The sequence below is a fragment of the Talpa europaea genome, assembly GCF_964194135.1.
Source record: "Talpa europaea genome assembly, chromosome: 15".
Classification (NCBI taxonomy): domain Eukaryota; kingdom Metazoa; phylum Chordata; class Mammalia; order Eulipotyphla; family Talpidae; genus Talpa; species Talpa europaea.
This window is the reverse complement of record NC_140083.1, coordinates 23869034-24157391: the sequence shown is the minus strand read 5'-3', so window position 1 is coordinate 24157391 and position 288358 is coordinate 23869034. Positions and strand designations below refer to the sequence as shown.

At 34.0% G+C, this 288358-nt stretch overlaps 3 protein-coding genes across 3 annotated transcripts; 2 read left to right on the top strand and 1 right to left on the bottom strand.

Moving 5' to 3' along the window:
• Positions 1–35664: 35664 nt before the first annotated feature.
• On the bottom strand, positions 35665–47659 carry TSPAN19 (tetraspanin 19; the record flags this gene model as incomplete). Its single annotated transcript, XM_084255344.1, has 8 exons — positions 35665–35733; positions 36983–37066; positions 38001–38144; positions 40112–40222; positions 41692–41766; positions 44609–44733; positions 47430–47502; positions 47591–47659. The coding sequence occupies 8 exons, from the start codon at positions 47657–47659 to the stop codon at positions 35665–35667; spliced, it is 750 nt and encodes a 249-aa protein (XP_084111470.1).
• A 6182-nt stretch (positions 47660–53841) lies between these two features.
• LRRIQ1 (leucine rich repeats and IQ motif containing 1) lies at positions 53842–189663 on the top strand (the record flags this gene model as incomplete). The annotated part of the gene is given in 27 exon segments (XM_084254647.1): positions 53842–53955; positions 53957–53982; positions 57235–57379; positions 58793–58904; positions 61308–61399; positions 61769–61886; positions 62695–62918; positions 65186–65260; positions 67384–68961; positions 76850–77002; positions 79342–79492; positions 91944–92137; positions 92598–92725; positions 97662–97735; positions 101241–101334; positions 109519–109698; positions 111835–112269; positions 115363–115570; positions 121976–122095; positions 132821–132910; positions 133657–133775; positions 134291–134386; positions 134641–134723; positions 142140–142241; positions 179268–179400; positions 181199–181259; positions 189511–189663. Coding segments are annotated over 27 exon segments (5058 nt in total).
• Positions 189664–228099: 38436 nt separating this feature from the next.
• On the top strand, positions 228100–248421 carry ALX1 (ALX homeobox 1; the record flags this gene model as incomplete). The annotated part of the gene is made up of 4 exons (XM_084255097.1): positions 228100–228325; positions 231143–231447; positions 234335–234463; positions 248101–248421. 4 exons carry the CDS (start codon positions 228100–228102, stop codon positions 248419–248421), a joined length of 981 nt encoding a protein of 326 aa, XP_084111223.1.
• Positions 248422–288358: the final 39937 nt, after the last annotated feature.

Here is a 288358-nt window from a genome sequence, read left to right as displayed (position 1 = left end):
CAAAAGGTTAATAAAAGGTTTATTTACAAGGGAAAAGGAAATAAGGAAAATGTACAACTCAGGGAGAAAATAGGGAAATAAAGTCTTTAATGCGTCCTACCCGATCCGCCGACCTGGAAACCCAAAAAGCACTCTCCGAGCTGGCCAGACGCTGCGAGCTGGTGGAGAGCCAAAATGGGGGACCCCTCCAAAGCCCACGTGTCTGGCTTTATCCCAACCTGGCTGCTTAACCCCACCCTCAGGTCTCAGCCACCTTCCCTTTGGTGGTGATGGGATTTGGAGTTCCCAGTGTCTTTGGCTTTGACCTGGGATGGGGTTGGAGTCCACAAAGCCTGTATGGAATTAGCTTTAGGACATCCTTTTCCCCCATCTGGATCACAATATGTGTAGCTTTAGGATGTGTAAGAAGCAACAGGGGAGGGCCTCCCCGGTGGCGCAGCGGTAGAGCGCTGGGTTGCGAAGCTGCCCGCGGCCACTGCGGCGCCGGTTCAATCCCTGGCTGCTCCCCGGCCACCGGAGGAGGGTCCCACATGGCGCGCAGACCTCTCCTGCCGCCCGCTGCTCCCCTCAGCAGTGTACTTCGGTCCTTCTGCCTGCTCTGCTCCCCGCTCTGGCTCTGGTGAATTCTCTCACCCTCCCGCGCTTCTGACTGTACCCAGTGCATGTGTAAACAAAACAAACAAACAAGCAAACAAATAAAGAAAAACATGCCTCTATTAAAAAAAAAAAAAAAGAAGCAACAGGGGAACTTGTTAAATTTCAGATTGAAAGGACTGCTTCAAAATTTCTCACTTAGTAGCACCAGGTAAGCCTCTAAATTTTCTTTTTTAACAAACCCTAGATATTTTGAAGTGGGTAATCTGTAGGCCCCACTGTGAAACCTTGAAAATAAGCAAATTCTCTCACCAAAGCTCTTTCAACTTTCACAAATTCCCAAGTCACTGATTCTTATAGATGCCATAAAAGAATGAAAATTGATTTTTTAGTTTACAAAGGTGAATTATAAAGAATTTTGGTATTATGAAGGAGTTCCAGTTCCTCCATTTAATTTGTTTAACCCATATGGAGACCATTCTACGAATTGACAGTAAATGTTTGCCCTGTGGTTATATGTGGCTTATGCAACACTCCATTGGATATTACAAAACTGTACAGGGATGTAATGCACTCTCCTTTGAATGTGTGCTGATCTCTTAAAGCTTCAAGATATTAAGAGAAATAGATTGACGTGCAGCCTATTCTTTTTGTTTGAATTTTAGTTTCAAGAGGAATTCAAATTACACTTTGAAAGCTGAAAGAATGCTCTAGAGATTATTATATACATTTTTGTTCCTCACAAGGTGTTATTAACCTTATTATACTCGCAGTCCTGCTGTATTCATGTTTGTAAGCTTGCATACTTTCTGGCTCGTAGCAGACACAAAAAAGTTCACTAGTAAGTGAGAGAATAAATAAATGGAATAGAATGAATGAATCCTGTCTTTGAAGTATTTACAGAGAGGCTAAGTAAAGTAACTGACATCACTTATTTGATGTCAGATATAGGTTTAGAGTCCAGTCAGATTTCCTAATCCCAAGAGAGACCTTAAATACTTATGCTGTGCTTCTGTACACAAAAAAAAAAAACCCCTAAAATCTGAAGAAGGTGTTGAGAGCTGACTTTCCTCTTCATTCATCTCTTAGGCAACTTACTCAGGGTAGTGACATTTTATATAAGTAATCTTACTCCGCACAGACTGCATAACTGAAAATCCAGATAATTCCAGATTAATTTATCTGAAGAATGTGGGTCTTTTGGTTTCATGTGACAATTATATAAATTTAGTTTATAAATAATAGCCAGTAACATTTGAAAACACATAATTCTTAATAGTTTTTATTTGTGGTGTTTGTAGCAAAATACATGATGTTTCTATCAGGATAGCTCAAGGTTGTATAATTCCAATCTGCACAAAAATGCAGGCACACAGTATTGTCATTTTGATTCTTTAACAAGAGTCATAAAAACAATGGGCTCTGGCGATCTTGACTCTCTCTTGTCATGCCATTCATTATTTTCTTGGCCTTGTTTGAAAGAAATCTGCGTAACTGGAGTTTATATTTACTTAATTAATTTAGTTATTTTCCCTGAAAGAAGGGTGATATTATAGCTTATTTTGTCATACATAGGGGGAGGAGTTTTTTTTTTTTATATGATATGATTTAGGTAACTGATATGGGAGGAAAAAGTCAAGAGCCAATTTAAAATTAATGGATAAGACCTCAGCAGAGGTAGATTTATTTATTTGCTTGATTGAAAAAAAAAAGAAACTGAAATTCAATATATTCAAGAAGAGTGAGATTTAAATGATCTTTATTGTTTTGTTTATCTATTGTTGTGTAACAAAGCACCCCAAAAAGTAGTGGCTTAAGACAATCACCATTTTGTTATTCAGATTCTGTGTATTGGCAGGGCTAATGTGTGCATTTTCTCTAAGGGCATTACTTGGAGTCTTCACACAATTACAGTCAAATGGTGGCAGTAACTGTATATCTGGCTACTCATGGCTCTTCAGTGGGCCTTTCTCTCTTCAGCAATTCTGCCTAAACTTCTTTCACGTTGGGATCAGTGTTTAACAGAAGGCAGGAAAGTTGCAAGGGCAGCTTTTTAAATTTGGAGATTTAAAATATCTTATCTCTTCCTTCACATTCTGTTGATCAAAGCTCACATCAGCCAGGCCTGGCTATCCATGGGAAGAGGCACAGCCTTCACTGCTTGATGGGAGAAGGAACTTGAGGGAAAAGAGGTAAATGGAATTGTTTTATGCTATTGTTAGAAACTAGCTACCACAGGACCTCCCTGGTGGTGCAAGGGGTTAGGACTCAACCTATGAAGCTATCCCCAGCCACTGCAGCACCAGTTCGATCCCCGGCCAGGGAGGTACCCACATGGCGCAGCAGACCTCTCCTGACTTGCCCACTGCTCCCCTCAGCAGTGTATTTCAGTCAATCCACCTGTTCTGTTCCCCACTCTATCTCTAGTGAATCCTCTCACCCCTCACACCTCTGGCTTATACCCCGGTTCTTGTATGCATAAATGAATAGATCTTAAAAGAAAGAAAGAAATTATCTACCACATACTTTGTTTCTCTAGTTAAATACTGATAATCCCCAATTATTGCTCCTTATGATCTTGAGAGTAGTTGCAGAATGCTTTCTGAAAATTTTTCTGTAATTTCTAAACAGGCTATTGTGACTTTCCCTGACCTACTTACATGTTGAAACTATAATATTTTGTATTATCCACATTCTTTCACAAAAAAAAAAATGAAGAATCGCATTCATTGCTCATGTGAAGAATACACAGAAGAAAAGATAGGGATATGATTATCACGCAAATAACAAGCCCAAACCCTTGCTAATTTTATTTGATACCATGATGCAAGATTCTCATGGATAGAGACATGCTTTCTGAATTGGCATGCCTGATAGAGTTGTAATGTAAGAGGAATGTTCTCCAGGTCATGAACTTTTCCTTCCTACAGAGAGTTAGAGGAAATGAGTAAAGTTTAAGATTTCATCCTAGGGAGATAGAAGACCAAATAGAGCAACGCTAATTTTTATGAGAGGTTATAAGTTTTAAGATTTCACCCCATCTCCTAACAGTTTTTAAATCAGATCAAACCCACTCTTAGTGACCTTCCTTTATCAAGGCTATGCCACCAGTAACTGAATCTATCTATCTATCTCTCTGTCTATCTATCTCTCTCTCTCTCTCTCTCTCTCTATCCATCCATCCATCCATCCATCCATCCATCCATCCATCCATCTATCATGTGTCAATACCATAATTTCAGGTTTTCAGGCCTAGTCTCCCAGCCAGGAATGGATCCCAGGCTGCAGTGGCAACGCTGAGTCCCAGCCACTAGACACCACAGGTTGGTGTCTCACGAAGCCACAGCAGGAACTTCGCCATTGCTCAGGCAAGTAAGCAAAGAAAAGAGGCAAATTTGTTAGAGAAATAGATATAAGGAGAAGTTTTTAATAAAGAGAAAAGGAACAGAAATAAAGTGGACTCCCAGGCCTTTGGAACCAGGCCAGGGAGGGGCAAGGAAGCCAAGTAGAGGCATGCCTCAGGAAATAAATGTTCCTTCTTCCACTAATTTTTCTAAAGCTCCATCGGTCCCTTTGTGATTGTGATTGCTTAGTTTTCCGTGTTCTTACTCACTCTACCTTAATGTCTTTGTGCCCAGAATTAAGTCTCTGTGTCCCAGACCTTAACTTAGATTCCTTTTTCTTTATCATCCTTGTTCTGGAAGATCCCATTGTCCCTAGTCCTGGGGTGTTAGATTAGTCCCCTTTGGAATTTGTTGCCTTTGTCTATGGAACCTTCCTTATTCCTCCCAGACTATTCCGATTCTATTCTGACCCTAGAAGCTATCCGCTTGCCCTATGACTCAGTATCATCCAATCTCATAGGTTTTCTTATTCCTGAGAGCAAATTGGAGATTTTGGATGTATTTTGAATTTTTTCAATTCCTATTTCAGTTAGGCAGCTAAATTTAAGTAATCATAACAATCATCCAGCGAAGTTTACTTGACAAAGTGTCTGATCTAAAACACATTTTGAAGCAAATTATGTTGCTATCAAATATCTAATCATTTGTAATAAATTTTGTATCTATTTTCCCAAGATAGAAATATTTATAGAGGTGGAAAACAATCCTTAATTCTTACGTTGACAACTGCTTTACATTTTTTTTTAACTATTAACCACCAAGAATATATAATCCAAAATTTACTTAAGAAATATGGTGTCAACCCACATGTGACTGAATGTAATCTTCTCTTTGAAATCATGGAAGAGAATAGCAAAGCTTGCATTTCTATAGTAGAAAGGTAACAAAAATAATCTTATAATCTGCTCTGAAAAGCTGGTGCCATGATAGAACTCTACCACATGACTAGGATAAAGGACTGAATCATGGCCTCAGTAATCCCTGGAGTTTAAAGTTCTTTCCTATAACCAGCACATTGAAAAAGTGGTTGTCATGAAATATATGTGGAAACAATATTCATTTTTGCCTCTGTAGGAAAGTTTTTTTTTCCCATGCCATTGAGTGTACAAGATGGACACTTGCCCATCATTTTATACCTTATTCTTAGGTAATTAAAATTTCCTTGGCCTTTAAATCACAGAGATTTTATAAGCTCCCTCTGACACTTAGAGGCTGAGAACAGACACCCTTACTGAGAGTTCCTTATGCCATTATCCTTCCTGATTCTTAGAGCACAAAATCTCTAAGGCTTGCAGGGGCATCCTACAGATGGATTCAAAAATGAAAAAGAAAAAGAATGATCACTTTCATAGGATTTGTGTTTTGGAATTCTTTCTAGCCGGAATAACACTGTTTCTTGATATATAAATGAAGAACTGGAAATACAGGCACTGTTTTTTTAAATGCTACATATATCATTACATCTAACATAAAGAGACTGACAGCATCAAATGTAGATGAGAATATAGAAGAAACTCAGCTCTCATACATGATTGGTGGCAGTGGAAACTGATGCAATGACTTTGAGAAAAAGGTCTGGTGATACTCCCGAAATTAAACATACATTTACTCTGTGACCCAATACTTAATCAAGGGAAATGTTCACACAAACACACACACAATGCTAGAAGGTTCATAGGTTACTTATAATAGCTCAAAACTAAAACATTCTAAAATGATACCAATAGAATCAGTAAAATGCCACCACCAATGACTGTGGCTCCTCAGAAATAAAAGAGATTACAACAAAATGGAGGAATCTCAAACACATAGAGCTGAGTGAAAGAAATCTGACATAAAGGACTACATACTATATGATCTAAAGTAAGTTCTAAAACAGGAAAAATTAATATATGAAACAATGAATAGTGGGTCTTTTTTAGGGTGGTAAGTGTTTTTTAGGATGGCAGGAAGGAACTTTCTACTTTACAGTAGTCTAGTGTACCTTGTTAGGAATTGGGGTTATGTAAGTGTGTGTGCTGCAAATGGTACTTGAATTTATTGAATGTACACTTAAGGTTTTGCATTTCATTGTATGTAAATTTCACCTGAAAAGAAAAACTATCTCTACTTAATACTCTGCATGCTTTAATATTTTGGGGAATGCACTAATGTCTGTAAGTTATTTGGAAAATCCTCAAAAAAATCAGATGGGTTGAAAAATGGATAGTGGAATGGACAGATAATTAAGAAGAAGCAAGTACAGTAAGAAGGTAATCGTAGAATCTGTGTATTTAGTATGTCTATTTAATATAAAATTCTTAATTTTCCTTAAGATTGAAATCTTTCAAAAAGGTTGAGGGGAAAAAATTTTACTTTGAGTAGGAATATCATCTTGCATATTGCAAAACTTCAAACAACCAGAACAAGAACTAAAACAACCAGAATATTTGGTACCTCTTATTGGGATAATAAAAATTATAAATATGTATTAATTCACTCAATAATTATTTACTGAAAAATTCCTATCTCCAGTGAGGACAGACACAATGGTCTGCTCCTGCCCATATATGGAGGGGAAAAAAGACCTTTACTTTATAACTATTCTACTAAATAATATACCACTTATATTAGAAATAATTTTATACAAATTAATTTTATTTTAGAATCTCCAATACTGCTGTGATATTTTATTTATATTTGACTTGAAATATTTTCAATAAGGAAAGAACTATTATGAAAACAAGCCCTAGAAAAAGGTTTTATGGTGTTTCCTATATTGAACCAGTAGCTAGCAGATTATTCCCAATCAATATTTTCTATAGCTTTCAAATAAAGTAGTGTCATAAGATAATAGTGTCTGAAGTGAATTAATCCAAAAAGAACCAGTCAAATATATAACCATAAAGAAGTATAATATAGGAAAGCTCTTTAAAATTAAAAAAAAAATCGAAACATAAGCCAACAACATCACAAGGTTTGTTCTAAGTTCCCACATAATGTAAATTATATCTGGCATGTCTCCTCACTCAAACTTTGGTGCCCAGGCAAAACTAAAGTAAACAGCTTAAAGCAATTTAATTTATAATCTCATCCAGTGAGTATATATGCAACTGTCAAAAAACATTAGTCTTCTAGTTACTGACTTTAAATACAAATCCTATTATCTCTATTATTGAAAGTGATAAAATTAAGCTTTGGATGGGTAGGACCTTATGCTCAATCCCTAGACTTTTATTCATTTTCTCTGTTCTTCTGTGACTTTCCTACCTACCCCATTCTTGTTTTGTTTTTCCTATAGATTACTGAATATATTTCTTCAAACATTTCAAAACACCGAGTTTTTCATCTTTCTTCCAAAATTCATGTTTCAATTATGACTACTATTTTCTCATCACCAGAAGCTCAATCTGATGCATATTTTCTCTTAATTTAGTGCATTAAACCACTGAATTTGTTCATTTTTCATCAAAACACTTGTAATAGTAACTCAGTAGTAAAAAAAAATGAATTAAATAGAATAAAATAAAAATATAAAATCTTTTGATAGAAGAAAAAACATTGTTCACACCTTTTTTTTCCACTTTATTTTCCTTGCTAACAGTCTACTTCAATAATCTTGTACTAAAGTGCATAATAGATTTCTGACATCGAATTAATTGTTGCTGCTTTTTTAATTATTAAAAAGTTCAGAAAATAAGGATTTTTAAAATATAAAAACTTTAAAACATAGTTTTTGGTGTGGCTATGAACTGGATAACTGTAGACATTTTTATTTATGCTTCCAGTTGTTTCTCTCTTGTTTTTAGAAGCATGATTTTTAATCACGTATTACTTTCTCATACATATAACAAAATTTATGAAATTAATCATTATGCTTGACTTCATTACTAATTTTCTTATTATAAATAACACTGATTATAAAAATTATACAGGTATATATATAAATAACACTATAAATAATATGTATCAATCTGTAAATATATATATTTGTGTGTCTGATTATATCCTAAACAGCAATATTAAGGAATGAAAATAGTGAATATTGAAACTTTTAAAATAATCTTGCCAAATACTTCCAGTTGTATGACTATTTTTGTCACCCCATTAGCATTATTATTTTTGAATATTATTATATAAATAATAATCAGCAGTATTATTTTCAAATATTATTAATTTTATAACTTAAAATGGTGTTTTGCTTTAATTCTTAATCCTATTTGATAGTTGATAAAGTTAATTATTTCTCATAAGTTAATTAGCCATTGATACTTATTTTTGTGAATTCAATACCTATTTTCTTCTTGGATTTCTCTTTTGCTTATTCAAAAGCAAAAGTATGTTTGGCTCTAGCTTTCTTGATTCTTCAGCAGAATCAATACTTTATCATTGAAAGATTCTAATTTCCCTCTATCCAATTAAGCCTGTGAAGTACCACCATCTTTAACACCAACAATCTGTCCCACTCTTACCACATGCATGAAGAGATATTATTCTTTAATGGCATCCTCTCTTCTCCATCTGAAACCTATCTCTCCTGGCTCATACCCTGCAAAAATCTTCTCTGGTTACTCTGGCCCACGTGAATCTTCCCTGGTGGAATAGCTGCAGTTTGTGCTTCCATTCTTCTACTTCTTTGCTGCTGCCAGAAGTTTGGGAGCTCTTGCCTTAACTTTCTCCTCCTTTACCTCACATATTCAATCCACAACCAAACACAATGAATTCTACCCCATAAATACCCCACAAAATAAATTTTAATCGCCTTATTTATCTATATCATCACTGACTCTAACCTAGGCCATATCCTAATCCTGTACTAAACTATGACTGGCCCCCTCCACCACCTGTAAGTAGTCATACCTTTTAGTAGTCATAGTGACATTTTTAATGACAAATTTAATCACAGCAATTACTCCCTAGCTTACTCCTTTACTCCCTTGATACTTTGTCAATAATTATTATTGCACTTAGGATAGAATCAAAATCCTTTCTATGGCCGGCAATATCCTGCAGGATCTATTCCTCTGCCATTACCAACTTAAACATAATTTCCTCATAATACTCTTTTCAACTCTCCATATAAGGTTAGGTTCCTTTGTTACTGAGGCTTGTAAAATAAATCTATTCCTCTGCAGCACTTATGTTTGAATCACTGCCTCATCCTCATAGCTCTTTGTCTCATGTTGACTTCCCAAAGGGTAAGAGCTGGTCTTTTTTTTTTTTTTTTCTTTTTTTTTTTCTTTTTTTTTTTCTTTTTTTTTTTTCTTTTATAGAGGCATGTTTTATTTATTTATTTGTTCGTTTGTTTTTCGTTTATACATGCACTGGGTACAGTGAGAAGTGCGGGAGGGTGAGAGAATTCACCAGAGCCAGAGCGGGGAGCAGAGCAGGCAGAAGGACCGAAGTACACTGCTGAGGGGAGCAGCGGGCGGCAGGAGAGGTCTGAGCGCCATGTGGGACCCTCCTCTGGTTGCCGGGGAGCAGCCGGGGATCGAACCGGCGTCGCAGAGTCCGCAGGCAGCTTCGCAACCCAGCGCTCAACCGCTGCGCCACCGGGGAGGCCCAAGAGCTGGTCTTTAATTTTAAGTATTGTATCACATGTGCCAAACAGAATCCCTGAAAAAAAACAAGAGATTCTATAAACATTTTGTATCTCAAGGGAAGAAAAAACAAGAGTGTGACTTATCCCATGGACACAGTACTTATTTTCATTCTTTAATTTATTTCCGTGGTTGTTTTATTTACCCAAGCACATTACATCTTTTTAAAAGACAATGACCATGTCCTATAATCCCTATAGCAGAGAACAGTTCTGGAACACAGAAGATATTAAATATGTACCAGCTAGATAAATGTGCAGTTGAATAGTTACAAAACTGCTCTTTTGAAAAGAAATTGAGGGACAGGTGTTGAGAATAAAATTTAGTACTGAGAGAAAACAAAAGGGAGCGGACATAACATCACTAGTGAGGGTTGTTTAATAATCAAATTGTTAATATAAAAAGTGTTTAGCTCTCCAGTTGCTTCAGATTTAATTTGTACTTAACAGGCATGAGAAAAATCTGTCAATACATGAACAGTAATTTACCAAAATATGATACAAACAAGATTTATTTAACCATGTAATTTTTCTTACATATATTATTCTTAGCTTCTGAAAAATTGTTTGATCAACTGATCCTCTTAAAGATAAATTCAACCAGGTAAATAGCCATTGGAGAGTAGACAATAAGGTCAAGGAAAATCCAAAATTAAATCTAAAAACAAAAATACAGAAATCTGACTTATTTAGTGGCAGCCCAGTTAAGACACAGGTCCACTACATTTTCACTGTCATAATTAAGTATAGGCAGCAACTGCTAGTTTTGATGATTAAGACTGGAGAGAGAAATCTAGTTTTGGAATTAGAGTAGAGAGGTGAGTAGTGAGGAATCTGAAAATGGTGAATCCCAGAGCAGTAGCATGCTATAGTATAGTCCCGACAAGGGACTCCTCACACCCTGAGTGAGCCTACAATCAGAATCATTTAATTATTTAGTATCTCTGGGTCTGTGTTTTCCTGGTCCTACTGTGTCTGGTCCACCCTTTCATCCAACCGTCCACAGCTATCTCATAAGCAAAAGGTTTTTGGTTGTTTTTTTTTTTCAATTAAATATAGGTATCAAATATATATATTTTTAAATATATGCATTAAAATGCATTTATATGCATATTAAATTTGAAAACTTAGTGGGTTTCAGAATGCAAATTTGAGTTTAGTGATCAAACAAACCCACTTGCTCCTCAAGATTGAAGAAGAATTAGGTTCTCTAGCAGGAAACTTTAGGGAGTAAGAACTAGGGGTCAACAAAGGACACAGAAACATCAATTCCAAAGAGCACCTGCACTCCTATGTTTATAGCAGCACTGTTTACAATAGCTAAGCTTTGGAAACAATCCAAATGCCCAAAAATAGATGACTGGATCAAGAAGATGTGGTACATAGACACCATGGAATATTACTCAGCATTCAAAAAAGATAAACACATACAATTTGCAGCAACATGGATGGTGCTGGAAGGGATCATGCTCAGCGAAATAAGCCAGAAAGAAAAAGAAAAATACCGGATGGTCTCACTCATAGCAGGAATCTAGAAAACTTAAATAAGGGACCAGGAAAATGAATAACTATAAGAAAGTGAAAATCAAAATCAACAAAAAACTATGAAACAGAGACACTTTTGGGGGGGTGGGGGGCGGGAGGGGAGGGATTGGGGTCAGAATGGGGGGTTCCAATTGTATGGGGAATATAAAAATAAATTTTATTAAAAAAAACTAGGGGTCAAGAGGGGTCAAGTTAGGGATCTGGAGGGAATAGTGTGTGTTCAGGGAAGGGGTAGGGGGGAAGAAACAGAAGATGGCCATCTGTCTCCACAATGACTCCTCCCAAATCACCAGTCTACTCCGTGAAGCCCATAAAATTTTAGTCCAAGGAAAGGGCTCATGCAAGCTATGAAGAGGCTGAAACTACTGTCCAATTTAACCTCAGATAAAGTGGAGAAGGCAAAAGAGACAGCATCCCTGGTGAAGCTTTAAAAAGAAATTCTCAAAGAAGAGAGAGTGGTCTGATCTTTAACCTTCCACATTCGACACTAAGTTTAGGTGATTGCACAGGGGTGAAATGTCTCAAACAACATCCACAGCTGAAATTTGTTTCATCTTCTCTGAAAGATTGAGATATTTTTGAAGGTAAACCCAATGTGAAATTCAGTGACTTTATAGATAAATTAATTAAAATGACTAAGCAGATAAATGAGAGGAGCCAGTTAAAACCGTCTAAATTATTTTTAAGGGAAAACAATACTCTAAAGTAAGTACTTCATTGAAAAAAATCATTTGAACTAAAAAAATACAAATTATAACCCTATTTCTTTCAAGATAAAGGTTTTAGCTTGAATCAAATCATCTCAAAATCTTGAGACAATCATTTTATAACAAGTGGGTGATAATATGTACAGAATATGATCAGACTGGATGATTTCCTGAGACCATTATATCTCTCAGAAATATGATTCAGTATCTACATAACTAAATTCAATATTTAAATATATAGTTTGTTGTCATTACTTTCAATTTAATTAGCTAAAGTAAACACAACTGATTAGTTAAAATGAAAGTCATTAAATAGTTCAATTTTCTTAATTTCAGAAAAGGACTCATGGAATATGATGTCTGGGTAGGAAAGGTAAAAGTATGTTTCTAAGAGAGTATTGAAAATAGCACTATTTCTCATAAATATGTCATTGGAAAAATATTCTATCTTTATTTTAAATGCCTTTATTTGTTAAATGTTGATAGATATACCTCCAACTATATGCAGGAACAAAAAAAAAATGTGCACATGTATCCATTAGATAACCTTTCACTAATATGCTATTAGAAATATCTTTATTTCAAATCTCATATATTATTGCTAGTTTGTCATTTTATGTTTATTTTTCTTCTGAATGAATGCTATGTTGACATCCCTAAAACTGTGAGCCAACATTTATAATATTCAATAAGATATTTATGTGAAAATGTCATCATTTAAAATACATTTACTGGTAAATATTTCAAACCCATGCATTGTTTTTCTTTTTTCACAAAGAAGAGCCTGAGAGTCACAGAGGTTAAGCAAAATCCAATGCCATATTCTATCAGTGGGAGAGGTGGAAACCAAATCCTGTTTTTTGACTTAAATCCATTTTCTTACAACTTCATTATAAATGGAGAACTTAAAATATATATATATATATGATACCTCAAATTAAAATCACAATTTTGCCCCCAAATATTTAGAGGTTTCAGATGATTCAATATAAAATAACATTATCGATTCATGTCTGCATAGCAATATGAAAACCGAGTAATGGCTCAGTGGTTTAGATTAGGTAGTGTGCTCCATTACTCCCTTTTCCCTATTACTCACTTTAATTAGCAGAATAATTACTTCACCTTTTCAATTCTCTTTGTCCAAAGAGACTGAACTTGAGACTCAACTTTCATTGCTTGAAAATCACGTTTTAGATTTTCCAAGATAATCTGTTCAGTTTTGTTCACCAAAATGATTGACAGCTGTTCAGAAAGAACAAAATGGAGACAATGCCAAGTACTGATCTGTGGATTTAAAAGTCCCTGTGTTTTTAATTTAATAATATTTTATATCATGTTAAGTATTTATATCATGTCACCTACTTATATTGATTTATTTTTATATATCTATTTCTATTTCTATTTTTATATATCTATTTTATATATCTATTTTATATATCTATTTCTATAACATATCTATTACATTGATTTATATTTTTATATATCTATTTTATATATATGTCTTTTAAAAAGATATATGGAATCACTAAGTCTGAAGAAACACAACTACTTGAAGGACTATGAGGAAAAAGATAATACACAATGGACTATACAGAGATACAGAAACTAGAAATACAAATGTAATATAAACTTAACCATATCCTTTTATACACATGACCTTGTGTTTTACATGCCTTATATATTTTTATTGTCTTTGAAATGAGGTTTGACCTAATCATAAAGGCTATTAATTGATTCCATAATAACTTAGGAAATAATTCTATTTAACTAGATTCAGCCCAGTAATTTAAAGGTCGAGTGATCACATGGCATATAAAATTCTAACACTAAGAGGCAAACTGCTTTTGAATGGTTTAAGCTGTTTGAAACCATCATGTGTTTGTGTCTGTAACATGTGACGTACAACAGCCAGTTTTTGCCATCTGTGTTGTTGCCCTTAGCAACAAAAAGCATGTGACAGTGCTTATTTGACTCTGCTGGCCTGCAACGGAGTGTAGAAGGATTTAAGCAAAATGAAGCAGACAGAAATATTGATCCAGACAACCTGAGTTTTCAAGTGTATCACAATGATAATGCAGATTGTTACAGAAGGAGAAAACGAGCAGAGAAAACTGTTAGGCGTGAGAGGATGGTTCAATATGAGAATAATGTAGCGGTTTCCCAGAGATTATTATTAAGTTCAGTTTAAATTATGTACAACTAGAGCATATACGATCATATTATTCTTTTGTAACTATCATTTTATAGTTTATATTTCAAAAATAAGACTACACATTATTCTGCGCCTTGCTATGAAATAGTAGTTCTAGAATTGCAAACACATTTGTCTGTCACCATCACAAGATCAAGACTGAGGATCTATTAACTATTTCTAAGCTCATTGAAGGAAAGCTAGAGAAAAGCCTTTTCAGATGAGTTTTTTGGGAGTTCATAGAATAGCCTAAATCAAATAATATCAGCTATGTGAAATAACATTGTATAATCTTGCTTAATGCCAAAGTATACAATCTTTATGTTTCAGAGACTCACTAAAACTAGGAGAGAAGTTTCAACAGTACAAACCAGAAAAGAAAAAAAATGCAGATCTGATAACAAGGATCAATGTGAGATGCACTTAGTTTGGACAAATATGTGTCTGGGTCATGCAATACTTTTATGTAAATTTCACAGTATTTGTTGTTTTGTGAAGAGAGTGACATTGTGAAGAGAACTATGGTAAAGAGTGACTCTAAGGTCCTCCCTGTTGGCGCAAGAAGTTGAGTCATAGCATTATGAGACTATCCACAGCCACTGCAGCACAGCAAGAGTTCGATCCCCCACTGGCCAGGGAGCTGGCCCGCATGGTACAACAGTGGCAGCAGCGGACCTCTCCTGTCTCACCCGCTGCTTCCCTCAGCAATGTATTTCAGTCAGTCCACCTGTTCTGCTCCCCACTCTGTCTCTAGTGAATCCTCTCACCCCCCTCACCTCTGGCCTATATCCCAGCTCTTGTATGCACAAATAAATAAATATTTTTTTTTAAAAAGAGTGAATGTAAAAAGAGGAAATAGCTTTAATTTTACTATTTTATGTCTATTATTGTAAAGACGACAAGAAATGAAGGAACTTTGTACTTATTAAACAGTTCAATTGTTTAGAGAACCAATATACTGTTTACTTGTGATATTTGAAAACCTTTATACGGTTTCATTGCAAATGTAATTTGAAGTACATGGGGTTATACAAATGTTGATGACATGAGAAGCTTGAAGCTTTAACAGCTTAGGTGAATCTCCCAAGGCTATTAGTTAGGAATTAAGGCTATATTTATTTGGAGCTTGTTTGCCACTAAGCCACTTTGACAAAAGAAAATCTGAGTACATATACGTTGAATATCACAGGTCTTGTACAATTGTATAATTACAAGAGATGTGTAGCGTATTTTAAAACCTATAAGGCAAATAAATGATCAGTTATAATGCTCTAATTTTTTTCAACAGATATTTATCCATTGCCTTCTCTTTTTCAGACACTGCACTGAACACTAGAAATACAAAGGAGGGAAAACAGACATAGTTCTTACTTTATATATAAGTCATATTTTCCCAGAGAAACAGAACCTATAGGAGCATATATGTATAATAAATGCACTGAGATTCATTATATAATGAGATTCATTATAAAGAATTGGCTCATGCAGTTGTGGAAGTCCAGAGGTCCCATGATCTGTCCTCTGTGTAATGGAGACTCAGGAGGGCCAGTAATGCAGCTGTCAATTAATCCCTGCAGGCCTGTGACCTAGGAGCACTGAGGGCAGAGTAAATGTCTCAAGTCAGTCAGGCAGAGTGAATTCAGTCCTTTTCCACTTTATTGTTCTATTCAGGTATTCAACAGAATGGGGGATGCCCACCATTTCATATGCTAATCGCTTCTTGAAATACTCATAGACATGCCAGGAAATAATGATTAACTAGATACCTTGCATCCTGTGACCCAGTCAAGTTGACAAGTTAACTGTCGTACTTTATATGTTCTTGCCTTGTCTCATGTAATCATAAACTACTGGAATTGTTGGGTTTATTTTCTGCCTACAATGCACCACCTACAACTGTGTCTGGCTTTACTATTATGTTTCAATGAATGATTAAAGAAATCACACTTAAATACATAATTATAAAGTATGAAAGGAAACATTTTGGTTTTATATTTCCGGGTGGGTATACTAGATAATATTGAGAATAAGAAGAGGTATGAAAATAAAGAAATGGTTAGAAACAACATATAAGAAGTTTGGTAATAATGAAGATAGTAGCGAGAAGGTAAAGTAGAGACAAAGCAAGAATCAGTGTTTAACTTCGCTTGGTTTTATATTTTATGGTAGAAAAAACAGGTTCTGTATTGAAAAGTGTGACAGACAGCTAATTGGTCTCCCAAAGATATTCCCTTTTCCCATGGAAATACAGTTTTAGCTGAGCATATACCCACTCAGCAGATTACATTTCTCCATGTCCCTTACAGCTAAACCGGGACCTGATGACTAAGTTCTAGCCAGTTGTGTTTGAGAAGTGCTCTTTGCAACCTCTGCACAGCTTACTTAAAATCAAATGTGCTCAACATGTCTTCCCTCTTCCTACAGGTTGGAATGTGGAAGTAGTGGTGATTTAATTCCACCATTTGGAGATGCAACAAGATGAAGGGAACCTGGGTGTGTAAATGGATCAGAGACACACTCTGCCCCTAGCTCATTTCCAGACAAATTAGGTAAGAGGGAAACAAATATGATGATTTCTTTTTGTTTTGGGTGTCTTTTTCCTAGCTTTTTCTGCTTTTACTTTAAGTACAGGGAGGATCTGGTGGAAAGGGAGAAGTTAATAAAAAGAAAAAAAGGTAAGATTCATAATATGATTGGGCCTGAACTAGGAATATGACCCCTGTCTGAGAAGCCATTGTATTACATTCCTTGGTGCCACAATGATTTATTGCCTAATGCTTAATGAGATATTTCTGTTGCTGGAAGATGCTGATAGCATCAATGCCTGAAGATTACCCAAGGGTTGGTTTATATTGTCAATAGGTAGACTACCCCGAGACTGCCTGGCGCCCCAGACCTAAGGATGAAGAAAACTTCCTCACTCTTGCATACCTCCACATTCCTTTCTTTCCTATACAATCTTCCTGCACTTGCCACTCCAGGAGGCAGCTTTTTCTGACTACTGACTCTGCTGTCTCCTCACGTGGCTCTGTTCACTAATAAAATCCTTCTTTTGTAGAAACAAACTCGTGGTTCAGAGTTTAACTTTCTAAGTATGAGCAATAGTAACAATAAGAAGTTGTAAGGATTAAGAATTACACTGTAGGCACTCCCTGGTGATGCAGGGGGTTAAGCTGTAACCTATGAAGCTATCTGAAGCCACACAGCATGAGTTTGATCCCCAGCCAGGGAGGTACCCACATGGCGCAGCAGACCTCTCCTGACTTGCCCGCTGCTCCCCTCAGCAGTGTATTTCAGTCAATCTGCCTGTTCTGTTCCCTGCTCTGTCTCTGATGAATCCTCTCAACCCCCGCCCCCCGCCACACACACCTCTGGCCTATACCCCAGTTCTGTATGCATAAATAAATAAATCTTTAAAAAAAAGAATTATTCTGTATATTACTTATGAGTAACAGATGTTATATGTTGTTATGGGATATATATGTACCTACTTCTGAGATCTGAGAGAAATTGCTTTTGGGGTCCTCATAGCTTCAAGATATTTAAGACTGTTCTAAAATACACATACTACTTTTTGCATAGCTGCTTATTTTGTCAGTGTCTATATATGAAAGAATTTCTAAGTCTATTCAATAAACATGACTGAGGTGCAAATTAATAACAGTATGGCTCTTTGAACATTTACTTGATCTGAATGTATTTGTAATATTTGTAGGTATCAGTAATTGTACATCCTTCTCAGAAATGAACTTCTGATAAAAATTTAGCAAAATATTTAAAATTTTAGTCTTTGGCAATCAGTGTTGTGTAAGATTTGATTCTAAAATCAAATAAACCATGTTTGGATACTGATTCTACTGTTTTCTAGCTTTAAGACAATTGGGAGGTTAATTAGTCCATATGAATCTTGAATTTTTATCTAAAAATATTGATGTTTACTTAATTAAAAAAAATTCTAGAACAAGGTTGGCCACATAACAATGCATTCATCAGTTATGGTGGGGCAGTGTCCCAACAGGGAGATTTTGTATCACATGCTATAAAATATGGCCACATAGAACTTGCTGTATCATAGCAGATGTTAGAGTGAGAGTTCACTTCCAAAAATGATATAAATATTGTGTGCACAGATTGACACATTCTGATATGAAGTATTAGAGTTTACATGTAGAAATGCAATTTAAAAATCCATGTATCAATGTGGAATGGAATGATCCACTTTTCAGCTGAACTGATATGTTCCATAAGTTTCATATAACTTGTCTATGAACTAAGGATAATTATTTTCTTTTTCCCAGATTTTTAGGGCACATTTTAAAATTCTAACTTGATAGCATTTATTCAATCTATATATCTTATTTAGGGTTCTTTTGAAAATGATCTAATAATCACTCAGTTCCTGTAATTCCTCATTTCTATTTTTATCTTGTAGCAAGGGCTATTGTATAGTGAACGAAATAGTAGATGTAGTTCAAGAAGGAAGACTTAGTGAATTCCATTCTCTAAATCCTAGCAACTGTGCAATTTTTCAGTTAGCTACAATTTTTTCTGAATCTTTCCCCTCACCTACTAATTGGTGAAGATACATAATTCTTAGTATATTTAGGTTACAAGTAAATTTAGGAAACATATGGGGCTATGTTCAGTACTGGTAAAGTAGAAATGAGGGTAAGCATAACTATCTTTTAAGTATATATTGTAAATCTGGCATAGGCTGAGGTACTTTTGTGTACATTAGCTCACTTAGTATTGATAATGATCCTAAGAGTGGGTTTTATTAAATTAGATTTTTGGAGACACATAGAATATAAGTATTTTGCTTGTCCTCATGTGTATCTCACAAATAAGAAATGAGTTGTTTAGTGTCTTGCTTATTTTATCACTCTTAATGAAAAAATGAATTTCTTATTTAAATTCTATATTTGAATATCTATGTCCTTAAATAAAGTCTAACCACCCAAATATTTAGTATCTAATATATTATCAAGAAAGTGATTTAAAGGAATACATTAATGGGGTCTCCCTGGTGGCGCAGCAGTTGAGCACTGGGTTGCAAAGCTGCCCGCAGCCTCTGCGGTGCCGGTTTGATCCCCGGCCATCCGGCCACCAGGCGAGGGTCCCACATGGTGCGCAGACCTCTCCTGCCGCCCGCTGCTCCCCTCAGTGTACTTCGGCAGTCTGCCTGTTCTCTTTTCCGCTCTGGCTCTGGTGAATTCTTTTACCCTCCCACCCTTCTGACTGTGCCCAGTGCTTGTATAAATAAAAATAAATAAATGAATCTTAAAAAAAAAGGAATACATTAATGTAATGTACCTAAAGTAGTTTAAAAGAATATGTTAATATATTCTTGGAGATAGTGTGAGAGAAAGAATAGGTACAAAGAATGTATATAATAATATGTAGAAGAATCAGAGTACTTTATATATCTTTGTAAAGGGGCTATACTCTTTGTTTTTAAATTTTCTATAATAATCAGATGGAAAAAAAAGATTATTTAAAAGATGCAGTCTTCATATTCATATTTAGAGAATAAGCAAAGCTATTTTGTATTTAATACAATAAGTATCCATTTCCTAGAGCTGCCGTAAAAAAGCACCACAAACTGGGTGGCTTAATATACACATTAATTAAGGATTAATTAATGTATATATTAATGTAAGGAAACTTACAAAGGTTCACTTACTCTCTTTTGTGTTTGTGATTAAGTATGATCCCGTCTAAAGTTCAAGTTAGATTCTAACATACTGGACACATTATTCTAACCATCAGCCTCTACTGTTCTTTAAAAACATTAACATAATCAGAAGTTCCTCTTTTTGCACACTTCTCCAACTTGCAAATTTACATAGATTTGAACATACTTTTTATAACAAAAGGCTGACACTTCTGCCTGTCCCTATAAATGACACTAACAATCACTAGTACACTAGTACGGTATTCTTATGACATTGTACATGAATACATTTTATATAATCTTTTATAACTTACCTGTTCATAAGAAGCATTCATACACTTACCAGTTTGCTCCAGTGTTTTTTCAAATCTTAGTCAACAACAAATAATCCTATACCTATCCCTCGCTGGATATAACCATGAGAGCATAGAAAAAGCAAATAATTTGCTATGTAACTAAGACCACTTGTTCAAATCCCAGGTCATTTTACTTCCTAAACAGGTTGTTGTACAAGTTACTTCAAACCTACCTGCCTCAATTTTCCCATCTGTAGATAGGGTACCTACCTGAAAAGTTTGTTGTAAAGATTAAATGAGATAATTTATGCGATCGTAGCTGAAAAATATTAATTAAATACATAAATTGGTAAAATATATCCTAAACTTCTTGCCTCTCATTTACACCTGTTCAGTCAAGAATTAGCTCACTCATGCTACAACTTTATTAACAAAACGTGTAAATTAGGATGCACTATTTAAAAACACTTTTGGAAATGTGAAATGCACTTATAAAATCTTAGAAACACGTTCAAAAATGTGTTGAAAGTCGAAAGTTCACATAAAAAATATTCCTGGGCCTCCCTGGTGGCCTAGGGGTTAAGTCTCAGCACTGTCCTAGCTGTGAAATTCTTGGATCCCTGGCCAGGGAGTTGATCCACAGGGAGCAGCAGACTCCTCCTGTCTAGCCAGCTGCTCCCCTCAACAGTGTATTTTGGATTTGCCTGTTCTACTCCCCACTCTGCTCTAGTGAATCCTCTCACTCCCTCTATCCCTGGCCAGCACCCCAGTTCTTCTATGCAAGATGAATAAATAAAATCTTAAAAATTTATATTCCTATACAAAATGTTAGCTTACAGTTTAAATTTTAAAATAATAATTCTAAGAAATGTAAATATTCACATACATATGTATACACAGAATGTATATAAAACTGGAATTTTGCTTCAATGGTAAATTATGTCCATTGATATTACTCATTGCTGTTGTAGGCACGAGATGGACAGTGATTACACATGCAACTTCTTTGTTAATTTATCCCAAATAAACCTGAAAATACCAAAATTTGTGGGGCAAGTTGTGGTTAATCAAATAAAGATTAAACTTTATTCCAAAAGATAAAGGAAAATTAGTTTTAAAAAGACATTTTTTTTTTTTAAGATTTATTTATTTTTATGCAAGAACCAGGGTACAGGCCAGATGTGTGAGAGAGTGAGAGGATTCACCAGAGACAGAGCAGGGAGCAGAACAGGCAGACGATAGAAATACACTGCTGAGGGGAGCAGCGGGCAAGGCAGGAGAAGTCTGCTTCACCATGTAGGATTCTCGCCAGCCCGCCAGGATGGAACCGGCACTGCAGAGGCTGCAGACAGCTTCACAGCTCGGCGCTCAACCTTCTGCGCCACCAGGGAGGCCCTTGTTTCATTTTTAATTGGTAGTCTGGGTCCATGTTTTCCAGCTGCCCTGACATAGCCACTGTTAGAGACTTACATAGGCTTCCATCTTGCCATTACTTAAATATTGCCCTTATCCAGGGAGCAAAAAGTGCTCCATCATCACATCCTCATTTCAACTCTGACAAAGGGAAAAGGTCATAAGGGAATGCATGAAGTTATATTTTTATGAGCCTGATCTAGTACTAAAAACATCACTTTCATCCATATTCATTGACCAGAAACTAATTACATCAACATTATAGTTGTAAATGATGCAAGAATATTTAGTATTAGCTGAGTGCACCTAAGTCCAGGAAAGACTTATATACAAGCAATAGAGGCAAGGAGTTGGAGGCACAATTGTTAATCTCTACCACTGTTGACAAAAGCCAGTCATTTAAATAAACAGGTTCTAAAATGTGAAACTTTAATGTGAACTTAATGTAGTGCATGCATCTGTTGATTCCCAATGATGTAAATCTAAAGCTCATATAATGTTATAATGCAATGTTACTTCAATAAAAAATAATAAAATTGCTGACCATCTTTAGCGATTTGCCAGCCTCATTTACTTATTCTGCCTTTATGTGCAGAATGATGCATTCTGACTCTGAGGAAACATATTTTGAAGTTTATTCATTCATAGATATTTTCATGATGTATATTGAGATTTCATTGTAAAATGGGAGTAATGCACAAATAAACCTCTGGATATTCAGTTGGGGAAGGTCCCTGGACAAGGAATTAAATGAGTTTAAGGAAGAAGGGAAAATAATTCTCAATGTCTTTTCAGTATTAATAAGAATCCACAAAGAAAGTATTATAGGTGATGCCTTGCTCTCTTTTCTCTGCTGTGAGCAAATTGCCAAGAGAAATACAACAAAAGATACACAAAAGAATACAGGCAGAGAAAAGTATACTGGTGATTTGTTCGTTGTTTTTTCTGTTGAGGGTGATACAAGTCCTTTTTTCTCTCTGTTTGTGGGGGGATAAAAGCTATCGTGTTTTTGAGAAGCATGTAACTTTTGATTAATAATCTAACATTATTCTATACCCTGAAGTTCTAATGTTTGATAAAATTAATGAAAGACTAAACTTTCAAAGTCTATTAGATTTTTTGATAGAGGTGTCAGTCATGTTTCTTTAGGACTTAGTTGTCACAAACTATTATAAAGATGATTTTTATTCTAATTTCTCAATGGAACTTTGTTGAAAAAATATTTAGTGCCTAACAGCCCCACCTCCTAACCCTCCTGACTCCACTCTCTAAAGAACCAGCCTCTGGGCAATTGTTCCAAAATACAACACCTGCCATGGAGGTGATGTTTCCTTCTTCCTATAAATTTCAGAAACTGATGGTCGCTTTGTTCGTTTTCTAGGGCTGTCATAACAAAACACCACCAAAAATGTGGTTTAAATAGCGTAAATGTATTTCTCAAAGTTCTGGAGGCTGGAAATCTAAGATCAAATTATCTGCAGGTTTGGTTTCTCCTGGTCCCTGTTGGCTTGCATTTATGGATCCTCATAGATTGTCTCTGTCTGCACTAGCAATGACTTCACATGGCAAATAGTGTTCAGCTTCTCAACCCCTCCTTGAATTTCCCATAGTAGTAATTATATATTTTTGGTTCTGGTTATTATTTTTTGAAGATTTATTTTATTTATTTATGCATACAAGAACTGGGGTACAGGCCAGAGATGTGGGGGGTGAGAAGATTCACCAGAGACAGAATGGGGAGTAGAACTGGCAGACTGGCTGAAATGCACTGCTGAAAGAAGCAGTGGGCTAGACAGGAGAGGTCTGCTGTGCCATGTGGGTTAACTCCCTGGTCGGGGATCTAATTCGTGCTACAGAAGCTGCAGATAAGCTTCATAGTGCTGTGTCTTAACCCTTGCATCACCAGGGAGGCCCTGGTTTTGATTATTTTTGTCTTAGGTCATGTTATTCTTGAGAGCATCAGTGACTTTGTCTGGTGATTGACATGGGAAAGAGGTCCTACTCTGTGTCTGCTCCAATGAATTTAATAAGTTTAAAGTAGAAGATTCCAGAATAGAATCAATGAACAACTATTGTTATTCCCAAGTTTCTCATAGTCTATGCAGCAAATTTATTGGTCTCCTGACTTAAAACTTTGGGCAATCTGTGGTCTAGGTCATTGCTTCCAGTTTCTATAGCTAAAGAGAAGATACTGAGTATCAAGGAGGAAGTGTGTACTGAGGGAAGAGCAGACCTAATATCCAAAATAAGAAACATAATCAGGGTAAAAAATATTAGAAGAAATGCAGCCCAAGCAGGAATTAGTGGGATGGAAGTGCTGAATGAAGAATTCTTTTAGAAGGCAGCAAAATTCAATAATGTACATATTAAAATGAACTTAAAAACCCCAATACATGCAGAGAATAGAAATAAAAGTATTGGAGTATAGTACGGATGAATCATTTAGCTTTGAACCAGCAAGCTAACTGCATCTAAACATATCTCAGAATACACTTTAACCCAGTTATAAAACTATTTTTGTGAAAAAATGAAAGAGAAAAGAAGATAATTCCTAAGATTAGTGATAAGTATAAAATGAAATCGAAAAGATCAAAGAAACTGATGCTTTTTAGACAAAAAATATAAGTTGAAAGAATGGCATATCAAATACCTCTCCTTTTACACAAGATTAATTCATTCAGAGGGTTCAGAGAGGGTTTCCCACCTTGCAAAAGACATTCATCAAAAAAAGAACTTCAGTGAAATTTGAAACGTTCACTTTCCATGTAAGTCTACAATTCATTTTAAAAGAAATTCAATAGTTTCTACAAATGATTCTATATGGTAATAGGATGCTGAAGTCATTTGAACTTCATTGAAAGTTGGTTTGAAAATGTTCATTGCTTTTGAAAGGCAAACTGAAGCCATGAAGAGGTGGCATCAGCTGACAAGTTACTATGGTAGCATTTCCTCCACAGCTGAGGAAGTTATACAGATGAAAAATATAGGTCAGAAAGTGTTTACAATGACAAAACAACTGCATATTAAAATCAAATGCTTTTGTAAATATCATATACAAAAGGAGAACTGTGAATTGTAGTTTGAAGTTATTATAGGTTCAAGCTATTAAAAACTGATTCATTTTTGAGTTGGTGTTGCAAGCTGCACTGTGAGACATGGAACATTCAAGGTCAAGAACACACTCTTTACTGTATATTGGCATTTCAATTTTAAAAAATATTGAGGCCATGATGAAACTTTTTTTTATTGGTTTCATTTGCATTCCTTGAAATAGAGATGTATTTAGGTGAAGAATTCTCTCATTTATTTCACAGTGAATTGCTCTTGAGTTAGAAGGATCAACCCAATGTTCAATAAATAATCTATTGGTTATTAATTCTGTACCCTGCAAATAATCAAGATTTCTGAAAGGCAGTTAAGGCAAGATAAAACTAAAGGAAAGAAGGGGATAAGGGTAAGAGATACAGGTAGAAATGTAATTAGCCAATAGCCCAGAAAAAAAAATGAAAGAAAAAAATAACAAAAGGAGATAAGGGAGGGATAAAGAAAGGGAGGAAGGAAAAATAAAATACCATAATCTCCCCTATAAAATTGAAAAGAGCATTTTCAAGTACAAATAGGTGAGATACATTCACCAGGAACATCAGACAAACATACATTTTCTTATCTGGGAAATTTGTGCTTTGTATTTTACTGAATTTGGGTTGGACGGAGTTAATTGGGTATAGAGTTCTAAAGGTAATGTCTAATTAGCATAAGCTAATAATGTATCCCAGTCTCCACTGGGACAAAGTTATTAATGTGATGATGGGCAAATGATCCAATCTACGTAAATACTTCAGTTTCTAAAAAGAAAAAAAAAACCTCCTTTAATCTTTTTGAGTGGCAGAATGAATATTTCAGGTCTCTCTGTAAACTATCTTGGAAGCACTAGTGAAAATTTTGAAAGTGGTAGAAGAGCCATCAGTGGCGTCTGGGGATAGAGATATCCTAAAAGAAACTTAAACCAAGACAGGGATCCAATGACAGTCCTGTCTTGAATCAAAACATTAGAAGATTGTTCAAATACGGGAAATTATATTGTTGATTTTACCAATGTCAACATCTTTTCATGTTTTGCTTTGAGGAAAGAAGTTTGATACAAAATTTCCCTTAACTCCTAAATCTTCCCACTCCATTAAGTCATTTTAAGGGAACTTATATAACTAAAACATAAAATAATGCTTGTCTAGTTGGGGAATTCATGAAAATCTCTGCAATGTGCATGCAGAGATATGTATACCCCACCCCATAGGCGCTAGAAAGAATGTGAAAACAAACAAGACACAATCTGTGACATTAAACATATAGAAGCTGGTAGGGGTTGAATTATGTAACAAAGGATTAGCAATGACTTAGAGCTTTTATTTTCACCTTTACAAATGTCAAAATTGGGACACTAATTTCAAGCAGCTGCCTCAGAGGTGACAGAAGTAATGAGCGTATGAACCAAGCCACTTTAATATATACTGCCAACAATAAATAAATAAAATGTTATGTGCTCTATTACATTCATATACTCATACAGTCTTACTTTTCATGTCTGTGTGATACAAATATACTGAGTTTTAGTGTTTACTTTTGTGTGTGTATTCGCGTTTGGCAATCAGTCATAAAAGTTTTATTCAATCTGCTTGAGCTATTGGGTACCTGTAATGGTGCACTTAATCCTTTACTAATTCTTTCCTGAATTCTTCCTAAACACAAGAAACAGATCATCCTGCATTCCTTCACACCAGTTATACATTTACATTATATATTTGTAGTATCATCTATTCATCCATATTCATTTATTACTGTCATTTTCCCATCTGTTTTAGTCAGTTTCAACTCCCATCAAATCCTTTTTCTATAACAGCTCTTATGTTTCTATAATAGCTTTCCTGTTTCTCTTCAGTCTATAGACACCAGACATGGATTTGGCATCAGAAAATTCAGGTTTTTCAGGAACATCACCTACCTATCTTTATTTCTCTGAATTATGAGTCCCAATATCACAACCATAGTTGGGTGAACCTTTTCTTTACCCTTATTTCCACAGGGAGATTGAAGTGTGGATGGAGTGTGAAAAAAAGTCCTCTCATCTTCTGAACTTCTGGGGCCAACTCTCCCTAAACTCCAGATAGAGAATAGGAGAAGGATTGTCCGTTTTATTTGGATCACCTTTTTTTTGCAAGACTTGCAAGATTATCTTGCATTTATCTTTTGAACATGTGAGGATATTTTTGGAGCCTGAGGCTTATTTCTCAGCCTGAGGCTAGCTTCAAGCACTGGGATTCAGTGTCTCTATCATATCACAAGCATGCTCAAAAATATATTAAAGAAAACATGGATACCACTTTCACTTGGCATGTCATGCTCAGAATGAAAGATAATATCCTTTACCTTACAAAGAATATTTTTTCTGGAGACCCTCTGTATAGAAAAGAGTTATCATAACAGGCCTAAGACTGCCTAAGGTGAGCAAATCCCGATTGCAAGGTTGTCCCTTGGTTTGCACCCTGGAACTGCATGATGAACAATTCCCTGTGCTGATAAGCTTTCCCCAGAGGATGAGGTTCATTGTTCCTAAACTGTTTGTACAAACAATGTGGCTTTCCCTTTTGTAATGCTAGCATTTGGCACTTAAGTAGATGGTGCCTATATGACCAGTGTGTGATCAAAACCTTCAACACTGAGCCTCTGATTAGTTAGTTTTGTCCTGTGTAATTCCACTGGCCAAAGACTCTCCAAAACTGGTGTCTGATTTTTTTCTGTCCTTATTTCCCATGCATGCTTTCCCTTTGCTAACTTTGCTTAGTGTTCTTTCACCATAATAAGTCTTAGACAAGGAAAATTATAGGCTGAACCTTATCCTTACAGTGAATTTCTGCATCTGGATTGGTCATGAAGACCAGCAACACATTCCCTGAAAAGGGGAATTCACTTTCTAGAGAAGGGTTGAGATTAGGGACAATGCTGTCAATACTCAGAAAGGGGCCCTCCCTGGTGGCACAAGAGGTTAAAACGTATTCTATGAAGCTATCGGCAGCCACTGCAGCATGTGTTCAATCCCCAGCCAGGGAGCTACCCACATGGTGCAGCAGACCTCTCCTGGCTCACCCGTTGCTCCCCTCAGCAGTGTTTTTCAGTCAGCCTGCCTGTTCTGTTCCCCACTCTGTCTCTGGTGAATCCTATCACCTCCCGCACCTCTGGCCTATACCCCAGTTCTTGTATGCATAAATAAACAAATCTTTAAAAAACACACTCAGAAAGGCATTACCTTCACCCCAAACATTTGCTCTGCTTATTATTCTGATAGTTAATGTCATTACTAACTTAAATTTTCACCTGCTACTCTAATGTCACCACCATCTAACTTCATTCCACTGTCAAGTCAGTAAATCAGTCTGAACACTGAATTTTTAAAATTATCCTGTTTCTGTCAGTGTCCTCACTTATTCTGTCCTCTCATTTCCTTGCATCCTACCTTCGACTCATTAGGGAGAAACTTAGTGTCCTTTAAAACTAAAACCTAAACAGATCCAGGAAAGTGGAGAGGTAAATGAATGATTTTGGAATTATCTGATCTGGGTTCAAATCATGCCACTTCCTACCTGCAATCTCTTCATTTGAGAAATACATATAATAAAAAGTAAACCCATGAAGTAAATCCTACTATAATAGGATTAAATGATTCAATATTTATAAAATATAACTGCACAGTGCAAAAGAAAGTTACGTATTCGTAGAGTAAGCATATTATACTGGCTTCAGGATTTCTCTGAACAATACAAGATACTGGCTCCCTAATGGTTCTGAAGAGCAACAGATAGAATGGGGTAAGTTGTTCTGTGACTGATTTCAGGAATGCCTCAGGGGGCACTGGTTTTTTGTTTTTGTTTGTAACTGAGGTAACACTGGTATATGACCTATGACTCAGAGGTAGAGCTTCTCAACTCTTCAGATGTGTGTTACTACACCACAGCCACCCCCTCCTCCATTGTCCATTGGACCCAGGGGGCAATGTTTTAAAAGGTGTGAAATAACTTTACAGGAACGTTTATCTGACACTACCAATAACTCAGATAAATTGTGAACAAAACTGATTGTTAAAAAGATTACTTCTTAAATTTGTAGGTGTAGGGTCAGGAAGACCACAGAGCAGGTTTTCTATGATCTAGCAGACCGGGTAAAGGAGGAATCAGAGTCCTCAGTGACTTTTTGCAGGCTTTTATTGGGATTTACCTGGTACACTGCAGGCAGGGATGCTGGGGGGCTGGGAGGCCTGCCAGCCCCCAGGAAGTTTTCACTCTATCTGGGCTCTCCGGCATTCTCTTGGCTTCTGCTGCTTCTCAGCTTCTCTTTTGGCTTGTACTGGCGTCCCCATGATGCTGCCCTTAAAAACCTAGACTCAGCCCAGGTGAATCCCATCTACCTATGCCCACACCCTATTCCAGGTGCCCACCATCAGGCATGCATTCAGGACTGCAAGGATCCATCATCTATCCTGATGGCGGGAGGGCAAAAAGCCTGACATTTTTCCTTACCCTACAGTAGGATATTAAAAGTATACTGAGTTTTAATGTTTACTTTGGGATGAACCAGTATTTGATATTTGAGTTATAAATCTTTTTTTTTTTTTAAATCCAAGCAACTAGGGTAGTTAGATCACTTAGCCCTCTAAACAAGAAGACTTAAGGTGAGACTCAAAAAATCTTGGTATCTGCCTACACTTCCTGCCACTCTGCCCACAAGTGCCCCAGAAAACGTTATTTTCCCTTTGTAAGCCCCTAGTCCCCTAACCCCTCCACATATTCATTATTCACACCCACATCCTGTCTTCACCTCCTTTTTGTTTTTTGTGAAACTAATTAGATTCATGATTCATTAGTAACTTCTTCTCAGCTACTCTTATCTCTCTATCTCAGCAGCCAAGTCTATGCTGGCTCCAGTGTAGCTGAAGTTTGTTGGAGAAAATATCACAACTGCTAAGACTATAAAATCATGATCGCTGTCATTAAATCAGCTCTCAGTACTTCCTGGCAGGCCTAGTGATTTTCTACTAAGTTCCCTCTTTCATGGGGAATGTGATTGTGTGTTGGGTAATATAGAGTTGAAGAGAAGTAAAAAAGTACTCTATCAGGGACTATAAAATTAAGTATAAACAATGAATATGTGCATTCATGTTCCTGGTTTATGGATTTAGTGAAAGTCCATCTTAATCCTTAGATCAGTATGTTATGGTAGAAAAAAAAATAAGGTTGGGAATTTAATGATCTGAAGTTGAGGCTTGGATCCACTTCCTACAGACTCTGGTCTCACATAATCACTTGAGCCTCAGAACCCACTGACTTTGAGAGCAAGCAAAATATCTTGAAAGCCTTTGTCCCTATTACAAAATGACCTGCAAAATGGAATTCATGTGTGGCTGCTTCTGTGTGAAACAGTAATTCTCTAGTTTGTTTCTTATCTGCCAACTATGAAATCAGTAGCTCTAATAATTTAGAAGTTGTTGAAAAATTGCCCTTTGCACAAGTCTTTAATCAAATTGTCTCTAAAAAACCCCATGCATTCCCTAAAATTTGTCTGGAAGCCTAGACAAGCATTATTGGGGAGAAGAACATAAGAACATTTATTTAAAAAAAAATCACTATATTAGATAAGAATTTGAAATAGTGTTTTCATAGCTTTTGTACAGGTTCTTAAATTTCAATATGGGGATACATTGTTGTCCCATTTCAACCCATTTGGTCTAAAAGTAACTTGGTGTATTGTAATTCAATTCTGATACCAACCACCCAGAGTTAGCAGAGCTTACAAGTTGAAGGGTAAAGTCAGAAATGTGGGTGGTCCATGATGGCTCCTTAAGTATAGCTGTATCTGAGGTAAAGTGGGGCATTTTGAGGTGTTGGACTGGTTGCCAAATTTTCTTTTATAATTTCTCTAAATTTTTCAAAACCTGCTGTTTAGCAGAGAAGAAATTCTTACAATTTCTATTAATTTAAATTAGTGATCCATGACATGCTAGCTATCTTTCATTTACTAGTATCTAGACATACTACATAATGATTACAATATGAACATTGCTGAATTCTGGAATTTCAATAGTAATAACATTTCTTCAAAGTGATAAAAATTAGTATTTTCCTATAGAAATAAAGTAAAATAAATAAGTAAAAAGCAGCTTCACATTGGAATGTGATATAAAATCTGACTTACCACACTTGATACTTTTCCATGTAGTTTCTAATTCCACTACATCTGATAATTTAAATGCTAATTCTACATATATATAGCAAATTAAACAAATTTTTACTTTTTTTAAACTGTTGTCTAGTATCTGTTTCACTTTTTCCCTGAAGTAAAATATGCATTTGAATTGAACTATTACAAAAATCAGCAACTTTGCCTGTTCCTTGTCATACATCTTTTTAGACATTCAGGAAAATATCTATTGTACTTGAATGCAATTAGCAATATGATTTACAACACTGTAATAATGATCATACATTATGTTTTCATATTATAAATGCTTCTGGAGAGAAACATCTCCATTTCACTTTTTTCAAAACATTCAGAATACTGGAAGAGACAATTTCTATAATTTAATTTGTCATGTAATAGTTTCTGTTCTCCCTGGTTTTATTATTTGTATAGTGTTAAAATCCATTATTGTTTAATGCATAGTTATAGATTTACTGGCAATATGCCATTATCTTCTTCTATCTAATGAGTGTCTCCAAAAATAAAAAGAAATAAAGAAGAAAAATAAAATGACCCAAATGACACATAAGAAGTGATGTAAAATAAACGGGCAATGCCACCCCATCTCATGGCAGTGGGGCAGATTTTTCTGTTTTCCTTTTGCCAGGAATCTTTATGTTGCTGAAGATCAGAAAAAGGTAACAAAGGTATTCAAATAGTAGATAAGAATTTGAGAGTGTTTTCATAGTTTTTTTTATTTAATGTTGTAAACATTAAATAAGCGCTTTCCTTCGGAGAGTTTTTCTTTTGTAGTATTCTTAAAACAATTTTTTCAACGAAATCCTTTTAAAGAAATTTTTATTCTTCCCACATCTCTCATTCAATTTCCTGGAGAAAGATGTGGGTGTCAGTGACTAATTGAACTAGCAGCTATTATTTACCCAACAAGTTCGAACAGAATAGGATAGCCCAATGAAATCAAAACCACTGAGTACAGTCAGTGTCAGACAACCTAAGAGGGCAACTGGGTTTTATCTGTTGACATACTGAGCAATCTGACTTATTAAAGCTCATTAACATTTATTGGCCACCTACGTTGTCAAGTGCTGAACAAGGCTTTGGAGTAGAAATGATGTAAAATGAACCTAGCGTTGAGTTTCTTACAGACAAACGGGGGTTGCAGACAACACAACTAATCATTGCAGTAAAATTTTTTAAAGTATTGAGTGTTTAATTAACATTACCTTGCTTCATCCAATCTTTTCCATCTCCGTAAATGGTAATTCTATCTCTTCAGTTACTCCTGCCTCCTGTCATCCTTGATTCCTCTTTTCCTGTTACATCCCCACATTAAAATTATGGGCATATTCTAATGACTCCCACCTTAAAATATACACAGAATCTGATCACTTCTCACCAATGTCATTTCTACTCTCTGGCCAAACCTCTTATTTGGATTATTATATAAAATCCAATCGGTTCTGTTTCCACACTGGTGCTTTTTTTTTTTAAAGATTTATTTATTTATTTATACACACAAGAGAGAACTGGGGTATAAGCCAGAAGTGCAGGGGTGAGAGGATTCACCAGAGACAGAGTGGGAAGCAGAACAGGCAGACTGACTAAAATATACTGCTGAGGGGTGCAATGAGTGAGACAGGCGAGGTCTGCTGAGTCATGTAGGTTGCTCCCTGTCAAGCCAGCCAGAGATCAAACTAGTGCTGCAGTGGCTGGCTTGATAGCTCTGTCTGTAACCCCTGCGCCACCAGGGAGGCCCCCCACTGGTGCCTTTTAAACTTAATTTCAACATGGCATCTGAGAATACTCCCATACAAGTTGTCTAATATCACTTATACAAAATCTCTTCATTACTTCCCATTTCATTAAGTAAAAAAATAATCTCCAGAGAATAGCTCACAGCTTCCTACAAATCTTTTCTTCATCTCTACCTTTCTACATCCCTTCTCAGCCTCTCAGTCACCCCTTTCACTCCACTCTAGCTACACCAGCTTCCAGGCACTTCCTTCAATCCAACATGTTCATTTTTGTGTCAGTTCCTTTCTAGCTACCTACTTGTTCTTTCTTGTTGGATGAGTTATTTTCCTTTATTCTCTCATCTCATTTTCTTTGCTCAGAAGTCATATTCAGGGGCCTCCCTGGTGGCGCAAGGGGTTAAGCACCACACTATGAAACAATCTGCAGCTTCTACAGCATGAGTTCGATTCCCTGGTCGGCCAGGGAGCTACCCACATGGCACAGCAGACCTCTCCTGTCTCGCTTACCTGCTGCTCCCCTCAGCAGTGTATTTCAGTCCGTCTGCCTGTTCTGCTCCCCACTCTGTCTCTGGTGAATCCTCACCCCTGCACATCTGGCCTTTACTTCAGTTCTTGTATGTATAAATAAATCTTTAAAAAAAAGTCATATTATTTTCTTTTCCATTTTATATTATTTATTTATTACATCATATATATATATATATATAAATGTTATATGTATTACATCATGTGTGCTTTCTCCTTTCAGGGGTAGTCCGTATATAATTCCCATCACCAATTTACCTGAGCACCATCACCATAGCCCCTTGTGCTCTCCCCTCCCATTTTGATCCCTCTCCTTCCCCATTCACTGCAGAATGTCTCTCATTTATAGTTGCCTGTTAATTTTGTTTTTTTAATTATAATATTTTTCCTGATCCCTTATTTGGTTCCTCTCCATTCCTCCTATATGTGAAACCATCCTATATTACTCAGAAGTCATTCTGTCATTAAGATCTTAGTGTGCATTCTATTTAAAACTGAAATCCTAATTTCCCAACATTCTTTACTCTACATCCTTATTATTTTCCTCTATAGTCTTTACCACTATATGACACAATAGCTTCATGTTTTGTTGTTTGACTCTCTAGATTGAATGTAACCTCCAAAAGGGCAATGTTTGTTTGTTTTTTTATTCACTACTCTTTCTTTGGCCTTTTGTACCTGACACATAGTAGTTGTTCAATTAGTTAAACTGTTGAAAGATTGACTCCTGCTTTTGAAGTGTTCTCTGATCCTTGAAGGCAAGTTTGTCCAGAAAAATGATCACATATATAATTTTGTTCCCAAGTTTGGCTGTGATTGACTCTGTGTTTAACTACAAAGGCAGTGCTAGTTACTGATTTTGCAGAGCCTAACAAAAAACATAAATGTGACATTCCATATTGAAAAATTATTGACAATTTTCAGAGGGCCACTGCCAACTATTAAGAGGGAGACACTTCTAGGTACAGGCTATTTGTACAGCCAGCCTTATGGAGGACCTATATATGTTATCTCTTCATTTTTATATCCTAGTAGTTATGGGTCTTATCGCTGGTTCACAGCAGGTGTTCTATAAATGCTTGGTGACTGAAAGCACATATCCTTATTTAAAGTATTTTAAAACTATTCTACTTTATTATAACAAAATAGCTCTGATTTTTGGAAACACAATGGGAGTCTGAAGTTAAATTTAAGTAATATGACAATTTGAAGGGAAAATCAGGATAAAGGGTTGCCCTACACACTAATACAATATTTCACTTACAGATAGGTTTCAGAAATTTCCAAGTTTTCTATCTCACAAATTTAAAAATAATAAGAAGTGGCACATGACTACAGACTATTTTATTTTATCAAGTAAGTCTATCTCATTAAAGGTATAAAGGAACATCCTTCAAGACACTATTCCCTAGAATCATAAAGGTGAGAGTTAGTCAGCGGTGCATATATTTTGTGAATTACCTGCATTAACTGAAAATAGACAATCTAGTATCTAGAGAGTTTTTTTAGTATCCTTGATGCAAAACCAAATGCATATAATATATAATATATGCATATAATACATATAATATAATGTATAATATTTATTTGATAACTAATAATATGGGTTTCAATTTCCAAGTGGAAGATACTTGCTATCAGTGTGTTCTTGGAGCATATTTTAGAGAAAATAGACATTTGAAAATGTGCTTTAAATGCCAGGAGAATGTTCCTTAAAGAATAGAGGGCATATCTATTTACAGGTCACTTTAGAGAAAATGGTTTTATTTTCTTTTGTGCTGATTTAAAAAAAATACACAGGTCTCTGAAATCTGCAATGTATTGAATAGCTGGATGAAAAGAGATATGATTGAATTCATAAATGAGAGTGAGCCTTTTATAGGAGAGCAATGCAGGCTCTTTAGTTAATCTATCCTTTCTTCATTTCCCCAAAGTCAAGGCAGCCTTTTGCTATAAAGGGAAACACTGATATAACACTTCACATCTGTATAGCACTTTTTATTTTTCAAAAGATTTTTTTATCTGTTCTCAAAATATAATTGTTAGGAAAATAGGACAGGTAGGTTATTTTTGTATGCTTCGGAGAATCGTGCATGCATTCATTGATCGAAACTTAAGAAAAAAAGAGAAGAAAATGAAGTACAATTAAGAATATAAGAATTCAGGAATTCTTTAGAGTATTTTTGCTTCAGTTATAACTTCAGTTTTCTAATATTGTCACATAAGTACATCAAAATCTCTAAAATTTTAATTTTATTATTTGTTTGTGAGAATTACCACAAGAGAGATACACTATATGAATTCAGTAGTCAGTGTCATATTTTCAATCTTTATTTTCAATCCTATAAATCAGTGATGTTTTCTTAAGATATGCAAACATATGTTCTAATTGCTTACTTTCTGATCATATAGATGCATTTTTTTCCATAAGACTCAAAACATATGATACTTCACCATATTTTGAATACAAGTCTATACAGATCATTTCCTTTGACTGTAGATATTAATCAAGGTGAAGTTCTGAACTGCAAAATATGATATTTTGAGAAAACCAAATTAATAAAATTTTCATGGAGTGATTTATTATAGTATTCAATAATTCTATGTTATATATAATCCAAATTGAGTAAGTCCTAAACTTAATTAATATAATTAATTGCAAGACTTTTTGGAATAAAATAATACAATGTGATTATTTTGAGATGAAAGTAGTTTCTTCTGACAGAATTCAAGATCACTTTTCTACATGTATTCTATTCTTGATGTGTCTGAAGAAAGAAATAGTTAATGAAACTTGCAAAACCTGAAAGAAAAGAAACCATAAGAAATTAAAATGTAACCTATGAGAATAATTTGCAAAGTTAATATATATTATATAATAACCAAAATGCACACTGTACAGGGAAAAGTGATCAAAGGGTAAGAAAATTTAAAAGTAAAGTACATAATGGCCTAAGAGTGTTATTTCTAAAATAACCCAGCTGCCACCAAGCTCATTTATAGAGGGGGCTAAAGAAAGACTGTTCCCATTGTAGTTACATGGGCTATGATTGGGCTACATGCCTTAATGATAAGTTTTTTATTAGTCATTCTACATCATTAATCCTACAAAACTGCCTTTTTGCCATAGGTTCATAAAAGGTGATGTGCAAAGGGTAGGTTAATAAAAGGGAGCAGAGAGATTATGCCTCCTTTAGACTTCAATATTTCAGTATAAAATCAACAGAGAATAAATATTTCATAGAACAATACTAATACTTAAAAGAATGTTTTGGTTAACGACCATTTGAAGATGAAAGCTATTACCAATTGATAAGAATTTATGCAACCTTAGACCAGTGCCTTGTGGATTAACATAAAACAAAATTCAATATCCTATTCCAGCCAAACTATGCGTTAAATATCCATTCCAATTTTATAGTTTACAATTTTATAGACAATGTCAAAGTATATATAATAATCTATCCATTCTCCCAGCTTCTTTGAATTCATAACCTTGGCTTACTTTCATCAGTGTTCACTAAGACTGACTGAATGGAATGAATCCTGTAGGTCATGTTTATCTATTTGGTTCCCCATCATATGTCTAACATCTAGCATGGTGCTTGACACATAGTCAATGTTTTCCCCTTTTCATATTTATTTAGATGAATGAATGAATGAGTGGATGGATAAATGAGTGAGTAGATTTACTTATGTTAAACATCTACTTAGATTTCAGAATGTGTCAGCTTGCAGACTGCCCAAATTGTGCTCTTATTGATAAGAAATGAATCATTTGTTTGCTTTTTTAAAATGTTGCAAAGCAATGAAATACTATCTGCTAAGATGACTTTTTATTAACAAACTCTACCTACTTTACCAAGTAGGTAGGCTGATTGAGGGTATCACATTCATCTGGGACCTGAACCTCTCTACACTATGAATAGTCTCAAAGGCCTAGCTCCTGTTGGATTAACTTAACTCATTAAGTCTCTGCCTGGTTGTTCTTCAGATTATTCTGTATAGGTCATATTGCATATTTTTTATCTTTAAATTTGAACAATACTTACCTCTGAAGCCAACAGTCCAAAATTAATTCCAATTAATGTTAATGCATTCGCAAGATACCACGTGTTGATCTTATTTTCACATCCCTAAGGAAGAGAAGTTACTTAGATTAACATAAAGTTGGAAATGCTCTTATACATGATTCTAGTACAAAGAAGAAGAGACATAGAGATTTACCAAAGTTTAAAAAAGCAAACCAAGGTCTAACTGCAAACTGATGGTAGGACAACTCAGTTGCTACTTTTAAAATTGCTAAGATGTTGTTATGTAATTAAAACCATAAATTTATTAAGTTTTGGGAGGTATATGACTTTCTGCAGTCTATTTTATAACTTAGCAGGATACAAACCACCTAAAATGATTATTTTCCAAGTAGAAGAAACTTTTTAATCAATATAATATTCTACCTGTAAATTATGAATTCATATATATAATATATAATTCATAACTATGAGTTATGTGATTGAAAGATACATATTAGAATTAGAACAACAGTATATAAATTATAAAGGTATTAGATGTTCTTGGGCTAAAAACCCTTTTTTAATATACCACACCTATAAATAGCAGTTGCTACAGAGGAGCCTCTGCTCTAATATGTGCACATTTACCTGTACACCACTTTTGTCATTGCTCCCTTCAGGTTCCGCCAATCTTCATACTTCTTTACTTCTGGTATTTCAGCTTCCTTACCAAGCCTAAACCCCAGAGACTTGCCAAAAGTGCTTCTACTCTTTGCTGGGATTTGGGAAGGAGGTTTGGGGAGAAATATTGATGGTATCTCAGTTTCTGGAATTACTTCGATCACACATTCCCAGGTTTGTTTAATTAATTTATTATACACATGAAATAGTACTTCAATTCACCTAACTATAGGCTCAATTTAGAGAAGTATCTTAAGAATGTACTCACCACAAATAACATTGTTTTTATATAAAAATTTGCTTAGAATTTTGAATTGATTTGCAAAAAAAAAAAAAAAAAGGCACTGTAAGCACGTGGAAGAAACCTTATCTTTACCTCCAGGTAAGTTGCATTCAGAGGTACATCACAAAACCACTGTTTCAATGTGGAATTTGTACAAGAACATGGCACCTGTTCCGAATTTTCTTTATTCTGATTCTTTATCCAATCTGTGAAATTGTGTTGGCCACAGCACTGTAACTAGAAAAACAGATTATATGAGCTTTACTATAAAATATTAAAAATACAGATAATTACATGATTCCCATGCATATTAAATTTGGTTTTGTGATGAAGATAATTGATTCCCCATTGGAATGTGTTAATTAAACAAATAAGTATATTTTGTTCATTTCTTTATTTCATTTCAGTAATTGTTGATATTAATCATAGCTAAATATTTGCACTAAGTGGGGTATATTTGTTTTTTTGTTTGTTTTTTGTTTTTTAATTCTTTTTATTTTTATTTATTTATTTATACAAGCACTGGGTATAGTCAGAAGTGCAGGAGGGTGAGAGAATTCAGAAGAGCCAGAGTGGGGAACAGAACAGGCAGACTGACAAAATACACTGCTGAGGGGAGCAGCAGGTGGCAGGAGAGGTCTGCGCGCCATGTGGGACCCTCGCCAGTGGCCGGGGATTGAACCTGTACTGCAGAGGCTGCGGGCAGCTTTGCAGCCCAGCACTCAACCGCTGCGCCACCAGGGAGGCCCTAAGTGGGTTATATTTGGATGAAATTATTATATGTGAATTTATCCTCTATGAGCTTAGGATGGAAGACATATCTAATGTTTGAAAGATACAAACTATGTTTAGGGTCAGAACATAGAAGACATAGAGAATCACCTCAGCCATACCTTCTTCCTAAATATGTATGTGTGTGTGTGTGTGTGTGTATGTATTTTATTTTTTAAAGATTTATTTATGCATGCAAGAACTGGGGTGGGGTAGGGTGAGAGAATTCACCAGAGACAGAGTGGGTAACAGAACAGGCAGATTGACTGAAATACACAGCTGAAGGGAGCAGCGGGCTGGTCAGGAGAGATCTGCTCCGCCATGTGGGCAGCTCCCTGGCTGGGGATGGAACTTGTGCTACAGTGGCTGCAGATAGCTTCATAGTACTGACACTTAACCCCTCGCACCACCAGGGAGGCCCTTCTACGTATTTTAAATACAGAATATGATGTCCTATGTGCTTAGTATTTATGTATATATAACATATATAAAGAAATTCAAGATCATTTCTACTTTCCAGAAGTAAAGTGAAATGTTAACCTTAGTATAGCAGTTAAGAGAAAAAAATATATAGTGCTGTACTATCAGGGGTTGAATTTTGATTCTGCTGCTTATTATCAGTGTGGAACTGGCTAATAAATTTCTCTTTCCTTCATCTATAATATGAGGAAAATATTTCTTACCTCCGTGGGTTGGGAGGATTAAGCAAATTAGCATATACAAAACATTTATAAAAGGGCCTGGCACTTAGTAAATGTGTGCTTTTTTTCTTTATCAAACACTTACTGTGGTATAGGTGCTGATCTATTTTCTGTAAACCATTTGGCTGACAATATAATGCCCTTTCCTTAGCCAGAAAAATATGAACTGTGAAATAATAACTCTAATAATGTTAGTTAACAACTATTAGTTGCTTACTCCATCCCAGATCCAAGGTTTTCTATGTATCCTATATATTGCTTCATTTATTCCCTCCAGCCAGAAGTAGAATTCATTTTGCCCATTTTATGAATGTGGAACCTGAAATTATGAAGGTTTTTCATCCGGGGTCACAACGCTACTAAGGGGCAACCCTAATATTCAGGCTCAAGCGCCTACACTACTCTGTTTTCAGCAGGAACTGGGCTGGACTTGGCTTGCTCATGTGCAGCAGGCAGATGGCCCCAGTTGGCAGAAGACGACCAACACTTTTACAAGTGAAGACAGATTAAAATGCACATCAATCACCCAGAAAAGGAGATATAAGTTAGAGAAGAAGGATAAAGCTCAAGATCTGTTAAGTAAAGGCAATACTCTTCTACCCAGTTGGTCTGGAAGATACAGGAAACTCCATCCATTCCTCTGCCTCTATCAGCTGTTCTTCCCTCTCTGCCCCTCCACACAGAGATCACCTTTGGCATTTAATTTTTAGTTTTATACTAATTTTATCTTACAGTTTTCTGTAAAGCATTCAGAATAATCCACTTGGATATGTCTCCACTCGTGTTGTTAGATCCATACTCAGAAATGACTAAGTTGACTTTGTCATGCCATACTTTCTGAACCTGTTGAAATTGTATTAACATTTGAAAATTTGATAAAATTTTTCCAGTAGTTCATCAAAAAAGAATATTCAAACTTACCTGTTTGCTGCTATCTGTTTATATCTAAGTGGTTTATTTTTCTTCTTTATAACTATTTTTAGCAATCTCAGTGAGTGTTAAAGCATTTGTCTTTGACATTATGATTTACAGAAGAATATATAAGACATATTTTATGATTAGGGACAGATTATTCTCCTGACTGAATGATTTTTTCTTGTGCCCTCAGGAAAAATTGTGAAAGGCTTTGAAATCGATCAAAAAAACAAAAAGAGATCACTAAGAATTTTTTAAACGGAAAGTAGGTTTTCTTTAGCAGAATCCACGATCTTCTGATTCTATGGGTCTGTACCTCTGTAACCTTTGTAGCTTTTTAAAACTTGTTTTATACTATGTAAATTGCAAAAAAAAAAAAAGGAAAATGATTTTTTGTCAGAGATATGCAAATAATTTTTTTGGGGGGGGGAATAAAATTGATTCCTTCTCTTCCAAGCCTACTCTGTACCTATTAAGTGACAGCCTACAAGTATTTTTCTGGATTCTCCTATGAATTAGCTTTCATATCTTACTGGTTAATCAAAATGTTAAATAAAATCACAGACCTGTGTCTATTGTATATTTTTACAAAAATCATGATTCTTATATTTTTAAAAATTATCATTTCACAATACTGAAACTAAATGATCATATCTAAAAGTTTGGGGTGGGAAAAATGCTATTCCAAAATCTAGATATTGTAGAGCTAGGTACACTTTATCAGTAACTTAAGCATTCGAAAGTTTGTGATTGTCATAATTCTCAATTTGGATTTCAAAAATACCAAAAGGTAGGGAAAACAGATACTAGTTTTATTTTATTATAAGAAAACAGAATTTAATTACCTGTTTGGACATTAATAAAGAAGAAGAGTTGGACTTTTAAAGATGGTTCATCTGAATTCTAGTCTAAGGACTTTTTACTGTATTATGGTGTTCTTTGAATAATAAAAATTAAATATCTAATGAAAATACTAGTATAATGTAATGTATACAAGTTATACTTTCTATGTACACAAGTTTACACATCTATGTTTTAATACCTTTAAAAAGATAAGAATATTGCAGAGAGTGTTAGAACTGCAAGGTAACTAATTTATTGTCTAAATTAATTTTTATTAAGAATAGAAAATGGTGTCTTTCTATTTTATATTGGTGTGGGGAGATTTATGTCCTCATTTACAGTCCAAATTATTATTTGAGAGCTCAAGAATGCAAGTGACAAACCAGCAACAAAATTACTCCACAAATAAAGGGGAGAAGAGATAAACAGACATTTCCCCAACATCTATTAAATCCTTTTTTTGCCGTTGATGTTCAATACATGCTCATAGATCTTAATAATTGAAGGCATCACATTTTCTTTAGATTTCAAATAAAAAGATAATCTTTCCATACCTCTTCTTTCTTTGCAAAGATGAATGCTGAAAGTACAACCTGAACACCAATGGCCCACAATAACAGAACTGCATACTACAATAACAAAAAAAAAATAGAGAAGACAATATATATCTAATATATTTTTAGATATTACAATGATGAGAAAAATGTATCATATGTGAAGTACGTGGTCTTAAAATGCCCATAGATATCACTGAACTTTTCTTCCTTCACATGGAAGAGTGAATCTTTGAAATAAAGGCAAAGAAGAAATATAGTGAACATTTGGATAAGAGTAAGATAGAAAGAAGTGATAATATTTCATGAGAACTCTAACAGATGACTTGTTCTAATGAAGTTGTTGATAACCTATTCCTCATTAGATCTGAAACTGCCACAGAAGAAAATTCAATAATCTGAACCAGCAATTAAAACAGAATTCTGCTAAAATAAGAGTGCACACTAAATTTCTGATTCACTATAGAAATTATTCCATCAAAGTAACAAAAAACAAAGAAAATAACAACTGCAATAGTAAAGTTAAATCTGTATCCATTTAAACTATTCCTTGAAAAATGAAAATATTTCTACTCAGTCAAATAATATGATTTTCAAATTTATTTGACTATTTTAGTGTTTAAAAACATGTGGTCACTTGCATCTTCATTAGAGCACACAGTAATATATATTATGTAGTCTATAATAATTTGTAAAGTTAGCAGTCTGAATATATTACTAATAAAGTATAAGATGACTCGTTATTGGTACTTAGCATCAAGTATTTTAATACTTTAAAATAGACAAAAAATTGTGTACTTGACAGAAATTATATTTTACATTTTCAAAAACAAAAACTTCAGAAAAAATACGGTCCTGAGGACTGTTTATAACTTTAGATTTACAATGCGTACACATATAAGCTCTCACTTAATCTTCACTAATAAGAGACTGGCAAAGGCAGAACAAATTGTGTAATATGCTAAAAATAATTGTTGAGTTTCTTTTCCTTGCCAAGTTGCTTGTTATCTAATGGACCTTCTCAGCTTCTGATCCCATGGGAGGTATAAAAATCTTTACCTTTGACTAGGCTATTTACTCAACTCTGTAGAGAAAGCTATGGCACAGAAAAGTTCCCCCATCCCTCTGGGTTCTTCTTTGGCAGAAAGAACAAACAAATTAACATCCGACAGATAAGTAACTGAAAAAACCAAGTTAGATACATGTGGAAAAAATGGGACAAACAATGGGGTTGATATCCTGAGACTAAGGGGTCTGTGTCAGGGAGAAAGGAGGGGGTTTCCCGGCTTAAAGGGTTAGGGATGACTTCATATGACAAAACCTCATCTCTAGATGTTTGCCCTTAAGATAGGTTTTCCTGATAAAAATGTTATTTCTTGAGATATCTCTATATTTAGGTAATCGATATTCTGAAAATATTGATGGATCCTCCCAAGGTTCATAGGGCCTTAATTGACTTTAGTTCTATATACCAAGATGACACATATTAGAAAAGGCCTACTATGGACATCTTAGAAAAAGTCTGTCTAAATATTTTAGGTAGACCAGCCCTACAATATTAACTTACAAAATTCTAATGTAACACAATGTTTTCCTGTCATTAGCAATGCATATGATTCCTATTCATGGAAATGCAAATGAATACAGTCTATAGAGAGTATAAATCATCACAAATCTAACTCTCATTTCAGCCAGTTAGTAATTCTTACTGGTTCCCTCATTAATTATTTAAAGTCTTTGATACATGCTCATTTACATATAAATGAGTCATGATTTTACCTTTGAAAATTATCTTAACAACAGTTAGATGTTTACAGTATTAAGAAAAATTAGTACATTTATGTTATTAGAACATAGAGAGCATAGAAAGATACAGCCCTGGAACTTTTTTAAAAGAGGAAAATAAAAATTGCTCTGAAGAGTTTAACTACAAAATTAGTATATATTCTATTAGAGTAGGTGTATTCAAAACCACATTTAAGCCACAGAATAGCCTGTAGGCCAGTAAGATTTGCCCACAGCTGTATTGTGTCAATAAACATGGCTTAAAGGAAAAATATGTTAATTAGAAAAATATTGGGAAGGTCTGAGGAAAAAAGCAAAAGTGTCAAATTGCAAAAAAAAGTAGCACCCATTCATAGAGGGTCTGAAATCTGAGATCTTAGCAGCATGTATATTCCTTATGGTCTACCAGCCTTTCTCAAGACAGAGCTATTAATACTTGCATCATATGAGACAGAAATTATATGATACTTATGTTTTTCTCCCTCTAGTTTTCCCCTTCAACTTCCCATCCTACATTTTATTCTAGTATAGGTTCTGAGTCTCCATTGTCTAAATGGAAATTTGTGACAAGCAGAAAATCTAAATTTTCCTGCAAGTCATTTCAGTCTTGGTTTTCATACCCAAAATCAGAATCCCAATGAGAAAATGATACCAAATTTCTAATGTCGAGAGATTACCCAAACTTGCAACACTATGGAAAAGTTAGGTATCTCTTCATTCATGAGAATACGTGTGATTTAAACTGATAAAAATTAAATAATTAATGAAATGCCAGGAATTGTGATCTATACCTGCCATGTGTTCCTTTTCTTTACTAAGCTACACTGCTCCATGACTTTAAATACACTTCGTTGTGATTCTACTCTTCCGATTAAGTTCAGTTAATTGTAGTTCATCCTAGGAGATGATTCTGTTGAAAATTAATATCGAAGTATGTAAGCGATGAGGTTGAGATTTAATTCATGGAAAATTCATGAAAACAATTCTATTTAGAAGTTCCTTGGGAAAGGGGTGCTTCATTTGCTTTACAGAATGGGCACACTCTATTATAATGTTTTAGTGACATAAATCATTAAGTTCATTTGTTTCATATTGACACTCAAAATCCAGGTTATTCAAGAAAAATACCTACCAGAATAAGGAGACATCTGATTTCATTGTGAATTCCCCAAAAACCCAAGAGACAAAGAAGGACAATTGCAGATCCAGTTCCAATCAAAATTCGGAAGATATATATTATCACGTGGTTATTTTCATCTGTGAAACCACAAAACATTTATTATCAAGTGATGAGTTTTATTTTTAATGATAAATGCAGAAATCAAGGTTTCTCTAAGAAGCTGTTGCCAATCCACTAGGAGTCTCTCTCTTTTTAAATATCATTCTTGCATCTCTTACTCCTAGCAAAAACTTCTGTTCCTTTAATGACAGGATAAAGAAGTTCCTCAATCTTAGAAGATCTCTTCACCTTTACCTCATCTTCATTATCTTCTACAAAAGAAGACAGTTGTTTCCTAGGGTGAACTCCTGTATTAGTTACATACCTAAAAATATTTATGAATTCATTCATCACAAAAAATTTTGAGGACCTAAGATATGTGGGTTAAGTTTCTTTTATTATGGTTAATATGACCCATTAATTATCTCCCTATCTAGACTGGGCTGTCTATACTAGGGGCTATACATCATCATATAGTCAACAAACTAACTATTCAATTCTTAGTGTTATGATATATATTGTAGACTACTAAATTCTCAGCAAGTATTTGGAAAAAACAGGAAGATTAAATATGTCCTAGATTTTATGGGAAGACATTGGACCAGGCAGTGCTGGAGACAAGATGTTCTGACTCATAAAACTAATTGTTAAATTTTTACAAAATTTGAAAGCCAGCTCAGTTCACATTGGCACATTGAAATCAACTATTGTGGGAGTATTTAAACCATGGAAATGGGCAAATACCATAAATTAAGACTCCCCATCACTGAACCAGTTGAATGTTTCCCAGCACACCACTGGGCACAGGAGCACCAAATCTAGTTGGAGATGTGTCGATAGGTAAGCAAGAGGAGTACTGAAGAGGATGATATCTGTGTTTAGGCTTTAAATCATGATTGGAAATTTTAACTTGAAATGGTGAAAGCATTCTGGGACATAAATGTGCACAGAGTGCCAGCTTTGCTGGCACTTACAGTGAATGAGACTGGAAAAGTTTCCTTTCAAGAGTCAAATTAGGGCCTCCCCGGTGGCGCAGCGGTTGAGCACCGGGTTGCGAACCTGCCCGCAGCCTATGCAGGGCCGGTTACACCCCCGGCTGCTCCCTGGCCACTGGAGGAGGGTCCCACATGGCGCGCAGACCGCTCCTGCCACCCGCTGCTCCCCTCAGCAGTGTACTTCGGTCCTCCTGCCTGTTCTGCTCCGGGCTCTGGCTCTGGTGTACTATCTCACCCTCCTGCGCTTCTGACTGTACCCAGTGCTTGTATAAATAAATAAATTAATTAAATAAATCTTTTAAAAAAAAAGTCAAATTAGGGCCATTTAGAGTGCTGTTTTCAGTCTTGCTCACTGGAACTAAGCTCTATAAGAACAGAAACCTTATCTTTATTGTATATTATTGTCTCCTCAGTTCATGGGGTAATGTCTAACATGCAGAAGATACTCTAAATATTTGTCCTATAAGTAAATAATGACAGCTAAATTTACATTTTTAATTCATTATTTCAGTGGCATCTGAAGAAATGAGATGAGAAATGAGATCAAAGCACAAGGCTCCCGGAAGCTATTAACGTGGCAAATAGATGGGGACTGTATGAATGGTGTTCTTACGAATGGAGAGGTAAGGAAAGAATAACTTAGAAAGAAGTAAACCAATCAACACTTGTAGATGAAGAAGAGGGGAAGACTCAATGTTTCTTGCCTCAACTTTTTATTTCAATTCCACATTCTGAAAACTTAATAGCAGCTCCACTAAGTGTTTTAAATACATGGTTAAAAAAGTGCAATGTAATAGATACATTTCAGATTACCTTTGCAAGGATTCCACCCAAGCAAGTACATTAAGACTAGAATTATCTCTTAAGTCCATAATGGAAAGAAAAAAAGAAAAGAATGTGACTTTTGTTCCACCTTAATTACTACTTTATCAAATTAGATGCTGTGTGGGAAGTGCCTAGCCCAGTGTCTGGGATATAGCCAACACCAAATAGGTAGAAGTGGTTGTTGTCATTATTATGAAGAAGGGAAGGGGATATGAAAAGGAAGACTTTCATAAGATCTCCACACATCTATTTTCTCTGTGTACACACCTAATGCAATCAGACAACATGAATACTTTTTCATATGCAAAGTAGGAAAATAAGAGAATAAAGATGCCAGGCCCTTAGGTCTAGCTGAAATTTAACTAAATTATTCAGTATTTTGTAGCACTTCATTTCATATTACATTTTTATCTAGTTTTCTTATTCCTACAGATTTTTCTTACTTGAAATCCACTAAGAAATATGGCTGTACAGTAGACACTTTTTTTCCCCTATATAAAGTTATTTTTCAATTATTTTATTCATATTTTGGAAAAATAGTCTCCCTGCAACTATGTTGATGGTGAGTGTAGATGGTAAGTAAGTTTTAAGTGAAAATATTTAATTTGGGCATCAAAACTATAATAATCTGAACACCATTATCTTTTCAAATCTGCAATGTATAAAGATTCAGAATATCTCTCATCCCTCTTGTCCAGTAAAAGTTTTAGCTCTCTCTCCCCAAATCTCTCCTCCTTTATGGTCTTGGACTTAAGTCTATTATTTAATAAACTGTTTCTAAAACCAACTGACAACGGCCAGAAGGAAAATTGAACAATACTTAGTGAATTTTAGAGAAATACTGCCACCTGCTGATTAAATCATGTATGCAATTGTTTAAAATTGCCTTTCTTCAGAGAAAACCAGATACATACCTAAAGCTGTGAGGAAATTGTCTCTATCTAGTAAAAGCCATGTGCCAAATCCCATGAGTAAAAGTCCAAGAGCCTGCAAAAAAGAATAGTCAGTGTTTTATAGTAAATATCAATAAAATTGCATCACATTTTCTTTACTAAATAATTACAAAGATTCTTACCAAGAAAGCTCCATTCATCAGATTAAGAAAGTATTTTAAAAGTAATGTCTTTTTTTTCGCCTTTAACATCATTTTCTCCCTTGATATTGATGATTCTGAAAAGATAACCACAATGTTTACTATCAAAACCACAGTAACAACTTTAAATAATTCTGCCTACTTAAGGCTTTCATTTGCACATTTTTCTTCTTAAACCATTCATCAGTATAACATTCCCAAACCACCTTCCTGAAAATAAGGGCATGTTTAAGATACCTTGAAATTGTCTTTTTCTATATGTACTTGTTTCTTTCTCTGAATTTTTTGGGGCTAGATAGTTGACATCAAAAGGCATTTGTATACAATGTCAATAGCCCCCTGGGTGAACATGCAGTTTTCAGAAAGTAAAACATTTTGTTTTGAGTCTTATTGTACATTGTTTTTCTTGCTGGAAAGTTTTCTTTTACTTCTATCTTCCAAAATATTCAATAATATCAGCTCTTTATTGATGTCTTGCCTTGTGAGTTTTGGTCTAACCTCAATTTGCTGTATGTTCCCCTTGATTTGTCTTTCTTCCTAAATAGGCTCCGAGCTCCTTAAGTAGAGAGACCACTATAACCTCAAAGGGTGGCATATCATAGATATACGCAATAGATATTTGTTGAATGAATGGATGAAATGAATTATTTAATTAGTTTGCAATTTAATTTGATATACAATGTAAGGAAAAGAGTTAACTTCAGGTTATTTTAATTAAAAATTATTTTTGAGACAGCTAATATTCCTAAAATTTTTCTTTAGAAAAATCAACACTTATATCTTGGTTTTTGGTGCTTTCATTTTAGGTATTAAAGTTTAAAATTTTCTTAGGCCTGTTTATAACTTTTCTTTTTTCTTTCATGGTCTCAATTCTAGCTAGCACCATATTTTTAAAAAATGGTTTACAAATTTTAATAGTGTATGAAAACAGATATAAGACTCATTTTAAAAAATACATAAAATAAAATATTAATTAAAAAAATAAGACTCATTTGAAGCTAACTATTTCTAATTGGGAAGACAGCAATCTGCTTGTTGAAGGATAACTTGAAAAATGGAAAAATAAAAGATTTTAAGTTATAACCATGCTCTTCCCTTCCTATTTTGATACACAGCCACAGTCATCCCAAAAACTCTTAAGGTTCTTCTTCCCAGCTGAAGGAGTCTTTCCAGGCTTTGTCTTCTACCCTTTGCTTTGAACCCTCCTGTTGTCTTTTACTTTCTCTAGTTTCATCCTCTAGTTTTATTCATAGATTCCTCCAGTGTCTGGGTTGTTTTGATAGGGCACACAGATGGAACTACTATTTGATTTTTATTTCAGTTTCTCCCCATGATGCTGTAGGTATAGTTTTTGGTTTCAGTTCTATTTACTGCAGCATATGAGAAAGTTGCGAGCCTCTGCTACAATCTGACTGAGAATTTAGGCCCAAAGTCCTGGTCTCCATAAATAAGAAAGACAATGTACATAAATACTCTGCAGTAACTCTGGTGTGTAATGGTGAAGGCACAGACTTGACTGTTGACTTGGTATTAGCATAACTGGCATGTCAGCATCAAAGCTATGCTTTATTCAAGGGCCCAAATTCAAAAATAAACTGGTTTGTTTCTCTGTCAGTCCAAGTCGGGTAATGGGTTCACTTCCAGGATATCTTAGGAATTTGGGGCTTGCTCTTGTCTGTTCAATGTATAGCTCACAAGGTGTCATCCTTTATAACCAGCAGAAAGGAAAGGAAGATGAGTAAACTCAGGCAAGTATCTTTTAAGAAAATTAACAGAAGTTGCACATTTCTTTTCTGCTGATATTCCATTGGCACAGACTTAGTCACATGATGATATTCAGCTGGAGTTACAAGCAATGATGCACTCAAAATGAAGGAGAGAAGTAAAAGTAAATTAGGGGGGGGAGGGGCTAAGCAAAAAGTCCAACAGTAAGGAAAGGGCAGTTATGAAAGATAACTAGAGGGAGAAAAAGAAGACTTGAATATAGTTTTGATAGGCTTCATTATGGAAAACAAAAAATTCAAGTTTATCAGAAAGAACCTTATAGAACTGGAGAATAAAAGAGTATTGGTAACTACTGGAAATAGGAAAATTGGGAAGGAAAATTTGGAAAAGATTCATAAATTAAGTATTTAATAATTGAGTTTGAAGTTGTAGGATATATCTACATTGTTAAGCACTGGAAATGGAGTAGAGATAAATGGACAGGCTTGAGTCACCCATAGAGACTTGAGTGCAGACTTGAGTCACCTATAGAGATAGTTGATGTGATGAAATGAATGGTGGAGAAAGAAACTGACAGGATAAAGAAAAGAACAAAGACTTTATGGTGAGGAACAATAAAATTCGAAATTAGGATGTTTTAAAAGTAGGGCTGCTGAAATAAAATACTACAGACTGGGTGGCTTAAAAAAAAAACAAAACAGAAAATTATTTCTCACAGTTCTGGAGGCAGGAAGTCTGAGATTAGGGTGCCAGAGCTGCTGAGCCAGAGTCCTCTTCCAGGTTTCAACCTCTTATATTCTCATGTGGCCACAAGGGTAGAGAGCTCATGTGATCTCTAAGACTATTAATCCCCTTCATGAGGCCATCACCCTCATGACCTAATTATCTCTTAAATGTCCCTCTTTCTTACACCATCTCACATTGGGTTTAAAAATTCCAACCTGTGAATTTTAGGGAGACACAAGCATTCAGTCCATAGCAAGCAGCTTAAGTTAGAGTTAGAACACAACAAAGGGGGTATCTAAGCAACAAGTCAAAGAAGGTCATGTTTACACAGAATGGTAAGAGGAGATGGGCCTCTGCTGGCCTTTATTGTCACAAGCCACACATACTGGAAACAACCTCACAAATAAGATGTGCTAAAACAAAGATACACAAGTTAGAGCAATTCGCATTTAAAAATGCATAGTGTGGAAGGTTTATATCTTTCATTACAAAAAAATAATTTTTTCTAACTTAAATAAGATTCTGGAGTGGCATTTCTTTTCACTCATTTCCTGATTAGTTAATAAACACGCCAATAGCAGAGATTCACTTTAATAGAATAAATACTCTGAGAATTCACCTACTCATTAGTGTTACTTTTCACTAAATGGTGCCCTGATTACTTTTTGTTATTGTTTTTAAGTTCCTTCTAAGATGGGAACACAAAAATGAAGACAAAACACCATGGAGTCAAATATTAAAACCTGTGCCCAACTCTGAATTATGTGTTGGGGTTGAGGGATAGGAAAGAAAAGGGCTGGGAACTTTCACATCGGAGATGAATTTAACATGATTCTTGAACAATGATTAAGAAGGCCCTAGTCAGTCAAAATTGGCATAAAGACAAGAAGTATTCAAGACAGTTGGAAAACTGTTCACAAGCTTTTACAGCGAAGTGCATGAGGTCAGAGTTGAAGATGAAATACAAGGCTGGAGAAATATCAATAGATTCATTAAAGATTAGGAAGGATCATGTATGCTTTGCTAAGAATTTTTTATTTTCCTGAAGGTTAACAGGGAACCATAATTCTGTCATCACTGTAAAAGTCAAATTAGGAAAGGATCTTAGGATAGGGAGATAATTACAGAGTTAATGCACTAGTTCATAAGAAGTAAGCGTGGTCAAAACTGCAAAATGGCTGTGTAACAATATTAGGATATGAGGTAGTAGGAAATAGAGTTGTCAGCACTGGGATGGTAAAAAGGCAACGATGATACTGGTGCCCAAGTCAGAAGAGCTTAAAAGTTTAAGCTATTAATGTTATCAATATTCTTTATCATTTGTACAGATACACTTGATGGTCAAAATTTTGCAAATTAAGTGTCATTATGATATTATCCCCAGTATTATAAAGAAGAAATGAGACTCAGGAAGGTAAAATTCTTCACTTGAGATCATCAGTTAATATGTGGCAGAGCTGAGATTCAAATCCAGACGTGTAAACCACTCTTATTAGCCCTTCCAAGCCCCAGTGTCACCATTTGTAAATTTAGATTATAACAGCATAAACTTCAAGGGATGTTGTGGGCATTAGGGAGATTATGTTTATAAAGCACTCAGTTCAGTGTCTGGTTAAATGTCAGCTATTAATCTTGTCATACCATATTTTACTATAGAAATACTAATATTATGTATAGAAATACTAAGACTATATAAGAAAAGTATGAGTATGAGAATCTGAACTCTGGAAAGGTTATGGGGTCTGAAGTAGCTGATCACATCTGTAGCAGGAAGAGAGCACAAAGAGAACAGAAATTGAAGTTCAGGATAATCTTTAAGTAGAAAGAGAGAAGCAGAGATCTTAGAGTCCAATACTATGGGTCACATATTAAAAAAAAAAAAAAACAATTACCATCAAGAAAAAGAAACAAACAACTGTGATGCATTTATTTGAGTACTACAATGATATTTTGGGATATTTAATTATATCACCGCCATATGATGAATAAAACTACTGTTGAAGAATGTTATTAAAGTAATCCCACAACTCAACTAACATTCTCAAGGATTGACTTTTTTTCAAAAGTCCTAGGAGCAAAGTTCTCTTTCATCCATTCATACCCTCAACAAATATTTATTATTTTACTCTCAACTGAAAATATGTTGTGTTACCAGTAGGCTATAAACAACCAGACTCTAGATGCTTTTCAAAATAAGAGCAAAATTTAATGAAAAAAAAAAGTTATTTATGAAAAAGAGAAAAATATTATGGACAAAGTCTACTTGATTTTAGACTTTTAGTACCAGGAAGATTAATTAAATTAAAAAGATTTTTGGTAAACACTGCATAGTTAACCAATAGTTTTATGTTAAATAGACTTAGATCAATAACTATTCAAGATCATTGTTGTACTTCTTCTTTAATTAGTGATATTAGTTAGTGATAATAATGGCTAATTGCTAGCATTGTCAGTTTCCTTCCAAAGTAAAAAATAACATGAGACTATAAGAGTTGTTGTAATATTTACCACAAATTAATGGCGATTTTTACTATGGTAAAATAGAAAAACAACTTTCAATAAAATTCCATTTCACTATCAATTTATTTGACAAGATAAGCATTAAGAAATACAGCAGTTTACACATCATCTTCAGACGTGTTATTACTAAAAAATTAGAACACAGGAAAAAAGAAAATTCCAAATGAGTTACTAACTTAGCTTTTAAAATTAGTTTTAAAATTAATTATTAATGGTTTTGATATTTTTAGCAAAAGCCTGAATAGTTGCATAATTACAAATAAAAATATATCTTCTTTAAGATTTTTACATTTGAATTTCAGCATGGTGGTATGAGCATTTTAAATGAATAGTTTATAAATCAGCAATACATTTGAAAAAAAAAACAAAAAATGGGATTTGAGCATTAGTTTTGATAATAAAAACATCTTGAATTAGATCTGAAATCAGGAGTAGTTTATTTTTGAAAATCATTATCTTTCTTAAAAGGGACACTAACCTGTGTTTTTCTTTTATCAAAAGTCTGCTTATTCTTCATTCAAAGTTACTAGTTCTTCTGTTGATATAAGTTTATAGTTACCAGGAAATACAAGGTGTTTTACAAAGACTCCATGCATTGTTTGCTTTCAGGTTTTTGCATATCAGATATCTTCTACCATTACACTACTTCCTCTTGGAATTTAATGCATTGTTTGCAAACTTTAAAACATTAAAATCGGCAATATGTTACTAACTAAAATGAAATTTCAAGGCTCCAGAAAAGAAAAAAAGAAACGAAACTGATGAATTTTTAAATTAATATTAAAAAGTATGATATGTACTTAGAAATTCAAACCTTACATTACAACAGTGGTTATCGCCGTCAATAGTTTATAGTAAAGCATATTTCAGAAAATAATTCCTTAAGTCCCTCACCCACACATCTATTCCCTTTCAGGATTTTAATAGCCATTAAGTGATAATTGATTTTTTTTAAAGAAACTGTTGTCATGAAAAGCAACTTACTGGTTTCTCTTTCACACTTCCAGGTCCCACAAATCACTATTCAGAATTAAGGTTTTGTGGAATAAAAACAATTCAACCTTCACTAGAGGCAAGTAATAAATATACACAGCTCAAAAACAGTTTAAAGGCCAAACCACTCTGCTTGGTAACTGTAACAACATGCTGTTTGTTTCTTAAATTCTTCCCCAAATCACTTAAATATTAAAAATGTACCCAAAAAATCCTTAAACAACCATTTAGCTTGAGAGACACATTCATTCCAATTGCGAAGGGAACGAATGAAGGTAGTTTGTCCCAGTGCGGCACCTGTAAGGAAAAGCCACTCCATCTTCCTCCCTATTGGCTGTTGCCGTGGCTACACTTTGTTTGGAGGCTCAGGGCGCTGCCTTCCTAACCAAGCCGAGGGAGTTGAAATGCTGGTGGGTGAGCGGGTGCCCCCTCTGCCGGGGTTCGGGTTGGGGAGGGGAATGAGGCAGAACTGGGCGCGCAGACGGCCGAGTCCGCCCACTCCCGCCGAGGCCGCACTTTGGTGCAAAGGGAACCTGGGCAGAGGGGCTGGCAGCGGAGTCACCGGAGTTGGAGATACTGGGAATTCATGCAAACTTGAGGATGAGCCGTGAAGGTTGAGGGGACTCTTGATTACGCGTATTTCCCACCCAGGGTTACCCCTCTTTTTCCCCCTTCCTCCCTCCAGTTCCCTCTTCCCATTCTTCCTTCGTGGTTATCTATCCAAGTAGATTTCCTTCCTTTACCTTTCAGTGCTTGAAAGTGGAATACTTTAAGATGTGCCACCTTTGGAAGCTGTAGCCAATTCCAGGATTTATTATCAATTTGAAGTAGTGACTGTAACCCACTGAGCCCGGCTTGTGTCTGGGGCTGCACTGACCTGTCTGGAAACCTTGAGCTACAGGCAGCTGTTGATGGAGTGATCAGGCGGCTAGTCTTGTTTGAAAAGGATTCCAGGCGTATAATGCACTCCAGATTTCGAGGAATTGTGTAAAAAAAAGGTAAACTTTTATGCTGGTTTAATAATTTTATATTGATTATGTATTGGAATAATATTTTGGATATATTGAGTTAAATAAAAATGCTAAAATGAATTAGAGCTGTTCTGTTTACTTTTTAAGATGTTGCAATGGAAAATTTTAAATTACATATCTGCTCCAATATGTCATTGATCTGGAGAATCAGATGAACAGGGACTCATGTAATGGGAATAACTCCTTATGCTGTTCTCCTGTCTTTGTTTTTGTTTTTTGCACGTAAAGTGTTGCCTACCTGTGCATTCTGCTTTAAGCCACATTAAAAAGAATTCTAATTTTCTACCTAAGAAAGCTATTGAATTACACTTAAAGTTTGAACTACAGGAAAAAGCTTCTGGTGCTTTGTTGTTGTGTTTTCCTCTGGAGGAGGGACTTGAATCTATAGAAAAATTAAAAAGTAGTACATATTGGTACTATATCAGTCAACATCAAGGTATGGTATGGATTGAAAACTTTCCCTAATTTCTTACAGAATTTTTCTATTTGCATACTTTTCTGCAACTTGATTTTTTTCAATTGTTCCTTCTTGGCTACCTGTCCATGACAGAGCAGTAAATGTACTGTTTTTTAAAGAACTTGTATTTCATTCATGATCCATCATAATAAATTTAACTGTTTTCTTACTGGGTGTTTAAGTACCTTTAATTAAATGTTTTTGAAGTAACTGCAGATTCACATGCAATTTTAAGAAAGAATACAAAAATACCCCTTGCATGTGTTGTCCAGTATTCCCCAATGCTGATATTTTGTAAACTGTAGTATAATACCACAATCAGGATATTGATATTGATACAATACAAATCCTATTCAGATTCCCTCAGTTTTTCTTATACTAATATGTGTACATGTGTTATTCTCTATACAATTTTTATCAGCTGAATAGTTCCAGCGGCCCAAGGATCTCTCGTGTTGCCCTTTTCTAATTATAACCAATTTCTTCCAACCTCACCCACTCTAGCTCCTAGAAATCATGAATCTGTCATCCATTTATAAAGCTTGTCATTTAAAAATGTTATATAAGTGCAGTTATACAGTATGTTACCTTTTGATGAGCTTTGTACTGCAATGTACTCAATTGCAAATCATGCACACGTGTACATATACACACGTTTATAACTGAAAAGTTTTTTGAAACAATTCTTGAATATATATATAATTGTTTCTTTCTGACCCAGCCTATCTCTTCCTCTCCTTTCCTACCATTATAACTAGTTGATCAAGAGCCACTACATTAGTTTTTTTAAAAGATTTATTTTTTTATGTATACAATAGCTAGGGTACAGGCCAGAGGCGCCGGAGGGTGAGAGGGTTCACCAGAGACAGAGTGGGGAGCAGAATAGGCAGACGGACCAAAAGCACTGCTGAGGGGAGCAGCGGGCGTGACAGGACAGGACTGCCTCTCCATGTGGGAATCTCTATGGCCCTGGGAATTAAATCTGTGCTGCAGAGGCTGCCTACAACCTCACAGTGCTGTGCTCCCCGGGTGTACCACCAGGAGGCCCTAAATTATTATTTTTTTTTTTAATGCACTAAAGGTTTCTAATTTGTAGTTTGAATATTGGATTAGTGGATTTACAGAGGGATTGCTGTTCAGATGGAGAGCTTGATTGTGTTTTCAGAACATTTGATAGTGGGGAAGGCAGTAGCGTTAGGATCCTACTCTCCCTTTACTTACTAGTATATGATTATGGATAATTAAGTAATTATTCAAATCTTGGTTTTCCTCATTTTACAATGACTGTAATTTCCTTTAACTTGTTAAATTACTCTGAAGATTATTAATCACACAAGTGTCTTCTAGTGCCTACTTGTCACCATTACTTAAAATAACGAGGCTAATGATCGAGTTTCTTGATGCTGCTGATTATGTGATAATGTTTAACATTAAATGTTAAATACGTATGTTCTGTTTGTCCCATATCCACTACAAGCATTGCAGATTTAAATGAAATAAATATTAATCTTATAGGTTGTATATGATCTATCAATATATTATGTTATTGTTGGTAAAAACATATGATTGCGGGCCTCCCCTGGTGGCGCAGTGGTTGAGCGCTGGGCTGCGAGGCTGCCCTCAGCCTCTGTAGCACCAGTTCATTCCCCGGACTCTGGCGAAGGTCCCACAAAAAAAAAAAAAAAGAAAGAAAGAAAAAAAACATATGATTGTATAGTCAAATTAACAAATCTGAGTAAAATGAGTAGACACTAGCCATATGTTTCCCCATACACAGACTCAGATTGCTCTCTCATGAGTATTGTAATTTGAAGATACAAGCTGTTCACAGGTGTTTTGCCACTAATTATTCCCATGAGGATGAATATTACCAAGAAATTTCTTTGTTCAGGAAAGTAAGGCAGTATATTCCATTTGACTTTTCCCTTAGAGAATTAGAAGAATATATTGAGTTGATTATTTTGTAGTTAAATATTAAAGGAAGGGTAGAGAAATAAACCAATGTTGTATAATATGTTACAACCATAATAAGATGTAATAAAAGTTTGTTAGCTAAATCTTGTTTCATAGATCATGTTGGATAGGTATGACACCTTAAAGAACTCAAAGATTTTACCAGAACACTAGTCTCTTCATTTTTCTTTAAATGATCCTGTGTTTTATTATGAATAAAGGATGATGGAAGACGATGATGATGATGATGATGCAAAACTCAAAGAAGAAATAGAAGCTGAATTGAATAAAATCAGCATATCTTCTTTGGAAAACGATGTTGATAGTGATTCAAAATCAGAAACCCAGAGTGATGATAGTGATACAGTAAGAGTTGGATTTTTATGTCTTTTAACTGGGGTATCTGTTCAGGTGAAATATTACTTTCCTTAGTATGTTTTACATGCTTTACATGTTTCCCCACTCCTTATCCTCTCTGGTACCTTCATTTCTGCAGTTGGATTTCCCAGCATGGTTTTACTTCAGTCTTGTCTGTTCCTTTGTTTTATTTCTTTATATCACATATGAGTGTAATCATCCAATATTTGTCATTTGTTCTTCTGGTTTAGCACTCTTGGTATGATACCCTCCTGTTCCATCCATTATAAGATGTATATATATATATATATATATATATAGTTGTGTGGTATTTTTAACTGTGTATATATACGACATCTTTATCCACTCAGCTGTCTTTGGACACTTAGATTGTTTCTATAACTTGGCTGTTGTAAATAGTGCTATAATGAACATAGGCGTGCATATATCCCCTTGGATTAATGTTTTGATTTATTTGGGTAGATACCTAGGAGTGGAATAGCTGAATCATGTAGTTCCATTTTTAACATTTTGAGAAACCTCCACAGTGTTTTACATAGGGGCTGAACCAGTGTACATTCCCACCAAAAGTATACGAGGGCTCCTTTTTCTCCATACCTTTCTTCTCCACACCCTCTAACACTTATTGTTTCTGGTCTTTTTGACATGGGCCATTCTCACAGCAGTGAGGTGGTATTGCATTGTGGATTTTGATTTTCATTTTTCCCTGATGATATGTGATGATATTTTTATGCACTTCTTTGCCATCTGTATGTCTTATTTGGAGAATGTCTATTGAGCTCGTCTGCCCAATTTATTTCTTTAGTTGTTTTCCTTTTTGTTGAGTTTTTTTGAATTCTTTGTAGATCTTGAATATTAATCCCTTGTCAGATGTATGTTGTATAAATATTTTCTCTCAATTAGTATGTTACCTTTTATTTTGAATATTGTTTCTTTCAATCATAGTCCCATTTGTTTAATTTTCTTTTTTTAAAAAGATTTATTTATTTATGCATACAAGAACTGTGGTACAGGACAGAAGTACAGCAGGGTGAGAGGATTCACCAGAGACAGAGTGGGGCACAGAACAGGAGGAATGACTGAAATACACTGCTAAGGGGAGCAGCAGGAGAGGCGGGAAAGGTCTGCTGCGCCATGTGGGTAGCTCCCTGGCTGGGGATCAAACTTGTGATGCAGTGGCTGTTGATAGCTTCATAGGTTGTGTCTTGGCCCCTTGCGCCACCAAGGAGGCCCCCATTTGTTTAATTTTCTTTTGTTTCCTTTGACGTTGCTATGGAGTCCAAAATGACATTACATAAGATAACTTCACGGAATGTTTTTTCCATGTTTTCTTCTATCTACTTTATAGTTTCAGTTCTTACATCCAAATCTTTTAGTTTCTTTCACTGTTCTAATTTTTAGGATTTAGATGACTTACCAGAATCAGTTCTTCACTGCATTAATGTCATAAAGAATAAGAGTAAAACTGCTGAAGAGCTCATTCTTCAGGACATGGAAGATACTGATGTTTTAAGTAAGTACAATTTTCATCTACTTGGCAGATAAGTTTTCTGTGGATATGAACAGTTTATAATTTATAACAGTAAACTACTTAAATTTCATTTCTCTTATTTTATACAGGTGTACATTTATCTTTACTATAATAGCTATACTACTTTGTACTGGTTATTTCTTTGTTTACCTTGCTACCCTCCTTATGTTTTCAATAAATACTAGTCACCAACATTTTGTTTCAGCAGGCTTCCTTAAAACCAGATGTTTTATTATATAACATCAAATAAAATAAAAGTAATTATGGAAATATTTTAGAAGTATCAATTTATAAATCTTTTTTAGACAAAATAATAATAATTTATATCAACACCATAACAATTTCTATTGCCGCAGCTGAGCAAAATTTGCTTGGAATTATTCTAACATAAGTAGCACAAAGATTTAACTGGAATTAATCATGTCTTGGGCTAATGATTATCACATACAAAAGAAAATAGAGGCTAATTTTATTTATGAATTTAACTATATTGATCAGGAGCCTCAGTTATAGACAATAGAGAGCATTTTAACTTAAGCAGTAAGATTTCTGGGGTGCATTTGTATTTTTATGGGTAGAGTAGATATGCTAATTATTGCTACAACACAAGCTGTGTTTTAAAATAATTTATTGATTAACTTAAATTTATGTCCCCTCACTGGGCTTAGCTAGACAGTTCTTGCTTGGAATCTTATGCATTTACTGTCAGGTGCTGATTAAGGGTAAAGCCTTTACTAGATTGGAATTCCAAGATGGCTCACTGAAATGATTGGCAGTTGATGCTAAGAGTTGGCTGGGAGTTCAGTTGTGCTTTCAACTGGCTGGCATGGCATCTGAATACTGAGAAGACATATTCTATGAGCAAAATGCTAAGATACTGAGGTAGAATCTTGTAAGCCTTCTTATGACCTATTCTCAGAAGTCATACAGCATCATTTGTATCACAGCCTGATGGCGACAAAAGTCAGCTATGTTCTGTGCAGGAGGGAAATACACATGGTGAACATACCAAGAAGTGTGGGAGAGACATCTTTGGATACTAGTTACTACAATTAATAACAGGATTGTTAAAAAGAATTGAAATAAAAAACAGACTCTATGTTATATCCAAAGTGTAAAATATATGCACACATGGATTGTATACTTAACTGCAGCAGAACTTACTGTTTAATAAAATTAAGAAATTTAGAGGGGTCCTTCTTAGTGGCCTAGGGGTTAAGTCTCAGTACTACCACCCCTGCTGCCTGAGTTAAATCCCCAGCCAAGGAGCTAATCCATACATGGCCCAACAGACCTCTCCTGTTTCCCCCACTGCTCCCCTTAGGAGTGTATTTCAGTAAATCTGCCTATTCTGCTCCCCACTCTGTCTCTGGTGAATCCTCTGACCCCCAAACCTTTGGCCTACATTAAAGTTCTCTGCACAAAAATAAATATAAGTTTAATAAATAAATAAATACAAAGAAATTAAGAGACATTAATTATCTACTATACAATCATAGAGTGTGTAAGTGTATAGTAGAATTTCTGTATCATGGTCTGGATCAGAAAAATGAAACTATTGCTCTCTGCTCTCTTCACACATATTTTTTATAAATACAAAGACTTATAAAAATTATCAACTGGAAGAACCTAAATCACCTTTCGCATCCGAACTTCAAGAGAACTTAGAGAATGTTGTTTTTTGCTTTTCAGTCTCTTCATAGGAAAGCATGCTAGAAAAACTGGGACTAGGTGTTGAGGAAGCATATCTATAATATCCAGCAAAATAGGTTTGAATGGTCAGTTAACCTGCAGAATTATCATTTGTAAAAATAGTTCTTCTTAGGAAACATTACCACATTAATTGAAATAAAGGTAAGAAACATACCTACATCTGCAAAGATAATAAAAAGACATTTTGAAGTTCAAAAATGTTATAAAATAAGGAATGAAAGTTCACTTTATTCACAATTTAGTAATTTTAACTTTTAAATTGATGTTTTTATTAAATTTTCAACATCTTGTTCAAGATTATATTGCTGTTTTGTATCTGGTAGATTTAAACATTTGTTGACTTCTCCTGAAGTATTATTGTAATATCAAACAAAGCTGTATTCTGTGCAGATGAAAAGTAAATTTCAGTTTGGAATGTGAAAGTTAATCAAGTGTTACAGTGATTTTAAAATTTTGTTATATTTATTTTTAGAATAAAGATCACAGATTTCCCCTGTTTCTCTCTTCATTTATTTTCTGTTGTTTTGAGTTATTGATCAAGAATCTACAGGTAAAGTTAAAAGAAAACATGTTTGCAGAATTTAAGATGAAAGGATGATGAAAGTGTTGGGGATTTGAATCTGTTGTACTCTACTCTAATATTTAAAATTATAATATTTTTTCTCTCCATAGGCTGTAGTTATGGAGCAGTTTCTAATGATCATATGCATTTAAGGATAGAATTATCAACAGAATATAAAGAAAATCCAGAACCATTAATGAAGGTATACATCTAGGATTTGACTGAAAGTGCTTCATATTATACTTCAAAAAATTATTTTTCCTTTTAATGTAAGATGATAGTTCACTGATTTAAAGTTCACTTATTTAAAAACAAACAATGATGTAAAAAATAAAAATAAAAAAATAAAAACCATAAAGTTCACTTATTTAAAAATTTAATTAAAATGCAGTCATAAATAGAATATGGTTTTATTATGAATATAGCTTTGTTTGCATAAAGAGAAAAAATTGGTGTGTTATAGATTTGAGGCAAATAAAATAATATGTGTTTACTTAGTATTTTATTAAAATAATGGCTTTACTCTCTATTTTGGTTTTCTTTAATCATTGGTAATCTTTTCACCTGTTAGATATTATCTGAAATAGAAAAAGAAGAATTTCTAAGAAGTAGGACCCATTGTGACAGTCCTGATTCTGTTCCAGAGTTGGGTCCTCATGATTTATCTGTGAATGAACAGACTTTGCCAGGTAGGCTAAACCACCAGTGATGTTTTTTTCTGTGACTGACCACATTTATCTGAAAAAAAAATTATGTAGTTTATTCTCTTTTTCATTTAGAAAAATATAATCACAATATTTGAAAATTAGTGTGCTTTTTAAAATACTTATTTATGTTTCTGCATAGTTTTCTTTATGCCTCCTAAATTATCTTTATTTAAATATATTTAAATTTTTCCACATATATAGTTGCCACAAAAGATTGAATTTATTAATATCCCTTAACAACATTACTTAAGTATTCCTTCACCACACATATATATATGCATACACACTATACTTTTATGTTAAATTTTGTGAAATAGTTTAAGGCAAGTTATATAATGTCTTTATTGAATGTAATAGAATTTAAGAATACATTTTCCTTTTGAATATCATCACTTTTATTAATGCATTAACATTATCTCTTCATTTTAAAATACTTTTATACTTTACATTGGATGTCTTTTGACAGGTTTGTTCTTTTTTTTTTAATTTTTTTAATTTTTTTGTTTATTTATACAAGCACTGGGTACAGTCAGAAGCGCGGGAGGGTGAGAGAATTCACCAGAGCTAGAGTGGAGAGCAGAACAGGCAGACTGACAAAATACACTGCTGAAGGGAGCAGTGGGTGGCAGGAGAGGTCTGCGTGCCATGTGGGTCCCTCGCCGGCAACTGGGGATCGAACCAGCACTGCAGAGGCTGTGAGCAGCTTTGCAGCCCAGTGCTCAACTGCTGTGCCACCAGGGGAGGCCCTTGACAGGTTTGTTCTTAAAGTATTATTTCTCTTCATGTGTAGATGACAGTGATATAAATTTTGGATACTGTGAAGTGGAAGAAAGGTGTAGACAGTCTTTTGAGGCTTGGCAAGACAAACAGAAAGAACTAGAAGACCAAGAGAAAGAAGCTCTTAAAGCTCAGAGGGATAAAGAAGAAAAGGAGTTTCAAGAAGAAGAGGAAAAGAGATATTGGTGGATGAAACAATTTGAAGTTGAAAAGAAGAAATTAAAGAATATTCAGAAGGTAAGTGGTTTTTGTTTTTCATACATTTTTTAAATCAGTAGCTACTTCTGGACAATGTTGATGTTTTGGTGTATGATATGGTTCAAGCTCTGTTCTATGGCTTTTAATTACTCCTGAATATGGGAAAATTGACTGGATTAATAGCATGCAACATGAACTACTCGCTTAGTTTTCATTGAAATGTATTTAATTGCTTGAATAAATTGCTTGGGATCTTGGGGTCCCCTAGAGTTTATGAAGTTTACAAGATTGTCCTCAAACGACTGTCATTTACACCATAAACTATTGCTTTTATATTCCTTTCTATAATTAGAAAAGGCGACACAATTTTCTTGATCATGCAATGTCCTTGTTATGTGATTTTATACATGTAACACATTATGTAGAACATATTTAGTTGAAGCAGTTCAACCCTATAGGTCATAATCTGTACATCACTTCCATACTACGTCTAATTCCTTGATTAGAAGTCTTGGGGGTGTAAAGGAGATCTGTATTGTTTTATTTTGTTGTTCTACCCAGCCTCATGTCATTGTACTGGCATATTGAGAAATTGGTAGATTTTTAGGACCCTACTTGTGAGCCAATAGGATCCTTAACATGTTTGAGTATCAGGTAGAACTGGCCTTTGTGTCACACATTACTAAAATTGACTTGTCTATCTCCCAGAACTTTCTAGTTGTGAGTCTTCCACACAGAGAATATTAGCATGTAGTCACTCAGATAGTTTAGGACACTCTAGCCCTTTATGTTGGGTACATTGCATTTTCTGATTATATAGAAAATAAACAAATTAAAGGCATTTATACCTGCAGTGCCTGTTTGCTCATGACTTTTTCTAATAGTAAACTCTGAATCTTTAAATTTTCAGGCCAGATTAATTGATCACTCCCAAAAGTCAGAACTTTTTTATTTAATTCCAGGACAGAATTTGAATGTAATATAGACTATTAAAGTAGAATTTACTGTCTTGTTCTGAAATGCTCATTGCTATCGATTGTTACTAGCATTTTCAGATTTATATAACATCTGATTTTTAAATACTGTTCAGGTAAGTTGTCATATTTGTTTTATAACAAAAATTTACTGACTACCTGAAGGGCAAAGTATTCAGCTGAGTGCTTAGATGATACAAAAAAAAAAAAAAAAAAGCTAACACCTGGGCCCTACCCTCAAAGAACTATAACTTAGGTTTTGAAAGTAATTATTATTTTATCATAAAATTTTGACCTAGATAATATTTGACATTAGAAAATTAAATGCATTCCTAAATGTGCTTAATTCTGCCTTGGAGTTTGAAAGTTTTCCAATATGACCATTTCCATAATTTTATAATTATAGATTCTTATATGTAATTTACATTCATTCATTCATTTCTGGTCCTTTATTTGCTTCCTCTTCTATTCCCCAAAATAGCTATTGTAAATCTCTTTCCTTCAGTGTTCTTAGTCAATCATTATTTGCAAATGAGCACTTAATATTTTTCACAAATTTCTGACTTCCACTTTTTTCTAATCCTATTTTAGTTAGTATCATTAGATTTTAAAGCAGACTAAAATGTCTGCTTAGCCTCTTGAAAGTCTAGTCAGTCTAGTCATTTCAAATGTAATTGTCTTTGTGAAACCTTTCATTATCTTCTAGTTTTAGTACCTGTCGCTACTATGCTTCTTTGTAGTCATATCTTCTGATAACCTTATTATGCTAAATGTGGGCTACTGTGTGAACTTATAATAACATTCCCATATTAAAGGTAAAGTTTTAGATGAAGGGAAATATATTTTACTGATTTTTTGTTATTCTTTCTTGTTTCTTTGTTATTCTGAAGTACCTTAACAAAATAGGTGCTATTAAAGAGTTATTAAAGAGAAAACCTTTACCCACTGAAATTATTTATTAATAAATTAAATAGGATGGTGTGGAAAGACAAAAATTTAATAACAAACCATTTTATAAACATATTATTTATGATTTTTGCATTGCCCAACGTTATTTCCAGTCAGTGTGTTTTATTCTATAAATAAATATACTCAGATAAATAAAACTATTTTTCCAGGTTGCAAGCAAGTATGTGATGGAAGTGGGAAACTTAGGTATGATTTATGTGATACTTTAGGTTGAGATTAAAGTTATTATCCCCATGCTAATAACCGAAGACTGATAGTTGTTTTCTTTACCCATTGTTCATAAATATATATTGTAAGAATTATATAGAATAAATATAATATTTGATATTTAAATTTAGCAATTCATTTTTATCATATGTTCAGCAAGAAGAGGACAGGATGAATGATGAACTCCATAAAGAAGAGACAATGTGGAAAGAGAAAGTTAAACAGCATGAGGTATATATTTGTTGTTTTAAAAATAAATTACTGTGTTTGAAACAAATATTTTAAAATAATATTGCCTAGCTAATGTAGCATTTAATTTACTAAAGCATTAAAAATGTTATTTATAATCATTAGCTCTTCTTGAAGTAGAATGCCCTGAAAATGGAAAAAAAAAAATGCTTCCGTGAGTAGATATGTCTTCATGATTTTTTTTTTAAGATTTATTTATTTATGCATACAAGAACTGGGGTATAGGCCAGAGGTATAGTGGGGGAGAGGATTCACCAGAGTCAGAGTGGGGAACAAAACAGGCATATTGACTGAAATACACTGCTGAGGGGAGCAGCGGGCGCGACAGGAGAGGTCTATTGCACCATGTGTGTAGCTCCCTGGCCGGGGATCGAACTTGTGCTGCAGTGGCTATGGATTGCTTCATAGGTTGTGTCTTAACTCCTTGCACCACCAGGGAGGCCCATGTCTTCATTAATTGTTATTCTAAAGCTTCTTTAAAGTGTTGAAGAAACACACTATTTTGAACATTTCATTATGATTGAAGATTATAATGAAGGATGGCTAAACTTCTTGTATTTCCTCAAATCTTTTATTTATATAAAACATACTCCTAAAAATTTAGGTTTCTAATGTCCATTTTTTAACTGAAATATGATTGACATATCATATCTTGTATAAATTTAGGATGTACAACATATTTATTTAGTACAGCATATATTAATATATATATTTATATTGCTGTCCATATTTAAATTAAAAAGCCAATTAGCCATGTGAGGAGACAACTTACCTGCAGGTAACCCAAATGTTGGAGTTAACAGTGCCATTAAAATACCTGTATCATGCAATAGCAAAATGGTTAAACAGATAGGTGATATGAAAATAGAATCTATAATGAAATATCAAGTATATATTATAGAGTTGTTGAAGAATTCAATATATAAAATTGAAAATCAGTAGATTAAGCTTGATAGTATGTTTGACTCAGCGATGAGAACATTAAGGAAACTGAAGCGAGGTCTATAAAAAAATCCAAATTAAAACACAGAAAGAACAAGAACTAGGAAAATAAGAAATCAGCATAAGAAATATATGCCTTACATAAAAAGATAAAAAAAATTGTGTATGATAGTATCATAGAAGGAGAGAAAGAATGGAGCAGAAGCAATGGATAAAGAGGTAATTAAATTGAATTGACCTGTTTTTAAAAAGTCACTTGTAAGCATTCAAATATAAGTAATCATTCCCAAGTAGAATCAATACAAAGATAATTAAAACTAGGACTTTAATAATGTGATTGAAATTCAAGACAAGAAGAAATATTTTCAAAACAGTCAGGAAAAAAGACTATCTTAAAAGGAGCAACAGTATACTAATAGCAGATTTTTTAAGTGAAATGAATGAAGAAAGAAGGGAGTAGAAAAAAAAAATTAAGCACTAATGGTTTCACTGATCACAGTATCCTTTGAATATAGGGTCTTCCCCTGCTTTCTGGATCACTATTCATTTCCTAGAGTATATACCTAAATACTTGCTTAAATATGTGTTTTTTTCTAAGAATATTTTCTTCATTTTAATTTTTATTTTGTTTAATGGCTCTTTTCTCAGAAATTCTTCTTCTACTCACTATTTTTCTGTTGTACATCATATGTGTTAATTTTCTTCAAATATTTGCTGAATTTTGTTGATCTGTTTACCATTTTTCTTAGGACTCTATTGACAATGAAATTCTCTCATAACCCTAACTCTAAATTATTTCATCTAATGCGTATTTCATCTAATGCAGGATAAGATATGTGAGGCTGGTTCATTCTGTTTGTTCTTCATATGTATATTCTACCTGGCTTACCTGGTATTGTAAGTGTTACAAAATCGTTCCCTGTTTCCAGAGTTCCCTTGTTAACTCTAAGAGTCTCCTTTATCAGAACTCCAATCCCAGAAAATCTGAAGTCATTTTCCTACTCAGATTTTGGGTTGTAATTTCTCTTACTTTTTCTGTTTCATTCTGTCTAAGTGACTTCATTATGACTGTAGGTTTAGTATTTGTTTTCAATTCTGTATTTTCAATGACATTTTAATGATGATTATTGCATATTTAGCTTATGCTATTTATCTTACTGTAGGAGTTTATTAGAAACCTGCATTTACAAATGGAAGAAGAAAGAACAAGATTTAAAGACCTACAGGAAAAAGAAAAACTGCGTTTGTTAAAATTGCAGCATAATGCAGCTGTAAAAATTCAAGCTAAATATAAAGCATTTGTTGTCTACCAAAAATATGGCCCAATCATAAGAGAACAAATAGAAAGTAAGAAAAAGAAAGCACAAGAATGGAAAGAAAAGGAAGCAAAAATACGACAAATGGAAGAAGAAAAACGAAAAAGATTAGAGGAGGAAAAAAGAATAGAAGAAGAGGTAAAGAAGCAGAAGCAAGAGGAAAAGAAAAGGAGAGAAAAAGACTATGAAGAGAAAAAGAACATTCTGAGACGAGAAAAAGAACAAGTACTAAACAAGGAAAAATTAAGATTAAAAGAAGAAGCAAGTAAGCAGCTGATAATAAATAGTATATTTAAGCAGGGAGAATATAATACCAAACATTTAACTGTTGAAGATATATCGAAGAATAAGGATAATATATCCAAAAAGCTAGGACATGAAAAGCCAAAGAAGTTGGAGCATGTTCCCCTTTATCTGCTTGAAGAATCAAAAAAGAAAGAAAATGTAGGTAGACAGCATGTATTAAAAGATTCAATACAAGAAAAATTAAAAGATTCTATATCAAACCCAACATTGTGGGCAGAATTTAAAATGGAAGAAAAAAATGAAAACCTAACAAAAAAAGAATGTTCAGAAAAGTTGGTTAAGCAAGAAAAAAAATATGAAAATGTAGACCAAAAAATTAAATTGGTAAATCCAGATCTCAAAGAAAAAGTGACAGAACATTCTCAACTACAAGATTTAAAATCTCAAATACAAAAAGAAGAAACCATGAAAACTGATAATATGCAACTAGAACACCAAATAACATTAGTAGCTAATCAGGAAATTAGCAAGGTGAAAAACAATGAAGCACAAAAAATAATTAAAGATAATCAGCAGAATAAGATACAAAAAATAGATAAAGAAGAGCTAACAGAACAGAATGGAACATTGTACGAAGGGACTATTTCAGTGATTCCAACAAAACAAAAACTGCCTCTAAAATCAGAAAATTTTGAGGATATAGAGAAAAATCTAAAAATAACAAAAGAAGAAATTAATTTAAAATCCAAAGAAACCGAAGACAACCAAAAAGGCAATGCTATGATAAATTTAGAAGACAAAATAAACAAGAACGACTGTATTTTAGATAGAAATGCTCCTTCCGAAGATTTTGGTAGCTATAATGCAAAAAATTCTATGGTTTTTACAGGAGTAAACTTTCTTACATCTCAGAGTAAAGGACTTCCCGAAGAATGTCTTGAAAATGGACCTGAAAGCTGTGTGACCTGTTCCATTTCAGAGCCAGCACTTATATCTTCTATTGAAGAAAAGCGACAAGCTTGGATGAAATCATTTAAACCTTGGTTTGAAATTTCCAAGCAAAATCAACAAAAGAAAACTGTTAAGAAAAAGAGACCTATAAAATGCCCAGCCAACTTGATGCCTCCTTTGAATACACAAGAAATTCTTCAGTGTGGCCCTTGGCATACATTACAGCAGGTATTTTACAATACTTTTTTAATATTTAGTGGTCATTGTTTCTCTAAAACTTAATTAAAAAATTAATAGAAGGCATTTTTTGTATCCAATAATTTTTTAGTCATTGAGATTGCCAAATGAAATATTGTCCCCGTTGAGAGGGGAATGTACTTAAAAGATCTCAAATTATTCAGGGTCTCTTCTCCTTCATTGAAGCACTATAAATAACTTTGATTTATATCGTGAAGCCTGTGCAAGGTCACTTTAGCTATTATCACTCTTCTAGGAGTGGAAACATGCAAATTTTCAGTTGAATTAAAGAAAACTCTTGCCTTGATAGTCAAGCAGTTTGCTTTCCTCTTGGGTACATCGCCCCCTAGTGGTGACTTATGGAATGTACTGAATTTCCCTGTACTTGGTAGTGATAGGAAAAGTTGAAAACGGATGATTCCAGAATTTTTATGTACAATAGAAATGAAACTACTTAGACATTGTGCTATGTAAACATGGTACATATATGCACAAATTTTGTAATTGTCCCAGATGCTACTAATTTTCTATGTTCATGGAGCCCATTTTTTTCAGTCAAAATTCAGATAGGAACTAACAGATGTATAGAAGAACAGGGAAGAATATCTCAAATAGTGCAGCACTGGAAAGAAATTATGATTAAAATGCATATCCCATCTTTATGAAGTTTGCATTATGCCTCTTCTCGGTTGGCTTGTCAAGGTGTCTTCATTCACCACTGCCACTGACCCATGAATCACTTTCTTATTTTGATTTTCTGATCTCTTAGCTGCTTATCTTTGTCCTTACCTTGAGCACCCACTGCCATCTTTGGAAGGTCCTTCAGGAGAGGACCTTTAGAAGAGAAAAGTTTATTCTTCTGGAATTTCACCCAGTAATGAATTCATTTTGCTTATATTAATTTCTCACTCTGAGCCTTCAAGACAGGAAACAGGTCTGCCACTTGTCTATAGTTGTTTGTATATTGACAGGTAAATAGTGGTTTTCATTGCATGAATGTGGGATGGGTGAGTGGGAGGATGGATAAATAAGTCTAACTGAATGTTAATTTATCTCTGTATTATTGCTGGCATTACAATGTAGGTAGTGTGCATTGATTATAAAGGAAATTAATATATGTTTTAAATAAAGTAATAACAGACCTTGTGTCGAGTACTAGCAGCACCCTACTTTTATTTCTGTCATTTACTGATTGTGTCACCTTGTGCAAGGTGCTTAATCATTCTGAACCTCATTTTGTTTTCTATAAACTGAGAAGAGTAATGCCTATTTTATAGGATGATTGACTTTTAAAATATTATATGTGAAGAATATGTCCTTGAACTCCTAATGTATATAATAGTCATTGTTAAAAATGGCTCCCTTTCAAGCATCTGAAAAGAAAGAAAACGGACTGTTGAGAACTCCTTAATAGCCTGTTTCACCAAAGAATTGTAAAACTGAAGATATGTATACCATCCACTATATATAGTAATATCCAAACAGATGTGAAGAGAAATGATTATTGATAGCTAATATATTTTTCTTGGTTTTAATGTTTTAAATAATTAATTTTTCTTTTGATGGTATCTTGCTTTGTGATGATAACTTGCTTTAAAGAAAATTATAAAAAGTTGTACTAATCTTGATTAAGATGACTTGAACAACATTTCAGCTGCTGATTTCTCTTAGATTACAATGCAAAGTATAATAAACTGGTGGTGTGATGGCATATGGCTCCCTTGAATTCAGATTCTCTTTAATATGACTTCAGATTCAGTCTCTTTGCAGATGATTTTTTAAGCAATATTGTTTTTCTGGGTTACACAGATTTAATATTGTGACACTGAACAGATATTTGACAAAAAGGAAACAGTCATTGCCCTTGTTACTTTTAAAATTACAGTTTGCAATAGATGACTGACTCTCTTTGCATTGAACTCAAGGATAATTGAGTGCGCTCTCTAAAACTGTGTTGCTCATGGATGGCGCTGGAAGAGATCATGCTCAGCGAAATAAGCCAGAAAGAAAAAGAAAAATACCGGATGGTCTCACTCATAGCAGGAATCTAGAAAACTTAAATAAGGGACCAGGAAAATGAATAACTATAAGAAAGTGAAAATCAAAATCAACAAAAAAACTATGAACCAGAGACACTTTTAGGGGGGCGGGGGCGGGAGGGGAGGGATTGGGGTCAGAATGGGGGGGGCTGCAATTGTATGGGGAATATAAAAATAAAATTTATTATTTAAAAAAAAATAAAAATGAAAAAAAATAAATAAAAAAATAAAACTGTGTTGCTATTTTAGGTCATACGGTAATACAAATATCTGTTAAGAATTTGGGGAAATATAGATGATTAAATGGAACAATGGTTTTTGATCTTTTATTAAAATACAATGAATGAATCATAGATTCTATAAGTGGAGCAGTTCATTTTCAAGTCTGGCAAGTGTGAATAATATTAATTTTTTAAATCATTTTTTATTACTCTTCACAAGGGGAAGAAACTATGAATACTATAAATATATTTTTGTTTGCCAGAAAGCTAGAACAGTCCATTCATTTATTTAAGAAACATTTAGTCAATAACAGCTATGCACCAGTTGTTTTTCAGGCTAATCATGCGGTGATAAACATTCATGAGTACAAATTCTATATTGACCTTAGTTTTTGGAATATAAAGCAGTTTTATTTGTGTGATTAATGTTATGCATTTATCAATGATTAATATAAAATTTATTTTGATATCATGCTTGTAAAAATCTAGGGTAGAGAAAACATTACTATATCATAAGAATATTTTTTACACGTGTAGTTAAAGGGAGAAGGAGATATTATGAAGTACCTCATATTCAAAAGTTGATGTGAACACCTCTAAGATTGTGATTGCATTCCAGTCTTCAAATGTCTGTATTAAGGGGAAAAATAGACACCGCTGTGTTTAACTGTTCCAATACATAAGTGACCTATCAGATATTTATGAAAAGAACGAGAAATTTTTGATTCCACTCTAAAATTTGCATTCTGTAAATATAATGTAAGTTAGCAGACCCCTATTTAGGGATGCCCACACCCCAAAACAATAAACGAAACCACAAAACTCATCTGCAAACACACACACACACAAGTAAATGTGGAAATTACCACATCATTAGAACTTGTGCTTTTGTAGTTCGTTTTAGCAACATAGATTTATTTTTTTTTATAAATTTTATTGTTATATTCCCCATACAATTGCAGCCCCCCCATTCTGACCCCAATCCCTCCCCTCCCGCCCCCGCCCCCTAAAAGTGTCTCTGGTTCATAGTTTTTTGTTGATTTTGATTTTCACTTTCTTATAGTTATTCATTTTCCTGGTCCCTTATTTAAGTTTTCTAGATTCCTGCTATGAGTGAGACCATCCGGTATTTTTCTTTTTCTTTTTGGCTTATTTCGCTGAGCATGATCCCTTCCAGCGCCATCCATGTTGCTGCAAATTGCATGTGTTTATCTTTTTTGAATGCTGAGTAATATTCCATGGTATATATGTACCACATCTTCTTGATCCAGTCATCTATTTTTGGGCATTTGGGCTGTTTCCAAAGCTTAGCTATTGTAAATAGTGCTGCTATAAACATAGGGGTGCAGGTGTTCTTTGGAATTGATGTTTCTGTGTCCTTTGGGTAAATACCTAGGAGTGGAATTGCTGGATCATATGGAAGCTCTATGTTTAGTAGGTCCAGAAATCTCCACACAGCTTTCCACAGTGGTTGGACCAGTTTGCACTCCCACCAACAGTGCAGAAGAGTTCCTTTTTCTCCACACCCTCGCCAACATTTGTTGTTGCTAGTTTTTTTAATATGTGCCATTCTCACTGGTGTAAGATGGTATCTCATGGTAGTTTTGATTTGCATTTCCCTGATGACAAGTGATGTTGAACATTTTTTCATATGCCTGTTGGCCATTTGCATTTCCTCTTCAGAGAAGTTTCTTTTAAGCTCTTCTGCCCATTTTTTGACTGGATTATTTTCTTTGTTGTTGTTGAGTCTCATCAGCTCTTTGCAGATTTTTGTGATCAGTCCTTTATCATTAGTGTTGGGTGCAAAAATGTTCTCCCAGTTGGTGGGGTTTCTCTTTGTTTTTGTTATTGTCTCTTTTGCTGTGCAGAAGCTCTTTAATTTGATGTAGTCCCAGCTGTTTATCTTTGCCTTCACTATCACTGCTTTGGGTGATGTGTCTGTAAAAATGTCTTTGATGTGCAAATCACGTAGTGTTTCGCCTATATTTCCTTCTATATATTTTATGGTTTCAGGTCTTATGTCTAGTTCTTTAATCCATTTTGAGTTGATTTTTGTGTATGGTGTGAGGTGGTGGTCAAGCTTCATTCTTTTGCATGTAGCGACCCAGTTTTCCCAGCACCATTTATTGAACAAACTTTCTTTGCTCCAATGCATATTCTTTGCTCCTTTGTCAAAGATTAGTTGACCATAAATCTGTGGGTTTATTTCTGGATTTTCTATTCGATTCCATTGGTCTGTATGTCTGTTCTTGTTCCAATACCATGCAGTTTTGATGATTATGGCTTTGTAGTATAGTTTGAAGTCTGGGAGTCTGATGCCTCCATTCCCTTCTTTTTTTTTCAGGAGAGCTTTGGCTATTCGGGGTTTTTTGTGATTCCATATGAATTTCATCAATAATTGTTCTATTTCTTTGAAGAATGACATTGAAATTTTGATTGGAATAGCATTGAATCTGTATATTGCTTTTGGAAGGATGGCCATTTTAATAATGTTTATTCTTCCAATCCATGAGCAGGGGATGTCTCTCCATTTCTTTGTGTCTTCTTCTATTTCTTTTAACAGTGTTTTATAGTTTTCTTTGTATAGGTCCTTTACCTCTTTTGTTAGATTTATTCCCAAATATTTGATTTTTTTTGTTTCAATAACAAAAGGGATGGTCTTTTTGATTTCTTCTTCTTCAGATTTATTGTTTGTGTATAGGAAGGCTACTGACTTTTGCGTGTTGATTTTGTATCCTGCCACTTTACTGAACTGATTGATGAGTTGAATTAGCTTTTCTGTGGAGTTTTTGGGGTTCTCTATGTATAATATCATATCGTCTGCAAATAGTGATAGTTTGACTTCTTCTTTTCCTATTTGGATTCCTTGGATGTCTTTCTCTTGTCTTATTGCCCTGGCTAGGACTTCCAGTATTATATTGAAAAGCAATGGTGAGAGTGGACATCCTTGTCTTGTTCCAGATCTTAATGGAATTGCTTTCAGCTTTTCACCATTGAGAATGATACTGGCTGTTGGCTTGTCATAGATGGCCTTTATGATGTTGAGGTATGTTCCTTGTATCCCCAGAATTTCAAGGGCTTTTATCATGAATGGGTGTTGCACTTTGTCGAAAGCTTTCTCAGCATCTATTGATATTATCATATGGTTTTTATATTTCTTTTTGTTGATGTGTTGGATAACGTTGATTGATTTTCGGATGTTAAACCATCCTTGTGCCCCTGGAATGAATCCAACTTGGTCGTGGTGAATTATCTTATGGATACATTGCTGGATTCTGATAGCTAAAATTGTATTGAGGATTTTTGCATCAGTGTTCATTAGGGAGATTGGCCTGTAGTTTTCCTTTTTTGTGTTGTCCTTGTTCGGTTTTGATATTAGTGTAATGTTGGCTTCATAAAACGTGTTTGGTATTGTCCCATCCTTCTCAATTTTTTGGAAGAGTTTGTGAAGGATAGGGACTAATTCGTCTCTGAATGTTTGGTAGAATTCATTTGTAAATCCATCAGGTCCTGGGCTTTTGTTTTTGGGGAGGTTTTTTATTACCATTTCAATTTCGCGTTTTAGCAACATAGATTTAAAGCAGGAGCAATAATAAAAATTATAAGGTAGTATAGTTTTTGTTATCAAAGCTGTGGTTTTTAAGTGCTTGACTCCAAATAGTATGTTCATTTTTTAGTATAGAGCAAGTTTTCCAACTACAGAATTTATAACATCTCTTTGTGGACAAATTAAATGGGCATCACACAGAAGTTATCTGAACTCAAATGGATGGATATTTTTCTTTCTGAAGTTATAAAAAGTACACGTTGCAAGAGTTGTTTTAGATTATGAATAATTGATAAATTCCTAAAGTAATTATGAAACTAGAAACTTTTATTTATCTGAAGCTTTAAAAATATTGATTATTGCATTTGTTACTTAAATCAAGGAGTAGACTAAATCCCTTCTTTATATCTCCGTGAACATATGGTCTTCCCATTCACTTAAATAAATATGTAAATTTAAAACTCTTGGCTTAATTTAATGCCCAGGAAATGTTCCATATAAAGAGGAGTTACTGCACTTAAGAATTTTATACTTTTCCAACTTTTTCTGAAGGAATCTTTCAATAGAACATTTTTAGAAATTCTGTTTTGAATGATATATACTATACTCCTCTTATAAAGCCAATATTTTTAAATGGTTACTCAGTACAAGGGAAACCTGACATTAAGATTTTTGATGTGGCAATATGAAAGTATTCTTGCTATAACATGGTTTAGCATATATAGTTTATTTCAATGCATCAATTATAGTGAAGGACCAACTTATTACTGCATTATTCCTCCGCCATTTTATGTAGTTGGGAGCTCTTGAGTTATAAGTGTAGTGCTTTTCACTAGTCTTAAAATATTTCTGTTATCTGACTTATTTTTGTAGACCTGTTAGTACAGTCCTTACTATTATAAAATTAAATGCATTATTTAACATTGAATTTTCTTTAGTTGAAAAAACTAAAAGAAATATTCCTTAAGAAAAGCTTTATGATGTTTTGAGTCTACAGTAACAATCAATAATAATAAAAACAGGGCCTCCCCAGTGGCGCAGTGGTTGAGCGCTGGACTGCGAAGCTGCCTGCAGCCTCTGCAGTGCCAGTTCGATGCCCGGCCGCTGGGCGAGGGTCCCACATTGCACGCAGACACCTCTCCTGTGGCCCACTGCTCCTCTCAGCAGTGTACTTCGTCACTCTGCCTGTTTTCCTCTCTGTTCTGCCTCTGGTGAATTCTATCAACCTCCGGTGCCTCTGACTGTACCCAGTGCTTGTATAAACAAACAAACAAAGAAACAAATAAATAAATCTTTAAAAAATAATAATAATAAAAACAGGTAGATGTTTGGTCTTCAAAATGTTTGAAAAATACAGAAAAATTATTCATGATTTATTTCCCCTGATACTCAAAATGCTCTGGATATAGTCATAATTCAGTAGTAAAGGATGATTGATATATTTATAATACAAATGCTTGTAACAGAATGTTTTTTGTATCACATAGTCAAATTATTATTGACTATGTGATACATAGTCAATGTGACTATGTGATTATTGACTATGTGATATTATTGTGGGGGTCTATTTATAAATGTTCTATAATATTTCTTCTCAAGCTTTCTTCTTTCTGGGAAGATAGCTGAGCTACCTAGTTGAAGGTTGGATGCAAAAATCTATTCCCTGACCTGTTATGCCTCCTGAGTCTATCCAGGTATCCTTAGGATACTGTCAAACAAAGATCTTAACCATTCATGTAGTGCAGTCCTGCCAAGAGCATGAAAAACAAGGGGAGTGAATTTGGTGGAAAACTGGGGAATGAAATGATAAATGGGCATATTATTATTACTATGTATATTACTTTTGGACTTGACTTGGTTGTCAATAATTATATTATTTTGCCTTCATATTGGAATAAAAAAAGAAGTCAGAAAGCTTAAATGAAATGGAGTCATTAATAAATGTGGACTTTATCAATATATAGAATTACTTTTCCTAGATGAATTTGTCAAATACTTTTGTAAGGTGAATAGTGTTTAAGTTCACTTTTGTTAGATAAAATTATACACTACAATGTTCTTAATTTCTCTAGGTTACAACAGTTACATTTCAAGATTTGCCAGGTTGTAGTCTTTCCACACTGGCCGAGTGTACAAATCTTCAGTTTCTGTCTCTTCAACGCTGTGGATTAACTAATTTACACAGCCTGAGCAACTGTAAAAAACTAAAGTACATTGATGCACAGGTATGTCCTCTTTTTATTATATTACTTTTCAATTGAGGTAATGTTGGTTTACAACACTGTATATGCTTCAGAGGTACAAAGCCCACCTCTTAAAATGCATGTTACCACACCACACTCACCACCGAGGCCCCCGTAATTCTTCACCGTAGTCCATTGTCCACCCTCCCTACTCTGCCCTCCACCCACTCTGTAGTAACCTCATTTATCTTAAAATATAAATACATGTTTATGTTTAAGAAATTGACAATTTTTGAGGAAATTTTACTGAAATAACCTCTGTAATGGAAGGTCTCAAAGAGATGAAGGACAAAAGCTTATGAAAACTAGAGAGGGAAAATTATCAGAGGGGAGATGATTAGGTGGTATGACCTGATATTCATTATATGCAGATAATGTAGCTACTGTTTTTGTTACTTTCTGCTGCATAACAAATGACCACATTACTTACTAAATTAAAACGACTATTTTATTTGTTCATAATTCTGTGAGTCATAAATTGAGGCCAAGCTTTTCTTTTGCTTCATATTATGTTGACTTTGTTTTTTTATGTAATTTTAACTGAGTCTAGAAGGTTCAAAATGCCTTCTCTCATCTTTCTGGTGCCTCAGGAGCTTAGAAATTCAGTTTTTCTCTCTTTCTCTCACCCTCTCACCTCTCTCTCCCTCATTCTCTTTCTTGTTCTTGATTATCTTCAACTTTTTTATAGTTGGTCATACCCCAGAAGTAAGCTTGCTGAAGAGATAATCTCTAATATGCAAGTGCTTATTGAGCATCTGTTTGCCTTATGCTAGCTAGTTTTCTGTTGGCCAAACCTTGAATGCATGTGTTGCGGACTGTGGTGTTGTGCGAATATTGGGCTGAGGTTTATTGGGGCCTAACAATCCACCCTCTGGCTCACATCAAAAATATACTCATATCCTAAGTGCCAAGAAGCTTCATGAACTTATGAAATAAGGCTCAGACTTGAAGCACAGAATCTTGTCATTAATCATCTTCAAATGGAGGTAATCTGCTCATGTAGTGTTTTCTCAGATATCTGTAAGGTAAAAAGCAATATATCTTTCCTAGCCTATCTTCCCACACATCAACATAGAAGACTTAGAAGACTTGGTCAACCACAATAGGCATTCCCATTCAAGTTGGGAGAAAACAAGAAGTCCATAGCAGTCCCTGGTCCCAGCTAAGCAAATAGCACCTGTTCCTTAATAGGAACTGAGTTCTGCTTCATAGGAATGGTTCTCTGTCACTCTTGGTTCTGCCCACTGGGCCTTTTTTTTTTTTTTATAAAGATTTATTTATTCATACAAGAACTGAGGTATAGGCCAGAGGTGCAGGAGGGTGAGAGGATTCACCAGAGACAAAGCCGGGAATAGAATAGGCAGATGGACCAAAAACACTGCTGAGGGGAGCAGTGGGTGAGAAAGGAGAGGTCTGCTGTACCACTGGGGGCTTGTGGGGGGAGGGCTCTGCCCACTGGGCATTTGACTCCATTCTCAAGGCATACTTCCTTTTCCATAGCAAATGCCCTGTTTTGAAGCTGAGAATTTTTCTCAGCCTGTTCCTTTCCCATAGAAAATTGGGGGATAGAAGGATAGGGTAGGGTATTGAACTGAATTCAATATGAATTAAATTCATATTGAATTATGTTCTTTTCAGTTCAAAGTGACAGTGCTTCTACCAATGCAATTTTCTTTTAAAACTTTGTGGGTGTTCTATGCTTTTTATTAAGTTCATGCTACTAGATGATATATTCATTCATATTTTTGAGAGGGATGTTGTAGGATTATACACTTCAAATTCTAATAAAGTCCCTATATCTTTGTGAAGTCTTTTAAAAAAAAGAAATTGCTGTTTCACCCTTGACATATGATTTTGACACTGAGACCAATATTATATATTGAGGCATGCTTATGTGTAGTAAAAACATAAATTTATACTTGAAATATAGACCTAATTTATAACTTTGGTGCTCTTTGGAGAGGAAGGGGCAGAAGGGACAGAGGGTAGCTTGGAAGATTTCACCTTTTCCAGTATTTGTTTTTTTTTAAATAATAGTTTTGTATGAACTATGGTCAAATGTTCACTCTTATTCTATAGATTGATAGATTTCCTTATATGATCCTCTTTTTTCTATAGTTGAAAAAATTATGAATGAATACAAAATAAGTAGTTCTTTATTGGTTACTTAATAAATTTCATCTAGATAGTATAGCAATTAGCATCTTAAATTTAGAAATTGTACATTCATTTAGAGATTGTATTTCATCCTTTTGGCAAGTTTTAATTATGTCATTAATAAGATGTTGAAATAAAAGTAATTACATTTGTTTTTTGTTTAGGAAAACCATATTGAGAGTATCAACTGTGAAAATTTGGAAAATCTTTGTGTTGTTCTTCTTAATAAAAATCAACTGACTTCTTTTCATGGTTTGGATGGCTGCACTAATATTCAAAACCTTGAACTTTCACATAATAAAATCACTCGAATTGGTAAGTACAATGGAATGTCAATATATATTTATGATTATATTTTGTTTTACTTACTGAAATATTGTGTATTTCTATCATCATACCCTGTAATTCATTTAATTTAGCAACAAAAATGTTTTTTCTTGTTTGAGGCCAGTCCTATTCCCTACAAATATACCTTTCAGTAAGATCTCACGCCATCATTTATTCACGTCTTATGTCAAATTGTTCCTATTGCCATGCACGTCTACCATTGCCCCCTTTCTCTTGCTGTCAAGTTTTGTGAAAGAGAATTCTCTTCTTACTCTCTCATCTTATCATCAAGTTCCCTCTTCTACCCACTGCAGTTCAGCTAAAACTTACTTAACAGTTTCCTCTGTGATGATTATACACTAAAAAATCTCATCTTTTGCTACCTAGCTTATTATTCTTTTTAATTTTTGATGAATTGTGAGATTCTCAAGGGACTTTGTAGAACTTAAATACTGCTCAAGGATTGAATACTCAGGCTTGTCCAGAAAAATCAGGAATTTGTTTTAAAAAATTATTCTGGTGCAATACTAATAGCTTAAAATTTTGGAAACCCCAAAGATGTAATCCTTTCCACCATTTGTGACCCATAATCATTAGCATGTTTTTTGTGCTTTTGTTCTTTATCTTGCTTGTTTTCACCTACCAGAGCATTCTTTTTCCATGGCCCCATAGTATTTTATTATGTGGATGGATTGTTGTTTATTACATTGACCCTAAGTTGATGGACATTGAATGGTTTTTAATCTCTTTATATTGTGATAATGGCTAACATCTTGAGTCAGGAATGTGCCAGCTCCTCCCTGTCCCTGGGGACACACTGAGGTATGAGTCATAGAGTAGGTTTGCAAGGGAAGACTCTGCTGCTCAGAAAGCAGCCCTCTTGCTGTCTATTAGCAATAATAAACAGGTATGATTGTTTATGTGACAATGAGCAGGAGGAACAGGGTCCAGGGGAGACAAAGGGTAATTAGCTTTATGTGGAACTGAAGGGGACATGTTGGCCACCTATACAGGGAGGATTTCCTGTGCAGGTTCTTGATGAAATTTCTGAGCTACTCCCAGACCACATCGGACCATGGCCACACAGTTAGTCAGTGGCTACCTAGATGTCCACAGCTGCCACACGATGTGGGCCATTGTCTTAGGGCTATAATGCAGGGGTGCCTTTTTCTAAATCCTATGCATACACATGGGTGCACAGAGAGGCAGTATACACACAAGAGCAGAGAGAGGCCACATGGTGCAATACTAATAGCTTAAAATAAGCTACTTAAAATAGCTTAAAACCCCGAAGGTATAATCCTTTCCACCATCTGTGACCCATAACCATTAGCATGTTTTTTGTACTGTTCTTTATCTTGCTTGTTTTCACCTACCATAGCATTCTTTTTCCATGGCTCTAGTATTTTATTATGTGGATGGATTGTTGTTTATTACATTGACCCTAAGTTGATGGACATTGAATTGTTTTTAATCTCTTTATATTGTGATAATGGCTAACATCTTGAGAGGCCACAAACATGATAGCTTTTTCATTCCATTCTTTATCAGACATATCTTTAGGTTAATTTCCTTTGAAATATAGAGTAACCAAGGTAAGGGTCAGGTGATGACAAGCTTAAAAACTAGCCCTTGAAAACTGACTATAGAACTGAAGCATCTATTGATAGATGGGGGTGAGGAGGGAGAACAAAGAAAGAAGGAAGAAAGAAGGAAAGAAGGAAGAATGATGGACGATGGTGGTGGGACTATGGGTGATTTGGTGGTGGGTGCACTACAGTGGCAATACATAAGGCAGGGGAGGGTGTCCTGTTCTTCTAACAATAATGTAAGCCAATGTTACCTCAATTTAAAATAAATTAATTTTTAAAAATCCCTGTAAGTCAGGATTTCTTAAAAAATAACATAATTTCCTGCAGTATATATTGTCGGAGCAAAGAGCATCTGTAGTTTGGAAGGTTAGTACCAGACTCCCTTATATAGGTTGTACCATTTTTGACTTTCACCACTAGTATATATTGTTACTACCATATTTTTCTGCTTTTTTTTTTGTACCTTATGTTGTTCTGTGTTTTTTTTTTCCCTTGAGTTATGTAGTTAATTCAATTATTTGTTCATCCTGATTACAATAGTTGAGAGCAGGAATTCCTAGGAAGAGAGACTGGTCATGGCTAGATTACTCTGTGTGTGCTGTGCAACTTGGGGTGTGTGAGTGAGGTCCATCAGAACCCTTCTTGAGGGACATCCTCCCAAAGTAAAGAGCTGAAAATATAATGTATAATATTTTTTGATGTATCCTTTAGACTTTTTGTCTATGCCAGCTACTTTGGGACCGTACGTTACTTCTTCCACATGGGAATGCTGATATTTTGGAAACAAATTTTTCATACTAAAAAATTTTAGCTTAAAATACATACAGAAATAATTTTGTTGTTGCTGAAATGAAGTACACTGATAACATATCTTACTATATCGGCACACTCCGAAGCCAGCTTTTAAAATAGAAAAAGGTTGTTTCTTAGAAGAAATGCTTGAACTCCCAACCACTTCATCTCCATTGTCAGCAATGTGTATGGGATTTTGAATAACTAGTGGATTTCCTGGGATAGGATATCTACAAGATTTATGTGATAACTGCCATAATATTAATTGATGTACCTGAGGTATCTCCGTGTAGTTCAGGGCAAACAAGGTAAAAAATGTCTTTGCTGTCTGTTCAGTACAATGAAAACACTGTATTTATTGAGTGTGAGAAGATGATACATGAGAAAGTAAATTTTCTGAAGACCATTTGGAGTTTGTGTTGGAGTCTGTTTTTCATCTTGAGGAACAAGAGATTCTGGTTGAGCTAAGTGAAAAGCATAGATTTTTGCCTTTCAATGATGTATTGATGCTAAGAACGCTTATGAAAGGGCACAAAGATAGATTTGTATTTATACGTTAATCAGTTATTCCATGCTATAATATTTCTTAGGGAGATGAAATAAAATTGGAAGTAATACTTACATTTGTAGTTCAAGTTTACTTTGCTCCTAACTCTTAACTAAGCTGCAGTTATTACAGTAGTAAATATGCAATGTTAGCTCTAATAGAAAATATTAATGCACATATTTATTTGATTTTCTATGGGTTTAAGTGAGAGGGAATAGTGAATATTTATCTCTTTAAGAAAATTCATTTTAAATTAGTTTTGCTGAATGACTTCCATTCCAATTAAACTAAGGTAGAAAGGGAGGGGCACAGTGGACTATGATGGAGGATTGTGGTTGTCTTGGTGATGGGTGTGGTGTAGTAATAGACATGAAAAGTGGGATCCTTTATTTCTGCATCATATACATTGTTATAAACCAGTGTTACCTTAATAAAAAAATATGATAAAAATATAGTAATAGTTCTTATGACTAATTACAGTTGTTAGAGGACACAGAATTAAAAAAGTTTTCTCTTATTAAGAATGTATTCTATATAAAGTAACTAAACCAAGTCAAATGAAAATATGCTTAAAAACTAACCTTTAAAAGCTAAATACAGAACTGGAGCACCAGAAGTGAAGGAGGTGGGGAGGGGTAGTGAGAACAAAGAGCGAAGGAGGCACACTCGACTGTGGTGGTGGACTATGGGTGATCTGGTGATGAGCACACTATGTTGACAGTACCTGATGGAGGTATCCTAATATTATCTCAGATAAAAATAAGTAAATTTGGGGGCCTCTATGGTGGCGCAGCGGGTTGAGCACAGTGCTGTGAAGCTGTCTGCAGCCTCTGCAGCGGGAGTTTGATCCCCTGGCCTGCCAGAAAGCTATCCACATGGCAGAACTCTACTGTCTCATCTGCTGCTCCCCTCAGCAGTGTTTTTCAGTCAGTCTGCCTGTTCAGCTCCCCACTCTGTCTCTGGTGAATCCTCTCACCCTCCCCAGCCCCCACATCTCTGGCCCATACCCCAGTTCTTATATAATTAAATAAATATTTAAAAAATAAGTAAATGTAATATAAAAAAGAATATACTCTATAATCCCATGTATATCATTATCAATGAGCTGTAGATATTTTTCTTAATGCTAACAGTGATGCAAAACAGAATTATTGGACTTTGAGAGCACAAACCTGTAGCAGTCCATAAACCACAAATGCAACTGTGTGCAAAGCCACATATTTTATGTGTCCAGCTATCAATCATAAAAAAATAACCAACCAAGCAAAAGAAAGATTGAATTATCTTTCTGATGTCTCTATTAAAATTGTGTTAAAGCATTGTCATATGAATGGACAATCAAAGATTATACTGCCAGAAATATGGCAATATCCTACACATATGTCAGTAGTTCATTAGTAAAAAATATATTTTGCTGGATTTTGTGAAGGTCTTTTTATGTTTGCAATTTATTATGATTTACTTATTCATTACAGGTAAACATTCTTTCTGGTTAAAAAAACTCCTTAATTGTAGAAATCAAAACACAATGTAAAATATATTTTTTAAACAAGTAATAGTTTAAAATTTAATTCTATAAATTATAAAGTGAATAGTTTATTTTTGTTGCTGCCTTTAATTTTGAATGTATTTTCTGCTGTGGTTATGGAAGTGATGGTTTTTATTATTATTAATCTTAATTAAAATATAAATTCAAAATATAATTAAAACTAGAGTCTCTGAGATTGTTACATATTAAGAAGTAGATTATTTTCTGCCAAATGTAGCAAAAACTAGACAATTATAATGGAATATATATCTTCATCTAAATTTTGTGGTAAAGAATTTTTACATTTTCTATAACTTCCCTATTTTGAAAGCAAGTTTGTGATTATAGAGTATTTTGACTTGATCTAAACTTATTCTTGTATATTTTGAATGTACAAATTCATTAACTTCTTGTTAGATTGATAATTTTAAAGATGAATTTATTTTGATCAGATGTGATTTTATTATACATTTTATTAATTGAAATGTTTTGGGTTTTTTTAATTACATGATCTTTTATCTTTTATAACTTACTTCATGGTATTACAGTTTTAAACTTAAGTTTTATTATGATCATTATATCATTCTTTTGCATGAAATATATTTATGGGACATTTGGTATAAGTATGAAGACAAATAATTCAACATTTTTATTATGTTATGCCTAGGTAAATTCTTGTGACCAAATGTCTTTGGGATTTTAGGGCAAAAGATGAAGTAAAATAAATTTCTGAATGTTTTGTTTGTAGAAATGTTTTTCACTATTATGTACTTAGTGAATCCCTTTGATTCCACTAGATGGTGCTAGTTTACTCTTTAATTTTGAAATGCAACACAATGCCCAGTGCAAAACTCAAAGGGATTTTACAGATCTGCCAGTCTCAGTTTACCAATGAAAACAACAGACCCACATAGTTTTCATGTAACTCCTGGCAGAGGTGGGGCCAGAATCCAAGTTTTTTGATTCCTGTTTTCAGTAATCCTTTTCCATACATGTATGATCCTGAAATCTTAAATGCAACTTTGTAGGTTGTCAGACGTGAACCATTGAGGGAGGTAAACCTTTACAGGAATACTTATTTATTAAAACCCTCTAGCCTAACTGAACATCTTTGGTTTTGCTGTTCCTTATAGGAGGGCTCCCCAGCCCCCAACTCCCATGGCAGGAATGTTTTATAGACCATTGGCTCATTTTTGTGGGAGGAATTCTTTGAAATAGATATTTGGAGCAAGTATAGCCAAATGCTAATTTTGCCATAGGCAAGGGATAAACACACTTGGCTTCAGTTTTATTTTGTGGGACCTTGGAAACTTTCAAAGAGCTAATAAAGAATATATTGAAGCAGTAAACTCAAGAATATTTAAGCAAGCCTTTATATTTATTATTATTATATTTAAGTCCTTTGAAAAAGACTCTTAAATATTTTTGTGGTTTTGTTTTATTTATTTATATTTTAGGATGGGGAAGTGGAAAAAAGACATTTGACTAGAAGAGATTCATTTTCTTAGAAATGTTGAGGAAGTAATGGTAATGTAAGGTAAAGGCTTGCTGTAAGTCTGTTACTCAGTTCTCATCCTTCATTTGACAGCAAAGACTTTATAAGATTAAAAGAGGAAGGATAGCAACTTTAACTTTCTTCCTATCTAGAGTCTTCTTTTGATCTAAATGCATTGACTGGATTGAGTTACTGTTTAATCAGTTGTGTGTAGGCTTTTATATGTTTTTGAAGCAATGCTATTTCGTGGTGTGTATGTGTGTGTAATGCATGTGTGTGTATAAATATACAGAGATAGATAAGTTTCTGTTGGTTGACCAATTTTATCATTTTTTAAATGTTCCTTTCACACTTCCTCATTTTTCATTATATGAGGTATAGCTATCATTAGTGACTGTATAAGAAAAAGAACCAAGAAATTTGTTATTTGTTATTTATTACTTAGAGTTTCAGATAATAAAGGTCCTACATTTATAAGTTTTATAAATAATAATGGTAGTTTTTAACCAAAAGTTATAGTGAGAAAGGAACATTGTTAAACTTATTTGCAAATCTCTGTAATATAAGACAGCTGTTTTCTTATACTTCCCTCTGCATTCAATTTACTACAATATCACACCTCATGTAGCCTCTGGGAAACTCCATTATACACTTGAGTAAATGAGAGTGAAAAAGGCAAATAACACCTAAGAATTATTATGAAAATGTTTTTGACTATATGGAACCTTTAAAAGTATCTATAAAAGAGTAATCGCTGAACCACACCTAGAATCACTGATCTAGTGTTCCACATTTGTGTGTGTGTGTGTGTATCTTTTTCTATGCTTTAGTTAGCTTGAGATACTTTAGCCCTCTTTGAGGAAAATCCTGGAGCCCAAATTTTGACCATATAGTGTTGTACGCTGTCCTTTATCAGAATTAATAGATATCCTGAGTCTTGTGCCCATCTCACTTCTTCTAGAACTTCTTTTATTCTACACTACCAGTTTTGTTCTTTAATACCTTGAGCACATATATTTATGTTTTGTCATATTTTCTCATCAACAGAAACATTATTTCTTGTTGTCTACTTCATTAGTTTCTGTAAGCAAAAAGTGTATGCTGCATTTTTTATCTTTTCCGTAGCTCTTGTCTTTTTTTTTTTTTATTCTGAACATGTCCTTAATTTGGAAATAACCTGAAGTTCACTGTAGAGATTTTGTCTTCTTTTGAGATGACTTGTGTTGGTTCTTCCCCACCCTGAGCCCTCCATTCTTTTTTCCCAATTCATTTTAACTATGTACTTTATTTAGTGGTCATCACAGAAATTATAAAATACATTTTATCTCAAGTTAATCCATATCTTTAACTCAACTTTCCTGACTTACATGTGCTGGTTCAGGATTTTTCATGTCTTTTTATTTAGTTCTTCAAGAAAAATATTATGGTTATTTTATATAACCTGGTTATTTGCCCATATTTATTATTTTAATGCCTTTATTTATTCTTTCATTTGTAATTTTAAATCATTTCCCTTTTCCCATAGACCTTTTTGAATTTCTTCAAGTAAGATAACTAGATTGTGTTTGACTGTAACATTCATATTTGAGTTATAGTTTAACTGAGTATTTTTCTAACTTGAAGTTTATTTTAGTAATTTACAGGTGTCATTCCATTACTTTTTTACTTTCACTGTTGCTGTTAAAATGTCAGCTGTCAATTAAATTTCTGTACTTTTCAGGGTATTTTGTACATCTTTTTCAAGTATCTTTTCTTTGATATTACTACTATATACTTTTATTCTAGGCATGGTTTTCTTTTTAACTCATCCTTTTGTGCTTTATATATTATTTATTATGTGGCTTAGTTTTTAAAAAAATTTACCTGGCTATCAGTCACTATTTCTTCCTCATTTTGTTCTCTCCACTGATACTTTATATAGTCTCCATATTTCCTACATTTTTTTTTGTCTCTGGATAATTTCTATATATTTATATTGCAGTTAACATGTTTTAACTTCCTATTAGTCTTGATCATTTAATTTTTAATTTCATTAATTCAAATTTCCACATTCTGATTTTGCTTCATTTCTGCTCTTATTATTGTCATGTGATTTTTCTTTGTCCAGCTGTTTATTTCCCTTAGAACTTAGGTTTTATTATTATATTATATTTGTGATAAAAGGTTCTTCTTTAGAGTAGATTTTTTCAAGGGCTAGGGGACATCTAGAATCATATCTGCTAACATTTTTGGTAGAAGTTTTCTAATCACCATTAGAGAGAATTTGAGCTACTGTGGAAGAGTTAGCTTGTGTTTATTATTTTAAAGTGGAGATTTCCCTCTTTTATTTAATACTGAAATTTGAGACAGGCAGTTAAGTTTCTGGCCTTTGACTAGGTATATCTGATCAGGATTCCAGATTTATGTGGAATTTTCTGTTATACTTGGCTGCTTTGGGTGAATTTTAAGTTTTGTATTCTCAAGCATGACTATAGAAATTGATCTTTAGAGTTAACCCATTTTCTCACAGTGAAAACTGGCTTAACAATAATAATTGTTACTTCTCTTTGTCTACTGTATTATTTTAAAATTTAGACAATACTTTCTTAACTCATTTGAAAACATTAAAAACTTGTAAGCAAATGACAAATAATAAAATTTGATAAAAGTAAATAAAAAGGTAATGACTTTTTATTGTGAGGTAAAGATGTGTCAACTCTATGACCAGAAATTTCTGCAAAAGTGATTTTTTACTTTTTTTAAAAGAAAATTTGATGTAATTAACATACGCCTATTATCTAAAATTACAATGTAAAATGATAAAATAAGCACCTATAATTCCATCTTCCAGATATAGTAAGTACTGATGAACTTTCCAAATTGTTTTATATTCACTTAAAAAATCACTACTATAATATTGCTTTGCAATTTACTTTATTCCCTTAATGACAGATTGTGAATATTTCTACATGTCATGATAAAGTTTTTCCAGTTGAATTTTTCAAGTTAGATGTAATTGAGCAGAGATTCTGTCTGTATCATTTCTCTATTTCTGTGTGAACACAACACAGTGCTAGGATTAGCAAAACTGGTTGCTGATGAGTTTTAATCAGAAGTAAAATTATATTTAGAAATTTTTTTTGTATTTATAGTCGAGTTGTGAGGAATATACTTTATAATAGATTCTCTATGCCTATCATTTCAAAAATTCAGGAAAAAACTTGACACTAACTCCATTAAAAAAATAAAATTGTAACATGGCAAATACCTGAACAAAAGTTCAAACTATCTGAGGAGTAACAAATATAGAATGTTAAACAAAACATCCATCTATATGAAGTAGGCATGTTATGTGAAAAAAAGGAGACCAAAGAAATCACTTGAATTGAACATTGTAATGATTCAGCTAATGAAGTCTCTTTTTCTATATAAATACATTTAGGGTAGGGTAAAGATTAATAGAAGGAAATTTAGGTAATTAAGAAATGTTTAATTAAACATTAGAAAATAATTATATCTGTAATTATTAGTATATCCATAAACAGATGTACTCTAGGCATATATTTCATATTCCAGTATTAAAGAGTTAACAGTATATTTAGATTATATTGTATACTACTTTACATTCAAAAATTAACATTAGTAGCATTTCTTCATGATTAAGTACTTTTTTATAATATTTGATTAAGATAACATTGTAAGTTTACAACACTGTATATGAGTCAGAAATATACAATCCCACCTCTTCAGGAGTATGCTTTCATACCACACCCACCACCAGGGCACCATGGTCCATTGAGCCCCTGCCTTCCTTTTTTTTTCTATTCTCTCCTTCCCCTTTGGGTAGCCTCATTTTCACAGTCAGATTTCTAGTGTTTGTTTTTAGTTTGGTTTTGAATAATCTTTTCTTTTCTTTCTTTGTATTCTCCATATAAATGAAACCATGCAAAATTCATTGCTACTTTTGAGATGATGTAGCCAGCAAATTTACCACTACTGAATTAGAACATCAATTTGGAAGTTTTAAAATTACAATGATTTATAAATTAAATAATTGTTAAAATATGCTAGAGTATTATTATAAAGAATCTATTAATGCACAAAAATCACCTACATGTGAATTACTTGTTGGAAACATTATTTGTCAGTTTCCTCATACTAACACTGATAAAATGATCTCATTTAAACTTCCGCCTTCCCTTGCCTACTTTTTTGTTCAGCAATTTATTGAGATGTGCTTTCAGTCAATCTATTTTTGACAATATTAACTCTAAGAGAATGAGAATGTTTGTGCTTTTTACAGTTACTCCCTCTCACAATTTTTAGTGTTCACAGAATTTGACATCATATTGGGATTTTTGACTCCCTCCTTATGTCCCTTGGCAACATTATACCAGTAGGAAAATGGGTCAGTACCAGTCCTTTTTATGACAACTGCTTCTTTTATCTTTTGCTTGTCTAGGTTATGCAATTTATTTGCACTTTCAAATCTTTTCACAGGGCTCAAAGATGCTGTGGTCCCTACATTCTTGCATTTTTGGCAATATCTGTCAGTTGCCTTCATATTTAAGTAAGAATATAGCTATGAATTCTACTTTTGGAGCATGCTTTCACTTGCTTCTTTGTAGGTATTGTTCCATTACATATATAATATTGTGTATTGCTGTGGCAAACCTAGTCCAACTTGACTTTCCCATCCTCATAACTCATTTATGCCTAGATACCTGAATAACATGTTCTTTGTCCTCCATCAGTGAATTAACTGAGAAACAGCTTACTAACAATAAGTCAATATAAGTTTTTCTTAGAATGTAGTGTTGTCTTCAAACAACATATTGAATTATTCTCTCATTTCTGGAATATTTTGCTTCTTATATATTTTGAGTACTGTTTTGGCTTGACTATTTTTTGGTCATAGGTGATCTGTTTTTGGCCAACATTGTCACTCTTTCACATCTATTATTAATTAGTTTCTTACCCTTCGCTTCTTTGCATTTTATTCTGTTTGATTCTCTTTTTTTGGTGGGCAACTTGATCTTTAATTCTCTGTTTTGTACAATGTTGTTTCTAAATTTGTTATTAAATCTCTCATGGTATTTTTATTTACTAACGTCTGTTGTTTAAATACCTTTGAACTCTTATTATATTAAATTTCTCTAAATGTTCTTGAATAGTCCAAAGCTTTTTCAAATTTTTTTCTCCTTTCTCATGTTTATTTCAGAATGGACTCCTTTTGTATTGTTGTGAAACAAGGTACACAAAAACTTAGTAATTAAAAGCTACAGTGATTTATTTTGCCACATTTTCTCCAAATTAGGAATCTGAGAATGGCTTCGCTAGGTGGTTCTACCTCAGGGTTTCTCATAAGGATGACTGTCATCTCCCAGGATGGCTTGCTGTCATCTCAAGACCCAATGCAACTGAAAGATCTATGGATACATCCAAGATTGCTCATGTGATTGTTAGTGGACCTCAGCTCCATATATTTTTAGTTGATTTCGTTTTCTTTTTCTCATTAGGTCAATTTTTAGGTTAATATTTGCTTGTTTAAAGCACATCCTACTTCTTCTTGAAGTCTCATTTTAAATGTTTTAATAAGTTCCCTTTAAATCTTTATTTTAAAATCTGAGAGATAGACCTATCTGTCTGTATATAGTGTTCCACCACTTTGGCAATATATCAAAGCCTTATAATGAATGACAAACAGGTTTTTCCAAATTTTTCTTTAATTCAACCATATTTTGGTGGTGGTGGTGGTGAGGATTAAGCAGTGAATTTCTCTCTCTCTGTTTACTGCTCTTATTTTGCCGGAAAACTGCTGTTATCACTCACTTATGATTCAGTCCATACTTTTCCTATGCGATGCAAATACAGATACGTAACTCCTGTGAGCTTGCTGAAACACCTCTTAGTCTTTCTCTTATGACCTATAGTCTAAGTCTCCTCTAATATTTTTGAGGTAATATCATAATTGATTTTAAGTTTCTCTGAACAAAGAGGAGGTCACTTGAGACAATCTTGAAATACCCAAAGAACATACTAGTACTTTTGTTTATAATATCACATGCTTCATTTGGGATTTTAAGATGGACATCTCAATAGTAGGAAAATGGCATTCTAATGCTACATGTTACAACTTAAGCAAGGATTAAAAGTGCAAAAGCCTTAAAACTGATTTGAAACTGTTTTTAAATAAATCCTTCTGTCTCTTCCTTGTTTTATTGGTATTGGAAAATAATATATTCACTCCCCAGTGTAAAACTTTTAGTATTTTGTTCAATTTTCAATCAATATGTATTAGGTCATTCAAAAATATATCTCTGTTGCAAGTTTAAATAATACATCATAAAAGATAATTTTCACCAGTAAATTTGGACTAAGTCTTTGCTTATAATTAGAAATATTGGGAAATAGCAAGGTACAGCTATTTAGAAAAAAGCTGAAACTCTCCTTTATAATCTGTAAGAAATTGTGATACAAATGATCATGGACAATTTTTCTTCCAGGTGGTTTAGAATCTTTGAGAAATCTTCAGCAACTAATTGTGGACCACAATCAGTTAATTAGTACTAAAGGTCTTTGTGATACTCCTACCATTATATACCTGGATTGCTCACATAATCATCTTACTGAAGTAGAAGGCATTGAAAACTGTGGATTGCTCCAAATATTGAAGTTACAGGGAAATTACCTAAGTGAAGTAATTGTTTTGAATTAATTAATATCTATCATGAATACAACTTTTTAATATCAACTGCACAATTTAAAAGCCAATTTTGATTAATTTTACCTTTTTCTTTTTGCATACCAGCTGTGTTCTATTTCCTGTCTAATTTAAACAATTGCATGCTTTTCTCTATTTAAAAAAATCTTCAACAGTTAAATATTTTTCAGTTATATTTTAGTATATGTGCCCAAATTTATCTATCATGAAATTCTAACTACCTTTTCATGAAATAACTTTAATTTATAAATTCTTATTATAAAGTTAATTATTAGAAATTTTATTCATACTAAATTTTTCATAACATTATGCTTTGATTTAGGATATGCAGCTTAACATTATATATATATTTTTAAGTTCTGGTGAGTTTTATATTTGCTTAAACAGTAAAAGTATTTTGCTTACAATGAGCTAAATGACTCAAATTTGAATGTAGCTTCCATCCTTGAAGAATCATGTTCTATTAAGAGAATTACATTTGGATGATAACAGCATTTCAACTGTGGAAGCATTTTCTTCATATTGGCTGCCTTTGCTACAAAAGCTCACTATCTCTCAAAACAGGTAAAGACATTTTTTTCGTAAGCACTAATTGAAGTGAATGATTACTTAAAGTTAATGTGTGATCTTCATAAACAAGTAGAAAAGTTGTTAGGTTTTTCCATTCATGCAGCTAAAATATATTAGTGTTTACATTAATATACAATAAATTATATATTAATTACAGCTTTGTAGAATTTTAAAATATAGTGTATCAACACACTTGCAAATCAAATAGCATTTTAATTGCCAACTTATACTACTAATTTTGTTTCATCTCAAACATGTAGAAATCTCTCAGGGCAGGTTTGTTTATATTTGTAAAGAATATAGTCCTTGGAAAATAGGGGAGGTAGTTAATTTAATTCAGAAGGATGTCTCATTCTCTCAAATGGTACTTATTAAGTCCTGGAAGAACTATTTTTAATCTGCTCTCAACTTGCATGTCTTTTTGTAACTGTTAAGATTGATTTAAATTTGATTTCCCTAAGGATATAAAGTAACACTTTAAAAAAATACCTTAACATTAAATTGAAATGGGTACCTGCCACAGAAGATCCATTTGAAACCACCAGACATCTGGATCTTTGCAGAGAAAAACTGTCTAAAACTAAAACAGGAGCACAATATGTGTATGTCTTCCTCTGCTTAATATTTCATTGAGTCCTATTCACTCTAATATGATTAATTTGTTCATCAAAGGCACATGAAATAGGGAAAGGAACCACCTTCTACAAGAAATTGCTTCTTTGAGTCATACAGCTTTTGGAAAATAGTGAACAAGGACAACCCAATTTATACACATACACATGCACGCGCACACACACCCCCACATATACACACATATGCATTGATACATATATACCTATTTCTCCCCCAAAACAAAATTTTGTCTCAACCTCTGCCACAAATGCTCATCCTTTGAATATGTATATGTCCTAAATAATTTAACTTCCATCTATTAAACCTTTCCACTATTTGACATATCAAAACTAAATCTGCATTGAAAAAGTTGATTTGTCTTGAGAAGGACATTTATTTCAGAGTCAGCTCTATCAGATAACAATAAGTAATTTGGGCCATTCATAAATGCACTGGATCTTTTCATAATATTTTCCAGGTAAGTAGTACAACTTCGACCAGAATAGTCAGCTGTGTTTTGGATATGTGCAATAAATCAATCACTTAGTAACTATTATATCTAGTGTATTTTATAGAAGTAGATCAGATACTGTTTAAAGAAACTGGAAAATATTTAAATCAAAAAAACTTTAAAAAATAATGCCTTTAATTTCTTTGGATAATTTTAATCATCAAGGAAATATTCTACTTTTGAAAATTAAAATTAATGCTAGCTGATAAATTTTTCCCCTAGCAATGTAATATGACTTGTTCCTTATATATTGATATGACTAGGAAATAAGTGAGTAGACCATTAGAAAATTTATAACATTTATAACAATATAGGATACTCAGTCTAAATAATCCTTTTTTTATAATTTTTTTTCAGTAGCCCTCTAACTTTTCAATACTAAGGTGGACTTTGCTTTTTTGAGGGGTGGAAAAATGAGTAAGATATGTCCTTAACCTCAATAATCCCTTAGGTATAGAAGAACTTAATCTTAAATAGAACTTTATTTTTACAAGAAAAATATTATATATGATGTTTTGCATTTTTTAATAATACTGTCACATTTAAATTTATTATTTGAGGGTCTCACAAAGTTCTTTGTACATTTTACCTCCTGCCATTTTTTGATAGAAAAGGGAAACAACTCGAGACCACTAGGAAATTGTGACTAATAGAAATGGTATTAAAATGATTTCCTAAAATCATTTTTAACCTGGAATTTCTTTTACAATAAGCTAATGATAGAAACTATAGAAAGTAGACACTTTGTATTAAGCTTTTACCTGTGCAGTGACTATTTAGAACCATATCTGGGTTTGAATTCTTAATCTAATTTATGTCAGTTGAAATTGAACAACTCTTATGACTTCCTGAATCTCAGTTTTTGAGGTTTGTTTTTGGTTTTTTTTTTTTTTCCCATGTTAAAGGGAAGAGTAGAAATACCTGTTTATCTACTTTATGGGATTTTATGATGATCTGAAAGGAAAATATATGTCAATACATTTTTCAAAACTGAGAATAATTTTCTAAATGCAATATTTGAGTTTGTGGTTGGTATGTCTTTTAAATTATATACATATACATTTTGAAATTTTTGATAAATATTTTCATCACAAGGAAGAAATTATAATTCCATATGCTTTCTCCCAACAAATGAAATACATATAAAGAATGATACTCACTACATATTGTTTGAAATATTTGTTTCATCCTGACTTCTGTTTTAAATTTTCATTAGGACATGTGACTGTTTTAAGTTTGACTCAGTGGAGTCCTAACTGGAAGACTCTCTGGCTTCATAAGCCTTTCTACTTCCAGTGAGACCCTAAGTAGGAGCAGAAAGTGGAAACTATTACCCATTGGCTGCTCATTGTACAAATTTTTTGCTTTTTGTCGTCTTTGAAATTTATATCTTTTTTATGCCCAGGGCTAATGTGACAAGGTCAAATGGTATTAGGTTTTCACTAATGTCCTTTGTCTTTCTGGTTTGAATTTTCTTGGAAAAAATATACACAGAATGTCAGTAAAAGGAAAAGTTCTAGAGATTTAAAAAAGTGGATTCCACTATTAGGTTTCTACCATCCTAATGAATAGTCATAGAGGCGAATGAATAGCCAGTTTTCTTTATTAAGTTTTCTAAAGAAGAAAAATAATGCAATTTACAAGCCTGGTTATCTGAAAAGATAAAATTTCAATATTAAAAAGAAAAACTTTGGTCATGATGAATATTTCTTTACTTGGACTGATTTTTGCAAACAAAATTTTTATATTTAATTCTAAAAGTTTATTGGTTGTTTTTACTTGATTTTGTCATATAACCTTCATATTACCATATAACTTATTGGTTAAAAACATAAGATATTCTGAAAAATGAGAAAAATTTATCTATTAATCTTTCAAATTCTGGGTTACAAAGATTTAGTATCAGAAAAAAACTGAAGATATAAGACAAGGATTTTCTTGTTAATAAATACATTTATTATAATTATATTTTTACTTAAAGGATTTAAATTTCTTACTAATTAATGATCCAGATTATATCTGAATAGGGAATATTATAACATTATGACTTAAATTTAAATATTTTTGGCAAAGTTTTAAGTTTCATTCTTCCTTTCTTTTTCAGGGTATGTTACATTTCAATAAATTTTACTATTAAGGAGTTTATGTACAAATAATCAAAGTATATGTATAAATGTAATGGCCAACAACATTTCATCATTTTTTTTTCTTTTATTACCTTGATTTTTCTCTTCTGGAAATTAATTTTAAGAAGGTGTTTTATATGTGTAATATATGTAATATTTTATTCAGCATCAGCTACACTCAAGGAGATCCTTTTCCAACCTCATTATTTAGTCTATTTTTTCATCAGTAGTATCTTCTGTCTCTCTGCTAATGCAGACCAGGTTAGTACAAGAGAGGAGTCAAGGTCAGTACAAGGGTTAGTTTTCTGCCAGAACCCATGAGACTTCCAGTCACAGTGTTATTTTGTAATCTCCTGACCTTGTAATAATAGTATTTTTTTTTCCATGGCATGGACTTGGTGGAAATAAAGATGTGAAAAATCTCTGCCAGGACAAATGAAAGCAAAAGAAGTAGAAATCAGTGTGTACTTTTTTTGTACCAGAAATATTGCATTAGTTGAAGCATATTTTGAGGAGTTATGGAGTTGCAAAATTTATAGGGAGCATTCATTTAGAATAATTTTGGACTTCTGCTGAGAGTATGTTATATGCAAATACATTTTTGTTTTGTTTAAATATTTAAATTTTGTTTATTAAATTAACGGCTTAACTGGCTTAATTTTAATTCTTAAATAACTTGAGTAATATGTTATGTTATAGTGTAAGTGTTGACTTAGTTAGAAATGCAAATCAAACCAGTTAATTTTCCCTACATATTTTTATTTCAATTGTGTGAATATTTGATTTAACATTTATGCTCCTTGTTTGAATATGGATTCCTAATGATAATTCTAACAATGTTACACTTAAAAGTAGAATGAAAGTTCATTATTATTAGAATTGAATATGCATGCATACTACCTTACTAATTTTAAATATTAATATATTTCTGTCAAATTTAAGTCCATTCTATCAATGTATTTACTATTATTTTCTTCCTTGGATTCACTGTGTATATACTGGGCATATTTCCTCTGTATATATAACCTCAGTATAACTTTGAATACTTAACAGTAGTTCCATCATTTTCAATCTGGCAACCAAAATATATTTTAATTTAAAAAAACAGTTCTAATAAGTTATCCTGTTGAAAAGTCAAAACAATTATTTTTAGTGTTTACCTCTAAAAGGTTTAGGTTATGTGTTTGAGTCAGGAAAAAATATATGGAGTGAATATAAATTCTCTGTAAATTTGGTCTTATACAAAGACAAATATATACAATTAAGGCCAAAAAATTTTATAGTTATATACCAAGGTAATATTATATATCAAGTGTACATTAATGCATCATACATTATGTGATGTGTCACTGCATTATACATATATGTTATACATTGCTAATGTATTGATTATACATGAATATGTTAGTCACAAATGTGACATATAGGACTGCAATGCACAATTCTATGATAATTTCTCTTTAGAAAAATGATAGATATATACCACAATAGAATACTTAGATTTTTATAGTTACTGCATTTTAATAACTACTGTTAGCTAATATTTTAATTATATTATACAAATGCAATTGTATATTGTCTTATATAATTATCTTACATAAATGTATTATTATATAGTTATATCAATAATATTAAGGACATTTCATTAAAAATTTTTTGAATTTTGTGTTTTTGTTTTCAGTTTGACAAAAATCATACCACTTTTTCATTTTATTTCTTTGGAAAAACTAGATGTCAGCAACAATTGTCTTTCTGGTAAGTTTAGAATAATAAAGTTTAGAATAAAAAACATATATTTTTAAAATAAGCTTTTTGAGACTGTTCCAAATATGTAAGGTGTTGTTTTGAATAGTTTTTTTGTCACTTACAAATAATATATCTATACAATAACGTTCAGAGGAGGAAAAAAAATCTCTTTTACCCTTTGAGGTTTTCTACCTGGTCTAAGAATTAAGTTAACATAAAACATATCAAGAAGAGAAAAGTATACAGGTTTTAATTATTTCTTTTTACATGTATTTGGGAGTTGTCACAAGAAAAAGACTCCTAGAAGCAGTAAGAATTGAACAAAGTAGTAAATACTAAAAATGTGGCAATGTGATGGTAGAACCAAGGTACAGGGAGGGTACAGTGTAGGTACAGAGGCTTAAGTAGTTAATACTGGAAAAGTGGCTAGGAAGAGAAGGGTTAGTGTGAAAAGTTTGTTGGCATAATTTTCTCTAAACCTTGACTTCCTGTCTTTAGTGATAAGAGTGGCTTTTTCTTTCTTGTGTGGGGAGAACATCTTTCACATGGGAATTTCATCTCCTACTTTTATGAAATAAGAAGATCCAAGTTTCCTTCCTATATCTGCTGCTTTTTAAGTGCTTTAACTCAAAATAGTCAATATGCCATAGGAGTTTTTTGTCATGGTCTGAACTCCTTCAAAAACATACTGAAACATTCAATTAAAATTTTATTTTCAGAAATAATGTTTCCATATCTTTTTGGTAGACCTGGACAAATGTCACACTTATATTTTTATTTAAAAATTATATATTTTGGGGGGCCTCCCTAGTGGCGCTATGAAGCAATCTGCAACCTCTGCAGCAAGAGTTCTATCCCTGGCCGGCCAGGGAGCAACCCACATGGTGCAGCAGACCTCTCTGACTCACCCACTGCTCCCCTCAGCAGTGCACTTCAGTCAGTCTGCCTGTTCTGCTCCCCACACTGTCTCTGGTGGGTCCTCTCATCCTCCCACACCTCTGGCTTGTGCCCAGTTCTTGTATGCATAAATAAATAAATCTTTTTAAGAGAATAAAAATTATATATATATATATATATCTTTTACTTATGAAATAAATAACCTAGTGAAGATGAATAACCAAACTTGTCTAACTTGTTTGACAAGTTAACCCTATAAAAGTTTTCTAAATGTTTACTAAACCCTATAAAAGTTTACTAAAGAATGTTAAATTGATTTGCTGACTAATCATCCCACACATTTTCCCATAACTAGTTTGTCCCCTCGTAAAGATAACCACAGTTCTAAATTTGTCACAAAAGTTAATTTTGCCTGTTCTACATCATAAAGATATTAATAAGATCACATGGTATGTTCTCTTCCATCTTTAGCTTTCTTTACCCAACATTCTTGTGACAGTCCATTGTATCGATTTGAAGATCTCATAACTTATTTACCCATTCTTCTGGTGATTGCTATTTGAATTGTTGACTATCTAGGACTACTATGACTATAAAATTCCCATGGAAATTTTTATACAAATCTTTTTTTTGTGATTTTTTTTTTTTAGTTCTTTTGGGTAAATGTGTAAGAGTTATAATTGCTGGATGTAGTAGAAGTTGTATATTTGACTTTATAAGAAACTAAAAAAAAACATTTTTCAATGTAGTTAACATTTGGCCTCAATATAAAAGAGTTCTGATTACTCCATTCTAGAGGGTATTTAGTATTTCATTGAGTTGTCTCATTATGGTTTTAATTTGCATTTCCCTGATGATTAATGATATTGAACATTCTTACTTGCATGTATTGGTGATTTCTGTATATTTTTTTGTTGTGTCCAAGTGTCTCACTATTTTTAAAATTTAGTTGTTTGCCTTTTATTATTGATTTGTATTAAATCTTCATATATTCTATGAGAGTTTTGGTCATATATATGCTTGTAAATATTTTTTCCTACTTCCTTTTTACCTGTTAATTTTGTTAGTGATAAATCTAGATAAACAGAAGTTTCAGTTTTTTGATGAAGTTTAATTTGTTATTTTTTAACATTTATTGCTCTCTTTGTCCTTTGCAATACATAGTTTTCCACCTATAGATTTGGATAAGATTATTTCCTGTGTTTTCTTTTAGAAGACTTGTACTTTTAGTTTCTATGTGTAGGACTATGGTCTATCCCAAATTAATTTTTATGAATGATATGATGTAGAAGTTGAATTCATTTATTAATGTGAATATCCAATTGCTTTAGCAACACTGGTTGAGTGAGTGTTTTCATCATTGAATTATTTTGGTGTTTTGTCAAAAGTTGATTTACATTTGATTTACTTTGTTTCTATTAACTGCTTTTCTCTAAATGATAAGCCACATTTTCCTATTTCTTTGCATATCTTATAATTTTAACTGTAGATTAAACATTGTACATGGCACAGTTTAGTGAGTCAGAATGTTTTCTTCCTTCATAGGGTTTAAGTTAGAAAGGCAAAGTATCAAAATATGATTTTGTTTCAGTCAACAACCTAATTTCATTCTTCCTTAGTAAAAGTTATTTTAGTTTTCACCTTTTAATGCATGCTCTTATTCCAGAGTATTGCCTTCCACTTTAATGCATAGTCTTTCTGGATTTATTTGAATCTGAAATATTCAATTAGGTCTCATTCTAGTGGACTGAAACTCCATTTTTTTTTTAACTGCTGCATGAACCTTAGTGTTATTATTCAGTTCTTAGATATAGCTGGTGATCTTTGCTAGATTTTGCAGACTTGTTCTGCCTATGAAATAACTAACACTTGTCCAGGAAGTGTATGAGTCCTCACATACACTTCTTCCCCTAACCCCCTTTTTTCCCAATATACACACCCATATAGAATCTTCTTAGTACTTTTCACCACAAATCCCAACATCAGTTCTAATTTTTGCCTACTCAGCTCAACAAAACAACTTCTTTGCGTGGTCTCCAATTTACTGCACTGAAGTAGTAAATACCTTCAGGCAGAAAACCACTCTGATTATCTGCTAAACTTCTATGTTTTCCTCCTTTGTCAAGCTTAAAAACAGGTGCTTTATATATAGTCCAGTTTTATTATTTTCTCTAGGAGAGAGTGCCAGTATGAGTTACTTGGTAATGTATGTTAGATTGACCTACTGTTTTTTCCAAGTATACTAGGTCCATGTAATTCTGTAGCTGTGTGTTCAATTTTACAACTTTTCCTATTACTTTAGATTTTAATTCTTGAGATTTGTGCTTACAATCTGGCACAAACCATTTTAAATCCTTTACATATGTTATCTCATTTAATCCTCACCCTATGAGAGGGAGAACAACCTGAATTGAAAAGCAGTTGGGTGAGGTGCTTAAGTTCACGGAGCAGGGTCAATGTTCTTAAAAGTCTCCTTTAAAAAGCATGGACATTCTGCAGTCTAAATATTTTTGTTGCTTTTAATAGTTAATCAATCAGTAAATTGGACATTGATTTATAATTTTTTTCTTTATTTGTGCTGCTTTTTATAATGCTTTTTATTGGTTATTTTCTGTAGATCTTACAAGTGTTATGAGGTGGTTTGATGCATGTTATTCTCTCCGTGAATTATCTCTCACTGGAAACCCACTACTTCAAGAAATAAACTGGAGGTAAAGAAACATTGTTGCACCCCATGTACGTTCTTTACTATAGTGGCAGAAAATGGAATTAATTAAAAGTGTTCTGTGTATATTTATAGCTTGGGAAAAGTTAATATAAAAATGATTTTAAATTTTTTTAAAGATTTATTTATTTATTTATACAAGCACTGGGTACAGTCAGAAGCACGGGAGGGTGAGAGAATTCACCAGAGCCTGAGCTGAAAGCAGAACAGGCAGATTGACGAAATACACTGCTGAGGGGAGCAGTGGGAGCAGCAGACGAGGTCTGCGCGCCATGTGGGACCCTCGCCTGGTGGCTGGGGATCGAACTGGCGCTGCAGAGGCTGTGGGCAGCCTCGCAACCCAGAGCTCAACCGCTGCGCCTCCAGGGAGGCCCAAAAATAATTTTAAAAGTTATTCACGATATGGTTTTGTAAAATATTTTGAAAATATCAGCCAGAAATATTTTTTCACATGTATGAACTAATGCAAGTTTTAATTATATTTGTGATCCATTCTACTGATTATGTGAAATTTTAGTTAGATATTAGCTTGGGTTTTATATTTATAGAAAAGAGATTTGTTGAGACTTTTTGTATTATATATACATTTTTACATCATTTTTCATTTTTGCACAATGAATGCATTTTCATCTTGGTTATAGTCCCCATACAATTCCCACTCCCCTTGTTTTGATCCTACTCCCTCTTCCCTCCCCTGTAGTGTGTCTCTGGTTTATAGTTGATTGTTGATTTTGATTTTTACTTTATTAGAGTTAGTCTTTTTCCTGGCCCCTTATTTAGGTTTTCTAAATTCCTGCTATGAGTGAGACCATCTGGTATTTTTCTATTTCTTTTTGGCTTATTTCCTGAGCATGATCTCTTCCAGCTCCATCCATGTTGCTGCAAATTGCATGAGTTTATTTTTTTTTGATTGCTGAGTAATATTACATTGTGTATGTGTACCACATCTTCTTGATCCAGTCATCTATTTTTGGGCATTTAGGTTGTTTCCAAAGCTTAGCTATTGTAAATAGTGCTGCTATAAACACAGGGGTGCAGGTGCTCTTTTGAATGTATGTTTCTGTGTCCTTTGGGTAAATACCTAAGAGTGGAATTGCTGGATCATATAGAAGCTCCATTTTTCGCATGCTGAAAATCTCCACACAGCTTTCCATAGTGGTTGGACCAGTTTGCACTCCCACCAGCAGTGCAGGAGAGTTCCTTTTTGTCCACATCCTTGCCAACATTTGTTGCTAGTTTTTTTAATATGTGCCATTCTCACTGGTGTAAGGTGGTATCTCCTTGTAGTTTTGATTTGCATTTCCCTGATTACAAGTGATGTTGAACATTTTTTCATATCTCTGTTGGCCATTTGCGTTTCCTCTTTGGAGAAGTTTCTTTTTAGCTCTTCTGCCCATTTTTTGACTGGATTATTTTCTTTGTTTTTGTTGAGTCTCATCAGCTCTTTGTAGATTTTTGTGATCAGTGCTTTATTATTAGTGTTGTGTCTAAATATTTTCTCTCCGTCGGTGTGGTTTCTCTTTGTTTTGGTTATTGTCTCTTTCGCTGTACAGAAGCTCTTTAATTTGATGTAGTTCCAGCTGTTTCTCTTTGCCTTCACTATCACTGCTTTGGGTGATATGTCTTTAAAGATGTTACTGAGGTGTATGTCATATAGTGTTTTGCTTATATTTTCTTCTATATGTTTTATGTTTTCAGGTCTTATGTCTAGTTCCTTAACCCATTTTGAGTTGGTTTTTATGCATGGTGTGAGGTAATAGTCAGACTTCATTCTTTTGCATGTAGCAACCCAGTTTTCCCAGGACCATTTATTGAACAAAATTTCTTTGCTCCATTGCATATTCTTTGCTCCTTTGTCAAAGATTGGTTGACCATAAATCTGTGGGTTTATTTCTGTATTTTCTGTTTAGTTCCATTGATCCATGTGTCTGTTCTTTTTCCAGTACCATGCAGTTTTGGTTATTATGGCATTGTAGTATAGCTTGAAGTCTGGGAGTAGGATATCTCCATTCCCTTCTTTTTTTTTTTTTTTTTTTTAAGAAGAGCTTTGGCTATTTGGGGTTTTGGGTGGCTCCATAGGAATTTCATCAATATTAGTTCTATTTCTTTAAAGAATGTCATTGAAATTTTTATTGGAATAGCATTGAATTCTGTAAATTGCTTTTGGTAAGTTGGCCATTTTGATAATGTTAATTCTTCCAATCCATGAGCAGGAGATGTCTTTCCATTTCTTTGTGTCTTCTTCTATTTTAACAGTGATTAATAGTTTTCTTTGTATAGGTCCTTTACCTCTTTTATTAGGTTTATTCCCAGGACCAGATGGATTTACAAATGAATTCCACCAAACATTTAGAAATGAACTAGTGCCTGTCCTTCATAAACTCTTTCAAAAAATTGAGAAGGAAAGGATAATACCAAACACTTTCTATGAAGCCAACATTACACTAATACCAAAACTAAACAAGGACCACGCAAAAAAAGAAAACTACAGGCCACAATCTCTCTAATGAACACTGATGCAAAAATCCTCAATAAAATTTTAGCTAACAGATTCCAGCAATGTATCCATAAGATAATTCACCATGACCAAGTAGGATTTATTTCAGGGACACAAGGATGGTTCAACATCCAAAAATCAATCAATGTAATCCAACACATCAGCAAAAAGAAATATAAAAACCATATGATAATATCAATAGATGCTGAGAAAGCTTTCACCAAAGTACGCCACCCATTTATGATAAAGGCCCTTGAAGTTCCCGGGATACAAGGAACATACCTCAACATCATAAAGGCCATATATGACAAGCCCATAGCCAATATCATTCTCAATGGAGAAAAGCTAAAAGCATTTCCATTAAGATCTGGAACAAGACAAGAAAGTCCACTCTCACCACTGCTTTTCAATATAATACTGGAAGTCCTAGCCAGAGCAACAAGATAAGAGAAAGACATACAAGGTATCCAAATAGGGAAGTAAGAAGTTAAACCATAACTATTCTCAGATGATATGATAATATACATAGAGAACACCAAAAACTCCACAGAAAAACTAGTCAAACTAGTCAATCAGTTTAGTAAAGTAGCAGGATACAAAATCAACACACAAATATCAGTAATCTTCCTATATACAAACTATAAATCTGAAGAGGAAATAAAAAAAATCTCCTTTATTATTGAGACTTTTTTTTTGCAACTCATTTAAACCACATAGTTTGCTAGTTCAAATTATTCCATTCCTGAGAGTAATTTGGTTGTGTTTTATTGTCTTAAGAGAGATTTTGATGTCTGTTAAAAAGTATGTATTATAGGGCCTCCCTGGTGGTGCAAGGGATTAAGATGTAACCCATGAAGCTGTCTGCAGCCTCTATAGCATGAGTTCGATCCCCCAGCTGGCCAGGGAGCAACCCACATAGCACAGCAGAGCTCTCCTGGCTTGCCCGCTGCTCCCCTCAGCAGTGTACTTTGGTCAGTCTGCCTGTTCTATTCCCCACTCTGTCTCTGGTGAATCCTCTCACCCCCTGCACCTCTGGCCTGTACCTCAGCTCTGTATGCATAAATAAATAAGGCTTTTTTAAAAAGTATGTATTATAAGCACATATGAATTCATTCCTCTCTTTGGAATATTGCAATACTTATATGTAAATAAAGAAGAAATTTGTAGGAATTTTATATGAATTTTCTTTTTTTTTTAAGATTTATTTTATTTATTTATATAAGCACTGGGTACAGTCAGAAGTGGGGGAGGGTGAGAGAATTCACCACAGCCAGAGCGGGAAACAGAACTGGCAGACCGACGAAATACACTGCTGAGGGGAGCAGTGGGCAGCAGGAGAGGTCTGCAAGCCATGTGGGACCCTCCCCGATGGCGGCCAGGGATCGAACCGGCACTGCAGAGGCTGTGGGCAGCTCCGCAGCCCAGCACTCAACCGCTGCACCACCAGGAGTGGCCCTATGAATTTTCTTTATTCTCTTTTTCTGAGAAAACTGATCTTAAGACAAAATACGATAAGTTTAGTTTATATCAAAACATGAGAGGATCAGAAATTCTATTTAAAGAATTTGTGTGTATATTGCATATATGTATATACAAATATTGCATATAGTCCTTTTGCCAGCTGATGAAAGACTCCTTTGTCTGAAATATAAGCAAGGTCCCATTCATTATCTCAACTTCTAGAGCTATACTTATTTTACATTGGGGTTTAGAGTACCAATTCCCAAATTTTGAGTTTTCATTTCTAGAAAGCAGAACTTAGAATCAAAATTCCATACAAAAAAGAAGAGTAAAAGTAAGTCTAAAATGTCAGTTTTGCAGGTGATACTATTTGTAAAGAAAATGTATGATAGGTTGTTTTGATAGATGTGCTTGTTTTCCCAAGTAACTATGTAGACCACTTCTATGATGGCAAATACACACAAGTAGTTGTGTACATTGTTCCAAGAAAGCTTTTTAAGGGTACTATAGTTTTTCTTTAGGTATTTGGCAAAGAGGATATGAATTCTCTGGTTGATCTAGTATCAGCTTCCATTTGAACAGCTGCCATTTTGCTACTGTAACAACTGGAAACAAAAACATATCTTTATGATCTTTGAATTCACTTTTTCATTATTTGTATGGAGTATGAGCACTTTATTGAATAAAATATGCTAGTGAAAAAATACTCAGAATTAATACACTTAGTATGTGTGCTTTATGCATTTATATTATTTCATTACTTATAATTTCTGTATTTAAATGAAGTTTTCTAGACTAGAGTAATACCAACTTGAAAATTTTACCTATTAAATTTCATTTAGTTGGTCCAATAGAGCTTTCATGTATTTGAGATTCATTTATCTAAATGACTTAAAATCTAGTAATCTATAAAATATGGATTTATTAATGAAAGGTTTAGCTCAAACTTTAAGCAGTGTGTTCCAATGAACTTTACATAACCCCTTGATACCAACAAAGGGATTAGTTATATATTTTCCCAATTGGCTTCTTACTTTCATGTCTAGCCAGTGATAACACGGACAAAACTGATGTACTAAAAAAATCTCTTCTTAAAACTTAATCCACAGACTCAGTTTGGAATCTCCTATGGGAATGTGTTTCATTCATTAATGATTAATAGAGCTTCTTAAGTGACAGAATATTCACCAGGAAGTTTTCACTAAATGAAATATTGATTTAGCCCTTGACGAGGAGGAGCCCAGCTGGAGAAACTAATGTTGGGATCTCACAGTATTCTTGTACTTCATTTCTAACATGAATCAACTTGTTACAGCACTTTCTCATATATTCAACATAGACTTTTATAAAGTGGCATTTGAACTTAAGGTCAATCTGTGTACTACTAACACAGATCCGAGATCTGTTTCTTTCAATAAAATATAGGAAAAAAATGTTTAAAACAAAATACAAACTTCAATCTGAATATTTATTATATAAATCACAAATTATAAAATGTTATGACAGTCTCAAAGATCCAAACAAACAAAATGTTTATATGTAAAATAATTCAAATATCCTGACTAAAATAATACTTTTAGGGACTTATCCTATTTAAAGGGGATGAAAATTATAAAAAAAATTTCCAAATTAGTTAATCACACTTTCTAGAGTATCCCCCAAGTTAAAATATTATATTTAATATTTATCTACATCAATATCTACATTAATGTCTACATCAATACCATGTCAAAAAATATAGTATTTGATGATAAAATTATCATTTCCCCCCTTGCTGATCTAGCACCAATTAACATTTGAGCAACTTCCACATGCCTGTTGCAACACTTAGTGTCCTATATTATGTTTGTATTTATTAATTTTTCATTACTTTGGTGTCTGTAGTATAAACATTTATTAAATAAAATATACTTGTGGTAAAATGTTGATCTGTCTGTTAATCTGATGAAAGCAAATTATGATTTTTTTCCTCTCAGACTTTATCAGTGTTTGAAATTACTTCATTTTCTCATCAATTATTTCTGACTAGAGGCCCCTGTTATCTTCTTTTTTAAAAAGCATATTTGGGGCCTCCCCGGTGGCGCAGCGGTTGAGCACTGGGTTGCGAAGCTGCCAGCCTCTGCGGTGCCGGTTCGATCCCCAGCTGCTCCCCGGCCACCAGAGGAGGGTCCCGCATGGCGTGCAGACCTCTCCTGCCGCCCGCTGCTCCCCTCAGCAGTGTACTTCGGTCCTTCTGCCTGCTCTGCTCCCTGCTCTGGCTCTGGTGAATTCTCTCACCCTCCCGTGCTTCTGATTGTACCCAGTGCTTGTATAAATAAAAAAAAAAGCGCATTTGACTTTATTGTCATTATGTAACCTTTTATATAAAACCAATGGCAATATTAATCAGTGAGCAGATCACTGAAATGTAATTGTATAGGTCTACAATATCTCTTATTTTAGCTAATGTTTCTATCATCATTGATATATAAATTATGCTAAAGTCTCCAAGTAATCTATATTTTTCTTAAAAATGTAAAGTGTTTTGAAAATCATTTACATTTCAGAGTGGCTTTTGAAGTTTAAGCCTGAGTATCTATGATTTTAGCATAGTGTGTTGTGGTCTATTTTTTCCCTAATACAGTGGTTCTTAATACGCACAAAATAGGTTAGATTTTAAAAATATGGATTTGGATTTTTTCCTGACCCCTTAGTATAACTGAATGTAACTGAAGTCTCTGCATCTAAAAAAAAATATTCAGATACCAAAGTCTAGTAGTTCAAGGGTAGTCTTCTCAGAAACCCCTGTAGGGTTGGAGGAACACATAAGAATCTAGCTTTGAATTCACATCCCAATGGCTGTGGATAGTGACTAAAATAAAGAATAGATGTATTAAATACTGTGGTTCTCATGATAGCAGTATTCATAGTGCCTTCCTTCAGGTGGCCTAGTAGATGAGACCTGATACATGGCTGCTCAAGAAGGTCTCATAGGTGTTATTATATGTGTACTACCACTGTGGGTCCAGCATCCCAGTGAAAAGTTCTGTACAAATAAGTGCACAAAATATCTTGTGGTATATTGGCTGGGATTGTATCCATTCTATAGGCCTAATTGGAAAGAACTGTCTTCTTGACAATAGCAAAGTTTCTTATCCATGTATAGATATCTTTGTAGTACAACTTTCCATTTATTTAGTTTTCTTTATTATCTTTTCATCAGAGTTTTGTAGTCTTTCTCATAGGAGCTATTGGTATTTAACTATGGAGTTTTACTGAATCAGAAAGTTCATTTTGCTAGTGACCATCAGCAGCCTTATGAAAACAGAACCGCACTCTCCTTGTGAAAGGTCTGGAAAATATTTCTACATAGTTTCACTTGGCAGATAGCTGTTGATGTCTGAACCTGGTTTTTGATATTATTTTTCTTTTCAGTTGATACACACTTTTGATCATTTATGCTAAATGCTAAACTCTTTAAAATGCTTGTTATTTAAGACTTAGCAAAAAAGAAAAATCATACTTTTAAATTATTCAGATCATTCTACTAAAGTGAACAATCAGAATTTACCCCCTATTTCTGAAATAAACAGCAACTTTTAGTAATACTGTTTTATTATCTTCTTTTTTAAGATTTTTTAAGACTTATTTATTTATGTATACAAGAGCTGGGGTACAGGCCAGAGGTGTGTGCGGGGGGAGGATTCACCATAAACAGAGCAGGGAACAGAACATGCAGACTGACCAAAGTACACTGCTGAGGGAGCAGTGGGTGAGTCAGGAGAGGTCTGCTGCGAAATATGGTTTGCTCCCTGACTGGCGGGGGATCACATCCATGCTTCAGAGGTTACGGATAGCCTCACAGGCTGCATCCCAACCCCTTGTGCCGCCAGGAAGGCCCCTGTTATCTTCTTTTTTAAAAAGTGCATTTGACTTTAGTGTCATTATGTAACCTTTTACTTACTCCCAACCCAAATTTATCTCCACTTGAATTTCCCACTTTCATTTTAGAAAAACAAAATTAAATTTAAGTCATGAACTTTAAAACTTATTTTGTAGCATACGTGATACCATACATTTTTTTAAAACAAATTTAGCAGTCATTTTTTCTATGAAATCTAATAGAGCTTTCTAAGCTAAATTCTGCACTTAAATTAGTAATTAGGCACATGGTTATTTCAGATATAAAATCTCATTTTCAAAATTAACTTTTTTTTTTTCTCTTTTCAACAGGCATTCTCTACTTGAAGTGTTACCTGCTCTAAGAATTCTCAATGGTGAAATGCTAAACTCTTATTCAGAAAGCCACACTGATGAGCACTGTCAATTAGAATTAGGACAGTTCTTGATACTTTGTCAATCCCAGATTAAAGAATTCAACTTATTAATCGAGAACTACATTACTGGAAAAGGGTAAGGCTGTTATCCTATCCTTGTCATAATTAAAAGAAATGATAAAATTTATACATGTGATTAGAATATTCTAATTAACATAATCATAAGTTTTTGGATTAGAACAGTATGCTTTAGGGATAGTCTCATTTTTTTCTATTTGAAATTTACTAATGTTTACTATGAACATAATTTAAAACCTAATATATTAGAAACATAAATGAAAGAATGAGGATAACCTCTTCACAAATGCACACAAGCAATCAGTCAGCCTGCCAGTCAATAAATCAGTCACAAATTTATTCAACAATTATTGGGACAAGACACCTAATTATGCTTTACCCTCAAATAATTAACAAATTAACATAAGAGAAAATAAAGCAATCAGTTATAATGAAACAAAGCAATTTTTTAATAGATCTATATGCTAGGTATATTACACATATATGAAATTTATATATTAAGGGATTTTTGGAAGTTGAGAAAAGCAGCACATGTATAATTTCAAATCAGAAGCTGGGTACTTATAGAACAATATCAAAGAAAGAGAACTTCCCTTACTACAACCCAAATTCTGAATGCCATGATTATATTGAATTACAATTGACTTTTCTATAACTGTATTTTCTAATTTGTGTTGCTTGAAAAAAACAAACTTAAATGAAAAGGGAAAGCAATTTTATAATTTACTTATGGTGACTCTATAATAAACCTAGAACTATGATGTTAATTAACTATTGGGTTCCAATATCTAAATTTAATTACTAAATTACATAAATTACTGCTGTTTATACTTTCATATATGTTCATCCTATGTGTGTTGGTTTTCTTTTTTATTTTTTTAGCATAGAATATTCAGAGTGAGAACAAATCTGACAGCTTCAAAAATAGTTTCAGAAGTTATGTTTACTTTCAACAAATTTCACATTTATCTTTTTGCAAATCTAAACTAGTATTCCTTATATCTACGAAGAAATATAGTTAATTGACATCATCCTTCACAATGAAATTTATGTTTTTCAATTCCTTTGAGTAATTTATTATCATAGTAACTTATATTTTAAATTGAAATGGAAAATAGACTATTTTATATGTGTAATCATGTGGTGATGAACTCAGCACCTAACCATAAACATTTGATATCTTCTAATATCAAACTGAATCTTTTCTGAATTATTAGCCAGCAAATTAAATGAACTACAGTATACCAAAAATATATTGGAGAAGTCTATGCTAATTTTGAATAATTATCTTTGTGACCAAAGAAACTATCTATTTAGCTCTGAATATTAGAAAGTAGTTGTAGCTCTTATTTTGTTTGGGATTTTTAATATTTTTTTTTCTTTTTGTATTCTACATTGCTGCAAAAATTACTTAAGGCATTGTGACTATATATTCAATATAGTTAAAAAATATAAATTTAAATTGACAATTTAAAAAAACAAATAAGAAATGTAAATAAAATGTAACCCAGAGTTAGACTCATGTAAGTGTAAAGTCCTTCACATTTACTATTACGAACCTCAAATCTGGAAAACATGAAAGTTTAATTCATCATAGAAATTATAACCTCAGTTAGATAGAGATCCAACAATTATTTAAGAGAATCACAAGCAGTTATGTCTTGAACTATTTGAATTATCCTTGTAGTGGATTCTTTTTCCAGAGAAAAATGGGAATAAAAACTTTCCCATAATATAAGTTCTTTGTTTAAAAGTCCAATACAAATATTTTGCATGGCAAGAGTCAATGCAGAAGTACTTTAAACTTTGTTTCATAAATAATTCCTCCAAATTTAGGCTGCCATGACTTCTCATGTTTATGGTGGAAAAAGTATGGATTTTTCTGGTCATGTGTACCAAAAATACCTAAAATAAAAATGATTCTAAAACTTCCAGACATTTTGTCTAGATTGAGAGATCTAAATTAACTAAACAAATATTTCCAAATTTTGTTAGAAAATAGATCAATTTTTAGATACACAACCAGAAATAAGCTTTTAATGCATGTTGAATAAAGTTTAATGTTCAAGTCAGGCTACTTGGAAATTTTCAAAACCTATAAACGTTTTCAGATTTGCTGATATAATGCTTCTTATTAAAAATCCTTATTATTTATTATATTATATATTATATTTAATATATTATTATATTTCAGAAATATATTCACCTTGGATGCTGCAGAAAATCTCTGCCTTTATTTTCAGAAATTGATGACACTTAGTAACGAATACCGTTATATGCACGAGCATGGAGATGTCAGTATCACTAAGAGAGATGAATCAGAAGCCCAGCAAAATCATTTGACCCCTGAAAGTAGTGATAACATATTGCAAAATAGAGACTTCTACTCTTGTGAACATAACCCAGACTCAGCAGATATTTCTGAGAAATGGATGGATTCTGACTCTAATCACTCCCCATTAATCAATTCCACTGTATGTGAAGATACAGAAAGAAGAAATCAAGAAAAAATAGGTCAGAAAACAGAAGACAAGACAAATATTCCCCCCAAAAGAATTCCATTCATGGAAACAGTATTGACAATGTCTCTAAAGAGGGATTGCCAAAATATTGAACATCAGAAAAAAATGTAAGATTTATAAATAATTTTTCTTTTACACTTGTGTATATTTTATTTTTATGACTAGTCTTAGTCAATGTTACCAACTTATATTTGGTAAAAGATTTAAATTGCTATTATATTTCATATTGCTTTCCTTAGTTCTATTTTATGATATGCAGAAATTATTAATTTAATACAAAGTAATTTAGTTGCGTTTTGGCAGGTTCTGATTTAATTGACTAGTATTCATTTGAAATGACTAAATGAAAATATTTTTTCTGCAATCTAATCTCTAATTAAAAGAAATTTTATTGGGAGAAATAAAATACTGCTTTATTTTAGAGAAATATAAGGAATACTTTTTAAATAATCAGATTTTTTAATTTTTAAAAATATACTACAATATGTGTTACTTATTTTTTTATTGATCTGCTAATCATTTATTAAGATTCTAAAATATACCTTTTCACGTGCTACTCCTTTGTTTATTGACCTAATAAGCACTTAGTAAGAATTTATGCAAAAGTGTTTGAATGCATATGCTCCTATTTTCTTTGGCATAACTAGACAGGACAATATTCTTTGAGATTAATCACACAGGCCACCTTCCAACTATTAAACACTCTTTAAAAGCTAATGGTTGGCTTTGTTTATTGAATTAACAAAGACTGTCAATTTATTTTCTTCTTCATACTTACTGCATTAGTGTTAAACTGACAGAACTAAAATGGTCAGATTCAGTTTCTCCTATAAAACTGGTGCTGAACTAGGTACTCATAATAGCTAATGCTGCTTTGACCAGCTTCATTCTTTCAGGAGTTGTCAATATGAGTTGTGATTTCTTTTCTGGAGCAATATTAAATGGTTTGATATGTTGAAACTAATAAACATTTGTAATGCAAATTTTTAACAATTTTTTAAAGTGGCTTTACACTGATTTATAATTTATCAATTTATTTAATTGATTGCTTTTGCTCTATAGTGGAGGAAAAGTATCTCTTTCGTATACTTTTCTAAAGTTTCAGCCAGGATAGATTAAGAGATGATTAATAAGAGAAAAGCCTGCAAATTCATTTAATGTTTTATGTGCCATGAAAGCCATCATAAAGAAATGAAGGCCTGAAGAAATAGTTAAAACTTGATCATTTTTATATTAGGCTTGATGAAAAGTGAAAATTGTGGAAAAATATCATATGACAAAGAGTGTGAGCTGTGAATAGTAAAATGGGGGGAATTTAACAAGGTCTCTTCATTCAGATTCCTCTGATATCCCTGCAGATAAGAATAGTTTTTTTCTTTCAGGTAATGCAGGGTACCTCTAACATGAGGGTCTTATGACATGTTTTTGGAAAGGTCAGAAAGTCTTTTTTTTTTTTTTTTTTTTTTTTTTTGGTGGGACCCTCTCCAGCGGCCGGGGAACAAACTGGCGCTGCAGAGGCTGCGGGCAGCCTCGCAGCCCAGCACTCAACTGCTGTGCCACCAGGGAAGGCCCCGTCAGAAAGTCATTTTTACACAAGCTTTTTATACAAATTCCTTCAGTTTAATATATGCAATATGCCAGATTGCCATAGTTTGGGATACCATGTCCAAAACCCTATTAAGTCCAAATACTAGATTTTTGCCTACTGAAATTTTATATACACTGCTTTTATAACTTCTTATCCAGTAAATAAAATAGCCAAGTGATAATAGGAATAAAAGGGATAAAAATATGGACAAACTGAAGACCTAAAAAATAAAGGAAAAAGAAGATGTATAACCACTTGCTGAGCTTTGCCATTTAGTGATTCAAGAAAATTCACTGTCATGTGTACATGTTTTCTATTAGATAATGACTATTTGTCAATTAAATCTGTAGAAAAATTCGCAAAACTCTACTTACTGTAGGAGGAGTTTAAAATGAAACATGATTTTATTTTCCAACAATTAGGAGTACAAATAATTTATATTTGGTCAAAGGTTTTATCCACTAACTTCAATATTTCATCAAAGTAGACTTCTACAGATTTTAGGTAAAATGATGATGATGTTGGTGATGATGATGATGATGATGATGATGATAAAACAAAATAAAAATAGAAAATAGTTACATCCCTTTTTACGTCCCCAAAATTTATTACAATGGGGAAAAGGATGTGTGGTCATGTTAGGTAGAACTTATCACTTAATTTAACTTTACCTTAATATCACTAATATGAAAAATGAAAAAATGCCACTGAATTTGGAAGTTTTAAAATGTTGGAAACTCTTTCAAGAAAGCACTGGGGAAGGGGAATATGTAAGAATTACGTCTCCTTCAAAAGCATTTAAAACTAAACTCAGGAATCTGAAGAGAGTTTAAGAAGAATAATTAGTACTTATATTATTAGTAGTAGTACTATATTCTATACTTAATAATAGTCCTGCAAAAATCTAATGGGGAAATGAAAAATTGTACAATTATGGAGAGTTAAAATATTAAACAGCGAATACTCTTAGAATCAGGGTACACTGTTATTGAAATTTTGCTAATTTGTTTCACAACCTAGGGGGATGTAGGAAATAAAACACAGCATTGATGCAATACCTGAAATTGGCAAATAGATATAGGTTAGGAAAATGTTAGAACTATGGGTTTATAAGAGTATGATTTAAGTATTTGTCCATGCATTAGAAAATGAAGCAAACAACGTCCCAATGGGTCCTTACTGTTAATGGTGAAGGGCACCCTCCTTCCTCTCCAAGGCTACTCTTGCCATTGTGAAGGGGACCCCGTCTCTTCTAGTCAACTCAACATTGGCTTCAACACTTGTCCCCTCTCTTCTGCATCGTCACTTTTCTCCCCTCACTCTTGTATCAGCATCCTCCATGTCTTACAAAATCTTGGTGGTATCTCCTTCCTTAAATAAATAAAACTCCCTTGTACTCACATCTTTATAAATTGTTGATCCATTTCTCTATATTTAAAAAAGGTTTCTATAAATTATGTTTTGATACTGCTTTTATTTCTATGAATGTAAAGACATGGTTTAATTTTTAAATAATGCTTAATGTAATGGATGTTTATTAATATAGCTTATGAGGGCCTCTTATTTATAACTGTGGATTTATAAAAAGAAAACCATTTTCTCCTCTTAACAGTATGGCAGCTTCGGTGATCCAGGCATACTGGCGTGGGTATATTAAGTGCAGCCGAACGCCTCTCTCTACACAGCTACATGCTGCTGCAACAGAATTCACATCTCAGTCAAATTCCTACATGAAGAATCAAAATATTTTAAAGAATAAAAAAACAGAAAATATTGTGACTATGCAAGAACAAAGGGAGAAGGCTGCTATTCTTATTCAGGTTAGTTTTAATCTTACTTTTAAAGTCAAATTACTTTTTACCCATAGATGTGTTAGTCATATTTCACAGGGTTATTCTGCACCACAGACATCCCTCAAAAATACAATTATTTGGGCCTCCCTGGTGGCACAGGCAGTTGAGCACTGCACTGCGAAGCTGTCTGCAGCCTCTGCACTGTGGGTTCTATCCCAGCTGGCCTGCGAGAATCCCACATGGCATGGAAGACCTCTCCTGTCTTTCCCATTGCTCCCCTCAGCAGTGTGTTTCAGTCAGTCTACCTGTTTTGTTCCCCACTCTGTCTCTTGTGAAGCCTCTCACCCTCCCACGCATCTGGCCTGTACCCCGGTTCTTGTATAAAAATAAAAAAAAATACAATGATTTAAAAATACCTGGACTTATTTTTCATTCATGTGACATACAGGTTGGGTATCCCTCCTCTTATCTAAGAGAAAGGAGTAGTCCAGATTTGGAAAAAAACTGTGCTGATCACTGGGGCTCGAGCTGAACTAGTCAGTCATATTTAAGGTTCTGCTCAAATGTGTCATCTGTCACGTCTGCTAATGTTTGATTAGCCAAAGCAACTCTCAAGTGGCCTGATCTATAGCTATTTCAAGAGGCATGTGAAAAAAACCTATCAAAATAATTGTTAAAGACATTCAAATACTTATTATTTAAAAATTCAGAAATAAAAGTAGGGGATAAATTTGAATCAACCTCACTGAGAGCATGTTGTTTTTTTTTTTTAAGATTTATTTATTTATGCATACAAGAGCTGGGGCACAGGCAGAGATGAGGGAGGTAAGAGGATTCACCAGAGACAGTGGGGAACAGAACAGGCAGATTGACCTAAGTACGCTGCTGAGGGGAGCAGCGGGCAAGACAGGAGAGGTCTACCTCGCCATGTGGGTTGCTCCCTGGCAAGCTGGGGATTGAACTCATGCTGCAGAGGCTGTGGATTGCTTCATAGTGCAGTGCTTAACTCCTTGCGCCACCAGGGAAGCCCACCAAGAACATATTTTAAAAAGAAGTCCAACCCAATTATATTCATTATTTTATTTATTTATAATAAATGTTTTAGAACCTACTCTTTGCCAAGCACTATTGAGGCTCAGGAAATCTAACTGAACAAAACAGACAAGATTCCTGCCCTTATGAAATTTACATCTTGTTGGAAGAAGCAAATATAAACTAAATAAATATACATAATATGTGGTCTCTGGAAATTGATGGTACTTAGCCTGAATTGAATGATAGTAACTAAACTTACCATTTCCTTTTAGTCAGCAAATATTTCTTGACACAGAAATCTTGCTAGCTTACATTCTGTTGAGATGTGCTACTAATAAATCTAATAAATAATACCTATTAAATATTATGTGGACTAAGGGGGGAAAATTAGAAAGGTAAAAACAGGATTGAAATACCAAGGGAGTTTATCATTTTAGATAGCATGAGTATGGAAGACCAGAAAAGGTAACACTGAAGTAAGAAAGACATTGGGTATTTGGCAGAGGAATATCTGGTTCAAATGCACTGATTTAGGAGCATCTGCGCAATGTTTAAGGGGCACTAAGAAGGGGATGAAGGGGCCAAGAGTAGAATTTATAAATCCCAAGTCTTTGTAAAGACTTCGGCTTTTATTCTGAATGATATGGGAAGATATTGGAGGAATTGAAACACTGGAATAACATGATTAAGTTATGTTGCAATTGCACTGGAGTAAAGTAGGAATAGAAGCATCAAAGTTACTTAAGGGCCTCCCTTGTGGTGCAAAGGGTTAAGACACAACCTGTGAAGCTATTCGCAGCCACTGCAGCATGAGTTTGATCCCTGGCCAGGGAGCAAGCTACCCACATGGCACAGCAGACCTCTCTTGACTTGTCCGCTGCTCCCCTCAGCAGAGTATTTCAGTCAATCCACCTGTTCTGTTCCCTACTCTGTCTCTGGTGGATCCTCTCACCACCACCCCCACAAACCTCTGGCCTGTACCCCAGTTCTTGTATGCATGATAAAATAAATTTAAAAAAAATACTTAGAAGACAATGGCAGTAATCCAGACAAGAGATAATGGTTGCATGGACCGGAGTATTAACAGTGGATTTGGAAAGAAAATCAGATTCTTAAATATAAGTTGATTTACCTGGAGGCTAGGCATATATACTTTGAAGGCATAATTGGTAATGTTATAGGGATGTGGAGCATGAGAGATATAAGTCAAAGATGTGGCCAATATATTTGGCAAAAGCAACTGAAAGAAGAGCTTTGAAATTAAATTTCTGGTTCTTGCTAGTAAAGTCCTGGTTTTCAAAAGAATTACTTCTATGGTTCTAGTGAATATAGTCAGTATTTCAGTTGCCTTAATGTGTCTGACTGCACTTCTAATGGCAATTCATAGACAAAGCTGTTACTGATGCCTGAATGGTAGTGGTAGGAGGGGGTGGTTAATAGATTCAAGGACATTCTGAGGAAAAGAAAGAAACCTCAGTTACTATTTCAAAATGTTATTCTGCTACATGAGGAATAAAGATATCATGCAGTCTACGTGCAGTCCTCCTGTCATCAGTAGATGACCAATACACTTTTCCACATTGATGGTAAATGCTATTCAACTTTTGCTCAATAAAGAAAAGTTTATTCCTTTTGAAACTGTCTAGTTCAATGACTAATATCTCTGTTTAGTGTCCATTGGTTCAGGTTCTTTGTAAGAAAATGTAAAAAAAAAAAGGAGCATAAGTCAACCTTTCTTTGCAAACTTTCTTTAGAACAAACCTCTTTTGTTGTGCATCATGATTCTTAAAATCAACTTTATTTTCTCCTTAGTGCAGTCATCTAGTTTTTTTTACACTATTCATCTTAAAATAGTGAATTCTAGACTGTCTAGCCCCCTTGGGGAGCAGAGCATAATATATTAAAGGACCTGGGATTTAGAAAGAACAAAATGAAGATTTCATGAAAGAGGTGGTAGAGACTGCTCTCTGCTCTCCAAAAAGCCACATTGTCCTTTTCATCCTTGCCCACAATCAGACTAGACTTCCCAACTTTTCACCTCCCTTTTTCTGAGGTGTGTATATCACTTTCAAGTCTAACCCATTAAACCTTCCACAAGCATTCTTTTAAATTCTTTTTCCTTTTTAGTTGACTGATATGAGGCATCTTTGAAAGTTACCTGTTGAGACTGCAGAGTGTGCAAAACCCTGGGTATTGGAATCACTCCATGATAAAGTGCTTCCCCATTCATTGTTTGCTCTCTCAGTGCTTATGTGATCAAGCAATAGGATATTGCTTTCAGTTATTACATATTTTTGTGTCTTTGTAAACATGAGTGAATGGAATTCCAATTATAAAGGATAGTGGAAGTAAAAGAACATAGAATTTTATGGTTTGTTGGAATAAGAATTTATGTGCAACCACACTACCATAAGAATTAGAATATTAAGAGAATATGGGAGGAAAATGGTAAGGACTTACATAAGGAACAAGTGTGTGATCTATTCCAGGAGAGGGAATTGATGGTAGTTGGAGAAGAAAAAGATGTCAGATATAGCTAATATGTATAGAATTGTCTGACCAGGGAATTGACTTGAATTTGTTAGAAGGAAATATGAATTCATCATAGATTACTGGACAGAAAAATTGAAACCTTGAAAGGAAAAATAAATTAAAAGAAGAATCTGTATGTTGCTATCAACACCTTTATATTATCATTTATCTGTTAAATTTAGTAGAGATGACTGGAAATTAAATTTCTGATCCTATGCAGATTCATGGGTCATAACAGGAAAACACACAGTATATATTAAAGCATAAAGCTTTGTTTAAGTCCTATCCCTGATGAGTTGATCAGAGCCATTTTGCAGTGTATACAAATATCAAATCATTATGTTGTACACCTGAAATTAATATGATATTATATGCTAATTATACTTCAATAAACCAAACAAAAAATAGAGAAATAAATATTAATCCCTCCCATTTGTTCCCTATGCCCTATCATGGATTTATTTTTGTCTATAGCATTTATTTAGCATATATGTTATATTTTCATTATTTCTTTTGTTTTTGGCTTCTGCATCCTGTTGGAATGGAAAGTCCATGTATAAAAAGTTTTGCATTTTATTCATTGCTCTATCATCTATATATGTGTATATATATATAATTAATGGTTTACAAAATGTTGATAATCTACATATCATTTTTTTTCATTTGTTAACTAAAATATCTCTATATACAGAAACTTATCTGTGATTTCATTAACAAGAGGTATAGTTCATATTGGAAAGATAGGTAAAATGCTTGATGTTTTTCCTTTATTTACCAATTTTCACATTAATACAATTGTCCAAGCATTCTTCAGAGATCACCATAATTTGTTCTATTTAATGTACATGTAAATTTTTTAAATATATAATGTCTTTAATTTCATTGCAGTTATTATTTTTACTGGTGTTCATATTGTCCCTTATTTGTAATCTCTTCAATTCAGAGGTCTCTAAAACTTTGTTTTCTAATGTAATTTAATGATCCAAGTTCATTTTATATACATTTTGCCCCACGCCTGAATTCATTCATTTGTCCAAAGATCTTTGGTTCCTTAGTGGGAATGGTATTTGCAGATCCTACACTAGATTTTAAAAGTGCTCTGTTGCTACTGACATGATGTTTGTATTTAGATTTTTTTCAATGTTCTGAGTTTGAAAATGCAAAATTTTAAGAAAAATGTCATACTGACATTTTCAAATTAAATTTAGGACTACAAGATTTTTACTTATTTGATTTTATATTTATACCTCTTCTTCAGAAAATCCTCATTCCTAATTACATTTATAATTATTTGTTTCTCCTTTCTCTCACCCCCCTCCCATGTATTTTATATACATCCACACGTATCTAGATGGTGGAAATCAACAAGGACCACAATGAGAAAAAACAAACTATTCAGACTGTGCTATAGCAAAGGAGTCAGACACCATCACTTGTCTTTGATATAGACTCAAAGGCTGGGAAGGGAGTGGGGAATCTACTATGGAAACAAAAGTTTCAAGTAGGCTTGACTTGGAGGTGGCTGCCATGAGATGAGAAGTGGGCAACTAGAACAACGGCTTCTTACATGGTTGGCTTAGAAGGCATATGTGGCTTTCTCTGCTTGGTCCTGAGTTGAATATAGGGACAAAAAATAGGGAAACTGCTGGTCATTGACCAAGTCTTGATCAGTCTTGTTTAATTGCTGCAGAGGAGTGATTTAGCTTCCTGATAGTGCAAATGTTGTGGTTTGGCTTCCTATGCTAGTTGCTACAGAAGTTGTGGATCACAGTTTTATATCTCAAATAACAATATAATATGTTTACTGACTATGATTCCTGAAAACAATTTTTAGGTATCTATTGAAATTAGATTTGTCTTTGAGTATATTCCCCTAGGAATATTAGTTAAAGTCTTTTGACACTAGCATAATTATTTTTTCTCCTTTCTTACTCCTCTCCCTTTTTTTATGTTTATGTACTAACTTTGTTTTAGAATTATCTTAAATGTGTGCATGGTTCCAAATCAAAATAAGCAAAGTCTTCTATACAGTATCTTCCTCCTGTTTCTTTCCTCTATAGGTAACCATTTTTTAAAATTAATTTTATAACTTACACTTTTAAGTATCAACATCCACATATGCATAAATATGTAAAGCCATATATAAGTTCATGTAATGTATATATTCATAAATATTTGTATGCAGTCTTTCATAGATAAACAGTAGCATACAGTACATATTTATCTACCTTTTTTTATACTTAATATATTCTGGAGCTCACCCACTAGCAGTATATAAAGATACTCATTTAAAAAAAGCTGCAGTGTACTTGGAATTGCACTTGGGAAAGCTTTCCCTACTTAAAAATTATTGAGGAATCTGAATGTTTTTAATTCTATTATTCTGCACTTAGTTTATTTTAAAAATGAAATTAGTTAATTGCTTCAGGTCAGGATACTATCTCTCTAATATGATCATTTATATATGTTGAAGTTTTCCTAAATGTGTGTTCGTTTATTTTATACATAATCATTTGAAAATTAGCAAAATTGGTTTTCCTTTGTATCTCTTTCTTCTTAGTTTAGAATGGGTCCTGGAGGAATTGTCAGATAATTGATTGTTTGACCTACATGTGCAGTTGAGGGAGTTTTAAAGATTCTTTTCTGCTTACCACAAGGAAAGTCTCCTGAGATTCAGAACTTTAGACACATGCAGTCATTTAATTTATCTTGCAGTTTTACGTGTCACATAAAGTTCAAAAAACAGATTATTGAGCCATAAACGAAGGTCTAAGATGTTTTATCTTCCTAATGGGATAACACAGAGAATCTGGTTTGGAGTTTGATCTATAACCTTGTATAACATGCTTTAAATTTTTTGTTTAGGCAGTTTGGAAGGGCTTTCTTTTGCGAAAGAAACTGACAACAGCTCTAGAGGCTATTAGGAATGAGGAGTCTGAAGAAGAATATGAAGAAATAGATTTAGAAGATTTTACATTTGATGAAGTGAGTACCAACTACAATATATAAATATTGGTCTTAAACTATTGTTTTAGGTCTATACCAGTTTCTAAAGTGGTTTATTGTATTGGCACTATGTTACAGATTTTTTCACATAGCCCTTGAGAAAGTATGTGCTTTTAATTTCTAAACATCATCAACATATGCCCAACAAGACTTTACAGTGTGTAAACATGGTCATAGAATATTTACAAGAGTTCCAGTGTATTCTCTGACCAGATTTACACAATGTTTTACTTATCCACTACTCTTCATTAAATATAACTCTGATCTTATTTATGTCCTGCACAACAGTATTAAATAGTTCTTTGTTGCCTAGAAAAAATGTGAACAACCTTCTTAAATTGGTATTCAAGTATTCCACAATGAGGGTGCAAACTAAACAAGCTCATTCAACATTTTTCCCCTGTGGCTTCCATATGCTTCAACCGAATTGAGCACCCTTTTACCATACAGATCACTGACTTTTTACATCCTTAGTTTTGCTTATTTTGTTCCCTCTTCTCTAGACATTTATACCCACATAACTGTCAGTGAGGCTAAGATACAGAGTTTATGAAAATCCCAAGAAGATTTCTTTAGTTTTGAAGTGGAAACATACAATATATACACCATTTCTGATTTCTTTCACATATTATCTGTGAGGCTTATTTGCATTGTTAGTGTAGCTATATATTTCAAATACCGGATGTTGTATGTGCAAAGATTATAAAGACCCTGGAAAATGTTTTCTTTCTTTTTTTTTTTTAAAGATTTGTTTATTTATACAAGCACTGGGTACAGTCAGCAGCGCGGGGGGTGGTGAGAGAATTCACCAGAGCCAGAGCAGGGAGCAGAGCAGGCAGAAGGACCGAAGTACACTGCAGAGGGGAGCAGCGGGCGGCAGGAGAGGTCTGTGCGCCATGCAGGACCCTCCTCCGGTGGCCGGGGAGCAGCCGGGAATCGAACCAGTGATGCAGAGTCTACGGGCATCTTCGCAACCCAGCACTCAACTGCTGCACCACGGGGGAGGTCCAATTTTTCTTTCTTTAAAGAAAATTTAATTTTATTCTGACAGGGATATTTTGTATAGGCAGAGATTCTTTTGAGGCTTATTTTCAGGCTTTATCCAGACTATTCTATTTCTACTTTCTCTTAAAATTAAGGTAATATATGTTATCTCAAATGAAAGATCACCTCCTCCTTGTCCCTGAATTCTATTCCCTTTCTCCACAGCACAAGTAGCAGAAGAAATTTCTTCTTAGTTCGTTAGCACCCCCACTGTTGCTATTGCACTTTGCTTCTAGATACTTCCTTATACATATACTACTAGGAGTTGGCAAACACAAGGGAAAAAACAACTGTATACATGACTTTGAGCTCACATTTCTGTGGTTCTCCTCTGGGGGATCTTGGTTCTTCAATTCTAAATGCCTTTGCTCCCTGCACTTCAACCCCTGTCTCTTCATCCCCATGAAACTGCTACATGTGGGCTTCATATTTCTGTCTGACTTTTTTTTCTTGTTAACAAAACTAGGAATTTCCCTGAGGGGCAATGTAGAGGGAAATATAAGGCTCACATCAGCATGAGACTCCACTCTCTGGGATCCTGGCTGTCTAAGTCTTGGTTGCTCTGATTGTTCTTAAGTGCCCTCAGCATCTCTTTTAATCCAACATTTATTTACACATGTTCTCATAAGGATTTTAATTCCATTCCAAGCTATACCATCAGGTCAAATTGAAATGTTTATAAATGAATACTTCAAGACAATAATTATATTCAATACTCTAGGCATTGTTCTTACTACAGTGAACAAAAGAAATAAGACCCTGAACCCCACAGAAGTTACATTTAATGTGAGGTGACACTGAATAAATATACAAATATACATGTACAATATGGTATTGAAATTTACTATAAAAGGAAGGTTAAGGGATAGTGTAGAATCTAGCTGGATAATCAGGGAAGGCCTGCATAAAATATAACATTTTAATAGAGATGGAAAAATAAAATAAAAGAACAAGCAATAAGGTAATACTACTCAGGGCTAAATATAAGGTAAATATGGATGATTTAATCAGGAACTACGTTAGTATATTAAAGGAAAAGAAAATTTACAATAGGTAGAACTAATTAGTGGAGAAAGACCAGAAAGAGTAAGAAAGAGAAATATAGCCAGGGATTGTTCTAAATAAGGCCTGGGATGTGATGCTAAGAATTTTGGATTCTATTTCAAACATGATAAAAAAAATTAATGGGTTTTTATCAAGTTAAATGTTATTATGTATGTTTTAGTTGTATAACTTTGTGGTGCAGAGATTATTGTTTATAGGAGCTAAGAATTTAAACTAAGTAGAGTTTGGGAAGGTAACATTACTTTGCCTCCTTTAATCTTTTTTTAACCTCCTTTCCATTGTCATCATTTTAGTTAAAAATCATTTTACAGGGCCTCCCCAGTGGCACAGCAGTTGAGCGCTGGGTTGCGAAGCTGCCCGCAGCCTCTGCGGTGCCGGTTCGATCCCCAGCTACTCCCCAGCCACCGGAGGAGGGTCCCGCATGGCACGCAGACCTCCCCTGCCGCCCGCTGCTCCCCTCAGCATTGTGCTTCGGTCCTTCTGCCTGCTCTGCTCCCCTCTCTAGCTCTGGTGAATTCTCTCACCCTCCCGCGCTTCTGACTGTACCCAGTGCTTGTATAAATAAATAAATAAATAAATAAATAAATAAATAAATAAATAAATAAAATAAAAATTTAAAAAAAATCACTTTACAGTTTCAGATAACATCAAATTACCAGAGCTTTTTGTTTTTCCTCTGTGTAAATTTCCTGTGTACAAGTTCAAGACTTAAATAATAAATATAGCTGCCTTTGAAATTAAATCCATATTTCTCCTTAATACAGATAATTATCTGTTCAAACTTATTTTTTCATTTCCAGTGAGCTCATACTGAATGCTTACAGTATGGATAACATGGCCCCAAATTTATGGCATGTCAGAAATGTGTTTGGATATTTGCAGTGAATGACATCATTTATTTAAGAGAAGTAAATATAAAATTGCCTTGATAAAATAGCCAGGATCAATCTTCCTTGAAATTTTCATATTAGTTTCATGTCTCTCTGAACTATGATTGCCGTTAGCAAATAGTTAACAAAGATGACACTGATAACCAAAAGTACATTTATTTTAGATTTATTAAGCACAATATGCCTTAATTTTTTAACTACCAACAATGAGGGATCTGAGATTTTATCTTGTCTACAACCTAACAACTTAGGCTGCTACACTTTCAGGATGCTAGCAGACGAAATGAGACATTTATTATTTCTCATGTCAGGTAACAGGAGCCTCGTGTTCCCTTTCGCCTCTCAAGTTCAACAGGGGGCGTATATGAAGAATTACCCCCTAGGAAACTTAAGCCTAGGAAACACCCCATATTTTATGAAGAGTTGCTGCAAAACTACCTGTCCTATTCCCCAGAGGAAGTCAAACAAATTTTGCCTTTGCCCCAGAGCAAGACACTAAAAGACTCTCTATCTTCCAAGTCTGTTAGCTATATCAACATCTTTGAGAAAATGTATCCTGCAGCAAAAGCTGTTGGAAGTCATGCAGAAATATTAGAGACCTAAGGATAATTGTTTCTCAGCAGTGACTACCCCTTGTTTCTACAAGGCAAATTTTCCTGTAAGTATCCACTCCAGTGCCCAATCTGAATAATCTGACAAATATTAATAAAAAATACATTGGTTTATCCTCATGGTGCATTCAATTAGGTTGCTAGCAATACCCAGGTGGTTTTCTTCTTAAATTTCTGTGCTGACCTTCCCACTAGACTTCAATCCAAAAACAGCTGGAAGTATTAGCTATTACACTGACTCCTTCTTGTTCCTCAAGGAGGAAGTACAAGGCAATTCTGCCATCTAAAACAACCCTAGCAGGTGAGATGAAGCAAACTGGAATGCTTTCCAGGGCCATAATGGCATTTCCTTAAATACTAAAAGGGAATTTATGATCAGGACACTTTCTTTCCAGGTGGCATTTGTCTGCCCCATGGGAAGACTGAGAATAGGAATGGGGAAAACTTCCAGAGATGTTTTACATGGGAAGTTCAAAATCTGAAGCCATCCCCTTGCTGTCTTGATAGGCTTGATTGACTTCTCATTAAAGTTAACCATAATAACAATCAAGTTGTGGTCACAGCCTCCTGGACGGGAATGGCAGATCCAGCAATTATTTAAATTTAAGGTGCTTGTAGCAATTTCCAAGAGCCCTACAGGGACATTTTTCTTGTGGAGGGAACCTTCTAGGACAGAAGATTATTTATGTCCTTCCCTCCCCCCTCATACCTCCCAGGTGTTCCCTACAAAGTCACTGGATTATTGTTCTCCACCAATCTCTTCAAAATTAGAGTGACTCAGTTCAGTAACTATAACTTCATTTTTTTTTGTCCTAATCATTATTTACACCTAGACCTTTCCTCTGGAAAGACAAGAGGAACAAGTGCATTTCTATGTGTTAATCATACAGGCCTGGGACTTGCTGTTAGGGAAAACAAATACTCATTCCTGCCCAGGAATGGTCATGACAGAACCCTAAATGTCCAAAGTGGGTCTACATTACCTCCCTGAGTGTTTTTCCTAATCATTACTTAAAATGTGTCTGCAAGAGCCAGCGCTCATCCTGGACAGTCACATCACTTGGTCCAATTGCCTTTTTTCAAGCCATGTGTCCGGAAAGAAGTATGAGTGGTAGAGTCAGTCTGTCAACTTATTATTAGTAGCTTTTGTGATAAAAGCACATAACTAATGGTGAGACACCAAGAAATTATGCAGATTTATTGCAGGGGTCACAGTTATATGACATAGTTATATGGCAAATATATATATTATATATATGCCGTATAATAATCTGAAAAGATGCCAAGAGTGATAAAGATATAATGTAGTCAGTTTTCTAGGAGCAGGCTGAGGCAAGGATCATGCAATGGAACTAGAAGAAAAATGAGTAAATTTGGTAGAAATCGCGAGTCTGGCATCAGTAGCCTCTACAGCAGGAACAAAATCAGGTTCACTCAGTGGCATAATTCTGGTGGCTTTGGCTATCCATATGAGGAATCAAAACAGTTCTACAAATAAGGTGATTTGTCTTTCTCTGTGAGGACCCAAAACAGAGTGTCTATAGTAAATCAGCCTGTAGTTTTCTTTTCCATGTGGCCACTCAATCCCAGTCCAAGCGTTAGTTGGGTTTCAACTTGGTCAGAACTTCCCTGTACCTGGCTCAGCATTTAGGGAACTGAAGTGAATTAAATTTCTTCCAGCCAGCTGCTTTATTTTAGACAGTGGAATGGAGATAAAATTTCCCCAAAAAGTATAACTCCACTTTTTTTATATAATGCTTAAATGTTTCTAGGACCAGGCTGACAAATGAGGATTTGGAAGACTTTCATACCCTGTTAGTCACTGAATCTGAAATGTTCCATCCCAAACTGGGAATACCAGGCCAGACAGTTGCCACGCCTCTATGGGTCAATCATTTACTTTTTAAATGAGTTCAGTAAGAAGCTAGTGCCAGCTTTTCAATAGGAATATACCTGATATTGGTTTCAGAAAGGCCACAAATCCAAATCTCCAAGGGATTTCCCCAGGTGGAGACCAAAGGCTCCAACTGATAATAAAATCATTGGTCAAAGTTTTATTAGTTCCCATACTGAAGCAGTCTATCAAGATGTCGAACCTCTTTTTTCATGGTGAAGGACCAAAAAAATTAGTTTTTCCTTTGCTACTGTAAAGAATACTGAGCATTATATTTTCTTCCACAGAGGCCCAAAGAACTATTTGAGGGACAGGTCTCAGAATAGAAGCCTCCAAATTTTCTTCAGATTTATCAGCCAACTCCTGTTGATAATTATGTGGTAGCATTCACCATAATAAGGGCAGTTGAAACTAAGGCTTTTTAAATTTTTTTTAAGATTTTTTTTTTTTTTAATTTATACAAGAACCTGGGTACAGGCCAGATTCAGGGGAGGGCGAGAGGATCCACCAGAGACAGAGTGGGGAACAGAAGAGGCAGAGTGACGAAATACACTGCTGAGGGGAGCAGCAGGCGAGATAGGAGAGGTCTGCTGCGCCATGTGGGACACTCGCCGGCTGGCCGGCCGGGATCGAACCAGCACTGCAGAGGCTGTGGACAGCTTCACAACGCTACGCTCAACTGCCTGTGCCACAAGGGGAGGCCCCGCCGGCTTTTTTTTAAATTAAGATATAATGGAGAGCCATTTGACTTGACAACCGTCAGGATATCATCTATATAGCAAAAGTTTTGGATATTATAGGGTAGAGATGCTCAAGCTACTTCTGATCTATTGGTTTCCCCCCAGGTGTCAATCACAAGATAATTTATCATGCTATCACTTTAGTGCCTGAAATTTTTCTCTTCTTAGTGGGGCAGTCCCCTCTGGCACTTATGGGACGCAAATATAAAACATGTAATGTGACAATTTTTACCATACATTCAGATATAGAAGCAATAACAATAGTGTATTGAGTTTATTGAAAGGGCCCTCCCCACATGTTAACTGTAGTTCCTGTCTCCACTGAGAAGCATATTCAGACACCATCAGTCGGGTCTTGGTAACATAGTGCCCTCTGACAGGAAGGGAAGCACTATCTCTGTTTTCCCAAACTTTGAACTATACAAGCATCCCTGAAAAGATAGTCTGTCATAAGGCAAGCAGGAATGTGAGGGGCCCATGTAGAACTATTTCTCAACATTATATATACCTATTACATACTATTCATAATAAATCTCTGAAGCAGTGATAAATAAGATAGTTTCTTGGTACTTGAGTCCATAGTGCTTAATCTTTTTCCAAGGAGGAGAACTCTATCAACATCTATATAATATGGCAAAACAAAAAACCACTGTATTTTGTGGGTACTTGTCCTGCCAGAGAAATAAAACAGCTGGATTCTTAGAGAATATGAAAAATTGGTGATCTGGCACATATTTCTTAAAAAAAAAGTGATTTGTCTATATAAAACCAGGCAAAAGTCAGACTCCTTAATGCTGATCCTTCTCCACAGTCACTCCTCAGGTGACACCTTATCTTGTTTTCCTTCCATTTTTTAAAAATTGTTATTAGATGCACCTAACATGAAGTGTACCATCTTAACTATTTTATGTGTACAGTTCAGTGTTATTAAGATCATTCATAATACTACCATCAGCATCATCTATATTTAGAACTTTTCATCTTATAAAACCCATTAAAACAATAATTCTATATTCCCCCTTTCATACTTACATACTAAGATTATTACACTCTAATTTGAATTCATGCTAACTTAAAATTAGTAACATATAGGAATTATGTTCTTTATTGCTTTATTTCCATCACTTTCAGTTGATGATGTCAAAAATTATATTTTTATATATAGTGTAAAACAAAACTAATAATTACCTCTCATAAATCATGTAAAAAATAAAATGAAAGTTGCAAACCAAAATTATAATAATAATAGTTCTTAAATGTATTAGTCTCTTAAATCATGTAGAAAACAAAATGTAGAGTTTCAAAGTTGTTAATAAATAATATTAACTTTTATAGTGACCCATCTATTTACTATTACTGAGATCTTTATTTCGTCATGTGGTTTCCAAATGCAGTCTTTAATGTCAACCTGCAGGACTCCCGTTAGTATTTCTTTCAGGGCAAGGCTAATGGTAATGAGTTCTCTCAGCTTTTGTTTATATAGGAATGTTTTAATTTTCCCCATAATTTTGTGGGACAGTTTTGCCACATATAGGATTCTTGATTAATAGGGTCTTTTTTCTTTTAGCACTGTCTTCTGGACCTCCAAGTTGCAGATAAGTATCTGCAGATATTCTTACTAAGAATCCCTTGTAGGGCCTCCCTGGTGGCGCAGCAAATTAAGTTTAGTGCTGTGAAGCTGCCCGCAGCCTCTGCAGCCCGAGTTCGATCCCTGCCCAGCCTGGGAGATTCCCGCATGGCGTGGCCAACCTCACCTGTCTCGCCCGCTGCTCTCCTCAGCAATGCTTTCGGTCAGTCTGCCTGTTCTTCTCCCTACTCTCTCTCTGGTAAATCCTCTTACCCTCCCGCGCCTCTGGAGTGTACCCCAAGTCTTGTACAAATAAAAATAGTCTTAAAAAAAAAAAGAATCCCTTATATGTGATAAGTTTCTTCTTGATTGCTACTTTCAGTATTCTCTTTGTCTTTTGAAAATTTTATTGGAATGTATGGTGGTGCGAGTCTCTTTAAGGTCATCTTATTTTATATTCAGTGAGCTTCTTGGATGTTTATATTCATGTTTTTAACCAAATTCAGGGGAGTTTCGACCATCATTTCTTCAAGTAATCTCTCTGTTCCTTTATCTCTTCCTTTGTGACTTCCATGATACATATGCTGGTTTGCTCAGTGGTGTTCCATGGCCATTTAGGTTCTGTTCAATTTTTTTCCCAGTAGTTTTTCATTCCATTCATTTGACTTGATAACTCACATTGTCTTATCTTCAAGTTCACTATTTCTTCTTTCTGCCTATTCAGCTCTTCCTTCAACTCCAAAATGTCATCTTGGTTTCTTTTCAGGTTTTCTATCTCTTCTTCATTGATATTTACATTTTGTTCACACATTATTTTTTCTCTTGTATAGTTCTTTGAGCATCTTTAAGATAGTTATTATAAAGTCTTTGTGTGGTAGATATGTTGTAGGTGTTTTTTAGGGATAAATTTATCTATTATTTGTTTTTGCCTATAAATGGCTCATAAACTTTCTTATTTCTTTGCATGCCTTGTGATTTTTGGTTTAAAAGTGAACATTTGAATCTAATAATGTGGTATCTCTGAAAATAAAATTTCTTCCCCAGTGTTTGATGGACATTTTGTTTTTAGTTTTGTCTTTGACTTTATTTGATTGTGTAGGCTTTCTCCGTGGGTAAGATCAACCTGAATTGTAAACTTAAGATATTTTCAGTTCTTTTCTAAATCTGTTCCTTACCTTGAGTATGTGTCTTGACTCTCTAATTTCCCCCATATATGCAGATGCTTTTGAATAGCCTGATCTCTAATGTCTCCTTCTAAAAGAGGAAAAAGAGAAAAATGAAGTGTAGGGGGAAACAAGTCTTTTAAATCTTCTGGAAATCACTTAGCTGGAGGGCTGTTAATAGAGAAGATTCCACAACAAAGGTCATCTACCTCTTTGTGCCATTGTGGACAAAGCAACAATCAGTAACCAGAAGGAACATCAGAAGCAACAGTCAATAATCAAAGGGCCAATCTCCAATATTTATTGCCCACCTGGCTCCCATAACCTGTGAAAAGCTACTCCTGGACAACCTGTGTTGTACCTTGGGAATGGAAGATAGGTAACGACCACCATGCTGAAGAGCTGAAAGTGACCAAAATTAACTACAATTCACAATCCAACACTTCCCATGGAAGTTAAAACCCTTCAATAGTCTCCAGAGTTCTGTGGATTCCTCTAACATAATTATTATATAGATTGGAATACAGATTCTTCTTGGTTCCAACTCCACCATCTTCCCAGAATCCTCCAGCACACTACCTTTTATAGTAATATCTCCTTTACATCTTCTCTTCATTTTAGCAGTTTTTAACAACAACAAAAAAAGAATAGTAATTTGTTGATACACTGTGATCTTTTTTAGGATAGATGTGATTTTCCTTTAGTTGGCATATGAAATTAAGAAAGAAATCAAAAATCTAGGCCCTGAATCTTGGTTATAGTTTTGTATCAAATGACATTTCTTATAAAAACCACACCTTTATTCTTAAACCAGGTATATATGGTTCATAACTATGATAAAAGTTAAATAATCTCTCCCTAGAAGGAACGAAACGATATACCTGTCTAACCTAGTAGAGGTATCCTGTTTATATAAATAATCAAATAACCTGAAATGCTAAGACAAAATGCTGTGATTAAAGTCTGTTACTATACTGTAGCCTAGAGTCAGGTTGTCTTATTTTTGCTTTCCCAGTGTTCTTTCCAGATCTTGGTAGTTTAGATAAATAGAATCTAAATCCTACTACAGTAGCACAACTTCCAATGCAGAAAGATAAAATAAACTTGAAAATTAAATAAATTGAAGGAAAAAAAAGTTTTAAGATGAAGAGTAAGAGGTTTAAGTAGGATCATTTAAAATTTACATTTATATATAATTGAATAGAAAATATAATATCAGATACCATGTTCCTTATATTGCAATAAAATTCTGTTTTTTATCTGTTCAGTGAAATTTTGAAAAGAACTGAGTAAAAGTTATCTTTGTTTTTTTATATAAATAAAAAAACTAATGTGTTAAAATGCTATAAATTTTCAATAGTGAGGTTTGAGGAAGAATATTATAATTTGCATTATAAAGGGTTAAATGATTGTGTCCTTCAATTACATGTTGAGTTGGATTATGAATTACCAACAGTTACAGTGGGATTTACACCTTATTTTTTAGATCACTCAAGTTCTCCAGTTTGCTTATCTGCTTTGAATGAAAAATCGTATCCCATTTTTAGCATGTTTGCATTAAAGAGATGCGTGACCTCTCACAATAACAAGTAGCAGATTGTGAATTTTCCTGTAAATAAAAATTCTGATATACTTTCTTAACATTTGTAGTATGTAAGACAATTTAAAAGACTCTTTGTAAAAGTTACACAAACTAAATTATGTACATTTTAATGTCATTATTTGTGCAGGCTGCCTTAGAGAAAGAATGGTTAGCTTTAGATTCCGCCTGCTTCCCTTCACAAACACTGTCTCTACCAAACCAGCTGCACTGGCCAAAGGTAACATGTCATGGAAACCTCTTAATGCTCGATCTTTGCTCATTTCTTAAGGTTATGCTATGCTGGAATGATTAATAATACAATTTATTGACTTGAAAAACACAATTACTTTTAGAAGCCTCTGACTTCCTCCTCATCCCCAGATGTAATTTTTCATGTAGCTTTTCTTTCATTTGCTTCTCATTTTTTTCTTTATTTTGGATTTCTTTCAACACTTTATTTCACAGTAGCAAAAAAAAATGATATGCTTCAGCTGCATATTCAGCAGTAGACTAAAATCACTAGTTGACAGCACTTTAAAAATACAAAAATATGCATTGAAAGGGCAACAGCTGAAGATTCTCAGTCAGAGGTCAATGGACTGCAATATCTGTTATTTATTTGATGATCTTTGAAGTTTTTGTTTTGTGAGGCTTTTTTTATAGATCTTTGCAATTAATCATTTTGCATATGCAAACTATACCAAAAGGGAAACTCCACAACCACAACAAAGGGCATTTATTATGTGCATTTAAAAAAATTATTTTATATTTTATTAGATAATATAAATGTGTGTTTTTCTCAGTTTGTCATTTATCTGTACATTTTAAATTTGGGGGGTTTTTTCTTTATCTACTATTAAAATTTTATGTAGCAAAGTCACGAATTTTTCTTCAAATGCTACTTGATGATATACATGTAAAGCAATATAATATGACTGCAAGTATTTTCAACTTATTTTAAAATTATGTACATTTTTTTATAAGTTCTCTGGAACATTAAAATGTGATACTTCACTTAATTTACCAAGTCGTCCAGCTCAAGCATGGCTATGTAGTGAGAAAGAAAATATGTTTTCATCAGAACACACACATTTTAATAACAGGTAAGCAAATTACCTCTTAAGAGGACCAACTATTGAATAACAAGAATATTACACTCTTTCAAAAGTAGTAAATTGATGAAAATAGGTGTGGATTTACTTGTTTGAAGATTTAAGTACATTTAATGTTAAAAATTCAGTGATTTTATGGAATTTCCAGTAAATAATAATATTGTATGAGATTGGTGTATTAAAGCAACTAGAAAATATGTCAGTGAAATAATGTAATTAATCGTGGTAAGCAAGTGGACTTTTATATACTACTATTTGTGTAGAGATAAGGAATGGAATAAAAATTCCAGTGCCTCGTTTCTTTCGACAAAAGGATTGAAATATGCTTTACGTAATTGAAATGTAAACATTTTAAATTAATGGCAGACTTTTATTACTTTTCAAGATAAAGTTTTTCTGTAACTTAAATTGATTTTATTTTCAAGTTTGAGATAACATAAACAGCTTGTAGTTTTAAAAAGCGCTGGTATACTTGTGTTAGTTAATGTGTTTTTTTCTATTGCCAGGTCAGAAAATGGAACTTTATCCTTGACACCTGAATCAAAAACCAGTAAAAAGAGTTTGCTAAAATCTGAAAAAGAAGAAAAAATTTCAGAAGAATGGTATGTGGTCTATTTTATACTAAAATATTAACAAATTGACTTTTAAATGTCTAATACAGGTATTTTTCAAGACTTCAAGAATACTTTTGTTAGTTCTTAACATACAAAATATCTGTTAAACTGAAGACTCTTATGTGTGCACCCATATTTGTTTTAGGGTAATATAATTCAGATATGTATATTTACATGTAAACGCATATGTAAATATGGTCTGGATATTTGCTTTGCCTTTCTTAAATTTAATCTTTTAATAGGGGCTTTAAAGATATTTCCACTGCTCAGCAAATGCTGAAGAGAGCACAGAAAATGAAATCAAAGAAATTAAGGAAAAAATTAGGTAAGTAAATAAAGCTCTTTGAATAATTACTCTCCGATATTGAAGATAAATTATTTTAAAATATTTTACCAAATTGTAATTAATGAGAACAGAAATAATATGCAGAGATATGAGTATATTTAAGTTAGTCATTCTATAATAACAAAAAAACTTAGAGAAATTCATGTTATTACGTTGAATGATTTGTTATACTCTTCGATACTGTTCTCATGTTTCTCCTCCTGCTTACCAACTTTGTTATTGATTATTCCATCTATTGTGCACTGAGAATGATGCTGTAACTTGTTTGTAAGCTGATTTATTTGGGTAAATATTGATTCTAAACAGCATCTGCTCTGTGTCCTTATTCAACATTGTGTGTTAAAAAATTGCTTCAATGTTAAATTTACTATTTTTAAAAATTCATTAATTCCATAAATTTTAGCTATGAAAACTTCACAATTTGACATTTTGGAAAAGAAGCACAATATATATCTTTCATGATTATGCAAAACTTAGGAAATATTCAAAGACATCTTCTCTTCTATCCCAGAATAGCCTGGGGTATTTTTCAAATTATTTCTGTTTCTTTGGACACCTCTAGTTATTTTGCAAAAATTACCTAATATGTGGACTAGTTTAAAATAACAGATTATTATATCTTTATATCTGTACTTAAAACTATTTAAAATTATTTGCTATTGCATATAACTTTGCATTTAATTATGATTTTATAAATATTTACTCATGAACTCACAAGTAAAATGTCTTTTTTTGCACTACTCATGAATAAAATGCCTTTCATAAGATTATTTTGAGTTTCTCTTGTTTATGAGTTTCTCTTACAAAGATATTACTGCCAGTGAAATGTTTCCATAAAATTACTATCATTCATGAGAAGAGCAATGGATCTATACTTATCCTTAGAATTTTAGCTTATGTAACTTTATTTTTTTTACGAAGAAACATTAACAAGATTTATTTTTATCTTTATTACCTTTCTATTTGTTATTTTTAATCATTAGTTCAGTAATAGAATTCTAACACATATATACAGTAAGAAAAAAATAGAAATAAAATTACCAAAATGCTGTTGGTACAATACATACCAACCATTGAAAATTACTGATGATTATTTTATAATTAAAAATGTTCAGCTTTCTTTTTTCGGTGTTATATTAGTACTCCTATTTTGTGTTTGATAACTTATATTTTTTGTTATGTACTAAAGCTTGTCAAGTCTAAAATATTGAAATTTTAAGCCCTTTTATAGTACATATGTGGTCTGTTCATCAACTTGTTTTGTATATCCTGCACGTTTGTTTTGTAAATCCCTATTATGTCATGAGGGATCTGTGAACTGAATACTATGTGGAGGGTACCCAGGAAAATAACAACATTCTGCTTTAACTGTAGTGAGACTTCTTTTGGATCCAAGGAAGTGGAATCTAGTACAGTATCAGAGTAGTCTGATAAGTTTTTTATTGCCTTGAAGTATATGTCAGCTCAACTTCAACAATATTAACTAACATTCTTTTAACAGTTGTTTTGAGAATGATAAAAGTTCTGAAATTCCTGCAGTAAGTTCAAATACCAGAAATGGTTTTAAAACAGATTCAGCCAATGTTCAACAAGTAATTATTACTTATTTATGATAAAAATCTATATTTTTATAGATACTTACAGTGTTTGTTGTAGTCTCTGAGAGTGAAGTTAAGTAAAAGCTTATGCTGTTTAACTTTTCATTGTCTATGAAAATACATAGGTCCTTTTTACCAGTTCTTGTATCTGAGTAATTTTTTTAGTTTGAGTAAATTTTTCATAAATCAGCATAGCAAATAATATTTTTATCAAAAGTTTCAATGAGGAATATATACTCAGATATAAAATCATTGTTTTTAAAGGCCAACGATTAGGCATCATTGTAATAAAAATTAAAAAAGATTAAATATCTTTTTTAACTGTCACAAGGGGGCATGGTAGGGTAACAAATGAAAAGAGAACAACCAGTCAGCCAACAACTATATCTTACTCTTAACATTTGACAATGGTCATTAAGCATAAACTGTTAGATAAAAATCCAAATGATAGTTGTTTAATTTTTATGGGAATCATTACTCTAATTTCAAGATTGTAAACCAAATTGTATTCTTATTACTGTGTGAAATTTTGCATCTCTATGTTAAACTTTTTATTTTTGCTTCCCCTCACAATACTATTAGATTCACAAAATAAAGCATTTTTTTCTTTGAAATTTGAGTGCTGAAATGTAAAATAATGATGGCCTTGAAATTTTCCTTACTCTATTTACTCTCCCACAACAAATATATTCAAGATAAGATTAAACAAAAAATATATATATATAGCAATCAGTGGGATCCTCTTCAATTATGAAACTTTATTCTTCTACTAAGTTGACGATGTAGCATTTTGATCTGTGAGAGAAACCCATTTAAGTCTTTCTACCACTGGTTTTCTATTTACACCATACACATGATTTTCCATGTGTATATTTCACTCAATGGCATGCTGCTGCCTAAATGATAATTTTAATCTTTTACTCACTAATCAAAAGATGTTTTAAATATTCAAATTTGTTAAATACTAAAATTTTATTAGTAATTGTCAAATATACACAGAGATTTAAATCTTGTAAGAATTTGCCAATTTGAAATTTTTGAACCACCAGAGGGCAACATTGTCCATAAAATTATAGGAAATTAACCAGCTCTGTGGAGTTAGGGAGGGTGACAGGGAGAGGCCTCAGAAAATAGAAACTTTAACTGAATCAAACCAATTACATCCTACAATCTAACAAAGCAGTAATCCTCAAGGAAGTGTAAATGCAGCATGTGGAAACTTTAATCCAGATCACTGCTTTGAAAAACCTTAGAGCAAGTTACTCAATAACAATCACTTAATATCATTTCCTATTTGTATAATGCACATATATTTATTAGTCAAGTGATATTATTCAATACTATTTGATTTAAGATGAGAGTGAAAATAGGATAAATGGCAGGGGACCAATTATCTAAGGAATTTTCAGATACAGGAAGAATACCACCAAGGTTGCTGATTAATGAAGAAGCAAGGACTGAGGAAACATGCAGCCATCAGAGAAGACTCAATACTGATACTTCTATTGGGATAAGTGAGTGTAGCTGTTAAAAAGAAGCAGAGAGAAAGCAGGCATTGATTGGAAATCAGTTATGGGTTGGAATCGTAAACTGTAATGAGTTCTCATCAGTTTGAGCTCGGGTTCCTATTGTTGTTACTAACACAATAATAAGAATGTAAAATGATTTACAATCTGGTACTTAGAGTAATGTTTTTGAACATAAACATTAACCAGTAATGACTGGTCTTGTTTTGGTAAAGTTTTTATTTGTTTGTTTGGTGTTGCATCACGCACAAACATAATTTCAGAGTTTGGTGATCTGCATCAGAATTTAACAGATACCAGGGCAGTTTAAATTTAAAGAATTCAATGAAGAGCATCATGTGCAAGGTGAGGGTTGCTGGTTTATTGAAAACATGCAGCGCCATTCACCTCAAGGTAGTAAACATAATTGGTAACAAAGACTAGATGAGCTCAATGGGGTGTGGTGCTTTCTTCAGAGAGGATGAGGGCTGAGTATAGAAATTTTGGTAGAAAGCAGCTGGTAAGAAGTTTAAGAGCCAAGAATAAAAGGATGAAGATGTATATGGTTTTTCTGCATTTATCATATTTATGCAGATTAAATTTCATAGTTAGAAAAAAGAAAGCACAGAATGAAGGAAACAAGGTTAATTTAGTTGTAAGGGAAGAGCCACAATGAGTGGTAAGAATAATCTTGCAGCTGTTTGCCACAATTGCACAGTGTCGACTACATTTCAAGTATTCGGTATATATTTGCTGATTTTTTTTTCCATGAAGAAAATAAGTTTGAGACTGTGCTGAGAATATTATAGTTATAGCCAAGAGTTTAAGTAGAAAATAGGAAAAGCTAACTTTAAATATAAATTAAGTAGTTCTTGAATTATAGCAATAAAATCAGGTTGCAAAATGATAGAGTGTTAAGACAGAAGGATCAAAAGAGAACAGGATATAGATAAAGCTGTACCAAAATTAACTTACCAATGATTTATTTTGTTTACTCAGTAATTTACCAAAAAGAATTTGCAAGAATTTTTGTCAAATATTGCTTTCTTGTGCTCTCAACAAAATAATAGTAAAACTCATCTGTATAGTAAGATCTTTGTTCCCCACTGAATTTCCAGAACCTAATACTATGTCTAGTGTATGGTAAATGTGCAACTGTTGATTGAATCAGCATAAATTAGATAGTCACTAAATACATTTGACTCTGTGTGTGTATGACAGCCTTGTAAATATGTTTATATACAGAAAGGCAAATTTAAATTAGTAAGTAATACTCCTTATAATATGATGAAATATAACTAGTCATTCATCCTAAATATAAAACTTATTTTACATCACTGCTATACTTGGCACATATAAAAAATGGATCATAACCAGATTTTTATCTATGAAATCAACAATAATAAGCCAGTGAATTAAGATTGGTATTATGGAATGAAAAAGGATTACACAAGGGATGAAATAATTTTAAGGATACTCTAATGCCTAAATAAAATTATGTTACTGAAATGAGATTATGGTTCTGAAGTGTCAAATACAGAGATAAGCATAACAGAAACTCAGCTTACTTATGGCCTTCTTTAAATATAAAGCTATATTTAAAATCTATTTCCTAGACACTGAGTAAATCATGTTGGGAGATAGATATTAATAACAAAAAATTAAAAAAACAGCAATATAGAACTGCCATGATGATCTTAGAGGAGTAGACTTAAAAGTACAGCACTGGGGACCTCCCTGGTGGCGCAGGCAGTTGAGCGCAGTGCTATGAAGTTGTCTGCAACCTCTGCAGTGCCAGTTCAATCCCCGCTGGCCTAGGAGCAACCCACATGGCGAGCAGACCTCTCCTGTCTCACCCACTGCTCCCCTCAGCAGTGTATTTCGTCAGTCTGCCTCTTCTGTTTCCTGCTCTGTCTCTGGTAAATCCTCTCACCCTTCCATGAATCTGGCCTGTTCCCTGATTCTTGTATAAATAAATCTTTAAAAAAAAAAAAAAGTACAGCACTGACTTTTTAATGCAAGAATAGTGTCACAAGCAATAGTCTTTAGAATATTATCTCCTGGCTTTCTTATTCAATTGTGCATTTTTTAGAATAAGATTAGTCTTATTCACAGTGATATTTTCAAGAATTATCAAAACCAAGTGATTTTTTTCACATCTCAAATTGATATGATCTTTGATTCTTATCATAATCCATTTTTAATTTGATTTAAGGTTTAAATCAATTTAAAGTGCAGTTAATCAGAATGTTTTACAATAAAATGATACTGAAAATGACAATCCTTACTCTTAATGAATAAAATTATTTTATTGAGTAAATTAAGCTAGATAACTCTTGTAAATATTTTATAACTTATTTAATATTGGTAACAGTATGAGAAAAGTGCTATTGTTACACATTTCACCTATTAAGAAATCAAGTCATAAAGAGATTATTTGCCCAAGAGAGTGCCAAAGAACTCATAGACAAGCCACACCTTTATTCCATGTGCTTGCTATACTGAATAAAATGGAGACAGCTGTGGATCCATCAATCTATTTCTTATATATCCTATCTTTTTCTACAAAGCCTTTAAGATGTCTACTAGCTGACATTTGAGTACCAACACTTTGGTTTTGCTATTTTAAACACATTATTTCACTAATTCTCACAGTAATATTTCAAATCAATATTATTTCTATTGGACAGAGAAGGCAAAAAATAAGAGGAATATATTCAGATACCTACAAGTAGAAAAGTTGCCACTTGGATCTAAACCAGGTCTGTTAATTTGTAATGTTTTTGCTCAGGAAATACATAGATCAAACAGAATGGAAAGAGAGTAGGATAATGTGTAGGAAAATCAGAAGGTTATAAATAATACATAGAATATGTTACGTCCATGGTAACCTCTCTTTTGTGACTAATGCTCCTTTTGACATGTCAACTTGATTTTTTTTTGTAAATGACTTAGATGATATATAATATTTATTATATTGATATATATTCACAGATTCTTATTATTCTTCTTGACAAATCCTATTGAATACATTAGAAGATTCAACTCATAATACTTTAGGCATATATAATTATGAGCAATATCTAAATATTGAACAATACTTTCCCTAATCTTCAGAAACAGATTCCTCTGTGAAACATGTAAATCATCTTTAGTAAGGATAAATTATTAGAAGAAGACTAATGGAACTCTACTGTTTGTTCATACTTGAGAATAACTTTGCAAGTATTATTTTGCTATCAAATGTACATTTAAAAAAACATGCTGCCTTAACATTTAATTAAAATATGTATTTTGAACTTTGTAATATTTAAAATCTTATTTTTCCAATTAGCATATTCAGTTCTTTTATACTAAGTATTCATCAAAGACCTCTAAAACTCTTTTCCCAAGATGACATGAGATACTAAAAAAAGTATGCTTCCAATAAGTGTGGTTTTATGATAACCTACTTTAAATGTGTAATTTTCCATTTACACTACACTTTGTTATGGACACCACTAATTTTTCCTCACAGTTCTTCAACAAGCAAGAGCCTTTATCTTAATTCAACTGTGTCCAATCCCCAACTTCATATTTCATAAAACCACTCATGACTACTAGAAAGTTATAGGGCCCTACATTTACAGTCATCCTATTTATTTTGTAAATTAATAAATCTAGAATATTCTTGGCTATGAAGTATATAGAATTTATGCATCTTTGTTATTTAAATACAATGTATTAGAGCAAAAGAGAAGCCACTGAATTATCTGTTAAATTAACAAAATGATTTTTTGTATCTGATCTTCATCGCATTAATTGTCTTGCTTCCATCTCCAATACCCCAGCTCACAGGCTAGAGATAAAGTCAGGTGTATAATTCTTCCTGTAGTAAAAGTTTATATATTGCGCATTTATGGAAATTTTACTTTATTTCAGCAGAAATATCAGGAATTTAAGACAGGAACTAAAATAATAAACAGTAAAACTCCCCAAATAAAAGATGATACCAGAACTGGAAAATTTAATGTAAACTTTTCACATTGCTAGTATTTCTGCTCTTTGTGTTTAATATAAGTTATGTGTATGTATTTAATCAAATATCCAAGAATATAGGAGTGGTTAGTATATATTTTCACCATTGTGAAGATTTTTAAATAACATCAGTAATTTCACAGTCTTAGAGAATAGGTATTTTTTATTACTAGTACTATTATTTAGTACTATTTTTTATTACTATAACATGTGGCCATTTCAAATAAGTAATGACTTAGAACTGAACTTCTGTCTCGCCTTGCTCTTTTGTCTAGATGCCACCGTGCGCTTAGAATTATTCAAAAACAATGAAGATAAAGTTTCCTTTTCAAAATCACCAAAGAAGATACAGCCCAGAAGAGATGGTTATTTTGAAGGTATGTTTTAATCACAGATATATAGGTAAAAAAAAAAAAAGAGAGATAGAAAATTATATTTAAACAATTTTTCAGTTCTTCAGTCATCCTAAAGCACATATATGAAAAATTATGTTTAAAATACAATTAGATAAAAGTTGAAATATGGCTCTTAGAGCTAAAATACTAATTTAGATTATGGATTCATTAGGATGATAGTTTAGCATTTATATCAATGCTTATATAAATTTGAATTCCTTAGATTTTATGTGAAAGTATTGTAGTGCTATCATCAGTGTTACTAATTCATTTAAATTTTATAGTGACAGATACTACTAGCCTATATAAATGAAAGTGATCACATGTTGAATTATATCCTAATATATTTACTGCCAATATTCACATTGTATTAAACCTTATATATTAAATCCTGGAATTTTAAATATTTTATAATATTTGAAACTTGCCTATTCACTGTTAGGATTTGCACTTCAAATAGTACATTTTATTTCCAGTTTTAGCATTGAGAGGAATTATGGACTTATATTATTAACTAGAAATATTTGAATGTAATAGAGCAGCAAATATGACATAGAATAAATTTGCTACTGCTTTTTCTTTAATATTAGAATGTTTGTAGTTTTGCCTATGCTTTTAGATTACAATTTCTAGCAGAAAAAAAATGAGTCAAATGTATCTGAATGGAACTGAACTTTTCAGATTTTTAACAATTATTCTTCTAAATGTGTAAAGTTCAAATGTATGCATCATCATGCCATGATTAAAAATTGATATATTTGATATATGTTTCTACTCAGTGAGGTTTCAAATTAAAGAAAATATAATAATTACCAATTTTATACTTTTCTAAAGATTATTATTATTTTGGGGATGAAGAGATGGGTTCTAGAACTTTCTTTAAACTATATAGGAATAAGTTAGGAAAAGCAAGTGTGGTGAGTTATTGAAATTGTTGACTTAGATTTTTTTTTATTGAGATAACATTGGTCTACTACAATTGTTTATGATTTAAAAGTATAAGATCACACCCTTCAGGTGTATGTTATCACACTACACCCACCAAAGGTGGTAACAATCCTCTACTTTAGTTCAACGTGCCCCCTCCCCACTTTGCTCTGCCTCCCTCCCTCCCCCTGTAGCAGTCTCAATTCTACAGTCAGATTTCTGGTGTTTGTTATTTCTTTAATAATTAATTTTTAATAATAAAACATTTTGAAAATCTGGTGGGCATTGAAAATATCAATATCCATTTTTGTTTCAATGACATTTATGTATGTATTGGTATCTTTATAGAAACAAAATGTTTCTAGTCTAAAATAAGACTTTGGTTTTAATCATTGTTCATTGTTATAGTCTTAACATCATTTCACTGTTTTAAAATAGTAGACATTCTACTATAATCAGTAATAACTCCATAAATACTACATGTTTTATAGAAATATTATTACATTGTTACTTTAGGAAAGAAATGCCTGGAATGAAAATAATTAAGGCATTTTTACCCTTCTTCAGTAGGTACCTCAGAATCAAAAAAAAAAGAAATCTGTCTTTCCATTTTCTCTGTATTTGTCTTATGAAATATGAAGGTATATTACTATCAAGAATATTATATCAGTATGTAGAGTGTATTTATTGACTTATACCAATATAAACTATATAAGGAATAGTTCAAGTCGTGGTCAAGTATCCTATCAGACATGGAACATTTTCACATGTGTCTTACGATGTGATATCTATTTTTGTTTTCTTTCTCCCATATGAAATATGTTAAAATTTACTTTGTTGTAGTAATTGTTCTGGGCCTTTTTTTTTTTCATTGAGGTGTACCTTTGATTTATAGTACAATTTATGTTTCAGGAGTATAGCTTAACACCTTGATAAATGTATATACCGCATCACACTCACCACCAGAGGTCTAATTACCACTAACCTCTATCCACAAATGCCCTCTATCCATTTTTCCCCATTTCTCAAACCCCATTCCCTCCAGTGACCACCATTTTGTTGTCAGAGTCTAAAAGTGTTTCTTTTTTGCTTGTTTGATTTTTTACTTCCTCAAGTACATTTGACATTTCATTAATTTCACCCACTGTTCTTTATGTATGTACTAGATATTCTAGTGACTAATTTTGAGGCTTTTCTTTTTTTTTTTAAGGAATGAGCTTGAAAACTTTGCACATACCTGAACTTTTTTCCTAATTTTATTTTTATTTCTGCCCTCTTTGTTCAAGGGGAAATGAGTGAGGCAAAGATAACTTGATCATCAAATCCCAGTTGTCTTTAACTGCTGCTCTGGTCTCATATACATCTGACACTCATACTTATTTTCTGACTGGTCACAGAGACCTATTTCCAAGTTAACAACCTGACTAACCCCAGTTTCCCAGTAGAGGGCACATTTTTTTTTAACCGGGTCTTTTGAGATACAAAATATAAAATGCACCTGTTGTAATGAATTTCAATATATTTATAAATATACAACCATCACCACGATCTAATTTTAGAATCCTGGGAGAACATTTTTCCTTTTTAAAATGCAAATAAGTTAATAGTTTACATCTTACCTCCCAAAGTGAGAAAGATCAGAAATAGATTTTGTTATAGGTTTAGATTGAATGGCATGCTGTCACTGTCTTGTAATTTTCTTAGTTTTGTTGGAATTAGATCTTTGTATTATTTGACTATATTTTTCTGTAATTATTATTTATTTTATTATAACATTACACTTTTAATATATCATATTTTACAAAATACCATTCGATGTTGCCATATTCATAAAGTATTGACAATATTTGTTTAGCTCCCAAATTTAGGCCTTTAACCTAGCCATGCTTACCTCCTTCCAGAGTAACCTCATACATATGCCATGTGTCAGAGATCAGTCAGCTTTCCCTATAAGACATGACTAGAATCCAAGGACTTTTCAGATTTAAAATTAGTTGACTTGATTCATTTGTTTATTTAACTGCATTTGTGTAGTGCTAGCTGTCTATATTGGTTTATCTGTATCACCTCTAATCCCCAGTTGGGTTTAAATAACTGATATTTCCTTAAAATTTGCATCACTTTCTTAATACCTTGCAGATCTCTCACAAAGTTTCCTTTTTTCTGCTTCAAATGTTCAATTTGTGTTCTTGACATCATTTTTCTTAGCTATCATTGGCATCAGAAGTATAGTTTAATAGATGTAAGTGTAGACTCTCAAGTTAGTTTAACACAGTTTGATTCTTCTTTTCACTATTTATTCAATTTGTGACCTTATAACATTATTTAACTTCCTATATAGCATTATTGTTCAACTGTAAAATAGTACATAGTTGTTGGAGATCCTATTTATAACATGTTTGAAACACATATCATAAATACATAGTAAATGCTCAAAACTTGTTGTCATTGGCAATAGTCATTTTTTAAAAACAGCACTTTTATTTGCACTCAGTAGTATGTATGATATTTCTTGCTGAGTACCATGCTGAGTTTTAAATTCTCTGATTCAATTTACTCAGTAAAACTAAAAAAGGTATTACTATAACTGTCAACATTTTACAGTTGTGGAAACTGGTTTTGAGAGTTTTATAAGTGACTTGCCCAAGGTCATACATAAGTGATTGAAGGGAAATGGGAATGATTTCTTTGTTAAAACAAAGCTAGCAAAAACCAAACAAAATGCAGACACTGAAGAGCCAAAGTTCTAAAAATATTTTTTATAAACTCTGAAAACCTAGTAACCAATTTTACTTTTTCTTTCTCATAGCTTGTATTAATAATATATGATTAAAAGTTTAGGGTCAGCATAATTAAAATATGATTTTGCCCTGAGCTAAATTATTACAAATTTTATTTTAGTGTTGCCTCACCTAAGTATCATAAATTTATTTCTTTACCAATTATTAAATACCAAGGCAGTTAGTCTCTAAGTAAAGAGTTATCTCATTTTCGGTCACCTGTTTAAATTTTCAGAGAGACGGGAATCTCTCCATATAGTACCAAAATACACCTATATTTTTGGCTCACTTTTTCCACATTTTATTTATACATAAATTAAATGTTTCCTGCTTTCATTTGCTGAAATTTAAAAATTTTATATTCCTAAGGCCAACACCAAATTTAATCTCTTAGATTTGGCCAAGCAGGGATGTTAGACAAGCCAGGAAAATAATTGGATCTACTCCAACAGCTTTCTCAGAGAGAGACAGGATTAGTCTTAGCTCCTTCAATTTCTGGGACAATTTTACTTGATTTTAAAGTCAGGTTTTCTTAATTCCCAGTCTGGAGCTGTCATCACTAACATGCTTTCCATTTTTCCTCTTATAAAACTGAATATTTACACATACCATATGTCCTTATACATCATAGATGTTCAAATATCTTTGTATTAAATTTTTGAGTATTGAAGGCATTAAAAGACCTTTAATTTCTATAGTTTTTACTTCAGAGCATTTCTAATCAAATCATCTTCTTTTGTGGTATTTTTTATTTTATGATTACAGGCATTTTCTTCTCCAGCTTTCTTCCTTTTTATACCAGCTTAGAGTACAAAGTCACATTATGTAGATTGTTTTAAAGTAGGTCTTATATTTCCATAGCAGTATAGAGTACTTACTAATAGTGACAACCTGACTAGGTATTAAGAGCTGAAAGAATAAGTGCCACAGGATTCAGACAACCAAAGAACATCTGAAGGCATGCTCTTAAGAAGAGATGCTCGCAATCTAATTTCCATTGAGCAAGACTCTACATTGTCAAAGTAGACATAGCCATGAAAACTTCTAAAATGTCATCTGTTCCTCGCTATTTCAGTTTCCAACAAACATAGCATTTTGAATTACTATTTTCCTACCAAAGTACTGATTCCTTGTACTTTTTAGTATCCATAAATTACTTGTTTTAAATATTTTTATTGAATTAATACTGGTTTGCATCACTGTTTGCATTATAGGAGCGTAAGCTTTCCCCCTTCAGGTGTTGTTGCTATAGTGCACCCACTACCAAGGAACTCTTATTTTAACAAATAAAGATACAAAATAATCCCTTAAATAGCTGCAAAGTGCTAATATAATATATTTAAACATATGGCTTCCTTTGTCAAATTGGACTTTCTGTCCCTGACAGAAAAGTTCTTTACTCCTCTGCTTCTTGCCGTCTCAGTCAATACTCCCTTAGAAAAACCTTTCTGGCACTAGCTTGGAAAATTGCTCAATGTGTTCCCGCAGAATCTGGGGTAAACTTCATCTACCAAGTAATATAATATAAAAGCTCTTTTATTCTTTGCTGACCATTTGTACAAAGAATTGTTCCAAGTGCTTTTTCTATAATTAATGAAATCTTACAGCAACATTTTGAGATAGAAGACCAAACTTTCATTCTTAGGAAAGTTGAAGATTTGTCTGTACACACAAGAATTAAAGATGGCTAGCAAAAGCTTATAGTTTAGTTTTGTATGATAATGCTGGAAATTTTATTTTTAAAAAATCTAATTGAAGCCATTGGAGCAAAAGCAAGTAAAGAATTATGAGTCAACAAAGAAATCTAGAGGGCTGAGAGGCTGATAAAAGCTTCTGATAATGTCATTAGTCCAACTAGGTGAACTGGAAATAGACTCTCTTCTAGTCTCTTGGCAGAAACAAATATAAACCATCTCCAGAAATAGATAACACCATTCCAAGCTTCGCGTTATCTCTACATGTTTTCTCATACAATATTTGGCACACAATAGGAAAAGTTTGCATAGAATAAGATGAAACATTATTGACCACCACAAGAAACAATAAACAATAGAAATAGAGCCAAATAGATTTCAGATAATGGAGAATTAGTGGGTATTGATTAAGAAAATAAAAATAAAAATTTTAATAGATGTTAAACCTATAAAAATATCCTGATGAAACATCTATAATTTTAATACACATCACTGAAATTAAGAACTCAATGGATGGATTTAGTTACAGATTTACTAAACTGAAGAGAAAATTATTGGACTGGAAAATAATACCCAAATTGAAGCATGAAATAAAGATGAAAGGAAACTACAGAAATGAGAAGAGATACAGCAAAAATGTCTAACGTACATGTATTTATAATCTAAGGAGGAGAGATGAAAGATAATGGTGTAGAAGTAATATTTAAAGGGTTAGTAGTTGAGAATTTACCAAAAGTGGGGAAAAATTCCCAAGTTATGAATTCAAGAAACTCCATGAACCACAAAGAAAACATAAAATGAAAACCACACCATAACTCATCATAGTTAACTTGCTAATAAAAACCAAAAACAAAATGAAAAATTGTAATAATAGCTTGAGAAAATGGTGTATCTTCAAATAATCAATAATAATGAAGCTGACTTTTTAATAGAAACTACAAAAAAATGGAAGAATACTGTTTTATATTGTGTCCCTCTCCAAATTCATCAATTGAAGTCTAACCCTCAACATAGGGCTGTTAGGGAAGTAATTAATACTAAATGAGGGCAGATGTGCTGACCATAATCCAGTGTCCTTATCAGAGGAAGAAGAGACATCAAGAGTGTATGCTCATGGAGGAAAGATCATGAGTTGGCAGTGAAAAGGGTATAATCTGCAATTGAAAGATTGAAACTCCTGAGAGACATAACTTGCTGGCACCTTGATCTTGGAATTGCAGCCTCCAGAACTGTGAGAAAATGAATTTCTGTTTTTCAAACATCTATTCTGTGGTGTTTTGTAAATGGCAGTCCAAGCTGACTAATACACAGTGTGATATATCGTCAAATACTAAAGAAAATCAGTTCCACCAAAAATCTCTATTCAGCAAAACCTTCCTCAAAAATGGAAACAGAGCGCCTCTGCCACCCACCTTCCCATGACTGCTTCTCTGTACAGAAACAGGAAGAAGAGGAAGACACCTGGATTCCTCAGCCAAACCTTCAAATAAAGAGTAGGGGGAAATAGTGGTTCTGGGAGAAGATCATGAGACCCTTTCCTTATCTATGTTGTCTTTCCCCTATGGAAGTGAGGTAGAGTGTGTGATAAAATAAATAGGCAAAATCCTTGCAATTTGATTCTTTTGATAGGATAAGACTCAGTTTCTGGATTCAGGAACACCAGGTTTTTCTGATATCGTTACCTTGCTAAATCTAAGAAGAGTAAATATAGGTATATACATTTAATACTAGATTTGGCTTCCCTTGTTCAGCTCCTAGAATGCAAATAATTTTTTAATCAACTTAAACAGGCATAACAAAATATCATAAACTGGGGGGCTTTAAGATGTTTTAGTTATCACAGTTCTGGAGACTGGTATGTCCCAGATCAAGATGTTGCCCGATTTAGGTGCTAAAGCTCTCTTTCTGGTTTACAGAGAGCCACTTACTTTTTATGCACACAGGTGTTCTCTCCTTGATGTACACACACACACACACACACATACACACACACACACAGAGAGAGAGAGAGATCTTCCTCCTTTTCTAGGGCTACTAATGATAGGATTATTATTAGAAACCCATTCTCATGACCTAATTTTATCCTATGTACCTCTCAAAGACTCCATCTCCAAATACCATCACATTGGTATTAGGGTTTCACTTTAAGAATTTCAGTGAGATACAAACATTCAGTCTATAGCACCATGCCTTTAATCTTCAGGGGAAAGATTAAAAGAGTCTTTCTGGAGATTCTTATCAGTCAATGAGGAAACATTTAAATATTTGTCAGGTATTTCCAGTATAGGATTTAGGTTACCTTAGTTGAAGCCCTCAGATGATAGACCTCACTCCTTGTGTAAGCACACTTCTTGTGAAGGAAACCTATATCATAATAGAAAAAAAGTAATAAACAAAATAATCAAAATAAAAGAAATACACAGGTTAAAAAAATCCTAAAGTACTATGAATACTCTCATAGATATACGAAAGATTTTATCCATGAAATACTAGTGAGAGGAAATAATAAGAGAAATCAAAGAGCCAAAATGTCTCTTTGAAAATAAAAACATGAGAACAGAAGTTAAATCTTGGCAGTAGATAAATTTAAATGATAATGTTAAAGAAATGAGTAAAAATACGAAGTGATAAGAAACATGAGAGAAAACATAAAGAAAAGAAACAGTTCAAGAGCTTCAAGTCTTGACAAATAATAGGAGATCCTATTGAGAATACAATATATAATTTGAAGGAAAATATGAGAAAAATCATCCCAATAAAATTTCCCAAACCAAGAAATACCAGTTTCCAGATCAGGAGAGCCCACTGAGTTTTAGGAAAATGAATGAAAACAAACCTATCTTTCTGTCACATCTTAGAAAAATGTCAGAAAACTAGGGACAAAAGAAAGAGACTTAAAGTCCTCTAGAGAGAAAAAAAGATTATGCACATAGATGAGTTATTTAAAAACATTGGATTGGGGTCTGTGTGGGGGTGCAAGGGATTAAGTCCCAGCACTATGAAGCAGTCCACAGCCACTGCAGCATTTGAGTTTGATCCACAGCCAGGGATCTGATCCACATGGTGCAGCAGACTCTCCTGTCTCGCCCGCTGCTCCCCTCAGCAGTGTATTTCAGTTGATCTGCCTGTTCTGCTCCCAGCTCTGTCTCTGGTGAATCCTCTCACCCTGCCCCCCATCCCTGTACCTTTAGCCTGCACCCCAGCTCTTGTATGCATAAATAAATAAATCTTAAAAAAAAACATTGGATTTCCCAACATTTATCTTAAAATCTAGGAAATAATGATACAGTATAGTCAACATTCTTAGGAAAAGTTATTTCCAACCTAGAATACTATAAACGCAAAAAATGTTAATAAAATTTCAAGAAATAAAAATACATCAAATCTTAAGTTTATCCCATGAAACTTCTCAGAAGAAATTCTGTGAAGAAACTACCCCACGTAAGTGAAGAAGTCACTGTGAAAAAAATACATGTGTGTGGAGTGGCGGGGTAGAGGTATGGTAGAGGACTATGGGTATTTTGGCGATGGGTGAGGTTTGGTAATGTGCATCTGGGGAGGTGTGATTCTGTACCTCTAAATCATATACTGTATTATAAATCAATGTTATCACCAAAAAAAAATAATTTAAAAAGATCTACCAAAGGAAAGAAAGGAAACTTCACTATGATAGTGAAGAGATCTCGAAATAATAACTCACACAGACTAGAAAATAAACACTGTGATGACAGAAAACATTGTGCACATTCTCACTGAGAAAAAAATCTTTGTGATTTGCTGCTGATGTGCTCGGATAAGAGATGCAGCCTATGGAAGACAATTTTGGGATGGCGTGTGTGTGTGTGTATACATGTGTGTTTATATAGAATACTAATGTATGAACACATAGTAGAAATGTACCCTTCTAATAAAGAATTTAGAGACTAAATACATAGAAAACTAAATGTAAAAAAAAGAGATAACTAAATGTGAAAAAGCAAAAAGTTAATAAATGAAAGGTAATCTGTAACTGCTCTGCCACTTTTCTCTATTAGCAGAGATATTCATGAATTCATTAAACAAACAACATAAAATTTACATCGCTTTAAAGAGCAAAGGAGAGGAGACCATGAAGTTTGCTTTGTAAAGTGAGGACATTGTGATTCCTGAGTATACCGTATGATGTGCTAGTCAGACTTACACTTAGGAAACATGTGAGCGTGAGAAATGAGGGTGTGAATGTGTATGGGATTTCAGTTCAAGGCAGCCAGCTCTGGGGATCCCAGCAGCTTTTGTAATCATGTTATAAGTCTATTAGTCATGTAGTCTTTTTATGTACATGACCAGCTGGTAACCCAGTCTCTTAGGAGTATATAGCTCTTATTCTCTGGTTCAGTTGCCTTTCATCAATACTGGCTGTTTTTTGTTCAATAAATATTCTCACCAATGAAGTAAAAGTGTTTGTTCTGGTACAACTTAATTTTCTTTGATTTTTGGATTCAGTATAGATTAACTTCTAACAATTTCTTGACCTGAGAATCAAATCTTCATACCTCCCTGCAGCTATATTAAACCATAGAACAATCATTAACCCTTGCTTCCAATACCTTCTATGGCTCAGCTGTAAATAATACTTATATAGTCATAAATAGGTAAGCACTGGTCGTGATCAAACCAAAAACCTTAACTTGTCTAAGAAATGGGAAGAAGAGATATATATGTATATGGTAGAAGTGTTATAAAAGGGCTATTTTTCATATGGTGAAGTCTTGGGTAGCGTAAACAACTCCAAAATAAAGAAATAAAGATATATGCAAGTTAATAGCAGAATAAATAGCTAATTTGGTTGAATGTGGTTGCCTTTAAGAGTTTAATTTTTTTAAAGATTCATTTATTTATGCATAAAATAACTGGGGTGCAGGCCAGAGGTGTGGGGAGTGAAAGGATTCACCAGAGACAGAGTGGGGAACAGAACAGGCAGATTGACTGAAATACACTGCTGAGAGGAGCAGCGGGTGAGTCAAGAGAGGTCTGCTGCACCATGTGGGTAGCTCCCTGGCTGGGGACTCAAACTGGTGCTGCAGTGGCTGCGGACAACTTCATAGGTTGCCTCTTAACCCCTTGTGCCACCAGCGAGGCCCTTTAAGAGTTTAATTTGGGGCCTCCCAGGTGGTGCAGCAGGTTGAGCGCAGCACTGTGAAGCTGCCCACAGCCTCTGCAACGCAGGTTCGATCACCGGCTGCTCCCCGGCCAACAGAGGAGGGTCCCATATGGCTCGCAGACCTCTCCTGCCGCCCGCTGCTCCCCTCAGCAGTGTACTTCGGTCCTTCTGCCTGCTCTGCTCCGCGCTCTGGCTCTGGTGATTTCTCTCACCCTCCCGCGCTTCTGACTGTACCTAGTGCTTGTATAAATAAATAAATAAATATTTAAATAAACAAATAAATAAATAAATAAAGTAAAAAACTGACTTTTAAGCAACGAATAAAGCAGAATTCTTCACCAAGAGACTAAGTCTAAAATAAATACTAAAGGGTATTCTTTAGGCAAAAGGAAAGGATTCCAGATGAAATCTTAGAGATAGGGGAAATATTAAAGAGCAAAGAGACATAAATATTTGGGTAAATCTAAATGAACATTGACTTAGTCCAGAAGATTTAACAATGACAATTTCTAACGAGTTTAAAATATTTATATATGTGCAACAATAATAATTATGCTTTGTTTTCCTCAATCCTGCATCAAATCACTGGCTATGCCTGGGCTATTTTGTTTGTATTGTTTTGATAACTCCTGTGTTGATAACTCTTTTCTGTTTTTACTGTTCCATTCTAGCAGAAATACATGTAATAGTTTGAAATTAATAGGACTATTTGGATCCCAAGCCAAACCTATGTAAAATAAAATTAATCTTTCTATACTTCATTTTCTCATTAATTGGAGCAAATAATACATACCACATGAAGTCTTTGCCTAAATTGAATAAAGTTACTTAGAACATACTAGAACGAACTTTCCTCTTGAATGTGGAAACAAAACTCAATTCCTTTGGTTTCTCTATGTTCCACATGAGGGAAATTATCAGGTATTTGTATTTGTCCTTCTGATTTATTTTGCTTAACATAATCCCTTCCAGTTCCATCCATGTTAGCACAAATGGCAAGATTTCATCTTTCGTATAACTGAGTAGTATCCCATTGTGTGTGTGCGTGTTTGCATGTGTGCATTTGTATAAGATATTATTTTTATGCACTCATCATCTGCCAGTCAGCACTTATGTTGTTTCCATAACTTGGCTATGGTGTATAGCACTGCAGTGAACATAGGAGTGCTGAACTGAGGCTACTGGAAGAGAGGGTAGGGATAGGAAACAAAGACGTAGGGATTCCAGTGGACTATGGTGGAGAATTATGGGTGCATTAGGAGTGGGTTTGGTCTGATAACATAATATCTGAAGTAGCATGAACCTGTGCCTCTCAATCATCTACAGTGTTGTAAACCAATGTTACCATAATTAAAAAAAAAAACACAATTTAAAAAATAAAGTAAATCTGAATTGCTTATCTTCCCTATGTAATCTACCAACACGTTATTTGTTGAATAGCCACCATAAGCTTGTCATTGTGCATGGAGATGAGGGATGTGGTGATGAATAGAATAAACACAACCTATAGATAATGGAATTCACTATCTTGTATGAGAACAGGAAATGATAGACATTTAGAAATACTCATACATGTATAATGACACTACTGAATGAAGTTCTATGGAGGAAAAGTAAGGCAAGCTCAGGCCAGAGGGATAAAAAAGTGAAGCTTGGACCAAATTTGAAAGCTAAGTAGTAGCAACAAGACAAAGATGTTGTGTATAATCTATGATAAAACTTTAAAAACCAGGAAGACTGGTATGGCCAGACAAGAACTGAGATGAAACTAAAAAAGTCAACAGAGGACAAGCGGTTTTAGTCTGTTCTTTTTATTCAATATTAACTTTTTTGGGTTTTTTTTTTTTTTTTTTTTTGCCTCTTGGTTAGTATATTCAAATTCTCTGGTAATTGTTAGTATTTATTTCCTGTGGTTGGGATTTGACTTCTCAAGGTCTGACTGGCTGCACCTCCAGAGGGCCCGTCCAGATCACTGACATTGCAGTCTGTCTGCTAGTGATTGGATTTTCAGAGGCAGATAGCAGCAAATTTCCTATATCATCGACTAATTTCTATGTTGTCAAGATAATTTTTTAAACTCCAATTTGCAGTTAAGGAATAAATACCAAAGACTACATCACAATGTAGAATTTATCATTTTTATTTCCATTACCATTCCAAATTTCACTATAATATTCTTTGTTTTTAGTAAATGGAAGCCTTTTCCAGGCTAAAATTTTCATCCTTTCTTTGGATATTATCCTGGCTGATCTCAAGATATTCTGCATATTTAATTAGTTTGTGGTTTTATTTTCTTAAAGGTTTATCTCTGTATCTATTAACTTTTAAAAATCAAAATAAATATTACAAACTGCATCTCTACCATTGAAAATGTTATACCACCTCCTTTTCAAACTGCTACTCTACCCTTCCCTTTTTTTCTTAGTGGTTTACTCAGTGTCTTTTTCCCTTACTTTATGTTCATTTTATATTTTTTGTTCCTTTGGAAAGCATTTTTCAATTGTATTTTCTTTCATTGTATTTGAGTTCAGAGATACAAATGATGATCAGTTCTTCAGAAGCTCAGCTTAGTGAGAGACAAATAACAAATTGAAATTTATAATCTCATGTGCATTCCTTTTATAAATTTAAGTGGAGAGTACATTCTGATCAGATTGGTATCATTTTCAAAGTCATGTGCATTTTGGTAATCAATGTTAACCTTTTTTTTTTTAAAGATTTATTTATTTATTTATACAAGCACTGGGTACAGTCAGAAGTGCGGAAGGGTGAGAGAATTCACCAGCGCCAGAGCAGGGAGCAGAGCAGGCAGAAGGACTGAAATACACTGCTAAGGAGAGCAGCGGGCGGCAGGAGAGGTCTGCACGCCATGGGGGACCCTCCAGTGGCCGGGGAGCAGCCGGGGATCGAACCAGCGCTGCCAAGGCTGTGGGCAGCTTTGCAACCCAGCGCTCAACCGCTGCGCCACCGGGGAGGCCCAATGTTAACCTTTTAATTGTTAACCTAATAACCTTTGTCTTCTCCTTTCTGCACTTGGTCTATTTGCCTATTCTTCAGGAATTTCTCTCCCTAGTATTTCTCCCTTTACATATTCATTCCCACTTCCTCCTGGTTCTGTTTATCTGATCACTTCTTTTTAGTTGGCTTCTCTGTGTATTCCTGTCCCTTAAATCTTAGTAACCTGTAACCTATAGGGTTTTGTTTGTCTCTGACCATATTGTATATTTAATCTATATATTTATTTACTCACGCAGTGATTGTTCATTTTGTCAGACACATGATCTAAGGATACAACCATGAATAAGACAGTTTCTTTCTTTAAAAAAAAAAAAAAAACACCCTTAAGCCTCCCTGGTGGCACAACCTATGAAGCTGTCCGCAGCCACTGCAGCATGAGTTTAATCCCTGGCCAGGGAGCTACCCACATGGCACAGCAGACCTCTCCTGACTCGCCCGCTGCTCCCCTTAACAGTGTATTTCAGTAGATCTCCCTGTTCTGTTCCCCAGTCTGTCTATGGTGAATCCTCTCACACCCCCACCTCTGGCTTGCACCCCAGTTCTCGTATGCATAAATAAATAAATCTTTTAAAATCTAAATAAATAAATAAATAAATAAAACCACCTTGATTCCAATTAAGGAGACATGTAAATAGACTAAATAAAACACCATGAAAGACCAAATCACACCTAATCCCATGGCATAATGAAAGATCAAGATATAATACCTAATTGTCTCATATAAACTTATGTGTATAGTTAGTGACAATTAAATCTCTATCTCTATCCTTCCCCTGTGGTTTTTTTCTAGGCATTTCAGACTCAGCACATCTAAACATAAAATGTATTATATTCATTCTGCCTTGCCCACCTGTTTGATTCTTTCTATTCTCTATCTTCATTAATAGTTCTAACTATTCACTTACTATAGAAAAATTTGAATAATTCTTAATTGTGCTTTCTTTCTCTTTCACTAAATATAGCTACTACCACTGCATGAGCCATGTATGGTCTGCTCTGTCTCTTGCATTGAAATTTTGTCAGTTTTCTTTATCTTATCCACACATCTCTCAAGCTTATAAATACTGTCATCTATACTTCTACTGAAATGTCTTTCTAAAGTATAAGGGTCTGTAATGTCTTCTGTTTCCTCCAATACAAATTCCAGTCTAAAACATGCAACACTCTTTACATACTGTTTCCATTCTACCTTTCCAGCACTACCTTGTATCATTTTTCTTTTCCTTTCATGCTCACAAACCATATCGAACTACATCAGTATATCCCCTACCATCATGTACTGCTTGTCCTTCCACCAAAAAAAAAAAAAAAAAATCCTGCCCTTCATATTTTCCTGATTGTTAATACTTTTCCTCACCTTTCTATTTCTACTTACCCTTCATAACTCAGAGAAGTGTCATTTTATCTGTAAGTCATTCCTAATACCAGCAAAAATCCTGGAGGCTTTTGTCCATGTTTCTTAAACATTGTCTTATAACTATGTTATTATCTGTTTCCTTCCCCAACTATATATCGTTTCAAGGTCAGAGATCAAGTCTTAGTCATATTTCTATATCCTCCCATTCCCAGAACCTAGGAACAGTATTAGATTAATCTATACTAGACACTCAATAACTATTTGTTGAATTAATAAACACTTCTGATTTAAAAAAAAAAAATCCCTGGATTCTCAGAAACACTCTTCCTGCCAATTGCTATTACTCAATGTCAGATATTGGCCTATTCCCAACTTAAACTTACAACTCATTCAGTGTTCATATTCAAGCCCTTGGTCCCACTGTCTCAGCTACCCCTTAGATCTATTTAGCAAACTTTGGAATTCATTTATTCATTTCCTACTTAAGTTCAACCAGCTGTGATGTTTGGGATCTTAAAATTTTTCATTATAAGCAGTGTCCCTTCATAGTAATGTCATATAGCTTTTGAAACATTTTGTGGAAGAATAGAGATGAGTAAAAAAGTCAATATATGTTTTTTATGTTTCTCAGGAAAATAAACAAGTTTTATTGTCCACTGAGGTTTTATAGTAGTTTAATACAACTGTGTATGCCATGTGTTTTCCCCAAAACTTTGCTACCTTCTGCAAAAATTTTCAAGTTCATTATTTTAATTTAAAGATAATATTGAACCTGAGTTTAAGAGATTAAAAGTGTGAGCTATGAAACCAGACTACCTAGGTTTAAATCCCAGTTAAATCCCACTCATTACTAGTAGTATAACTTTAATCACACACTTAACATTCTCTATATGTTTCCTCGTTTATCTGATTGGTATAATGAGGTAAGATAATGCATAGCTCAGAGAGTTGAGTAAATTAATCAGTACATGTAAAATGCTGGGAATAGAGCCTACTGTACAGTTAGCTCAATGCATTTTGACTATTGCTGTTACCAGAAACAGTAGCTATTTACAATGAAATTTGTACAATTTAAAATTTGGTTATGGTAACTCAAAACATTTTGAAGCATCATATTTTCAAATATGCTATATATGTTTCAGGAAAATTTATTATTCTGCTTAACTGATCACTTTTCCAGGGAGAGGAATCTTCCAAGTGAAAGTAAATGCATTTTATCTGAGTGAATAGACAAGATAAAGATTCTGGTCAGTGACCCATTCTACTCTAAATTGTGGCTGGACAAATTTGATAGGCAGCTTTAATCCAGATTTCTAAATGTGATGTCAATCAATCAATCAGTCACACTTCTGGCATTAACCTACCATCCCCAGTGTATATGGTATCCCTTGTCATTTCTTTTCTTCATGCTATATAAGGTCTTGAACTTAGGTAACCAATTGAAGCATGAATTAAAGAAGAAACTGATATCTTTAAACATTCCAACAATAAATCTAATTATCAAAATTAACTTAGTTTTTATCCCCCACTTAGTGATAAAATATTTTGATTCAGATATTGATATATGTTTTATAAAGATAAAATTTATTTTGTAGTTTTATTCAAGAAGAATAGAAAAAGTTTATACTTCTAGAATTGGTTAGCTAGAATAGTCAATTGATTTTCTATAATTGTATGATTTTAAGATTTATAACTTTAAATAACTTTTGTTGTTATCAATATTGTATAGATATAAAATTATCCCTCAAAGTTTTCTAAAATATATTCTACATTTCTTTGCATCAGTAATCATAAACTGTATATGAAATTTTCATATATCCAGAAAAAAGATTTTATCAAATTATATTAAGAAACTAAAATTTATTTACCATTAAGTCATTTTATCATCACTCAAATGCTAAATCAAAATGTATATCAAGCCCAAAGTTGCAAGTTTCTCAGAATTGCCACTGATAACTGAAATGCTATTGTTCAAATGGAATTATTTGTATCCATGGTAACATTTATTTTGAGGCTGAATTTCTATCTCAAGTCATGCTCATTTCCATTCTCCTGTATCTTCCCATGTAGGTATATACATATTTCCATCTGATGAAACGAGTTCATATTATTGGCATGCAATTTTTAATTGGAATTTATACATTTTGTCTTAAATCACTTGTCTTATCAGATCTACATTGAAACTAAGACTTTATGTTTAAAATATCCCTTAAATTTAATTGTATGTGTTTATCCTTTGATATGTTTCTTTTAACTTTAGAAGAGTAAGTGTTCAAATATCTTATTGACTAAACTTTCTTCCTATGTGTATGTGTTAACAATTTACATATTTGAGTTTTAATATTTAAAACATCTTAAATAACTTTAATCTTCATCATAAAAATCCCATATATTTGGAGCCTTAGGTCCTAGGAGATTTGGCTATATTCTCAAAAAAAAAAAAAATCCTAGAAAAATCTTACCCTTTTGCACCGTTTCCTCAAAGAAGAAAAAATGTTCTTGTTTAAAATATACTAGAGTTATCTCCAAAAAGCCATCCAAATCACCTTTCAGTTTAAAATATTTTATTTTGAGGACATAAAAACACCTGAATTTCTTTCCTGCAACTCATCTTACCCATGAGAAGAAGAAAATATTGTAGAAGCAGAAACAATGACATGGATTGGTAGATAGGAAGGAGAATAGATCCTTTTATATATTTTTATTTGACTATTAACTAAAATTGTGTGTGCCAAGATTTAGGTTAGAAGAAACCCCCTACAAACTGGGCTTATGGAAACAGTAACTGATCCTTCGAACATTGTGTTTTTTAATACACCACGAGAATGCATTTTCCAAAAAGTGTAAGATGCCTATCTTGAGATGTGATGAAATGCTTTAAAAATTCTATAGGAGAGGAGAAACATCTTTCTTCAAATTTTAAATCATGTAGTTAATGTGAGCTCACACAATACAGCCCCGCATGTTGAAATATTTTCTCATTTTTAAGGGAATTAATGGCTCTCCACCAGCCCTTTAACATGTAAAATGAGTAAGTAACTTGTGTCCAGTACATCCAAAAAAGAGCCAGGATAAAATAAACATAAGGGGTTGGATATCTTGGAAAAAATCTGTCATGGGTTTGGGTTAATCATCTCCAGAAGAAATTCAACTTGATGCCTGAAATGTAAGACTTCTTGGAGAAAGCAGAAAGGCCTGAGGCAGTGTTGATCTGAAGGAGTGCTCTCCATGGGTCAGAGCTGCTCTGCTGGCAGAGTGCAAACCCAGTTCACAACCGAGGCCTCTGAAAAGTTGTAAAAGACTGCAGGGGCCTTCCAGTGCACGCACTCCAGCTTTGGTTACATACTTTTAATGGCCCAGTTTCTTATTATAAAATAAAACTTAAAAATAAAATCTGTGCCCAATTTTCCAACTTTCTGTCCATCAATGATAGGATTGCTTCCTTTAACATTTGTGGAATAAAACATCTATTTCTTGAGTTGTAGTGATCATGTAGAAAGTTACATAAATATGGAATACCTTTATTTGGTGCAGTTTTCAGAATGCCCTGTTCTTAGACTTCCGAACATTGGAAAGTGAGTAATTCAAGTAATACTTTGGCTTAATTCTCTTCTGTTACTCTTTATACATTTATAATTTCCTTCTAGCCAAAAGCTTCTTCTTACATAAAGTTACTGATACTACATGCCTTGGAAACTGTGCAAAATGATCATATTGATTTCCAATAATGAGTATGGATTCTAAGGAAACTAATCTATTACTAAATGGCTAAAATCAAATATTTTACTTATTTTGCCCCTATATCCCTTTATTTTTTGTGTTTTCATCACCAGAGATAAATTGTATTCATTTCAAATAATATCAGGTATATATAAAAACAGAAAAAAAATCTATTTTAGACATGAGTTAATTATTATTACACAAGAATCATGATGTACTTTTATCCTGTATGACAGTAAAAGGCACAACTTATCATTAGCATGATAAGTTGTTAAGGCTACTTAAAAAGAAAAGTAGCATAGAAGATAATGTTTGTCTTCTCTTTGCTTTTACCCCCACTTGTAATTGCAACTAACTGCCAATTGAACTCAAATAAGTTGTTAATTAAAATAACTGTGCATATCCTAAAGACTGTTCCATTTTGAAGATATATAAGGCTATTCACTTATACTCTTATAATCCATTTATGCTCTGTAGATTTTTCTTAAAACTGCTGTAATCATATAGGCATAACCTGACTATTCAGTAAAGGAACTTCAACCTTTAAACAACATAGAAGTCAATCATTTCAATGAATAGAGTCCTAAGTGCTGAAGCATTTCAAATCCTTTTTCATGTGACCATTCAGTGACCTGATAACTGTTTCCTGTCCCTAAATAAGGTTGTGACCCAGGTCTCAGAGTGCGAAACACAGATAATTTTAGAAACAAGTCAAATGCCATAGAATGAAAGGAGTAGAAGAAAGTTTAACTACAATTATTCTCTTTAAAGTGGAATTACATACATTATTATTCTTAAAATATGACTCAGAATGAAAGATATTACCTACTGTTTATTCATCCATTTAAAACTATCAAAGTTATTGATTACCCATTAGCATAGCAAATCACCAGGTGTCTCCTAAAGATTAACTTGTAGTTCATCTCTATTTTTAATGTAATTCAGATCACAAATAAATATTTAAGTAAACAAATCACAAATAATATATCAATAACTCACAGACTAATTTAAGAATAGTGACATAAAATGAATTCCAATTATTTGTGTACATGTATGTATGATTATGTGTATGTTGGACATCGTAAGTGTAATCTTCTACCTTTATTAGTATATATTGAAGGGGAAAATCATACAAGAATAACAGCAACAACAACAAAACTTATACATTTCAGAAGTATGGCAAGAATGTTGCTAACTACCTCTTTGAGCTGCTAAAGTGCCTTTGGCAATTGGATTAGGGGAAGGAAGAGTCTAACAAGTGCATTTTGCTGCTCTGAAAATGTAATTGACTATAGTTTGTTTTTATAAATTTTTTTGGTTTTCCATAACTTGGATGTGAAATATAATGTTATGAAATGTTAATTATTTTAATGAGGTCAAGAAGTGTTTCCTTAAAATAACAGTTTTATTGCTTAACATACATTTGATACTTTTTCTCCTTGTACAGTTAATAAACTTGTGGATTAGAAATAGATTAGAACTAAACTTAAAAATATTATTTTTAAAAAATATTGAACAAAGTCACCAAAATTGACAGTCTGAGTTTAATCTAAACTGAGATTTACATGTCTCACTGAGATCATGCAAATTACCAAACATAAATTCTCAGTTTTGATTTCAACACATTCTAAGGAATCATTATGAAATAAGCATAGGATGGATTAAACAGTAAGAAAAGTGTTTTCTTAAACACTGTTTTAATATGAGTTGTATCATATTGCTCATCAGAGCTATGCTTCCTATTAATAATTTACAAATTATATAGCTATGAAAAAAGTTTTATTTGTATTCAGTTGAATATTGAACTATTGCCAGTCTTACAGTCTTATAATTTGGTTAACAAAAAACTATTTCATGGAATTGTGTGCATGTAGCTTGTATATATAATTTAAATATTAAATGTAAGAATTTTTAAGAATGAAATATAAATTGATATAAAATAAAGCCAAGCATCAAATTCTTGGTGTTCTAACTTCTTGGAATTTATATGAACAAAAGAGAGCCCTAGAATGTATAATATTCAAGCATGATTTGAGGAAATATATAAATAAGTAAAATTTATAGAATTTCCCAAGGAGTTCTATTTAAATTAAGCAATAACTAAAATAATAGCATAACTAAAGATATTTCAAACATTTATTATTAAATTAAAAACATGGTCTAAAATTAAGAATAAAGTAAATTTTCAATTGTGATCTGAGTTCTCTTAAAACATGATGATAATAATTCATAAATTCCAAATTTTTTGAGGAAAATATGAACTAGTGTTATACATCATGCATCTCATATAAATCTGAATACAGCTCTATTCTATATGTATTTTATTTTTCCTACTTGATTTAAATATACATTTCAACTACTTATTATAATTACAGCTTTTGTTACATATTAACTACTCTTTGTAAATTTTGCATCTTCACCAAAAATAACTATAGTTATAATTGAATTTCTTTTATTTAAGGTACATGCGGTAATACATAAATTATAATTAGACAAAAGTTTATATTGTTTAATTTTAATAAGAGGTTATTTCCTTGTTATTTTAATATGTTCTTTACATATAAATATGAAATATAAGTAGTCAGAATTTTAAAATTACTTTTCAGAGCAAGTAATAAAATGGAATAAATGCATGCTTTAATTGGAGATTTGTTGTTGTTTAGGTCAGAAAAAAAATTACTAAGCATTTACTTGATGAAAGGATAATTGTAAGTTTAAAAAGTGTAAGGTATTAAGACTAGAAAGTAAGCTCTAAGTACCAGGAATAAGAATTCAGATTTAACCTACAGATGACCTGGACTTGTTTGTTCAGATGACAATTCTAAAAGTGTGCAGGGAGTATTCCTGTTGAATACAATTATTTGCCGCAAGCCTTGACCTCAGTGACTGTCAGGGACCAGATCTGAATTGGCCCATTCTCTGATATGGTGACATTGCTTCTGTTGCCTCGATTGTGACCTCTGATTGCATGGTACCCTTGAGAGTTCTATGTAACAAGCGTAACTCCTGGTTCATAGCCAGGAAGGTTGGTCTGCCTGCATAGATTTGTCAGCCCCCTTAGTCTGAATTACATAGGCTATCTATACTGCTATAGTACAGTACTGTGTTATTTTGTATATGTTCATCTCTGTGGATACTTTAATAGCATTTCACAGCTAATCAAATATGTAAAAATTTCTTTTTTTCAAGTAAGCAGTCTGTGTGATTTATCTTTTAGAATAAATGCTAATTTATTTTCAAGCAGGTTTACTGTTTTAGGGCATTGTAAAAGTTCATGTATGTAACAATTCCTTACCTGTGTATTTTTCACCTACCTCATAGAATTACACTCTGCTTCTGATCCCCTTCTTCCTAATCTAACCATATGTAGAACACAGAGAGTTGCTGTTGAGAGGTAGAGTGGCTTAATGTAAGAAGACAGAACACTGGCTTTCAATCATTGCTTCACCATTGTCATCAGAGGCAAACTGCTTAATTCTTTGAATTTTTATTTTCTCACTTTAAAACTGGGGTGCATCTTTGAGAGTTTTTATAAGAATTAAAATTAACATAATGTAAAGAACATGTCACAGCTCCCAACACACATAATCATTATTATTATAGTGATACTCTTTTTTAATATGCCTGCCGAAGGAGGGGAAAATAAATGCATAATAGATACAGGATAGTTCCAGAATTCTTGTAATTACAGCATAGGATGAAGGCTATTCCATGCACAGCAGCCTAAATAGAGTAATTTGCATAGTTTGCTTCACAGTTTAACTGAAAGCTGGGATCAGAATCACTCAGAATCATTTGTTTGTCAGTCATGTGTTTAGACATGGTTTGGTTATTTGAAGTCAAATTATAAATGGGCAGTAGAGTTGGAAATTTAATTTAAACATTTTCATGCTGAAATTAGTGCTTTGTCCACCAGATCAGTGGTTTTCAAACTTTATATTTTAGCAGAAAACCTCATTCTTCAAATGAAATATTACCCAAAATTCAATATAGTGTATAAAACAGCTATGAGTACATCTGCTCTGGTTTAGGAAGTGGGTCTGATCTCCTGGCTGCTTCCCATAGAAGCTACTGAGATGCATTTGCAAACCATCCTACTGCCTTACAAAGTGTAATATAAAAACACTGTGCCTGGTTAGACTACCAAAGAATAATCCTTTATATATATATATATATATATATACCTTTCAACTCAGTGTTTATCACATCTAGAAAGATACATTTTTTAAATAATAAATTTTATTTTTATATTCCCCATACAATTGCAACCCCCCATTCTGACCCCAATCCCTCCCCTCCCGCTCCCCACCCCCCCAAAAGTGTCTCTGGTTCATAGTTTTTTGTTGATTTTGATTTTCACTTTCTTATATTCATTTTCCTGGTCCCTTATTTAAGTTTTCTAGATTCCTGCTATGAGTGAGACCATCCGGTATTTTTCTTTTTCTTTTTGGCTAATTTCGCTGAGCATGATCCCTTCCAGCACCATCCATGTTGCTGCAAATTGCATGTGTTTATCTTAGAAAGATACATTTAATAGCTATACCTAAAATTTCTTTATTTTGTATGCTGCTAAAGTTCAGAATTCTTATTGGTTCATTGCTAGATACCTTTTAGAATGATGCCTGGTAATAGTAGGCACATAGTAAAAATTTGAACAATTCACACAAAATACATTCAAAAATCTATATTAGAGTGAAAATAAAAATAATATAGCATAACTCTTGTTCTGAGTATGGTAATTTAATGATCCATGAAATTACATTTCATATTGTAGAATACAGTGTACTAAAAATTAATAATGTATTCAGTACTTCATCAAGGCTGTGCATTTTTTCCCACATTTTATCTTCTCTGATGTATCTCATAAGAGATGGAAGCTTTGAAATTGCTGCCATCGCAACTGTAATTCACATATTACATGAAATCTTTCAATTATCATTTTCCAGCTACATCACATTAAGATCAAAGCATCATACATATATGAAAAACGTAGTGCTAAAGATTGTTGAATGTTTAAATAGAGTAGGTATAAGAATGACATATGCAATTTTGACTGAACAGTTTTAAAATACTAAAAATATTCTTATTTTACTGGTAAATAACTACTTTAAGTCTCTCCACTGCTCTCAGTCCACCCACTATGGCTACTTTAGCTTCTCCCCTGGAAATTTCCTCCCAAGTCTATGATATTGAGTAACTAAGGGATTAATATTTACATAGCAGGGGCCTTCCAGAACTCTGCTCCAGTTATAATCCAGCATCCTTTCTGATTGGCCAGTGCCCTTGAATAAAAGTTAAACATTTTTACTATCTTCCCATTATATAACAATTTTTAGTATGACTTCACTCTGAGAGTAAGGGAAATAAGTTGTTGTCGTACCCAAATTTTCTCAATGAAAAAATAAGCCTCAACAAGGCAGTGCTACCTTTCCAGTTTTGAAACATCATTCTGAACTGATGCCTTAAGTAGGAGGGACAGAAAAGCGTGGAGAATCTTAAATCCAGGCAAGTACAGTAATAAAATTTGTGAGATTGAAAGATTAAGTTAAAGATGACTGGATCAAAAACATGTGGTATATATACACAATGGAATACTATTCAGCAATCAAAAAAGATAAACTCTTGTCATTCACAGCAACATGGATGTAGCTGGAAGGGACTATGCTCAGTGAAGTAAGTCAGAAAGAAAGAGGAAAATATTGGATGTTTTCACTTATGGGAGTAACATAGGGAATGCAAACAAGGGATCAATGGGGAAAAAAGACAAAACTAGCTGGCAAACTATAAATCTGAGACATACAGCTGGGGAGGGGAAGAGAGAAGGATCAAAATGCGCTAGAGAAGAGGACCTTCCCAGTGGCGCAGTGGGTTGAGCGCTGCACTGTGAAACTGTCCACAGCCTCTGCAGCGCCGGTTCAATCCCTGGCCAAGGAGATACCCACATGGCACAGCAGACCTCTCCTGTCTCACCCACTGCTCCCCTCAGCAGTGTCTTTGGTCTGTCTCCCTGTTCTACTCCTCCTCTGTCTTTGGTGAATTCTCTCACCCTCCCGTGACTCTGGCCTGTACCCCAGTTCTTGTATAAATAAATCTTAAAAAAAAAAAAACAGGGTAGAGAAGAGCACAAGAGACTATGGTGATGGTTCACAGGTGTCTTTGTGATGGCAATTTTATGGGGATTACACCTGAGAGGAGAAGGTACAATGATGTAACATAAAAATTTTAATTAAAAAAAGAAAGATCCAGTTAAAATAAGCAAAATCCCAATAAAAGATAAACAGATAACTAATTCAAAAGCATTCCCTCATCCAGGGAATGTCCTATGCTTCTGTTAGTGAAGCAGCTCAATCCAACAATGGCTAACTTGGGACCTACGGATGAAGCTACAAAAAAAAACAAACAAACAAACAACAACAACAACAACAACAACAAAAAAAAACAAATTCAACGGTGAGGGTTAAATATCAGCACTCTCCCAGAAACCCTGACTCTATGAATGGGGTCAAGAAGTGCCTTTATATACTATACCTAAACTTCTTTCACTATTTTTAGAGTTATTATCTGTATTCTTGACATAATATGAGCACTGAGAAAAATATAGATGGCAAAGGAGACATTGAAGTAAAAGTAGGAGAAAATAGGTAAGTGAAGACAAAGAAGAATTTTTAGAATTAAGAGAAATACTGAAAAACAAAATAAAACTATATGGTTATGATATTAAGTTATAAATAAGAAACATAAAAATATGTCCTCCCAGTACTAGCCAGTCTCTGAAGACACCATGAAAAATAGAATATAAATAAGGGAAAGAAAGATAGATGATAGATCTGTAGATGAATCACGCTACTACAACAGCCAAAAAATGTGTATACATCTATACACACACACATATTACCAAAAACATTGTTTTTGATAGAAATTTTGAAAATAATTCTTGATTTCCCAATCCTATGTATAAAATTAGATAAAACTGGGATTTTTTTTCCAGTGGGAAAATTTTAAAAAACTGCAATTGTGTTGTTAAGAAATATGATGGGAGCTTCAAGCTATTTAAAAATTTTAGCTCTGGGCCTCCCCGGTGGTGCAGCGGTTGAGCGCTGGGTTGTGAAGCTGCCCGCGGCCTCTGCGGCGCTGGTTCGATCCCCGGCTGCTCCCCGGCCACCAGGGTCCCACATGGCGCGCGGACCTCTCCTGCCGCCCGCTGCTCCCCTCAGCAGTGTACTTCAGTCCTTCTGCCTGTTCTGCTCCCTCCTCTGGCTCTGGTGAATTCTCTCACCCTCCCGCACTTCTGACTGTACCCAGTGCATGTATAAACAAACAAACATAAATAAATAAATAATACATGCCTCTTTAAAAAAAAAAATTAGCTCAACCAATTATTATGTGATATAATAAATGAGTTGAAGCACTCCTGTCTTTAAAATGGCAAAATGGCAATAGTATTGGAGATCTCTAGAGTATTTATCAGATAATATACTAGAAGTTATAGACTGTTGCTAGGCATATCAATCCTCTATGGAAAGCTGAAACTGTTGTTGCTGCTAAATCTTCTCTCTACCACTAAATATCCCCTCCAGTCATATAAGACACATATTCTCTCAATAAAATTTATCACCTATTGGTCTTGTGATGAGCTATTTCCACAGTAATTGATCAAGAGGTTTCTACTTTAAACTATGTGGTGAACTGAATACACCTACAATACAACTACAACTCAGCTAAAATATTGAAAAAAATTTTTAAAGATTTATTTATTTTATTTATACAAGAACCAGGTTACAGGCCAGATGCACGGGAGGGTGAGAGAATTCACCAGAGACAGAGCAGGGAACAGAACAGGCAGACTGACAAAATACACTGCTGAGGGGAGCAGCAGGCATGACAGGAGAGGTCTGCAGTGCCATGTGGGACCCTCGCTGGCCGGCCAGGATGGAAATGGCGATGCAGAGGCTGCGGAGGACAGCTTCACAGCGCGGCACTCAACCGCCTGAGCCAACCCAGGGGAGGCCCTAAAATATTGAAATTTTTTAAAAATATATTAAAATTTTTTGGAAAGAGTTTTAGGTTTATACCAAAATTGAGCAGAAGTAGAGTGACTACATACACACACGTGCAGTCTCTGCCTCTATAAACAACCTTCACTGAAGTGATTTTGTTATATTCCAATCAATAAACCTATATTAACACATTATCTTACCAAAAGGCCATAGTTTAAATCAGGGTTCACTATTAGTGTTGTGCATTCTACATGTTTGGACAAATATCATTGTAGGTATTCAAGAGTTTTATTGATCTAACAATAGAGCAATATACAAAATCAATATAGCATATACAAGAGTTTCATTGTTCTAACAATACTCTGTGCTCTGCCTATTCATTTGTTCCTTTCCTGCTTCAACCCATGACAACCACTGCTCTTTTTACTGTCCCCATAGATTCGTCTTTTGTTTCAGAACTGGAACCATACAATATACAGCCTTTTCAGATTGACTTCTTTACTTAGTAATAAACATTTATGTTTCCTCCATGTCTACTCTTGGCTTGATATCTATTTTCAGTGCTAAATAATATTCCATCATAGAATGTAGCAGTTTTCCATTTACCCACTGAAGGACATCTTGGTTGCTCCCAAGGTGTCCTTGGCATAAAGACATTCTGATAAGGAGATGATTTGCCTAATCAAGAATCCTTCCAACTTCAAACCCCACCTCCAATTCTTCCTTCTCCTCCCACAAAAAAAAGGGTTCTATGTCAATATTTATATAGTTTTATTATAAAAAATTAATATTGTATGAACGAGAACTGTAATGTGTATCTTGTCTTATTTTTCTACTAGAATGTAAATGGAATAGTCATGTTTTTACTTATCTTTTCCATTAAAAGTGAAATACATGAATGGATGCCCTGATCCATTTACAAGTGAAGTTCTACTACATAAAATTAGGTTCTATCTTTCCAAAGATAATATGACAAAAGATGAAAAAATTACATTAATGAAATATTTCCTTAGAAAACTTAAATTTTCAGCAGGCTCTGGGTATACTTGCTTAAATTATTGCTTGCGACAGGCAATAAGTTTGGAGCAACTTTATTAGCCTTTAATATGTTGCCATTCAAATTTTGACAGAAAATTATTTCCACTTATATTTACCCATTGTTTTTAATGCAGGCATTTTAATATTTATTTAATACATATTCATTATTTCATGTGTCATAACAGAAATAGCTATATTCATCAAATGTGGCAAATTAATAGACAATGAGGAATGCATTATGAATAGATAGGCCTGTGCTACGCATATTTAAATTTTACAGCTATAAATAATAAAAGCAATGATTACAATGATATGAAATAGTTTAATTGGATCTGACCATTAACTTCAATTTTATCATCAATGTAGCAATGTAACATTGCTTATTAACTTCTTTTGAAATAAAGCAAGGTAATAAATTATTTACCAGAACCTTGGTTAATAAAAATACATAAATAAGTAGAATTAGAAATATTTCTTACCAGAGTAGAGACTATTGTTATGGTGGAGACCATAGCTCTAATATTATACCAAAAAAACAAACAAACAAACAGACAGGTGGCAGTAATATTTATGTGACCATATTATTTTGAAAGCCAACCTACTTACATCAGACTCTCCATTTTCCATCGGGTGGGCCCATGTTTGAATGACCTACTATACTAACACTCCCTGAGGGAGTCTAGGTTGGATAAAGGAATATTTTCCAAGGATAATTAAATTGAGAGAGTGAAACAGGAGAGAATCATGTCAATGGAGTCTCCTTCATGGTTATTACTGAGCAATTGCTAAAAATTATTTGAAATAACTTCAGATCAATTAAGACTGTGTGCCCTTCTTATCTTTGGAAATTAATTTTTCTTTATTGAAGACATACTAAAATCCTCATATATGTTAGGAAATAAAATACATTTAAAAATAAATACCTGTTACAAATTTAATATTCTGATAAGGAGGATTCCCTGTCCTCACCCCCAAAATGTAGTACTGTCTAGTCTTGTGGTTAATCCTGGAATCTTCCCCTCCTGCCAGTGACACCCTGGAACCTTGATCTTGACCTGGATTTACAGACTCCAACAGATAGCCTGACCTCCAGGATAGGTAAGTCTTACCCATCACAGAACATATAGCAATTACAACAATTGTGATAGCATTAAGGCTATGCATAGTGGACTTCATTTCAATTAAAATATATTATAGTAGCCACTGTTAGTCTTTATTACATGTTTGGTATAATTTTATGATGTTATTTATATGTATTCTATAATTTATATTATTATAAATTAAATTTATATTATTGTTAATTAAATGTACATATATATTTAAGAGAAGAAAAATGAATAGGAAAAAATGAAAGGCGAATAATTTGACCAACATTGCAAGCTAGTTAAGTGAAAAATCCAGCTTACCTTTGTGCAATAATTTCCTAAGCAGGTAGGTTAATAAATGTAACTTCTATTTTTATAGACTGGATTAATTTATTCTATAATTAAATTCTTATTTATCACAACTTCAGGTCATCTTATAATGGAATATAAAGTGATAGGACAAGTTCATAGAAAACAGTAGAGCACAATCTTAGCAATAAATACTGAATAGTTCTAAATATAGTCGAATGACACTTAAGTTGCTATTACTTAGAAGTGGGTAAATCTGCCAATATCTTAGCCATGAAGGATCTGTATACTGATTTTCACTTTTACCTCTGGTTCTAATAGATTAACACAGTAATTGCCACTGATCCTATTATTTAAAATTTGGATATTTTGTTCATCATAGACTTGTGTACTGATTTTGATTTTAGAATATCATTTACCTTGATAACAGATTTTTGACACCCTCTTACATTTTGTGCAAGTATCTCATTTGTCCTATTTCCCTTACCCTAGTCCTAACTCCCCATAAAGATAATAATGAAGATGCATTAATATCTATATGACTTTATAGGCTGTAATTTACCTGAGCTATGGGAATCTCATGGATGAGATCAAAGAATTATTGCTTACCTAGCATTGGGTACTGCATTGTAAAGGAGACAGTGCTACCAAAGAATACAAAGAATACAAATGGCAAAACATATCCTTTCAGTAGAATTATACCTAAGCTGCATACAGAATGCTTAAAAGTAGTTAATAAGCACAATTGCATCAGTTTTGTGAAAGGATGTTTCTGTTATTCCAAAGGGATTCACTTAAATATGGCAATTCCACAATGTTGAAATTTTGTGTAGATTTTGTGCCTTACAAAATCTATGTATTTTTATAGATATAATTTAGAAGCTCACTTTTATTTTTCTTTGCTTTCCGTAGAGGTCATTCATATACTTCTTGTACTACCCCAACCCCCTCAGCAGACAAATTTTGAGAATTAATTCAAATGTCAAAAACTAGGAAGTATTTTTTATTCTAGTACTTTTTCTTTTAACCTTTCTGCCATAAAATACAGTGAAATATGTAAAGGAGCGATTAGTGCTGCAGTTAACCCTTGACCTTACATTTAGCTTTGGCTCTATTCCCAAATTTGCTGTTTTTAAACTTTTGTACCAACAATCCTTTACTTTATTCATGAAGTCATTTTTCCTTAGTGATCTATTACATATATTTAAATATATTTTAAAAGAATAGGGATGTTGCTTGTCATGCACAAATGGCTCTTTGAGAGTTATTGGTTTCATGCCAGTGCTGACAACTTTCCAGCAACAGATTGGATTGGTTAAGGAATAAACCATAAACAGCCTATCAACAAGTATTTATACAGATGTTAATGAATTTAAAATTCTGTTAGTCTAGCATTTATGCCAAACTCCAATTTTATTTGTGCTTTGTGAGGTATGATGCAATAATGTATTTCAATAAACACACACACAGGCCACTTATATTTTATAATGTAAATCATATTTTTACTATTTCCAGCATTAGTGTCATAGAATCAGCCATTTATCAAAATTACAAAAAAATACTTCCATCCCATGAAACATTTTGCTCAGCATGTAACCCATGTCCTCAAAAAGCTTTTGGTAATGAAATGAACTCATCTCTATCCATGAAACCAGGAGTATTTTATTTTTATATTGCTGAAAAGACCATTAAGGGAAAAGAAAATAGTCATGGGAAAGTTGCCATATGTATTAAAAATATAAATAGTTTCTTTATTTGAGCTCCAAATGATAATTGAATCTTAATCTCCCTCTGTATAGGATATTATGATATATTGAAAATTTAGAAAATTGATTTATTTGAAGCATATGCATTTTATAAACACTTATTTTGCTTTCATGAAGAAAATATTTCCAATAATTTAAAAAAGGCTTCATTTCTTTTAGTGATCTTCTTAAAGCTGAAGTCATTTCCTCTAGGATTGTGTACATCTTATAAAATAACTTTATGTGAAAGTTTTTTGCAAATTTCCCACATTTATTTGTCAATTTGTATTCCAATATAATTCTGATTTTCAGAGCTGACATTTCCATTAGAATAATTAAATTAATCATGTTTAGATGTGTTATTCTTCATAATACACAGGTTAGTCATATGTTAAAAATCTAAATTTTAGCTCTTCTTCTCTAGGGCACTGAAAATCTCAATAAACATAATTATCCCTTATTTTCACTAACATTTATTGAGTATTATTCTATTCTGTACCATTTAAAGAGCATATATTCTAGTAGGTAAAACAGACACATTAATGGGACAGTAAAATCCATTGTACTAAATGTTATCATGGGCTCTCTATAGGATTCTTTGAATAAGAAGAAAATGTTAGAAGATGAGCAAGCTTACCACAAAAAAAAAAAAAAGCAATTTGTAATTTCTAAGCTGAGACCTAAAGATCTGAATAAAGAACACCAGTGGTAAATAGCTGATTCCCAAGCATAAAGCCTGCAAGCAAAAGAGAACCTTTGTGATAATTATATCTGGGGGTAGGTACCTAATGGATATAACTGAAGGTTTATACAAGACCTGTATGCTAAACAGACAATTTTGAACATTATCCAAAGGCAATGGAGAACTTGGAGATAAAATGATGGGATAGAATAATTAGATTTGTACTATAGTAAAACCATTTGCAGTATGGAGAAATATATATGGGAACATGATCAAAAGCAAAAAGACCAGTGAGAAGGTAGTTTTAGTAATTCATAAGAGATGATGGCAGGTTGAATTAAAATAGTGGCATTAGAATACAGAGCTAACAAGTTGAAATGAATTTTGGAGATGAAATATAAATTTGGAGAGTATGGAAGAATGTTGGTTCAGTACAGCACTCTGATTTCTGAGTTGCGCATTGGCTGGTGGTAGAATTATAGGAACCTAGGAAAAGGTGCAATAGTACATGAGTTTGGATTTTTTTTCACATGCTCAAATTAAATTATGTGGATAGCTAAGTGGGGAGAGACTTTGGATGGATACAAGCTTTAGAAGGAAAAAGGAAAGTGATTGAGGAACTTCAATGAATATCCTCATATGGGAATAATATAGCCTGAGAATAAGATAGGGCCCAAATAGAAACCTGGAGAAGAATCATGAGATCAGAAGTGATGGCAAAGCAAAAGCAACTTCAAAGGAAACAATGATTTATACAAAAAGTCAGAGAAAAACAAGGAAAGTGGAATGAGATAAAATCCAAAGGAAAAAGTCTTTCGAGAATGAAAGAGTGAATGGCAGTGTATAATTTTGTAGAGGAATTAATGAAAACAAAAGATTTAGCAGTCTTGGCATTCTCAGTGTGAACAGTTGTAGTGACACAGTATGGGGAGGAAAGTCATCTTGCAGTGGAAGGTCATATGAGTGGAATACATCAGCCACCACTGAGCTTTGTCCATTATTTCAAGAAGTTTCCCTGATAGTGAAAGTGAGAACAAAGAATAATTGGAGGGGAAAGTAAAAAGTCATATTTGAGAGTATTAGAAGTAGAGAATAAAAGAAAATCCTGATGAAGACAGATTTTAGATTACATGGAAGGATTGGGATCTGAGCAGTTAAGAAAGATACTCTGTAATATATCACCTATAATTAATAAATAATCATTTAGAATAATTTTAATCTCATTACCAATAAATGCATAATTGAACTTAGGAGGAAGGACACTTATCCTATCATGATAAATAAGAGATAAGTCACATACATATGTCATCATACTCATATGTCATGCCTGCTCACTCCTGTGCAAATGGAGCCTGAAGTAAAATAGAGGCAATGGAAGAAAGGAGGAGCAAGATTATTCTATTAGTAAGATAACTAGACCAAGGTTCTGATTAGCTATTAGTGCTTAGTAGATGAGCAGCCAAGATTAACTCCAGAATCTCTGGTTGTATGATTGGGGAATTCATGATGATTCTGGTAGAAACTGGTTGTGGTTCTGAAGTTCAGCTGGATATGAGGCAGGAAGAAGAGAGAGTTTGGTTATATCTAATCCTCTAGGTTGTCATTCCCATAAAGTAATGAGTATTGTCTGTCTAGTTGACTATCAACAGAAGCTAGTACAATGCAGATATGGGGTGGGTTTGAGGGATGCTCCTAAATACTTGTATAATGAGAAAAAACAACATCTGAAGGAATCTATAAAGGAGCATTAAAGAAAGCACCTCAAGGTTTGGTGTTCCAAAGTCATGTAGAGAAGAGAGTTTTGAGACAGAGTAAGTAACTTATACAGTTGGTTTCAGCAGAGAAATCAATGGTATATTTGTGAGACATCTTAAGACCTTCTTACAGACAATTTCAAGTTGACAGAATTATATTGCAATAAATTAAGAAGGAAATTGAAAATGAATAATGAAAGAGAGTAGAATTCTCTTTAATAATGATAACAGATAAAGGATATGACTGGTCAATTGAAATCAGAAAAGGAAAATACTAGAATATAGTAGATAATTGGGGAGAACAAGAAAGATATTCTATAATATATCACCTATAATTAATAAATAATTATTTAAAATAATTTTAATCTCAGTACCAATAAATATATAAATTAAGACTATGATATACAATATTTTATCAAATTAACAACTTTAAAATATTCAATATCCCAATGTTGATCAGGGACTCAATGAAATGAATCACCTCATATAATATGTGGCAAATTGATGAAAACTTTTAAAATGATTTGACACTATGGATGATATCAAGTTCCTCAAAATATTTATAGTTTTAAATGTGGTATCTTGAGTGACACCTGAAAAATTGGTTTAATTGAGATAATTAAAAAATTTATCTATGAAGTTGGTACATCATAGTGTATAACCAGTAAAATTATGTTTAGGATGAGGTCTCCATTACACCTTATGCATTTATAATAGTAATAACTTTAAAAGTATCATAGCAAAATTGTATGTAAGCAAAAAACAAATCTACAAAAAGGAAATATAACTAAATGCCTTAAGTTGTTATCCAGCAGTTGTTGTTGGATAAGAGAATTTTTGTGGAATTTTCTCTTTGGCTTTTTATTTTTCTGTATTTCATAAATTGCCTTTAATGAGAATGTTTTTTTAACAAAATGTTTTAACAATTTGTTGAAATAAAATTACTCAATTTGTGTTTTGAAATAAAGGAGCATATATAACCCTAGTAATATAGACATAAGGGACAACAGGAATTAAAAAAAAGGTCTTTTTTTTAAAGATTTATTTTATTTATTTATACATAGAAGAACTGGGGTGCAGGCCAGAGGTGCAGGGATTGAGAGGACTCACCAGAGACAGAGTGGGGATCAGAACAGGTGGATCTACTGAAGTACACAGCTGAGGGGAGCAGTGGATGAGACAGGAGAGGTCTGCTGTGCCATGTGGGTTGCTCCCTGGCTGAGAAGCCATCTCATGCCATCTCATGCCATCTCTTGCTGAGATTTTAACCCGCGCACTACCAGGGTGGCCTCAAAGAAAGATCTTATATCTTAGGTTGATGACACAGAAATTAATGAAGCAAGATCCAGAGAAGTAGGAAAGGCCAGGAGGTAAAGAGTGGAGGACTGTGGGCCCTTCATGGTGGGAAAACTATGGCGACCACACCTCAGGGGAGAAATTCTATACTGTGAAAAAAAATAAATGAGAATGTTTAAAAAAAAATTTTTTTTGGCTTTCTGTGAGAGAGTGACCCTCCTTCCACAATTGAAAGGAAAGATTTATTGAGCACCTGACTAGAAACTGATGAGCTTCAGTTTAGTACAGGTCACCATTATTCCAAAAGCATGATTCCTGCAAAATTCAAAAAGTAAATCTTACCTCTCTCTCAGTGACAGGAATAATACTGAAATGATTTAGCCAAAACAGAATTACTTCCTCCAGCATTTGCATTGCAGTATCTTCCAGTGCATCCAGCCAACTTCACCACTGTACCTGATCTCTTTCCTACATTGTGCTCATGCCAACCTACCATTATGCCTTAGGGTTAAATGGTTAATATGAATTAGACTCTTACAGTGAAATCTCTTGTCTTTACTCAAGGGGATTGTTGTTTAAAACCTTGGCTGAGTTTTGATGTAAAAACCACTTAGGGCTTATGGAGTTTTGTAGAGTTGAGGGAAACTTTCCAAAATAAGTACTTTTAAAACTGACTATTGCAATTATATGTCTCTGTTTTGCAAATAAAAAGACACAGATTTGCTTTTTTTTTTTTAATTTTAGCTAAGAGTACACTAGTTGCAAAAGAATTACCATATATCAATCTAGATGAGATTTCAGCCATGGGCTCAGTTGATCATCAGCTCAGAGTCCTCCCTAGTCTATCACTGCATACATGGGTGGAACATCCAGTCTGATCACTGAAGAAAAGCAGATCTAAGGCTGGAGCTCTGCAGGGGAAGAGACTTAATGTTATGTGGTAACTGGTGGTGGCAATACCAAATCTTCCCTTGTTTGAGTCTACTTGATAGTTGTACTGTATATACCTATAAGGCCATTTATCAAGATGGTATCTGCTCATGGATTCAAATAGTTGGTCTGCCCTCTCATATGAAGCAATTGTTCTTTCAATGTAGCAATTATGCAAGGGTTGGCTTAAGCTCAGGATGTAAGGAGCTTGACTATTTTAGAAACACAAGGTGGCATGAGAAGTAAAAAGAAGTTAACTTTACTAAGCACCATGAAATTAAGAAGAATGAAACATCCTGATTTTTAGCTTGCCTGAGATTCTAGTATCTCCTTGGATTGAAAACTAGAGACATTTCACTAATCACAGTAACAATTTTTCAGCAAAAAAAAGACATGAAAAATGTGTCATACTCAATATTCAGGATGACAAATGCTAAGCTTCTGCATACATGTGTGTTTGTATGTACATGTGTACCAAGCCTTCAAAACATGCCTAGCACCCTATTTTACTTGTTTTCCAAATGACTTGTAAATATAAGGTGACCTTCTACACATTAACATCTCTAGTGAAAGAATAATTCATATTAATAAATTGACATATTAAATAACAGATTTTATTCGTGTGAGTTTGATTACCAAGAGTTGTTTTTCCAGAACTACTTTTCTCTGGTGTACTGTCAATCAAGCCTACAAAACTAACAAGACCTTAAACATGGTGATGGCACCAAAAAGAAGCAGCCTACATGATAAAATGATGGAGGATGTCTCTAAAACAACTCTTCAGCCTTATGAAGGCTCTTAAGTGTGATTCTGAAATTCAAGGCATTGACATAGTAGCAGTATCAAGTAATTTTCATTAATGCAGACATCTATGGTCAATTTAGCATTTGAACATAAGGAATTTTTTAAGTAATGTATTTACTCTTGTATGTTATCTTTTATTTTTAACCCATTTTTAACCCATTCTCCTCTTGAATATTTTCCATAATTGTCTTCATTGTTATGCTTCCCCCACCATCTCTGGAATAGCTGCTATGGCATAAGCAATTTCCGAAGCCTAAGATGTTTTATATTCCTAGCTTAAAATATTGTTTTAGCTTACATAAAACAAACTTGATTTTATTTAAAATCAAAATTCTGTCAAATTGCCTCAATGTAATTTATAAATTCTACTTATGGGTAAGGCTAACACAAAAACAACTAGACTTGGGAAAAAAACTGAAAAGACATGACAGCAAACAGATATTCTTTTTATTCTAGAATCCTACTGCCTGCCAACATTAATTTTCTGAATTTTCTAATTAAAAAACTAAAAAAGTAAACCTTATAAAGTAGTGGTTGTATTAAACAGTTCCTTTATTTTTCAAGAGACAGGTTTCAAACTGAAGCAAGGAAAATCTTAATCCTTGACATTTTTCTTCCTAGAGATGATTTGGCTCCCATGAATTATTTGCTTTCTTGTGACAGCCTACATTGAACTACTTGGCCAAAGTGTGAGCTCTTTAAATAACTAAAAATTCCATATTTATTCCCCAGGCAAGGAAGAAGAGTTTATCCATAAGAATTCTACTGTAAATGAAAAATTAGAAAGGAGTAAAGAATACACATACCAATGGCTTCACACACAGGTTGGGGTTCATGAAACAACTGGTTCCAGAAATACGAAAAGGTGAGGTCATTTCCTTTAAATTAGATTTTTGTATTGTCAACATATCTTGCAAAGTGAAACTTAGGTTAATTGTGCTAAAACAAACATGACTTTATAGCCAGGGGCTAATACACCCATTGCTAGGTTATAAAAGGCCTCTTATATGAAATAGATTTACTCATGTGATATTTTTCACCCTAAAATGTTTCAGAACTCTGTTTCTGTAATGCTTAAAATCAATAGATGAACCACACAAATGATTCAACTTCATAAAGTATGTAAAATATGCAATACCTTTTAACTTTATAAATAGCACGTATTACAGGTTGCCTTTTATTTTGATTTGTTTTTTCGTTTATGATTGGCAGTAAAAATGATTATTCAACCCTGGCACTGGCACTTTGCTCCTCATGTATCTAATTTGCAATGATATCTTAATACTTTAGTTTTCTATCTTTTATAGTGAAATGATTAAAATCTATCTGACAGCATAGAGGTGAATTCACAAGGTTGAGGATATCAAATGTTCATATCCCTTAGCAACAAACAAGGTGATTTGAACCTAATCAATTTATTTTGGTACATTAATGGATGTATTTGTTCTCAAGGGCTGCCTTAACAAAATAGCAGCTATCCAATGACTTAAACAGCAAAGTTTTTTCCTCACTGTTCTGCAGACTACAAGTCCAAGATCAAAGAATTAGCAAGTTTGGTTTCTTTGGAGGTTCTCTGCTTAGCTTGAGATAGTCACCTTTTCACTGTGTCCTCATATAGCCATTCCTCTGTCTGTGGTGTCTGTATTCTAATCTCCTCTTATAAAGACACCAGTCACACTACATTAGGGTATACTCATGACTCCATTTTACCTTAATTATCACTTTCTAGGTTCTAAATCCAAATTCAGTTAGATTCAAGGTAGTGGGAGTTAAGACTTAAACAGATGGATTTTAAGGGAATTTAATTCAGCCCATCACATTGTATATGTGCTGGGTCAAAGTTTTATTGAAATAAAAGCCAAAAGATAATATGTGTGACATACATTGTGAAGACATATACCCACCCAAGTTTTTAAATACGCTATTATAAGCATTCGTTAAATATATAAACTCATAATGAGTCTAACTTAGACCATACGCTGGAAATATTTTCCATTATTGGGAATAACTATTTCAATGAATAACAAAAAATATCCTGTAATTTTTAAGGTTAATACTAAATTTATCCACTGGGTAAAAACTAAAATATTTTTATAAGATATATAAATAGAAACTTTCAAATGTAATCAATTCTATCAATAATTCTTTTTAAAACATGGAAATGAAGATGGAGAATGAAAGTGAAATTAAAGCAACATTTTATAATCTACATTGCTATGTCATGTCATTGTGAGCAAATAAGGTAGTAATAAAACTATCAGCTTTTAAGAATTTTTTATTCAGTATTTTGATCAATGCAAGAAAAATATCTTTTATGTTGGTTATCATTCAATGCTTGAGATAACATTCTTATAACTAAGAACAAATATAAATTTAGTTTACCATCTTTATTAAATAAGATATAAAAGGTCTGGTTTGGAGATTTAAAACCATTAGTACAGATAATGTGTAATACCTAAGCAAATGTTTCAGAATAGATTTTAGATATATTTAAAAATTTGACAGTATTCCTTACTTTTAAATAAATTATATTTGAATATATGATGCAATGCACAATTGTCCTTGTAAGTTATTGATTTCTCCAAAACTTTTCATTGGATATTTTCTTTGGTATTTTTCCTCTACATTTATATTATGTAATTTTTGTTTTTGTCACTCTGCAGCAATCACTTCTTGCCTGAGTTAGATCCAGATGTACGCAATGGTGGGAGAGTTCAGCTTGTGGTAAGGAATGTGTTTAAAACTTAAAAAAAAAAAAGTATGGACACCAGCACTCTAATAAATGGCACTTTAAAATATGTTTATGTCAAAACTAGTTTCAATTATGAAAATATCAAAATATCACAATTGTATCAATTTGTGGTAATCTTAAAATAATATGTATCAAAATCATAATATTTTCTTAATATAGCTTTAAAATAATTTGAAATATTAATCAGTATGACAGATTTTAAAATAGTAACATACAGCCATATTTAAATAAAATTATTATGGACAGGAAGTTGCATAATGAAGTTATTTTCTTGACCATTTTAAAAAGTAAGATACTTGAGAGAAAAAGAAAAGTATTCTCACAACTCTAAAACTAAAACCAGAGAAAAATTAACAAGAAATTTTGAACTCATCCACTCTAAGTAATAAAGTGCAAATGATTAGATGTTTAGAAACAACCAAGTCCTATTGCAGTGACCAAAATGAGTATTCTAGATAATATAACTAAGCACATTGATAAAGTCCATTAGATTAGAGTCTATTAGAAGTTAGCCTATGTTAACAGAAAGAAAATAGTCAATATGGATTTTAGAGACATGGAGCTCATAAAATGAGAAAATTTTGATGTGTTTCCAGAAAATTCCAGAGAAGAGTGTGCCCTGACCAATGACAAAAGTGTGTGACTTCCTTGGCAGGTAAAAATGGCTATATCAGGTGATCCTAACTTTATGACCACTTACATATATCAGCCATTTAATCTCCTCGTTCAGATTCTACATTCACCAAGAAAACTGATCATAATTTATCATGTATAATTTATCATTTATATAAAAAGATAATATGCTTTCTAATGGAAACTAGTATTATTATATCCACAGAAGTTATATTCATCTTTCTTATAAACAACTCATTTAAAGAAAAGACATGAAAACAGATTGGGTTGATTACTAATCAAATCAGTTCTGAGAGTAATGCTCTGACCATTAATCCCTTTCTTCCATATCCCTCCATATTGTAATATACAGGCCAATTCTAATATATGATTAATACATAGCAATGATAAGTTTCCCCATATTAAAGAGGTACATCTAAGTGCAAAACAAGGTAAATGGTAATATAACAGAAACACAATTTTTTGTTTGTTACTTTGGCTTTTGTCTGTTTGTGAGAGGAGAAAGGGGAAACGATCCAGGGCTTATGTCAAGATACTAAGCTATTTAAAGACCCCAAGTTGAAATATTGAGGTATTGGGGAATGAAAGCCTTGGGGGGTGTGCTTGGGATGGGAGGCAGTCATAATTAAGAGGAAAGTGGAAAAAATGTGCAATTTCTGCTACTGTAAGTTCCTTGAAACATGAGAAAAGACACATAAGAAAAGGACAGAAAATTATGGAACAAAAGTGATAGTGTTTTAATTAGAGTAGAGGTGTATATGCAAATGATCCTATGATAAGTTCTGGAAATAAAATATATTATTATCGAAAGAAACTCTGGACTGGACTAATAAAAAAAGAATTAGTGGGGCCTTCCCGGTAGTGCAGCGGTTGAGCGCTGGGTTGCGAAGCTGCCTGCAGACTCTGCAGCGCCAGTTCGATCCCTGGCCACCGGGTGAGGGTCCCACATGGCACGCAGACCTCTCCTGCCGCCCGCTGCTCCCCTCAGCAGTGTACTTCGGTCTTTCTGCCTGCTCTGCTCCCAGCTTGGCTCTGGTGAGTTCACTCACCCTCCCAGGCTTCAGACTGTAAACAGTGCTTGTATCAATCAAGCAATCAATCAATCTTGTATAAATAAATAAATAAATAAATCTATCTTTAAAAAAAATAATTAGTGAATTGGAAGATTATCTCTGAAAGACCTATAATTAAATCAATAGCTGACATCAAAGCAGAAATAATGCATACTAAAAGATGTAATAATAGGAATAAATATAATTATCATCCAAAATAGTCTTCACTCACATTCAAAAATGAGGGCAGACTAACACATGATCAAACATTCAAATGCTAAGTTTTGAGGAAGCTAATAAAGGTCATCTTTGTATTCCAAACAAAATTAAAGTATATCATGTAACAGGAATAAGTAAATGGAAACAAGTTATCATTTTACTTTCAAATATATATTTAAGAGCATACCACAGATCTAGACAATTGTATTCTTTTTTTTAAGATTCATTTATTTATGCATACAAGAGGATTCACCAGAGACAGAGTGCGAAACAGAACAGACAGACTGACTGAAATACACTGCTGAGGGGAGCAGAGGGTGGGCAAGACAAAAGAAGTCTGCTTCGCCATGTGGGTTGCTCCCTGACTGGCAGGGGATCAAACTCCTGCTGCAGGTAGTGTGGTGCTTAACCCCTTGTGCCACCAGAGAGGCCCCTAGACAATTGTATTCTTAACTAGATTAAACTTATCCTCTAAAACTCCAGGATCTTCCTGCGGAATAGAGAGTAATGGTTTAGGATCCCTAAGAAAGAAAGATATATCTGATATTCTGATATTTGACATCTGCTGAGGAAGGCTTCCAGAAAAAATGACCCCTTTGAGAGATGTAAGAAGCCAGGTGGAGCAAAGGGAGATGAACTGCATTAGAGTTGCAGTAGAGGAAGAGAGCTTTAGTAATGGGAAGTTCTTTGGATAGTCCCAGCTTGAGGTGGTAGGGCCAGGCTTTATGCTCCTGTGTTGCCTCAGGAGAGAGTGTGACTTGGTCAAGGCAACTCCTTCCAGTTTAGACAATTTCAAAAACGTATTCAGCTAAGATCTACTAACTTCAGCTTTCTCAACAACTGAATAATCCCACTTACTCGTTAAAAGTGATCTGAGTGATATATACTCAGTAGGGTTACTATTCATCCATGCAGCAATTTAGCATATTAAATCTGTCAATTGTCCCACTATAAATATGTACATTAAAAGCAATTCCAACCAAAATTAGCTGCTTTTTTTAGGAAACTCAGAAATCTCATTCCAAAATATATCTTGATGAATAAAAACCCAAGATTATATGTCAACCTTGGAAAAGAACGACTTGTGTCCCAGATGTAAACACTTAATAGAAAACTAAGGTAAAATTTTGGTGCTGGCATATGCATTGATAAATAGATTCGTAGATATGAATAGTGGATAAATATGAATAGCTCAGGAATAGACATTTCACCCTATTGGAATATGTGATAAATATGGGAAGGTCACATCGCAGGGGGTCTAGGGGGGTAGAGATGACAGGAGTACCTGTGGACCACATATACCCTTTATAATAGTCAAATGAAATTCAGGTTTCAAGACTTAAAGGTGAAAGGGAAAGTTGTAAAATTGATAAAATAATTAGGGATATCTTTGCAACTTAGCAAACCAAACATAAAATAAGTTATTTAAAAATTATAAATAGTACAAATCAAATGGCAAAAATAATTGCCTGAGTACATCCTATGAAGGATTTCATAGAACAGGTTAACAAACCAATTACAAAAACAATTTTTTCAGTGTCTAAATATAACAATAGTTTATCACCTAAATATAAAATATAATCTCTCTCTCTCTTTCTTCTCTACTCTTTACCTCCCTTCCTTCCTCCTGTGCCCATCCAAGTGCATTTTTTTAAATTTTGGAATATAGGCAATTTCTTATAAAATTATGCATAATCCTACCCTATTAGTTCTCCTAAATTTTTACCCAAATAAAAAGGTGCACTTAAAGACTGAATGAAAATTACATAGAAGTTTTATGGATAAAGGTCAAAAAATACCAAAAAAAACCTTAAATGTTCACCATCTTGAGGGAGAATGGATGAAGTATGGTATATTCTTACAATGGCATACCTACCTACAAATTGAAAGAAAAACCTTGATGCACAGAGCAACATGGATGATTATCAAAATCATCCATGGACTCTGAATGTAGACCTCACCAAAGAGAATATCCAGATAGAGCTAAGCACATGAATAGATATCAGATATCAATCATTAGGGAAGTTGTTAAAGCCACTGCCACAGCACTAAGCACAGTGATTAAAATAAAATGTGATTAAAATAAAATGCTAATGTTACCTAGTAATGATAAATAGGTGGCACAACTGAATTTCATATATTGCTGCTGGTAAAGGTACAGTCACTTAAAAGAAAATTTGTTTCTTTTTTTTTTTTTAAGATTTATCTATTTTTATACAAGAGCTGGGGCACAGGCCAGAGGTGGAGAAGGGTAAGAGGATTCACCAGAGACAGAGCAGGGAGCAGAACAGGCAGATTGACTGAAATACACTGCTGAGGGGAGCAGCCGGCGTGACAGGAGAGGTCTGCCACGCCATGTGGGAATCTCTCTGGCCCGCCAGGAATCAAACCCGCACCACAGAGGCTGCGGACAGCTTCACAGCACTGTGCTCAACCCGCTGCACCACTGGAAAGGCCCAAATTTCAGTTTCTTGAAAAGTTAAATACACACACACACATATGTATACATATATGTATGTGTGTGTATGTATACATATATATAAAACATAATGACCCAATGATTCTACTCCAGTGTATTTTTCCTTGAGAAATTAATTTATTTTCAATCAAAAAGTATACACAGATATTTATAACGGTTTTATTTTTAATAGCCAAAATTGGAAATAAACCAATCTCATTGAGTAAAAGCATAAACAAATGGTACATCATACAATGGATATGCAATAAAAAGGAACAAACAAGATTAAAAGCTGGATACAAAGATCTTGATGGATCTCAAGAGACATTGTACTAAATGAAAAAGAACAATTTCTAAAGGTTACATGCAGTATTATTTCATTTATATAACATTTTCAAAATCAGTTATTAGTGAGATAGAGAACATATTGGTTCTCCAGCGGTTGCCAGTGGTTAGGTTCGGGAGAGAGTATATTTATAAAGACAGAGCAAGATCATTTTGGGGGGAAGATGGAAGAGTAATAGTTATATGAACCTATACATGTAATAACATGTTATAGAAGTATAAACAAACAAAAAATGGCACATGTGAAGTCTTAATAAGATCTGTGGTGGGCCTCCCCTGGTGGTGCAGCAGTTGAGCTCTGGGCTGCAAAGCTGCCCACAGCCTCTGCAGCACCGGTTCGATCCCAGGCTGCCAGCAAGGGTCCCACATGGCATGCAGACCTCTCCTGCTATGACTGCTGCTCCCCTCAGCAGTGTATTTCTTCAGTCTGCCTGTTCTGTTCCCCGCTCTGTCTCTGGTGAATTCTCTCACCCTCCTACGCTTCTGACTGTACCCAGTGCTTGTATAAATAAATAAATTAAAAAAAAAAATCTATGGGTTAGTAATGGTATTGGAACAATGTCAATTTCCTGGTTTTATTAATCACACTTGGTTTATATAAGAGATTCACTGAGTCAAGCTGGGTGGATGGTATACAGGGAATTAATTCTCAGTACCAATTTTTTTCAATTTCTATGGGAGTTTTGAATTACCTCAAAATAAAAATTTTGAAAATGATTGAACTGCAAGTTAGTTTATGCATTTCACTCCTTGTAACATAATAACTGAGACATTTAAAGTGACTTATATAATAAAGACTGCTTTATTTTCTTATATAATAAAGCCTCTTCCATAAACTTATAAAATAATGCATATGTCTAGAATAATACAGTAATGTGGTATGTTCATAGCATGTGCAATAATTTTCTAATGTCTTGGATATTATTCAAAGGTTTAAAATAATGAACCCAACCTGAATTTCGCAGATATGATGTACAGTTAAAAAAGCAAGTTGAAGAAAAAAATACACCACCTTTGTTAATTTTGAAACTAATATTGAATACATACTTGTAGGAATACTACAAAATAGCTTATAAGCTGCACTTATTTTTGTTTTTGTTAAATCTGGATAGTAAGTAAACAGGCTTTCCCCTCCTTCATTCTGATAATGTGGGCAAAAATATTTCAAGGCTCTTAGATGGGGCTATAATTATAACCTGTTCAGGGGGAAAGAAAAAAAGCCTGCAAGAATTTTGCAAAAATTTCTACTTAATCACTACAAACTCTTGAACTGCAATAAGAAAATTCTAGTGACATTAACTCAAAACTGCTTATTTTGCTATAACCGTACAAAATATTTACTATTAGAGTGTTAAAATTAAACATGCATTTTTATAGAACTAATTTTCAAAGATGATCAATTATCTTCAATTTTTAAGTATATCCATTTTATGTGGTATAAAATATATTTTCTTGACGAGGCAGACCACTCCTGTCTCGCCCGCTGCTCTCCTCAGCAGTGTATTTCAGTCAGTCCGCCTGTTCTGTTCCCCACTCTGTCTCTGGTGGATCCTCTCACCCCCACATCTCTGTCCTGTACTCCAGCTCTTGTATGCATAAAAATAAATCTTTAAAAAAATTTTAAAAAAAGATATTTACTTCATGATTTATCTGTTAATAGTAAGAGGAAGAATGATATTCAACATAAAAACCTGAATTTAGTGTATATGTCATTATGACATATGTGCACTAATGAGACTATAACTAGTCATTTTATGAAATTTCTAACTTTGCTTTTATGCTACTAGGTATCACCAATGTGAAATCATGTGCTTTTGATAAATACACTTATAAATTGACTTAATTAGTAGCTGACATTGTTTTCCATGTTGCAAGGAATAATCTTTTGGCTATTAATGGCTTACATGACAGAATTTGAGGATGGTATGTGTTCATAATCATTTTTTTTGGCATATAGGTGTCATCTTACTTACAGGACAGTGGGATTTCTATTTTGTAAATAGATATAGAGAAATTACATCATTAAATTGAAACAAATAAAACCTGATTTTAAAAAATTTGAAGTTTTCAGTAAAGCCTCATTAGTCAACAGGAAGTTCCCCTAGTGGTTAATATAGTCTTCCTTGTTTTCTGACTGATCTCACCAAAACTGTGGTATTACTTTGGTATTTCTACCTTAATTTAACTTCTTAACAATTGTGTTTTTTTATTAAGTCTTAGTTTTTTTTTAAAAGATTTGTTTATTTATGCCTACAGGAACTGGGATACAGGCCAGAGGTGTGGGGGTGTGAAAGGATTCACCAGAAACAGAGTGGGGAACAGAACAGGAGGACTAACTGAAATACACTGCTGAGGGGAGCAGCAGGCAAGAAAGGAGAGGTCTGCTGCGCCATGTGGGTTGCTCCCTGGCCAGCTGGAGATCGAACTCCTGCTGCTGAGGCTGTGGATTGCTTTATAGTGCTGTGCTTAACCCCTTGCACCACCAGGGAGGCTTTCAAGTCTTAATATCGATGGATCTGCTCTATAAGAACGAACAATTAGATACGTACCCCTATGTACTAGTTGTACATAAAATTCAGAAAGAATATATAACATTTTTACTATTAGTTAGAAGTCAACTGTTATTTATTCTGAATAGTTTTCTATTGAAGTTTTTTGACAGTGAAATTATATCACTTACCAGGTACATCAAAAAGCGACTGACATTATGGAATAGTTCCCATTCTGATTTCGGCATAGCAAACTTGTTTACTTAATTAATAATGATAAGCTAGTGCGTGTGTGGGTGGGAAGAAAGTGGAAAGGAGCATGTAAAGAAGAAGAAGCAAGATCAGAATATGAAAGAAAATGATTTAGATTCTGGTTTCATGTGTTTTTATAGCTCATCATCTGTATAAAATTTTTAAACCACAGTGATTATTTTATGGCTTTATTTTGCTGTATTTCAATTTTCTCACATCAAACATGAAAAAATTACTCCCCAGTGAGACTGAATGTGTAATATCTTTATTGAATGATGGTTGTAATGAGAAAGTAAGGATCTATTGTGATTTGTGAAACATAAATATGGGATGAAAGGCATTTCAGGGATTTTATTGAGAAGACTAATACTTATAAGTGGTAAAATATAAATATTGCAAAAATAATCCATTGTGACATTTCTAACATTCAATTAAGAATTAAATAATATACTTGGTAAAATAAGTGATGTTAAGCTGTTTAAAGTTCATCAGTTGCCTTTAAGATTGATTTTCATCAAAATTACTGTACCAAAATGTTTTCTTTTGTTGTACAGACTCAAATAGCAAACCTCAATTTTAAAATCGGCTCTTATTTGCAAAAAATGCTTTGACATAGTGCATTTGTTCTGCCTGGGCAGCAATAAAGGATTGTGGTATCATTTTGAAGAAGGTTGTTTGACAGAGCCTGTTTGTTTATTTGGGGTAATGTGAGCTGCATTCAGAAAATGCCATATTTTGTTTCATGATTGTATACATTCTCTCCCATTGCTCCCAGGCAAGACTTGTAAGCAGAGAAGACACGGATTTAGACCTTTTTTCCATGACCAGTGGAAGTGCTTTGTCTGTGAAGAGAGAAAAAAAAAATCAGGCACACAGACACTCAGCGGGATCCTCAAGTAAGTTGTGGTTTCCTTCAGAATTAATTTAGAAATCACAAATGAATTGATGGAAACTAATGCCAACAAGCATTCTTTTACAGATAGGGGGTAGGATGCCAGCAACCATAACAGCCCCAAAAATGTGTATTTGGATTTTTTCTTTCTTTAAATGTCTTCTTTTGATATAAACAAAATTAAATTATTTCTAAAATTAGTATCATCAGTTTTATTTTAATTGTATTTCTGTGACACAGTGGTCTACCCCTTACCCCCCAACTTCCCAATCCCTGTGGATTATATTAAATTTTTTGATCATTTATTTCTAAAGGAATTTTTTAGGCTAAATGTAAAAAGTTGATTTTCTGTATCAAAGTAGTATATTTTGGCCTTTTGTCATTGATTTAATACATGTTATAGGTAAAGATAATTTTTATTAAAGTGAACTTTTTAAAAATAGCCTAATTTTAGATATTATACTGTCAAAACCATGCATTCAAAAACTATTTCCATTCATAGATGACAGCTTATATTTATTAATGCTTATTTTTTGGATTTGTAAACCTGTCACACATATCTATTACCATTAATTGGGGACAAAACTGTTTTCTGCATATATCAAGGTATGAACAAGAACTGATTATAGTTAATAACTGAAAAAATGTAAACATTTTAAAAATAAATATGTGGTATTTCAGAGAAATACAACATAAAAAATTTCAAACTCTTCATTTAATTTATACACTTGAGATTTTGTAATAGCTTCTAAATTATTATGGTACAATTTATTAATATAAAAGATGTTTTCTTTTGTTAATTTTCCCTCATCATGATGAGCCTCCAAAGTCCAAACATTAACTTGCACTTAATTATAAATGCTAAGTTATTCATGAAAAATGTTTATTACTCATTGTTATTATAGCTATATACAACAAAGTTAATATTTGATGGAATGTGAAAAATTCAATGATCCAGGTTGTCTTGGTAGAGAGTATGGTGTGATAACATGCATCTGAGCAGGTGTGATCCTGTGTATTTGAATCACATACAGTATTGTAAGCCAGTGTTACCTCATTAAAAGTTTTTAAAATATATATATTTCAAACCTCCAGGTGGTACACTTTAGATATATGAAAACTTAAAAATGATTCTTTATTTTTACTTTTTATCAAGTTAGTTGGCATTATTACATTTCTGTCATTTAAATTAATGCATTCAAGTTCATATTGCTGAATTATAATTTGATTTTGAAATAAAAATTTTAATATGTCTAATTTAGATATTTCCCAGGCTTCAAAGTTCATAGAGTATTTAAATTTTCCTTACTTGATCATAGAACCTGATCACTCATCGATGGTCTAATCAATATGGCTTAGAAGAATTATTTGAGTTTACTCACTGAAGTGCAACAATTCATCTAATATATATTTTCACATTAATATAACATGTTAATTACATCAATTATCAAATATATATACATATATTACATTACAGAAGAAGTGAACCTTTGTCACCCATAATCATGAAATAATGCTATATCCATTTCAAGCATTGCAAATTAAAAAATCACTTGATATCACTTTGGAGTAGTATAGGTAAAAATAAACCAAATAAAACAAAAGCAAAAAAAGTGTTTTGTCACTTTATAGACTACCAAAGTTTCTGTTCATGGTGAATCATTTGAATGTTAAATGTTAATAAGCAACCATACTGAAGTGCACAAGTGCCATCTTTCACTTGCATAACACCAAATCGCATATTTCAGAATACACATTATATACAGTTCATTTCTTACCACATTCTCTAAGAAACCGAAGGAAGGTTAATTCTTACTGTAGTTCCCACTAGTTGTAAGTGTCAATAAACACTACTGACCTCTATATCTATTCACTAAGTGACAATTAAGGCAATCTACTTTGGAAGGTAATTTTTAAATAACAATGATTGTTAATAAAATATTTCTTGCTAAATTACTGTAGTTTCTAGTTTACTATAACATCAGCATAATAGAATGGTAATAATATGATTCTAACAACACCTTGCCTGAATTTGAGTCATGACTTTTATTTCCTCCTCATTAAAATATGATAATAGAAGTAACAGCTTTGTCAAGTTGTCACTAAGATCAAATGTAGAACATTTATAACAATATCTAGCACAAAATAAATGCCTAATAAATGTTCTTTATAATTGTCACCTCACATATTTGTAAAAGAAGAACCAGCTCAGGTAATATATTGATGTCTTTAATACCTAAGTACATGGGCTAACTAGTTCAGCTTGTAAGAAAATCACTCTTATTAGTTGCTTGACTGAAAAACTTAGACTGTTATCCATAGAAATCCCTTAACCTTCAAAAGTATTGGGTCCCAGACCTCCATGGTCTTGAGCCAATCACTTACGCTTTTAGTATGTTGAAAGTTCTTGTTCCTCCAGCTTTCTTTCTCTAACCCTGTCACCTTATTAGTTAAAGTATTTCTTTTAGCTTTGCAAGCCATATCTAGAGAGTAGCTTATATACTTCAAGTATAAAGCATTTGAGCCTTTTAACTTTTCTAGATATCTCTCAATATTGCTATATTTGTAACATGTATTCTGTAGACTCAAATAAACTCAGGTTTAAAATTCTAATTTCACCAACATATGAAAGCTACGTGGCTTTGGTTAAATTTTTTTGAACCTCTAGGAATGAGTTTACTATATATATAAAATGTGAATAATGTTTATCTCACAGAGTTTTAGTAAGAAAGAAATGGCTAAAAATATATGTCAAGCTTGTGATATATTGCCTACCATCTAGTAGGGCTTAAAGGACAGTACTTGTTTATAAACTTATGTTTATTTGCTGTTGTATGTTTTATGTTGCTGTTGCATAATTTAAAACACCATTATCATACAACTGTCTTTCTATTCTATGTGTCAAACAATATTAGAGCCAGCGTCCTTTCAGGAATCCAGCCATCTTAGGCAATATTGCCTTCTCTTAGAGAATTTCATAAATTTTCTTTCACTTTCCTTGATCTTATTACTCTTCTACAAGAGGAAACGGAAGTCTTCTATCACCTAACTTTTTAATTTATCTATGGTTTATAATGAGATGAAAAGGATCACATTCTCATTCAGAAATTGCCATTTATAAGCTGAATATGCCAAGAGGTTTGGCAATATGTTAGACAAAATATTTGATTTCCTTAAACAGTTTTTGTTTTCTTAATTAATTTCCCCCATTTAATACTTAAAATAAAGACTGTGTTAGAATAATAGTAATTTTATTGCTATAGTAATTTATCGCTTTACACATTACTTTTAACTATTTCTTATTTTACATGATTATTTTTCTTTGATAGCTAATATAAATGGGACTCAGAGTTTATTTAATTTTTCGTTGGCACAAAAAAAATTAGCATGGGAAAGCTACAACTTGAACATATTTTCTAACTCCAAACCCAGTGTTATATTACCTTTTATTCCTTCCATGGACTAATGAAGTTAGTTGTACTTTTGAGTTAAACATAACTAATGAAATTATGCATTCATTCATTCATTCATTCGTTCAAGAGTCACTTATTGAATGATAACTGCTCACTCTACTTGATTTCGGTTTCTAGTTTTCTCCTTCTAATCATCTCCGCATTTCCCAAAACATAATTTTTAAAATTAGCCAGGGATTGAAAATCCATTCCTTTGTAATAATGCGTAGTCGGCCCAAAGTCAACTACATCGTCATGAAGTGTAAGCTCTTTTAATATGGCATGAATTTTCTGAATATGGAAAAAAATATTTTGTGTAGTAAGGTAACTGATATGGTTGAAGTTAGTAGTAAAGGTTTCATGGAGGCAGTACGCTTGATTTGTACCTAGAATGATATTAACATTTAAGTAAAGAAAGAAGTGGAAGAAAGCTACCTAAAAAAAAGCAAAGGGTAAGATTTGAATGTGTATTTTTGGAGCCTAAACTAGAGGTTTCCACATAGTGAAATATAAGCAGGGATTAAAATGTAGCTCAGTTTTAGGTTAGCTTGAAATTAGAGAAATTGGACTTTCCTACTAATAGTGAGTAACTAATAAAAGATTTCTGAAAATCCCTTTGTATATTAGAAAAGTTAAGTTGCAGAGTATTCCAAACCAGTCCTAACATTACACACTACTTCCAGCATATTAAAAAACTAATTTTATAGCTCTTATAAAGAAAGATTAATTTTGGTTATCAAAAATACAAAGTGAGGGGCCTCCCTGGTGGTGCAGCGGTTGAGCGCTGGGTTGTGAAGCTGCCCGCAGCCTCTGCAGCGCCGGTTCAATCCCCGGCTGCTCCCCGGCCACCAAAGGAGGGTCCCACATGGCGCACAGACCTCTCCTGCCGCCCGCTGCTCCCCTCAGCAGTGTACTTCGGTCCTTCTGCCTGCTCTGCTCCCCACGCTGGCTCTGGTGAATTCTCTCACCCTCCCGTGCTTCTGACTGTTCCCAGTGCTTGTATAAATAAATAAATAAATCTTAAAAAAAAATACAAAGTGAAATAGTTTACTAGAGGGCAGTGCCCAACAATATATGCAGATTGAGAGATTTAAGGTAGTAGCTAATGCAAAAGAAGATTCCAAAGATGACAATTAAAGTTTCTTCCAAAAGGACTAAAGCACATCACATTGACCTAATTTTAAATTTGCAAATTAAGAATTAGTATTGTATATTCATATGTCTGTTTGTGTATATGCACATATATAAATATCTAATTTTTGCTGTAGTGCATATACATAGTATACATTTATAATCCTACACTGAGTAAACTCAAGACAAGTATAATTGCATATGTCTGTGAGTTATTATATAAATCATCCATCATGATAACAAACAATTATATGCCTACAATGCGCAAAGAACTATGTGGGTCATAAGAAAATAAAAAGATGAAGAAGCAAAAGAAAGAACTAGAGTACTCAATACAATATTAAAGGAGAGGAACAAAAATGGAGAACTGACATACTCGGCTTCAAGGTTTACTCTAAACCAGTAGTGATCAAGACAGAATGATATTGGCAAGAGAATAGAAAAACAATAGATCAATGTAATGGCATAGAGTCCAGAATTATAGTCAACTAATCTTTAACAAAGCAAAGGCAACACATTGGCGTAAAGATAGTCTTTTCAATAACTGAATGTCATATGCAAAAATAATGAATTTAGACACTAACATTAGACCTTTCACAAAATTAATGTAAAGTGATCATAGATTGACAAATAAAATGCAAAACTATAAAACTCCTAGAAGGAGAAAACTTTATAACCCTGGGTATGGCAATGACTTTTAGATACAATACCAAAGACAGAATCCATAAAAGAAATGATTAATAAGATGGATTTTGTTAAAATTTAAAATTCTTACCCTGCAGAAGTCAGTATCTTTTTTTATTAAGGTGTCTTTGGTTTACTACACTGTATATGATTCAGAAACAGAGGTTACCACCTCTTCAACAGTATGTTAGCAACACCACATCCACCACCAAGAAACCCATAGTCCTTCACCATGATGTATTGTGCCCCCTATGCCTTTTACTTTCCACCTTCGCTCCCCCTCTGTAGTGGCCTTATTTTTACAGTAAGATTTCCGGTATTTGACTTTGGTTTGGTTTTGTGAGACTCTTGCTTTGTTTCTCTATATTCTACATATTTATGAAGCCATGCATTACTTGTCTTTCTCCTTCTGACTTATTTCACTTAGCATAATCCTCTGTAGTTCCATCCATTTTGTCACAAATGACAAGTTTATCTTTTTTTGTAACTAAGTAGTATTCCATTGTATAGATATATGAAATCTTCTTAGACCATATTAAGAGAATAAGAAGACAAGCAAAAATTAGAAGAAAATATTTGCAAAAGATACATCTGATAAGCAACTATTATTCAGCTTTATATACAAATTATGCACTTTAACAGGCACTTCACCAAAAAAGATATGATAGCAAATATGCATATGTAAAGATACTCCACATTCTATGTCATCATGGAAATGCAAATTAAAGTAAAAATAAGTTACTATTTAATACCTATTAGAATGACCAAAATCTGGGACATTGATAATACTGAATGCTGGTGAGCATGTAGAGTAGCAGAACTCTCACTCTTTGCTAGTGGGAGTGCAGAAATTGTACAGCCACTTTAGAAGACATTTTGGTGGTTTCTGACAAAATTGAACATATTTTTACAGGAATCATGCTCCTGGGTGTTTACTGAAAGGATTTGGAAACTTATCCACACAAAAACTTGGGCATACATATTTATAGTAGCTGTATTATAGTTGCCCAAATTTGGAAGAAACCAAGATACCCTTTAGTAAATGAATGGCTAAATAAATTGTAGTCCATACAGACAATGGACTGTATTCAGTGATTAAAAAAAACTACCAAACATAAAAAGACATGAAGGAAACTTAACTATATATCAATAGTGAAAGAAGTCAATCCAAAAGCCTATACACTATAATCCAACTATTACATTTTTGAAAAGGCAAACTATAGAAACAGTAAAGTATCAGAAGTTACCATACAGTGATGGCAAATAAATAGGCAAAATATGGAAGGTTTTTAAGGCAATTAATATATTCCATATGGTACCATAATGATGAATACATGAACCCATAGAATGTACAACACCAAGAGTGAATCATTATATAAACTATGGACTTGGAGTGATTATGTTGTGCCAATTTAGGTTCATCCATTACAGTGAAGTATACCTCCCTGGTGTTGATAATAGGCAGAGGGGTTATGTCTATAGAGGGGATAGGGAAATGGGAATTTTCTGTACCTTCTCAATTTTTTTGTGAACTCTAATAAAGTCAATAAAAGTATGAAGGAAAGAGAAAAGAAAAGCTTAGCGAGGTGTTCCTTGCCAACTATTGCATGTGATTGACTTTGGGTCGGATAGGGCTTATTTTAATTTTACAAAGGTGAATTTCCTTAATGTAAGGAGGGAATAAGTTACAGAGCTGGACTCAGATCTGGGTCTTCTGATTCCTAGTTGAAGACTTTGATTGCCTCCCATCCTACTCTCCTGTGCCATAATTTTTCGCTTCAGTCTGTCTCAATGTAAAGATGGAACAAAATGACACTATTATGAATTATGATTTCTTTCCCAGAAAATATGAAGATGAGTTACATGTGATTAGCATGTAAAGCATTTGCATATATGAACCATCATTGTTTTTCTTCTGTATCATATATTCCTATCATCTTGTTTTTCAATGTATGTGTGTTCTCCAGAACAAGGAAATACATTCCCATTAGTATTTTCTGGCCTCCAAGACTAACAGATGGTTAGAGATATTAAAGTAATAGTGTCATATATTATAAATAACATTCTAATCAACATAAAGATGGCATTTTGAAGGGCTTGGCTTCTATTAGAGGGGAAAATCTCTTTCAGAAGTGCTACATAGATGTCCAGTCAGATTCTGTGGCCCACTGCAGTGCCACACTAGTGTTTTATGTTTTCTATGTACTCTCCTCCCCTGCCAGTGTGCATATTCTAGGAGGGCAGGGAATTTAATGAAGTATATTAGAGACCAAGAACAGCTCCTGCTATATGGTAGACATCTATATATTATGAATGAATTAATGAATATGGACATCCTGGCTGCATAAGTGCAAGAAGAGGCTATCTGCCATTTTCATTATCCATATTGGGAACAGGCTGCCCCTACAAAGAAGGCTAGAACATTGACTGGTAGCCAATGTCAACAGCCACTGTCAAAACTTCTACAACAATCTGACCTGTCCCAAATCCTGGTAATGTTATCATTAAAGAATACAGTCTATGCAAATGGGAAGGGTTTCAAGGTGAGCTATTCAAACAACCTAGTTATGACATGCAAGTTTCCATGGTCCTACCTACATAAAGGCAGCCCTGTCATTTGCTCATTCAAAGTGTTTATGGAGTCCTTGAAGGTCCGGTATATTACACAGGTTTCAGAGTACTGAGCAATACCAGCATGTTTCTGGTCATCATGGAGTTTACGATCCACATAAATATATTCTGTGACAATCACACAGATGCATATCATATAGTAGATTAAAAAGAGAAAGTTTAAATGTTATTAGCTATACAAAAAGAACAGCTAGAGGAGGAGGAACAGTGCTCATCAGTTGACAGAATAGATGTATAGTGAGAGTGAAGCCTGGTAAAGGGCAGAAGGTGAGCAGGCTTTGGTTTCGAGAGGATAGCACATGTTACAGTTGTCGAGCAGTGGTTCAAGCAGGTTGCATCTGACATTCTCACACTCACAAAGCCGATCCTAACCCTATCTATGGCAGAAATTGCGAACACTTTCCCCTGAAAGTGTCCTATTAGTACATGCTACTGAAAAAACTTAAATCATTTCTCACTTTGAAAGAGAAATGCTTACTGGAATTCGTTTTTCACATATTATGTAGTGGAGGGCCCATTTGTTGCTAATAGGCAATTTATAAATGACATACATGTACAAAGTTACTAGTCGCTGAATATAATATACATACATATGAATTGTAGGTGTCTGTATGAAAACATCTTTATAGGATTAAATTGGACTCAATAATCTTCTATTTATAAAAGATTCATAGCTTATCCCAAATAAAGACTTAGCATTATTTTATCCACAGCATCTTAGGCTAGGAAATGTGTTTAAGTGAGAAACAATTGTGTAAGATTTTTCACAATTGAGAAAAATCAAGGAAAAGTATGAGATGATTTCAAATTGTCAAGAAAATGTCCCATTATTTTTTTTTTCCTTCTCCATTTTATAGTCTACTTCCAGTCTAAACCCAGGCCATTAACTAGGGAAAACAGTTAATCAGAGAATAACTTTAATATTCATGTATATCATAACCCTGTCTGAGTTGGAATTATGAAGTGTAGAGGTAAGAGACAATGAGTACTTCAAATTAATTTTTAAACACAGTGAAAGTCAGCGTGGAAATAGTAAGAGCATGTGTTTGAATATTGGGCAGTCAATTTCTGGTTCTGGCTTAACTTCATAGCAACTTACTCGAGATCTTGTTTAAACTACTTACAACTTCTTTGTAAATTATAGGTAAAATATAGGTAGAAGACAAGCTGGCATAATGAAAAGAAATTTGGAATAGACTGAATTTGAATTGAATCCCATTTCTCACACATTTTTTGTGAGCATGGATGAGGTATTTTTGGTTTGGTTTGCCCATCTAGAAACTAGATGAATACATAAATATATACTTTGTGTTATTGTGGGAAGAGGGGAGAAAAATGAAAACAAAGTCCTTACAACTTTAAAATTCCATAGTTCTGCAACTAGAACAATTAAATTTTGTATATAACAATTTCCCAATTAAAACACAACAGAAGCTATTGTTTTTGATGTTTTATAGTATGTTTGTAACTGAACATTTTCTCCATGCCAGAATACTTGTAAATGACCCTAATTTCAAACTTTGTTTAAATTGTCTCTAATTATTTTAGCTAAGCACAGTCAACTGAGATGAGGAAAAATAAATCTTTCCTTTAAATGTTTTCCAAGCAAAGATCAGAAAATTCCACCATCCATGTGAATGGCATATATTATGTAAAATCAAATTGAATTTTTAAAATGCGATTCTGAAATTCAACATGCCTACTAAAATAATTTGGTTTATCAATACTCTACTGTAAATAGTAATTGATATTTTAATCTCCCTCCATACTTTTTAATAAGAGAAAAAAACAATTTCCTATTGAGGACCCAGTCAACATTTCAGGAGAATGTAGTTATAAATACCTTTTTGCTTAATATTTAGCTAGATGTTTGGGATTTTTTGAGAGTAAAGTTGTTTATAATCTTAAAATCAAAGATATTAAAGAACAGAACTAAGTAAAGATTTATGGGTACAGTTAATTTAGTAAATAGTTTGTCCTAAAAGTAAGTAGTAAAATCTAATTACAAATGCAAGATATTGTTATAGGAAATGAAGGAATAATATGTGAGCTAATTGTTGTCATAAAGAGAAATTTCAGTTTTCACTTTATGTACTGTGTGTGAAAGGTAGTTGGTTTTAAGTCTAATTATTCTCATGCAGAATATTAATTAAATGATCAGGGCCTCCCTGGTGGCACAAGGGGTTAAGCGCAGCACTATGAAGCTATCTGCAGCCTCTGCAGCACTAGTTCAATCCCCAGCCAGCCAGGGAGACACCTACATGGCCCAGCAGATCTCTCCTGTCTGGCCTGCTGCTCCCCTCAGCAGTGTATTTCAGCAGATCTGCCTGTTCTGTTCCCCACTCTGTCTTTGGTGAATTCTCTCACCCCCACCCCTGTACTGCTGGCCTGTACCCCAGTTCTTGTATGCATAAATAAATAAATCTTAAAAAAAAAAAAAGGTCAGGTCTCCAGTCTCTTGAAGAAATCATTTATGTTTTGAAGAGAACTCTGGTATGTTCTTGGTATAAAGGAAACAGAGTGATTTTCTTTTTGAAGATAAGATTAATAATACTTAGTTGACATGAGTCTGTGTTGTAGAGAAAATTTCAAATTCAATCAAAATCAAAATTCTAAACCTAAAAATACAAGCCAACCTCTTTACCTAGCACTTAATATATCAATAGTAAATGCTATAAAGTTTTTTTTTTCCTGTAAGACTTAACTTTTCAAAGAAACAAAAGATTATATTATTTTGGTATTTTAAAAATAGGAGAAATATCTCTTAAATGAAAAAGATTTGGTTTTTCTCTCTGACAGTGTAACAAGCTCCATCCTATGCCATGACGTGTTAATAAATTTAAATGTTAATTTTTAAGGGGGAGAACCCACATCTCTGGTCACCAACTAACTTTCTCTACCTCTACAGTAAACACTTGATTGGGTGAGAGATTTTATATTTTCCAAATAGGCCCCTCTAAATTTAAGTACATGGCTCACTCTGGGTCATACCCCTTAGGAATTTTTCTTTAGTATGTCAGTCTGAGTAACTACAGTTAATATTTCTAAGAATATTTCAAAATAGACCACCCACATGGGGGCCGTGAAGTTTTCTCAAAACTAAGGGCCCTGGTATTTTTTTTTATTTAAATATTTTATTTTATATAATTCTTACATCTTTTTTCATCTTTGCACAATGTATGCATTTTCGTTTCGGTTATATTCCCCCATACAATTGCACCTTCCCCCTTATTTTGACTCTAGAGCCCCTGGTATTTTTTAGGGAATTACAGCTTTGGTAATGGACTAGTTCCTGTTGTACAAAATCATCTAAGGAGCCTTTTCAATGCAAAGAATGTGGAAATATTTAAGACCTTATTGTCCCTAGTCATCCAGAACAAAAACATTCCCATCAAAGAATCTTATTGTTAAAGAGAACACCATCACTATGCTGCATTTTCACATTACCAGGTTTCTTATGTGGGCCATAAATTTACAATTTTACATAAAATACCAGGGCAAAAAACATAGGAATATGAACAGATAGATTGATAAACAAGCACACAACTTTACCTTTTAATTCCTGTCACGTTACCATTTATATTCAGTTACAAATGTAGTAATAAATGATTTTATTTTAATTTGTAAATACATACCGATATAATAACAATTAGTGATGGGTGGATTTTCCTCCCCAATTTGTCATCTTGCAACTCTTTAAGCTTCTGTCACCCCACTCCTATGTTACATCTCCTTTGGAATTTGCCTTTTCAAGACTCTGATATCTCTAGCATTTTGGCCTATATTACTCCATGTTAGTTTCTATTACTCCTCTGTATTCTATTACTTAAAATTACAAATCAACAATAACTACTGGATGCTTAGAAGCATTTTATATTTAACTAAATTTTCTGTCTCATAGAGTGGTCAAAAGGTGAGTAAAAGTTATATTTAATCATGCCCCTACATATTTTTCAATATAAACAAATTGTATTTAAAAAAACAAATTGAGTTTGTGTTCAGTGGTCCACTAATTTTTTTAAAGATTTATTTATTTATGCAGAGAAGAACTGCGGTACAGGCCAGAGGTGTTGGGGGTGAGAGGATTCACTAGAGACAGAGTAGGGAACAGAACAGGCAGACAGACCGAAATACACTGCTGAGGGGAGCAGAAGAGATCTGCTGCACCATGTGGGTAACTCCCTCGCCAAGCCAGGATCCAACTTCTACTGCAGAGGCTGCGGACAGCTTCATGGTGCTGTGCTTAACCCCTTACACCACCATGGAGGCCCCAGTTGACTACAAACTAGCATATTGTTCTACTCATACTTGGTCTTAAGAAAATCAAGGTAGTTATATAACTCTGATATATTTTCCCCATATATTTTCTGAAAGAAACAACTTTTAGTCTCTAATATCCTGTCTTTTTTGCCAAGTTCAAAGGCGACACAACTCATTATTAAAATAATATGTTCCTTAACAAATCACGATGAAATCTCTTAGACTCTGGGAACAGTAAGCTATATACTAGAGAGGGAGGGCAAGGTGATGGTTGGAAAGGGTTGAAAGGTCAATTTGATAGTAGGAGTGACACCGTGGGTGCTGAGGTGCATACACATATGTGGTGTGAAGCTGTACTCCCAAATCGATACAGAATTGTAAAATAATGGTAAATCCATAAAATTTCATTAAAAAAGAGTATGTGTTCTTATAATACAGCCAAAATCATTCAAATATAGGAGTATTCTTGGAACAAATTCCAAAATTCTGGTAACATCACATTTACAATGTCCTTGAGAGGAAAACAGAAAGACAGTAACATTAGTAAAGGATAGGAAAAACTGGGAGGAAAGCTTTTGGTAAAATTTCTTAAACTTAAAATCACATTACAGGCTTTGAGATCATATAGAAATATAGTTGATATGGATATGGATATAGGTAGAAGTATTTTTCTTATGTTTCCTCACTTTGGAAATTGAGAATCGAGAATGGTATTGTTCTTCATTGATTGATTCAGTTCCATAAGCCTAATTTTCAGGTAATGACCAGTTCTTCACTCCAAGGCATGTAAAACCAAATATGAAGCTCAGATTTGCTTCCATAATGATTTTCTTTATGATACAATTATATTAGAGTCATGCTTTACTTGTGAATATTAACAAGATAGTGACTTCTTTTTAAGATTTATTTATTTATATATACAAGAGCTGGGGTGAAGGTCAGAGGTGTGGAGGTGAAAGAACTCAGAGTGGGGAGCAGAACAGGCAAATCTACTGAAGTGCACTGCTGAGGGGAGCAGCTGGTGAGACAGGGGAGGTCTTCTGTGTCGTGTGGGTAGCTCCCTGGCCTGGGCTCAAAGTCTTGCTGCAGTAGTGGTGGATAGCTTCACAGTGCTGCGACTTAACCCATTGCACCGCCAGGGAGTCCCCAGATACTGACTTCTTTCATTAAAGAGCAAATGTATGGGGAGAAGATATGGGCAACAACATAGTATTCTTTTATTAGATTGGGTGATTAAAACAAAGGTAATTGTATTCACACACATTTTGTTGTTCTAAATGCAATTAAGTTGTTAAATACTTCATTGGTACTTTTAACTTATTGACATGCTTTAAGTGGTGATATTCTGCCTACAAAATCTTCTAATAAAATAATTCCTTGATATCCATTATCTATGCCAAATATTACAAAATTTCATTTTAGGTGGAGTAAAAATTGGCTATCACTTTCTTATTAAAAAAAGTTTAGTTCCACTCTAGACATTGTATTTTTCCCCAGATAAAAACAAGGTAAAGATTTTATAAACAGCTGTGGCCAAATTGAACTTTTTTGCTGTGTGTATAATGAAAACAGGATTTGTTTATCCTCTCTTGTTTCATTTTGTTTTTATCTCAAGTATTTGATGTAAATTAACATGTCAATAAGGAAGCTAGAGCAACATCTCATCATTATCATTTTTATTGTCATTCAGGAAGAGTTAGTCTAACAATATTTTAAATTGTAAAGCTCTTTTTAATACTACTTAAACCATTAACTCTAATTTTTCTTGTTCTGAAATTTTGGGGCAGTATCTTTAAAATACAGTTTTGAGAGTTCTTAATATTTTCTACCTGTAATTTGACAATTAAACAAAAACACTCCATCTCTAGAACATTCCTGTACTGAGAGCTGGATAGTCAAAATTTATTACTGTTACACTAAGAGCATGTTTATATGGTTGATGGAATCTTCTAATAGATATGGATTTAAAGTCTTAAGACAGAGTAGGCACACAATAAGTAGTTATTGCTTTATTGTGCTTTAACAGTATGATACTGCCTGTTTTCAAGATCCGAGACATTTTAATGGAACAGTCAACAATGATTCTAGGCACAGTTAAATATAGCAGTTATTAGTAACCACAGAATAATGTTTATAGATCTAAAACAGTAGTTTCACCAGCAGTAACATCCATAGAAAGACAAATTTCATCTGTACTTGTGTAAGAGGACTAGTACATATGTCAGCTACATTTATTCTTTTTAAAAAAGAGAAAGAAACCAAAAAATCCATACACATGAGTGTTTTTGAAGACAGGATCTACGTATGCTCTATTGATAATACATTAAAGCATCATGTTTCTAACTGTAATATTTTAATTCTTTCCCCTTTACTTCATGATTACTTTCCTTCTTAAACTGTTTTACTCTTTTTTGTTTTTTTTTTTTGGTTATTATTGTTGCTTTCAAACCAATTTCTTACACTAGCTAATGTGGTGCGAAAATAAATGGGTATGGTCAAATATGAAATGTATTTGTCAAATGAATGAAACTGAAGTGCAATAATATAATAAATCCTCAGGCTAGTCATGTTTATTGTTGCCAAATGTTTCCCTGCTAAGAACTAATAAGCATGAAAAGGGATAATGAAAGTTTCCATGAAAAATTTTTGGGAAACCTATCCACAAGTCTTCACTATCTGGGAATGTGGAAATAAGTATTTGTTTTATACAAGTTCCATATGAGGACTGTAAAGATGGAATTATGAGAATAGAGTCAAATGGAAAGCAACTACAGTATGATAGCCACTAATATTATTTGGCACATGAAAAAAAAATGTCAGGGAAATCCATTGAGAGGCAGAATAGAAAAGTGCCTGCTACATAATAGGCACTAAATAAATACGTGTTGAATGAATGTGTAAATAAAAGGAAGATTTTAAGTTAAAGATTTCAAAGACCCCAAGTGATCTTGAAAATCTAATTTGAGTTTTAAATGTTTAAATTCCAAATCTTAACTGCTAAGTGATAAACAGTTTGGAATTTAATTAAAATGCATATTTTCACTAAAAGTTTACTTTGGCAAAGTTAACATGGGAAAACGAAGGGTGAGACAAGATTATTAGATGTTAAAGGCACAGTGTTTTTATAAGAACTGGGTTGTTTCAAAGATATATGCCTATCAATTAGGTTAAAATATCCCCAATTATTACTATTGTATATGGCATTATTCTTTAATTACAAATATTTATGAACACTTAGTTGAAAATATATAATAAAACTGAATAGAGTACAAAAGAGAACATTAAAAAAAAAAGTGATTGGAGAAATTGGGGACAAACGTTTCCTAAAATGACAAGAGTAATGGGACATATGACCAGACTTTTAGGACCAACCTTGTCCCATAGAAAATGGATGCCTAGGTAATTTATAGATTCTTAAATCTCTCTCTAACCTGTTTATTGAGTTAATTTTTTTATTATCTGGTGACTCTAGATATTTAAATACTATTTACTAATTTGATGGGAAGTCAGAAAACTGCAACAGAGTTTTGTAGAATAGTTATCAATGGAAAGAAGAGTTTTAATGTAAGGACCACATGGTGGAAACAAATCTAACTCTAAAAAAAAATCACAAAACCGATTCAGATTTTACAACCAAAAAAAAAAAAATGTTTCTCAAGGAAAAGAAATGAAAACAATGTTCAAAATATTAGTATAGGAACCACAGAATTTATAGAAACAAGATAATATTTTTAGCTCTACATTCTAGACACGCTTGGCCATGTAGACACAACCACAAGGTATCATTAAGTAGTACTCCACAAAGTAGTGTGTTAAAAATAATAAAGTCTGAGAAAACAGTGTATGTTTTAAGGATGCATCAAAGAGTCTAGATCAATATGAATAGTAGCTATTATAAAAAATCAGGAAGTGGACATAACATAAAAGTAAAAATGTATATAGTATATATCAAAATAAGATTCCTCTCCATATGTGATCTGTTTTTGTCTTTATGCTCATTAGGATTTTTTTTTCCCAAAATAAATACACGTTTTATAAAAACTAACAGGGACCATGGTTTTAAGCAAGAGGAACAATAACTATGGCTATTGAAGAAACAGAGAAATTAATACTTTAATATTTATAGGAAAAACTTATTCACTAGAACAGTTTGTAAACAATTTGAAAAAACAGACAAAATCACCCAAGTAAATCTGAGTACAAAATAGACAACGTGTTTCTTATCTATCTTATTTTCATTCTCAGTGTTGGATTTTAAACTATCTACCTTAAATTTTGATTGATCATTGTAAATGATCAAAATGACTCAAGGTTGAACATAGCAATGGCCTCGAAAAGCAACTATTTGAACATTGCAATATCTACCTCAACCTCAAACTTGCCCAATGTAGCTCATTCACAGTACTTAAATTGATGTAAACGCTTTGCTGCTTAAAATTTGTTCTGGTCACTTTCATTAAAATGTTGAATTTTTTTTCTCCATGCTTTACTTATGCTGTATCTGCTGTTAAGCAATACAATATGGGAAGGACTTTGAAATGATTTCTCTATCCAGACACACTGTTTTGGGTGTATCAATGAAAATGCAATGACGTATTACTACACATCATGAAATTTCTGTTTTGACCTGCTTAACAAAGTTTTTTTTTATATATATATATACATACCAGCAGAGTCATTCAAAGCATTTTACATATTAAATTACTTATCAAAACACAGCTTATATAGACCTTGACATTTGTTAAAGAACCAGGGATTTAACCAAAAAAAAAAGTTTTAAAGGACCAGAACAAATCTTTAGCAGAACACAGATTATGTGGCAAAGGAGTGACTTATTGGAAGATAGAGCATACTTATCAAGACATACTTTCAGCATATATGTAAGAGACTTATTTGTTGATTTGTATGATCACCTGCAAATATGTGGCAGATTGTGGTTAAACAAAATCTATAACAATATTGTTGCAGGAAAGAGGAAAAAAAACTTTCAAAGGACCTTTAGTAATATTTTTTTATTCCAGAAACTCATCAGTAGGCCTAACTCTAGTATCAATTTTTTGAGGCAAAATTCTCTTGCCATTGTATTTTCATGTGGGTAAGTAATTTTAGGATGATTATACATTGATTATACTAAATTGCTTCTTTATTTTCTTTTTTCATTTCTAGAGTAATCATAGGGTAAAGTAATAGCTTTGCAATGAATGCCAATATTTGGTTTCTTCATAGATGTGTTGTTTTAGTCCTCAATTTATTTTCTATATATCTAGTAGTTCAAGAAATTATGATAACAAAAAGACTCTCACTAAATGCAATGAGAGAATAAGGTAAATTGATTACTGCTCAAATTGTTTATTTACACATAGCAAAACAATAAAATCACAACTCAGTGTTTTTTTAAAAAAAATACTATATATTCACATACATTTTTATGTAATTTTAAAGACTAATTTCCTACAACATTTTCACTCCTGTGAAAATTTAGTTCAAATTTGTCACCCAATCTGTGTTTTAAACTATTAGTTGCAGACAGAATTACGCTAAACAATGAAAAATTTAGAAGCTGCCTTTTAAACATAGGGTTACAATGTGCATAAGTACAAAAAGACTTGAAGATTCATCAGTAGCTTCAGAATAACAAAGACAAGAGAACAGTGCTTGGAAAAAATTACACAATATGGTAAATTCATAGTCAATAGATGAGGATTTGGTCTGAAGAAAAGCTATGTTTCAATGCAGTTCAACTTATTTTGAAATAATTACTTTAGAAGTATATAAAATTATCTATAAATAATTCAATAATTTCTACATCAAATGCCACCCTTCTTACATGTTATTTGCCATATTTGATTTAAAAATGCATTAAGAAAAAAAGCATTAAATATTGTATACTTACTCTTTTTTTAATCTGTTTTTTCTCTTAAATAAAAATAACTGCATTCTAAATGTGCCCCAATAGCTCTTCATTTCTCAGCCCTCCTCAAACCCCATCCAGACTCAACATTCTCCTAGAGTATGTGTATCCTTTTATTTATCAAAGGATTTTAACTGCAAAGACAAGTTGAGGGGCTATTATTATTGTTACTTTTTTTTTTTTTTAAATAGACCAAAAGAGACATTCTATTCTGCTATTTGAGAAAAATATATTTCCAGTATTTGGCTAGTAAGTAGAAGAAAGATAAGCTTTAAGGATGCTTTCCTATGTATTTTAGTCCACCATTTTATCTTTAGGAAAGTCTAGTTTTTACACACAAGTAGTATTCCTGAGGATTGCAAGAGGTAGTGTAGTTTAGAAAAAGCTGCTGACGGACTCACAGGAGGCAGCTAAATCTGATCGCATGAAAGCCAACTTCACTGGGCATCTCACTTAGTTGTTAGTTTCTCAATTGGGATTGCCTTCAGGAGTGCCAACTGTGAAGGTCTGTAACCTTCTGAGCGATGTTATGTCTCTAACTTCGCTACAGACTTGCACCTATAGCCATAGGTGGCTGGCTGTGCCCGGCACATCCTATAGTAAAACCAAAGCTTTATTTTTTTTCCCCTGCTTTTCAATAATGTTCTCTTTATAGACTAAAAGTAAAATAAGCTCCTTTTATGGCAGTTCATTAACTCCTTAGAATTTATTTTCCTAATCACAGTTGTGATATTAAAACCAATACTGTTTTAAAAGAACTTTTAATAAAATGAACTCTTACAATCAATATTCACTGTCATGTCACACCAAACTTGAATTTACACACCTCTTTCCACAAATGAGCTAATGTTTCCTAACTTTTTGGACATATGTTTTTTTGATATTTTAAATTTTAGTGGGGGATAATTATCTTCTAAAAATTAGATTGTTCCCCCTATACTTATTTAAGCACAAAAACATCACAATGGAGAATCACATGCTTTGAACCTTTGCCTCTAGCCAGTACTGAGGGAGCTCTGGAATGCTTCACTCTTGCTGCTTTTCAAACCCTTTCCCCACAGATTCAGTTCTGTGTGTTTCCCTAATCTTCAGGAGATTTAAAGCAGATGATCATAATTCTTTAATACTATTCTTGATATAGCATCTCGGGTCTTAGCGAGTAAAACATTTCTATTCACTATTCCATTCCCAAAACTATTACTTGTTATTAATCTCTAACATTTTTTGTTACTTTTCTCTGGGTAACTTCTTGCTTGTTGCATAAAATAATAACCTTAATAGCACCTGTTTAAAAACACTCTCATAGAACTTACCACTGTTGTATTGCAATCAAACAAAACAGACAAACCTCACAACTTCGTTGTGGATATATAATTTCCCTCATGCATGAGACTCAGAAAGGCTGTTGTCTGGCCAGAGTTACAATGCTGTCTTTTATGTTGCCAGACTAGAACCCATGAATATCTTTGGTTTCTACATCTAATATGCTTTCCCTTTTTATCAAGAATTATTTTTCTGAAGTACAGTAGATTTTTAAAAAACTTAGCTTAATATATGTATTATTTACAAAAATATAAATAATTGTAAAAATTAAAACTGAAAATGTTTTGATGAAAACTGAAAATAAATTTAACATTTAAAAGCTAAGAAGATATGACATCTCACTGTCTTGAAAATCAAGCACTTGAATTACAGACAGAAGAAAACTATGGTAGAATTTAATTTTTAGCTGGTTTCCTTTATTTAACCTAACTGTAAGTTATTTTGCAAACAAAAGAAGAAACCAATATAGGTACTTCTTTTAAAGTCAATAATCATAGAGTCCTAAAATACATGTTGTTGATCTAAGCATATTTTGTACTTCAAATGTAATTTTATTTGGATCAAATTAAGTGAATGTGTACATTTAATATCACTGTCTAGGTTGTTCAGTTAAGGGAATACTTGCACCAACGATAACAAATACAAGAACTTCTAAGAAAGAGCGTATATCATTCCGTGACAATCCTGTACAACTCAGTGGTGGATGGGGAAGTGGCAAAAAGAAGGTGAAAACATCAAACTAACACTTCAAGCTTCACCTTTCAAAACATGAGTTTCTTTTCAAGAGATCTATGGCTATCTGGTCATGTTAACAATTGGATTCAAAATTTCAGAGTACTGTATTTAATTTGTACTGTTATATATATTTTATAATTTTTGTTTTCTAATGAATTTATCTTGTTACCTACCTGTAAAATAGTTTTGCAGTTGTCTCTGTGTTCATGTGGAATGATTGTCTCCAGAAAATTAGTTCTTGAAATGTTGTAATAGAGTTTGCATAACCAGTTTCCTTTCTGTATCAAAGATGCTTTTTGTTGCCAATAATAAGTTGTAATACCTCACACATTTTATAAGTGACTAGAGCTATATTTTATTGACACTGTTCAATGTAGAGTATGAATAATTAATATTTTATATAACTATATTAAAGTTGGCTATTGCAAAGATAAAATAATTTATAAAGCAATTCAATATAATTAAAGTGGTCTTTTTTACTGTAAATTGCCTTAAATTAAAGTTATGATATGAAAGTATATATTCAGTTTAAATTAAAATGAAATATAAATTTAAGCACTGTCAATTTAATCATTTGGATATTTTATCTGTAATGTTCCATTAAGATGTTTATTACTTTTATAACATTTATAAGGGTAGATACTAATTCTGATTTGTTAACATTATTCTGTTGACTCACAAATACTGTTTTTAAGGCCTCTTAAAATTACTTAACTATCATTTTTATAACAATATACTTTCTAAAATTATGGACCAGTTTTATTAAACTCTTATTACTGAGTTGTTAATATTCTGTGATTTCTTAGTAAGTACAATGTGCAAAATGCTGTGTTTACTTACATTGCTCCATAGAAACTATTACTTTTCTGAATCTAGAGGTTTTTTCTCCAGTGACTTTCCAGTGTGTTGCTGTGTAACAGAATCCAGTGGAATTTAGACTTTTTCCTGCTTTTTATAAAGTATTTCACTAAAAATGACTAAGCAGATTTAAGAAATGCCCGCCATCTACTTTTGGAGCCCTATTGCATTTCAAACCTGTAAATCTCTTTTAACTTGATAGAGATAGAAATGTTAATGAGCCTTGAGCTGTCAATCAATAAAGAAAACATAGCATCATATGTTGTGGCCTAGAAAGTGAGCTTTGGAACATAAACTCCATGTGTATTTGCTTTATGAACATGCTGTTATGTCATCCTTTTACTAACAGCATGTACCAACTAACATAAAGTAACGATGGAAAATATTTTATCTCAGCTTATTGTGAACCCTTCAAGAGAAAACCACATTAAAGCTGATATTGATGGGGTTTTATGGTTCATATATTCAAATCAATGAAGTGGAAAGGCTAGTAAGAGAAGCGAGATGCTTGTGATTAAACTGTTTTAGTGCCTAAAAATAACGTTAATCTGTACTTTCCTTATTCTGTGATCTGTGTAACTGTTTCATAATATTAATCTTGAGGAAGATGATGAGTGCTAATGCTCCTAAATGTGTTGACAATGATTGATAGATATGTCAATAAAATAGTTTCCTTAAGATATTAGACTGGAAGTTCTTTGTAGTTGTGTTTATTGTCTAACCTTAAAGTGATCACTTAAAAAGTCTTTCAAAGCTCAAACTTATTATTTTAACACTAGTTTATTTGTGTATATGAAAATGAAAAAGTTAAAACTGAAATCAATCGACAATGTTTAAAATTTTAATCTCATTTTATCTGTAATTGAATGAAACCTGAAAGAAATCAAGGCAAGATAAATTCTTTCTCCTATTTTATTGGGGTAACATTGAAGCAAATATGCCTTAAATATTTGAGAGGGTTTATATATGACACTCAGTTTTTGTTTAATAGTGATAAGCTTAGGGGATTCAAATGCATGACCCCAAATGGCATCTTGTCCTTTCCTACATCCTATATCCTACCTCCAACCCCTTCCCAACTCAACTCAGCTTTCTACCTAGCCGGCTTCTACAGTGCTGTCACAAACAATCCACACTCACTTCTAGTAAGAAAGGCAAAGTGAATCACTGATCAAAAAATGCTGAGAGAAATGCTAGGTAGTGTGTTTGCAGATTCCAGAATGTTTTGAAATGAGAGTTAACCACATTGGTTTATGGAGATATCCCTTCCCAAAGTCCAGCCTACCAAAATCTTTGTGTACATAGTGCATTAGAGGAGATCTTATTAGGTATTTCAGTAGGGATTCCAAATCCTAATTTCTTATTGTGCTCGTACATTAGTTGGAAACACAGCACTCACATAAAACAAAAGCCACAATAATATAGTAAAAGCCAAAATATTTTGTTGTGGGCACTCCTTTGCCTTAGAAGCAAAAGAGAATATACCGAGATATTAGGCAATTAGCTTGGAATTTTTCTTTTCTTAGAAAAAACAAAGGAGTGCGCTTTAACTAGAATATGTTGAGAGTCACAGAGAGTTAAAGGTTTTTGAAATTAAAATTGCAAATGAGGGCCCTCCCTGGTCCAAGGGGTTAAGTCTCCACACTATGAAACTATCAGTAGCCACTGTGGCACAAGTTTGATCCCTGGCCAAGGAGCTACGCACATGGCACAGCAAACCTCTCCTGTCTTGCCACTGCTCCCCTCAGCAGTATATTTCAGTCATTCTGCCTGTTCTGCTGTCCTCTCTGTCTCTGGTGAATCCTCTTGACCCCCAACCCCAGCTCTGGCCTGCACTCCAGCTCTTGTATGCATAAATAATAATTTTTAAAAAAAATTATAAATGAACACTAAGTAACAAGACATCTTTGTCTACTGTAAATCCTCATATCAGCAGGTTAATAAGGTTTGGTTGTTCTAATTCTTGATTGTGCTATTTAGTTATTAAATTATCAAGATTTTTCTCTTTTTTGGTCATAATTTACTCATGTTCTTTCTCATTTCTTTCAAAATCTAGGTAGCATTGATAAAAAATTCAGACTAATAAAATTAAATACATAGGATACATTTTGATATTATTTACTTATAAAATTAAACATATAGGATATGTTTTGATAATATTTACTGTCAGTATGCTGAGTCAAAGTAGCTATAACACATTTCTTATAAGTTCTTTCAAAAATCTTTTTGCTTATTCTTTTGAAAAGAAAAGTTAATTTTAATTCACTTAATTGATTGAAAAATAAAATCTACCTTTATATTTTCATATTTCCTACCAAATTCAGTTTCCATCATCTTTATAGGATAGAAAATTATTCACCCTCTGGATTTATGGTTTTCATTATTGTACTATGGGAATCTGTATAGGAAACATACTCAATTTAGGAAAAGAAGATCCTCAAGCATTCTATTGAATAATGGTTGTCAAGATTAATTTCTGATTAATTTCTCACAGGAGATACAATTCTGTCCTTTTCAAATGAAATGTAATCTATTATTTACTATATTTCTTGTGCTTACTTAGATGAAGCTATTTTTATCCTTATGATTGTGAGATTCAGAGAAAGGTTCTTTCCCGAGATAAAGAACCATAACCTAGATCTGTCCTGTCTAAACAGTAGCCAGTAGCCACATGTGGCTAAAGAGTGCTATTTAAATATGGTCAGTCTGAATTGGATATGATGTAAATGTAAAATGCACAACAGATTTAAAATACTCAGCATGAAATAAAGAATGTAAAATTCTCCCAAATTGATATTGATTATGATAAAACAATAGTATTTTGCTGCCAATAAAAGGTAACAATTTCATCTTTTGCTTCTTTTTACTTTTTAAAATGTAAGTATTAGAAAATTTTAAGGTACATATGTATTTAATATATTTCTATTGGATAGCATTGATCTAGAGGCTTTTCTGTGAGATAACTTAGGAAGGGTGTTTGATACAAGAAATAATTGATGTGATAATAGCTAAAAGAGAGTTAGTGAGCACAGAAAATAGGGCACAAAATCCTAGTCTATAAAAGAACAGGAAATCTGAAGTAGGGAAGAGTAGGAACAGAGGGAAGGAAGCAAAAGGACTCAAATGGTGAGCTACCATGGTGATGAGACCTGCCAGAGAGAATCCTTCTGTTACTACAATTTAATTTTTTTTTTAAGTAAAGGAAATTTGGATTCTACTAAACATAGTGAATATTGTGGAGAAAAGGAAGGAGAGACAAACTTCCATTGTGGCTCTAACTTTTAAGATTGGATTATTGAACTTAACTTTGCTTTAATTGAATTTAACTCTCCATTATATATTTGTTTTTATTAGATTTAATAAGAGACTATCTTATAAAATCAGGTTGAAGTCAGTGGTTGAAAATAGAATTAGCCTCCACCTGTAGTCTATGTTTTATCGGGCTTTATACTTAATAGTTGTTAATTTTTCAAAATAACATGGTCTGAACAGTGTCATAGATGTGGCTTTTAATGGGAACTGTATTCTATGTAGCATCATATTATATGACAAATTCAGTTTTAATCTAAGACTATAAATAACAGCCAGTAAGTAACAGTCACATAATTTGGGAGATAACAAATATAGGTGTTTATAACTTCTAGAAAACATATCAACACATGCTTTATAAGGTACTGCCTAACCACCATTCTACCTCCCCCTCCGAATATCACTCAACTCATCATCTACCGATACAATAAGCCAGAATTTAGATAGATCTAAAATGGCCTCCAGAAGATGGATCATGAAATCAGTCAGAAGAATGATGAGGCAGCATAAAATATCTGAGACTACATTGGGAATGTTGGTCGAGTCAGGTCTCCTCTGATACTTGCTTGTCATCTTTGCTTTTAGTCAATAACTGGCCAAGGGCACTACAGGGAGATCCTTTCTTTGAATCTTTTGAAGTGAACCAATTCAATTAACATTACAACATGTAGTTTTCCTTTTATTTCAGAGCTTTTTTAACCATCACTTAGTGTAATCCCCATCACATCCCTACATTGTAGGGAATGTGTTAAAGCCCCTTTTACATTGCAATAGCAAAGGTGAGAAAAACGTTTCAAGTTCATGCTTTTCTTATGTAGGACTGAGTGCATCTACCAGTGGTAACCAGGTGAGTAAAAGGAAAACTTTTTTGTAAGTGAATGCTATCAGAATTTCTGAAAAGTAATTTTCTCCTGCAATTTAATCTTTATTTTATAATCCTCTTAGAATTAGTCTAGGTCAGCACTGCTCAAGTATAATGTGACTCACAGGTAAGTTTACTTTTTCTAGTAGCCACATCTAGTACATTTATGGACATTATCTTACTGGAGGACTTAATTAATAAACTTAATAAGGACATTATCTTACTGGAGAAGATTTCATCCATATGGGTAAAATTACTTGTCATAGAGAAAAATAAAAACATCTAAAAATAAGATGATTTCTGATCGGTATCTATAAATGTGTAACTATTAGTAAATCTTTAACTATACATATTCAAAATCAAATAAATGAATATTAACTTTACTGCTTTGTTCTTTGATGTGGACTTAAGATTGCCCTCAATAGTTATTGAACTTAAGATTTCACTTCCTAGGTTTATGTATCAACAGAAAATTACAAGAAGACAAATGAAGGATAGGTCTACCTCTTCTCTCTCTCTGGATCAATCAGATTGGATCCAAATTATATACTTTCTATTCACTATAAAATGAAACCAATGCTTAGTAAAGCTCACTATAACACTTAGAACTAAGTAAGAAATCAACAGCAATTTTGTTCTGCTCAGTGTATATTTTTGGCATGAGGCATATGGAAGAAACCTAACTGCCCTGTGTTCTAATCCTTATGTTCATGTTGGACAGTGTCTAATAATCTCTGAGCTTATTTGTTTATCATTGAATTAAGATTCTATCTCTTAGGGTGCTATGAAATCAATGACAAAGTTTATGAGAAATCCAGAACTAGTATTTTGGGTATCATAAGCATTCAGTAAATGATGATGACACAGAAAACCACACACCTTACTTAGGAAGTATGTCCATAAAATGATGAAATAATATTTTTTAAAGATATTTAAAACTGACTTCTCAGATTTGCCTTGAAATGGCAGACTTCAGTGTTTCAACTACATACACACTGACAATCCTCCATTGAAAATGTATAGAATGATTTGGAATTTAAAAGGCACACATTCCTAATAACATCTGTACTAATTTTTTCACATAAGCAAGTAAAAGATATATTTCTAGAAAAATGGGCTGAAATGTCAGGATCAGAACTCTGGAAGCAATGCTTTCTACTCCAAAATAGACCCATTAAATGTCTCTGCTACTAGATGCTAGTTTATTGATTAAACTACCTCATATTCTCCACTTCTCCCACATTGCCCACTTTCCTTCTAAGGAAAACATTGACTCATTTTCTCTGTAGGGAGACAAATAAAAGGATATTCATCCCTTGATTTGATGTATTTATTAATCATTATTTGATATTTAAATTAAAACAAAAACATGTTTATCTTCATAAATATAAACTAGTCTTTTAAAGGTGAGTATTAATGTAGACCCAATAAGCAATCCTTTAAGGAACTTTTAGTTTAGTAACCTACAGGAGATTTTAAAAAAATGTTTGAGGAGTACGAATGATTTGTTTCAAATGAGAATGGACAAGGAAGGGGTGTTTTATATCCTATTTAACTGATCTTGAAGGAGAAACTGATACTAAGGAAAGCATTTTAGGCAAAAGATAAAGCCTGAATAAATACCTGGAGTAAGGTAACTGCAACATGTTCAGCAAATAGAGAGTGGAACCATCCCAGATCTGAATCATTGGACAGAAGTGAGAATACCTGGTGAGAGAGACGGGAATTAGTAGGAAATGTGATTGGGAAGTAGGACTGGACAAAACACCCTAGAACCTATCCAGCCTGTAAGATCTTAGGTTATATATGGGTGGTCTCTAGGTGGATGGTTTTCAAAAATTGGAAAACAATAGTATTCTCAGCATCATTACCTATAATTACTAGGATAATTTTTAAATAAAAATAAACACTATTAGGGGAAAATATTAATCTGATTCACACATGAAATGATAACACCAGTTACCAATACCAAAGACATTAATGAGTACAGTATTGAGAGTTGAAGTTACACATGCTGATGCTTCTTAAATCTGAGTGGAAGCAGCTTCCAAGTATACACATTGGCAGAGCTCTTTGTAAATGTTTTCCTCAAAGGATATTGGTACAGACAGTAATTCCCAGAGCAAGCTGCTCTGCCCCAGGAAATGAGTTCCATGAGGCCTGCGAAGCACTAAGCTAAATCTTCTAAGTCCACTAATTGCTAAGGAAAAAAAAAACCCTAGAATTTCTAATTTTATGACATGAAGTGTACTGGAATAAAAGAATTTGAAAACCTCTTGTTCAGCTTCGACTGCTATATCAATACCAAAAGACTGAGTGACTTTTAAACCACAACCATTTATTTTTCAGAGTTCTGGAGGCTTGAATGCCAACATCAAGGTACCACCATATTTGGATTCTTGATGAGGACTCTCTTCCTGGTTTATAGATGGTCATATTATCATCTCTTCACATGGCAGGGAGGGAGATCTCCAGTCTCTCCAAACTTTTATAAGAAAGTTAATCTCATCATGAAGACACCATTCTGCAGACCAAATCTAACAAGTTCCCACCTCCAAATACCATCACATTAGGGGTTCAGGTTTCAACCTAAGAATTTTGGGAGAACACAAACATTCAGTCCAAAGCAGCTTCCTAGAGGGATATAGTTTAATTGGTAGGAATTGTATTTCTAGAAAATTACTTCTGTAGTTTTTTCAAAGTGTGGCTTACAGTAAGAATCTTTTTTTTAAAGGCAGTGAATTTACTAATTATTCTTGTTTTAATTTATATAGATAGTTCACAGCAGAAATTGAAATAGGACCCCCAATTCTGGACAATTTGTTAACAGTAATTTGTTTACAGACTAATTGAATCATCCTTTAAGGAAAATAGATTTATTTTATACTAGTACACACATTTCACAACATGAAAATCCTCATGGATATTTGTTGCCGGATGTAATCCTCTCTCCTTTATCTATCTCTTAAATAATCATAATTATATATTTGATTTTCTTATTTTAAAAAGCAAAAAGGAACTTTGTTCCTTGTGTTTTTTAATACTTATTATTTATTTATTTTTAAAGATTTATTTATTTGTACAAGAATTGGGGTACAGGCCAGATGTGCAGGAGGGTGAGAGGCTTTGTTATAGAGCAGCCCTGATATTGAACGGGTTCCTGGCTGTGGGTCCTCACCCACGCACTTAAAAGGGACTTATTAATACTCCACTACAGGCATACACAAAAGGTTAATAAAAGGTTTATTTACAAGGGAAAAGGAAATAAGGAAAATGTACAACCCAGGAGAAAATAGGGAAATAAAGTCTTTAATGCATCCTACCCAATCTGACGACCTGGAAACCCAAAGTCACTCTGGCAGCTGGCCAGAGCTGCGAGCTTGCGGAGAGCCAAAATGGGGGAGTCCCCCAAAGCCCACGTGTCTGCCTTTATATCAACCTGGCTGCTTAACCCCACCCTCAGGTCCCAGCCACCTTCCCTTTGGTGGTGATGGGATTTGGAGTTCCCAGTGTCTTTGGCTTTGGCCTGGGTGGGGGTGGAGTCCACAAAGCCTGTATGGAATTAGCTTTAGGACATCCTTTTCCCCCTAACAGCTTCACCAGAGACAGAGTGGGGAACAGAACAGGCAGACTGATTGAAATACACTGCTGAGGGGAGCAGCGGGCGAGACAGGAGAGGTCTGCCGCACCATGTGGTTTTCTCCCTGGCCAGCTGGGAATCGAACCCACACTGCAGAGGCTATGGACAGCTTCACAGCACTGCGCTCAACCCGCTGCGCCACCGGGGAGACCCTATTCCTTGGTTTTAAGTCACTTATTTTTACTTCATAGCATCATTAGTTTATTTTTACTATGTCCATGATCTTTATAAAATACTTCCTCATTCTGAATTTTAAAAATTGTAATAACAGCACATAGTGCTTCACTCAAAGAAGCATCAGCATGTGTATTTTCAACTCCCCACACTGTACTCATTAAATTATTCTTTGGTGTAGGTAACTGGCATATAAGGTAACTCAAATCTTCAGATTCCTTAACTCTCTTTATACTTTTTTCCCATCCTTCGAGATAGGTTCTACTCCTAGTCCAGTTTTATAGATGTCAATGAAGCAGAATAGTTTCTAGGGTGAACTTTACTCAGCATCACACGGACAGCAGGTGGTAGAGCTGAACCAAATCCAAGATTCAGTAAGCCTGAATCCTGATTGTATTTTATTACATCTCTGATGCTACAGGTAACATAGATATGCATATATATTATAAGAAAAGTTGTGTGTAACCAGCTACTAAAAACTTGCTGTTAATAGGTAAGCCAACAATGATCTAGATCATAAAGGCAGGCCAGAATTACACACTGGTTATTTGACAGAAAACCCTTCCTTCCTAAGTGGAGTCCTCAATTCTATCTCATAATTAAGGCAAAATGTGATAAAAAGTTATTTTTTTTCTCCTTAGGCAATATTAATCTAATTTTCAAATAAATGGTACTGGAAAATTTTTTCTGAAGGAAACTATGGAGATTTAATGCTATTGTAAGTGACTATTGAGGATCTACTTGGAAGTTTTGACTTGGAAGAGACTTGAACAACACAGATTCCCTTCCAACATTTCTTGTCCACTAGCATACAGCTTTGAGAATCAGTCAAGTTTAGTCACAGAATTTTTGTTGTGAAATGCTTTCTTTGTTACATGAAAACCCTATTTTCTAACTGAAGCCAAGTGCTAAACCAAATAAATGTAATCAGTCTTCTGCGTGGCTACTCTTGGCTAAAAATTACTAACTCTTTTAATCATTCCTTGCATGACATCATTTCCAAATCTTTTTTGACTTGCTCACTGTACACCTGGAAAACTCAACATTATTAATTTTTCTGTTAAAAAATACTTTCCAAAGCACTTCTGATTTCCCTAGATTTCTGTATAATGCAGTGTACAGTAAGGATATGATCTTTCTTGATAACTTTTGCTTCTGTTTATATAATATAAGCTAAATTTGTTTTAGCTTCCTTAGCAACAAAGTTATGCCATGGACTCAAAATATCCTCAGCTCTTATTGTATGACCTTTATAAGTTTTGTTTACCTTCTCCTATATTTACATGTTTAACCTTAGTTTGTGACATTTTATTTCCATTGGTTTAGTTTCATTATTCTACCTTCTCCAAAAATATTTACCACCCATTTTCTTGCATTTTAAAACTTTAACTAACCCTCCTAAGAATGCATAATTTATTTTTTAAAGTCTGTATTTATCTTACAGTGGTGTTTGTTTGTTTGTTTGTTTTTGGCTTGGTGGAAATAGTAAATAAAAGTAAAATTCACCTATAATAAATAAAGGAAATCTATTTAAATGATTTACAGGATTCCACGTGTTTACTTCTAAGCTAAGTAGGTATATGAAATACTTTAAAGAAAACTTTATAACCTATAGAGCTTGATTCAACTGGGATCCGGCAATTAGAGATATCTAAAGAATTCTATCAATCAATATATAGCTCAAATGAGACACTGACTATAGTACTACTATATTTCATGAGAGATAAAAATTACATTAATAAAGTTTCTTTTCTTAATTTATTTTGCCAATATTTAAATTTCTTTTCAAATTCTAAAACAATAGTCAAACTTTTATTAACATTAGAATGTGCAAGATTTAAATGCATTCTTACTTAAGTCAGAATAGTAAATTAAATTTTACTAAAGTCCATGATTGAACAATTCTTTTGTTCTATTTTTAAACATCTTTCTTAATGTAACAAAAGAATAACTGCAAAACCTCTCCCCAAAAGTAACACATCAGATAAATACAGTGTACAATGGAGAATTTCATTAACTGTAATCAGAGATAAATTTTATTTAATTTTAATTATTCCCCCTTTAAGTACATGAAAGATTTCCCCCAAACAAGTTCCTTTTAAAATGTAGCTCCTTCTAAAACTGAGGGTGCTTTGATTTTTTTGATGTTGCACAATTGGTTGCAATCTCACGAAGAATTTAATACAGATAAATTTTTTAAGTCTTTTTTTTTCTTTTTGGTAACTTGAAAAAAAATCGCTGAAGTATTGAGTGGGAGGGCAATACATATTTAAATTGCTTGAACTTGTTAACAAAACAAATTGCGTTTTCATGAGATTGTGTGACCTCGGAGCAAACTCTGAAGATAGGAAAGTATTGATAATTGTTCTGACTCTATAACAAATGTCCATTTGGGGGCATCTAATATTGGGAGCTAAATGATGACTTGATGACGTAATCCGTTCAGGTTCCTTTTTAGCAGAAGTCTCCCAACACAGCGGGCATCACCCCTGCTAAAAGCAGTGTGCCAGCTTTAACAAAAAGGGCATCAAAAATCCAGGAAACGTGAAGCAATCTTCACTGTAAAACAAAACGTTAAAAAAAAGTGAGCTGCTGCCTGACGATTAACGTATCCGTTAGGAACTTCTTGTAGTCCAGCAGAAACCTGGTTTTCCCCAAGGGGTAGAGTGAGTGGCTCATTCGCTGAGAAGGCAGGTGGAAGAGAGCGGTGTGCGCTGTTTCATCCATTCATACCCACACACGCACACGCACACTCGCTGCTGTCAGAGTCACAAGTCTCCTGCTTTATCCCTTCAATCTGCAGCAATTTGTGATATGGATTAATTCGGATTGCCAACTTGTGAAACAAAAAGGGCACTGTCGTTACCAGGGGACTGTTAGATGATCTATTTGCCAGTATCAATATTTGGATGGAAAGCTTAAAATATGTTGTTTTTCCAAGAGTTAGACTTTAAAGGAGGAAAAGCACCACTGTTGAAATATTAGCAGTAAATCGGTTAACCACTAACTTCTTTCTGTAGTCGTGGAGGCTCTTTTAAGTTTGCAGAAGCGAAGCTGCTGCTGCTTTTTTTTTTTTTTTTTTCCCCTCAGAATAGATATTCGTGCACATAAGCGCCCATGGTCACAATGTGTTCCCCAGTTCTAGTCGATTTCTCCTACTGCCTTGAGGTGCAATAACGGGCGTCGTTTGGACACTCAGCCCTCACTCCAAAGGCAAGCCAAGGGGGTACCCTGAGGCTCCCCGGTGCCTGTAGCAGGAGGGTGGTCCTGCACAGAGGTGCGCACCAGGTGGCGGCCCGCCAGTGCAAGGGGGCGCTGCGATTTGCCTCCGGAAGTTTGCTCCGCAAAGAGTGGGCGCAAGTCCCCGGCTCAAAAGCCCTGGCTCGGGGTCCGCCAGCCGCTGGACGAGGGGACATTCTGGGACACAAGTGCGCGCGGCTGGGGCGCCGGTCACAGCCCCTGGTCCTGCACCCAGAGGAGGGGTGTCCCGTGAGCTCGGCTTCCCTTCTGCAAGCCACAGAAAACTTTTTGTTCAGAAACTCTACTTAGGACATTTTGCAAGTTAAAATTCACTTATCAAAATTGCCATCAGGAATCCAAGTTCGGGGGCGGGCAGTTAGAAGGGTGAAGTGAGTGGCTATTCATCTTTACCTTTCTCTAAAGTTCTGTGATAATTTTTGAAATTAAAAGAGTTGGCATTCTCTCCCTTTTTTTCACCCTAAGTTATCCTTGATGGGGTAAACTTTCCCGTGTTTTTTCCTTTTTCTGTTCAATGGATGAAGAGTCACGGCTAAGAGGGGAATGATTTTCAGCTGTTTACAATAAGGTGCGTTCAAGCGCCGCCTTGGCGCCCAAACCTCGCGCTCTGTCCGAGGTAGAGATAAAGGGTATTGTGCTCCCAGGCAGGGGCACAATGAGTGGGGGGTCTAACGGGAGAAAAACAAAATGATTTTCTCTATGTGGACGACTTGATTGTGTCCATTGGCCGTACCCTGCTTTGGTTTGTTTAATGACCATGGACTTGTATAATTCCAGTCCAAAGAAGAAACTTCGGTCGGTCTTGTCATTTTGCCTCTGTCTATAGTGAGATGTTCTTTAAGAAGTCTTTCCTTGAAAACTTAAAACAGTGCATGGAATGTATGCGCCGTTTCTTCTAGAAAAATAGGCTCTGCATTTAAGACACATCTAGTAAATCAGCAGGAACATATATCTAAAATACATTGGATAGAAATTTAAATAGTTTCTCTTTCAAAGGAGTAGAAGAAGTGTTATAGGTAAACAATTAATAGTTGGTGAGCAAAATCTGGGTTTGTAAATTGAACAGCTTAGCTTAGTTATGCACTATTTAAAGTGTCATCGAAGAGATCTAACTTTAATGGTTTTTTAAAGTGTATTCCAAATTTCTCAGAAACAGAGAAAAAAAATGACTAGATTGTAAATAGGAACAATTACATGTTAGATAAGTCGAAATATCTGCATGCAGAGAGAAAAATAGTCATTGTAGATATTAGTATTTTAAGTTGACTCTTTTAGGAAAGCAGGAGTTAAATTCTTTTAAGAAAAGAGAATCTATGTGACAAACTATCACTGAAACAATTTGAAATTCAAAAAATAAGCATAGCTCTTGAAAAATCATGTGATTTTCTGAAATATCAAAATACTTAATATTACCATTGAAATTAGGTTAATGTAATCGATTATATTTGGAAGCACTGTGACAGCACACTTGAAGAGTCAACAGTATTCATTAAAATTCAGTTAATTGTTTTTCTTTTTTTAAATTAAAACACAACTTTCCAGAAGCTACATTAGTATATAGCAGTGTCCTGGATAAAGATGGATCGGGAGATCTATGTTTTCTAAAGCCTAAATATTTCTTCATATGTGTATATATATATTTTTTTTGTTGTTGAAAACCTCTTGAGCTGCTTCGATGCAAAATATTTTTCTGTATCTGTTATGTCTGTAGAACTGTGGGAAGGCTGAAGATGAAGCTAGGGAAGGAAAACAGCAGCAAAGCACACACAAACACGAGGCCACCTGGCTGTTTGCCATCATACATGACATTCAATTATTTTAGAACTTTTTCATGAGAGTTTCCCCTCCACCCAACTTCCCCTCCCCTCTCCAAATCCTTTGCTTTTCTACATTTGGCATAGCTCATCTGATTCAGCACGCATTTTTCCTAGCTTTGCTTATATGCCTCAAACTCTCACCACAAAAAAAAGTGCTAAGATTAACATTCTTGCAATCCTATCTTGACATTTCCACTATTACTATATACATGTGACATTTCTTTCAATAAATTGGGAAAGAAACTAGAGTGGTCTACACATTGCTTCAACTGCTGCTTTGATGTATGTACTACAAATATTTTTCATTTCCCAAAATATGTTCTCATGGGGGAAAGGGGCATTAAAAGGAGCTTTTAGGCCATGAGAATTTTTTTTTTTAATGTAAAATAAGTCAAGTTGACAGACAGCCAATCCCTCATCTGAACTTGACTTATCTGAACTTACCTTTGGGGGACAGGGCAAATAGTCATTTCAGAGGACCTTTCAATTAGCTTTAATGTATTCAATTACCTTTACTCTAGGCTCTGAAGGGAATAAAATGAAACTTTTAAAAAACATTCCAAATCACTGCGTTTGGGAAGTTGGCACCTAGCAACAATAGATCGGTTACTGGAATATTAGACATAGCTTTAAATGGGAGCATCAGAGTCACATCACAAAATAATCTTCCCACTGTGTCAGCATCCTATCCTGGCAGAGAAACGAGAAGAAAATACTGGTTTAAGAAATCTGAGATTTGAACCTGAAATAGGTCTCATTAGCCCTTATCCTTTGACATTCTGGACTCTGCATGTTTTTTCCTAAAGCCCTCCCCAGGCTTTGTATCCCAGTTTATAAAGGACATGTGAGGAGGCATCAATGGCTACACAGCTAGAGATCTAAAATTGCTGAAATCCTTGGATATCCTACATGTTGTTGTTATTTTAAAAAAAAACAAACTTATGGCTCCCCCTCTCTATTCCTCACCTCATCACCTCCTTCCTGCAAAAGTTTTTATTCCAGACAGATTTCTTCACTGGCATGATGTATGGAAAGAGGTGGATACTCTCAACGGTGGACTAGAAAGGTGAAGCAAAGAAGGGAATGCTAGCCTGGGGCGGATGGGCTGAGTGTGCTGAAATATAGCCCCCTGTTAGAACCTGGCTGAACAAACTAGATCTCTCTTGCCAGCTTATGACTCTTCAGAACACTGGTCCCTAGGGCCCTGGTCAAGCCAATTGGTGAGGGTTAGAATAAGGATTGAAGATAAGGAACAGTCTTTAAAAGCCTACTGAGGAGGAAAGAACCATGCCGGTCTGGGTATAGTAGCTGAAAGTATTTATCAATGTTCTATGGTCAATTTCCAAGAAGGTTATCCTCAAAGCATCAGGCAGAAAAGAGTTCAGGTATATCTCAGGGAAGGTGGACAGTCTCCAATCAGATTTCTTCTCCCTTCTTGCAACTTCCAGAAATCATTTCATTATTACTGTTTTAATTAGTATTATTTTAAATTTAGTATTAATGCTTCAATGGCTAGAGCTGTGTCATTACCATAAACTACATCTCAACCTCTCAAAATCCATTTAATGCAGCTCTTGGAATCAGAGACCCAGCTTCTTGCCAAAAACTGCAGATTAAGCATTCGTTATGGGAGTTTGCCATTAGCAGTTCCCTTTGTTATGGGCACATGTGGTTACATGTCCCAAAACACACAGTATTCCGTGTAATGGATTTGCATTTCCAGGGGGCATCTAGGGATATTAAGTGGCAGTTGGTGACACCTTGCACCCATCTATCCAACCACTATCGCCAAAAGTGGGCTTGAGGTCTGGGGTTGGAAACGGGTTTAGTAAGCAGCTGCCCTCCTCACACCCCTGTACTCTCCTCTTTGAGCTGAACCTTTATTGGTATACAAGTTCTCTAGAGCTTGCATCATATGTCTTTCATTTAAAAGGCATTGGATGCTTTTCTGGGAATTTGGGACTCTTAGGATGCTTATTTATAAACAAGCTGACATAGTTCCACGGCATAACTAAGTTTATAGCTAGGAGTTGTTTGTATATTTCCTCAAGTCAACAAGGCATTGTACCTGCTGCTGTGAATTTTTGGTAAACCAATTAAACAACTATGTCTCATCCTCCCAGTGTTTATTAGAGAAAGTCAGATTTTCAGAATATCTGAAGGCAAGGTACAGGGGCGATAGGAGAGAATCGAAAATCATGGACCCCTAGAAGTCCAAGCGTTCTGGACCGCCCAGGAACCGACTAGAAAGTGGCCAGGAAGCGCGCACACAGCTTCTCCTCGTCTTCTGTGCCTTAAACCTCTCACCAGCGTTCCCTTGGGTGGCCTTTTTTTTTTTTTTTTTTTTTGGCAAGGATGCCAGCTTTAGTGTTTCCGAGCCTTGACGCACTCTCATTTTCTTCCGAAGGCCAGTTCCAGAAAGCTGTTATTTGTTGGAGCCCCCTTGACATTTAACGAATACTTCTTGGTGCTGGGGGCACGTCTCAGAGGCATTAATAATGTACATTAAAAGTTATATACTTCCAAGCCTAGTGTCTACTTCCCAGAACCTAAGGGAGCGCTCAAGGCCACGCTCAGCCACGTGAACTGAAGTTGCGCGTCTCCCTCGGGAGCAGCCTTTCCCGAGAAGGGAGCTCACCGCTCCCACACCAAGAGACCCGATCTGGGTGTTTAGCCCTGTCGAGTTTTTAGGGTGGTGCTGAGGGGCGCGACGCTCCATGATTATTCGCCCCCAGGCTCCTGCCAGTTCTGCCCTCGAAGAGGGTCCACTAGTGAGGCGTAGGTCAGCCAAGACCCCGAAAAGGGTGGAAATCCCGAACCTATCCGATTGCTCCCCAACGTTACACTTGGCCTCGCACCCGAGTGGAGGTTGCCAGGCCTGCCCAAGGCTGATGATCTAGGAAAACGCAGCGGGCGCTGCGAAGGGCTGTGCGCAAAAGGCTGTCGGGACCCGCGAGCTGAGACCACCCTAGCAAGCCGCAATCCTTAGTTCCCAGTTTTGGGGCGCTTTCCACCCAATGGGCCCATGCAAAAGGCCTACTGCAAATGGCTGCCTTTTCATGCTCAAGGCGCTAAAAACACGTTTCCCAAAGATGCCACGGGGTCCTGGGAAGCTGTGGCCAGGCCCAACGCCTCACCGAGGGCTTTCAACCCCGCAGTGCTGCCCTGCCCTCAGGGAGCCACCAGCTCCCGCCGCCCGACAGTCCCCTCCGGCGGAAAGGCCGACGCTGGCCCTGCGGGCGCCCGGGACGCCGCCCGCCTGCGCGCCCGGCCCCGCGCGCCCCTGGCTTCCCCGCTCGCTCTCAACCTAACTGCACCGCGACTCTTCGAAAGTAAAAATACCAATATCTAGAAAACCAGGCTGAAGGCCTCCCTCTTCTTCGTAAACTCCTTTGTGTAAGAACCCGCTCTCTGCCCTAGACGAAGGCTAGACTGAGGGGCCTTTGGAGGATCTTTTGCTCTCGGTTTTCTTAAACTAGGTGGACCTAGTGGTGGAATCGTGGACCTCGGAAGGGGTGGGAAGGCGGGCGGGGGTATAGGTGGATATTGGCATAAGGGTTTCAATGCCTCCTGCTCCGCTTCCTTCTCCCACCCACCACCACCCCGTCCACACGCCGCCGCGATTCCAGACAGAAAGGAAAGGCCAGGGGTTCCTGAGCGCCGCGCGCGCCAGGGCGCCGAGCTCCTCCGGGTTAGAAGCAGAAGCGGCCCCTGTAGCACGGCGGTCCCGGCTAATAGCTGCCAACGCATCCGGCTTCTTGGGCTCTGGATTAATGTGGCTCTTCCACATAAACGACTTACGGATGCAAGAAAAGCCCTCTAGAGCAATGCTTCCTTTCGAGCTCTTAAGACGCCTCTAAATCTTTCTGGGAGTGAGAGGCCGGCGTGGGGGCGGGGTGGGGATCGGTGCCCAGCAGGCGCCCGGGGAGGCACCGAGAGCGGGGAGTGGAGGGTTAACTGCTTTGCGATCTCACCAAGCTCTTCCGAAATGCCAGTCCACTGTCGCGGCGACAATGTTTCTGGTGGTCGGGGCCTCGTCCCTCCTGGCATTTGTCTGAAATGGAGCTGTCTGTCTAACCTAGGCCTGGACGCGCCCTGCCCGGGTAAGTGGGGGGAAGGTGGGGGTGGGGTGGGGGCGGAGGGGGACCCGGGGTGGAGTTAGTCGCCTGCCTATTTTCATATTCATTAGAGCTGGGAGGTTGCCCGAGGAGCGCAGCTGAGTTTCAAGATATAAAAGCAACTTCGGGTGCCCCCTCTCCAGCCGGGACGTATTAAAGGGCTCGGAGCCGGGCAGCTGCAGGCGCCGCAGCGCTCGATTCCCCTTCCCTCCTCTCAGGCCCTCCCTCCCTCCCTCCGCCCATTCGCTCCCTCCCCCAGCGCGCTCGGGTCTCCGCGCCCCCGGAGCTCCGCGATAGCCTTCCAGGATTATGGAGTTTCTGAGCGAGAAGTTTGCCCTCAAGAGCCCGCCGAGTAAAAACAGTGACTTTTACATGGGCGCAGGAGGCGCGTTGGAGCACGTTATGGAGACGCTGGACAATGAGTCCTTTTACAGCAAAGCGTCGGCGGGCAAATGCGTGCAGGCCTTCGGGCCCCTGCCTCGCGCCGAGCATCACGTGCGCATGGAGAGGACCTCGCCCTGTCAGGACAGCAGCGGTGAGTCGCCGGCCCCAGCCCGAGCCGCGGCGGCCCGTGCGTAAATCCGAGGTGCGGGGACCCGTCGGGAGGGAAGGAGAAGCGGAGCCAGAAGCTGCAAGGCGCGGGGAGGCAGGGGGATGCCGCGCCTTTTAGGAAGCGGTGTTACAGCCGCCGCAGACTTTTGGGGGGCAGAGAAAGGGTCCGGCACAGGGGTGCCTATGCGCGATTTTTCTTCAGCTGTCCTGTCTTGTCTCCCCCCACCCCCACCCAAGGGAGTCCCTCTGTCCAGCACCAGGGCGCAAAGTGATAGGGCGCAAAGTGATAGGGCGCTAAACAGAGCGTAATTGAGTCGGGGCAGCGAGCTTCCCCCGCGAGCCCGCCGCGCAGCCCCGGCAGGCGGAGCTGAAATCGATCACAGCTCGTTAGAGGATGTCACTGTCGTTACGAAAAAGAGAATTGAGGTGAAAAACATCTTTCTTTTTTAAAATTTCCAAGACGTAGGGACAGTTTTGTCTTTGGGAAGTTGGAGGGTTGCTAGATTAGTGTACATGGATTTGGGGTTTTCTGCTTACTTGGATTTGCAATACAACGCACGTACTTTTTTTTTTTTTTTTTTTTTTTTTGGTTAAACACCAATTCGCTTTAAATAGCTTCCGACAAGAAGCTCCCATATAATCAGTCACTCCCGAATTCTGCATTGTCTGTTTTCCTGACTCCACATTAAAAGTCCACCTAAGAAGCCTTTTGGAATGCTTCTGGGTGAAATCTTCAACTTTGAATGACCAAGCATCTCAAAGTCAAAATGTTATCAAAACAAACCATCTATCTTTTCTATCTTGTAACCCAATACAAACCTATTTTTTTCAGATCGCGACAGCTAAAGCAAGTTTACAATTCCAAGAGGACTTTTCCTTATCATTGTATATATTCCACAGTTAAGCTGTAAGGAGCGGGTTGCTTTAAAATAACAAACGAATTAAGTGTGAAATATTTACAACAAGCCTCCTGCCCCCTATTTTAACGGAGGTTTCAAATCTGGCGAGGCATTAGCTCATGGAGGTCGTCTTTTAAATACTTCGTACGTAAGAAACTTAAAAAAAATATATGTCGTATATTTTACTTATTTTATTCAGCGTTGTAAGTTCCTGTTGGCTTGTAAGGTTAAATACAAAATTAAAACACAAAGGATAGAGTCAGTTAGGTTTTCGCACTCATTTATTCAGAACGATGCGAGAAATTTTTATTTTAATACACTGAATTTTTGACTTTCTAGCTGTATTTCAGGTCGCAGTACCTTTAATTTTGGGATTCGTAAACGTATACATAAAATTATTTGAACGGTCAGAATTTTAATAACATGCTTCTGTAATATCCTGTGTTGACTGCTAGATAGGACTCAATCATAGTATTTTAAATTGTCGGGGATCCTAACTAGGAAGAGAAATAGGTCATTTTTGATACTTATCAGCTTTTAAACGAACATTACACTGTTGGAATGAATTTTAATAAGAAAGTATCGAGGAAGATGAATGTAGGTAGCAGTCCGCTAAATTTGGGCAAGTTTCTGTCTTTCTCCTGAGATGCCCTTAGCCTCAAGACTGTTTCCCCTCCCCCATTCCTAATTACCGCAGTTCCCCATTTAACTTTGCCCGTGGAGACAAAACGGTATTGTTAATCAGTCATGGCTCTTCTTTATATTTAGTTTTACAGCACATCTTCTTTTGCATAAAAGCTGTTGGGCATTTAAGTTATATAGGCATTTAGGCATTTGTAGGATGATTAAAGGACTTGTAAAGTGAATTATAAAATCATTTAAAAACAAAATGAAAAAAAGAATGATAGTCATCGGAAATTATTGCTGACTAGGTTGACTTTACTTTTTTTTAAAAAGTCTTCCATTTCATTACGTCCTTGGCATGTGTGTGTGTGTGTGAGACACCCTATGATAATTTTTTTGTTTTCTATCATATGCAAGCATGCAGTTGAATCTGCAGGAAGTCCCTGAATTAAAACATCCCTAAACAGACCGCCAGATGACATCTTTTGTAATATTTTAATAAATATTTTAACTTCTGTGCTTTAGTACAGGGGAAAAATAAAAACTTTGTTTTTGGAGCATATTTCATTAGGTGAGAATAAATATGACATTTAGAAAGAGCTGCATGAGAGTTTTGAAGTAAAGAAGCATACTTAAATTTCATTCTTTTCTTTAGAAAGCATTGCCAGAAAATTGATTTGAAATTCATCTTTTAATTTAGTAAATTGCTTTTAGAAAAAAAATTTAAATGCAAATATTTGAAAAACAATAGTAACACCATACCTTAAATCTGTCAGTCCATAGTTTTTCTATGGAGATGAAGCTAACTTTAGGGGGAGAGTCTGGATTTTGATTTACAGATAACTTAAAATTAAAACAGCTTTCCCAAGCCATGCAAGCAGTTTAAAATCTGTCTGCTGTGAACAAATGTATGATTTACATTAAACTTTTTGCTTTTCAAAAATTTTGCTCACTTTGGAGTTTATTTTTAAATCTAGAGGATCTTAATTTGACTACTTTAATATGATTATAATTATGTGTTAAATATTATATTAACTCTGTAGTGTAAAGTGAATTGTGAATTGTAACAGACTGTGAAGTCCACATACACAATTTTAAATAGTTTTAAACCTGTCAAAAGTGAATTAATATTTGTATATAATGCGATGATCAAATTAAAACTGGCACAGTAAATCATTAACAGACCGCTTTTCTCATGCTCCAAATTACTTCAACTTAATTCCTTCATCAAGATGTTTCATAATCTTGAGCATTCTATTTTCCCTTTCTGGGTACAGTGAACTATGGGATCACTAAAGTAGAAGGACAGCCTCTTCACACCGAACTGAATAGAGCCATGGACAACTGTAACAGCCTCCGGATGTCTCCTGTGAAAGGGATGCCGGAGAAGGGAGAACTGGATGAACTTGGGGATAAATGTGACAGCAATGTATCCAGCAGTAAGAAGCGGAGACACCGAACCACCTTCACCAGCTTGCAGCTGGAGGAGTTGGAGAAGGTCTTTCAGAAAACCCATTATCCAGATGTGTATGTCAGAGAACAGCTGGCTCTGAGGACAGAGCTCACTGAGGCCAGGGTCCAGGTAGGAGTCAGATGGACTTGTTTATTTTGGGGTGGGAGGGAGGAGTGGAAATAACTTAAGAATAATTCAGCAGTTGCATTTTGCCACAAAGAAACTGATTCTCCAAATGAATAAATAGACAATGTAATAAATATATCCATGTATGTCTACTAAAATTTCTTTTTATTTGCAAAGGATTTAACTCACACAAATACATTAAACAAGAACACTTAAGAAGCTCCATACATATAAAAAATAATTATTATTTAAAAAGAACAGAACAGAATAGCATAACATAGCTCTCATTTTTAAAAGTAGTTTTTAAAGGGTAGAATCAGAACTATAGCTATACAATCCAGTAATCCATGTATTTTTTTCCTTTTCAATCAGTCATTGAGATTCATTTTAGGTTATAGAACAGATATTGTTATTTCAGTAATAGTCTATAAATCTATAATTTTATTGAGGTTGAAATTACAATAAAACAAAGAAAAAATTAAACTCACAAATTCCCAATTAATTATATGTATATTCATAACCTATCTTTATATAATTAAAAATCATATAGCTTATTTACAAATTTCTAGCCATCATTATTGCCAATAGTGCCATCTTATTATATTTTTAAAGTCTAGATAATTTATGTTTTTTCCAGAACAGGAATAATGAACTTAAAATGAATTTTAATATATACTTTATGAAAGTTGTGCTGAAATTATCAAATTGGATGATTCAAAATACTGATTTTTAAATCACTTTAAAAAAAATTATATAGGGTAAAATTCTCTCTCTTTGGTGTATCTTGTTTTTACTATATTTCATATTTGTAAGCTATATTTTATTAGTTGCCAAGTAAGATTAATTCAGGAGATGGCTTTTTCTCTTTGTATGTGTGTGTCTTTACCACTATAAATATGAAAATGAATTGTGTGATTCCCACACACCAGTAAAATACATAAATGAATAAAATAGTGAAAATTTTTTTCTTTGTGAGTAAAGTATTTCATGACAAGATGAAGCCATTGTAAGCTCTTAAATCATTAAAGACAACATCTGGTGGTGCAGGAATAACCAGCTGCAGTTTTTTGCTTTGGTCTGTGAAGGCAAATGATTATTTTATCTCAGTTGAAGAATTAAAGATATAGAAAGTTGGGCTAATGAAAAATTTTAGAATTGTCAAATGTTAGCACAAGACCTGCATGTATATTTTTGTCTTGTGTTCATATATCTAAATTACTTGTACATATAACCATAGAAAAATAAATTTACCAGCAGTGATCAGCTGTGCACACTGCATGTTTTTCCCTTTATATTTCATCAAGGCCTGATTAATTTTTGTCTAAGAACATTCACAGAGTGCCAACCTGAGCCTAATTTACTCAAGTTCTCTTTCCTACTTTTCATATTAGAGTGGTAATTGGTACCCATTTTAAGGGGACTGTGAAAGTCTCTTTCTCAATTAAAAAACAAACACCTCATTACTAAATTCCCTTAGTATGCGCTCTGTATCTATATGTGGAGAAAACAAATATATTTTATTTTATCTTGTTGATGCTGTCTTGAGCCCTGGTCATAACAGATGATACACATTTATCAGCCATGTTGTAGAAACACTACTGAACAGGTAGTTTTCTTTGTTAAAATTGCCTTCTTAGATTTACAATATGTACTTAAACAATTGAACTGAGTACTTATATGTTGCCTGCCATAAGTAGTACCAAGTACTTATTGAGAATGAAAAAAATGAAAATTTCAAGGAAATCTTAATGAGAGGCTTTTTATAACTTGCATTTTTATGCATGAGTTCCAACCTCTTTCCTAAAAATCTTATATTCCAAACATGGTTCTTAAGACTGAAGAGCTTCCTACATGTCGCTCATGTAATGTCCATTTAAAAATATCAAGTTATACATATTGAATATAATTTTTCTGTAGCTCTGCTTAGTATGCTAAATTGTGGGAAAATCAAGATGTGGCGTGCTATAAGGGTGAATTATTAAATATTTACCCTCTGAGGAAGATGGTTGTTACGATTAATATTTCTAGGGTGTAATTAGAGATATTGTAGAAGACAACTGAGTTACCCTGTAAGAGGTCACACTAATTCAGATTTTCCTGACACTTGGTTATATCTGCTCTATTAGTTTGATCATTTATATTGTTTGTGTTTTTAAATTACAAAAATGATTACATAAAGATTTCTGTGCATTTTCTGTAAGGGATAATAAATGTTGTAAGTGGTATAATTTATGTAATTAATGGCATTTGTATATTTTAAAACCATAAAGCAATTTCAGATAATTCCATTTTACCTATAGTCTCTATCATGATCAATAGAATATGTAATCTTAATATTTTCTGTTTCTAAATAATCATGATACTTCTGTTGATGTCATTTTTTTAGATGTAATCTTTATATATAATTTTTTCAAATTAAGTATGGGGACAACGCAGGAGCATTGTCACTTTGTGACATATTTTAAAGATAATTGTTTTGACAGGCCCAAATATTTATGTGCTTATAGATTGACTGGGTTAGTTTTATATGCTTAACCCCAAACTAAAAATCTGTGAGTGTCTTTCAGGTTTGCAGCATTCCCTTAGAGGAGGATTATCTATGCCAATTTGGAGATAGGAGTCTTCTAAATCTTACAATCCAGTTGCTTTTGTTTTTTATAAATGCGAAAACTGAGGCTTATGTATCTTAAGTAAAATTTTTTCCAAATTCCTTGACTCTACTTAATTGCCTCATTGACAAACCACTATATCAGAAAGTAAAATTTGGATATCCTTTTCTGACATAAAGAGATTAATTTTAGTAATTTTGTTGACCTGATTTAGACTCTTTGAACATCATATTTTCATTATGAAGTATTCTTTAACTAAAATTCTACTTTTACAAAATTAGGTTTGGTTTCAAAACCGAAGGGCCAAGTGGAGAAAAAGAGAACGTTATGGCCAAATACAACAAGCTAAAAGCCATTTTGCTGCCACTTATGATATATCAGTTTTGCCAAGGACTGACAGCTACCCACAGGTATGGTAAACAGCACAGAATACTCATGTGATCAGGAAAAATAGATAGGGTTTGTACATTCTTAAAATGGTTCAGAAGCCTTTATCCATAAGTGTTAGGTCTTTATTTTTGCTAAAATATTTATTTTGTTGTTGCTTTCTTTTAGAGTCATTCACTTAAAAGTATTTCAGGGTACCTTTCTTGTTATACATTGCCATAACTGAAATATAGCATCTTTCCATAATATGCCTTTTAATTACGCTACATGTTAATTATTCAGACTAACTTCCGTTGTTGACTTTTACAAATAAATAAAACATTGCCTGGCATGCTATCGCTATGGTTATTGTTTTATGAACCATACCATAACCTAGTAACAAATGTGGCCTTTGAAACCTCAGTTACACTTTAAAGTATCTCTTTTCTTATGTGTCTTTTCAACTTTGAGTTTGCTCCCTTTTTCAAGGAAACATTCAAGCTTTTTGAGTCATCAAACATAAAAAAATTAGTGGTAGATGTAAGTTAAAATATTTATCATTTGAGACACACTTTAACTTGTAATGGGAGATGTCTTATTTCATTTCAAAAAATATTCTGAAATTATTTCTCTTCTAACTTTTCCCTTAATTTAGAGAGTTTTCCCCCATACTTTGTAATGCATGTAAATAAAATACATTTTGTCTTTCTAATTGAATATTACTTTTTGTTAATACATAAGAGTAATATTCAGAACTGTACTTGATACTTGATAACAAGCATGTGTATTGTAAGGCACTAACCATCGGTGCTTCATTCCTTACTGTTTAATGGTATACATTGTAAGAGACCACTTTGAAAACATATGTGAAACACATATGCTGGCACAAAACCTAGATAGTTCACTAATCAAGTCATTGCAACTCCAAACTTAAAAGTTATTCATTTTCTTCTACTATGAATTCATGGCCTGGGTACGTGAAATCAGTCCTTTAAAATTGTGCAATATTAGTGTTCTTACACGTTTTCCCTAGATAAATTCCTCAAGTTTGCTAATGTGATATTTTGTATGTGAACAAACCTTAGCTGTCACCTAGTTCAACTTCTTTACTTTAAAATTTAGGAAACCAGGTTCCTGTGAGTTAAGACATTGATCAGTGATACTCAAGTGGGTCCTTACAGGCAGTCTACAAATGACTGCTGTGCCTACACATTTCCGCTGCTATTTGCTAGAAGAACAAAGTTATGAGTAGCTTTTGTTTACTGACCCATACCTTCGATAAGAAGAATCTTATTTTTCTTGTTTTTAAAAATATGTCTTAAAGTGGATACCTTATTTTTTTCCTATTTAAAAGTATGTTTCTATTCCTGGTTACTTATCATAGGACTCATCAAATTTTATTCACCAGGTATTTTTAAGTGTCCTAGTTGATTTCTTTTTTTTAATATTTTATTTTATATAATTCTTACATATTTTTTCATCTTTGTCCTAGTTGATTTCTAAACAGTGTTATGAGATTTTTTTTTAAGGTTGTAAGAGCCACAAGAACAGGTGGTGTAAAATTTCTCTACTTGTTGACATGATTCTAGCCCTTATATATCAGACACTGTTCCAAACACACACACACACTCATTTAAATCCTCACATCACAACATTACCTGGAAAGTTATTAATTATCCCCATTTTTCTTATATGAGGAAACTGAAAGACAAAGAGTTTAGGTATTTACTCACTTTCACATATGGTGAAGCCCTATTTGACCAGAGTCAGTTTGTCTCCCAAGCAATATCTTAACCGTCATAAAGGACTGTCTCTCCCATCAAATAGGTTTGGATGATTAATAAGTTAATACAAAAGAGCAAAAAGCCTATGTGCATTTTTCCAAGCCATAGTTTAGTTCAAACAGAAAGAATCTACCCAACCAATAAGATAACAATAAAAAAGTGGAGATGGCATGTACTTACATAAGAAATAGGTTAGATAATTATATATGTAACACTGGAGATGGCCTGCACATATTGTATATCACATAAATTTGACATGCTTGACTGATGACTTTAGAAATTACTTTAGAAATGATAAAATCATACATTATGAACTTTTTTTCAAGTGGACTTTAAACAATCTTACTGATAAGTTTTTCCCACCTCACCTGACTATGATATACCTTTTTTGCATCTTATGTCAATCTTTATTTCTTTCCCTGTAAAACTCACCTCTGTTTCTCATTTCTCTGTTCCCTGATGTTGGTTACCTTACCTCATACTCTCCTTTCTTCAGTGTAGCATAAAATATTTAAAATAGTGCCTGGCACCAGTTAAGCTCTATCTAAGCTAAGGAGAACTAAATATCACTTACGTACTCTGACTAGTCACTTTTTTTCTAGGATTATCTTGACATTGTGTTATTGTGCCTTACAGCTTTAGATATTATCAGTAGACAAAATCAGGTAACCTAGTAGCTAAAGCAGGAAAAAAATGGTACAAATTATACATTTGATAGTCTTTTTCACTCCAACAAAGAAGTAAAAAAGTTTCCCCTCACAAATCCTGGAAATTTTATACTGATTTTCCTTGTGACTTCTCCATAATTTATGTACTCTGTCTATGCCTCATAATTTAAGATGGAAGCACAGAGATCACATGTTGAGATTATTTTGACAGTGTAATTTATTAACAATAATAAAAAAATAATATTGTAAAAAATTGTACTTTTTTTTAGACAGGCAAGTCGTTTAATGTTTTGTTGGAAAAAATTCTGAAAGCAAGTATCTCCCACTCCCTACTGTAGGTATTGGATAAAGCCAGGGGAAAATTCCATTTTAACTTAAAAACATGCCGTTGACTCTTTTTTAGTTTGTTTGAAAAAAAATAATTATGCCAAGACTATGTTTCCCAAGCTTCAGCCTAAAGGAAACATTTTTTTTTCTTTTTTATCATGTGGCTTGAAAATAGAAATTTATAATGGGAAAAATAGGAACAGAAATAGGATCCAACAACTCATTGCAATAAGACATTGAATTTGGTTACTGTTACTAATTAGAGAAAAAAATTATTAATTACAATAAAAGTTGGAAACTAGAAAATGTTGGAGGCAGGACAGAAATAAAGAATTAGCAATTTGGCAGGAAAGCAAAAGCATACACAGAATACATGAAAAACAGATGGTTTAGAAAATCATCTCCTCAAGCCTGCTCAATGTGGATAATAATCTTACCTGGCATAAAGGTATCTGTATATAACATGTAACATTTACTTATGAATAGTAATTAACATTTTATAAAATGTAATACTGTGTTTGCATTGGTCTTCATTACAGATAGTAAAAGTATATACAGTGACAGCCATAAGAGTAAAAATAGCGAGTAGCTGAGGGCTTATTTTAAGCCAGGCTTCATTATTACCATTAACGCATTTAATTTGAGCCCAGGTTTTCTAAATTCAAGCCCAAGCCTCTTTAGGCAACATTTTCTTCTTAGTCTCTCACTGAGCAATGAAATAGTTCATTTTTGACCTAAAACATCACATCTTTTTGAAAAGGAGAAAAATGCTTACATTTTCAAAATTTTAAAGTAATGTTTCAAAGCACTTAAAAGTATATATATATATATATATATGTCTTAGACTGATACAAGATATTCTTTTCATTAAGTTTGTTCATACTTGAGCACCAACAAAAAGGGACAAGTGTGATGCCAGTAGTAATATACTTTAAGATAATACATTTTGAATTATACTGAAAATAGTATATTTTAAAGCTATTTTGTCTCACAAGGTTAGTTGCTATTTTGGCAGTATTATGATTTCGCTAAATTAAACTATTTGATATTCTGCAATCCATGACATCTTAAATAAGCAGCTTCATTGTTTGTGTAGTATCTGTTCCCACAATTCCTTCCCATCACCTCAACCTGTTTCCTACCTGTAGCTTCCTCTCAATTCTTCTGCAATCAGCACATCACTTTCTCACTGGCATTCTGACCTGCCACCCCATTTACAAAGTCAAGTATTTTAAAAAATGATTTGATTTTGTTCACCTTTGTGTCACAATTTTAGGCAAATTATATACAGTAAGAATAGGTTTGAAAAGTGCAGATTCACTTCAGTATTTATTCAGGGATACCTTAAGAATAAAAACTAATCAGCTTACAATAAAAACAATTGGCTTCTGAACCTGCAGTTAACCAGCTCTGTAGTGTTAAGCAATTAACTTTTCCTCTTTGAGTCTCAGTGTCCTCTACTAAAAAGAATAGACTAGAAATATTTTGAGGAGTCCTTTCAGCTATTTTTGTCTTTCCGTTATTTGTTTTTTATACAATAAATATGTTAGGTGCTGTTTTATGTATGGCGATAATGTAAATGATCTAGACAAAACCTCCTTCTTTGTGAACACATCACAAAGCAGGTGATATTTGTAACAAAATCTGTAAACACTTCTTGTTACAAACCAGAACAAGCAAATCAAAGAGACCTATGTAATTTTGCCCTTGAATTTGAAACACAAGCATCTATTGACCTTAAATTCTAATTTGTTTCTAATTTTTTCAAACCAAGGCATTTAAAAATTATTTTTCTGAATAAAATATTTTCTGTTAAGGTATAAACATTTTCTGAAAGATTAAAGCTAGCCTTCTTAGAAGGAACACTAAGGAATTGTTGGTGCTAGAATTGGTGCTAATACTGATGATCATCATTACAATGTTTTTTTTTCTGTTATCGAGAGGATTAAATTCATTTCCGAAGAGACTATGCAGGGTTTGAGGAGACTATCCTGGGTTTGAGGAGGACCAGGTATTAATGTAATAAGAATGAGAACCACAGTTAGGGAGTTATGAGTTCAAATCTTGACATTGCCACTTGAATTTTGGCAAACGAGTCAACCTCTAGGGACATTTTTCCTCATTCATAAAATGGGCATAAAATTTTATATGGTTTTTTGAGTATTAAAATAGTTTATGCAAAGTACATAGGATATTGAGTCATACACAACAAGTGGTCGATAAATAGTAACAACTCTATAATAGTTATTATTCATTATTATTTTGTTCTATTATATAGTAGAGAGACAGCTGAATGGTTTGAATGTTCTCTTAAATGTAAGAGAACATCATTTAAACTAATCCAACCTGTGAGTAAATTTACTATTTAGGAAAAGATCAAATTCAGTAAAATATACTTCCATCTTTAAATAAATATGGTAAGATTAGCAAGTTTGAGTATGTTTTCAATCCACCACAGTTATTTTCTTATGAAGAACATATTTTCATCCAAAATTTCAATGAAGGGGTTAGAGAATTTTTTCTTGCCAAAATTTTCAGTGAGGCTTTATTTAGTATAGAGTGAGAATCCTAACTAAATCTGTATTTACCAAGTGTATAAAGGGATGCCCACAATATCTTGCTTTCTGTTATTTAATTGATGACTATATGAATGTATGCCACTGGAGTTGGAACATATCAAGTGTTGGATTGAAATATTAAATAATTCGTAGTCATTTGGGAAATTTAAGATGCAATTAACACTACATAACATTGCTACTTTAACAAATTCTATTTCAAGCATTATAATTATACATTTTTCAAAATAAAATTCTAAAGTTTCTGTAAAAATTAGATTGTAAAGTTATTATTCAACCTACTTTTCTTCTATCACCAGTTTTTGTACTAATCTTAAAGTTTTCCTTTATTTAAAATAATTAAGAAATATGGAACTCATCCCCTATAACCACTGTGGTTTAGTGATTTAAAGGCATATGGAATCTTTTTTTTATCTTTAGCTAAAGTATCACATTTTTATCACTGTTATTTCTATTTTTCCTAAATATTTGTAGCAAATAAGCAACCCAAAGTCTTTTAAGAATGTTAATTATATGGCTATGTGTGATGCATTCTGCAGTGAATATTCTTATATCTATCACAGTCAATGAGATGGGCACGTAGTGATACAGTGAAACATCCCTTATGATGAACAAAAGGACAAGAATGTGAACATTGTTAGGTGAAAAAGTCATATATCTATTGTACAATTTCTCAGTGATTGTAAGCACAAGTATTTGAAGTTGTAGGAGATACATAATATAGCCATCTATCATTACTCAAATAAATACAGATTTATAATGAGTAAATTTGTTGAATTAATTAAATGCATCAATGTATTGTTTATATAATATGTATGAATAATAATTCATGTATATGCATTCATATGTAATAAAAATAAGTTATATGTCATCTGAGGCACATTTTGTCACTATCAATTTGGTGAAGGAGCAGCTAGGCATAGTGAATGATTTTTATTTTGTTGAAAATACAAAAACTTTAATTATAAATATTATCCTCCAAAAGAAGACAATACATATATGTTTTAGATTATGATGCAGACTTATTTTTGAAAAATATGGTATTAAAATTTAATGTGACTTAATGACTTTATACTGTAATAATATCTTAGCTATTTTTTATTTTTGCTTTTAATAGATGGCCACTATCAAAGCATTGACTTTTTGCAAAATGATCATAAGTATTTATATTTTAAGAAAAAAGAATAAATCAGTAAATTGAATAGATAACTAATGTAAACAAGAAAAAAACATGAAAATACATATGTTGATGTTAGCTTATATGTATAAAAATTATCTCATTGGAGAATAGAGACAAACATGGGTGAAATTAAGCCTTCAAAGACTGCAAGTCAATGAGAACAGATCTATAGGTTAAAAATTGCAGTTCAGACTACTATTGTTAGTGTGGACTTTATGCTTAGAATTTTAATTTAGAATTCTATGTGTTCCATATTTATTAGGCTTAGGTTTCTGTCCGTTTTCTTTTTTTTTTTTTTTTTGGCTAAATCATAAAGCATTAAACAGAAAAAATTTTGCACAAACGTATAGTTGATTATAAAAATCACAAGTATTTCAATGTTACAATTAATATTAATACAAAATAAGATGAATATAATGATAGATTACTCAGAATTTGAGAATGAATTCAAAGCTCATACATATATAACAAGTGGGGATCTCTAAGATTAAAAATATTCTGTGGAAATAATTTGCATATTTGATTTATATTTCCATAAGGAAACCGATTTGTATTTTAATTTTTGTGTCTTATAACTGAATTTTGTTTTAATGGGTGGGTTTGTGTCATTAAAAATGTTACCTGAAAAAAATAAATAGAAGGAATTTAAAAAATTAACCAGACACTGATGACTCAGCAATACTTATCATGCATGTAAAAATAGATGAAAAATACTGCAACATATAATTGGAAAATATAGCAAATGATAATTGTTACTTGATAATAAATAAAATAGCAAAGGCTAATTGCTGTTATTGTGTTACCTCCTTAAGTGAGTTGATTTGAAATTTTCATGTTAAAGTGTATATGTGGGGTGAGATTTCCTATAAATTTTTAACTATAATAATTACTATGCAATTTAAGAACACATTTGATACTAAAGTAAAAGAAAAAATGGTTTAATGTTTCTTATGACTTTAACTTGAAGCAAATTTCAAATATCTTAATAATACAAAATTTAATAAATTTATATGACCATTCTGAAAATTTCTAGACATTAACATTTTTTGAAGGGTGAGATCTTATACCTCTAAATTTTTGCACTAACAAGAGATGAAACTTTTATTTTTCTGTAAGAAACTTTGCCTTGCAGATTACTGGTTTCATATGAGTGTTACATGTAACAGTGGGATTATTTTAAAATGGAAAAGATGCTCTTCTTTTTTCCAAATCCCTGTATAGATTTCTAACATGGAATTTTATTAAAAAATCAAAGTAGCACTCAATATTAAATGAGATCCTTTTTTGATCATTTCCAGTCACTTTGGCTTAGTAATACTATGGGTTGCAAAAATATACTTTGGATTTTTGAAATGTAAATTGATTACATAAGCATCTTAGTATTTATATATTAAAATTTGGGGTAAAAATTATGTCTGATACATAGGCACAGATAAAAATGTGCTGTTATTTATATCTCAGGTAGTATCTAATCATACTCACATTGATCTTTTCGCTGTGTAATTAATTCAGTTGAATTTTTTTTTTCATGTAGAAAACAAAGTCTCAGTGTGTGTAATTCACTGGTAGCAAATCCACTATGTAGGAAAAACACTTACGCTCTTTCTCCCTGCCAGGAACCTAGTAATGTAGTAACTAGAAAAGTCAATGGGGTTCTAAAGTTAGTCAACAGTTAAAAATATCTACAAGTTACAAAGCATATGATTCTTATTAATATCTTATCACCCTAAATTTTTAAAAGGAAGGGATATGCTAGTAAAGAATGTAATAGATTCTTTAAAAATTGAACTTTTGTAGAAAAATATTTGTACTTTTAGAGAAGCATTATTTTAAAAGTCCAGTAAGTAAAGTGATATAGTGATAATGTGATAAAAATCTGGATAGTAAATATTAAATACAGCAATGAATAAATATAAGCATTCAGTCAAAGAGGCAACACTAAAATTTTAATGCAAAGAACCTACTGTAACATCACCACAAATATCTCATTGTAAATCCCTGACATCCTTTTTCAAAGTACTCTTGATCTCCGCAGGGAAGTATGCATTGACGTTGGATATGAGGGTAGTGTGAATAGTATGATGTGGGATGTGTGTGTTAAGTATATACATATAGAAGTTGGTTGCAGTGTATATGTTGAGACGGAATAGACTTAGACAATTATTTTAATAGAAAAGTATGTTTAATTAGAGGTCTTAAACTGATTTTTTAATATATTATGGTACTTGACAACTAAAGCAAAGACTGACAAACATAATCTTTTAAAAGTTTTTTTAAAAATATGGAAAACTACTCACTGTAGTAAGATCAACAAATATATTAGAAATATACATCAGGATTAACATACTAAATTTTTCCTTGTAATTTTGGTTACAAAGAACATATCTGTATTAAGTTTCTTAGGTGAAGGTGAATGAGATTTATGATATTCTATACATATGGTATTACTGCATGAGAAATAGATCAATATATCCACTGTGAAGAATTCTTTATATGCATATAAACGTTCTCATTACAGATTTATTAACCCCCTTCTTCCTAACTATTGATTTTAATTCCTTAGAAGAAAAATGAATGTTTTAAAAATGAATTGAATAAATTTGATTTCAGTTTGAAAAGTATCTGACCAAAAAAAAAAAAAACCCAATTTTGTTCCCAAATTCCAAAGTCATGGAATAATTAAGTGTTAACTTTTTATTTGATTAGAAAAACATTAAGGGGCAAATGTTCAAAGTGGAGAGTAGTAAGTCAGCTGAACTTCCATTCATGCTAATGGGAGGCAGTTGGCTAAGTTCCCTGGACAAAGCTTTGAACATACCCCTAGAACTTTAAAAAAAAATGTTGCAAAGCACATTGAAACATGGAATGTTTTTAGGTCCTCCACTTCTTTTAAACACAACAACAAAAAAAAAAAATGTAAAGGCAGGCAGTACTTCTTTTTTCTTAAGCACACATGAAAGAAGGATGTGGGCATTATTTAATAATGTTGTTCCTGGTTTAAAGCCGTTAAATATTATACAGTTAAAGGCTTACAGAAAATTATTTGTTGCTGCACATCACCATTGTTGGTGTCTCTGAAACAGTCCACAAAAGAAGATTAATGGTCTGATTTAGAAAAATTATTTCCTTATATTTCAGAATTTAACAGCAAATAGAGTACTTCTTTTAATGAGTTCAAAAGCAAGACTTTTTGCACAGCTTTTTTGTTGATATGTATATATACATATTTATGCATAAATATATATTATAGTTATGCATATTTAAGCAATATGATTTGTGAATTCCAGAATAGAGTTTTAAAATCACCACTTCTGTCAGAATCAAATTCGTGGAGGGATGGAAGAACAGTAGACTGAGTCCATGCTAATTGTGTTAAATTTATTGTCACAAGCTCAAATAATTTTTTTATATAATCAGCTATTTCCTGCAAATGCTAATAGAAGTAGATAATCTAGAACAAAGATGATGCCTGTTTGCCAGGTTTTCTCTGTGGTTTTCAGATCACACCTATAATATGTCAATGTCATATGTTGATGAGGGTGAAAGGTATTGACAACCTCCAGCACATCCAAGGGAATGTGACTGGAATGATTAGTCTGGAAACCATGTCATATGAAGAATTCTTACAGAAAAGAGACTTGCAGTTGTGTAATAATTGCCTGATGATATCAGATTTTCACATGTAAGAAGGATGTTTATTCTGTGTCACTTTCATAGAATAGAAATAGAAACGATAGATAGAGGAAATTAACAGCTCACTATTTTATGGAGCTTTCCAAAAGGGAATGGGATTTTTCTTTTAAACAAGTTAGCTTCTTATCTCAGAAGTGAGCATAACTGAGATTGTACAGGGGCTTTTGCATTTGGGAGGAAGCTGGACTTGTAGTGTGCCTAATTCCAGGTGATTTACAGAATTGCATGTGTGCCTTATGTTGCCATTAATTTACTACAGATCCCCTGAGCCACACCCCATGCTTGATGAATTAGAATATTCAAGAAGATACATCTATGTTGTAGAATAAATGTTTGATAGGAAAAAATACACTACTTGGAGAAATGTAGTAAGCAAAATGTAGGTATGCACTTTTCATTGTTTCTCTTATTATATAGTATTAATGATTCTAAAGTTCAAATCATGCCATAAAATATATTAGAATAAATCATCCATAGAATTTTAACTCCATCTGTAAGGGTCCAATTCCATTTCCTGGACATCTTTCAATTATTTAATAAATTTGTATTTAGGGTTAATATCTTGTATTATGTTAGTCCCGAGGATGAGAAAACAGTTGTGAACAATCATTGAAGATTTTGTTTCCAGAGAGTAGACCCTATGAACCCTCACAAAGTTAGAATTATGAATAAGTAAGTAAACAATTTCATGAGACTACTTTTTATGTTATTGTAGCATTTAACATTTCCTGGGTCCAGATTTGACCTCTACCATTAGAGTTATGCATCTGAGGTGAGGTTCTTAACTCTATGCTATGATTGTACCTTCTACAAAATGGAGATAGTAAAAGAAACATACCTTTTAGTGCATTGAAATGATTAGATGTCTTCATAATGTAATATAATGCCTGACATGTGGTAATTAATTGATAACTTTTAGCATGATCTTGATCGCCATCATCCACTGTTTAAACTTTTAGAGGGAATGCTTCAGAGGAAGCAAAAACCACAAATCACTGGGGATACTCTCTTCCATGATTTGTATCAAACTTTTGATATAGAAACCAACCAGATCCCTAAAGTCAAATGAAGACATGCCAGAAATTCAAAAGTGAAAGAAAGGCTCGGGGATGGGGGAGATAGAGATCATGGAAACAGGACATATCAGCAAAAATATGTGTATCATTACCCGTGGGAATATTTGGGTGTTTTCTCAAGTCCAACTAAAATACTCTGTAGTAATTTCCTTTACCAATGCATTATTGTTCAGAAAACATTTTTATATATTAGAAATTCTTTTCCCAAAATCAACACATTTAACTTGCTTGACCATTTCTAGATAAGATTGTCCATGTTGTAGTAACTGGTGAATTTATTTTCAAATTATAGTTACATTATGTAATTATTATAGGGAGAAATACATATATATTCAGAGATTAACTTTCTTGACTTTACCTTGCAATATGAGTACATTTTAATAAATTTTAGCAACATTATGTATAAGTTGAGGTCTTTGACATACACAAAGTGTAAATAATCTTTCTCTGCCACTATTTTGCCTTTCATTTATTTTTTCAAAGATAAGGAAGCAAGTTTACTTTCATCTCTTAAAAGCCCTTTTGCCAGACATGTGACTAGTTTTTGCAGTAGAGCACAACATTTGATTGAGTGGCAGTGCAAAGTCACCCGCGTCGAGTTAGAAGAGCTAGTTTGACTGAGTAATGACATTAACAGCAGTTCTTGTTGGCTTGAGGTATTTAACTCAGCAATCACTGGCATCAATCATTATCTTTTTAACTAAAGTGGAATACATACATAATGAGCCAAAATTAAAACAGCATAGCCCATGAGAACTTGAGAATTAATAAAATATGAGAATCATTATATAGATTCACATATTTAGCAGAGTGCTTTATTTATAATATATATATATATATACAGAGCTATTAAAAAATAATGAACTGAGCATCATACCAAGCATCGAAGCCCTAACTATAGAATGAAATTATATTCAGCTACTTTTATGTTTTGAAACTGATTAAGTAGTCCTTTTTTGAGTGACAGGGTAGTATCTCTACCAGTGATCTAGATTTGTTAACATATTTTCTGTTGTTCGTTGAAAACAAACTGTCATAAAATGTATGATTTAAGTTTGGCTCTTGTAAAATTGTGCTATGAGCAGTAGACTAGATTATAAAAACAAAGGTAAGGAAACATTATTTGTTGTATATCTTTTGAAATAATTGGAGATTCTAATCTTATTATGATTTTTAAAAAGAAAACCAGATGCATTAAACATATATACTGCTGCCGTGTTCTCATTCAAGTCTATTGTTTGTTGTAAAAAGGCATCCGCTTTTTAAATTTCATCTTCTAAGACTGGATCTCTCTGAAATTCTATGCAATACAACTCTTCCCTTTTTCTCCAGCTCCTTTCCTGTGGTATGATGTTCTCTGTGGTTCTCAGTAATGCATGTGATCCCTGCAGAGTTTTTTAAAAATATAGCTGGTCTAAATACCTGATATTAAAAACTTTATTCTATAAATTCTAATTATTGTTCCTTTTACATACTTGTAAATTTAGATAAATGTGTATATGTTGGGGATTTTGCACTAAATTGTTTTCTGTGAAGATTTAATATGAATTGTAAATGTCTTGTGCACAAATAGTAAAACAGTTTTCAATCTTGTGTAAGATGCTATATATTACTTTAATTTTATTTGTGTAATATTTTTGCTAATGTGTGTTTTTCTAGGTTGTGCTTTCATTGTTTAGTAATGTTCATGTTTTGGGATTCTAAATTTGATTTACTTGTCATACATCTGTTCACTATATTACACTATGTCACTCACATAAATCACCTGTATATAAAACCTGTATATGTTTCTCCTATTCAGAGAGCTATATGTTCAAAACTACAGGAAATAAAAACAGCAAAAGGATAAATATATTCCAAAATGAGTTTGATCAAAAATACCTTTATAGAGCAAACTAATTAATGTCAGCAGTGGTTTCCAACAAAAACTACCACACCAAGATTCCAACTATTCAACTCAAAGAAAATGCAATTGTGTTATTTTGTTTAGAAAGATGAAAACTATATTTAAACATAAAACCGTATTTTAAACTTTTTCTAAGGACACAAACAGGTCATGAATCATGACTACATCTTTAAGATTTAATTTTTAAAATCAAGACTCTAAAAAAAAATGCTAAAGAGACTGACATGTTTTCAGAGTAGTTTATGTGGTCAATATGTAGGCTTTGGTGATCGATTACAATGTAGTAAACTGGAAGAATCTTTCAAATCATTATTTTTCAGGAGTCATTTTATGTACTCAAAATACAATTAGACCACCCAATTGATACAACAATGAATAGTTAACAAAATTTAGTAAATGCAGCTTAACAAAAATAAAAGGAACAAAAGTGAGGATGTGTAAATATAATATCTGTCGTCTTATATATTCCAGATTCAGAACAATTTGTGGGCAGGAAATGCGAGTGGCGGTTCTGTGGTTACTTCATGCATGTTACCACGTGACACTTCCTCCTGTATGACACCTTATTCTCACTCGCCTCGGACAGATTCCAGTTACACAGGGTTTTCAAACCACCAGAACCAGTTCAGCCACGTGCCCCTCAACAATTTTTTCACTGACTCTCTTCTTACTGGGGCTACCAATGGACATGCATTTGAAACAAAGCCAGAGTTTGAAAGGAGGTCTTCCAGTATTGCAGTTCTTCGAATGAAAGCCAAGGAGCATACTGCCAATATTTCATGGGCCATGTAACATACAGTACTCTTTTATTTTTTCTTTTAATGGCAAAGTAAAACATTCTTATTTCTCATATTTAAAGGATACCACAATAAGCTGCTGTGTGTGGAATTGCTAAAGGTCAAGATATACAGTGAGACCAGCTTAAATGAATAGTTGTTATTATTTAACATTAAAATCTAAGAATGAACCTCTGAAAAGACTAAATAGGTTTACCATGCACCAGTCTCCACAAACTCTGTTTTAGTAGTAAGTTTTTTTTTTTCCTATTGTACGAGTCAATGAAATATGATCATGCAATTTCTTAAAAGAATAAATGTATTAAACAAATTCCTCTGTTATAGATTGATTTATGTTAGTTCTGTATAACAAGAAATCCCTTGTAAAATAATACTTGATAAAGGAGGAAATGCTCTGAGGAGAAAGTCAAGATACCCAAGCTGTCAGGTAAATATGGAAGCAGGGTATTTGGGGGAGTTAACTGCCATTTCTCTAATTTTGACTGTGGGATGCAATGGGCATATTCCCTGTTGTTTAAACGTTATCTTCAAGCATTCAAGATTTTCTACTTACAGTTATTTAGTGAATTTCCACTCTGCAAAAAAAGAAAAATAGGTCTCTTCTAAAATGAACTGCATTTGCATGGAATATTTGGACAAAATTTCCTACACCATGTGGCTAAAAGTGATAACTGAAATATTCTGGTGTGACTTCAAATATAGTCACAAGAACCGTTTTTTATAAATGCCATCTTTCTAATGAAATAGCCAACATGAACTCAGTGACTTAGCGATCAGACACAAGCAAAAAAGAAAATTACAAAATCAGTTATTTTAAAACTAAAATTGTATTGATTAAAATATACACACAAACATCTAATAAATACAGTAAAAGAAACATTTTCATTTAATGGAGCTGGGAACCAGAATTTATATTTCATGGGCATGTACATTTTTGCACATGAGTGTGTGTTTGTGTTTTGACTTATAAGCTGTAAGCATTTTTTTTCTTTGCTACTGTGGTTTTGCATAGGGAATTAAAATGTCAGAAGACTCTAAAATTCCTGGAGGAAAAGAAAAGAAGAAAAATACATTGCATCTGGAAAATTGCTAACCCCTTTGATTTACTTCTCCTCCCTTTCCCCTGTCACATTCCAAGCTTTTTCAGATGAGTGAAATGTCAACCTCCTTGAAAGACTCTTAAGTTCATAAAAGCAAAGTAAATTAATTGAAATGAAGATGACTTCCATGGCTTGGATCACAGCGAGATCTGCTCTTTGTACTTTCTTAGAATCTTCTTGTGGTTCCTACAGCCTTTAGGGATATGCTTGGAAGCCCTGAAGGCTAAAGGACAAGAACAAATGAATTTAAAAAAAATTAAATTTCAGAAAGGGTGCTTAAATCCAGTAAGTATCTCTTCCTAGTGGGAAAATATTTATAGCAGTGAGACATCTTTTGTAATAAAATTTTAAATCAAGCTTATGATAGAAATGAATGATGTTCTAAACAAACATTCTCTGACTTCATAATAACTCTGTTCTTTATTACTTTTGTGTTCTCTTTTTAGTTTTGTTCCCAAGACAAACTTCTTCAACTTTGACCCCAAGAATTATGCTTACATGCAGGAGATTTTGTTAAAGGATTGTTTAGGCAGCTGTTAAATATCCTTGATGTTTTACAAGAGAATGACTTCTTTTATATATATAACCACATATATATATGTACACACACATACATATATGGTTAATGGTTAATAGGCATTTGTGAACTAAAAGAGGAAAAGTATAAGACTTTCTTTTTGAAAAATTTACCAAATTGGTTTCATTTTCTTCTGATTTTTTAATTTAAAGTTTAATGTCCTTTGGCTAATACCTCATATTTTTAAAGTGAGAGACAAAACGTATAGAATCATGTTTGAATTTTGCCTCATTTCTTAGTCTCCTATGCTGTTTTTCTTTCTTTATATCTAAAATGAGTTGGTCACCATATCACACTGACCACCAAGGCACCCATAGTCCTCCATCCACCATATTCCTTTGGGTCTGCTTCTCACCCTGCTCTCCACCCTTCCCCTCTGCTTCTTGTAACCTCAGTTCTACAGTCAGACATGCAGAGCTTGTTACTTGTTTGGTTCTGTCAGACTCTTTGGGGTCTTCTGCCTCTGAATCATATATGGTATTATAAACCATTGTTACTGAAATAAAAGAATAACCAGGAGAAAAAAATAAATGAATTTAAGGTAAAGTAAAAACAATTAACCATCAAGTAGAAAGTTGAAAAAATAAAAATAGTTGGAGCTTCTATAACTCATTTTTTTTCAATTTAAATAACATCTTTCTAGTTGAGTTTCTACAATTAAAGTCTCCATATACATTTTATATCTGTGCACCTTTAATTATGCCTACAGTGTGTGAAGTGCTATTTAGGGTAATTAAACGAGTAATAGAGCCATGGTTCTGGTCCTTGAGTCCACAGTATTTCGGGACATGTGCATGCATGAAGTTTGACCCTCAACCATGCCTCATATTTTATGGTGGCATTGAGAATTTCATGAGTTGTTTATGCTAACATTCCAGACTTTTCTGTTGGCTGAAAATTTAACTCTGTATCTAAGTTGCTAAAATATGATAAACTTATGATGTACTAGGATAAGATAAAGCTAAAACAAAGAACGTACATGAAATGCATGTCTTGAATTTTCTCCTTTCTAAACTTAGAATAGACCATTTCCATACACTAGAGTTTAGATACTTGAGAGGAAAATAAGGAAGATTTCATTTTGTTGTATTTGAGTTCATTGAAGTATTGCTTTTGGAAAGTTTGGGTGCATTAAGTACTTGATGTACTTGGACATTTGTTTCTGGGATAGTCTCATCCCCTACTTGCCCCCTTTACACATTTTTCTTCCACAGATGGCTTAAAAGATGATTCTTTTACTCTTCCTGAGCAATTTGGTTAAGGTTTGGATCTTACGATAAGTGATAAATTTAATGGAGATTTAGGTAAGGCTTGCAATTTCTTTCATAAACATAAAGTGAAATTTCAGAAAAAAATGATGCATTTTGAAGATATATCATTTACTTCTTATGAATATTAGTGATTGTTTTCCATATGACTTCTTGTGGAAGTAAAAAAAAAAAATCACTGTAATCTTTGCCCTCGGTCCTGACAACATATCTCAAAAGAATAACAGTTATTAACCTATATAAACTTGAGGAAACTCATGAAATTGTGTGTATAAATTACAGGAGTATATTAGTTTCCTCTGACTGTTGATTTTTTTTTTTTTTACTTCCAAGGAAGAGGGAAGGGCAGACCAAAGCACTTAATGGAGTTCTTACAAAAATGATATGTTATTGTTTCCTTTTTTGTGTATCTTCACTTGTCTCAAATACTGGGTACTTAACCTTCCATAGAACAATTTTAGCATTGCTGCCTTGTGTTTTATGTTGTGCTGCTTTATATATTACTGTAGTTTTAGTTTATCAGCAACTAAACAAAGCCTTGTCTTAATAAGAAGTAAAAAGATCAATTACAGTATTTATATAAGGTGTTTGAGAATTTAAATAATTATTTAAACTTATCAGTGAGCCTAACATTTGTCTTTCAACATTTAATTTAAGTAGTATTGTAAATGATGAGTAATTGTGTTAGATACATTTTTTAATTAAATGTAATGACTACTTATGCTGCCAATTTTTTTAGGAGAAATATGGAAATGATCTTACATTTAAATCCTAATTAAGATAACTTCTTTTTTCTCTCATTAGAATAAAAAGATATATGCTTATTGTTTCAAACAACCAACCAAACGATTGCTATCTTTTAGTCATCGCTAAGAAATTAAGCATCTAGTAATCCAACAGACAATATTCCTCAAAGCTATTCCTGTCACATTGAAACATGTTTGTTTTTTGTAATCATTTAATACAATTGTATTTGTTTTAGCTTCTGAATCTCATTATATATATTTTATATAAGCCTAGCAGTAAATTACTAGTGATTCAAATGAAAGCAAAATTAGAAGTGAAATAAGTAGAATCAGCATTTATAGAATCAGCAGTAGAATCAGCATTTATAACACAAAACCTCAAAAACAAAAATAAATGAGATATGTTACCAGGGTATAAGATGTGCTGAACCAGGATTTTGTCCTTTTATATTGCTCTCCTTTTAAAATAAACATATTCCGGGGCCTCCCCGGTGGTGCAGCGGTTGAGCGCTGGGTTGCGAAGCTGCCCGCAGCCTTTGCAGCGCCAGTCGGTTCGATCCCGGCTGCTCCCCAGCCACCAGAGGAGGGTCCCACATGGCGCGCAGACCTCTCCTGCCGCCCGCTGCTCCCCTCAGCAGTGTACTTCGGTCCTTCTGCCTGCTCTGCTCCCTGCTCTGGCTCTGGTGAATTCTCTCACCCTCCCGCGCTTCTGACTGTACCCAGTGCTTGTATAAATTAATTAATTAATTAATTAATTAAAAAATAAATAAAATAAAATAAACATATTCTGATATTTATTCTAGAAGTGTATTGCAAAAATGGACAGCAACGCTTCAAGACAGGGCTAATTCTTCCATTTTAGAGAATGAAATTACAGAGTTGGAAGAAGTTTTTTCTTCTGCGCCTTAGAATTCTATGACTATATACTTTTTTAGTCCACAGGGCAAATAAATGACAAATATTTCATTATGATACTGTCTTATAGCATGTCTCCCTTTAGAATAAGAGACATTATATAGTGACTTTTTTTACACATTTTCACAGAATATGTTCTCTTACCTACTTACTGAAAAACACTGGGTGTGAATTGATAGCATACATCTGAAGAGGTGAGGACCTATACCCCTAAATTATATACAGTGTAATAAACCATTTCCTTAATAGAAAAAAACAAGTACAGTTTAAAAAAAAAAAAAGACTTAAAGAGGATCTAGAACAATTGCCAGCATTGTCAAACATGAAGCCTTCAGTAAAAGGCAAAAGGAGCCCCTTACAGACCACTTACATAGTCCATTTGGTGGATATGAACAGATTTAAAGGTATAAAGTCTCCCCATATCACTGCAGGATTCACAGATTAGATGAGTAGGCAGGGGAAGGTGTACACAATATAGAGGGTTGTAAGTTAAGACAGAGAATAATGAAGATATTTTCACTAACCCCTAGAATAAAATATAGCATTTTCTTGTATTCATGAGTATGGAGGGCAAATCTCAGTATCTTTAGCAGTAACTGTGATTTTTGTCACCAATAGTAACAACAGATTTCTTCCAACTACATTGATTAGAGTTATTATAGATATCTTGAAATAGTTGTAATCCAAGTTTATCCGTTGACTAGGTCCATTTACAAAATACTTCAACAGTTTTCAAACTATTTCACAATTAGGAAAGTTTTATCTCTGCTGCTAACTTTATTATTAAACAAGTAAGAAAGACACTAATGTTAATTTGTAAGTATTTGAGCACTTTTATTTCAATAGAATTCATTTACCTCTTAAACCAACACATCTTATTTATTAAAAAACATTATCTGAGAAGGCTTTCACAATATTGCTAAGCATGCAGCGCAAGGTATTAAGGAATCCTCTCTCTTCTTTTGCACTGGTGTCATTTCTCCAGATTAAATAACATTTTCCCCCTAAAGGAGAGTCATATGTCAATGACGAATTAAAATATGGCATATAATAATTTTTCAGATTATCTCTCACTAGCAGAATATAAATTTTAAGAATGGGACATTTTATATCACATGAGCCCAACACATTCATAGATGGATGGGTGAATGGATGGATGGATGGAAGGATGGATAGATAAAGCATTTTGATGAGGATCACTGAGGTTTCTGGATAACGTAGATTGGGACTAGATATACAGAAAAAAGCAAATGGTTTGGACAACTTCATGAAAGGAACATGGCCTTAGGAAACCTAGTTCTACCACTTTTCAGCTTTAAAGTTTAAGGTGGGACATTCAAGTCCCATGAGCCTGGCTAGAAAAGCATAAAGCTTTAACTGGATACTTTCCTATTTATTTTCTCCTTTGACCTTTGCAATTTTGTACAATGGGCTTTATTATCTCCACTTCACAAAAGACATTTTTGGTCGGAGCGGACAGAATGTCTAAGCCTTTCTGTCTTCTTATCTTAAGGCTTCTCTTAAAACTCTGAAGAAAAAGGAGATGAAATATATATTTGAAAAAATATAGTAGGCTGTGAAGGCTTTATTTATTTTTATTTATGTATTTATTTAAGATTTATTTATGCATACAAGAGCTGGGGTTCAGGCCAGAGGTATGGGGGTGTGAGAGGATTCACCAGAGACAGAGTGGGGAACAGAACAGTCAGATTGACCAAAGTACACTGCTGAGGGGAGCAGCGGGTGAGTCAGGAGAGGTCTGCTGTGCCATGTGGGCAACTGCTCCCTGTCCAGCCTGGGAATCGAACTCGTGTTGGAGAGGCTGCAGACAGCTTTATAGGTTGCATCTTAACCCCTTGCGCCACCAGGGAGGCCCTAGGCTGTGAAGTTTTTAAACGGAATACTTTTTATCACAAATTTTTTCACCTGTTGAGTTAGTTTTTTTCTTTTTAATTTAGTTTAATCTACTTTAGTTTAATCTACTTATCAAACATTTATTGAGAACCCTTTTTGTGTCAAGACCTTAGAGATGCTTGTTGGGGAAATGAAAGAGTACAATAAAAAAATTATAATATTACATGAAATTGGCTCAGTCAAAAACTGCTAGAAAACAGGGCCTCTCCTGGTGGCACAGAAGTTAAGCTCTGCGGTGCCAAGCTGCCCGCAGCCTCTGAAGCACCGGTTTGATCCCAGGCCACCAGTGAGGGTCCCACATGGCATGGCAGACCTCTCCTGTGGCACCGGTTGCTCCCCTCAGCAGTGTATTTCAGTCCATCTGCCTGTTCTGTTCCCTGTTCTGGCTCTGGTGAATGCTCTCACCCTCCCACGCTTCTGACTGTACCCAGTGCTTGTATAAATAAATAAATAAATCTTAAAAAAAAAAAAAACAAACAGGTAAAAGAACAATTAATTCAACCTTTGAAAGTATGCAAAAGTGCAGAGAAGAGTTAATATTTGAGTCAGTCCTTGCAAGATGAAAGAACTTAAAAGAATATGTCATCTTAGCTCTTTTTCTCTGGAAGATAGACCAAATAAGTTGTGAAAAACTATTTCTATGCTAAAAACATTTGCAATTCTTTCTTTATATTGCACATACATACATAAGTACATACAGCTTTTCTCTAATTTTACATATTTCTTTTTCTCATTTTATTTTTTTAAGATTTATTTATTTATGCATACCAAAACTGGGGTACACACCAGAGGTGCAGGGAGTGAGAGGAATCACCAGAGACAGAGTGGGAACAGGACAGGCAGACCGACTGAAATAAACTGCTGAGGGGAGCAGAGAATGAGTCAGGAGAGGTCTGCTGTGCCATGTGGATAGCTCCCTGACCTGCTGGAGATCAAACTGGTGCTGCAGAGGCTGCAGATAGCTTTGCAGTGCTGTGCTTAACCCCTTGTGCCACCAGGGAGGCCCTTATTTTATTAACTGGACCAGAGTTCTCAGGTTCAGCATAGAAATAATGTATTTTATTCAATAATGTTTTTAAAGTTTTCTACTCTCAAATAATTCAATGAATATGTGCTGAGCTCATAATATTACAATGTGCTATGGAGGTTATGAATAAATACAAGCCATGGCCTTTATCTTCAAGGAATATTCAGTTTAATTGGTGATGACATTTGCTAAAACTTGCCTCATCTGAAAAGATAGTATACACATTTTAATAAGATCTGTCCATATAAATGTGTAACTGGAAAAACTGTAAGTGCAGCTTCAAAATTAACATCTGCAGAAAGTTGATAGAAAAGTTCAGTAAGAAGGTTTCACCCTGGTATACCCCTTGATCTCTGACCAAGAAAAAGACAGAAGATTCTGAGGTCATTGCAGGAAAAATACTCCCTACTCCATGAAAGGGAAAAGAAAAAGAAGCAACAGCTGGGTGTTGCTTTTGTATCTTTAATTTAACTCTTTATCTGCCCCATTGTGCCCAAAGTTTGTCTCACTTTATACAAAACTCTTACTTAAATTTTATAAACAGAGGCTTCCTGAAGGAATTGCTTTGTCTTATCTAGATCCCTCTATTCCCAGCTGTGAAATTGATTGATGTTTTTAAAGCCCCAAGAAGTCTCCCCTTGAAGATATGTTTTCTGGTTCAAAGGGGGTGGGGGGAAAGGCAGGAAAAAATTATCCACTTAGAGAAAAGTGAATGATCTAGAGAGAGAGCTATGTAGCTAGAGAGCTATACAGCTAGATGTTATTAAGAGGCGAACCCCTGAAATTAGTCAATATATTGAGAATTAAAATCAAAGACAAGCGAGAACTTGTTAGGCTCAAGCAGTTACATGACTCAGATTAACAGTTGTATTTGTGCAAAGGTTTCCTATATTTAAACCTCTTCATGTGACATTTCCATTGGCTTTGACTGAGATCACAAACTATTTGGCAGAACAGAGTCAAGATTCTGATCCCAGATGTGTCACTGCTAATCAGCGCCACCTCACCTCTCAGTTCTCAGTGTTCAATTCAATTCAGCAAATATTTATTGGGTGCTTATGGCTGCTGACTTTGCTAAGTCAGAGAAAAATAATGAGATGCTAGTAAAATGTGACATGTCTCTGGTAAGACATGTAGAAAGCCCTTATCATCACTGGCATTTCAAACCAAAAGTTGAATTTAATTGCATTAATAACACCAATAGTGTACATTGCTTCAAGATATTATAATTTCCACACTGAATTTTGATTTTTATCTGCAAGAACCACTGGATATAAACCACAGTCCCCAAGGCTTGACTTATAAGTAAAATAACACCACTCGCTGTCTAGCATTGGTTATGCACATCCCTAATAGCCCAGCTGAGGGACAGCATTAGCCATTGTATAAACTAATTGGGTTAATTCTGCTTTGGAATTTAGGCAAATAATGTAACTGAGATAAACAGAGGGTCACTTATGCATCTACTTGTACACATTTATCTACACTTCTTATTTATACTACTAAATGCTTAAAACAACACTAGGCTATAAATTTGCCTTTTCTTTCTGATTCTCTTGGCAGGGTTTCTTACATGCTTAACTTTTAAAGAGTGGAGTTCGGTCTCCTCTCAAATAAATAAGAGAGCCGTGGAAGGAAAAAACTGCAGCTACAAAGTAGTTCTAACCCATTAAACGCAGATGGCTCACAGGGGGTTTAATCATCAGGAGCGAACACACATCATGCTGAAATATAGAGCTGTTTTCTATCACTTGTTACCATTTGAATGTCTGTCTCAGGAAAGTGAATTCCATATATCTTCCTGGCCATCAGTTGCCCTTTGAATCCTCCTCTCTCTGATGTAGCAAGATTTCTCTTCAGAACTTACTGAGATGAATGAGTTCTTGCCACACGTAGAAGTGAAAGAAAACATTTCTTTCTCTCCCAGAACAGATGAGATTCGTCATTAGGAGAATGGATTTGACCTTGTAAAGTGGACCAAAGCAATTAACAAACAAACCATTTTGGGGCAGAAGATTTTTTTTTTTTTAATATATACAGGCAGCGATGTTGCAAAACGTGTAGAATCTCACCACCAGACAAGAATCCAGTACATGGGATGAGAAACCGTCTCTCATTTCAACCTTCCCATGCAAAGAGAATTCCAGACACTTGAGAAATTCATATAGATTTGTTTCTTATGATAAAGGATAAATCATGTCAATTATCAATGCTGATAAGTTAAAGTTATCAGAACTCATTAAAGAGATCCATAAAACCAGTTTGGTGTCACCATACAAAGCAAAGCTAAAGATTAGTATAAGGGTCTAGTACAAAATAGTGAAAAACCCAATTTGTGGACAATAGATGATACCTAAAAAATAAGGTTGCACTTTGCAATCTTGTTTCTTGACTCACTGTATGAGTTTCTTTAATCGATATGTCTCCTAATTCATGCTCTCCATTCTATAGTTCCTTCCTAACTCCTTATCTCTCCTTGTTCTCCTTTTATCTCTTCTCCCCTTTTCCAGAACCCCTACCTAGCTCAAACTCATTTTTCATGTTTAAGTTTTATGTGACACTTAAGGAACGAAACTCTACCAGCCCCTGGGATAGCATAACAGTGAGAAAGCAACTTCCTTACTTCCCCTCGGGTGCATATTCAATGAATGCTATAAAAGTAAATGACATCATCTAGAGCAAACCCAACTAATAAACCACCAGGCGACTGTTCATCTTCCATGGACCTACTGTAATTTGGTCTTGCTATTTCATTCCTTTTTCTGACTAAATTTATAAACCATTCTGCAACTTAGATACTAGTTAAAAGTTTTTTTGTTTTACCCTGCAAATTACCTGGTCAATTCCAGATATTGGTAGAAAGGCATTTCCTCTAAAATTTTCATGTGTTTTATTTTATTCTTTTATTTTGCAAAAATCTGTCTTTTCAAAAACGAACAAAATATAGGTAATGGGGAAGATATCAGGTTAGGAAAAATCTGAGATCTCAATGCATTCCTAAAAATTCAAGTAATTAAAAATTATCATGTAGGGAAATAGTAAATCCACTTATTAATATTTTTTTAACCAGTAGATGGCACTGCACAGGTATAAGAGAGGGCTACACCTATGTGATTTAAGGGCTGACTCTTCAACTCTGCTGGCCATTGTGAAATTTCCTGCTCTAGCATTATCTTTAATAGTTAATGTATTGCATCTAGAAGTGTCAACAGTTGTATGTGAGGAGAAAAACATACATTAACACTAATTTTATCTCTCAAATATTTAAACAAAACTATGTGACATATGAGAAAGTCTTCACATTCCCCTTTTCAGAGAAGAAAACTGAAGCACAGAGAGGTCAAGATTCCCTAATGTCACACAGCTAGTAAGTGTTGGGAGTAGGATTTGGCTCAGATATGTGACATAGTCTGTGCTTTCTCTGCTTTGCTCATTCTCAGTTCACTCTCGTGAGTCACTTATTCATCGATTAAACAATTTTTAAGGAGCCAACTTGAAAATCTGAGGTATGGAAACTGATGCATTCCAGTCAGAGGTACCAAAGAAGTTTTGAGAGCAGGGTGGTAATGTTGAGCAAAGCAAAGGAGTCCTCAAGAGGAAAGACCTATTATGAGAGGAAAATAAGGCAGGCTCACAGTATTGAACACCAGCAAAGAGGAGAGGATGATGTACATAAAATCCACGAATTAGTAACTTTATTTAGAAATGGATACTGAATTAAGTCATAATGATAAAAACAGAGGACTTTCTCATAACAGACAAGATGATAATGTAAAACACTTTTAAACACAAGTGGGCATCAACAAACATGCCACGTCTCCAAGGTTAAGATGAAGAAGGAGAAAAAGGACCAGGGACACAAATGACAATGGTGGGTAATGAGGCCTCCCAGGTGGTCCAGGGGTTGAGTCTCAGTGCTATCACCTCTAAGGCCTAAGTTCGATGCCCGGCCAGGGAGCTAACCCAAATAGCACAGCAGACACCGCTTGTCTTGCCCGCTCATCCTCTTAGCAGTATATTTCAGTAAATCCACCTGTTCTGTTCCCCACTCTGTCTCTGGTGAGTCCTCTCACCCCCTGCACCTCTGGCCTACACCCAAGTTTTTCTACACAAAAAAAAAAAAAAAGAAAAGAAAAAGAATGCTGGATACTTTAAACAAAACAAATAGATTCTTAATATTGTTCAATTATCTTTTATGTTCTGGTTAATGTAGTGTTTAACAGAAAAACTTTAATAAGCGGATTATAACTTGGTCAATGTCTTACAACATCAACTCCAGTAACTCTCACCTTCCCCTTACTTCATGAATCTCCATCCATGGTGAAAACCCAGAGTTTCAGGTGACCTAGGACTGCACCATCATGGAAACCTGAAATTCCCACTCCTACTCTCTGGCAGTACCTTATACCATTTAAAAATTTTAACTCGGTTTCTTCAGCATGTCTATTATCTGACTCCATCAAATCCACCTGTCCCTCCACTTCGGCATGTTTTTTTCTGACACCCCCTCCATATCTATTTCCTGTCTTATCCAGTTTAAATGTCATAGGCCATTCTTTCAACTACTCTCTGGCAGTATCTTTAAAGGCCTGCTGCTTTCCTTTAATCACACCTGCCTCCAGTGGAATAATGAACATCACAAAAACTACATCAACGCCACTAAAAGAATGTATGCTAACTCCTCTAAAAATGTGGGGTTTCGGTCCCAAAGGGTGTATCACATGCCTGAGCATAGCAATTCTACTCTCCTATTTTCCAACATAAACAATTTTGCTTTTTTTCCCTTTGATTTTTAAAATATTTTTTTTATTGCGGTAACATTGATTTACAACACTGTATATGATTCAGAAATATAGGCTCCTACCTCCTCAGATGTATGTTACCACTCCACACTCCACTAAGGCCCCTATTGTCCTTCACCATAAACATTTTGAAGCCTTTTTACTTTTCAACTATTTTACATTAATGTTCCTGCACCTCACTGTGTCTTTATCACAAGAAAGGGAAAAAAAAAAAAAAACACATCCTAGGGGGATCTGGCTATTTTCTGCTACTAATCTGCGAATAGAATTTTATCCATAATATTTCTGTTCCTGGTTTATTTTAGGGGAAGATATATCATCTTTTTAATTCAAATCTTTGTTCTTTACTGCATACTTTCCCATCTTGTCAGGGATTTTAGGCATCTTCTATAACTTTAAACTCCTCTTTTGTGCCATTTATCAAATTTAATTTATTTTGAAAAAGCAGTAACAAAAGTAGAGGATATTTTTCATGCCCCTTTATTACTTCCATATTTGCCCAGAAACTTCCTATGAGGGTGTACCTACACCACTATCTATTTTTTCACTTGCCACTCTCTTCAGACTTTGGCAGTTAAGTTTTGAATTCTACCCATCCATGGAAATAACTTTTCAAGATTATCAAATTAAAGCTAATAGTTGCCTTTGTATTCAATTCTATTCAGAGTTGAATTGTGCTCCTCCCAAAGTACTAACCCCCCGGGGCTTTTGAGTGTGAAGTTATTTGGAAATAGTGTCTTTATAGATGCAACCAAGTTAAGATAATGCCATACTGGGTTAAAATAGATCTTAATCCAATGCCTGCTGTCCTTCTAAGAAGAGAGACATTTGGAAATGGACAGTCAGGCAGAGACTATCATGTGATGATGAGGCAGAGAATGGAGTGCTGTGTCTATAAGCCAAAGAACACCAAGTACTCCTGATAACCTCAAGTTAGAAGAGAGGTGTGTGGCAGTATCTCCATCAGAGCTTCCAAAAATGTGGGACCTATCAGCACCTTGATTTCTTTTTTTTTATTTTTATTTTTTTGTGGGACCCTCGCTGGTTGTTGTCTGGGGAACGAACGGGCGCTGCAGAAGCTGCGGGCAGCCTCGCAGCCCAGCGCTCAACCATGGCGCCACCAGGGGAGGCCCAGCACCTTGATTTCAAATTCAGTAGATTTAAGTTGTTTTAAGTCACCCAGTTCGTGATATTTTGTTACAACAGCTTGAGGCAACTAGTACAAATTCCCAGAATCATTTAGCACTTCTAATTCTCACTATTTTCAAAGGAGTTTTCCATGTTGCCTTCCATGATCCCATACATGTTTTTCCATTCCCCCACCTACTCTTCCTCTGTGCCCCAATGGTGTGATTTGGGCTGTTTTACTCTTTCTTCTTCTCACTGTCAATATTCTTTGCAGTATTCATTTACTTATTAACTATACTCTTGACCACACTCCAGATCTCCCATCTGGGAAGAACCATCATCTTTTCATATCACAGGCACAACAGACACAGGGAAGGTCAACTGACCATAAAATACCAGCCTACCCTGCTTTAAAAATTATAAATGTTAGAGTTCATCTTTTGAATAGTTTTAAGATGACAGAAACAGAGAGAGAGAAGTTCAAAGAACTTCCTGTGTACCTCCTCCTATTATTACTATCTTATATTAGGTGATATATATGTTATAATTGATAAACTAACTTAGGTATTTTATTATTCACTAAAATCCATAGCTTACATTAGGTTTTTCTTTTTTGTGTTCTACATTTTGTGAGTTTTGACAAAGTATCCATTATTACAGTAGTGTATAGAAAGTTTGCCATCCTAAAAATCCTTTGCAGTCTGTCTGGTCACCTCTTCATCTAATCCCTGGCAACCACTGAACTTTTTACTGCCTCAATAGTTTTGCTTTTTCCAGAATGTCATGAAAGGAACTAAGCAATTGATAGCCTTTTAGAGATGTGCATCTGGTTCCTCCATAGCTTGTGTGTGTGTGTGTGTGGCGGGGGGAGGGGGGGGTTGAAGGCTCATTTCTTTTTGTCACTGAGTATTCCAGTGTAAGGATGGATGTTAACAGCTTGTTTATCTTTTTACTAATTGATATCTTGATTGATTTTAAAGTTTTGGCAATTATGAATAATGTTGTTATTAGCATCCAATTGGAGATTTTGTACTTATTTAGATTAATATGAAGGGGCATGATTGCTGAATAGTTTGGTAAGAGTTTATTTACTTTGATAAGAAAGTGCCAAATTGCCTCCTAAAATGACTGTACTATTTGCATTTTCATTGAATGAGTAAAAGTCCCTATTGTTCCACACTATCACAGCACTTGGTATTGTTAGTTTTCCAGACTTTGACCATCCTAAGGTATTTAGCAGTATCTCATCATTTTACTTTGCAATTCTGCTCTCTGGCAGATCACATATTCTAATTTCAGGCAGATTACATATTATATTGAACATCTTTTCACGTGCTTATTTGTCATCTGTGTGTCTTCTTTGGAGGTGTGTCAATTCAGATATTTTGTCCATTTTAAAAATTGGGCTTGTTGGGGCCTCCCTGGTGGCGCAAGGGGTTAAGCACCGCACTATGAAGTAATCCACAGCCTCAGAAGCATGAGTTCAATCCCTGGCCCACTAGGGAGCAACCCACATGGCACAGCAGACCTCTCCCGACTCACCCCCTGCTCCCCTCAGCAGTGTATTTTGGTCAGTCTGCCTGTTCTGCTCCCCACTCTGTCTCTGGTGAATCCTTTCACCCCCCCACACACACATCTCTGGTGTGTACCCCAGTTCTTGTATGCATAAATAAATCTATCTTTAAAAAAATTGGTTTGTTCTCTCATTGTTGACTTTTAAGTGTTCCTTATATATTTCAGATATAAGTCCTTTATCAGGTACATGTTTTGTGAAGATTTCCCCACATTCTATGACTTTCATTTTCTTGATAGTATCTCTAACAGAGAAGAAATGCTTAATTTTAACGAAGTCCAACTCAGAAATTTTTTTCTTTCATGTTTCACACTTTTGGTATAGTATCTAAAAAGTCATTGCAATACTTAATTTTTTTTTATCTGCTCCTAGAAGTTTTGTGGTATTGTCCTTTACCTTAGCTATTGGTTCATTTTGAATTAAGTTTAATAAAAAGCACAAGGTCTGTGTCTAGAGTTACTGTTCTGCGTGGTTTTGCAGTTGCTGTTCATTGTTCTAGTACCATTTGTTTAAAAGACTATCTTTTCCTCACTTAAATTACTTAAGAGCCTTTGTCAAAGATCAGCTGACTCTATGTGAGAATCTACTTCTCAGTTACTCCTGATTTTTACTGTTATTTTTTTCTACTTCCCTAATAGAAAACTGAGTCACTTCACTCTTCTTCCTTCTCTCTCATAGTCAATCAGTCACAAATTCCTACTTTAAATACTTTACATGTATTATTTAACGTAATGCCACAACAATCCTATACTATTAGTAGGCCCATATTAACAGTGAGAAACTGACTCAGAGAGGACTTTGCTTATATAAATAGGCTGAAACATCTTTATTATGTGATAACATATTAACAGTTATGTGATATTACCACACATAGTTCATATGCAGCAGAACAACTGGACTTCAGAATATAAACTCCCAACCATTATCTAATTCCAAAATATATTTGAAGTCATTAATATCTCTTCATCCCCATTGCCACCCTATTAATCCTAACATCAGCATTTCTCAATAAGTTTACTAAAAAGCATTCTCTTAATGGATTTCTTGCGTCCATCTGGCCTTACTCCAGAATGCTATTTCTAAAGCACAGATCTGATACTAAACAGTAAACAATCTCATAGCTCCCCATGACCTGCAAAGAAAGCAGACACTCCAAAATGTGTATACATCTCCCCTTTCCATCCAAATTACTAACTCTGCCATATTGACCTTCTGGTACTTCTCCACAGGCACTTTATACTCAAACCTGCATCTTTGTACATGCATATTCATCTCCCTCTCTTGTTTTTCTCTTTCTCTTTACCCTATTCTTTCCCTTCAGATCACAACTTAAGCATCATGTTCCTGTACAGTGCCAGGTTTAATGAATAAAATACTTGACACACAGCAACAAATATAACCCTTACTTAAGGAATTAGTCATTGATTATCAGAAATTCAAATGTAACTGGGCATCCTCTATTTTTTTTAATTTTTAAATTTGATATATTTTATATCATTTTTCATTTTTGCACAATGTATGCATTTTCTTGCTTATAGTCTTGGTTAACTATCTTGGTTATAGTACCCGTACAATTCTCATCACCCTTATTTTGATCCTACTCCCTTCTCCCCCACACCACCCCGTAGTGTGTCTCTGGTTTATAGTTGTTTGTTGATTTTGATTTTTACTTTATTATAATTAGTCTTTTTCCTGGTCCCTTATTTAGGTTTTCTAAATTCCTGCTATGAGTGAGACCATCCGGTATTTTTCTTTTTCTTTCTGGCTTATTTCCCTAAGCATGATTGCTTCCAGGTCCATCCTCTATTTTATTTAACCTCATAACCTAGGAAAGCTTTGTCTGCTATCCCATCACCACCACGAGTCACTGCTTGTCTATTATTCAGGTAATATATTCATCTCTGTACCATCCTTAAGGACAGAAGTTGTGTATTTTCCAGCTGCATGTTTCTAGCATGAAGCTATCAAGTGCTTGGTGTTCAATATTTATTAACTATTTTTAAATGCATAGATTCACTCCTTTTAATTTAATTCTAAACCTTTGCAATAATAGCTATTAATTATACTATTAAGATGTATATTAAACCTAATGTTTGTGTGTTTTGTAGAAATTGCTTTTTGTAATTAGCTTTGAAATTCTTCATTTAAAATTTTATGAAACTGTAAGTTATCTTTTTTTTAAGATTTATTTATTTATGTATATAAGAGCTGGCATACAAGCCAGAGATGCAGGGGGTGAGAGGACTCACCAGAGACAGAGTGGGGAACAGAACAGGCAGACCGACTGAAATACACTGAGGGGAGCAGTGGGCGAGACAGGAGAGGTCTGCTGTGCCATGTGGATTTCTCCCTCACTGGCTGGGGATCGAACTCGTGCTGCAGAGGCTGTGGATTTCTTCACAGTGCGGTGCTTAACCCCTTGCACCACCAGGAAGGCCCACTATAAGTTATCTTCAGTTAATTCCTGGCCAACCTCAGCATCCCTAAGCACAAAGACAAAGTATACAAACTTCAATGGTAGGTTGTTAAGTATGGAACTTAACTAGATTTTATCAAGTATTGGGCATCCTCTCTTTTCCAGAGTCTGCAAGTGATAGCTGAGTGCTCATTTGCCCAGCCAAAGGGGAAAATTATTATTTTTCTATATTGTCATCTAGATCTTTTTTCCTCCATAACAAATTTCAAGGAACACTGATCTCCTAATAGGTGTTCTTCAAATGTGAATACATTATAAGTTGGTTTATAAGCTAGGTAAAGTAAGTTTGAGCAGATTTCTGTCCTATAGTGATTTTCAGAACCATTAATATGTTAATATACATGGTGAATCTCCAGGAGGTGATGTATAATATAAGATTTTTCTAAGCTAATGACAGAATCTTCTAATTAGGTAACATCCAGTGTAGAAAACACTGTCCTGGATCTTGATGTTCTCCTCAGGGTACAAAGAGAGTGTATTGATCAGATTTTTATTGTTATAAACAGATTCATTGAAATTTCTGATGCAAAGATGTGATTGCATAAAATTTATCTAGACTTAGCTTCATTGAGTCATTTTTATCTGTTTTGAAGTAGCAGGCCAAGAAAAAAAATCCAAAGTAAATGTCCTTGAGATTCAGTATATATAAAATGAAGTTTCTCTTTGACACAGAAATCAGTAAGCCATAAGAAGCTATGTAAAGATCCTAGAGCAGTTATATATAATTTGGATTGCTGAATATTTAGTATTATTGGATTTTAAAACAAGAACTTCAAAGGTAGCTACAATTCTCACTAATGAAAAGCATATGTTGTACAGCTGAAGCCCCAATAAGCAACAGCCAGGCAAGCCTGGTGTGTGATCAGAGCACACGGCCGGCCACCTGTGAGCTGCAGTTTGGGTCCTGAACCACTGATCTGCGTTCCTCATCTTCCTTACCACCATTATTGGAATGAGGGTCAGTATCACCAGAGGGTTAATTTATATTTATCAAGTTGCCTCTGAAAGGTGCATTTTCACTTATTCACCTAGAAATGAGTATGAGTTTATTCCTATTATTGTTAAGTACCATAACAGAAATATTAAATAACTTCCATTTACTCATCCACATAAGCTGAGTAGTGTGCCTGTTGCTTTATGTGGTGATCATGACAATAGCTAATATTTTTGAGCACTTAGTGAACTACACACAATGCTAAGTAGTCTACTCACATCATTACCTTTAATTATTTCAACAATTTCTTGAAGCCTGTCTCATTATTTGTATTTATTTTATAAATGATAAAAACCAAGAGACTTACTCAATATGTAGTAAATAGCCAAGACGGACTTTGAAATGATCTCTATCTGATCTGTCAGCCTGTCTCCCTAGCACTATGACATAATGACCCAGTTTGGATAGAGCTCTGAACACCCACAGAGGAATCTCATCACCTTTTACTATGAAAAAACCTGATGTTCAGAAAATATATCTACTTTGTCCAAGATCTTGAAGGACTAGGTACATAGGTTTCATTGTGGAAAAATAAAGGTATAAATTATATGAAACTATCAAAGTAAGCAAAAGTACTAAATGTGAGGCCCAGGAAAAAAGAATGCATAGTTTTGGACTGTGGGAAGAGGAAGGAGGAAGAGAACCAAATATGGTGTAGGATGAACTCCAAACATCAAATTGGTCTTCCTAACATCTATGTTTCAGACTTTAAGGAAAAATTGGCTATTTAAACTTGATGATATTTTCTACCTAATTTATAAACTGTATAAATAATAAAATAGGTTTCATGCAATGTGATTTTTTTACTGCTAAAAGCATTAGACCACTTGAGGTCAGAGTAACACCAAGAAGAATTTCCCATCACTAAAATGAACCACATTGCAAAATATAAGTGCTTAGCAACGTCCTGAAACCACTTCATTTATGTGAACTTGAGAAAGGGAAGGGGCCTCTTAAATTTTCAACCACCAAGAGGTGGTTGAAAATATGTTCAGAGTTTCATAACCAGTGCTAGATATAAGTTGACAAGTGTCCTGATTTAGAAATAAGAATCAATAAAAGATATTTCTCCTATTGAACATCAGAAAGTAGGTTTCCATACGTCATAATAGTTAAATATTATGTTTTATGTTCTTTGTATTCTGTAATTGATTTGCAGAATTTTTATTGAACAACTGGGTAATATAGGTTGATGTTAATACATATGAACATTTAGTGGATTAGACATTCTGCTAAGAGGTTTTCAAATATAAAAACTAAGAATTTGGTGGTTTGACTTCAAACAACCTTCACTTTTAAGCAAACTTCTGGAGATATTGTTGGTTCCGTCTCACATTACAAGTAGGGGTGAGATTATTAACAAAGGTATATAGTAAATGCTAATATCACAAATTATTATCCTGTTAGATACTTCATTAACAAAGTCCAAAAATCTCTCTGTGAGGCAGCTACAATTATTATTCCCAGTTAATGACGAGGAAATGAAGGTTTAGAGAAATTAAGAAACCTATTTAAAGTAAAGTGCCTAGTCAGGATTCAAACTCTGTCAACACAATTCCACAACCAAACTTGTAACCATCATGTTACATATGATCTTCCACAGGAAGAACATTGTTGGGGACCCCATTCTGAAGTGGTCTTAATTTCTGTGTCTTGGATTGTCTGTCTGTTAAAGGAGGAATCAATCTAGCTGACCTCTAAGATTGATTGAAAATCTAATGCTCAATGATTCTCTCTAATTGTTATAGCAAAACCTTAGAGAAATGACTACTTGTGCAATGTTCAAAATGGATTATGGTATAAGTGGAAAAACTAGAGAGAATGAATGGTGATTTATGAAAGGGGAAGTTAAAATCATACATATTAATAACTTATGAAATACAGTGAACTCATTTAGTGTTCCCTGTACATATGAAAAAATTGCTTTAACAGATGCCGTTGGCAATTGCATACCTAGACTGTGGAACTTAAACCTGGAAAACATTCATTTTTTTTTGGGGGGGGTTGTATTATACATTTGAATTTAGGCAGCTAACATGGAGTCTCTTTTTCTTAAATTCAGAATTAATGGTAAATGAGAAAATTTTTTGTGAGAGGCTTTAACTCTATTTCTAAAATATGCTTGTCGAACTTTCTTGGGTGTGACCAAAGGACTTTAGTCTTTGTTTGGTTTTTCAAGTGAACTTTTCCTCTTTGTAACTCCATCTTCCATTTTTATTAACCAGTCAAGCATGTTTTACTTTACACTGTGATAAGGGGATCAGATACAGCTTCCCCACATCTAAGGGGATCTTAATCAATTGCAAGGAATACATGAGTGGCATAGTGTGGAAGCTTCCTGCCTCAAGGAGGAAGAGATCTCCTCTGGATTATTACTTTTGATTCCATTGATAGAGGGAGAAAATTAGGTAACCTTGAAAACAAGGTACTTTTGACTGAACCAGTTTGAGAGGACATGAGGTAAATTGTCACCCCCCTCTTGACCTTCAACTAACCTTTCACTTTTAACATATGTTTTGAAGTGCCAGCCATGTTGATTTCCATGGCTGTTTGGGTACAAGTTTCAGAAAAACTACTGCCCTGAAGTCTTTAATCACTTTTTGAACTTTGAATATAAGCATTTAAGATGCACTTATGGCTCATAGAAGGCTGACTGATGGGTACTGACTACAAAAACTTCCCCCCAAAGTGCATTAAGTAATCCGTTTTTCAGTAACCTATGAATTCTTATTACCTGGGCTACAAAATGAATCGCGTATGCTTCTTTGCATCCAGCAGTGAAGTGGCAATTGAATCATGGAACTTGCAGGTTATCCAGAATTCCTCTCCATGGCACAGTTTCAGGAAAGCCCTGTATGCTTCTGGGGGCATTTTCCAGGTTATTTCAATGTGAATCAAGCTATTGTGTACTGATATTTCTGTTTTCAACACCGTAAGGAATGAGAGATGAAAGAATAAATGTTAATATGACAAGAAACTGACATAACAAAGACAAAAGCAAAGTATCAGGGTTCACTTTTGGCAAAGGCTCTTTCACTGTGGAGTAATCTAAAAGTGCAAACGTGCAATTAATCATAAGCACACCTAATATGACTCTCCCATTGAATTCTCTAACTTTCTGTTAAAGAGCTTTAGTTCTTTCTTACATTGTCTTTGCTACCAGTGCCCCTACCGCTGAAAAACCCATGACTTTTTTTTTTTTTCTGGAAGTAAGATCACATGAATGGAATGAAAATCAAATCTCAGTATGTCCAGGGCAAGAGTTGGCAGCTTTCCAGAAATGCTTTTCCAAAACACACTGTTCTCCAGTTTTCATTGTGGAGGGGGGTGGGAGAGAGGGGATTTCAGATCATTGAGAACCTCTAGGGATTATCGCTGGCTCAGACACCTCATTACAGAGCTTTAGTGGCCACATAACCAGAATGCTCTGGAGACCAGGGAGATCATGGAGAAGGACTTCCTAAAAGTAAGATTGTTAAAAAAAAAAAAAAAACAAAAAACAACTAAACTAAGAAACACAGAAAAAGAATGTCTTTTCTTTGTGACATTAATTACATTTATTTCTAATCTATGTGCCACCAAAATCACCTCTGTGCATTGGCATCTTGATACTAATTTCTGATGAAATAATCAGTATAATCAGGTTCATTAAATAAGATGACAAGATTTACAAAGTCAGTGATATTTAGAAAAAGTGTGTTCCTCTGCTCTTCTGTGAGCTTCTAATGGACAACAGTACATTACCTGATGAATGACACGCAGAAAGTGCTAAGTAAAAATTTGTGGGATCAATTTAAATTAAATACAATATAGCTACTTATCAAATCTGAACATATAAGTAGTCTCAAGCAGTGGGCTAAGTATCATGGAAGGTATAGGAATACATTCTTAGACCTAGATTACTGCCTTCGAGGTTATAGTTTACTCATGATCATAACACAAGTTTAAAAGTTAGTCTTATGTGTTGTTAAATTGATCTTGAATGAATAAAAAACATCATGATACTTTAAAAGCATTTTACATTGGACTTTTAATTGTCAGGGATATATAAACTTTAGCTTTTTAAAAACTCATAGCTATGAAAAAAATGAGTTTCATTATTAAGTATATGGATGTATGTCAACACCTTATAAAAGAAATCTCTCAAAGACTAATTCATTATTAAAACAACAGCTATTTCAAAATATTATTAAAAAAAATGCTATCTCAGTGTGATGTGTGTATGTGTATGTGAATGTGTGTGTGTGTGATTGTACATGTGTATCTTCAGAGTGTATGAGGGGAGGAAATTAGAGAGATGCTTTAAGACCTACTGAATACATCTTTCATGAATTAATGACTAATACTAGTTTGAAGAAAGTGCTCTTCCTAAATGTTCTATGTAAAATAGGATGAAAAGGAAAAATTTTCTCTATTGAAATGAAAATTTAATCTATTCCCCATGTCTATCTGGATTACTGCTTTCTGTTTCTATTCTATTTAAAACCCATCTCCGTTCTGTCACAGAACATAAAATTCATATCTGATCAAGTCACTTCTCTGCTTAAAACTTTTCAGTATTATTAAATGCATTATATTAAAGAAAAATCTGGGCCTCCCCAGTGGCGCAGAGGTGGAGCGCTGGGTGGCAAAGCTGCCCGCAGCCTTTGCAGAGCCAGTTCGATCCCCGGCTGCTCGCCGGCCACTGGAGGAGGGTCCCACATGGTGCGCAGACCTCTCCTGCTGCCCGCTGCTCCCCTCAGCAGTGTACTTCGGTCCTTCTGCCTGCTCTGCTCCCTGCTCTGGCTCTGGTGAATTCTCTCACCTTCCCGCGCTTCTGACTGTACCCAGTGCTTGTATAAATAAATAAATAAATCTTAAAAAAAAAAAGATTTATAAAAAAAAAATCTTATAATGATTGAAAAGGGGTTAATTACATGGCATCTGTTAATACCTCTAACCTTTCTTTCCTTGATGTTGTAGCTCATAGCCAATTGTTTAATTCCAAGATGCACCAAAGTCCCTTTAAAAAAAAAGATTTATTTATGCATACAAGAACTGGGGTACAGGCCAGAGGTATGGATGGTGAGAGGATTCACTAGGGACAGTGGGGAGCAGAACAGTCAGACTGACTGAAAATACGCTACTGAGGGGAGCAGCGGGCAAGGCAGGAGAGGTCTGCTGCAGCATGTCTGTAGCTCCATAGCCCGCCAGGGGATCAAACTCGTGGTGCAGAGGCTGTGGATAGCTTCACAGTGTTGTACTTAACCCCTTGTGCCACCAGGGAGGCCCCAAAAGCCCTTTTTGATCTTTAGTTTCCCCACATGTTGTCATTATCTGGAAAAAGTGTTTTCTTTATCACCTCTTTGTCTAATAAATTTCCACCCAACAAGATCTAACTTAAAGTTCATTATATCAGGTCTCCATTGACATGCAGGTAATTCTGCTCAATGTCTCCTTAGTACCTCTACTTCCCTGATTATAAGAATTATCATACTACGTCATAACTTTTCCTATATCTATCCCTATGCCACACTGTAAATTTCCATGAAAAAGGAATAATGTCCACTTTGCTCACAGGATTTGAAACATAGTAGAAATGCAATTATATAAAATTCATTCAATAAATATTCATTGATGCTAAGCATTATATATATATATATTTTTTTTTTTTTTTGGTGCTGGGTATAAATCAGTGAGCTTTTCTATACCCATGGAGCTTATGAATATGTGAAAAGATAGTATGCTCGAAATGATGAATGCTGAGTTAAAAAGCAAAGGAAATGAGATAAGGAATTGCTGGAGGGCCTCCCCTGGTGGCGCAGGCGGTTGAGCACTGTGCTGTGAAGCTCTCCGCAACCTCTGCAGCACCAGTTCCATCCTGGCCAGTGAGGGTCCCACATGGCATGGCAGACCTCTCCTGTCTGCTCGCTGCTCCCCTCAGCAGTGTATTTCATCAGTCTACCTGTTCTGTTCCCCACTCTGTCTCTGGTGAATCCTCTCACGCTCCTGCACGTTTGACCTGTACCCCGGTTCTTGTATAAATAAATAAATAAATAAATAAACCTTTAAAAAAAAAAAAAAGGAATTGCTAGAAGGCCGCATGGAGAGATGACTCAGGAGAAGCCAAAAAGCTACAAGGAGAAAGACAAGGCCACAGAGGAGAAAACTGCAAGGACGCAAAGGACACTTTTCTTGGTTGTGTGAAAAACATGATAAGAGGTAAGAGGGGTAATAAGGGACCAGATCACCAAAGAAATATGGACTGTTGTAAAAACTTTGACTATTCAAATTTTTATTCAGAAATAATGTTAGATGACCAAAAAATGTTATAAAGATAGTACATGGAATTTTCCTAAACACTTGACCCAGTTTCCTCTAGCATTACTATTTTTTATAATCACGTTAAATTTACCAAAATGAATACATTAACTTTAAGTAAGCTACTGACATTATTCAGATTTAATCAGTTTTCCACTAATTTTCCACCAAATTTTATCCTTCAACTTTCCATCCAGGATACCACATTGCATTTAGTCATCAAATCTCCTTAGTTTTTTGTCTAAGGAAGTTTCTTAGTTTTTCTTTGTTCTTCATGTTCTTGAATTTTTTTTTTTGAACTTTTATTTATTTATTTATACAAGCACTGGGTACAGTCAGAAGCCTGGGAGGGCGAGAGAATTCACCAGTCAGAGCCGAGAGCAGAGCGCAGACTGAGGAAGTACACTGATGAGGGGAGCAGCGGGCAGCAGGAGAGGTCTGTGCGCCACGTGGGACCCTCACCCGGTGGCTGGAGGTCGAACCGGTGCAGCAGAGGCTGCGGGCGGCTTCGCAGCCCAGCGCTCATCTGCTGCGCCACCACGGAAGCCCATGTTCTTGAAATTTTTGAGGCACATTAGTCAAGCATTTTGCAACCTATCTCTCAATTTGGGTTTGTCTGATTTTTTTTCCTTGACACTAGGATTATAGTTATAGTTCTTTCTGGAAAGAATATACATAGAGGTGAAATCCCATTCACACTGTATCATATCCAGGGGTACAAGATAGCAACAAAGCTCACCATTGGTGACCTCAGACTTGATCACTTGGTCAAGGCAGTATTGGACATTAACTGTTTCCTCCGCTCTAAAGTTACTGTCTTTTCCCACTTCATACTCGAATGCTAGGGGAATTTAACTCCACATTCTAAAGAGAAGAGTATCAAAGTTACTTGAGGACACATGTTAAAACCACTAGAGAAATGAATAAATATTTTGGGGAGACGCTTTGAAGCTATGCAAATATGTTTTCTCCTTAAAGTTTTACCTACTAATTAGAATATGCATTGGAGGGCCTTGTCTGAAATAAATATTACTGTGGAGTTTTAATTGTGATTTTCTTTTTCCCTCATTTTGTTTACATTATCCAGAATTCTTCTATAAAGAGCATTATATTTAAGTTGTCTCTTCCTGTAGTTATTCCACTTCTACTTTGTAAGGGAAATAACTTTTGCACACTTTTTTAAAAAGATTTATTTATTTATGCATACAAGATCTGGGGTACAAGCCAGAGGTGAGGGGGGGGAGAAGATTCACCAGAAACAAAGTGGGGAGCAGAACACGCAGACTGACTGAAATACACTGCTGAGGGGAGCAACGGGTGAGAAAGGAGAGGTCTGCTGTGCCATGTGGGTAGTTCCCTGGCCTGCTGGGGATCGAACTCCTGCTGCAGAGGCTGCAGACAGTTTGACAGTGGTATGCTTAGCCCCTTGCGCCACCAAGATGGCCCCGACTTTTGCACATTTTAAAGAAAACTGAAAGGTTAAAAAAAAGAGTTAGTGTGTTCTGAACTGCTCATTTGGGAGTTGTGCATTATCAGCATGAACCATGCATGTCTGAAGCAAAGAAAGAACTTGCTTGCTTCCTATGTATTAGTTGTGTCTATTGAGTACTATCTAAAGTGATACAAATATTGCTTTTGAAGACTGCTTCAAAAGTTGTAAAAATTGGTTTTGATGTAATTATGGAGCAAATTAACTCATAAAATAGAAAATAGCTTTTAAAAATAATAACCTGTATTGTAATTTAGTGATTACCATACCAAATGCATTTTCACAAATTATTTGACATCAAAATAATAAAGAAAACCTGAAAAAGTTTGATATTCAGTTATGACAGAAGTAGAATGCTTTAGCAAATGGTGCTTTCCAAATAGTATTAATTAAGTTCAATGGGACTGAGATAGATTTGGCAAATATTAATCACCAGCAAGTTATCTTTCATGGTTGATCATCACAGGCCAAAAGAAAATAAATTTAAGAAGTCTTAAATTTATGAAATAGCTTCCTTCAAATTCCTTTAATAAATATACTGCCTGGATTTTTAGTTCAAGATATATGTACACATTTTTAATGGACATTTGTAAGAGGAATTTTAAGATAGCTTTGAAACATAGAACCAAAGGCATATAAGATAGCATAAACAAATAGAAATTTTCTCCTGGATACACACACACACACACACACACAAAATTTTTATGTGAATCAAGTCTGTATTTGTATGTCTTTTCCCCTTTGCTACAAATAAGACTTCCAGATGTTTCACCTTCATTTTTTTCAATAACTCCTATATCTCTCCAGTGATCGATATACAGCATTTGCTTCCTACCTTCTCCCCATCTCTCTTTCTTCCTTTTTTCCACTTGCTTCCATTTTGTCAAATCTTGCTTTTCTGTGAGCTTTTGACCCTCTAGTTCTCTACCACTGAATTCATAGATTTCCTCCATGTATTTCCTTGGACTAATAATTCGACTCTTTTAGCCTTCTTCTTCTCCAAAATCATTGCAGTGTGAAGAAAGCAATCTGGTCATTAAATACATCCACACTCCTATCACCTACGTGTCTCTCTTTCCTTGTGCAAAATATATATATACACTCTGGTTTTTTTACACACACAAGCAAGAATGTTGTGTATAGATCACGTCAATCACAGAATGTGCCCTTCTTTTTTCTCCTGACTTGACTGATTAAGTCAGCCCAAACATCAAACTGGTGTATATGCTTAGACAGCATCACTCTGTGTCTTGCTTGTTAAGACATGCCAAGGGTCCTGACTTTTGTAAATTTCTAGTTATGACATTTTCTTTGAAATCTGTAGCTACTGTTTCTTAAGAAAGATATCTGTGAAGTTTCCAGGCTTTTCAACCCCCCAGTTGGAACGCATCACTCTTCTGCAAGCTTGAGCTACAATTTAATCGTTTCTCCTTTACGTTATGCATTATAGTTAGTGAACATGCAAATGTTTCCTCTGCTAGATTATACATTTTTGAGAGTAATGTGTTTATACCTTTAGTATTTTGTAGAGTTTTCTTTATGTAATAGGTGCCATAAGTAGGTGAATGTTTGCATCCTATATTTCAAAATTATATTTTTGAGTTAACTTTTAACAACAAGAAAAAAAGATTATAAGCAAATGGCAGCATGCAATATGATACCTGATTTCAAAGGAAAATAGTCAATAAACTGTTAGTTCTTATACAACATCATTCTAGCAAAAGTTAGTTGTTCATCTTTGCTATTCTCCTCCTTGACTTTATAGATGCACAGGAGAAAAGATAAATATAGAAAAAGTCTTGTGCTTATTTATGGAAAGTACTTTTTTTTTTTCATTGAATTAAAGGCAATGTAGGTCTTTCATAGACTGACAAGCTTTGAAGCTTTTACTTAGGTTCAAGTTTATGTAACTTTTAATTGGTAACATGTGCTCTGTGGATGTCTATGCATATGAATTTGTACACAGTATTCTATAAATATAGATATAAAAATTATGCAAGCCCTCCTTATCTTTTTATATACTTCTGCTTGACAGCTTCTAAAGTTTACTAAATCCATCTAAGCCCTATAGTACTTTGTTAAACAAAAACTATCTAAAAATGTATTTATGCATCGGTCTCTCTGTATCACTCATAGGAATTTGCAGACAAAGGCAAGAATAGAACAAGAAGAAAGAGAAAGAGGAAAGAAATACATATGTGAGTGAACACATTGGTTTGATAGTAAATGTGTATTTGTGCCACTAACAGGGAATCCATAAACTTTGGAATATATGAACAACTACTCATTCTCTATGTATCTATAGCTATGTCATCTGGTGATTAAAATATTATTTTTGATTATATATGTTCTCATTTTAAAATGAGCATATTTTATGCTACTAGAAGTAATAACATTTAAAAATGAAAATACTAGTAATCATGCTACCAATTAAGTAACATAATACTTATTTTAGTATTACGATTATAGGTATTTAACCAAAATGTGAATACAGGAGTTAATTACATTGCTAGTGAATTTTAAAAATTATAATGCATTTGTTTTCTAAAACAGACATTGAGATATCCATTTAGGATAATTTGATTTTTATTCTTTATATCAGTTTTTATTCTTAAGACAATGTTTAATATGTTCATATATCTTATAGTGACTAAATATGTAAAATCTCTTTAAATTTTGTTATATGAAACTTTTGTTTTTGTACATGATTTGCAAGGCACAAAAACAAAACATTTTCCCTCAAACAGGATGGCTAAAAGTTAAAAATTACATAGATTCATTATTAAAATAGTTTTTTCAAATAACAACCTCATCATTTTTTTATTCTCAATTCTAAATGTCTTTTCCCTTTTTCATAATTCCATGTTGAATTTGCTTATAAAGAACATCATTTAACTCTCTAGTGTACTCTCACTAAGTATGAATAATCAAATGGCAAAATATTTGTTTTTGTGCCTTTAGAAGCATAAAAGATTCATTGATAATATAAATATGGTCATTTCAGGTTCAGTAAATTAGTAGAAGCTGTCAGCCTTGAGTATAGTATAAGGAAAGCTTTTGTTGAAAAGCTCATAGAAGAAAGAATGTCTATTTAAACTGAAAGGTTTAACCCATTAGCCTGAAGCATATTCATTGCCAAAATTTTATTCTGATAGGGCTTAAAGGATATGAAATACTAGAGGTCATGAAATAAATAATTAGATATTTGTTTTCTAGGATTTTACTTTAAGGCATGAGAAGGAATTCTTACTCTTAACTTCATATTGATGAATATATTTCTTCAGTTTTTTTTCAAAATTAAAGCTAATATAAAAATATTTAGGCAAATAAGTAAGTCTTTGATAATAATCAATAGTCTATTACTAATCATATATTTACTGAATTCAATTATTTTCAAAACACATGTATCAGAATAAGATTGGACTTGATTATAAGGAAAAAATTGTCCACAAGCCATGGCTATGTCCTATAATATTTACAGATTAACCATACATCAGTTTTTCCTGAGTCAAATTCTTTCAATCTAATTGTTCGCTGTGGGCTTACTGTTTCTTCTTCACAGTCTCTCTCCCTCATGAACACACACACACACTCTCAAACACACACTCACACACACACTTTATGTCTTTTCTCTGTAGGGATAGAAGAGTGAGGGGAAACCCAAATCCATATTTTAACTTCTTAATATTTCTCTTGATATTGAAGAAGAGAATGAAATTGCACTCACTAAAACAATATATTGGGATTTTATATCGGATGGTTTCACTTATAGCAAGAATATAGGGGAAACCAAATAAGACATCAGTGTAAAAAAATATAACAGTACAAAACACAACAAAGCAAAACCAGACAATTATAAACCAGAGACATCCTGCAGGGGAGGAGGAGGAAGAGGGATCAAAGGAGGTAGGAGCACAGGGGAATGAGGTGATGGTGCACGGGTGCATTGGTGAAGGAAACTCTATGGGGACTACACCGGAGGGGGTGGGGGGAAGCAAATATTGTTTAAAAGTGAACAATGATGTAAAAAATAAAAAAAATATATATAATAAAAAAGAAAAATATATCTTGGGATTTTAAAAAATAATTGTCTTCTTTAAAAATTAGCCCAATAATTCTTCCTCCCAGTTTAGGATTTAGGCTAGAATAAACATATGGGTTTATGAAGCTTTTGTCTGCATGAATGACACCTATGTTTCAGTCTGATGTTTAATCACCCAAATTCTTAGAACTGCTTTCTCTCACTGAGTTGTGGGCTTCATTGAGTTTCTCCCTTCTATACTCTCCCTCCATCCACATGCAGCCTTTTTCTTCTTTTGTTAATGGGGATGTTTGAAAATAATGATGTAGATTTATAAAAAAAAACTTACATAGAGAAGATAAAGAGAAAAAGTGAGAAAAAGATAAAGAGAAAATGTGAGGGCAGTAGTAAGGAGAGCTGCCTTAGTGTATTGATTGCTGAGCAAAGATGCAGGACAAGGTATGCTACACATTTTTCTTTCATTCCTCTATCATCTCTTCCACTCTTTAAAATCACTTGAGAATAAGCAGGTGTTAAAAATAGGAAGAAATACAGATTGTTTCAAAACATATACCTAGTTGTGAAATGTGTCCATAAGAAGGGAATTGAGTACTTGGAAGTTTATATTTAAAAGCCTTCACTTAAGAAGAAATGACACCTTCTTATGTGATCATTCAATCAAAAATTATTTTCAGATAACTAATCTTTTTATTCCTTTTAAGTCTCTCATTGGTGTATTGATAATATTTCATTCAAGAATTCTAATATATATGACCATACTTCCAAAACATACTGTTCTAAAAATATCTTCATAATCTGGTTGATTGGAATTTAACAATTTGTGTCCAATAATAATGTTTAAAATGGTCATGAAGGTCTAAAGATAATTCCCAAAGACACACTTAGCCTAACTCCACCATCTGGGTTTTTCTAACATAAGACACATTCCCTGAGAAAAAAAGATGTGTTAACCTCCAATGCCCCCAAACAGAAGTGAGGCAGATTGGTTCTCTTGGCTTCTGTAAGGTGTCTTCCTTTCTTTTCTTGCTACTTCTCTTGCCTTGTCACTTCATTTCACTCTTCTCCCTCTCCCACGATTACAGTTGTGGGACAACCACCAAAAAGAAGACCTTCTCATCCTTACGGTGTCAACTCGTATTTGCCCAATTTCTTTAGGCAGACTGCTGTCTAAAGTATTGTGTGGAAAAGAACTGCAAGATTGCCTTATTCTGCAAGTGACATTTTATTTCATGAAGGACATTTTTATTATTCCTTGGATTTCCTCAGGCATCTAGTTGTCATTGTGTTATGCCAAATAAGAAAGTGTTTTGATTGTATCTGGCTACACAGTCTGGGACATTTTATTACATATTCATAACAAAGTTCAATTTGCTGCTAAGCGTCTGAGGAATATACATACTGCACCTACTCATGGCTTTGCACATTAATGATAGACCAGATTATAAACAACCATTTTCATTTTTTTAAAGCTACATTCTAGAGCTGCAAACCTTTTCATCCTCTCTTAATGTATTTTATAATTCGTATATGAGAATGATGCTCTGTTTCTTGTCTCCAAATTTCACTCGATTGCATCCTCAATTTAGGTTTGGATACAATCTGTGTGCATTTAATATCACAACTCTAGATCTGGTCAAGGTTTCCCCTTAAACCTAAAGGAAATAGTTGAAAGGAAAAACCCAGAATATAATATCTTAGGAAGACTCAACTTGGTCTGGCTATGTTTACATTTCTTCCAAATTTTGGCTTGGTTTTAAGCTTTATTGGCAGACTCATTCAGAACTGTGGCTTTATCCTCTTTTTTTTTTTTTCATTTTGGCTAATATAATTTGTTAAAACATTCTCTGTTTATTTCTTCTTGCTTAACATTTTTCCACACAGCAGGCATAATGAATTTTTGTTTATGACGGGCCGTGCTGCCTGAATTATGGTATGGAATCTGGATTTGGTTTCTTTGGAAAGGTATTTTATTGCTGTTTTCAGGGATTTATGCTACTTCTGGTATTCTCTTAGACACGAGTGTTTCTGAAGTTGGTTGCTTGGGAGGAATTATTTCTAAGGAAAACTGAATTATTGATATGGGCTACATTTTGAAAAGTAGCTGGTTTGTAGTTGAAAAAATAATTATATGTCTTTGAGATGCCCCGCAGTGAATGTAAATTGTATAAAATAAACTTCTAAAGAAATCTAACCACAATTTCCAATTTATGTGCCATCATAGTATATTATAAATTGAATATTCATTAATTCATTCGTTTTTCAAATACATACTGGAATGGAATGCATTTTCTCTAACATCAACTATCATAGTATTTTTCTTGAGACACAAAAATTAGGGGTGAGAACACCCAAAACCTCATGTGGAGTTAGTTTTGTGACAACCATCCAAATATCTTATGTTCATAGAATACAAGTATAGAACATAGACTCTGAAAATAGACTGATTGCATTTGAAATTCCAGTTCCACCTCTGAGTAAGTTACTAAATCCTTGCTAAGTCTCACTTTTTTTCTATCTAAAAAGTAAAATTAAGAATGTAAATCTTGAAAAATTCTTGTACAGACTAGGTGATGTAATGAATGTAAAATGTCTATCATTACATTTGGCCTATATTATTGTTTTAATAAAACATAGCTAGTATTGTTTCTATTATTATGTACTCAGTGGTAATGAGTGTATTTTGAGAGATATTTTGAAATAACAGGAGCATATATGGCATGTCTTCTGAAAAAAATATATTTTTTGTATTTAACGACTGGCAAACAAAATATGGATCAACAATATAGAAATAGTATTTTTAAGACAATACAGTGTAATATTGCATCTTTGTAGATTTTTTTCTCTAACACCGATCCTTTTATAGTTTTTGGAATCAAACACTTAGAGTCAAAGAACTTAAGAATAATTTCACTGGGGAGCCAAAAAAGTGATCAAGTAGTGAAAAGTAAGACCTAGGATAAACAGAATGAAAGGAGTATTAGTGGATAGTTTTTGATTCTTTGGGTCAAGAGTTCCAGCATAGTTCCCACAGTGTAGTTATTAAGAGCACAGATTCTGAGGTCAGACTGCCTGCATATGACCTTCTTACTAATGTTAAGATCTTAAACAGATTGCTTTCCTCTTTACTTCCATTCTTTTGGAATACTGAAGGTTAATTTTTATGCTTCCATGTGTTAACACATGCAAAATAGTTAAAATAGTATTTACATATTGGGGTACTTAAAAATTATATAATAAAATTATAGAGAGAGGATGGTGATTTCTATTCTTATGTACCAAAGTCAGAAAGATTGTAGGAGTTTTCCTCATGTAAATGACATTCCTGTATCATATGTGAATTTTATGCTTTTTCTTTAAATTTTTCCAACATAAAATTTATATTAGCAGAGCTACACTATTTTTATTATGATGTACATATTTAATTTTTATGAAACAAGCAAATGAGATATCAAAGTCTATTCCTTTGTGTTCAAGGACCCTACTATAGTTTTCTGCTTTAAAGTTGATAGATACTGGCTCACAGTACCACTCCCAAATTATTCCAAAATCACAAAGCTCTAACAATTGAAAGTTTTTTGTAACTTATTAGGTAGAAAAACCCAGTAAGACCAAATAAATCACTTGAGTACATTTGATTACAAAACACGTATGATAGTCATTCATACTAAGTTCACTGGTGTGAATGCTTACATGAATACCTGTTAGGATGAATTAAGTTATTCTGAGGTTAAATAGATTATCATAATCACTCATAAGAACCTGGGTTGGAAGTGCATCCAGCATCTCAACTACTGCTGACTGTCCTGACAGAGCTATAGAGAGCTGTGAAGAATCTTGCATGAACAACTAATACTTGAACTCACAAACACAACTAGTCACATGGCCCTTGTAACCACAAGTGTAAATATGTTAACTTGGTAGGAAGAAAACTGAAAACATTTGGTAAAGAGCACCAATGATGATCACATTGTGTTTTACTGCAGAAAAATTATTAGGGTGATTATAAGGATCAATCTCTGGTCCCTGGTACCTGGTAAACACAGATCATCTATGCCATATGATTTATCTACAGTCATGTAAAGATATTTAGATTCTATCAAAACAAAATTTCAGAATTGGAATTAAGAATTATGTTTAGTTCAAGTGATTTGAAAAAGACATGGACTCCATATTCATAGAGCTCACAGCCCAATGAAGAAGATAGATATGTATCTACAAGCTTTTGAAGTTATGTGTGATATATTACATTAGAGATTTGACTAGAGTGTAATACTGGGCAGAGGAGGGGAGTTGGTAGCTAGACCTGGACTAAACAGAATGACTTCAGATAAAGTTTGCATTTAAGTTGCGGGGTTTGAAGCATGACTAATAGGTAGGCATGAAGGATTTGACAAGCATTTCTGATTGATGTTAATTTAATAATAATGTTGTCAGATTCTAAGTTTTGTTCATGCACAATAGGTACATAATTTACTTGTACATACAGTGCTTGGAGTACTACGAAAATGATGGTGATCCCATTTTAAGAAAAGAATAAGAAACAAGTCTGAAATAAAAAGATCATGTCTCATCAGGGGCTTTTTGGATGCTATTTTAAAAGTTTTAATGTTATTCGATGAACAGCAAAGGCTGTCAAAAACCCAGTTTTTAGAGGCCTCCTTGGTGGCACAGGTGTTAAAGTCTCAGCTATCAAGCTATTGCCAGCCATTGCGGCATGAGTTCAATCCCTGGCTGGGGAGCTGACCCATATGGCTCAGCGGACCTCTCCTGACTTGCCCGCTGCTCCCCTCAACAGTGTATTTCAGTACATCTGGTTGTTCTGCTCCTCACTCTGTCTCTGGTGAATCCTCTCATGCACATCCCCCGCACACATACCCATGGCTTACAACCTAGGTCTTGTATGCATAAATAAATAAAAATAATTCTTAAAAAAAACAGTTTTTTAAAAGTGGGCAGGAAATATCCTTGAACCAAAGGAGAAAAACATCAAACTCTTTGGAAACAGTGATTTGTGAAAAGACAAGTAAATATTTTATTTTTATATTTCTGTCCTTTGTAATATATGTTTTCAGTAAAGTTTATATTTATATTAAATGAAGTTGAGAACTAAAATGTTCATCTTTACATTCATTTGAGCAAAAAGTCATACACACATTCCCCTCACATTTATTTTTATATTTGCTTAATTTCACCTTTTCCTTAGGTATGTTGCACTTCTGGAGCACAATGTGGTGTCAAATGCATTTGCCACTGTCATTCTATATTTTCATTCTTGAAATATGTAAGTAGAATATGATGGATGAACTTCATACAAGCATTGGTATAAACACCTCCTTAAAAACCACAGCTGCACTTGCATCAACCCTTGAAGTGAAATTGCAGGAAAATCTCTGAAATGAGGAAAACATTGGGGTAAAAAAAGAGAGCATTTTACATGTATAGAGGAAACACTTCATTTAGACAAAGATATGAGATATTTGAGAAATAGTGACATCAGAATTTATTATTATATTTTACACATTTTTAAATATTTTATTTTATATAATTCTTACATCATTTTTCATCTTTGCACAATGTATGAATTTTCATTATATGTTACATATTTTTGTATATAATTATAGCATTTAGAGAAAAGTAAGGTCCAGTAGAATCATATGTTACTGGCTTATGGAGAATATTTAAAAGAATGTTCTTGTTTATATTCTTTAATATACATAAAGTTTAAAATACCATTCCATATATTAGGTTCAGTTACTAAATGCCAAGTCACTAAAGTGGCAAAAGTGAAAATTATATTGCATCTTTATCATGCAGGCATCAGTTAAGGAACTCACTGCACTTAACCAATGAAATAAACTGGCCAGTATTAAAACTATTATGGTATAAAATTTTATTATAGAAACATTTATGGAAGACCTTCCATTTATGAAACTAATATCACCTTTGGGGGTACTAATAATTTATTGTCAATGAATCAATTTACTTCTTGTCTCATCCAATAGACCAACATAAAATAGTGTAATAAACTCAAACGTTCATTAAAATAGACATGGGTTGAAATCCAGCTTTGCTACTAATGAAAGAGTCTAAATCAGCTACTGAGATCATGTCAAGGTGTCAGCAGGGCTGGTTCCTTTTATAAATCCTGGGGGAGAAGTAATGTTCTTGCCTTTCCCCACCTCTATCTTCCAAGTATATATTCATTGGCTCATCACCCCTTTCTCTACATTCAAAGCCAGCAGCACAGCATTTTCTCTTTTTTTCTTCCATCCTCATACCTACTTTTTTTTTTAAGATTTATTTATTTATGCATACAAGAACTGGGGTACAGGCCAGAGGTGGGGGGTGAGAGGATTCACCAGAGAGAGTGGGGAACAGAACAGGCAGATCTACAGAAATACGCTGCTGAGGGGAGCAGCAGGCAAAACAGGAGAGGTCTGCTTGTGCCATATGGGTCAGTTCCCTTTCCCAGAGATCGAACTCATGCTACAGAAGCTGCTGATTGCTTCACAGTGCTGTGCTTAACCCCTTGCGCCACCAGGAAGACCCTCTTCATACTACTTTCTCTGGATCTGATCTATTTGTACACTCTTATGAGGACTCCTATAATTGCATTGAATTCACCTGATTATCCAAGATACTAGCTCTAATTCAGGATTCTGAATCACATCTTCGAAGTCTCTTTTATCATGTAAGATAGCAAGCAAAAGTCCCTATTAACATGTAGTTTTGCAATGATTTGATGTGGGCACATTTGGGGACTTTTCATCCTACCATAGTAGCCAATATTCTTTTTTTTTAAGATTTATTTATGCATACAAGAACTGGGGTGTAAGCCAGAGGTGTGGGGGGGAGGGGAGAGGATTCACCAGGGAGTGGTAGCAGAATAGGTAGATCTACTGAAATACACTGCTGAGGGGAGCAGCTGGCAAGGCAGGAGAGGTGGGCTGTGCCATGTGGGTAGCTCCCTGGCCAATGGGTCTTAGATCTTGTGCTGTAGTGGCTGGTCATAGCTTGATAGTACTGTGTCTTTAACCCCTGCCCCACCAGGGAGGCCCATTACTCAAGATTCTAATGGTCATCTCCAACTAAACTTTTCAGATACATTTCACTACATTATACTATCTCCCAGGTCTAGTTCTCTGTTAGTCTTCCACATCTCAGTTTCCTCACATACCCAAACCAGAAACCTAGAAACAGGCTTTTCCTCTATTCTCAACACATAGCAATTTTTGATCTACTATTTATTTTTTCCCTTGACACTAACACATCCTGACTTTAAAATTTTTAAATCAGATTTTTATTTTTTGCTTTTAGTCTTTTATTCTCCAATGCATTGTGCTTGATATTTTCTAAATAATACACAAAGAAGCACATCTGATTATGCCATCCCCTTACTTCAATGCACCTCCTCCTCCTTGTCCCCATGGGGACACATTAGCTACAAAATATATTACAAAGCTTCTTGTGGTGTCTTTTTTGGTGTATCTTACTAAAATATAACCAGCTTGAATGCAAATTTAGGATTTATTCTTTATCTCTTACTACATAATGTGTTATCTAGTTATGCTCAATAAGGGTTTATTGATTTGACTTGAAGTTCTTTGTATGAAATGAAATGTTCTATATGTGGAGCTCTTTCTCTCATTGTATCTCAACTTTAGAAGTCACATAATGTCAGTGGTGAGAATTTAAGATGGAAGAAGCTTGGGTCCCTTAATCATCACCTTACGAGCCTCTTAGGCATTAACTACATTCACTTTAATGGTGCAAACAAGAAAAAATCACTTCCATCAGGTTTGTTTATTATAACAGTCAGCATGACGTTGCCTGATACTCCTGCCAGTAGTAACAGAACTCTGCGACCTGGTTCTTACAGTCCCCTGGGTCTGGAAAATCAGTCTTGCCATTTTCATCATTCAAGATTCAGGATAGGCATTACCTCTTTGAGAAAAACTTCCTTGGACCCACATTTTTGCGTAGAAGCGTATTGTTCCCACACAATGTAAGCTTAGTTCTATTAGTGTGAGTCAACATTAAATTGCAATTATGTTCACCTATCTTATTACTAACCTCTTCCACCAAGGCTGAAATTTCATAAAGGGCAGAATATAGTCATTTTGCATCTTCAGCCAGGAACACAATGCCAAGCTTGGCATTGTGTTCCTGGCTGAAGATGCAAAATGACTGCAATAAGGTTGCAATAAATTCTTGCTGGACTGACCTCAGTGCAATTTCCTCACCTATAAAAAATAACATAATAACTCAGACCCCATGTGGTTACTATGATGATTAAGTGAGGCAATATATGCAAAGCACCTGGAATATAGCAGTCACTTACCAAGAGTTCCTTTTTATCCTTCACAGAGACTTTCTTAACTATTCTGGTTCATGGTTGCAACTTTTTGTCTTAATTCTCTTCATCAGAATCACCATTCCTCTCTTAGTTACTTGTTTATAATTTTTAAGGTGTGTATTAATTTTCTCTCATTATTCAAACTGCAAGTTCTTTCTGGACATAACTACTTTTTATCCTTCTTTCTAGGTATCACACGTTGGAAAGAGGAGGTGTTCAATATACACTCTTTAAGTTGGCTGGAATCTTTATATGAGTCCTATTATGCTGCATTAAAAACAGCTCCAAAGCCTGGTCTCCATGACAGAAAACAAATCTTTGGCCAAGAAATAAGCCAATGCATAAAACATGCTGTCAACTTGGCTTTCGTACTAACTTATGCAGGTGTGTCTATGTTTAGGAAGTAGAATATTATGGAATATCAGTGCCAATTTAGTGTGGGAGTGTGTGTGTGTGTGTGTGTGTGTGTGTTACAAATAATCTGTAACACAAAATTTTTTGGTATTTTGGAAAATACTTATATTTACTGGCTGTGTTTCAGGAGCATATATACATAAGTACTGACTCTAGAACCTTGAAGTTTTGTCCCTAATTGTGATCTTCTAAACTCCACCAGAAATGCATCTCATCTTAATCCTGCCCTTCCATAGCAGCAAATTCTGCATTCATCAGTTAAGTTTACACATGTTGCCAGAATTGCAACTTCTGAGAAATTCTGGAATGTAGCCAGTTTTACTCAGAGTGATGGAACCTGGATATTCAGAGTTCTGATGGAGATAAACTGAAGGTGATCGAGAGTACAGATTACTCTTGAATGGGTCTACTGGGCTGCTGTCTGAGGTAATTTTATTCAAACATTTAGAAGTATCAAGTATCTAATTTGTGGCATACTCTGTGTTAGGTGCTTAAGAAAAATCACCGAACAACACAAAAATTCCTTCTGTCATTGAGCTTACGTTCTAATGCAAGAAAGCAGATAATAGAGGACAATAACAAAAATGCAGAATGTTATCCAACTGCTCTGGGGGGAAATGAGAGAGAAAGAAGGTAGATAGAGTGTAGTTTTTAACAGGGACATCAGGAAAGATCCTTCTAATGATATAGTATTGGAGAAATGACTTGAAGGAGAAGAGGTAGCCAGTTCTACAAAGACAGGGTAAAGAACTTTCTAAGAAAGGAATGCCACGTGCAAAAAAGTCTAGGCAACTTCTCTAAGAAAAGATGA